This window comes from Emys orbicularis, chromosome 4 (genome assembly GCF_028017835.1).
Source record: "Emys orbicularis isolate rEmyOrb1 chromosome 4, rEmyOrb1.hap1, whole genome shotgun sequence".
Taxonomy (NCBI): Eukaryota; Metazoa; Chordata; order Testudines; family Emydidae; genus Emys; species Emys orbicularis.
Window position 1 is genome coordinate 66,144,571 of NC_088686.1, and position 288,358 is coordinate 66,432,928.

General features: G+C 43.0%; 3 protein-coding genes across 4 annotated transcripts; 1 reads left to right on the forward strand and 2 right to left on the reverse strand.

The window, feature by feature from the left end:
* Positions 1-5,129: 5,129 nt before the first annotated feature.
* On the reverse strand, positions 5,130-144,195 carry UBR1 (ubiquitin protein ligase E3 component n-recognin 1). The gene is made up of 47 exons (XM_065404224.1): positions 144,005-144,195; positions 140,200-140,278; positions 133,897-134,007; positions 128,515-128,645; positions 126,599-126,737; positions 122,500-122,562; positions 121,898-122,021; positions 120,510-120,617; positions 118,919-119,007; positions 112,313-112,411; positions 110,535-110,692; positions 106,361-106,460; positions 105,936-106,064; positions 104,627-104,807; positions 102,054-102,115; positions 96,787-96,897; positions 94,686-94,751; positions 93,929-94,030; positions 92,969-93,032; positions 88,011-88,135; positions 86,651-86,703; positions 84,427-84,529; positions 82,049-82,097; positions 78,616-78,770; positions 77,056-77,155; positions 70,484-70,593; positions 68,449-68,538; positions 68,149-68,150; positions 64,712-64,891; positions 62,539-62,744; positions 55,444-55,537; positions 52,821-52,973; positions 52,300-52,397; positions 49,904-49,997; positions 48,213-48,361; positions 37,161-37,216; positions 36,740-36,836; positions 36,141-36,208; positions 35,609-35,759; positions 34,652-34,739; positions 28,317-28,450; positions 22,336-22,444; positions 17,074-17,130; positions 16,425-16,502; positions 14,308-14,478; positions 5,620-5,721; positions 5,130-5,271 (listed from the first exon to the last, which is right to left on the reverse strand). The coding sequence occupies exons 1-47, from the start codon at positions 144,178-144,180 to the stop codon at positions 5,130-5,132; spliced, it is 5,106 nt and encodes a 1,701-aa protein (XP_065260296.1). The 5' UTR covers positions 144,181-144,195.
* A 27,956-nt stretch (positions 144,196-172,151) lies between these two features.
* TMEM62 (transmembrane protein 62) lies at positions 172,152-214,055 on the forward strand. 2 transcript variants are annotated; one of them, XM_065403839.1, is made up of 14 exons: positions 172,152-172,331; positions 179,855-179,966; positions 181,303-181,440; positions 185,732-185,777; positions 189,770-189,911; positions 194,542-194,666; positions 194,782-194,904; positions 197,513-197,668; positions 202,043-202,202; positions 205,637-205,750; positions 206,961-207,045; positions 210,530-210,634; positions 211,493-211,611; positions 213,729-214,055. In XM_065403839.1, exons 1-14 carry the CDS (start codon positions 172,152-172,154, stop codon positions 214,053-214,055), a joined length of 1,932 nt encoding a protein of 643 aa, XP_065259911.1. The 2 variants fall into 2 exon arrangements, with proteins under 2 accessions (XP_065259911.1, XP_065259912.1); XM_065403840.1 differs by lacking the exons at positions 172,152-172,331; positions 179,855-179,966; positions 210,530-210,634 and having other exon boundaries at positions 181,401-181,440.
* Positions 214,056-232,009: 17,954 nt separating this feature from the next.
* Positions 232,010-257,818, reverse strand: PTGR2 (prostaglandin reductase 2). The gene is made up of 10 exons (XM_065404024.1): positions 257,737-257,818; positions 248,223-248,299; positions 245,560-245,678; positions 243,357-243,548; positions 242,150-242,320; positions 240,636-240,845; positions 238,836-238,957; positions 233,882-233,969; positions 233,157-233,196; positions 232,010-232,157 (listed from the first exon to the last, which is right to left on the reverse strand). Exons 1-10 carry the CDS (start codon positions 257,739-257,741, stop codon positions 232,093-232,095), a joined length of 1,089 nt encoding a protein of 362 aa, XP_065260096.1. The 5' UTR covers positions 257,742-257,818; the 3' UTR covers positions 232,010-232,092.
* Positions 257,819-288,358: the final 30,540 nt, after the last annotated feature.

A 288,358-nucleotide genomic window follows, 5' to 3' on the forward strand; every position in this document is an offset into this window, starting at 1 on the left:
TAAAAATCCATCTTCAAACTTGCTCTGGGTTCATAATGAAATGGAAGAAAAATACTTACATGATTAATAGATTTTTTTTTTTAAATGTGGATATACCTCCTGGATATAAGAATATATTTAGTTGGAAAGGACATTTTTGTTGTAATTCTCTGTTCCTCATACACTCTAATAAAGTTTTAAACTGATTTGTTCTTTAGGATCTAGCAACATTTCTCTTAATTTTTTAAAATGTTGTTTACTATAATACATTGCCTCAAGGCACATGAAACATTCAAAGTTAGTAACAAGTTGCTGCAAGCTTTCAAATACACATTTGCTTTATATCAAAATACATCCAGGGCAATGTTTTAGGTTCCACATATGAAGGTATTTTTCATCCAGTGACAGAAGATAAAGGTAAAGGGTACTCGAGTACTGGTGGAGTCTTCAGCTATAAGAAGGTCCTGGATCACTTAGATGGATGATCCTTTATTCCAATACACACAGGTGGACTCTTATTCCTGTGCAGACACACACAACTTGCAGAAAGAACAATAATGGGATAAGAACTTGCAAGACTTCTGCAGCTAAAGTCAGGTGCTCCTACTTCAGACTGCCAATGTCTGCTGCACTCCATTAGTTCAAGCAGTGATTCTACAATGCATTGGGGTGAACTGTGCACGAAAACTAGACCCATTCTCATCTTATTCCAGGACTCTCACAATATCGATACAGTATATTTTATGCATTTTAGAGGTTAGAGACATCCTGTTCTGTAGCGTGGACACAGCCCCTCAATGTTGATCCCATTATGGCTCATGTTGCATCAAATTCCCAGTTAGCACCAGCTGCATCAGAGCACGCAATGCAGTATCATCAAACCAAGTGCAAAGTCTGAAGCCTCCTCAAATTATGCTTGGTAGAAGCCATATTGATCACCAACCTGGTATAAAACACCACATACTGAAAACTGGGATTCTGAATCCTTGACAACCCAATCTCTTGAAAGATGAAAAACCAATGAAACTAAATACCAATCTCAGCCCCAATTTACACCTCTTTTAACACTTTCCCATCTTGCCTCCCTCTGTGCTCATCACTACAAGTACCAAGGCACTCCCCCAACTTAACCCCCCCTCTCCTCAGGGTTGTATTTCCTCACTGTTCTACCAGCTCAGGCACCCTAAAAGGTGACTTTCAAAGGGATATAGCTAACCACAGAAAAGGAGTGTAGCAGCCTGCCGTGGGAGGGTAATTTATATTTTCTGTATTCAAAAATTACATTTTGTATAACAGCAAAATACAGTTAAAATAGTTCAAACTGACCATGCATCACAATTAGGAAACTGAATGGAAGAATAAGGCCAATACTTTCTTTGAAGAAGAATATAAATATGAACTACGCAAATAATTAGTTAGGAGAGTTAGATGACTCATTTAGTTTTTCATCCTATACCTGAAAGAAGAGACTTATAATTATACTCCATAAAGTCCAGAAATCTTAAAGTCTAGAGTATAAAGTGGACTTCAACCACTAAATCAAAGTGTGTGCTGGCTAAGCCCTTGTATCTGGAATTTTGCAAGTTGTATTCCAAGATATGTGAAATATGTAAGAATTTTTTATTCCATAAGAAATGCAGCCATGTTTTTTCTAAACCAGCGGATCTCTACCTCTAATAGACTTTAAACCATTTTTGCAGAAGATTCTTACAGACCTATCTCCCTTCCAACCTCCCAGCTTGATTCTAAAAAAATTATTTAATTTTTTGACCCACCTGGAAAGATCACATAGGCCATTGTTATAATTCACAATTATCTTCTTACACTTCTTAATGGTGACTGATGCGAACATTAAAAGCAGTGAGAGTGGGCTGATGCCTAGCTGCTTGTAGCACGTACAGCTAAAAAGACAGTTTGAGAGCTTTACTTTAATTTGAAAATTGCTACAGAAGGCTGCATCCATTTCTCTAACATGAAGCAAAAATTATGATGTTAGTACTAAGTAGCTGTTAACTAGTACTAAATCAGCTGTAACGCTAACTGGTACTGTTTGCCAATTATTTACTAGCCACCTCTTCCCCTTCCATACTGATGGCATCACTGCAAGAGAAATGTAAAATACTAAACTGCCTCCCAATAAAAGCCCAACAATGTATGAGAAGTTACTTTATTTCCTCTTTTAAATATACATATACAAGATATTTTATTTCAAAAGCACAATACCATTATACAAGTTTCAAATTTACATTTTTGCAGTTAAGGATACCAATATACGCATTATTCAAATAACTTCTTCAGTTTATCTTGGATGGAATTCAAATCAGTGGCATAAAGTATCTTGCAATCACTAAATACAGATAATACTCACAGTGAACCAAACTGCATAGTAATTTATGAAATGAGAAATGACCACACTCATTAGTGATGATCTGGGAGCCCATTTGCTAGAATAATAAGTGCAAACGTACAGAAAACGATGCAAAATTTCTTCCTTTGCCCTCATTTTCCTACCTCTCCCAACTACAGAAAGACATTTGGGAATGTTAAGGAAGAGTTTGCCTGCTCAAACCAGCTCCTGTCTCTGTATAGTCCAGTTTGAATTGCTCATTACCAACACCACAAAATAAAGTGATCTTGCTGCATGTCTGTTAGCTGAAATTCATGAGTACAAATTTCTTGCATCATTGAAAGTGCAGGGAGGACTGAAAATATCGGATACATGACTAGATAAACCACAGGGAAACAGTAAGTGAACACAGCTATGAAGTCAGTGCTGAAGTCCGTGAAGCATGTTTGCTAATTTCAATACAGTGCTTTGGCTGGTAAGCAGTATTATTGGTAACCTTTGAACTAGCCACTGCACCCAAGTCTCCATGGAGCTGGTTTTCCTAACCCAAGGTTTCAATCACAGATTAGACAAGACTAACAAAACTGTTGTTTCTTTGCAGAGGGATTTACCTTCAGTTTAAAAAACTGAAAATATCAAAATGAAGAGAGAATTCTTCATTGCAATAACAGGAAAACAAGAAAAGATACTGAAGATAACTATTTACACTGTCTGGGGAAAATAAGCTGAAAAAAACAGCAAAAATTTTAAGGACTATTTGAATGCTAGAAAATAATAATTTGATATTCCAACCCATTTGAATTTCACTTTTAAATGAGTAGTGACTGCTGTTCACTAAGGACGTCAAGAAACTAGGAGGAGGATTATTATACTTAAGCATGAAATCATGATTTGTGATTCTCCCTCCCACCTGGGATGTCCCCTCACTGCACCGTTAAGAAAAGAATGCAAACATTTGTGTGTGTGTGTGTGTGTGTGTGTGTGTGTGTGTGTGTGTGTGTGTGGACACACACACACAGCGGACCATTGCTAGAATGTGCGTCCATATAGCGCGAATTCGGTTATAGCGCAGGACCACGGATGGATCCCAAATTTAATTACCGTCATCGGAATCCATGGTAACACGGTCCCCACGTTAACACGGGACCGCGCATGGATCCAAAACCCCGCGTTCTAGCGGAGATTGTGTGTGTGTGCGCGTGCGCACACGTGCTCTCAAACAGCAGGTCACAAAATTCTTTATAGCCCTCCCTTTCTAAGCCTTAACAGAGCATTAAAAAACAACAACACCCCCCCCCACACACACACACACACAAAAAGCAAGAGGGGAAAGTAGAACACACAGATCTAAAATGCATTCTCTGGATAGTTCAGGTTTTCAGACAGAGATGGCATTGCCTGGAAAAGTAATAGTTATAGGGAATTTATGTATTTAGAACTTTTACCTGTCACATCACAAGATCCCTTCATGTAAATTATTATGGCTAAAATCTGGGAAACAGAACAATGAGCTAATGAAAAATGGTTCAATCACAATATGCCATTAGTTACTGAAAAAGAGACAGACAACTATTTTTTTCCTTTAAGTTACAACGAGCATCTGGTTGGCTTGACTCCAGAAACAGTTAGTTTATGGACAACGCCAAACAGATAACACAAGAATGAAGAGTGGGAAGCCCCTCCAACATGGAGATACAAAGTATTGATTTATGCCTGTGTTTAGTGATTCTAAATAGATAATATTGCCATGCTATCTTCTACAGGATCTTGCTTTTTAATTCAACTTTAAATGGCTTTTATTTTACTGCAGTTTATGTTTTTTGTAGCGGACAGATGGCTAACCCACTGGATCAGCAGTCTAGAGTTTGTCTCTGCACAGACTGCCGAGTACGATTACAAATATAGTAAAGCTGATCACAGCCACACTACAGCAGTGTGGTGCTGGAGTCCGGGGTGTAGTCTCCAGAATTAGTAGACTAAAGCTACATTATATAAGGTGCAGTACTGGCAATGCAACAAGCACACACAGTTTAATTTTACATGCACCAATCAAGATGGAAACGCCCCCACACAATTCACTCCTTCTGCCCCTCTTTTAAAGATTGGATTAGTGGAAACATTATTCCTCTGAAAGCACTCTCCAATAAATCCCAGGGTCTGGCACAGTGCAGGTTTCTGCTGCACCACTTAATGCTTGCTGAGCCTGTTGCTATGGATTAGTAGAGGCCTGGCACCACTTCTCCCTCTGAAAATATGCTACAGACCTTGGCCATTTTAAGTTCTAAGCCAGGGCTAGGAACCCAGACACACAGTAAGGAGGAGGAGAGGTTGTACACAATTCCAGCTAGATTGTTGTAATTTCAAGACACAAACCATTTCAGACATCACATCAACCCTGATATGCCTATTGTACCACATGACCGGAAATATTAACAGCTTCTCTTACTTGGTTCTTTCCTAGCAATACACCTCCAGGTATATTCCCAGTGCCAGTAAATGACAGTTTGGGACTTTTGGTGTGTGCATATGGAAGGCAGGTGAATGTGGGAAGCTACACTCATCTAATAAGTAGAGCCTACAACCTTTGGAAAAAGATATTTCTGTCCCTGAATATTCTACAACAGTCACCACATAGGGTTTTTTTTTTTTTTTTTTTTAAAGGTAAAACCTATGAAATGAGAATTATTTTGTTTCAATGCATCAGTCATGTGTCTGAATTCTTAGAGAAGGCTCTGTAATACTTCCCCTTTTCCTTTGTCAAAACATCATCCATAGTCATCGGAATTTAATTAAAAGCTAGGACTCAGAGCAGCTGCCAGTTGAATCCAAAGATGATTTGACTGGTTTCCTGGCTCCTGGCAATCTCCTCTATGATGCAGTGTTGCTGCCATAGAAGATGGAGTTTCCGGTAACGTTCATGACATAAATGCAGGGGGTTGCCTCTTCTTCATGGGAGAAATAATGAGAACATTCATTAGGCATGTTACAACATTACATATCCCCATCTTTGGGCCTTTTCTTTTCTTCTCTCTTTCCTGGTTGACTCTATGACAATGTCAAGTGCAAATAAGTCTAGGCAAAGTGTCTATTAACAGTCCCAGATTAACTACCCGTGCTAATAACCATGGAAAATACTGAATGACAGTGTGATTGGTAACAATTTTTCACCACCGGTCTATCAGAAATGGGGCTGCTCAGAACTATGCAGGAACTGCATGCAGTATAAGGGGAACAACAAAGAAAGGGGAAAAAATTAAGACTCCTAGCAAGTAAAAAGTTAAACATGCACTTACTTCAAGCCTGGGTCTGTTTCTCCATATTCATCGAGATAGGGAGCAGGATATAAGCAGCCTCTGGTTTTACCTTCTATCAGGACTACTTTGCACTCCCTGATTCTGAAGGCAAAAATAATCACGTTTAAAATATTATTAACCATATCATTTTGCAGGTACTATTTATAAGCAACCTTAAAGAAAGCTTAAACTTTGACAGGTCTACGCACAAAGTTGCACTGGCTTAACTAGAAGTGTTGTTTTAAATAGATTTAGTTAAACTAGTGTAACCCCCTGGGTGAACACTCCTATATTTGTTTAAATCTAGCTTATATTGGTTTAGTTTACATCTGTAAATTAGCTGAAAGTTAAACTGATATAATCCAGATCTAAACCAACATAAAGGAGCATGCACTCAGGGGGTTGCAAGAGTTTAACTAAATAAATTTTAAAATCTATTTGAGCTAAACTGGTTCAATCTTTGTGTTCAGACAAGCCCTTACAGACTTTCACAAAAGCAATAAATATGTGATTGTATTGTATTAGATACCCGTGACACAAGGGGCCTTATCATCAATAAGAATAAAATGGTTACTTATCTGTTCTGTAACTGTTCAAGATGTGCTGCACATGTCCATTACACTTTTGGGTGTTGGTGTGCCCACTGCACAGCCATCACAAACGTATTCCTCAGTGGTACCTGTTGGGCAGCTCGAGCTCCCTCTGCTGTAGTGCACCACTGCATGCAGGTATAAAGAGCACAGCTGCCCTTAGCCCCCCCTCAGTTCCTACTTGCTGGAACTTCGATGTAGAGGGGGACAAGAGGGTGGGTCATGGAATGGACATGTGCAACAACAGTTACAAAACAGGTTAATAACTGATTTTTCTTCGAGTGATTGTACACATGCATTCTGAACTTGGTGACTCACAAGCCATAAGAACAGGAGATGGGATCAGAGTCTATTTCAATAAAGATTGGAGAACAACTTGTCCAACTCTAGCATCCTCTCTGGAGTCTTGCCTCCCACTGTGCTGTGGCTCAAATGTGTGGACTGAGGTGGTTGCTGCTGTACAAATGTCAACAACTGGAACTTGTGCTAGAAAGGCCGCTGAGGCCAACTGCAACCTCACCGAATGAGCTGAGACACTATCAGGCAGAGCAACATTAGCCAAGTCATAGCACATATGTACACAGGATGCGATCCAGGAAGAAATTCTCTGGATGGAGACTGACCTCTTTTTCTGTCTGCCACTGCTATGAACAGTTGGGATGATTAAGAAAGTGTCTGGTTCTGTCCAGGTAAAATGCTAAGGCTCTCCTCATGTCCAAGGTATGCAAATGCTCTTCTCCCTTGCTCATGTGTGGCTTTGGGTAAACTACGGGCAAATAAATTGGCTGGTTTATGTGGAAAGAAGAAACCACCTTTGAGAGAGAATGCAGGTCCTTAAAAAAGAAGACCATATACGAAGGCATTAATGCACATTAATGCCCACAGATCCCCTATTCTTCTGGCAGAGGTAATGACCACCAAAAATGCCACCTTAATTGATAGATGCAGCAGAAAGCGGGTAGCTAGTTGCTTTAATGGGGAAGCCATATATCTTGACAATACTAAGTTTAGATCCCACAGGGCAACTTGATCTTGCATCTAAGGGTTTAATTTGACTAAGCCTTTTAAAAACTTTATTGACATATCATTAGAGAAAATAAAGTGATTGTCCACTTTAGGATGGAGTACTGAAATAGTTGTTTTATGTACCTTGAAGGAACTTGCCCCCAAACCTGGTTTTGTGTTTCAGGTATAATAATTCAGGCCCAGAATATGTTGAACTGAAGAACTTGTCGGCGATAATCCACACTGGCGAGAACAGATGGAAAAAACACTTCCATTGACAGAGGCAAGTTACTCTTGTAGAAGGCTTTCGGCTATTCAGCAGGATCTCAATGTCTTTCAAGTAGGCCTGCTCTCTAGTGCCTAGCGATGGAGCATCCCTGCAGTTAAGTGAAAGGACTGTAGGCAACTGTGATCCACTAGACTTGGACCTAATCTCCCAGGAAGTGAAATTAGAAGTTTCACTGATAGTGCCAGGAGAGTGGAGAACTTGTGCTGATGGGTCCATGCTGGGGCTCTACGTGTGATTCTGGCCTGGTCCTGTCTTATCTTTAGTAACACCTTGTGAATGAATGGAATTGGTGGAGAAGCACAGAGAAGCTTATCACCTGTTATAGAACCTGGACTGTGACTCCGTAGGGAGCAGAATTAGTGGACACTTTCTGTTGGACTTTGTTGCAAATAGGTCTATCTGGGGAAGCCCCCACTGCTGGAAGATGTACCTGGCCACACCTTGCAAAGACATCACTCGTGGTGACTTGTAAATGATCTGTTCAGGTGGCCTGATAGGTTGTTCTGTATCCCTGGCAGGTAAGATACTTCTAGATCTATCAAGCTGGCAATACAGAGCTCCCAGAGTAAAGTTGCTTCTGGACAGAGCAAGGAAGAGCAGGCTCCCTGTTGCTTGTTGAGGTAAAACATTGCCATTGTGTTGTCTGTGAGGACTAACAAGCTGCTTCCGCTGATCTACAACAGAAATACTTGGCATGCTAGGCTGACAGGTTTCATTTCTCTGACACTGATGTGTAAAGCTGAGTCTTCTGAGGACCACAGACTCTGGGTCTGTCGAGAATCCAGGTGGGCTCACCACCCCAGATCAGAAGCATCTGTCACTAGCATGAGAGTTGGCTGTGGGTGGGTAAACGGAACGCCCACACATACATTGGCAGAATTTGTCCACCGATCTAGGGAGGTGAAGATAGGTGGAAGGGGCCATATGACCTGGAAACCTCGAACAGTTTTGTACAGGTGTGACGGGGTAAGCCTTCAAAGTCTAACAACTGAACAGATTGCCCGGAATCTGGATACTGGAAGAAAGGCCCTGGCTTGAGAGGAGTCCAGTACAGCCCCTATAAACTTTATCCTCCAGGCCTGGGAAAGGAGAGATTTTTCTGTGTTGAATAACAATCACACTGCATTGAACATTGATTGGATCAGGTCAAGACTGTTCTGTACTTGCAATGTAGACTGGCCTCTTACAAGCTAGTTGTCCAGACAGAGGTAAATCTGAACTCCCAGTCTTCAGAGTAATGCAGCTACTACTGCCATGACTTTTGTAAAGACTCTGGGAGCTGCTTACTTGCTGAAAGCAGTACAGTGAAGTGGTAATGATTTTGATTTACCAGAAATTGGAGGCACTTCCTCTGACCTTGATTGATTATCACCTGGAAATAGCATCTTTTAAGTTGAGGATGACATACCAGTCCCCAGATTCCAGGGAAGGGGTAATAGAAGCTAGGATGATCATGCAAAACTATCTTTTTTTAAAAGCGACAAAGAGTCCTGTGGCACCTTATAGACCAGGGGTAGGCAACCTTTCAGAAGTGGTGTGCCGAGTCTTCATTTATTCACTTTAATTTAAGGTTTCGCGTGCCAGTAATACATTTTAAAGTTTTTTAGAAGGTCTCTCTCTACAAGTCTATATTATATAACTAAACTATTGTTGTATGTAAAATAAACAAGGTTTTCAAAATGTTTAAAAAGCTTCATTTAAAATTAAATTAAAATGCTGATTTTACGCCACCAGCCTGGGGTTCTGTTCACCTAGGCCGGCAGCGGGCTGAACGGGGCCGGCAGCGGGCTGAACGGGGCCTGCGGCTGGGACGCCGGCTGGCAAGGGGCCGGCAGCCGTGAACCCAGACCTGTGGGGGGGTTCAGGGGTCAGGGCAGAGGGCTGGGTGTGTGTGGGGGGTTCAGGGGTGTAGGGCAGAACTAACCTCATTATCTCTAGACTGATTCTTGCTTGCATATTTATACCTGCCTCTGGAAATTTCCACTACATTCATCTGACGAAGTGAGTATTCACCCACGAACGCTTATGCTCCAATACGTCTGTTAGTCTATAACAGAGGTCGGCAACCTACGGCACGCATGCCAAACACGGCACGCGAGCCGATTCTGAATGGCACGCTGCCTGCCAGTGAGAGGAGAAGGGGCCGGAAAGCGCCACGCTGGGGGAAGAAGCGGGGGAGGAGGGAAGCTTGGCTGCGGCAGGACCAAGCTTCTGCCTCCTGCCCCGGCAGGGGAGAGCGGTGGGGGTGTGGGGGGGGTCCCGGCCCCCCACCCCACTCAGCCCCCCCGCCCACCGCTCTCCCCTGCGGGGGCAGGAGGCAGAAGCTTGGTCCTGCGGCAGCCAAGTTTCCCTCCTCCCCCGCTTCTTCCCACAGCTTGGTGTGTTCCGGCCCCTCTGCCCCTCCTCCTCCCTCTCCCTGCCTGGATGGCCCTTGCGAGGGGGAGGGGGAAGAGCGGCAGCGTGCACACAGCTCCGTAGAGGAGGCAGAGGTAGGGACGGGCCTGGGGGAAGGGGGTGGAACAGGGCATATCCCTCCCAGCCCCCTGCCATGAGCCGCTCAGGGCAGGGGGCTGGGAGCACCCCCACGAGCCAAGCACCCCAGCCCTCTGCCCTGACCCCCCCCGCACACACTCAGCCTTCTGCCCTGCACCTCCCAACACCCCCAACACCCAGCCTTGTGCCCTGCACCTCCACACACACCCCAGCCCTCTGCCCTGAACCCCCCCACACCCAGCCTTCTGCCCTGCACCTCCACACACACCCCAGCCCTCTGCCCTGAACCCCCCCCACACCCAGCCTTCTGCCCTGCACCTCCACCCACACCCCAGCCCTCTGCCCTGACCTTGAGTTGCCCCCCAACACCCAGCCTTCTGCCCTGCACCCCCACCCCCCCAGCCCTCTGCCCTGACCTCCCCCCAACACCCAGCCTTCTGCCCTGCACCTCCACACACCCCCAGCCGTCTGCCCTGAACCCCCCCCCACACCCAGCCTTTTGCCCTGCACCTCTACACCCCCTCAGCCCTCTGCCCTGACCTCGAGTCCCCCCCAACACCCAGCCTTCTGCCCTGCACCTCTACACACACCCCAGCCCTCTGCCCTGACCTCGAGTCGCCCCGCTCAGCCCACTGCAGGCCTAGGTGAACAGAACCCCAGGCTGGCTGTGGGCTGAGCAGGCTGGCGGCGTAAGATCAGCATTTTAATTTAATTTTAAATGAAGCTTCTTAAACATTTTGAAAACCTTGTTTACTTTACATGCAACAATAGTTTAGTTATATAATATAGACTTAGAGAGAGAGAGACCTTCTAAAAAACGTTAACATGTATTACCGGCATGCGAAACCTTAAATTAAAGAGAATAAATGAAGACTCGGCACACCGCTTCTGAAAGGTTGCCTACCCCTGGTCTATAAGGTGCCACAGGACTCTTTGTCGCTTTTTACAGATCCAGACTAACACGGCTACCCCTCAGAGATACTTATCTTTTTTAAAAATTTGTTGAGTGGACGCAGGTTTAAGATTGATCTGAAATCCCCCTTCACTTTTAGGATTAGGAAATACCTGGAATAAAACCCCTTCCCTCTGGGACTACATGGAACCTCCTCTATGGCTCCCAAGCGAAGGAGCTATTGTACTTCCTCAATAAGGAGTTTCTTGTGAGAGTGGTCCCTGAAGGACGGGGAGGGAAGGGGGAGGAGGGGCAGAAACAAACTGGAGAGTATATTCCACTTCCACAGTGCTCAAGACCATATGGTCTGAAGTAACTCAGGACCAAGCACAGTGAAAGTGGGACAGATGGTTTGCAAAGGTGAGGTAGTTTGGCTCTGAAAAGATGGAGACTGGTATGTCAATCTCAGCTGACCATCAAATGATTGCACTTCCAGGCTATCTTGAAGGGCCCGGAGCTGGAGCCCTAAGTTCCCTGTAAGCTGCACGGCTGCACAGCAACCTATTTAGCACCACACAGGCACTTAGGGAACCCGCCCGGGGACCTTCCGCGGCCGGGGCAGAGGCATCCCTCCCCTGGCCCCAACTCACCCTGCGGCCCCAACTTGCTGCAGCCAGAGCGGCCTGGTCCCAGCCCCAGGCGTGGCCTGGCCCCAGGAGCGGCCTTCCCCTGGCCTGGGCCTGGGGGAGGGGCACCTATCCTGCAGCTCCAGACCTCCTGCAGCGGGGACAGGTGCCTCTCCCCCCCAGCCCAGGTGCTGCTGCAGGGAGAAAGCGCTGGGGGGAATCCTCTCTCCCCGCATAGCCCCAGAGCACCCTCCTGCACCCCAAAGCCTCATCCCCAGCCCCACCCCAGAGCCCGCACTCCCAGCTGGAGCCCTCAACCCCTGCACCCAACCTTCTGCCCCAGCCCTGAGCCCCTCATCCCCAGCCCCACCCCAGAGCCCACACCCCCAGCCGGAGCCCTTATACCCTCACACCCCAAGCCTCTGCCCAGCCCTGAGCCCCCTCCCACAAGAACCCCTCGGCCCCACCCCACCACATGATTTTTGTTATGTGCACCAATATGAAGGTGATGTGTCACACATCACCTCCATATTGGTGCACATAACAAAATTCATTCCACACATGGGTGGGAAAAATTAGAGGGAACACTGCTGGAGCTGAAGCAGCAGGATGGGGAGGCCTATGCATATAACCCCGGACCACTTTTTTTGACAGGTCCTGTTGAGAAGGAGAAATGGAATATCTGTATGTCTGCTGGGGCCAATAATGCTTCCTGACCAGGGCAGGTGTGTACAGATCTATGGACTTCAAGATGGCTCTAAAGTCCTTAAATTAATGGAGCTTGCTGACGGTCTGAGATAAGAGAAGGACCTTCAAATGGCAAGCCCTGGATAATATTCTGGACTTCATAGGGAAGACCAAAAGACTGCAACCAGGAAGATCTATGCTTGGCAACTGCAGAAGCCATGGCTTCTATCTGCTGAGTCTGCTGCATCCAGCCCCACCTGTAGTGACGTTCTTGCGACTAGTCTGCCTTCATTGACCAGGGGAGAGAATTCCTGGCTACCGTTCTCCAGGAGCAGCTCTCTGAACTTCTCCATGGAGCCCCACAAATTAAAATTATACACCCCAACAGAGCCCGATGGTTAGAAATATGCAGTTGCAGCCCCCATCAAATAAATCTTTCTGCTGAATAGGTCTTGCCTCTTAGCATCTTCTGACTTGTGCATGGCAGCCTGGTGCTCCTGTCATGCCCTCTCATTAGTCGCTGTGATGACTGATGAGCCCAGAGGTGGATGAGTCTAAAAGGTACTCAAAACATTGGGCGGGTACATTGTACTTTCTTTCTGCCCTTTTAGAGGTGGGAGCCAAAGTGGATGGAGTCTGCCATAAAGGCTTTATAGGCTCTAGTGTAGCCTCGTTGATTGGCCACCAGGTGACGTGAGGACTCCCTAACCCCTCGACCTGTACACTTAAGTCTTCAGCCACTTTCTTTAACAACTCCTGATAAACTTTAAAATCCTCAGGAGGAGGAGGTGAAGTTATCCCAGATGAAACAGCCTCATCTGGAGAGGAAGCCAAGACCGGAAGAGGTAGAATCTCTTCTAATGGCTGTTGCTCTGGTTCTGGAACCTCTTCTTGGTACTTCATACTAGGCCTGTTACTGGATTCTGGGGACGGTGCAGTGCAAGGAGGTAAAAGCTCGGATGCCAGTTAAATTTGTTTTGAAACCTCCAGGAAATAATTTCTTCCTCCTCCAGATGCTCTTGGAGTTCTGTTATTTCTCCCCTTTAAGAGCTCCACACTACAGCAAACCACTCAGAGAAGGTTTGCATGTTGCTCCCTCCAAAACCACTCGATCCCATGCCTCAAGCCCTCTGAACAAGTTGGTCCCACCCCAATATCAATTCAGCCATTTTTAAGCTACAGAGAACAAAATTAATAGACAAAAATCAGATTTAGCCCCTTTACAGTACTCAACAATGCAGAAAAAGCTGCATTTTTAAAAGTGTAAGTAATTTGTCCGTCACATACACTAACAACTTGGCACTAAACATGCATAAAAGGCTAGGATTTTCTAACGAGCCTAAAGGAGTAGGGCGCCTAACTCCCTTATGATACTTTGAAAATGCAAGCCAAATGCAAGATCCTGCAGCACAGACTTGTTTTTTTACCTGAAAAGTAGTTACGGTTAATATAGACTTATTGGCTTTGTGGTATTCTGTAAACACATGACAAAGGGTGCACTGGACATCTGCAGACTATAGCACTACCCATTGACCAACATTGCAGTTTTAATGCAGGGTGATTTAACTTTTTGGTGGCTTAGAGCAGTGGTTCTCGTACCCCTGGAGGTACGCAGAGGTCTTCCAGGGGGTACATCAACTCATCTAGATATTTGCCTGGTTTCACAACAGGTTACATAAAAAGCACTAGCGAAGTCAGTACAAATTAAAATTTCATACAGACTGACTAGTTTATAGTGTTCTATATACTATACACTGAAATGTAAGTACAATATTTATATTCTAATTGATTTATAATTATATGGTAAAAAGAAGAAAGTAAGCAATTTTTCAGTCATAGTGTGCTGTGACACTTTTGTATTTTTTTGTCTGATTTTGTAAGCAAGTCGTTTTTAAGTGAGGTGAAACTTGCAGGTACACAAGAGAAATCAGACTCCTGAAAGGGGTACAGCAGTCTGGTTGAGAACCACTGGCCTACAGTGTATGTCAAAATGCTGGCTCTTTCTCCCCAGTCCCAAAGAGTATGAGGTTTTTTGCCCTTCTGTGTCATCTGGCCTTCTTAAGTTATTTTCCCCTGCAAAAAATTACATACTGGCCAGTTACCTACTTGAGGAACATACACACTCCAGCGCCACACTGGAGAGCATGAGAGGTACAGGCTCCCAGCTCCTCCCCATTCACCAACTCCTGGCAGCAGGTATTCTGGGAGCATAGCATGGTGCCACAGAACAAGCACAACACTGGGTGCTTTCGTTCATCGTCAAAAGACCGTGGGCACCTGTAAAGGGAAAGGTGGTAATTAAGTGCAGTATGGAACCAAAATAGTTATTTCAAATACATTGAAAAGTTTAAAAAAGAGTCAGTTATGCTGTTTTGACCAGAAGGCCTTTTTCAGAAAAGAGGCACCATCAATCACAATGCTTCCTCAGAAACTATCTGGTAAAATTTGTTCTAATTTTTTTCATAAGGAAGAGGTGCTTCTCTCTAGTATAGATCAGCTGGGGAGGGGGGGAAATTGGTATAAATCCAATGAAAGCTTTTCTAAAGTAACTGTCAATTTTGTGATCACATGGGACATTATTTTTCCCAACATTACATCTACCAAGTGATGTTCCAGAGGTTCTCAAGCTACGGTCTTGCAAAGCATTGCTCCAAGTCCAGGCCTGTTCACATGATAGTAAGGCTTGGTCTACACTAAACCCCCAAATCGAACTAAGGTACGCAACTTCAGCTACGTGAATAACGTAGCTGAAGTTCGAAGTACCTTAGTTCGAACTTACCTTGGTCCACACGCGGCAGGCAGGCTCCCCCATCGACTCCGCGGTACTCCTCTCATCTAGCTGGAGTACCGCAGTCGACGGCGAGCACTTCCTGGTTCGACTTATCACGTCCAGACAAGACGCGATAAGTCGAACCCAGAACTTCGATTGCCAGCCGCCGAACTAGCGGCTGGGTGTAGACATACCCTAATTCTCCTCTTCATTTCCTAACTGCTAACACAACTAAAACTACATTTAATATTTTCCTATTAGTTTTCCCATGTACTCAATGGCTGTAGTTGCCATTGGGATCTTATTCAATTGCTAATGGCAGATAAGGTGACCCATGCAATTGTGAATGGAAGGGAATGGTCGGCAACAATCTTTCTGTTAAGATGTGGATCACACTATAAACATTGAGAAACTCCTGCTGTATTTAATGGAAACAAATGAAAGGAGAAAGCTGCATCAGCGTATAGTCTCCAACAGGATCCAAAGACTGCTAAAATGCATATTAAATCAGCATGAATGGAGTGAGAAAACCTCCTCCTCTCCATGAATAATGTACCTCTCTTCAGTAAATCATTAATGCAGATACCCAATTCCAGAAATGTGCCTTATTAAAACTAAAAACTGAGAAAATGCAGGATTAGGAACTGAATCAAGTCAAAAGTGGAAGTAAATTCAGTGATGTTATTCTAGCCCATTTATACAAATAACAAAACTGACACACAGGCACAGTACTAGGATGCCAAAGTGGGTAATGTGATGTAGGTCAGGAGCAGCACTAGCAGGGTGACATAGCATAACTTGCTCGGTGCCTTATTCCTCACTATTCACAGATCAAACCAGTGGTTCATTCATGAGCATTAAGTTCACTACTGTTAAAATACAAAACAAACTTCCATGAGCAAAATTCTCTTTAGAAAGAATTAAAAAGCACATTAGACTATATCCATGTTTCCATGCTTTTCCACAGGAAGAATAATTAAAGTGAAATGATATATTTTCACTCTGTCTTCTCTGCTACCAACACTTCATCTGTGGGAAAGGTTCAGTATTCCTATTAAAAGCCAGTGCCAAACCTCTGGTCCTGGAGTGGGCAATGGTGAAAACAACTGTCAGCTATATCAAACCTACATTTGTTTACTGAAGTGTGTCAGTGCTTTAAGCTGTAATAGTTTTATATATGGTAATTATGTGTAAAGTAAGTAGCATCATAATTAAAATGGACTGCTGGTTATTAATGGTTAGGAACAAAACAGTATGTTCACTTCAAATTTTGCAATACTCTTCCCAGACTTGAACATCACAGACAACAGTTGTTCCTGGATTGGTGAAGTGGCAGCATTTGATTTCCATCCCAGAATTGTTTTGCCACGTGTCACATGGGTTACACTAACTGCAAGAATATGAAAAGGAGAAAACACTTGACAAGAAGGCAGATCAAACTGCTACTTTTTACCTAAACTGAGAGGCTTGATTCAGGAGGCAGCTGTAGTCTTCTGGAAGCTCTATCAAATTATTTCTTTTCCTTGGATATCTAGTAAATGAGTGGAAGAAGAAATACTGTAAAAAATATTAAAGAAGGATACAGCCACACAAGATCACAACAAACAGAATGGACACATACTGCCAATAGTTCACCACTCTAGTAAACTTCCTGTCCTCTCTTTCAAACTCCCAGGGCCTAGAATCATGTCACAACCTCTAACAGCCAAAATAAGGGGTATAAGACAAACCACACAGGAAACGTTTCCACAGTAAATGTACAACAAAGGTAAGAAAACTAAGTTTGCATGGAATGGGCATATATTTTACAACCCAATGAAGGTTATCTCATGTTACCAATTGTTACATTAGCCCACCCCAGAAAAAAAGCTGATGTCTGGGTGGAGTGGTAAAATGTTTGATGTTCTGAGAGAATAGTAATTGTTTAGTCTTGATAAAGGAATCCTGTAAAGTCATTTGAAGAGGTGGGTGTGTTTATGGCAAAGTGCAAGAGGAAGCAAGGAATCCCTAACTGCAAGACTTGCCCTCCTTTAACTACCCAGAGCCCAGCTCCTTCAGCTGTTACAGATCAAAAACAAAGCCCAGAAAAAAATGAAACTAACCTTACTGAAATGTTTTTCCCTTTCAGAAAACTTAGTACAGCAGGGTCAGCACACCACCTGTATCAGACAAATATTCACAGATTATATTGTATGAACACTATATATAATTAATAAGCATAATTACACAAATCTAAAAAGAAGTAGTGAAAAATCTTGAAAGTTTATGCAAGAGAGAAATCTATTTTTAAAAACACAAATTATAAAGATTTCACCAGAATGAAACACACACAAAAGACGTTCGCACCATCTGCAAATGCTGATTTTCTCAGAATGTGAACATGGACTATCACACACTGCTTCCCTTGGAATACCTATTGATGAAGGTTGTACATTAAAATATCCTACATTTTAAATGTAGTATTTATTGCTTCTAGGGATTGCTTTTCAAACACTTTTTTTAAATGCACCATTGAAAATGTTTACTGTATTTATGTTTATAATGGCAAAACATATCCATCTACACAGTGTAGTAAGCTACTGTACTGCCAAGCTGCTAATCACAGGAATGAAATGACTGCTTTCGTATTCTTGCTGAGACAGTTATTTTATATTACTTCTACGAAGCAGAAGAGAAGAGAGACCTCCAGCAATTGGTCATTTTAGCTGATGTGTATCAGTGGCATTTCTCAAAAACAACTGATTTTATAAACACACACACACACACACACACACACACACACACACACACACACACACACACACACACACACCCCTTTTTTCCTTATAAGCAACCACTTAACGGACTTAAAAACCCAGTTGCTTATTGGAGGTTGTTCTTCAAATAAAGGAAGCAAAATTATATTTAGTATATCTGGGGATAATCGGAGGCAGTATTAAGACAGAAGGTTGGAATCAATAGGCTCCAATTACTATAATAAAATATTATATTATATTTGTTATATTACTATAACAAAATATTAACTTTAATATTACATGTAGTGGACTCAGCTGAATGTGGACATTCTTCAAGACAGTGATATGGAAGTTTAAGTAGTTTTTCTTAGTTTTAACCAATCCCTCCTTTACAGATAGATTTCTACATCCATATTGTTGGGGTAATACCCTACTTTTAACTAGTAGGTCAACTACGGCACCTAATCAGACTCTGTTTTCGAAATCAGTGAGATATAGCCCAAAGCTAGAACTGGCAGGTTATACTTTATGTCAGACTAAGAACCCTGCTTTCAGATACCATCATAGTCGGTGCCTGTCCTGGGGGCAGATAGGGCTGAGAAGACAGACCAATGAGCAAGGAATCGTATAACACAAAAGCAACACTCCAGGATAACTTCCTTCATGAATGCTGATCGCAATCCCCTCTATCTGCACCAATTCCAAATGAGTCATTTATTTTGGTTTAATACAGCCATGATAAATTATTCTAAGATATTCAAACTGCTTAGTCAGAAGGGACATCTAGTCTAACCTCCTGCACATTGCAGGCCACGGAACATCACCCACCCACTCCTGTAATAGACCCATAACCTCTGGCTGAGCTACTGAAGTCCTCACATCCTGATTTAAAGACTTCAAGTTACAGAAAATCCACCATTTACACTTGTTTAAAACCTGAAGCGACCTGTGCCCCATGCTGCAGAGGAAGGTAAACCACCCCACAGGGTCTCTGCTAATCTGACCCAGGGGAAAAGTCCTTCCTGACCCCAAATATAGCTTAGTTGGACCACGAGCATTTTGGCAAGACCTACCAGCCAGATACCTGGGAAAGAATTCTCTGAAGTAAATCAGAGCCTTCCCCTCTAGAGTCCCATCACCGGCTGTTGGGGTTATTTGCTACTAGCAGTCGCAGATCGGCTACATGCCATTGTAGGTAGTTTCATCATACCACACCACTTCATCATACCACTCATAAACTTATCAAGCTCAGTCTTGATGCTAGTTAGGTTTTTTGCCACCACTGCTCCCCTTAGAAGCACTTCACTCCTCTGATGGTTAGAAACCTTCATCTAATTTCAAACCTAAGGTTGTTGATGAGCTGTTTATATCCATCTGTCCTTGTGTCAACACTGGTGTTTAACTTAAATAACTCCTCCCCCTCCTTGCTATTTATCTCTCTGATGTATTTATAGAGAGCAATCATATCTCCCCATAGCCTTCTTTTGGTTAGGCTAACCAAGCCAAGCTCTTTGAGTCTCTTCTCATAAGATAGGTTTTCCCTGTCTTAAACATGGGAGACAAGAATTGCACACAGTATTCCAGATGAGGTCTCACCAGTGCCCTGTATAATGATACTAACACTTCACTGTCTCTTCTGGAAATACCTAGCCTGATGCATCCTAGGACTGCATTAGCATTTTCACAGCCGCATCACATTGGCGACTCATAGTCATCCAGTGAACAACTAATACACCCAGATCTTTCTCCTCTGTCGCTTCCAACTGATAAGTCCCCATTTTATAGCAAAAATTCTTGTTGTTAGTCCTTCAGTGCATGACCTTGCACTTTGCACTATTAAATTTCATCCCATTTCTATTACACTAGTTTTCAAGGTTGTCCAAATATTCTTGTATAATATTGTGATCCTTCTCTGTATTGGCTATACAGACAAACTGTGTCATCTGCAAATTTTATTAGGACACTCCCACTTTTTGTGCCAAGGTCATTAATACAAATGTTAAAGTAAGATTGGTCCCACTAGTTACTTCCCTCCAACCTGAGAGTTCCTCTTTCAGCATGACCCGTTGTAGTATCCCTTTAGTCAGTTCCTTATCCACATTTTAATTCTCATATTAATTCCCATCTTCTCCAATTTAACTAATAATTTCCCATAGAATCATAGGATTGGAAGGGACCTCGAGAGGTCATCTAGTCCAGTCCTCTGCACTCATAGCAGAACAAGTATTATCTAGACCATCCCTGACAAGTGTTTATCTAACCTGCTCTTAAAAATCTCCAATGATGGAGATTCCACAAGCTCCCTAAGCAATTAATTCCAGTGCTTAAGTACCCTAATAGTCAGGAAGTTTTTCTTAATGTCCAACCTAAACCACCCTTGATGCAATTTAAGCCCATTCCTTCTTGTCCTGTCCTCAGAGGTTAAGGAGAACAAATTTTCTCCCTCCTTCTTGTAACAAACTTTTATGTACTTCAACATCTGGAACTGTATCAGATGCCTTACTGAAATCTAGATCTAGATCTGAAAATTAGATCTATTCCATTGCGTCTAAAAAAAAAACAAAAACAAAAAAAACCCACAAAAAAACACATCTCAGAAAAAAAAAAAAATCAAGTTGGTCTGGCATAATCTACCTTTTGTAAAACCATGTTGTATTTTATCCCAATTACTGGATACTTCTATGTCCTTAGCTACTTTCTCTTTCAAAATTTGTTCCAAGACCTTGCATACAATTGAGGTGAAACTAACAGACCGGTAGTTTCCTGGATCACTTCCCTTTCTCTGTTCCCCTTCTTAAAAACAAGCACTATATTAGAAATTCTCCAGTCACAGGGTATGACCCCTGGAGCTTACATTCATTACAAATCCCTGCTATTGGGCTTGCAATTTCATATTCCAGTTCCTTTAATATTCTTGGATATAGATTATCTGGGCCTCCCAATTTAGTCTCATTAAATTGTTTGAGTTTGACTTCCACCTCAAATGTGGTAATTTCTACTTCCATAACCTCATTTCCATTAGCCACTCTGCCACTACCCCATAGCTCTTCATTACCCTTATTAAAAACTGAGGCAAAGTATTCGTTTAGGTGTTGGACCATTCCTAGATTATCTTTAATCTCCACCCCAACTTCAGTGTTTAGTGGTCTCACTTCTTTTTTCCTTGTTTTTTTTTTTATTTATATGACTACAGAACTTTTTACTATTGATTTTAATTTCCTTTGCAACGTTCAACTCTGCCTGGCTTTTGGCAGTTCTCATTTTTTCCCTACATTTCCTGACCTCCAAGAGGTAGCTTTCCTTGCTGATCCATCCCAACTTCCTTTCCTTGTAGGCTTTCTACTTTCTCTTAAGAACCTGTTTGAGATGACTGCTCATTGAATTTGGTCTGCAATCCTTCCCTACACATTTCTTCCCCTTGCTTGGGATGCAGGCTTCAGATATTTTAAGTCAAAGTTGAAGCAACTAATTCCAAGCCTCCTCCACATTCAGATTCTTTAGTTCTTCCGTCCAATCCACTTCCCTAATCAATTCCCTTAATGTTTTAAAGTTTTCCCTTTTGAAATCAAGGTCCTTAGATGCAGATCTATTTTTGTTTATCCTTCCATTGAGTTTAAATTGAATTAACTCATGATCACTCAAACCAAGGTTGTCCCCTACAGCCAGTTCTTCTATGAAATCCTCACTACTCACCAATACCAAATCTAAAGTGGCATCAAAGATTTGGTGACTTTTTAGTGAAGAAATCTGTCAGCTACCACATCCAGGAAAATCTGGGCCCTACTATGACTAGTAGCACTTGTCCTTTCCATAATCACACAATTCCCAGTAGTATTTATTGCATTAAAAATATTAAGAAGGTCTCTATCCATATCCAAATCAGATCCTGGGGGAGTCTGTAACATACCCCATGCACTACCACAGGAGAGCCTCTGGTAGCTTTTTTTCCCCAAAGTGATTTTGACCCAATTAGACTCTGTGTTATCCATTCTATCACTTCTAATTTCTTTATGGTCTACCTCATCACTAATATACAATGCTACTGCACTACCTTTATTTTTATTTCTGTCTTTCCTGAACAGCACATACCCTTCAATATCTGTAATTCAGTCATGACTACTATTGCACCGGATTTCTCTTATCCCTATAATATCTGGTTTCACTTCCTGCACCAGTAGTTCTAGTTCCTCCATTTTGTTACCGAGGCTTCTTGCATTGGCGTACAAACACCTTAGTTGTTTCTGCTTAGTTTTGCCCAGCTTCCTCACCCAATTAGGTACAGTCATTCTACTGCTAATATCGCCTACCTGACTGTTAGCATCATTGGTATTGGCACTATCTTTCCTCTTAATGTCCATTCTTATACCCACGGCTGTATTCTCGCTCTCTCAATTTTCTTTCTGGTCAATATTAGAATCAGGTGTGGAGATTACATGACCATCTCCCCCTAATTCCAAACTCTGTAAGTAGTTCAATACACACACTGTTCATCAAGCCAATTCTTTTGCAACTGCAATATGGTATTGGTCAGCGCGTAACCAATTACTCACTAATTTCATCTGAAATTCCCTTAAAACCATCACAAAATGGAAGGATGGTTCCATTCGCTCCCCCATCTCCATCAAGTACCTTTGGAGCAAGGGGCTTACAGTGCCCCAATATTCCTCGAAAAGCAGGAACAGATTGGTGGGTAGAGATAGATAACTACAGAGTGCCTTGAACTCTTCTTCCTCGGAAACTGCAAAAGAAGAAGGAAATATTAGAAATACATCAAACAAACAGTTTCAGCCAGTCCATTCTCCTAAAGGTCTTTCTGAACAGGGCACACAATCAGCAGCAGACATAATGGAAAACCAGAATTCTTCTGATTCCTTTTACAACTTATTCATATGACCATCTTAAAGATTTAGGGCAACTTTTTAGCTAGTGTAACTAGATGTAGCGCCACTGACTTTAAATGGAGCTACGCCAATTTACACTAGTTGAGGATCTGGCTGAGGATTATTGTAGAATACACAGTTTATTGTACATACATTACAGCAGCAGGATTCTGCTATTTGAGTATGAAAAGAAGAAGTTACTTACCTTGTACAGTAATGATGACTCTGAGAATTGTGTCCCCATGGGTGCTCCACTATAGGTATGTTTGCTTACCTGTAGTACTGATGATCAGAAAACTTTGATAGCAGTGTCCGCTGGGCCCACACGTGCGCTCTCTCCTTATGCTGCGCCGCGAGGCTAGTCAGCGCACACGGGCTAACTCTCCTCTGATCCTTCTCTACCACAGAGACATAGACAAGAACTCAGAAGAAGAGGGGAGGAGGGTGGGTTGTGGAGCTCCCATAGAGACACACATCTCAAAGAACCATTGTTACTGCACAAGGTGAGTAACAACTTCTTATTCTTCGAGTAGTGTCCCTATGGGTGCTCCACTGTAGGTAACTCCCAAGCAGTATCCCTTTCGGAGGGCTGGGGCTTCAGAGTTGGGTCAATTATAGATAACCGTACTCTCAAGCTGAAGATGGCTTCCGAGGCAGTGTCCTTAGAGATCGCATAACGTTCTGCAAAAGTGTGGACTGACCCCCATGTTGCTACTCTACAGATCTCCGAGAAAGGGACATTCTTGAAGAAGGCGACAGAAGAGGAGATCGATCTTGTGGACTGTGTATGAATCAAATCTAGAGGGGTCATGTGAATTTGGTCACACTGTCTGATGCAATTTGAGACCCCTTAGAGCGTCTTTGGGCTGTAGGATCTGTGGGCTGTAGTGGCTCAGTGCGGGGGCCCTCCCACTCCGGGTCTTCGGGAGGCCACCCCACCTCACTACATCACTAATTGCTGAGCCCTTAGATCTTTCCACAATGGATAGAAAAAGTCTAGGGGACTTCCTGAAGGTTCTTGTCCTATGAAGGTAGAAAGCCAAGGCTCTCCTGACATCTAGGGTGTGAAGTATAGCCTCCCTGTTGTCTTGATGAGTCTTGCGGGATTGGAAGATTGGCAGGTGAATCAATTGATTCATGCGAAACGGAGAGGTTACCTTGGGAATAAATTTTGGATGTGGCCTGAGCGTAACCTTGTCTGGAAAGAATACTGTGCAAGGGGGATGCACCATCAGAGCTGCTCTCTCTCCTGTTCCTCTGGCCAAGGTAATAGCTATCGGGAAGGCCGTTTTCATTGACAGGTACATCAGTGAACAGGTGGCCATGGGTTCAAAGGAAGGTCTAGTCAGCACTTTCAGTACCTGGTTTAGGTCCTACATAGGGGTAGGAAGTTGTTGGGTTGGAGGGAAGAGGTTTATTATAACCTTGAAGAACCTTTTAGTGGTTGGGTGTGACAGCACCGAAACTCTCTCTACAGATTGGTGAATGCTACAGCTGCTAGATGGACCCTAAGAGAGTTTAGGGACAATCCTGACTGTAAGGGTCAGAGCATAGTCCAAGATGTGTGGAAGAGTTGCGGATGTTGGGGAGATTTGTTGTAGTTTGTATAAATTGTATTTGGCCATGAGCGTCTGATAGTTGGCAATACGGAATTGTAAGGTGGCTGAGGAATATGCCTTTCTGTCAAAGATCAAGATGCTTCCAATCCCTGTTGTAGGGCATTGCCCTGGATTTGTGCTGTCGGCTATGGGAATTGACAGTGTCCACCACTATAGAATTAGATGGCGGTGAGAGAAAAAAGGAACTCTGATTCCTATTTGGGGACATCATATTTTTTGTCCGTTACACATCGGAGATGCCAATTCCAAGGTTTGCCACACCATTTTAGCCAGGTTTAAGATGGCTTCACTAATTAGGAGGGCAATCTTTGAGGACAACGAAGAATGGAGGATATCAAGGAACTGATGGTGGGTGTTCTTGACCTTCTCTAGTAGCACGTGGGGAGTGTCCACCATACTCTTTACCAGCTCCTGAAAAAGAGGGAAATCGTCTACCAGAGAAGGTGGGGAAGGGATGACTGCTTCGTCCAGGGAGGAGGAGGATATGGCCTTTTGTGTGACATCCTCCTCAGTACCAGCTTCTTGTTCCTCCATCTCCTGAGGCCCTAAATGCCATGGTCGAGGGAGTGTGCTGGGAGGGTTCTCGGGCGAGGCTTGAAGTTCACGAGACAGCTGTTAGTGTGCCACCCAAGTGTCCCAATATGGCCATTGTGTTTGCATAGGGCCTGGTGGAGGTGCCCATGGGTGGCTGTACCAAGATGGCAGTGGTGGTGGAACCATCTGTGGGTACATTCTCAACCCTGTTTGTATTGGGTCTCATATGGAGCTTGGGAGGTGAACTGTGAGACCACCACCTCTGTCTCACTGTCCAACCCCTCAGTAGATAGCGGAGGGGCATGGCATGGTTGCGGGGATATCCCGTGCTCTGTAAAGGCTCAGAGCTGCAATGTCAGTACTGAGAGGCGGGGACTCGGGTGCATCTGTCATGCAGAAGGCTCTGGTTTGGTGGAATTGTGCCAGTGCCAAGCTCCCGGTGGTGGTGCCAAGGGAGATGGAGATCTTATCTGCACTGGTATTTCCGGTGCTGGGCAGGCTGCCGTTGGTGGTACCAAGGACGACTCGAGTACCGGGAGTGTCTTCTTAGGGTGCTTGCCCTTATCTCTTGGTACCAAAGCTTCGGTGCTCATGCCCAAAGGATCTGTGGGCTGTAGTGGCTCAGTGCGGGGGCCCTCCCACTCCGGGTCTTCGGGAGGCCACCCCACCTCACTACATCACTAATATGTCGGCCGCCGTTGGGAACGAAGCGGTCTCCACTCGTAGCTGGGGCCCAGGCCTGTGCTCAGGCTGGGTAGGAAACAGTCAATTGGCTCCAGCCCTGGATCAAGGCAGGGCAACAAAGAGTCTGGGGTTCAGGCCTGCGTGCAGGCTTAGCAGCAAACAAACAGTCTATTAGCCCAGGCCCTGGATCAAGGCGGGGCAACACAGAGTCTGAGGCTCAGGCTTCTGGCCTGGGGAAGGGGAGGCTGCCACCCCCGCGTTGGGGTGGCAGGGGGGACGCAGGCCCACCCACTCCACTGTGTCCCGGCCCAGGGCCCTAGCAGGGGGATCCACGCCGCAACACGCTGACTCACCCTCTGTCAGCGTTGCAGCCAGACGGGTCTGTTACCCCTGGGCCACTCCCCTTCTTGGTGTACCTGTTGCCGTGCGGAGGGGTTGAGGTTGACGACGGCTTTCGGGACCATGAGCAAGTCTTTCGGGGTCTGGTCCATTGGTGGTCTGGGCCAGTTGTATGCTTCCTCCAGGTCTGAATCAGCTAGCGGCCCTGGTGGCCCAGGCCAGTCCTCTGCTCCCTCGGCACCCTCCGCCACTTCCCAGCTCGGGAGGCCACAGGAGGCGTCTAGTCTCTCCAGTGGTTGCCTCCCTACTGAGCTTCCTGGGCCACCTTTTATACTTCCTGCCCCTCCCACCCACTTCCTGGGAGAGGGGCAACACTACGGGGCCTGTCAGCACTACCGGTTACCGATGGTTATGGTGAGGCATGGGTGCCGGACTGTGGTCTTGGAGCTGACGGTGCCAAGGATACTGAGCGACATGGTGATCGCTTGCGGCTATCTTTAAGCTTACTTAGGGGACTTCCCACTCTCTCTTTACACTTGTGAGAGGAGTCACCAGCCTGCTTCTTTGACCTATTGGCCTTAGAAGTTGAAGGTTGTGGGGAAGACTCACGTCCGCCAGGAGTTAAGGTCGGAGAGCTGCCTCCATGAAGGGAATTTTTTGGCAGAGCTCTCTGTCCTTGCGGGATCTTGACCAGAGCTGCTGGCAGAGGGTACACTTTTGCTGTATGTGGTCCTTGACGAGGCAGGGGATGCACTGAGAGTGCTTATCCACAACTGGGATTGCCTCATTACAGGTACGGCGCTTCTTGAAGCCCAGAGAGGTGGGTGTACCCCACTCAGGGGAAGGGTCCCCAGTGGGGAAAGGCAGGAAGTGGGTTTTTTTTGGAAGGGTGGGAATAAACAGAAATAATTAAAACTATAATGAGAACTGTGGAAAACTAAGTGTGAATGCAAACAAGAGAAGAATTAGTCTTAGAGGATTGCTAATGGCTCTGTCTCTAGTCATGGGCAGTTACGAAGGAACTGAGGAGGGTTAGCCCGCGCGTGCTGACTAGCCTCATGGCACAGCACAAGGAGAGACAGTGCATGTGTAGGCCCAATGGACACTGCTACCAAAGTTCTCCGATCAGCAGCACAGGGACACAGACACACCTATATTGGAGCACCCATAGGGACACTACTCAAAGAAGAACTTTATACTGTGTTTCTAATCATCATATATTTCATTACGTTTTTGGGTTGCAATCATTCAATTTTGCTATGATCTAGTCAGAATTTACAGGCTAACAAGGCTGTGTCAGATCTGTACTTGATTGGGAGATTTCTTAGGGCTTGTCTACACAGTAGGGTAATGTACACTATGGGGGGATAAGATTTCTGTAGCACATTAACATGTTGCCCATTAATTGGTTGGTGTAGACTCTGCTGGTGCGCATAAAAGGTTTCCTAGTGTGCTTTAACTGTTTCAAACAGCACTACATTAAGATGCACTATGGAACCTTCGGCACACACCGGCAGGGTCTACACAGACCAATTAACGTGCAGCACGTTAGCGGTCTTTAGAAATCACCCTCCCGTAAAGTGAATTCTCTTGCAATACAGAAAAGCCCTCAGTGATGCTTAGGGATCCCAGAAAATGATGCTAATGATTCACCAGGGGACACTCCTTTCTACAGTACCAGTGCTCCAGACTGGTGTTAGGAGGCAACGGAATGTACCATAAAGCTGAGATCCTGACTTCTAGGCATTATATAATGTTTTTCACAAGCATCAGCATGTGGTAGGGCAGCATGCTAACCACAGTGTCCTAGCCAAATTCAAACCTGGATCATTAGTTTAAGGTTTTATACTTAGTTTCAATAGTTTATAGCACTTTCGTTTTTCACCTCTTTTCAAAATGCTGTGTGGCACTGCTGCATGCTTTTAGATTGTTGCCATGTTTCACTATATTTAAGTGGTGGATGATGTAATCCCTATGTAACATTTGTGTAGTGCTTTGGGATCCTTCAGAGTGAGAGGCAGCACTTTTATAACACAAGATAATCTTACTTTCTAGCTTCTTTATTGGATTTCATTCTGCTCTATCTGCACACCTCTTAGGGGATAGTCTATATGGGAAAGCCTCACAGGTTATAGTAACAGGTCTACTAACATAATCCAAAATGTGGACACTTTTTGGATATAAGGATGGCTTTTTTCAGTATACCTCAAACTCCTTCCCAAGAGACATAAGCTGAAATTCTTTAGTATAACTAGACCAATTTAAATTCACACATTTGCTTATATTAAAAGAAAAACTTTTCCATACAGGCAATGCCTAGATGATCTAACGCCTTGCTTTTATCCTTTCCACATATACTGTTTCGTTTTTTCTTTTTAAAGCAATACTATAATGGTATAACTAATGTTAAGAAATCATTATAGTTCTATTTTGAACATGCTTCAAAAGTTACTGTAAAAACATATATACCTTGTATCTTGAACATTTAAGCACTCCACTATGCAACAAGGAAAATAAGTAAGTAAAATTAAACTTATTACCCTCTTCTACTTACCTAACAGCAGATCCTCAGGTGGAGACACTCTCAGCATGTAATGGAAAAACAAAGCAGCACAACGAAGGTAAGGTGTGATCCCTTTCTTAACACAGTCCCACAGATGCCAGCCTGGAACATCACGGCTAAAGCAGCTATAACACACAAATCAGAAATATCTGTAAAAGCTCAGTCCACATACCCTCCTGGGCCATAACTATACTGAAGATTTTTGACAATTTTCAAAACAAGGTTATCACCATGTTGTCTAACAGTTCTGGGCGTTGGTCTATGGCTAGTGCTCCCACTAGGGATGTAAAATGTTAACCAGTAAATTGATTAACCGATAAGCATCAGTCTTATCGGTAAGGTATTCCGGTTAACATTTAAACTCTGGCTGCGGGACTCTGCTGCCGCCTCGCCCCCAGCTGCCATCCCCTCCACCCTGCCCCCAGGGTCCCAGCAGCCGGACCCGTGGCCAGCAGCGAGCGGAGTCTCCGGGCATGTGGGGAGGAAGCAGAGCCTAACGGTTAAACTTTTAACTGGTAAAATTGTAATGGTTTAAACGTGTACTTTTTTTTTTTTAAAACGTTATTTACATCCTTAGCTCCCACCATTGTTAATCCCGGTGGAGCTGCAGTAGTGTTAGCGCAACAGTAGGAAATTGCCTAAACTCCTCAGTCAGACACAGCCCCCAAGACCTAGTTTCTAATTTTATGAGTGTTAAATTTATTTAGAACATCTTTGTTATCCTTGAAGTGCTTGCTATTGTTTCTACAAATGTGTTTTTAGTTTTATTAAAAACAAGCAGATGTTCATCTCTAAAAACTGGCTCAAGATGGTTTCATTTAGTTTCTTCACTTTTTTTCCCTGGGATTGAGGAGGATGTTGGCAGCTCCAAAGCATGTCATATACAGCAATTAAATCATATCATTGTTTTCCTTTTCTTACAGAAAGCCAATGATTTTTTTTTTTTTTTTAAATTGAATTGGTTTTCATATGCAGACACTTAACTTTTTGAAATTCTGTCAAAACCCCCTCAAATCATCTTAGGCCTGGTCTACACTAGGCTTTTATGTCGAATTTAGCGCCGTTACATCGAATTAACCCTGCACCCGTCCACACCACGAAGCTATTTAGTTCGACATAGAGCTCTCTTAAATTCGACTTCTGTACTCCTCCCCAACGAGAGGAGTAGCGCTAAATTCGAAATGGCCATATCGAATTAGGCTAGGTGTGGATGGAAATCGACGGTAATAGCTCCGGGAGCTATCCCAAAGTGCACCACTCTGTTGACGCTCTGGACAGCAGTCCGAGCTCGGCTGCTCTGACCAGCCACACAGGAAAAGCCCTGGGAAAATTTGAATTCCTTTTCCTGTCTGGGCAGTTTGAATCTCAGTTCCTGTTTGGACATCGTGGCGAGCTCAGCAGCACTGGCAACGATGCAGAGCTCTCCAGCAGAGATGGCCGTGCAATCTAATAGAAGGAGGGCCCCAGCATGGACTGATAGGGAAGTCTTGGATCTTATCGCTGTGTGTGGCGATGAGTCCGTGCTTTCAGAGCTGCGCTCCAAAAGACGGAATGCAAAGATCTACGAGAAGATCTCTAAAGCCATGGCAGAGAGAGGATACAGCCGGGATGCAACGCAGTGCCGCGTGAAAATCAAGGAGCTGAGACAAGGCTACCAAAAAACCAAAGAGGCAAACGGACGCTCCGGATCCCATCCCCACACATCCCGTTTCTACGAGGCACTGCATTCCATCCTAGGTGCGTCCGCCACCACTAACCGTGGACTCTGAGGATGGGATATTGTCCGCGGCAGGTTCCTCGTCGGACATGTTAGCGGATGGGGAAGATGAAGAAGGAGATGAGGAGGACGAGGCAGTCGACAGCGCTGGCACCGCTGATTTCCCCGACAGCCAGGAGCTCTTCATCACCCTTACCGAGATCCCCTACCAACCGTCCCCATCCCTTACCCCGGAGACAGAATCAGGGGAAGGATCAAGCAGTAAGTGCTTTAAATATCTAAACATTTATTTTTACAAGAACTGAAATATTTATAATATTAACAATGGCTTTTTCCTAAAGTGCTTAAACATGTAAACAATAATCTGCAAAAAAACTGGAATATTTACAATAGTAACAAAGGGTTTTTCATGATTTGTCTGCCTTAGGCTCTTCACAATTTAGTCCCAAGTATTTAAAATTTTTTTTACAATGTCCGGTAAGTCATGATTCTGCTACCCAAGACGCTCCACTCTTTAGTCCCAGTGCACCTACGCGAAAATCCGGTCAATATGGCCGGGGATAGAGGCGAAATCCCCATAGGAGAACTCCTCGTAGGTCTCATGAAGGTACATTTCCACCCTGTTCATCAGGTTCCTGGGTAGGGCGATCTTATTGGGCCCTCCGTGGTAGGACACGTTTCCGCGCCACGACACCATCAGGTACTCTGGTATCATTGCCCTGCAGAGCATGGCGGCAAACGGCCCTGGTTTCTGAAGGCTTTCTCGAAGCATCCTTTCCCTCTGGGACTCCGAGATCCTCAGCAGGGTGATGTCGCTCATGACGCCCTGCTTTGAATTAGGGAGGGGAATGTTAGTATTGGGACTGCTTTACAGCCACGCGGTGGAGGGAGAGGGGCAGCATACAGGGATCTTTCCCTGGGACAGCCGCGAGGGGGTGGGACAGGGGCATAGTTCATGCTGTCCTGATTGCTGGCAGCAGAGACTGGCATTGCTTTCAATGTGAAAGGAGGCCAGTGCTACTAGTACAGTGTTAAGCAGCCAGAAGTCTACGGCTTACCATGATTGCACGCTACAGAAGTTCAGGTGTCCTGCCACGCTTCTCAGATAACTGCAAGACCACTGCAAGACCCCAGGCACTGAAGGCGAGGGCCGAAAATTCGACCTTGTCCTGAGTGCGCATGTGAGAGGTGCAGTGCATGGTCTTGTTCACAGAGAAAGACTAGGTTCTTTGTACACAACTTCATTTATCTGTCTCAGGAATTCACTCCATTTTTCCCATTCACACAGACACATCTGCGACTGTCTCCCAACCCAGCCTGTCAGCACACTCCCAGAGGCTAGCGCAGATTAGGAGGAGGAAGAAGACGACGTGGGAGGACATGTTCTCAGAACTAATGAGCTGCTCCCGAGCCCAGGCAGCCCAGCAGACACAGTGGAGGGAGAACTTGTCACAAATGCACCGAGCAGTCATGGAACGGGAGGAGAGGTGGCGACAGGAGGACCAGCAGGCTACTGAAAAGCTGCTTGGACTAATGAGGGAGCAAACGGACACGCTCCGGCGCCTTGTGGATGTTCTGCAAGACCGGAGGCAGGAGGACAGAGCCCCGCTGCAGTCTCTCTCTAACCGCCCTCCCCCGCCACCAAGTCCCACACCCCCCTCACCCAAAGTACAAAGAAGGAGGGGCGGCAAGGGCCGTTAAAACTTTCAGTCAACCCCTGCAGACTGCTCTAGCACTAGAAGGCTCTCATTCCCCAAAATTTCAAAAGTCCTTTCCTACACACCTCACAGAAGCCCCCGTGCAAGTTTCAACCCCCACGTTTCCTGTGTGGTTCATAATAAAATATTCGTTTCTGTTAATTACGGTTTCCATGATTTTCTTTCGGAGGACAGTCTGTCTGAAGGAGGGGAAGGGGCTTGGTAATTGGACAGGACAGTCACCTTTACCAGGGTACAGAGGCGGGGTAAGGTCCAGCATCAGGACACATACCCAGTGCAGTGACTAGTGACCCTGGTCAATCTGGGAGGTGGTTTTCATGTTCGGGGGGGGGGGGGGGGGTTGCTCTGTGACTTTGTGGCGGGGGAGGGCAGTTACAGATCAAATGCATCACAGAGCCGCGCAGCAGGGGAGCTGTAACCCTCCTCCCCCTGCCAGACAGTCACATAGCCGACACATACACGCTGTCCCGCCCAGGAGGGCTGGCAGGCTCTGTTGAAACAACCAGTCCACCACTGCGGAACCTGTCATTCCTGGAGTTTAGAAGCATCATTTGCATCACAACACTAAACCCGCACCCCGCCACAGTCTGCGTCCCAGGTTTAAAACATTCCCGCGAAAACAGTAATAAAGACAACGGTGTTCATTAACAAAACAGAACAGATTTTATTTTTTGGGAAGGGGGTGAAGGGGGTATGTAACTGCAGAGGATAGTCAACGGTAACTGGGTAAAGAAACGGTGGCAAGTTCAGCTTCTGTGTCCACAAACTTAAAATTCACTGGTGACCCTGCTCAGTCTGGAAACTGTCTTTCAAAGCCTCCCGGATGCACAGTGCGTCCCGCTGGGCTCTTCTAATCTCCCGGCTGTCTGGCTGGGAGTAATCAGCAGCCAGGCGATTTGCCTCAACCTCCCACCCCGCCATAAAGGTCTCCCCCTTGCTCTCACAGAGATTGTGGAGCACACAGCAAGCTGCAATAACAATGGGGATATTGGTTTCGCTGAGATCACAGCGAGTCAGTAAGCTTCTCCATCTCCCCTTGAGACGGCCAAAAGCACACTCCACCACCATTCTGCACTTGCTCAGCCGGTAGCTGAACAGTTCTTTTTCTGTGTCCAGGGCGCCAGTATAGGGCTTCATGAGCCAGGGCATTAGCGGGTATGCTGGGTCCCCGAGGATCACTGTAGGCATCTCCACATCCCCAAGAGTTATTTTGTGGTCCGGGAAGTAAATACCTTCCTGCAGCCGTCTAAACAGACCAGAGTTCCTGAACACGCGAGCGTCATGAACCTTGCCCGGCCATCCAACGTTGATGTTAGTAAAACGTCCCTTATGGTCCACCAGTGCTTGCAGCACCATCGAAAAGTAGCCCTTTCGGTTGATGTACTGGCTGGCCTGGTGGTCCGGTCCCAGGATAGGGATGTGAGTCCCATCTATAGCCCCACCGCAGTTTGGGAATCCCATCGCGGCGAAGCCATCTATGATGGCCTGCGCGTTTCCCAGGGTCACTACCTTTGACAGCAGTACCTTCACGATTGCCTTGGCTACTTGCATGACAACAACCCCCACGGTAGATTTGCCCATGCCAAACTGGTTCGCGACTGACCGGTAGCTGTCCGGCGTTGCAAGCTTCCAGAGGGCTATGGCCACTCGCTTCTGGACAGTCAGGGCTGCTCGCATCCGGGTGTCATTGCGCTTCAGGGCAGGGGACAGCAACTCACAAAGTTCAAGGAAAGTCCCCTTCCGCATGCCAAAGTTTCGCAGCCACTGGGATTCATCCCAGACCTGAAGCACTATGCGGTCCCACCAGTCCGTGCTTGTTTCACGGGCCCAGAATCGCCGTTCCACAGTATCCACAAGACCCATTGCCACCGTGATGTCCTCGGCACTGGGTGTCGTGGTTTCAGACAGGCGTGTGCTACTCTCGGAGTTCAGGTCCTCACCCCGCTGCCGTAGCCTCCTCGCCTCATTTCTCTCTATCTGCCTCTGGGAAAGGTCGATGATGAGCTGCGATGCGTTGACAACGGCCACAACTGCAGCGATGGTCGCAGCGGGATCCATGCTCGCAGTGCTGTGGCATCCGCGCTGTCACTGAACAGAAAAGTGCGCGAACTGATTTCCCGCCGGCGCTTTCAGGGAGGGAGGGAGGGCGGTAGTGACGGACGGATGAGGACAGTTACCCAGAAGCACCCTCGACAAATTTTTTTACCCAGAAGGCAATGGCGGCTCGACCCAGAATTCCAATGGGCAGCGGGGACTGCGGGAACTGTGGGATAGCTGCCCACAGTGCACCGCTTCCAATGTCGACGCTTGCCCCGTTAGTGTGGACTGACAAAGTCGAATTACTGTCCTTAGTGTGGACACACACGTTCGACTTTGTAATATCGATTCCACATATTCGATTTAACTAAAATCGAACTACTCTCGTAGTGTAGACATACCCTTAGAGAGAAATGGGAATAAGTGTGAAGAAACCAATACCTTAAACTTAATTATGGAGAGTCACAACTGACAATACAATTGTAGTAGACATGGAGACAAAAAAGGAAAGGCTACTGATATCATGTGATAAAAAAGCTGGATTATAATCAGCACTACTAACAGTCTTGTAATGCATGTTATCAAAATTTAGTCTGGATACACCACAACCCATTTTAAATGTATACAATACCCATATTTTCTGGGGAAAAACACTTCACATTCAGTCAGAAGATCTAGATCTTTTCCAATTTTTAGGAGTGCAGAAGACATTGCTGATGCAGCACATGGACTCCTGGTCTAACCCCCTTTAAAGTATGTCTAACCATTTTTCTTTTGTATTTCTCAGGTGAATCTCCATGTATTTTTCAATGCGTCTTGTAAAACATTTATTGTTACAACTGAAGTGTACTTACCCACTCGTGTACTGGCAAACTTCTCTACAGAAAGACTCAGCAGTACGAGCCTCCTCACTGGTATCTTGTGATTGAGCAGTGGGGGATTCTGTGCACACAAAGATTAACCCTGTTGTAAACGCACTTTGATTCTATGTATATAGAAAAGAAATCTCCATCTCCATTACTTTCAACTTTTTATATACAAAAAACAAAAAAATTTACATTTCATTTTATTGGATCATTTCCTATTTGTGCCCAACCCAACAAACAAAAATATCCCCCCACAAAACTGCATGATGTAAAGTGGGGACTGCTCATCCTCATTACAGAACTGCTTCCTCTCCTTTATCTTTTGACATTACTCCCTTACATTAGTAACCACATAGGATTCAATATCTTCTTCTTCCATGATATAATGACATTAAATGGGGGTGGGGTTTCTTGGGAAACATAACAAGAGGAGTCCTGTGAGGCTACTGTTAGTACTGTTCCATAGCAGTGAGTACAGAGAACAGTGCAACTCCCATCCTAATCAGATTATCAAGTTTCATATTTCACCTCTAAATTCACAGGCCACCACTGTGCCAGAAAACCAGAGTCACCGAGTCCCTTCTAAACCTTTAGCTTTGAGCTGTCTGCACTTTGTCAATGCTTTGTTTTTTCTAGGGAGCAAAAGTATGTGGAATGCTACTAGTCTCATATGGCTGCCTCAGTTAGTTACTGGTATATAAATGGCTGCTTTGTTTTATGAGGCCCAATGCACAGAAGTGATGCATAAACAGAGCTATGCAAGTGAAAAGACTTGGGGTTTTTTTGTTTATTTTTAGGAAACAATTAACACTGAATGTTTATTATTATGATGAAGCTCTTACAACTAGAAGGCGTTAACAGTTTTCCATTAAATTGTCTACCAAGTCATTTTGGAAAAAACTGGATAAAATGCCTGAAAAAATCTGAAGGTGGAGATACCCTTACCTGTTGCAGAGGTCAGAAGGATCTGTGTAATGTGTGCCATAGTGACCAAATGGAAGAGGTAGAGGTGATTATAGGCAGAGCTAATAGATGAAGGTTGCAAGTCTACAGTATCCTCCCAATATAAAGATGTGAATGATAACACAGCCCCTACCTAAAGTGGAAAAAGACAAAACAGCCAAAAGTATTGGTGAAATACAAGACTCAGTAGTAGTTCCAGGGGCAAACAAACACCACATAAACCTGATAATGAGACAATAAATTAACAATCACCTAGGCTTATTCATTAATCCTCTCTAATGGTGGTGTAGTTATTTAGCACAAACCTGTAACATCTGAGACCATGTTTTCAGTTAAATTAGTTTGATGATCTTTTTAGCTCTAAGTCACAAACAAAGCCTACTCACGAGGTGACACAAAATACCTATTAATTGATTACAAAGAGCAGCAATTGCATGTGGATCTACAATGGTATTCACAGATAATGCATCAGAGGCAAGACGGTTAATTGCAAAAACAAACTGAACATGCTTACCAAAATGTGAAACATATCTACATCTAGAATGCACGGCGTGTCTTCCATTTTTAAGTTTGGTAGAAGAACTACAAGAACAAAAGTTCATTACACATTTGATTAAAAATGTTAATTGCTTTTTTCATTAGAATTACAATGGCAGATTGAGAGGCCATTGTTTATATAACCTCTACCATCCTGAAGGGCTCTGACTGGTCAGCTACAAAAGCAGTAAAAGCCTCCCCATGCCCACTCAATGTGGGCACATTTTCTGAACTGTGTAACTATCAACCTATCATTACTGTAGTATCTGAGCACCTCAAACTTGAATGAATTTATTGTCACAATTGTGAGGTGAGGTGGTATTATCCCCATTTTACAGATGGGGAAAGGGGGCACACAAGAGACTAGGTGATGGGAAGTCTGGCATAGCAGGGAATTGAATCCAGGTCTCCAGAGTTCCAGATTAGAACTGTAACCACTAGAACATCCTTCCTCTCTATGCTATATTATTGGTGTTTGCCATTTCCTAAGGAAAGTTTACATGAACATTACTTAAAATCACTGCAGAGATTGGCTAGAAGGGGGTGGAGAACAAACAAACAAAAATAATGAGTTACCTGCTAGGAGACGAACCAGATGTTTCTGAATCAGGTTTTGTGGTGATGTAGTCCTCTGAGCAGCTGCAAACTGCACTAATGCTTTAAGGCCACTGTGCTAGAGCACAAGAAGAGAATGTGGAACAGGGAAGGAGAAATAAATAATTAATGAAACATGATAGTGCTAGAATACCTCCCCCTTCAAGTCCAGTATAATTGAAGAAGTATAAATGAATCAAGTATGAACTTCTATGCAAGAGTTAGGAATGTATGCTACATCAGACCCATTTTTCGGTTATCAGTCTATGTGGAAAGCACAAATATTTAAAAAACTCCAGAGATCATGACAGAATTTCTTTGGATATTACTACTGTATTTGGTGCCAGCAATTCCAAATGTCCAGTGTTTATTAACATTAAATTACTTCTTGGATTATCCATACCTGTCTATTTTGCAGAGATCCAAATAAAGGTTTGCCCTCATCTTCTAGAAGGTTTTCTTAAAATTAAAACAGAGAAAGTAAGTGGTAAGTCATGGGCTCTTATGCAGACTATTGTAGCTGCTTTATCTGGTCTTCACATATTCCATCCATTTGTGCTAGTCCAATATCAACCTGTCCCCAGTTACAGGGCTGCTATTAAAACGCAATTTTACTCTGACAAGTGACTTTGTAAAATTGCTATTGTAAGGGTCCATGTTTATTGTCTCTCCATGATTTCCACATAAATGTGCTTAGTTTAAAAGTAAAACTAGTTAAAAAAATTAAAGAAAGAACCATCTTTCAGACCTTGCAAACCTAACTTAGACTCTAAGGGTCACACCTGGGTTTTTTCCATTTTGTGCATCAACATTGGTGATAAGGTTCTACGGGTCAAGCCACATATTCATTACACTTGTGCAACCCCCACTGCCTTCAAAGTATACCCACATTGATTCCTATGCAACCACTTTGCTTTCAATGGGTTTGCACAGGTATATTTGCTTGGAACTTATTAACAATTCTTTGTACACAATGGAATAGATTACAGTTTCTTCTCTCTCACAACTGTGTTGTTTGTTCAGGGGTAATAAGAGTAAAATAACTCAACCAAACCAAAAACACTAAAAATCCAACATATTTTTGTCACTAATGCCTCTGAATACACACAGGGAGCAAACCTGTTGAGTGAAGAGGTGGCATATTTTACATAGTCATTTTTCAGAGATGATCGACACTTTAAAACCTTTAAAGTGTGAACAAAATTTTAAGACCAAAAGCATTAATTTAGATCTTGTAATCTATGGTTTATTTAGGTTATCTTTACATCCAAAATGTGAAAAGGGGATGAAGGGAAGAAGAAAACAAAAATGGTTACTTAACTGTTGTTCTTTGAGGTATGGTTGCACACAAGTATTCCACTCAGCTGCACATGTAGCCCAGCATGCCAGAGCCAGAGAGTTTTGTGCAACAGTAAGTGTTGGGGTGGTGCATGTGCCCTGCGCATCCTTATGGCCCCTCTTGAGACCATAGAAGGGTTGTGCCACTCCAACCTCCCACCTCGTTCCTTTTGCACTGGACTATGTTGGCCCCAGGCCTCCGAATGCAGAAGGAACAGAGGATGGGTCATGGAATACACATATGCAACCACATCTGGAAGAACATTTACTGTCAAGATATTTTTTTCTTTTTCAAGTGGTTGCACACGTGTTCCACTCAGGTGACTCACAAGCAATACCATTAGGAGATGGGGCTTGGGGTATATTTAAATAGTGACTGCAATATTGCTTTCCTAAAGTTTGCATCAAATCTTGAAGTAGTCATGATTATATAATGACTAAAGTTATGCATGAAGGACCAAGTAGCAGCCCTATGAATATCCAGTATGGGGACTTAGCTTAGAAAAGCTACCAAAGTAGTTTGAGCTCTTGTTGAACTGGGCTATAGTCTGTGGAGAAGGGGTGTTTGCCTCCCCATACACCGTCATAATACAGAAAGTAATCCGTCTGGAAATTGTGTGTGGTGAAACTGCTTGCTCTCGCTTTCTTTCAGCATACGAAACAATGAGCCAAGGAGACAGCCTGAAAGACTTGATCCTATTCAGATAAAAGGCCAATGCTCACCTTATGTCCAAAGTATGCAGATAATCTTCATCCCTATTTGAAAGCGGCTTGAACACGCTGGCGTAGTGAGAATTGATCTTGCTTCAATTTGAGGATAACTTGTGGGATAAGTGGAATAAGGGGAAATGCATACGTGAGACTCAATCCCCATCTCAGAAGAAAGGTACCAGTCAGTAAGCATGGATTGTGACCCACTTCGGAGCAGAATTGATGGCATTTCTTGTTGTCTTTTATTGCAAATAGGATGCCTGCTGGAATATGTCCAACTTGGAAGATGGTCCTAAATACACTGCTCTTGAGGGTCCACTCCTGATTCTGGGAGAATCTCCTGTTGAGGTGATCGGCCAACTGATTCTAGGAAGCAGTTATGCAAGTGGAAATGGGAGTAATGCATTCCTGGATGCAAAAGTCCCACAGATTCATAGCTTCTTGACAAAGATGATTGGATTACGCCCCTCCCTATCTGTTTAGGTAGTACATTGCAATTGTATAGTTGGTCAGTATCTGGACCAACAAGCCCTTGATGTGAGAGAGAAAAACACAGCAAAGTTTTGTGAACTGCCCGGAGCTCAGGTGCGGTGATATGAAGAGTCACTTTGTGCTCTGTTCATAATGCTTGTGTTCACAACCCTTCTAGGTGAGCATCCCAACCTATTAAGAGAGGTGTTGGTGGTAATAACTGTCCTGGATGGAAGCGGGAAGAAAAAGGTACAGCCCGGCATAAGTTGTTCTGACCCATCCACCACTCTAGGAAATGTAGGACTGCAGGAGGAATTCAGATCAACTTGTCCAAGGGAATATCTGTTCAGTTGATCGTTACATAAGGGAAGATGTGAATTCCCATTCTCTTCAAATAGGCCATCATCACGCTGCGCTTGGTGAACACAATCAGGGCTGACAACAGGCCAAAGGGAAGTACTGTGTATTAATAGCATTGGGCCTCTACTATGAACCTCAGACTTTTGGTGACTTGGCAGTACTGCCACATGGAAGTAGATTCCCTGGAGATCAAGGGCAGAAAACCAGTCATTGCAATCTAAGGAAGGTATGACTTATGCTAAGGAAACCATACGAAATCTTACATACATGATGTGCTTGTTGAGATTTCAACAGTCCAGTATGGGTCTCAGAGCCTGCTTGGTCTTGGGGATCAGCAAGTATTGAGACTAACACTCTTTTCCCTAGTGCTGAAGGGGAACTTCTTCTATGGCCCTTAGAGTGAGCAGGTGTGTTCTTCTTGCAAGAACACTGACTTGTGAGAAGGGTCACTGAAAAGGGATGGGGTAGGAGGGTGAGAAAGGGATGTGGAGAAGAATTGGATACAATATTTAAGGGCTTGTCTACACTGGCAATTTACAGCACTGCAACTTTCTCACTCAGGGGTGTGAGTGAGACCCCCCTGAGACCAAGTTGCAGCGCTGTAAAGTGCCAGTGTAGACAAGCCCTTAAATATTGTATCCAATTCTTCTGGTAGCTTCACCCCTCATGGAGGTGGTTTTTTTAGAGCGCTGGGAGAGCTCTCTCCCAGCTCTGTGCTGCGACCACACAAGGCATATTAAAGCACTGGCGCAGCAGCACTTTAGCGTTGCCAGTGTAGACTAGCCCTTTGTCTCCCAATGTTTAGGACATATTTGTCAATTGTTATGGTTTCCCAAGCACTGAGGAAATGGGACAATCTGTCCCAATATGGGGGAAGGGAGGAGATAATAGGAAGATCATTGACACCTGTATTGCTGTCCTCAAAGAAGCGGTCAAATGGGCTGTTTCCCACAGCTGACTGAGGACAAGCTGGAGTTGGAGTGCCTCTTTCTCTCTGATTTGTGCTTCCTTCTAGAAAAATCATGCTGCCTTGGTGGGTATAAATGCTACCTATAGTACTGATGTTGATAGTGTTGCAGGAATCTGTAGTGATGCCTCTTGGAGGCTGGGGTATAGAACCCCCACGAACAAAGGGTAGCACAAGAGACTAAATGACTGTCAAGTTTCATCAGTTTTATCTGAAAACAAGAACTTATCATCAAATGGGAGGTCCTCTATGGCAGTGGTTCTCAAACTTTCCAGACTACTGTACCCTTTTCAAAAGTCTGATTTGTCTTGCGTACCCACAAGTTTCACCTCCCTTAAAAACTACTTGCTTACAAAACACTGGTCTACAATTTTTGAGAAATCGTCTGCTTCAGAGATAAAATGTGCTATTTATTATGTATTTTGATGTGCTGAATTCAAATATGACAATTAAAACAACTGATTGGCTACTGTTTCTAAGATATTTAAGTTTTTACATTTTATGTCTATGTATATTGTGTAGATAGTAGAGTTTTAATCATAAATTGTAAACCTAGGTTTTTTCATGTGTTTATGGTTGCTTTACATGATAATATTTCACCTGTCCTGTTTATGTAACACTTTAAAAATCAGCAAAAGGGTTATATAAATAAAATTTATTATGAAACAAAAGGCAAAAAACTATTCTGTACATAGTTTAGTCCTATTCAGTGTCTACTCGGCGCTTCTTGGTTTGTCTCTTGTATTCATTAAATGGAGCATCTCTTGTCACTGTCCAGCAATAGTCTGCAAGCATTGATGGGCTCCATTTGCCCTGATAGCGTTTCTCCATTGTTGCAATGTCCTGGTGAAATCGCTCGCTGCTCACTGCTCCACAGTTTGGTGGAAAAAAAATCTAGATGAGAGTGCAAAAATGTATCTTTAGTGACATGTTGCCACCAAGCTTTTGTATGCCTTGAGGAGGTTTTCCACCAACAACCTGTATTTGTCTGCCTTGTTGTTTCCGAGAAAATTTATTGCCACTAACTGGAAGGCTTTCCATGCCGTCTTTTCCTTGCCACGCAGTGCATGGTCAAATGCATCATCTCGAAGAAGTTCACGAATCTGAGGACCAACAAAGACACCTTCCTTTATCTTAGCTTCACTTAACCTTGGAAATTTTCCACGGAAGTACTTGAAAGCTGCTTGTGTTTTGTCAATGGCCTTGACAAAGTTCTTCATCAGACCCAGCTTGATGTGTAAGGGTGGTAACAAAATCTTCCTTGATTCAACAAGTGGTGGATGCGGAACACTTTTCCTCCCAGGCTCCAATGACTGTCGGAGTGGCCAATCTTTCTTGATGTAGTGGGAATCTCTTGCACGACTATCCCATTCGCAGAGAAAACAGTAGTACTTTATGTATCCAGTCTGCAGACCAAGCAAGAGAGCAACAACCTTCAAAATCGCCACAAAGCTGCCACTGATGTTGGTCATAGTTTATGCACCTCAAAAGTTATTTCATGTTGTTATAGGTTTCCTTCATATGGACTGCATGACCAACTGGAATTGATGGCAAAACATTGCCATTATGCAGTAAAACAGCTTTAAGACTTGTCTTCGACGAATCAATGAACGGTCTCCAGTCATCTGGATCGTGAACGATGTTGAGGGCTGCCATCACACCATCGATGTTGTTGCAGGCTACAAGATCACCTTCCATGAAGAAGAATGGGACAAGATCCTTTTGACGGTCACGGAACATGGAAACCCTAACATCACCTGCCAGGAGATTCCACTGCTGTAGTCTGGAGCCCAACAGCTCTGCCTTACTCTTGGGTAGTTCCAAATCCCTGGCAAGGTCATTCAGTTCACCTTGTGTTATGAGGTGTGGTTCAGAGGAGGAGGATGGGAGAAAATGTGGGTCCTGTGACATTGATGGTTCAGGACCAGAAGTTTCATCCTCTTCCTCGTCTGACTCAAGTGAGAATGATTCTGGTGCATCAGGAACCGGCAGTCCTTCTCCGTGGGGTACTGGGCGTATAGCTAATGGAATGTTTGGATAATGCACAGTCCACTTTTTCTTCTTTGACACACCTTTCCCAACTGGAGGCACCATGCAGAAGTAACAATTGCTGGTATGATCTGTTGGCTCTCTCCAAATCATTGGCACTGCAAAAGGCATAGATTTCCTTTTCCTGTTCAACCACTGGCGAAGATTTGTTGCACAAGTGTTGCAGCATATGTGTGGGGCCCACCTCTTGTCCTGATCTCCAATTTTGCAGCCAAAATAAAGGTGATAGGCTTTCTTAACCATAGTGGTTATACTGCGCTTTTGTGATGCAAAAGTCACTTTACCACAAACATAGCAGAAGTTATCTGCACTGTTCACACAAGTACGAGGCATCTCTGCTCACTTTGGCTAAACAGAAATGTGTCCCTTTGCAAAATCAAACACTGACAAAGAAGAGAGCACGACACTGTATGATTTCTAGAGCTGATATAGGGCAATTTGTTCAGCAGAGTGATGTAAGCTTCGTTAGGATTGCATCATCCATGACTTCTAGGAATAACATGATGCAATTCATATCATGTATGACGCAATACCAGCTTCAGATTGCATCATTCATTGTTTTGCCTAAAAAGCAAGTACTGTCCAAATCCAGTCATAGATTTATTCATAGATCCAGTCAAAGATGTATTTTAGTCATTTCTGGTTTAAATTGAGATCCCTTCCCTTTATAACTCACTTATCCTCCGCCATTCCCAAGTCAAGGGTCGTATATACTGACCCAATAGCATATCTTGAAAACTAGAGCCAATCAACAATTTTAAGCATCATTTTCGTTCTCAGTGACCCAGAATTAGTAAAGTTTGACTACATTTATTTCAGAAGCATTTTGGCTGTAGAGCAGTGAAATCAGAGATAAAAAAAACACAGAAGTGTCACAGCACACTATTACTGAAAAATTGCTTACTTTCTCATTTTTGCCATATAATTATAAAATATATGAATTTTAGTATAAATATTGTACTTACATTTCAGTGTATAGTATACAGAGCAGTATACACAAGTCATTGTCTGTATGAAATTTTAGTTTGTACTGACTTTGCTAGTGCTTTTTATGTAGCCTGTTGTAAAACTAGGCAACTAACTAGATGAGTTGATGTGCCCCCTGGAAGACCTCTGCATACCCCGAGAGGTACATGTACCCCTGGTTGAGAACCACTGCTCTATGGTTTGCTGGATGTCATAGTTAATGGCCAGAAAAGACCACCAGATCATCTAGTCTGACCTCACGTATAACACAGGTCCCCAAAACCACTCAGGAGTTGCACACTAAACCCAACAACAGAAATGAGACACTGTCCAAGGCTATGCCCAAGTTTTGTACCCATGAGGCTGTCCTCAGTGTTACTGCAGAGGCCATCACTCTAAAACAGTGGTTTTCAACCTGTGATCCACTGACCCCGGGGGATCCGCAGATTGTGTCTAAGATTTCCAAAGGGGTCTGCATCTTCATTTGAAAATTTTTAGGGGTCTGCAAATGAAAAAAAGGTTGAAAATCACTGCTCTAGAAGTGTCTGCTGCATCAAGTGCAGACTGGATCAATGTCTAGGTCACCATACAACCTTTTGCCTGCAAAGCCTTATATTCCTCCCTTGCATCTTCTGGTAGTCTGTCAGTAAACTTGGACATTATGTCCCAGTTTAGAAAGTTATATTTTGCTATCTGTATCTGGAGAGAGGAGGTGGAATAAATGTTTCTCCCAAACAAATCAATTCTCTTGGTCTCTTTTGTGGGGGGAATTAATTTACATCTCCCTTGACATGATCTCCAATTGGCAGAGCTTCATAATTTGGGAGGACTACCCTCCCAGAGGTGCCTCCTGGAGAATATCCAAAAAGCTTGTGAATGTTCTCTTGCACAAACTCACCTTGAGTGCCTAAAGTCACTGCCATTCTTCTCAGCAGTTCTTGATAAGGCTTAAAAATTCCTAGGAACTGGAGTCCGGGATCACGGAGTCATCAGGTGATGAGAAAGATAGGATGGATCCTCTTGTAGAAGAACTGGCTGCTCCTCCAGTGGTTCCTCCTGCAGCACTGGCTGCTCAGAGGGAACGGTGTCTCTGCATGCTTCCAACTTAGGTGGTTCTGGAACCGGCTCTGTCAAACTCTCTGAGAACCATCCTCTCAATTGGGCAGGTGATTGAGATCTGTGGGATTGCAAAACACCCCAACAATTCCAAAAAGGCCACTGAGGGAGAGCACATGTCATAGATGTCCAGTAGGTACCAGGCCACAACGATCGGTCCCACTCCCGGTGGTGGGTACCGATGCTCTCCTTCAGGAGGTGACCAAGTGCACCTCAGAGGGGTTGGCAAAATACTGGAGAATTCTGAAACAGACTTCAAGGAGCCAGAGTATCCCATGGGCATCGGGAGGTGCAAAGCCTGATGAGGTGACTATCTATAGCCCATTGTGAAGAGGCAACCTCAGTACAGAGGCAGGGAAGGTAGATGGTACTGCAAAAGCATCCTGAGGTGTTGAGGCGCCATAAATTGGTGCTGGAAAAGATGTTATAATCAGGGCCGAAGCACAGGCTATGGTCAGTATCAACTCAGCTGAACATTCCAGCATCAAGCCACAGATGCCAAGCCAGGTAGCATAACTGACACCGAGGTCAAAGACTGTACTGGTGCCAATGCCAAAGATGGTACCGGGGAAAAGTCTTTGCCTTATTTCTTAGCTAATACTAACACTGGCTCTGCTTGCACTGGAGCGGAGAAGCCAGATGGGCCTGGGACAGCAGAAGGTGCTGTCAGTGCAGTGGAGTCCTGCACCACAGGAGAGTCCAGGATGGAGAGGCAGAGCAAGTCTTTTACTGCTTCATAAACTTGCGGGGACACTGGTACCATAATATCGGAGCTGAAACTGTGTCCCCTTTGGTACTGGACTCAGTGGCTATCTACCAGCACATGGTAACAGAGTCGTCAGGATGCTATCAATATCTTCCTGCCACAGTACTGAAGAGATATAGGCTGATAAGCCAGCCTGAGTACCCGAAGACCCTCAATGATGTTCCAAGTCCATTTCTGAAGAGGAGGAGCCTTTTAAAAAAATAAACAAACAAACAAACAAAACTTTGAGTGTCTCCAGTCTGTCTTATGGGTCCTCTTTTGGGGAGGTCATGGAGAAGACTGACTCCTCTTTCCCTGGAGAGAAGAGTCTGAGTCCAGGGGTCTGTCCGAGGCCACTGCAGCCATGGTAATGGACTGTATGTGTGCAGTAGGACATTCACTCGAGGGCCCTGGGACCAAAGCAGGTCTCATCACCTGCTTCATAAGATGGGGGTTGAGGCACAAATCTCTGGAAATCTGCATTCTTTTCTTCAGAGAATAGCAGATGCACCTCTCCTTCATGTGTCCAATGCTGAGGCACAAAAGGCAGTGCGTGTGTGTGTGTCTTGGGAGTCATTATTCAAGATAGACATTCCATATGATGGGCAATACTTAAAGACCCAGCAAGCACTACATGCCACCAGTGCCTTGAACCAAAAGATAACTATTAAAATAACTTTAAATAAAATAAAGATGAAACCTAACTACTGGGTACTAACTGCTGACTAACTATTTACAGGTAAAGTAGTGAGCTAACCTTGCTGACTATGCAGAATTAAAAACCATATGGGGAGCTCTAGCTCTGGTTACAGGTGATGAGAAGGAACTGAGGGGATTCAGGTTGGTGCCACTCTTATATAGCCTTTGGAGGGGCAACAAGTATGTGCAGGGCACATGTGTGGCTGACACATATCTGCAGAAAATTCTCTGGCTCCAGCATGCACATACCTGCGTGGAATACATGTGTGCAACCACTCATTGAAAATGCATGTTATGACTAGGTTCAAAAATAGCATGTGTCCCAAGAAACCAAGCAGACAATTTTATTTTACAACTGCATGGAGGCCTGCAGTAGTTTCCCTGTGTTTTACTGCTGGATGTTCCCACACATACTGATCTTCAGAGCGACAAAGAGTGCCACAGGAGACACTTTCGCTTTTTACAGATCCAGACTAACACGGCTACTCCTCTGATACTTGATCTTCAGAGATTTATGAGGAGGAGAGAGCTTTCAGAAAGGTTGTACAAATTTATATCTGCTTTGCCTGATCATACATCTGATTTTCTTACTTTACTCCATAGCCTGTTCTACCGCTAACACCTGTAAATAACTACCACTTCACTTTATTTCTCTGTTGACAAGTAACATGGAGTGTGTCAGCCCACTATCCTATTTTGGAGATCAGCTGAATGCAACATGCACAGTAGTTAAGGTGGCACTTTAATTCTAACCTAGTTGCGGGGCTCCCAGTGCTCCACATTTGAAATGCTGTTGCTCCCGGTGGATCAAGTCCACTATCTATTTATAGTGGACTGAATTTGCATCTTACCAGCTATGTTGAGGCAAAATGGCACATCCAACTAAATATGTTTATGGGGGATTATAACTATGCAAACAGTGCTAACAGATGAAGTGAGGCTGAAAGCTGAACAACAAATACATTAGCCAAGCAATGCAATACTTTTTATGGGTACAGATTATTTCATCTTTGTAAAAACACACCTTCCTCTGGGGAGAAACTTGAAATCATTTTTTAAATTGCTACAAGGCACCCTCTTAGCATCTTTGCCAGAGAGCAGTTTCAAGGAAAGTCAAGGCAAGTCCACACTGCTTCTAACAATTCTGAGGCCTGGTCTACACTGAGGGGGGGATCGATCTAAGATACGCAACTTCAGCTACGAGAATAGCGTAGCTGAAGTCGACGTATCTTAGATCGACTTAGAATCACTTACTTCGCGTCCTCGCGGCGCGGGATCGACGGCCGCGGCTCCCCCGTCGACTTTGCTTCCGCCTCTTGCTGAGCTGGAGATCAGAAGTCGACGGGAGAGCGATCAGGGATCGATTTATCGCGTCTACACTACACGCGATAAATCGATCCCCAATAGATCGATCACTACCCGCCAATCCGGCAGGTAGTGTAGACATACCCTAAGAAAGTTCCATTGGGACTAACACCGAGGAAGTAATGAAAAATACCATACAATTCATTCAGGGATGATTAAGGGGCATTTTTTGCAACCTAACTCAAAAACTGGTCCAATGAAGAGTCCTCAGGATTTCCCTGTTGTTTCAATTCAATTAGGCATCTCTGTCATCCCCACAATTTCTTTAATTATAAAGGCAACCATCATGAAATTCTTCGTTTAGGCAAAATCGAGGTGAAGAGCACTCAACCTCATTTTTAATTCTAACATATTTTGTTAAAGAGGACAAGAGACTATACAGCTTAATGAACCCTGTTGGATAGCTGTCACAGTGTACGTTTGCACAGCAATCACGAGGCACAACTGTAGCATGTGCATGCAATATCTGAGCTAGCTTTGATTGAGCTCACTTGTGAAAAATAGCAGTGTAGCTGTAGCAGCATGGGGGATGGCACAGGCTAGCCACCTGTGTACATACACAGAGTTGCAGGTGGGATTGTACTCTGGCAGATCACCTTAGACACTTATCATGACTGGCACTCCAGCTCTCACATTTGAATAAACGCTTATTCAAACTAAAACTTTACCTATACATTGGATAGTAAAAGCACATGTGCTCCAAGTCATCATAGGAATGCGAGGATCAGCCTCATTGGGAGCAACTTTTAATCCAACTCTGTAAACAGTGGTGGCAAAGAGAACCAGCATCTCCTTAATACTGTTTGAGTATTTGGCTCTGTGAAGGAAAGCAAGGACAACTTCAGTTGATGAACTAGTAACAGTGTTTGCAACTTAAAGGTCAATGGCTAACAAGGTCACTAATAAGAAGATAAATGGTTCCTTGTGAAAGAACTACTGAACACCAAGACTGTTTATCTGCAGTAAGAGAAACAAGGAAGAGACTGTATCCATAAAACAAATCCTAATGCATCATGGAGAACCAGTACAGATTCTTGCACTTTAGTTTACTCCTTGGTATACACATGCATTGATTTAGTGACCTCTACAAGCAAATGTTTGAGAACCAAGAAGGGTGAGACCTAATAAGCTGAAGGCAAATTTGGGGAAATATAGGCCTCAGTATGCCTGGCATACTATATCCCATATTCAGGAAAAGAGCACCAACAACTATTTATTACAAAAAGTGATAAATTGGGGAAATGAACTTACACTGTGGGGAAAGAGAAACTTAATTGTCACATTGAAAACATATCTCCTCTCATTCATCTCTCATAAAGGACTAGCAATGGGGGACAGAATTTCAAATCTAAAATTAAATTTAATAATTCTGAAATTTTGCTAAAAGAAAGGAGCACCTTAAAGTTAGTACTTGCTTAGTCCTTAAAAGGGACAACTCTGATCAGAAAAGTGACTATGCAAAACCAGCACAATCTTAATGAACAGATCTGCTCTGCGTGTGTTCAAAGTGTAAGTATAAGTATAACTAACAGCTGTGGTACAATGATCTGGACTCTATTCTGGCTCACACATCAGCATCAGAATGTTTAACTAAGTTCCAAACAGAATATTTCTTCCTGAAAATGATGCCTGAGCCTGACAAAGAACCCAATTTAGCTTTTTGACCAGAATGCATTTGCTGCAGCAGCAGTTGGGGAAAAAAGCTTTTATTTGTACTTGAAGCAATTCTGATATGGAACAACATAACAGAAGTATGGAACTATTGATGCAATTTTTTACATTTTTCAGAGTATAACCACACTAAGCTTGGATAGCAGAGATAACACAAGGGGTGAAGAACAGTTACATTATTCAGCATGCTGTGGGCAGTAGAAGTACAGTGGGCAGGTTAGCTGGAGCAGTATCTGGAGGGGAGGGAAAAGACCAAGGCATACCGTAGAGAGATCAAAGCCAAAGAATCTGTCAATTCAATCTCTCTATCCCAAGGGGCAGACAATTTTCTTTTCCATACAATATTAGACATCCCAATCCCATTCCCCACAGTAAATCTGTAACAAACAACTTCATCAATGAAGTACTTTAAAAACATTAATTCTTACAAAACAGAGAAACACGATGCCTGAGAAAACTAAGGCACAGAGTAGTTAAATGAACATGGAGTCAGCGGCAAAGCTCCAGCTACAAGTCAGAAAGTTTTTGGCTCCCAGTTCTGTGCCCAGAACACAAAGACCTCTTTTTCCAATACAAAGATTGAAGGCAAGTTCCAAAATCTTGAGACACATTTAGATCATTTTAGAAAACACAGAACATAGAACTTTCAGATTCCTCCAGCAAAATACAAACAATTGGCAACACTTACGAAGGCTGAACTCCAAAACTAAGGATGGAATGGAATTCTGAAGTAAAGTCTCCCATTCCTTTGTTGATTAAAGATGGAGCATTTTGCGTCTCTCCTTCCAGGAAAAAAAATTAGATCATATTAAAACACAATTGCGTCAATATACATAGACTTCCTTTTTCTTTTAAACTGCTTTTGAAATAATTGTAACAAACCACTGCTTTCTCACCAGCCAATCTGTGTTCTAATCCTCCTCCCTAAATAGCATTTTCTTCTATTCTCAGAAATTTGGGACACAAAAGCAGTGCTTGGCTGGTAAGGAGACAGTGAGAGAAACAGCCAAAGAGAATTTTCCTGCTAAGTATGGGTCCCTGGAATGTGTCAATAGTCTATAACTAAGCATATTGATGCTTTCTGCAATATTCACAGATAGATTTATTTTTGGCCTTTTATTTTAAATTCCCCTCTTCATTTTCATAGAATTCCCAATAAAATATTTTAATCCAAAAAAGCCTGATAGGGTCTTTGGGCTATGTTCCTGCTGGTCCTGCCAAGTGCATGTTATATGGTCTTCCAAGGGAGTCAGGGAAAGGAGTTATTAAATTCCTGGAAATGTCGTAGCATAAATATCTGGAAATGTCAGCAGCTTAGAAAAGGCTATGACTTTGCTTCTCAAACATATGGCACCATAAAGCTGGTGATATCCATTGTGGGCACATGGATCAGAGTACGATCTAAGGGGTATCAGGTCTTTTTACATAAATCAAAAAGCTCTAGGGCAATGCAGATTCCTGGTGTCTCCCGGACACCAAGACTTGTTGATACCAGAGTCAGAGTTTCCAGAGTTACTGTACAGGCATTATACATTTTTGCTTCGCTTTGGGTAGTGATGATCTCTAGTTCCAATGAGTTAATGTTCTTATTTAAAGCAACAGAGTAATAAGTGTGAAGCTCTATGCATAAGTAGATCTATGCTGCACTATGCAAAAGCACCTCTCCTTTTATTCTGACTGAGCGATTACTCAACCGGAACAAGGTCAAGTTTCACCTTACAGTTCTTCTCAGCACAGTCACATTCACTGAATACCTTATTGTAGAAAGTCGCAGTCCTTCCAGTCATAAGAAAGTGGAAGTACACATGAAGATGCCACTCCAAATATCAACGAAGTAAATAGCTGTGCCACTAAGTAATGTAACCTAAGTATGTTTACATAGTGAGTTTCAGTTTTAAAATACTTATCTCATACTGCAAAGGAGTAACCCAAAGATGCCCCTCATTGGAATGCTGCTTTTAAAGACCTAGACCATCATCTCCTTGAATGTTTTTGAGATAGCTAGGAGGCAGCCATGACTACAGCTAATAGCACCTTATTGGAGCTCTCTTCTTACGCTTCAATTAACTAGTGCAGACATATGGCTGTGTCAAAAAAGGTCACTGACTTAAGGGTACTTTGAAAAAGTACATCCATAAGAAATGAATGTATCTAAAAATAGTTCGTTGTATATTACTGACAACTTATGCATGACAGTTGCACAGTCAGACTACGACAGAAGTGTTGCTCAGATTAGGATCGCCTAGAAAATTAACTGAAAATGACCTCTATTTCTTTTTGGGATGAATAATGACATTTTCCCCCTCAAAAAGTAATCAGCTGCTTTAATAAAATTGTTCAAAGATTTAATGTAGTTGCTCATTTATTTAGAGCTATTTTTAAAGCTTAAGGGTAAATTTCTCAAAAGTATGGAATGACTTAGGAGCCTAAATCCCTGTAAGACTAAGGCCTGGTCTATACCAGAAAATTTAAATTGACTTGACGGTGTCGCTCAGGGGTACAAAAAATCCACACCTCTGAACTATGTAGGTAAGCTAACCTAATCCTCAATGAACAGTGCCAGTTTGACCGAAAAATTCCATCCAACTACCTACCATCTCTCAGGGAGGTGGACAACTCACGCCCATGGGAGAACCCCTCCTATCAGTGTAGGTAACGTCTACACTGAAGTGCTATGGCGGCGCATCTGCAGCAGTGCAGCTGTAACGTTTCAAGTGTAGACAAGCCCTTGGGCTGCTATATCACTTAAGCATTTTTGAAATTTTCCCCCTGGATCACCATTTTTCGGAACAGAGGCCTTCAGAGACGAGAAGAGATCGTACAATGTGTTTGAATCCTCAGTTCACAAAGGAAAAGTATACTAATACTTTAATTTCTTTTATGTATTTCCTTATAGTGAGACCACACAACTGAAAAATCAAGTAGCAATCTCTGTACCTAAAACGCCAGCTGATTGTTCTAGAATACAGAATACTTTCTGTTCTAAATAAATATTTATATTTTCTTACTATAATAATGAAAAATTCAAAGGGTATTTTTCTGGAAATGATTTTAGCGTAAAGCTCAAAAGCTAAGATAACAAACCTTTAGTGTTTTTCGCACTGTACCCCGATATCCTGGCCATGACAATCTCCAACCACCTAGCCAGGGTCAGAATTTGAGCTACTGCCTCTGAATCCTCACTGAGAATAGAAATAAAAACCAGTGGTTACGTTAAAACATAGGTAAGCAGATGACCTGAAGCCTAATCTTTGAAAAACATATAGCACATCTCTGTGACAAAGAACAAGTTCAGAGTTAGCATTTACACAACTATTTAGATACCCTACGCAAACATTAACTAAACTTTAGAATTTATATTAAGTACTAGAAATACTCTCTCATTGGTAAGAAACCTAAGTGGTCTATGGTATTAGAAATTTTTTCCAAGAATAGATTTTGGAAGCCAGAACAGACAACAAGGTGGGCGATCAGTAAGGATTTAAGCAGCCCCATATAGCAGTTGGAAAGATTATTCAAAACTTTCCATCAGAGGTTGGCTCCCCTACAAGCACTAGACAACTTTTATTCTTAGAATCATGAAATAGACTGTCCCTGGAGTTCACCTGTTTATCTTCTGAGTCTGCAAAGGAATAATGGGAATCACAGTGTTGCACAGAGACTTGCAGAGTGGGCAGAGGTACTCTCCATTCTCTAAGTCAAAAATCTGTTCAACATGAAGACGCTGTCGAGAATTCAGTTGCATGGCTTCAAAGTACCTGCAACATTAAAAAGAAAAATCAGCTAGCAAGGAGAATGGCCTCTGTGCAACACAGAAACAAGAATTTAAAGAGCAAAATGGTATGTCTGGTGTGTACTTTTCTATGCCAACAACCAGACTCCTCTTCTGCTACACAACTAATACATAGATGTTCCACATGTTTGGACACCAAAACAAAACTAAATCTTTGAACAGGTATGTGAACCAGGTAATTTCAGAGCACCTTCCAGGCAAGAACAGCAGAGAGCTTTCCTACTTTTAACCTCCATATAAGTGTGTATTTTATTTAATATATTTACACTCAAGCAATTCTGAAATTTGCTACCCCCCCCCCCAACATTTTAAACTAATGCTACATCATAAAGCACCTCACACATATTCCTAGATTAGAAATTTAAAGTTAAGCCACAGCATTCAAAGGTAAATATATAAATATCCTATAAATGCTATTTTAACAACAGCTAATAGCACTTCATGGATGAATGTCCATTAGTGACTTATCTGTTGTAAGGATCCAGTCTCACCACCAGATATAAAAATATATCCTTGTTTTTGATGAAGTAAAATGGAAGTGGATAATTTAGATTATATTTCAAAGATATCCTTACAGAAAATTCACCTTGGATAAACACAGAACTGTGGTAAAAGTAAATTTAAAAACAAAAAACACATTGAAACCCACATTAAGTATGTGGTCAAAGGAAAGAAAATCAGTTGTTTGATTGACATAGTTTTCCCAATAAAGGGTGGGTGCAGATTACTTTTCATCTAAAAATCAGCACCTATGTGAAAACCAGATACACAAGCAGCTTACATATGGATGTGTCTGTCTAACTTTAGGTCCAAATTTAAACTAAAATCTTCTAATTAAATGATGATTAAGAGCAATGAAGGAAAAGGCAAGCAAATCTAACAAAGGAAAGATGACAAAGATCTGAAAAAAATGGTCTCAACATACAAAATGTTTATGAAACTACTCTCTACAAAATCAAAACAGTTTTATCTTTCCAAATTATACAACAGGCAGAAGAGTTGCAATAAATGTAAAATGGAAATTCCATAGGTATTCCATACATTCCAAACATAGTCTGTTAGACAAAGTGTATTTTGCAGTATTTTGTCTGCTGTATATATATTCCTTTAAAATGTAAGTGGCAGGCATCCTTTTGAGTAAAACTAATACATTAATATATCACTTATGTAATAAGCAAACGATTATACTCAAACCTTCTGCAAAATCTAGTATAAGGGAAGAGTCTTCTGTCCATTTCTTTTAATCCTATCTACCCACAGAGTAAGTACCAGACGGGTAGCCGTGTTAGTCTCTATCCACAAAAACAACAAGGAGTCCGGTGGCACCTTAAAGACTAACAGATTTATTTGGGCATAAGCTTTCATGGGTAAAAAACCCACGCATCTGAAGACACATCTGAAGAAGTGGGTTTTTTACCCACGAAAGCTTATGCCCAAGTAAATTTGTTAGTCTTTAAGGTGCCACCTGACTCCACAGAGTAAGTTAACTTTTTCTTAATAAGGGCATGGAAACTGGGTTCCAATGTTGTTCTATTTAGATATATGTGGATAGGATCTGCCAAGAATAGAAGTCATTCATGTAGAATACTCAAGGAACATTTTTCTGTACGATTTTAGAGTGCTTATTTGTTTTATGCTGATATTTACCATAAAAACATTAAAAATAGATAAGCACTGAAAGTATAACTAGACTAGTTATAGCCAACTGACACATACAAATATAAAAATCAAAGAGCCTCCAAGATATTGTCTGTATCATGTGATATCACAAAGTAACTTATAATAGGGTGATCCAGCTCTTCACATCTTTCTGATACCTCACTGTGATGAAATTTCTAACTTTATTTTTCACAGCTTCAATCAATCTAAGGCTTTTTGTCAATATTTATTTGTGTCTCTTTCTAACCAACATGTTACTCATTGTGATATAAAAGCATTGATAGACAAAAAGCCCTTCGTAGTCAAGTCCTTAAGTATTTCGGTCTAGAGGCAATTGCAGTGTCCTGACTTGACAGTTATGATTGGCTGGGGCAGGCCTGCTTTGGTCCTTAAGTGTAGTCAGGCCTGGTCTAGTGACATGCATACATGGTCAAAGATTATGTGCTGTGTAACTCTCCTGGAGATTTATCAGAGTCCCTTGTTGGCTACTTAGGGGCATGATGCAAGTCCCATTTATGAGAGGTGGCTTCTTGCTCTTGATCAGTTTTACCCCACTTAGACTATTTTTTAGGCCAATGGGGACTTGGCTCCTCCTGTTGGTTTTTGAGACTGCTCTTGTACCAGATTTCTTTGATTTTTTCTGGTTGAGTACTTGGACTGGCTGACTTCTTATTTGAACGTCAATATTTTGTATTGTTGTGCTGCTATACTCTTAGAAATTTTAGACACCAATCAGAGATAAAATATGAAAGAGTATTGCAAAGATATCCTCTTACTTCTGCCAGCAGGCTGCATGCATTACATGACCACAGCTTCCTGTATGGGTTCCACATGACAAATCTGGATCCATGAAAAGAGGATCTAATGTATCTGGAAAGACAGAAGGGGAGCAAAAAGATTAAAAGAATACTAGAGTACATTTGGTCAATACAGACAAAAACCCCGCTAAGTTTTCATTTTTCCACAGTAAACACATTCAAGTTAAAAATTTGGTTTTGCAAGCTTCTTTATAATAATGCCCTGACAGGTGAGCACAAGCAAAACTATGCTGCCACAGTTCCACCCCTTGTTCCATCAAGCCCTATCTTAATGTGAAATTACCAAAGAAAAACAATGAAATCTGAAATCAATGGTCAGTCAATAAATGAACGTCCTTCTCTGTTGAATTATCTTTTGGAAAAAGGCATCAGTATGTTCAATCACTTTATCTGCCTGGGATTTCAGCTGTACTGTCTTTGTTCCAGTATTTGGTGATGGAGGTCAGCAACAGAAGATTCTCCAAATGATCACCTACACTTTCAACAGTAGATATCACCAAGTTGATGTGAAAAAAAGGTTACTAGCCTTCCGTAACTGTTGTTTTTTGAGATGTGTTGCTCAAGTCCATTCCAATGTAGTTGTGTGCTAGCCCCGACCACTGCCACCGGAAAGTATTTCCCTCAGTGGTATCTGTCAGGTCAGCTCTGGGGCCCCCTGGAATCACACCTTCATAGCGCTTGTATATAGGGCCCCACTGCCCCCTCTGTTCCTTCTTGCCAGCTAACTTCAACAGAGCGGCAGGCAAGAGGGGGAGGTAACGAGCAACACATCTCGATGAACAACAGTTACGGAAGGTTAGTAACTATTTTTGTTTCTTCGAGTGCTTGCTCATGTCCATTCCAACGTAGGTGACTCCCAAGCAGTTGCACCAGTGGAAGGTTTGGAGTTCATTGGCATGCTGACTGCAACACCACTCGGCCGAAACCCACATTGTCTCTGGGTTGTTGGGTGATGGTGTAATGCAGTGGTTTTCAACTAGGGGTCCGGGGCTCCCTAGGGGACCACAAGCAGGTTTCATGGGGTCCACCAAGCAGGGCCAGCATTAAAAAGCCAAGGCAGAAAGCTGAAGCCCGACTGCATGGGGCTGAAGCTCGGGGCCCTGAGCCCCACTACCCAGGGTTGAAGTCAAAGCCTGAGCAATGTAGCTTTGCAGGTCCCCCTGTGGCATGGGGCCCCAGGCAACTGCCCTGCTTGCTATCCCCCAATGCCAGCCTGGCTTTTATATGCAGAAAACCAGTTATTGTTGCACAAGTGGGCTGTGGATATTTTATAGCATGTTGGGTGGTCTCAAAGAAAAAGGTTGGGAAGGTTGACTGACTACCACGTTGCCACTCTACAGATGTCCTGAACTGGAACTTGCGCCACAAACGCTTCAGATGATACTTGAGCTCTTGTAAAATTGGCTGCCAAGGGAGGAGCCGGGACCTTCGCTAGGTCGTAGCATGTGTGGATACAGGAAGTGATCCATGATGAAATCTTCTGGGCCAAGACTGGACAGTCTTTCATTCTGTCTGCAACGGCTATGAAGAGCTGAGTGGATTTCAGAAAGGGTTTTGTCCTTTCTATGTAAAATGCTAGTGCATGCTTGGAGTCTCTGTTCCTCCTTGTTAGCATGTGGTTTCGAGTAGAAGACTGGTAGGAAGATATCCTGGTTACTATGGAATTGTGAGATCACCTTTGGCAGGAAGGCTAGGTGTGCATCTTGTTCTTGAAGACGACAGTGTACGGTGGTTCTGAAGTAAGAGCTTGGATCTCAGACCTTTCTGGCAGAACTAATGGACCAGGAAGGCCACCTTCCAGGACAGGTAGACCAAGGAGCACCTTGCCAGCAGTTTGAATGGGGTACCAGTTAGCCTTGCCAGCACCAAGTTGAGGTCCCAGGGACGGAGTGGGTGGCATACCTGGGGGTATAGCCGCTTCAACCCTTAAGAAAACAACCACAGATTGCATTCAAGATCGACCAGCCATTCACCCATAGGTGAAAGGCCGATATTGCAGCTTGGTGATACCTAATAGATCAGAAGTTTAATTAAGAACTTTAAGCAGTTCCTTGCTGTGGTGATGGGGTGATTCCTTAGGTGGTCTCGGAGGACCCCCAGAGTTCTGAACTAGTTTTCTGGAAGAAAAGCTCTGGCCTAGGTTGAGTCAAGGATCGCCCCAACAAATTATATTCTTTGAACCTGGGAAAGGATGGATTTCTGCATGTTTATTAATAGTCCCAGATCCTGGAAAGTTGATGGTATTAACTGCACATTTGCCTCCATCTGGGCCTTGGACCGACCTTTGATCAGCCAGTTGTTGAGGTAAGTGCAGACCTGAACCCCTTGTCTTCTCAAGAAGGCTGCAACAACTGCCATGCGCTTCATGAACACCCGAGCGGCCGCTGACAGGCCCAATGGGAGCACTGTAAATTGGTAGTGCATGTGGTTCACAACGAATCATAGGAACCTTCTGTGTCCTCGAAAGATCGCAATATGAAAATATGTATCCTTCAAGTTGAGGGCAGTGTACCAATCCCCTGGATCCAGAATAGGGATAATGGCGGCCAAGGAGACCATGTGGAACTTCAGTTTCTTCATGAATCTGTTGAGGTTTCGCAGGTCCAGGATCTGTCTGAGATCGCTGTTGGACTTTGGAATTAGGAAGTAACAGGAGCAGAACTTCTGGCCCCTTAGCTCCGATGTAACCTCTTACATGGCACCAACCCTGATGAGCGACTGCACCTCCTGGACCAGAAGTTGCTCATGCGAAGGGTCCCTGAAGAGGGGGAAGGAGGGAGAGTGGGAAAGAGGAGAACAACTGAATTGAAGGGTATATCCCAGTTCTATCATGCAGCACCCAGTGATCTGAGGCAATACGGGCCCATGCCCGACAGAAGTGGGATAACTGGTCCACAAATATAGGGGAAATCGGATCCACACATTGTCCTGGTATGCCACCCTTGAGCATCCCATCAAAAGGCCTGTTTAGACCACACCATATCCCAGGGGGCGGGGGGGGAAAGGGGCAGGCCTGGCACTGGGACAGATGATGACTGGACGGAGGCCTCCTCTTATAGCCTCTACTCCTTCTCCTGCTATAGTCTTGTCTCTGCTGTGGTGAGTAGAAGCGGGTTGTCAGTTGGAGCTTATAGTGCTTCCCTGGGGTTCCATATACTGGCTCCCTCCAGGATTTCAGGGTGGCTCTTCTTGTCTTTCAGAGTCTGTTTGCTCAAAAAAGAGCGACTTGCCTTCAAATGGAACGTCCTGCACAGTCTGCTGCACGTCACAGGGTAACCCCGAGGACCGAAGCCATGAGCTTCTTCTCATGACCACAGCTGAAGCCATGGATCAGGTTGCAAAATCTGCCATGTCCAAAACTGCCTGAAGGGATGCTCTTGCCACTGATTTCCCCTCTTCAACTAGGACCGAGAACTCACCCCTGAACTCCTGCGGCAAAAGCTCCTTGAATTTTGCCACTGCGCTCCAGGAGTTGAAATCATACTGGCTCAGGAGCATTCGCTGGTTTGCCATCCTGAACTGGAGGCCGCCAGTTGAGTACACCTTCCTGTCAAAAAGGTCTAGTTTTTTGGCATCTTAGGCCTTAGGAGTCAGCCTTTGCTGCTCCTGCTCATTTTCCGCTGAAACAACTGAGCCAACTGGTGGTGGGGGAAATGTGTGGACATAAATTCATACCCCTTGGGAGGGACAGAATACTTTTTCTTCATCCTCTTTGCAGTAGGTTGGAGGGACACAGGGGTCTGCCATAAGGCCTTGATGGGGTCCAAAATGGCATCGTTCAAAGGCAGAGCCACCCACGATGGCCCTGAAGCTGCTAAGATGTCCACCCAGGCGTGGAAGGATAGTGGGATCTCCTCCATCTGGATACCCAGGTTCTGGGCTACCCGCCTGAGGAGCTCCCAGTGCGTCCTGTAGTCATCCTGGGAAGGTGCTATACTTGTTCCCACCATTGCCTCGTTGGGAGAGGAGGAAGAGGAGGAAGGAGCCTTGTTCCTCAGCCTCTGCACCAGCTAAATCCTGTGGTGCTGGGTCTTGCAGTTTGGTACCGGGTTTGGTATCAAGGCCTGGACCCTGCTCCAAGGTAGGTGGTGCAAGAGCTCTTGACTCCAATGCAACGGAGTAGGACCTCCTTGAGTGTAGACCCTGGACTGGCTGAAAAGCCCAGGAATTCCAGAATGGCCACTGTAGTGGCATCTGCCATTGCCCCAGTGGCCAGACTGTCGGTGGGATGCCCTAGTTCATCTCAGCCATTGGGTATCGCTACGGCTAAGATTATGTCATGGAGGTTGTGGAAGTCACGGAATCTGTGACTTCCAGTGACCTCTGTGACATTGGGGCCCTACAGCTGACCAGCCGCTGCCCGCAGTGGGAGACCCTCAGCAGCCCAGCTTCCGCTGGCAGTGACCCCTGAGCTACCCAGCCATCACTGCTGGCAGGGGGTCCCCACTGCAGCAGCTCAGCTGCCGCGAGTAGCCAGGGCCCCCCCGCGGCCACCAGCTGCGCCAGGAGAGGGACCCCCGAGCTGATCAGTGGCCACAGGCGTGGGAAGGGCCCCACAGCTCCCCAGCCTCTAACCTTGGCAGGGGTCCCCACAGCTCCCCTGCTGACATGGGTGGCAGGCAACCCCTCCCTCGCCCCAAGCCCCACAGGGTGGCAGGGGGACCCCTCCCAGACACTGGGCAATGGGGTCCCTGCAGCTCCCAGCCTCTGGAGCCTCTTCCCTTCCCATTTTATCAGGGATGTTTTTAGTAAAAGTCAGGGACAGGTCATGGCTTCCGTGATTTTTTGTTGACTTTTACTAAAAATATCCATGATAAAATTGTAGCCTTAGGCATTGCTAATCGAGCGGTTTCTGCTGCTGCGGGAAGTGTACAACTCCACCTCAGAGTCTGACTTCTCTGCTTCTTTCTTGGCACTGGCGATGGAGAGTGATGCTGAGAATCCCATGCCAGAGTTGACACCAAAGATGAGTGTCAGTGCTGGGAGTCCCAGGCCATAGGTGCAGAGTCCTCCCTGGGCCCCAGAAAAGCAGAACAGCACTGCATCCCTCTTAGAGACGCCAAGACACTTCTTACTGAAGCCAAAGTACTCAGTGCCAGGTAATGTGATTCAGTTCCAAAGGGGGACGAAGTGCTGCTTCCATAAGGAGGAATTTGAGTTTAGTGTCCCTGCCCTCCTTCATTCTGAGCCTGAGGCTCTTGCAAATCCTGCAATGCTCCTGCACGTGGGCCTCGCCCAAACACTTGAGACAGCTGAAATGTGGGTCGCTAACCAGTATCGGCTTATGGCACAACGCTTGAACCCTGGGGACCAAGGCATACCCCCGTGCCAGGGAAAGGCTAATCCTGCTAAGCGGAATCCGCTACTAACTGAAACTTAAACTCTAGATAGAGAGCTATTTACAGATAATCAACAAAGTCCACTGAGAGAGGTACATGTGGGAAAATGCAAGGACAAGCAGCAGTTCCAGCGACTGTTCCAGGCGGTAAGAAGGAACTAAGGGGGCGGCGGGGCCCTATATACCAGCACTATGAGGGCGCGACTCCAGGGGGCACCAGAGCCAACCGGACGGATATTGAGGGAAAACAAAACAAAACAAACAACTTTCCAGTGTAGGTGTGTGCTCACCCCGAGCATTGCCACTGGAATGGATATGAGCAAGCATTCGAACTACTGTACCAAATCCAAAAGCAAAGACTATCTTTTGCTTGCCTTATGTAATTCTTAACATATAAGAAATCATTGGCAACACCATTATGAAAACTTAACAGATTCTGTTGTGTTGCAATATGTAGTCAGGGTAGGATTTAATTTTTCACAAAAAGGTGGCCTTGAATAGTACAGAATTGAATGGCAATAGTTCTACCCAGCTTACATAAGGAGTTCTTTCTGTTTGAACACATATGCTTGTACTATAACATGAACACAAAGAAAGAAAGAAAGTAGAAAAGAATTTAAAGTAAGACCTCTGCTTGCATGTAATAGTAAATTATACCTTACAGGTGCTAAAAGTCAAGTGAAGAATGTGATAATATAATGCACCCTGGTGTCAGACCACTTTTATACTGGTGTCAACATATACACAGGCACATACACTTTCCCCACTCATGCAGCTCCAGCTCTCCAAATATATATATGTGTGTGTGTGTGTGTGTGTGTGTGTGTGTGTGTGTGTGTGTGTGTGTGTGTGGAATCACTTAAAGGAACAAGGGGATTTACAATATCTATCTGCAAGTGGCCTTGGGCAAGTGAAGAAGATTTGTTTCCTTATTTCCCCAGCTACTTTGGTAACCTGGCATCCTATTACAGGAAGGATTTGAGAAAAAAAAGGTACTAGAGATGAGCTTCACTGGATACAATGGCATCTTTATCGGTGATTTAACCTAAATTTTTGGTACCAAGATGTGTTTGTACAGCACCTGGCAAAATGGGGTCCTTATCTATGACTAGGGTCCCTAGGCACTAGCATATTACAAATAATAAAGAAAAAACAATAAAAAAATGGATATCATCTTTCTACACACTCCAATGTTTGGGCTATTCTTGTTGTGGTTATGTTAATAAACTTGAATAAGCGGGATTTGTACAGATGACTGGTTGTGGTTTATAACAAGACAGGGACAGCTAATTAAAAATCAATTTCTACAGTTGGATCAATATACAAGAGAGAAATAGCCACTCATTTTGTATCTTCAGAGCTAGAATACATGCTCTTCAGTTTAAGGAACAAAACTCAACTGCTTCAGCAAATTTGGAAGATTAATCTGTACCGTTTTATTTACTCAAAGTAGGACTCATGTACACATGGAATTCATCTTTGTTTTACAAGGGAGAATGGCAGTAAATTCTCCTCCACAGCTGATTTTTAGTTTTATGGGTAAGGATTTTAAGCCCATCTAAAATACATGACTAAAATTCTTAACTACTTTTTCATTTAAAAAAGTAACTATTCAGTAATCTGATTGGCTTAAAGTGTTAATTAAACATCATTGAAGTGAGTTCTAAGAAGAGAACAGCAACAGCTGATATTCTTAGCTGAAGAGATACACCTACCACCTGAGAGTTCAAGAGTTTTCCTCCTGTGCTGAGTTAAGGTAGTGGATTTCTGGACACAAGCTGATAATACCATCGCAGCACTCTCCAGCCTCACTTCCTGCTCCTCCTGACATAGAATACAGGTCAACACTTCCTTTTCAGTAATAGATGGACCTCGCTTGGGTCCCAAGGCAATTCTGGAAGAATCAATGGCCAAAGGTATGCTGTAAGAACATCAAAGACAAAGATCAACAAACAATTAGCAGGCTCCCTGTAAAGAAATAAAGATCCTCTTGAAGGCATCTAAAACTATAATTTACTGCTTTTATTTAACAGTAATGTTACTGCAAAAACCCTTACATAAATGTACCAGAATCGCTTCAGTCACCACTAAATGCAACCATCTTTAAGACGGAATATGGCAGTTATCTATTATGGTATACTGAAATAAATCCCATTTATTGTTTGATGATGCCACAAATTTACTTCCATTTTTCAGGCAAGATGCAATGAGAAATAGTTAAGAGGGTGCTTCCTTGCATTTACATGTTTGAGGAGGTCTTAAAGAACTTGAATTTTTAAATGACAAAGCAGGCAGAAATTACTGCATTGATTTTTGGTCATTCATCTGAGTTATCTTGTTCTCTGCCTTTTATCTTATGCACCCTCTTTTTCACAAATCATACATTAGGCCAGGTCCACAGTAGGACTGCTTTGTCAATATAGCTATGCTGGTAATAGTATAAAAGTGCTCCTGGTCTGGACACAGCTTATGCTGGCAAAATTGTATTTTTACTTGCATAATTTATTCCAGGCCCTCCTCCCCAAGCAAAATAAGCTACATTGGCTAACACATAGTTTTGACTGTTTAACTGCATCTACAGCAGAAACTTTCGCCAGCACAGCTATATCAGACATAAATCATGTCTCATTACAACCCAGATTGACAAATTTTGTAGTGCAAACTTGGAGCACTCTTTCTCTCTCTGTCTTGCACATGCACAGTCACCATTGCTCTTACTCAAGCCTGACAATTCTACTCCTAGCATCAACTAGACACAGTCACTCATGAATGACAAGAGACGCTTCCTATTGTGATTGAATCTGAATTTCAGTCCCCTGAATCGGAGCACATTTTGTTCCCACTAGACCAGCTTTAAAATAATAAAACAAAAAACCCACACTTCACATGACTAAAATTTAGCAGATAGACTATAGCGTAACCAGATAGCCAAGAGAACATAGGGACTAAAAGAGATGGATAAGTACGAAGTCTTCATTATAAATACTACAAAATGAGGAACAAAGGATTACTGCCCTGTGCAGTAAAAGCAGGATTTGCCATACTGGGTCAGATCATTAGTCCATCAAATTCAGAAACTAATGTGGCCAGTATCTGATGCTTCAAAGGAAGGCAAAAGAAATCCACAATGCACCTAGGCAAATAAATGCTGTACAAGAGGACTTTTTTCCTGAACCTTATAGTGATCAGTCTGTGCACTACAGCACAGGATTTGAGAATCTCTAGCCTGGGATGTGTATTTACATGTGATTGCTGATCATAACATTATCCAGCCATTTAAAATATGACTTTTTTTTTTTTTTAAAGTCTATTTCTTTTCCTTCTACAATTATAAAGAGACCAAACAATTCTGGGGATTAATGATGTACAAAATCACATTCTGAAAAAAAAGCAGTTTGGGTTATGAGTGCAATAAGTTATTTTTTTCCAACTTAACTTTCAAAAATACCGGCTTCTGGGCAGGACCTTGTATGTTAAGATTCTGCTGAATTAAACACTCAAATTAGGTCTTCAAAAAGGAAAGCCCATTATCACCTAAACTATAGTAATATCAACTAGGGGTGTTTTATAATGAAGTCATTGTTTTCTGAAATGTTAGGTAACATATCTTTTACCTGAAGAATATATTTCCATAGTTCATCTTATGTAGCAAGCAGGTCTGGTGTCTCCCTAACTGATTTGGCCTTCTGACATTAGTATTTAGCTGCTAATTTACACAGGATTCTCTAATCCAGGGCATTGAAAAATATAAGTAGTAAGAGTTACAGGGTTACTGATTGGGATGATGCACTTTATCCATCAACTGTACTATTAAACCTTATGTAGCTATAACCACTTTTTAGGAAATTAATTTTTTCATCAGAACTCTGGATATCTGTCTCGTCTCACCTCTCCTCCTCCATAACAGAGTCCTCTCTTCCCTGTGTCTCTTGTGTGTGTTCATACAGGAGTTTATGAGTTTCAATGAAATTCCTCTGTAAAGCAGACATCTGGGCCATTATCTTCTGGCGATGCAGCCTGGCAGCTTCTGCCTTCCTCTTCCGTTCAGCCTTCTCTTTGTCTTGAGTGCTCGGAGTCTTATTAGGAAACAGTAGTAAAAATTATAGATTAAGAAGAACAACTAAAAAATACCAAGTAATATTCTCAAAAGTAGAATTCTAATTGCTCCCATCAAATTTCCCAATAAAACTGTGCATCCCATGATGGTAAAACAAAACACAAAAAAAAAAAAACCCAAAACAATCTAAAAGTTGTAAAACAAATCTTAAAAGCTGATTAGGCTCTCAAGGCATTAGTAGAACATGTCTATGAATTCAAAAATACAGAAAGTTTTAATTAAAACATCTGAAACACCGGTCATCCTTTATTTACTTAAGACCCCAATTCAAAATTACACAATACCCTTGCAAAAGATGAAGTCATCAAAATAACCTGACTTATACAGTGTAATCAAAGCAGCCCAATTCTTGTTCACCCTTTTACCAGCGTTAGCCAAATGTTGAGTAGATCTTACAGTTTATCAAGTCAGAGCTACATTTTGATGGTCCGAAACAGATTAGAAGATTGACCTGCTGATGGCTAGTGTAAATTTTACAGCTGTTTTTAAGCGGACCTGTATTTCTCAGCATTGGACAAATACACCACGAAACCAATGATATTTTCATCCTCTGGACAGATGACTTAAGCTCCCTCACAAATTTCTATCACAATTTCAACCACCACCACCCGTCCATTAAACTCTCTTGAACACTTCCACACGAGCATCAACTTCCTGGACACCATGATCAGCTTCAATAATAGAACCCTACAGACAAAATATATACACAAGAAACCCATATATCGCCACACCTACCTTCACAGATCCAGTAACCACCCCAAGAAATCAGTTATGTACAGCCAGGCACTCTGAGCAGAAAGTCCAGGATATACACCTTAACAGCCTCAAAACCACCTTCACCAAAGAAGGCCAATCCACCAGAGAAGTAGATTGCATCATGAAACAGGCCATCCAAGTATCTCGAGAGAACCTGCTTCAATACAGAAATAAAACTCCCTCCAACTGCACACCCCAGTTATCACTTGCTACCTGTAGCGGGGTGGTCACCTGCTGCTGCCTGGGAAGGGTTAAAGCCAGCCCTGCAGAGGGCTGGAGCTGTGGAAGGAAAGAGCTGGGCTGATTGGGGGAAGCAGCTGCAGCTGGGCCACGCCCCAATCAGAGCCCAGCTGGCCCTATAAAGGCTTGAGCCAGGAGCAAGGAGACTCTCACTCTCTGCATTCAGAGAGAGAAGGGCCTGGCTGCAGGAAGCTTGAGACAGGGTACCTGAGTGGAGCAGGGCTGGGGAAAGGCAGAGGAGCTGGGGAGCTCCAGCCTGGAAAGCCCAGGCTGTGGCCTAGCATTGGGCCAACAGGTACTGGGGGTTGCAGAGGGCAGCCCAGGGGTAGGCAAAGGCAGCAGGTCCAAACCCAACCTTGCCTGTGATGAGTGGCTGACACTGCAGTCTGCCCCAGGGAGTGGGGCTAGATGGTGACTGGCAGTAGCCTTACACTGAGGCGAGGTGGGGTTAGTGGGTGGGGGTTCCCCTGGGAGGGGAGACCCAGAGTGTGTGGGTACTGCCAGGGGGCAGCACCCAGAGAAAGGGGCACCAGGGTCCTGGGAGGGACATGGGGGCCAGTGACAAGGCGGATCACTGGCCTGCAGAGGGCGCTCCGGGCTGGAAATCGAGCTAATTCCCTGAGAGACCAGTGGGAGGCGCCACAGGGGTGAGTCTGACCCCTTACATTAACCTACACTGGAACCCATATGGGGTATCAAACAACTACAACCCAAACTCAATAGGGACCCCATAATGAATGAAATCTTCACCTCTTCTGGCCTTCAAACAACCTCCTGCCCCAACCTCTCCAAGTTCATCATTAGAAGCAAGCTCCCCAGAGACCAAGACACACCAACTCAAAGCAGCAGACATTGCCAGAATAGATGCAAAACCTGCAGATATATCTCCACTACAATGATCAAACACCTTCCAAGATCCATGAGTCCTACACATGCCTATCACAACATGAGATTTACGTCATCCTTTGCCCTAAATGCCCCAATTACAACAATGTAGGTGAAACCAGACAAGCACTATGATCTTGAATGAACTTACATTCTACATCTGAGATATCAGTCTTCATCCTCAAAGAAAACCTGCACAATACTTTCAAAAGACGAGCCTGGGAGCTTAAATTCATAACCTTGCTAGACACTAAAAATTATCAACTGAAGAGAGAGACTGGATTTATGGCTTATTACAACAATCTATAACCCACTAACAAACCCCCAGCTGCTTCCCCCTGCCCCTCCTTACCTCCCTATGATGGGAGGGGTTTCAGCAGGCCACTTGAGCTTGAATGGTCCCTTGAAATATGTGTTAACTACTATGCTAAGTAAACTGTTCCACCTTGTATTTAGCTGTGCTACTCGGAGTACATTTTCCAGACCTGAAGAAAAGTTCTGCGTAAGCTTGAAAGCTTCTCTCTCCCACCAACAAAAGTCGGTCCAATAAAAGATACTACCTCACCCACCTTGTCTTTCTAATATCCTGGGACCAATACGGCTACAACACTGCATAAATCATAAACCATGCACCATCCCTTACATCTCCACCTATGGCCCAAGGAAGCACACATTAAATATTTACCAAATTCCAACTAAATGTTGGCATGCAGTAGAGTTAGTGGTCAGAGGAAAGAGATTTCTTCTTGTTCTTTTGCAATTGTTGTACTGTAACAAATTCTCTATGGAAACCTTGTAGCTATCATTATCAGGGTGAAACAAGTGCACAGTAAGCACCTACTTTTCAAACTTGCATATCTAACTTTGGATTTAAGTACTTAAACCACAGAATCATAGAACTGGAAGGGACCTCGAGGAGTCCTCTTGTCCAGCCCACTGGGCTGAGGCAGGACTGAGTATACCTAGGCCATCCCTGATAGGCATTTGTCTAACCAGTTCTTAAAAACCTCCAAAGATGGAGATTTCACAACCTATCTCAGTACTTAACTGTCCTTGTACCGTAGTTAGAAAGTTTTTCCTAATATCTAACCTAAATCTCCCCTGCTATAGCTTAAGCCCATTACTTCTTGTCTTACCTTCAGTGGACAAGGAGAACAATCACTCTCCTCTTTATAATGAATTTGAATTGTTTTCAGGTCCCCTCTCAGTCTTCTTTTCTCAAGACTAAATATACTCATTTTTTTAACCATTCATCATAGGTCAGGTTTTCTAAACCTTTAATCTTTTTTTTTTTTTAAATCTTTCTGGATTTCTCCAATTTGTCCACATCTTTCTTAAAGTGTGGCGCCCAAACCTGGGCACAATACTCCAGCTGAGGCCTCACCAGTGCTGAGTAGAGCAGGACAATTATCCCTCACATTTTTCTGACAACACTCCTGTTAATATACCCCAGAATACCAGTTTAAGACATTATATCATCACTTAATGCCTAAAACTGGTATTTAGATCAATATGGATTTAGGTACCTACATTTAAGCACTTATGTTTGAAACTTGGTCCTTAAAACTGTAAATACAAATGTCTCCCTGTGGAACATTTCTTCAGTTCCTTCCCTGTTTGTTATTACCTCATCGCCTTTTGTAGTTTCTGATCCTGATGTAGTTGCTGCTGTTGCCAAACTTGATTTTTCTCTCAATCGTTTCACTGTGTCAAACATCTGGGAATAGAGATGTAGGTGTTAAGAGAATATAAAATGTGACTGGATTGTGCATGCCGTATAACTGAACCTAAGGGCTGTTATAAGGTTAAACATTTTTTGAGAATTTCATGTTGATAAAAATGTACTTGGAGCTATCAAAGTATGGAAAGCCTCTACTGAGTCAGTGCAAGTTTTCCCACAATACCAATGTGCCTCCAACCCCACAACTGGAAAGAGCACCTCTAGATGTGAGAGGGTAGTTCAGTTTCTCTGGTCTATTCAGTCCTTAGCCATTGTGAAAACTACTAACAAGGATGCTAATTAGTAGAAATTAGTGTGATGTTCTGTCATAAGAATCTCTATTCACTAAGAAATGATCACCAATGCCAAATCATTTCATATAGGCTACTAAAGGGACATCATGTGGTAATAATGTTCAGTCACTACCGTCCAGCGCATTATTTAAACTAGCAAACCCAGAGGTGAAAGGCTCTCTAACCCATGACAAATTTCTTAAGACAACCTCCTCCCTAATCCTCATCTTGCATAGTAATCTTAGGCCTTGGCTACACTTGGGAATTCACAGCGCTGCCGCAGCAACGCTGTGAAGCGCGAGTGTAGTTGCGCCGCCAGCGCTGCGAGAGCTCTCTCGCAGCAGGCGCTGATTACACTGGCGCTTTACAGCGCTGCACTCGCTGCGCTCCGGGGGGGGGCGTTTTCACACCCCTGAGCACAGCAAGTTGCAGCGCTGTACAGCGCCAGTGTAGCCAAGGCCTCAGTTATTCAGTTTTAGAGAATTAGCCTCAACTTTAAATATCAACACTATGCTTCTGAAGCACTATCAAAAGGATCATTTGATAGATGTCCTCAGCACACCTTAATATTAAACCACTTTTCCCTTTATGAAACTTGATGCATATTTCTTCTTGCTACTCAGTTTCATAAAAAGAATACCAGCTGCTTCCTTTTTGTGGAATGTCAGGTTAAGTTAATGTTATGTTAAATGAATTTTTATAGCAGGTTTTTTTTTGGGGGGGGGGCGGGGGGGATTACATCTTCAATTTCACATATTCCTAACTTGGAGACATTCGTCTTTTGGTCTAACAATTTCAGAGACTGACATTTGACTGAAGGTGAATTAGACAACACTAAAACAACAACAAAAATCTATAGTTGGAAATTGCCTCTGAACTGCAGCCTCAGATTTTCCTCTTTTTAAAAAAAATATAGAAAATTAAATGCAAACAAACCCATATATTGATCCAACATCCCATTAAAAAAAACAAAAATTGTGAAAGTTAAGGTTGTACTTTTAAGTTTGGATTTGTTGGTCCAACAATTTTCTTATCTTATCAGAAATCTTGAAAACCTCTAATTTAAACATTTTAAATTTAATTTATACACCATTTAAAAACTTTATAAAAAGCACAAAGTAATTTTCCACTTTAGCCATTTAATTTGAAGACTGATTCCACAAAGTGTTTAACCCGCTTCAAAAAAAAAAAAAAAAAAAAAAAAGATTTTAACAGACCTTTAAAACCTTTCCAATTTTACTAATACAGACAGATGTGTCACCAAAGCTTCTTTACTTCTCTACTATTTAAAATATCTTGAATAATTAAGTTATAGAAATATAAATACTGAGTTATTTAAGGCAATTGGAAAGTTTTTTTAAAAAGTCACTATTAAATATTATTTAGCTAAAATTTTGACTTACAAAATTTTAAGTAGTAACCCCTTCATGCACTGGATTCTGTATTAGCATGTGGTGTACATAAGAAAAAAAAAAATCATCTCATCTCAGCAACTGAAAAAAATAAGCTTTTCAACGCAGTAGGATACTGAAGAGATCACGGCAGGTGTGAACAGTGTTTACTGCATTAGCTAAAGCAGTCACAAACTTCTTTCTTTTAAAATGCTGAATTGTTAAAGCCAAATCACACTTGGCTTCTGCATTGTTTACCTGCAGTATCCAGTTGATCATATCCTTCTGTGCTTCTAACTGAGGAACTGATTTTAGTTTTTCCAGAAGCATTAGTATGTTCAGAGCATTCAAGGCTGAGCTTCCCATTCCTTCACAAAGAGATGAAGTGTAAATGTGCAAGTTTTCAGAAATACTGGCTAACATTTTTGCTCCTATAAACATGATTTAAAATACTGGCAATACACATTAGTCACAGTGCTGCCTTAGATTTGTCTCACAATTCTAGACACATGTAATGAAATCTTTGTTCTACATAGACCAAACACAGCTTACACTTTCATTTAGGTTCCTTCCAAAAGCAGAAGTACAGATAACACAGACCTGACTTTCAGATCTATGCTCTAGTGCTTCTTCCTGTTATTGTAAGTCAAGTTTTACCTAATTTGCTGAAAGCTCATCTTATAGAAGCCCATTTCTGTCAGAACAGGTGGTTATAATTTCAGACCTCTTGGTCAAAACTCTGATGGTACTTTGTTGCTAAAAAGTAGTTTTTAAAGAACTAAGAACCACTCCCTCCATTTGAACTTTTCTTACAGCACATTACAGGAGGAATGAGCAAACTGAATTCTCACAACTTTAAAAAGAGACTATGTCAACCCAATTTTTTTTTTTCCCAAATCCAACAATTTTGAAATACTCCAGCTTCCAATAGAGCACCCTTTGAATAGTAGGCTCTGGAGTTTTAAAAAAAAATTAAGAGGATTTTTTAAAAGAGAGATTCTCTGTTTCCCTGATGTTTATTAGAGACTTTTCAGCAAGAAAGAAGCTGACTAAGGCTGGCACTGATCTGACAAGTTGCTCAGTTCAGGTGAATCCTTGCATTCATACTGAACTCCATTGCCTTTAATGGTGTTCAATGTGGTACAGGAGCAGTTTGCAGGATCACAACGTAATTGATTATGCAGGGGAAAACAACAGAATTCACTATACAAAATATGCTGTCATATACAAAAATATACTGACAAAGAATTCACCCACTGACATTTTTCAGTACTAGTAATCTTTGGTGAAGTTGTAATTACAGTAGGTATTAAAATTTTCCAAAGAGAAGTGTGATGTTCAATTTGATTATGTCCCTTTAATTTGCTTGACAAACAAAAAGACATGAATGATAAAAAATGGGGATTAAGAGATTGTACTTTTCAGACTCACTAATATCCCCTTTTACTGCATATTGTTCATAAGTAAGGCTGTGATTCTGTCACGGAGGTCACTGAAGTCATGGATTCCATGACTTTCTGCAACCTTTGTGACTCCACAGCTGCAGCGGCCGGTGCGGCTGACCCTGGACCAGCTGCTCGGATACCCCAAGGCGACTTCTTGGGCCACACCAGTCATGTGGCTGGCCCCAGGGAGCACCTGAGCAGCAGCATTCCCGGGGATAGCTGGAGAAGTGGCCCCGGGGAGTGCCCGAGCATCGATCCCAGGGACTGCCGGAGCGGGAGGCCTCGGAGGCTGTCGGAAGAGTAGTCCCCATAGGCCTCGGAGCAGCAGGCCACTGGGGGCAGTCAGCCTCAACAGCTGGAGCAGGGGCCCCCCAAAGCAACAGTGCCCTAGGAGCAGAGATTTAGTCATGGGTATTTATAGTAAAAGTCATGGACAGGTCACAAGCCATGAATTTTTGTTAATTGCCCACGACCTGTTGGGATAAATGAAGGAGGGGTAGCTCCCTTTTATGGACAGCCAGCCAGCCAGTTAGCTACAAAATTCCTGTTAGTAGCTGTTCTCTACTTGCTTTACTTGTAAAGGGTTAAAAATGCCCATAGGTAAAAGGAAGGGAGTGGGCACCTGACCAAAAGAGCCAATGGGAAGACTAGAACTTTTAAAAATTGAAACAAGACTCCCCTTTTGTCTGTCTGTCTGTTGTTCTCCAGAGAGAGGGGACAGAGCAAAAACAGGGCTGGAACTATGCTGTAAAAAGCTTTAAGCAAGGTATGAAAAATCATTAAATTATACCTAGAACTGACTCATTTGAAACCCCAGACACATAAGTAGATCAGGAAATGTCCAGAAAGACGCAATTAGGTTTATCTCTTTATGGCTTGTGGACTCCTCTGTGCTAACCCCCCAATTGCTTTTGTTTTGTTTATAACCATTAAGCTGGACCTCAAGAAAACCATTCTTGATGCTTAATTATTATATTTCCTCTTTTAAAACCTAGCAATAGCCTAAGTTCCAGATGTATTTTCTTTCTTTTTGTTTTTAATAAAATTTACCTTTTTTAAGAACAGGATTGGGTTTTTGTGTCCTAAGAGGCTTGTGCATATGTTGCTTAATTAGCTGGTGGCAACAGCTGATTTCCTTAGTTTTCTTTCTCAGCTCTTCCCCGGAGGGGGGGGTGAAAGGGTTTGAGGGTACCCCACAGGGAGGAATTCCCAAGTGTGCCTTCCTGGGTTCAAAGGGGTTTTTTGCATTTGGGTGATGGCAGCATCTACCCATCTAAGGTCAGAGAGAAGCTGTAACCTTGGGAGTTTAATACAAGCCTGGGGAGTGGCCAGTATTAATTTTTAGAATCCTTGTGGGCCCCCACCTTCTGTACTCGAAGTGCCAGAGTGGGGAATCAGCCTTGATACCTGTCCATGACTTTTACTAAAAATACCCATGATTAAATCTTAGCCTTATTCATAAGGTCAGTGTTTTCAAAAGCTTTAAATAAAAGCCACTTCAGTGGCTTGGATTCATATTTCTAATTTTTGATCCATATCACAGGAGGTAATAATGTTTAGCTTGCAAAAGGGACTCTCTCTATTTATCCTTACACAATGTAGTAGCAACTGTACACAAGATAAAAAGAATGGAAGATTAAATATGCAAAGAATTTGGACTCCACCTTCAACCTAAGCAGATTTTAGAGTAAGCCAAAGGATCTTCTGGATAGAAATGATACGGTTTAGAGTCAAGGGAAAGGAGCACAAGAGCATGCTGCATATAGCTTATAAGTGAAGTCTCGCTTTTTTCCTGTTGTCACTAGAGTAATAAAAACCCTTAATTTGGAGACAAATTAAGATCTGTCCAAGTCAAAGGGTACGAAAATGTGTGGTTAGTTTATTTTTTAAACACTGCTCATTCATAGACATTTGTCATTTCTCAAGGAATTCTTATTCACATTTTCCTCTTCTCCTTCACAATAATCCTGTAGTGGAAGGAGGATGCTATGACCCAGGATGCCCTCAATATCAACTGGCAAAAAGGTTACCAGAATATCCTGATTCTGGTATGTACATTCTGGTTCACCAAAGAATATCATGGGAGATCTTAAATGAAAGCCAGAATCACACTGGTAATTAATATCATTGTGAAATGTATGTACAGATACTATGAAAGGAGTTACGTATGTATGCTGAAAATATGTTCCTATAGTTTGTATCAAGGCAGAGTTGATAAACAGATTTACTGTCAGATAAAAGAGGTTTATTCACTTTACTCTCTGACAACATGTAAATTAAGCATTTTAAGCCAACATAATGGATGCCCTATTTACATACAAAGTCAACAGGGAAGAAGCAGGACTCAGTAAAAATGGGGGAGGGGGTAAGGGGAGGAGTTACTGTCCTGAGGACAGACAATGAACTTTGGGGAATATAAGTAGAAGGAAAGGAGACCCTTATTTCATTCATAAAAACAGGATCACAATCAGACTGGGTTGAAATACTGCAAAAAACATTTGGGGTGAGAAAATTCTTTAAGGCAGGTGGTTAGCCTGCTAAATTAAGTTTAGTTGCTAGAAATAGTTTCATATGTAACTTTTTTGTTTTCGTTATCCTTATTCACTAGCTCATGAATCTCAAAACCATTGATAATAAATGTATCATTGTTTTCACTATAAATATATCTCAGTGTTGTGATGTTATACAAGTTGCTGATCCTTAGCGGAATCATTCAAGCTGGTGGGTACACTGTTCCACTGGGGACAGCGGAGCTGGTATTTCTGTGAACATTCAGTGGATAAGGGGCTGGACACTACAAGGGAACACTTCAAAGGGCCTTGGAGACTGTAGTACACCTATAATTCTGCAAGGCAAAGTAAGGGCTGCATAGGCCAGAGGAGACTGGGTAGCTAACAGGTTGGTGAAATCAGGGAATGGACAACCAGTTAAACGCAAGCAAGTCTCTCTTTCACTGGAGGCAAGGGGGTATCAAGGTGACTCACAGTCCTGCATACCCCAAGAACCTAAACAGCAGAGTAATGGAGGCCATTAAGAGGCAAAAAAGCATCCTTTAAAATTTGGAAGTCAAAGCCTAATGAGGAAAATAGAAAGGAGCACAAACTCTGGCAAGTATAATGAGGCAGGCCAACAATGAATCTGAGAAGCAACTTGCTAAAGACACAAAAACTAACAGCAATTTTTTTTTTTTTTTGTAAGTACATCAGAAGCAGAAAGCCTACCAAACAGCCAGTGGGGCCACTAGATAACAAAGGAGCACTCAAAGAAGACAAGGCCATAGCAGAGAAGCTGAATTAATCCTTTGCATCGGTCTTCACTATGTGGGGGAGTTATTTTTTTGGGTGACAAATCTAAAGTACTGTCCTACACTGATGTGTCTACGGAGCAGATTTTAAAACAAACTGATATTACTGTTTAGTTTAAGTCACCAGGACCAGATGGTATCCACCCAAGCGTTCTAAAGGAACTCAAATATGAAATTGCAAAACTACTAACTATAGTATGTAACCTATCACTGAAGTCAGCCTCTGTACCAGATGCCTGGAAGGCAACTAATGTATTGTTGGTTTTTAAAAAGGGTTCTAGAGACAATCCTGGCTATTACAGGCTGGAGAGCCTAATTTCAGTAAAAGGCAAAGTGGTAGAAACTATGGTAAAGAATAGAACTATTAAACAGAGATAAACACGATTTGTCGGAGAAGAGTCAACATGGCTTTTGCAAAGGGAAATCATGCCTCACCAATCTATTGGAATTCTTTGAGGGAGTCAACAAGCATGGGGATAAGGATGATCCAGACAATACAGTGTATTTGGACTTTCAAAATGCCTTTGACAAAGGTCCCTCATCAAAGGCTCTTAAGTAAACTAAGAAGATCAAAGAGGGAAGGTCTCGTGGATCAGTAACTGGTTGAAAAATAGAAAACAAAGGGTAAGAATAAATTATCAGTTTTCACAATGGAGAGAGATGAACAGCAGGGTCCCCCACGGAACTTTATTGGGACCTGTTGTGTTCAAAATATTCATAAATAATCCGGAAAAGAGAGTAAACAGAGAGATCGCAAAGTTTGAAGATAAAAGTTATTCAAGATAGTTAAGTTCAGACTGCAAAAAGTTACCGAAGGATCTCACAAAATTGGATGACTGGGCAAGAAAATGGTAGATGAAATTCAATGCTGATAAGTGCAAAGTAATGCACATTGGAAAAAATAATCCCATCTATACGCATATAGTGATGGGTTCTAAATTAGCTGTTACCATCTAAGAAAGACATCTCGAAGTCACTGTGGATAGTTCTCTGAAAGTTCCGCTCAATGATCAACAGCAGTCAAAAAGGCTAACAATATGTTAGGAACTATTAGGAAAGGGATAAAAAAAAAAAAAATACGATAGAAAATATCATAATACCACTTTATAAATCCATGGTGCACCCACACATTGAATACTGTGTCCAGTTCTGCTTGCCCCATCTCAAAAAGGATATAATAGAATTGGAGAAGGGCACCAAAGACCATCAAGGCTAAGAAATTACTTCCATAAGAGGAGAAACTAAAAGGATTAGGGCTGTTCAGTTTAGGAAAGAGATGATTAAGTGAGGATATGATAGGTCTATAAAATCATGAATGGTCTGGAAAAAGGGGAGAGGGAGAGAGAGGTGTTATTTATCCTTTCCCACAAAACAAAACCCAGGGTCATCTGATGAAATTAACGGGCAGCAGATTTAATACAAACAAGAGGAAGTACACTTTTTCACACAATGCACAACTAACCCATGGAACTCATTGCCATGGGATTTCGTGATGGCCAAAACTATAACTGGGTTCAAAAGAGAACTGGATAAGATCATGGAGGACAGGTCAATCAATGGCTATTAGCCGATATGCAGGGTTGCAATCCCATGGTTGAGGTGACCCTAAACCTTTGACAACCAGCAGCCGGAAGTGGAAAACAGGGGTGGATCATTCCATAATTGCCATTTTCTGTACCCTCCCCTTGAAGCTCTGGTATGGGCCACTGTTGAGATAGGATACAGGACAACGGTCTGACCCAATATGGTACCTCTTCTGTAACCCTCACAGATGGGCACAACTATCTTCAACAAGATGGCACCAATATTACTCTTAGCACCTTCTTTGGGACCCAGCACATCCTGTCCTCACTATGCTTGTCAAGCCGGAGCATAGACATGTAATTCCTGATCTGGCTTCTCTATTGTTGCAAAGCAGAACTCTAGCAATCTCACTTAGTTTCCGAATGCTATGATTTAAATAAAGATAGGATAAATCCTTGCTGAACACAATGATTTAACTTTTCTTTTGAGGCTAATATTGTCCTTATAATAAGAAGTTAGCATAATTCATTCCCCGCTTCAGAGGAAGTGAAACATACTTGATGCTTTGTGATAGAAGTCAAAGGTCACTTCTTCCTCTGGAGCCTTTTCTAGCTGCTGCTTCTCTTCCAGTAAGCCCAGAGAAAGGAGGTGAAGTACCTGTGAAAGATGGAAATGATAAAACTCAATTGCTACCAGAGGGCTGTAAAACTGGACATATTGACAGCAGAATTTAAGGAATATATCACACAGTGCAATAGTGCATGGATCTCAAACAGAAGATTCAATAACCATACACAGAATATACAAGTGTCCTTAACTAGGCATGACCCCTGCTTTTTCCTTGCATTAAGCTTAGTTGATCCTTACATGTTTCACATCAGCCATGTACAAGCTTTGCACTTTTGCTGATGACTTGTACACTCTTAATGAATTAATGTGCCTCAAAGCATTTGCAGTGATGCTCAAACAGCGTCATTAAAACAGTAGGGTTTATTAGTCAACTGAACACAACAGAGGAAGTCCTTAGGTTAGCATAGAGAAAGGAAAGTTAAAGCATTGGCTAAGTCCATTCTGGTTAGCCCACAGCCCGGCCAAGCTGTAGCGAACCCCATTGTTCAAGCTGTCTGACTCCTTCCAGCAACCAATTCTTATCCCCCCACCTCACACCTTCCCATTCCTTTGTTCTCAAGCTGGGGGATAGTGTTCAGCTTCCCTGCTGAGAGGTAGAGAAATCTATCACCCTCGGGTCATTGATTGCTAGATGTCTCATCCAGGCTCAGACAGCTAGGTAACATTCATATCAATGTCTCTTGGTCTGCACTGAGAGTAAACAGTCCTTTTCCACACACTGGGTAACAATGCAGCATACAGGGGAAACTGAAGTACACTCACAGGTCATACAAATATTACGGAAAATACCCACTTCATCACAACATAGTGTTACAGAGCCAAGTTATCCCACCTTGCTTCTTTAACAAGCTTATGTTTTTACATGCAGTTGTACGTCAGAAAACCAGACAACGCAACTGTCTTGAAACAGCTTTCAGAGATGAGACAAGGCAAGACTGTTAAACACGTCAAGTTATGTAACTGCAATACTTATTTTTGCAAAGTGCTTATTACTACTGTAAATTACATTTAAAGTTTATAGAGGAGGACGTAGATAATGGGAAACCTTTTGCTGGATCAGTAAAATTTATAAAAACAACCTTTTGGGTCAAAGAGATCCCTTTCTTCCAATTAAAATATTGGTTAACCACATTTATAAGTTTAGAAATATTAACACAATGTGCCTTTAAAATACAACTATATAATGTACTGGAAATGGTAATACTATAAGAGAGAGAAAGAAAGTAAGATTCTGTTTACCAAGTCTATGCTTATCTACCAAATACCATAAATAACTGACTTTAAAGTGTCATCCAGTGCTATTTAATTAAGGTGTAATGTAGAATGATTTTCAAATCAAGTCTAGTACGTTATGCTAATGTTCAAGAGATATGCAAGATTACAGTTTACTGTAGTGTGCTGCGTCTTTACATATAAACACACAAGAGAGTGTTTTAGCATCAATAGTTAACCCAAATTAAGGAGGAAAATACTAATGCAATCCATACCATCTGGATCATAGCTTCAGTCCATAAGTGGGTCTCCAGTTGTACTGCCCTTTGAAGGATAGTCCTGAGGATATACATCATGATATCACAGTTCAGAACTTTCACCACATTGCTGAACGCTGGGCTGAATTCAGGAGGGGGAGGAGGTGGCAGTGCTAGAAAAGAAGTCACATGCAGGCATATTAATAACTTCCTAATATTTCATAGAATCACAGAATATCAGGGTTGGAAGGGACCTCAGGAGGTCATCTAGTCCAACCCCCTGCTCAAAGCAGGACCAATTCCCAACTAAATCATCCCAGCCAGGGCTTTGTCAAGCCGGGCCTTAAAAACCTCCAAGGAAGGAGATTCCACCAGCTCCCTAGGTAACGCATTCCAGTGCTTCACCACCCTCCTAGTGAAATAGTGTTTCCTAATATCCAACCTAGACCTCCCCCACTGCAACTTGAGACCATTGCTCCTTGTTCTGTCATCTACCACCACTGAGAACAGCCGAGCTCCATCCTCTTTGGAACCCCCCTTCAGGTAGATGAAAGCAGCTATCAAATCCCCCCTCCTTCTTCTCTTCTGGAGACTAAACAATCCCAGTTCCCTCAGCCTCTCCTCATAAGTCATGTGCTCCAGACCCCTAATCATTTTTGTTGGCCTCCGCTGGACTCTTTCCAATTTTTCCACATCCTTCTTGTAGTGTGGGACCCAAAACTGGACACAGTACTCCAGATGAGGCCTCACCAATGTCGAATAGAGGGGAATGATCACATTCCTCGATCTGCTGGCAATGCCCCTACTTATACAGCTCAAAATGCCGTTAGCCTTCTTGGCAACAAGAGCACACTGTTGACTCATATCCAGCTTCTCGTCCACTGTGACCCCTAGGTCCTTTTCTGCAGAACTGCTACCTAGCCATTCGGTCCCTAGTCTGTAGCAGTGCATAGGATTCTTCCGTCCTAAGTGCAGGACTCTGCACTTGTCCTTGTTGAACCTCATCAGGTTTTTTTTGGCCCAATCCTCTAATTTGTCTAGGTCCCTCTGTATCCTATCCTTACCCTCCAGTGTATCTACCACGCCTCCCAGTTTAGTGTCATCTGCAAACTTGCTGAGAGTGCAGTCCACACCATCCTCCAGATCATTAATAAAGATATTAAACAAAACCGGCCCCAGGACCGACCCTTGGGGCACTCCGCTTGAAACCGGCTGCCAACTAGACATGGAGCCATTGATCACTACCCGTTGAGCCAGACGATCTAGGCAGCTTTCTATCCACCTTACAGTCCATTCATCCAGCCCATACTTCTTTAACTTGGCGGCAAGAATACTGTGGGAGACCGTATCAAAAGCTTTGCTAAAGTCAAGGAATAACACATCCACTGCTTTCCCCTCATCCACAGAGCCAGTTATCTCATCATAGAAGGCAATTAGGTTAGTCAGGCACGACTTCCCCTTGGTGAATCCATGCTGACTGTTCCTGATCACTTTCCTCTCCTCTAAGTGTTTCATAATTGATTCCTTGAGGACCTGCTCCATGATTTTTCCAGGGACTGAGGTGAGGCTGACTGGCCTGTAGTTCCCTGGATCCTCCTTCTTCCCTTTTTTAAAGATGGGCACTACATTAGCCTTTTTCCAGTCATTTGTGAGCAGGAAGTGGAGACAACAGGTACACTGCTACCAAGTGGGCAGGTGAGGGGTGTGAGTATATTTCAGTCAGTGAGCAAGTTTCCAACCACACCCACTAGCCTTTTCAATGAAGTTTTCACCACTACCTCCATTTAGTTTGTATGTAAAATACAGTGTCCGAAAAAAGTGAGTGCATGAGAGACAAGCAGTTGCAGATGCTTAGAAATCACAGCTCTGAACTTTTGAAAGCTTTAAATATTTTGTATGGTCTCTCAGCTTTCACATATCTTGAGTTTTATAAAGATAGTTAAAGTTTTAAAAACATGTGCATAATGGTCTTCCAATACAGCTGAGAGCCAGACTATTTTACTTTTTCACAAGCAGAAATATGGTATACAGAACAGTACAGTTCTTCAGTTCCTTTGCTTCTGTAATATTTGACATTAAGTGCTCAAATTTTTATAGTAGAAATTTGCATGCAAAGCACTAAACAGAGCCTGACACATGCCAGTGAAGGAACAGGAATACGTATTACCTTAGAGACATCAACTTGATATTTATCTGAATTACCCAATTTACATGAAATCCAGTTTGACAAGGCACTATATAAAAATTAGGATTAAAAAAAAAAAAATCTTACAAAAATGTATAATTGTTTTCTGCACTCCTGCTATTTCCAGTAGTGGGGGAAAGTGAAAGATGTTGTATGTAAATGTTGTCAATGTAGAAAGTAAGCGAATGCGGGGGGGGGGGGGCGGGGGGCCGACACCAACAAGAGAATTTTCTCTTCACTGACTTTCCAGTTATAGGGATTTTGGGTGTTACTTATAAACAAAGGAGATATAAAATTCAGACAGAATGCAATTTCCAAGTCGACTGTGTCCTTTTAAACAAGTGTCAGGTTACTTTTCTTCAATCAGCATTTTTCAGTTGAAAGGCTCCCAAAGCACACTATACAATTTCCTAAGAAATAATTTCACACACCGCTGATATAGAACTCTGCAGCGCTGCTTAACAGTACACAATATTAAACCACAGTTTAGAATGGAAAGCGAAGACCAGTGTATCCAGTTGAAAACTTGGGGAGAATAACTAGACAAATACCATTTTATTAGTATACTGGCAAGACGTTGGTCTTAAACATAATGAAGTTGTTCATATGCAAATAACTGCCCAGTGCACCAACAGTTTTTCCCAAAGCTCTTCAATTACAGTTCATGACTTGAATGGTGATTGTGGAATTAAAAAGGGAGGTTAGGGAAAGAGGGGATAATAGTTCTGTTACAACTGAAACACAGTCTTATCTCTAAGTTTCTGACACATGGAGTTTAAAAGTCACAAAGTGAGTTTTGATTGTTTGTGAAAGGTATCAAATTTATGGTATTTTAAAATGAAGTCATCCATAGAACAGGCACAGCACTGGCAGCAGCAGTACAATCTTCCCTACACTACCCCACCAACCCGATCCCTGAACCACCACCTATAAAAGGAGAAAAATTACTTTAGTCTCCTTGGTCTCTCTAGATTGCCAACAAGTGTGCCTGTTTTGACGGTGAGTTGAATTTGTGGACATCTGTCCACTAGAAACTCCCAAACTGTTTAAAAAAAAAAAATATATCACCAAAAAGATGTCTGGTGGTAACACGTTATGGTCAATAAAGATCTAGGTCTATTTCCAACCTGTGACCCTGGATTCAATACAATTTCTATCCCATTATCAATCCCTGAGCCACATACCAAAGTTTTTATTTTATAAGCACAAAGGAGACTGGTGCACTGAACCATAGCACTTGGTCTATCATCCAGTCCAACCTTTTACCTTCATCTCTGTTTTCTTGTTTTCTTCTCTTCTTCTGCCTATGTTCAGCCTGTAAGAAAGCTGGCCTAAGTTATTGTACCAACAGCACTGAAGGATTCTTCAGTGAAATCATCAGGGACACTAGACTAACAAACGTAGCAAGATCCACTGAGATTTACTTTGACACTCCACCCACACTGTATAATACATCAGCATATGAAAACATGTTGTGGGCCTGGATAATAAAACTAGTGCAAACACTAAAATAAACCTATAGTAGGGATAAGTTTAACTTTTCTTAGTACATTTTATAACAGTGTGTGGAAAACAATAATTATTCCCTTGAAGTTCTGTGTATAGTACGTATCCATTTATACAAATACAAATTCAACATATTCTCTTGTGAACATCTATGAGGAAGTCAATTCTTTCCGAAAGAGCATATGCATTTAAACTCTCCCCTATTACAAGAATGGAAAAAATGTGTTGATCCTGTATAGTATTTCTTTTGATCAGCACATCTCAAAGAAGAAGAAAAAAAACTTGTGAAGATAGCTCTCCATCTAATAAAATATCTTTATGGGTAACCATATTTAATATATTTTGCAAATTTATATTAGTTTGATTTTTTTTTTTTTACTTCGATACAATACTGCTCATCCAGGGAGGCCTAAAAGATAGAAAAAAAATTGAAAAATAATTTGTAAAGATCTGCTTTGACTTGTATTATACTACAAATGAGCAATGCAATTACTTCACTTTGCCCAGACCAGTGGTCCTCAAACTTTTGAGGGTCACGCCCCCCCCTTACCTCGGTCCATGTCTCCCCATCCCTGGAGCCAGGGCCAGGAGTGGAGCTGCAGCGTGGGGTGAGGAGTGGACAGGGGTAAGGGGGCTGAGGTTGGGGCGTGGGGCTGAGAGCGGGACAGACGCTGGGGCAGAACCACAGCCAGGCTGTGGTGAGGGCTGGTAGCTGGGCCTGCGGCCAGGTGTGGCTCCAACTCCTGGCCTTGCTCCCAGCCTCTGCCCCAAGCCGGGAACAGAGTCACGGCTGCTGGGGGCTTGTGCGGGGCTGGGAGCGGAGCCACGCCGAGGCTGGGGCTGGGGCCAGGGCCAGGAGCTGGGGATGTGGCTGGGGGCAGGACCAGAGCAGAGCTGGGGGTGGGGAGGGGCTGGATGGTGCTCGCTCCCTCTCCCCCTGCACCCAACGGACAGTCCTCAATGCCCCCCAGCGAAGCACACCCCATACTTTGAGGGCCTCTGGCCCAGGACTAGATAATTTTTTTTTTTTTTTTAAATCTTTTAAATGCACTGTGGAACTATGCACATTTATTTAGGGCCAAATTATGCTTCTTCCCCTGTCTGGGTGAGCTAGTATTTCGTCTTTTTTTGACCTGGCATCTTATTTTTCTAACAGGTATTTTTTACTAGAGCTTAACAATCTTGTGTGACATCTGGCATCCCAAAGAGACCTCATTCCTTTTACTGCCATACACAAAAGGAAGCTGTAGTGTGCAACTAAAGGTTTAGCTGAACTTAAACATGGAGAGTAAATGGAGATTTCAAACTTCATAGCAGAAACAGGAAAAAAATACCTGTAATTCGGGGGTGGAGAAGGGAAAACCACATAGGTACTGCTCTTAAAATGCATTGGGGTAGATCCTTAGCTGGTGTAAGTTATCATAGCTCCATGGATTTACACTGGCAGAGGAGCTGTCCCATTGTGTCTTCACTACACTTTCTATAATTTGTTCCCTAGATGGAGTCTGTCTCCAGTATGCAATCTGATAACGCTTTTATTAACCTACATTGCTTGTCACCTGTTAAAAAACTGAAAATTTAGGCTGGAGTTTTCAAAGGGATCCAAGTGACTTAAGCACTCAACTCTCTGAATTTCAGTGGGAGACAGGCACCTAAATGCTTTAGGTGCCTTTCAAAATTCCCAGGCTAAACGTCCTGGACTCACAGCATGCATTAAAACATTTTTATTTTTTTTTAAAGCTACACATACACCAAAAAAACCCACATTGATATTTTCTTGTGCTGCACAGAAGCGGAGATTATCAAGATTATCTTTGTGTAGTAGAGTTGTGTTTGTGAATTTGAATAATGTTTTACTAGAATAGTGATGGTAGCTTTTTACAGCTTAATTACAGAAGAACAGTTTTTGTCACATGAAAAACATCTTCGCTGTCTCCTCTGTCAAAAAACCAAAAGTTAGCTTCCCTATGAGTATGGTTCGAGGATTAAGTAGAATACATTAAAAGAAATAAATCAGAGATACATTATTAAGCACTCTAACATCTTGAGACTCCATTACATCCCTCCCTTCAGTTCACCAGGTTTGTTTAGGCAGAGAACAAAAGTGTGTGCTCTCCTCTGCCCTTCACATTGTCTACCTTGCTGTGCTGGGTCTTGGTATAGTGATAAAAGAACATATTGAATTCTTTCATGCATTCATCCTTCAATTCATAAACTCCATGGCCTGACACACCCGGTTTCCTAAAAAAACATTTACAATACATGGATTAACAACACATCCTCAGTACTTATTTATAGCACAAGCAGCAAGTAATGTAATTACTTCCTAAGGAAATGTTAAGAGTGAAATGGAACACAATGGGACCTGGCTCTGCATATTTAAACAAGGATGGCACTTCATTACATTACAAAGTACAAACAGAATTCAGTTACCAGTTTTTAACTACCAGCAATACACTTTCCTATGGATCCTGCCCATTGCTCTCTGACACATGGCACCAGGAGATTATTCACAGATGAATTAATTAAAACTTTCACCTAGAATTTCAGACATTTGGCCTGCATTGTGCCTCACTGTATAGTCTTCAATTCCTTTTCAAGCTAGGCACTAATCTAAGTAACATAATGATATGCTTCCCAGTGAAGTACACTGAAAGGTCTCTTCTTTTAACCCCCATCCTACCCTCAAAACAAAAATTCTAGCCATATTTATGGTTCCCTTTGGTTAAATGTAAACAGAGCAAGCCACAAGCAATTCAGAATAAGGGAGACTACAGCAATTGAATTGGAAGTTTTTGTTGTGTGGTTGTTGTTTTTTTTGGACAGAATCATAACTGACCAAAATCAATTCAGATGTCAAAGTACCATAATCGATGGTTTCCTTGGTTGCCTATGAAAAGGATCTTTTCTACCTACAGGTGGTAGCCAACAGTTTTCTGGCAGAAAAGTAAACAAGTAAAGAGCAGTCTAAACCAAACATTAGGGGAGATTTTCAAAAGGTAAAAAGGGCAGGTAGCGGTATGGTGGCCAGCTACCACAAAAGAAAGTGAGCTTTTAAAAATATCCTCCATTAGTATGGGGGACTCCAGGAGTCCCAAGAGTTCTCAAACTGAATTTGAAAAAACCCTCAGGCCTTCCATATCCCTATTTTACACTTATATTTGCTTTCATTTGTGTATAGAAAAGTATTTCAAGCTTACAAGACAGGAGAGGAGTTTGTGTAGCATGACCAATAGTCTAATTAGGAACAGAGGGTCCTGTGGCACCTTTAAGACTAACAGAAGTATTGGGAGCATAAGCTTTCGTGGGTAAGAACCTCACTTCTTCAGATGCAAGTAATGGAAATCTCCAGAGGCAGGTATAAATCAGTATGGAGATAACGAGGTTAGTTCAGTCAGGGAGGGTGAGGTGCTCTGATAGCAGTTGAGGTGTGAACACCAAGGGAGGAGAAACTGCTTCTGTAGTTGGATAGCCATTCACAGTCTTTGTTTAATCCTGATCTGATGGTGTCAAATTTGCAAATGAACTGGAGCTCAGCAGTTTCTCTTTGGAGTCTGGTCCTGAAGTTTTTTTGCTGTAAGATGGCTACCTTTACATCTGCTATTGTGTGGCCAGGGAGGTTGAAGTGTTCTCCTACAGGTTTTTGTATATTGCCATTCCTGATATCTGACTTGTGTCCATTTATCCTCTTGCGTAGTGACTGTCCAGTTTGGCCAATGTACATAGCAGAGGGGCATTGCTGGCACATGATGGCATATATAACATTGGTGGACGTGCAGGTGAATGAGCCGGTGATGTTGTAGCTGATCTGGTTAGGTCCTGTGATGGTGTTGCTGGTGTAGATATGTGGGCAGAGTTGGCATCGAGGTTTGTTGCATGGGTTGGTTCCTGAGTTAGAGTTGTTATGGTGCGGTGCGTGGTTGCTGCTGGTATGCTTAAGGTTGGCAGACAGACAACCCGCCAACCTTAAGCATATTCTCACCAGCAACCACGCACCGCACCATAACAACTCTAACTCAGGAACCAACCCATGCAACAAACCTCGATGCCAACTCTGCCCACATATCTACACCAGCTGACTCAGGCTCATGGGACTAAAAACTGCAGAGCAGACGTTCGGACTCAGGCCAGAGCCCAGGCTCTGAAACCCTGTGAATGGGGTGGGTCTCAGAGCCTGGGCTCCAGCCCGAGTGTCTACCCTGCAAATTTTAGCTCGGCAGCATAAGCCTCACAAACCCAAGTCAATTGACCCAGGTTCTGAGACTCCGTGCCGTGGATTTTTTTTATTGCAGTGTAAATGAATCCTTAGAGCTCTCATCCCTTCACCTGAATGTTATCTATAAAGTAGTATTAAGAGCTTACTTGAATACGGCCACTTTGTTTATTACTTTCTCCAAGCCAGTTTCATTGTTTTCCTGTTAAAACATTTAACACAGAGCATATTTTTACATACACATATATACTACAGTATTAGGTTACAGTCTAGAATATTAGGACTAAAATATGACAGTTCATAACATGCAAGACTAACCTATCAGTATCAGAATCTATATCAGCCTGTATCTACTCTAATAAAATCACCTCAAATCGATCACTTGTGAAATACGCCATTATTAATGCAACAAAAACCCACGGACAGTTTGCATGGTAAGTATGAAGAGCCATCTAGATCAATTCCATATTTAACCTATGGACTAATGTATTTTGTCAATGCTCATCCAAAATTCAGATATTCAAATTACAAATTTGATGATGAGTAAAATAAAAAGTACTCCCACCCCTGGAATGGGAAATGTAAAAGGATGTCCAAGAGAGAACATCAAGACTCCTTTGCTCACTGAACTACCTTCAGACATTACTTTTATCAGAGTTGTGCCCCATCCAAAGAGCAATTTTTCACCTTACTATTAAGCGAGGGCAGGCCACACAGTTTTTAATTCTGAAAGGTTAGTCTCTAAAAATGGCATCCGTGGAATCTATGTTTGGGGTTTACAATAATTTTCATAATATACTCAGTTTGAAAGCAAAATGAGGGTTTTTTCTCCTAACTGCCAGCCCTATAAAAATCAGTCTGGGCTATGACAGTTAAAATGAATTCTTTCCATCTTGTTCTTTATCAGAAGTAAATTTTTCAGCAGGACAAAACTATACTTTCAACTACACCTGTGCAATTGTTTTCAAATAGATTTGCACAATGGTAACTGATTAGAATTTAGTAAATACTGATGATGCATAAGATGGAATAGAGTTCAGCTCCCCCTCTTTCAGCTGCACTAGCTCTGCAGGTCCAACAGAAGAAATCATTTAAAAAAATATTTGTCATTTAGTTAGTAGCTATGACTCAAAATAAACTCAAAACTCCTGCTCCCTGAGTACCAAAATGCAATCCTTCTACAGTATTTTTTCAGATTAGAACCATACTATGAATGTGTATATTTGTACTAGGACAATGACTGGTTCTAGGATGTTCTTGGCTGCAGGCTGCCAGTCTGAAGGACACAGACACACAACTAACTGTGGACGGTTGTTAAATTTCCCTTGAAGAGCACCATGCATTTATCTTTAACAAGGGGGGAAAACACCCATCTTACCAAAATGTAGTCATACTTCACTGTAACTCTAAATCCAAAATCTGTGGTTTCCATCAAAAGAAAAAGTAAAACACTAAAGAAATAGTGAGTAGAAGAGGGAAGGAAGCAAAAAAAAAAAAAAATAGACTCACATTCTCAGGCAAAGATTTGGCAATAGCACTGTGAGCCATTGGGTCAATGCAGAGCAGATGAATAATTTCTCTCATAGTAATTTCTTCTTTTGTCACACTACTCACTCCAGGCACGTATCTTTCCCCTACCAGGAAGCCATAAAAGGAGAAAAAAGGAAAACACGAAGGTTAAAAATACACTTCTGATTCACTCATACAGAAAAACAGTTACTAACCTGCTCTGTAATTGTTCTTCTTCAAAACGTGTTGCACATGTCCACTCCACTTCAGATGCGTGCATGCCCAGTGCACTAGCGTCCCTCAGCTATACATCAGGTCAGTGCATGCCCTCTCTGCTGCCTCCTACTGTTACACAGTGTTACAAAAAGGTGGAGCCACACTCTACCCCAATGGTCCCCAAACTGTGGGACTGCGCCATTCGGGGCAGCAGCCTATATCTGTGCCTGGAGGTCATCTGACCCAGGCTTTGTTCAGGGATAAGCTACTTCAGCATACCTGAGGGCTGAGTCACTGCAGGCTCTGCTTATGGGATGAGTTAGTGAAGCTGAGTTGCTGCAGCAGGTCTACACTACAGCCGGGATCAGTGCTCGGAGATCGATCCACCGGCAGTCGACTTAGCGGGTCTAGTGAAGATCCGCCAAATCGACAGCAGATCGCTCTCCAGTCGACCCCGGTACTCCACCCCTGACAAGACAAATGAGGTAAGTTGATGGGAGAGTTTCTCCCGTCGACCCCTCGTGGTAATTCAACCTAAAGTACGTCGACTCCAGCTAGGTTATTCACGTAGCTGGAGTTGCGTAGCGTAGGTCGACTTAACGCGGTAGTATAGACATAGCCTTAGTGATGAGTCACTGCAGGCTCTGTTGGAGGGGTGAGTCTTGGCAACTGAGAGAGCAGCCCTGGTGTTACTGTGGGTTTGCCTCACGGGGGGGAGGGGAAGGGGGCGACTGTTTAAACCCCTGGAAGGGGACAGGATACCTCCACTCAGCGCTTTAGGAGGCAGGGAAGATGGCGGTTGCCATAATACACTGCAGTGGGTTCCAGAACAGCCTCCTTTATTGGGAGCACTTCTCAAGATCCCAAGATATTAACCAATCTGCATGAACTCTTGTGAATTATTTCCACTTGAATATTTAGCAAGGAAGCCACCCTCTGTAAGAGGTCCTGGTGGGCCCAATAATTGTCTGGTGCAGGTGAGGAAACCCCAGATACTACTCAGACAATGAGGAGGAGGAGGAATCGAACACTAGTTGAGGTGGAGATTTGCCCAATCCCTCCAAATGGAGATTCACTGAGGCAGGTTCCCCATGTTCAGTACTCGGCTTGGCATTGGGAGTGGCTTCCTGCAGTTCTTGCCATGCAGGTTCACAATGTCTACTGGAGAATGTAGAGGGGGAAGGGTATGGAGAGGATTTGGAGACAGCAGGAAAATCCATGAGTTCCAATACAGCCACTGATATGGCACTGGAGCCCAATTTCTTCCCAATCATGGCTCCCTACTAGCCAGCCAACAGGGAGACTCTGCTGGATACCAAAAGGTGAAAACTTTTCAGAGGAGACTGAAGGCCTATGTGATGCAGCCATGACATGCAAGATCCCACTTCTAACTTATCTAGCCAGGGAAGAGAGGCGTCTCTTGGTGCCAGAGTGGTGCCAGGAGTCCTTAGAGGACAGCATTGGGGAAATCATAGCCGGGTTGCGTATGAGGGGGTACCAGAGTGTCCACAGAGTACCCATGGTATTGGGTACTGAACACTAGTAGCCAGCAAATCCGTGACATTGTCCATCAGTAATGGTCAAGATGTCTGCTGGACTCCCAGAGAAACCAGCAGCAAGAGACTCAGAAGATTGTGTGCCGTGGCATATGCTTTGGGTGTTGATGGCATCAGGAGACTCTCTTGCTGCTGAGGGTAGAGTGCGCTTGGTGCTGAAGCACTCTTTGGTGCAGATACTATTCTCCCCTTCTTCCCAGTTTGATCACTGGATGTGGACCTTGCTCACCTGGGATGACAGATCTCCAATGCTGCTTCTTAGGTACTGGAGAAGGAGATTGGGGCTGAGACTCTCCCATCGCAGTGGGAGTGCTCCTGACCAAAGCAGAGGCACTTGGTGCCCACCCTGAGCAGGAAGACTCCAAGGGTGGGAACAAAGCTGTCGCCCTAAGATGCTTAGTTTGACCTCCCTGGTTTTTTTTTTTAGTTCTGGCTTAAAGTCCCTGCAGATTTGGTACCTGTCTCTAATGTGAGCTTCTCCTAGGCACTTCAGGCACCCATAGTGTGGTCACTGACTGGCACTGGGTTCTTGCATGCATCGCAAAGTTTGAAATCTGGGGACTGAGGCATGCCCTAGCCCTGGGCATCAGAACCCAATCTAGAGGGAACTAGTTATACTAAGTAAACTAGTAAAAAAGGAAACCTAATAGTAGAAAATTAAACTAAGACTATAAACTAAGACAGTGGTCCCCAACCTTTTCCATGGGCGGGCGCTGGACAACTACCCACCGGGGACCGTGGCCGCCGGACAAGCAGCTGCCGAAATGCTGCCGTGAAGCAGCAACGTCAAGAGGCATCGCTGCTGAAATGCCGCCGAAATTCAGCAGCAGCGCTTCTTGACGTTGCCGCTTCACGGCGGCATTTCGGCGGCTGCTTGTCCGGTGGCCAGTAGGCGGGCGCACATGGATGCCCTGGCAGGCACCATCGCACCCTCGGCCACCGCATTGGGGACTCCTGAACTAAGGCTATAAAACAACTATTAAACAATAAAACACTAAGAAAAAGGGAAACACCTACAACAGCAAGATAAAACACTCCAACAATCATCACAGGCGATAAATAGAACTGAGATAGGTTGGCTCCACCCTTTATACCATTGCACAGCAGCATGAGAAAAGATACTGATGGGTACATTGGAGGGAAAAATTTCTGACGCTAGTGCACTGGGCGTGCGCACACTTGAAGTGGAATGGACAGATGCAATCAGTCAAAGAAGAACTATACTCCTGTACAGATATTTCATAGGACAAAATTTGTGAAACTATTCCCCGAACGATATTTGAGGGCAAAAGGGAGAAAGTTTCTTGGGTTTTTTTTTTTTTTAAAACTGTTAAATTTTTTTTTGCTGCCCATAAGAACTCCATACTGGTTCAGACCAGTGGTTCTTCTAGCCCAGTATCTTGTCTTTCAACAGTGGCCAGAGTCAGTGGCTTCAGAGGAAATGAACAGTACAGGACAATTATTGAGCCACTGATGGAACCTATCCTCCATGAACTTATCTAATGCTTTTTTGAACCCAGGTATACTTTTGGCCTTCACAACATTCCACTGGCAACAAGTTGCAGAGGTTGACTTTGTGTTGTGTGAAGACGTACTTCCTTCTGTTTGTTTTATACCTGCTGCCTATTAATTTCATTGGGTGACCCCTGGTTCTTGTGTTAAGTGAAGGGGTAAGTAACACTTCCCTATTTGTTTTTTCCACACAACTCATGATTTTAATTGAACTGTTGTATCCCCCTTCAGTCACCTCTTTTCTAAGATAAACAGATCCACTCTTTTTACTCTCTCCTCATATGGAAGCTGTTCCATACACCTAATCATTTTTTGTTGCCCTTCTCTGTGCTTTTTCCAATTCGAATATATTTTTGGAGATAGGGAGATCAGAACTGCAAACAGTATTCCAGGTGTGGCTTAACCATGGATTTATCTTTTTTTTTTATTATCAATCCCTTTCCTAATAATTTCTTACATACTGTTAGCCTTTTTGACCACTGCTGATCATTAAGAGAACTATCCACAATGACGCCAAGATCTCTTTCTTGAATGGAGACTTTTTTTTTTTTTTTAATGGTGTTACGTTTTATCTCTGCATCCCATCTGGAGGTGACATATACCCAGTCAATATGGCAACAGTTGAAGTCCCATATTATTACTGGATTTTCTGTTTTTGTAGCCTCTCTAATCTCCCAAATGGTTCCTCAGTTCCTAATAAACCTAAATCCCTCCTCCCAACACCATCATCTCATACATGCATTGAATGTTCTGCCTGTCTAACTGGCCCTGCATGTGGAACTGGAAGCATTTTGGAGAATGCTACCATGGAGGTTCTGGACTCTCATCTCTTGCCTAACATTTGGCCTCCAGAACCTCTCTCCTACCTTTCCCTAAGTATTGATACCTACATGTATCACAACCACCAACTCCTCCCCAGCACTACACAAGTCTGTCTAGATGTCTTGAGAGGTCCGCAATCTTTGCACCTAGCAGGCAATTCACCATGTGGTTCTCCCGGTAGGGTTGCCATCCCTCCAGCATTGTCCTGGAGTCTCCAGGAATTAAAGATTAATCTTTAATTAAAGATTATGTCATGTGCTGAAACCTCCAGGAATACATCCAGCCGAAATTGGGAAACCCTATCTCCCGGTCATCACAAACCCAAATATTCAGGGTTATTACTGTTTTATTATAATAAAGTTTCTTTGGTGAGGTATAGGGATTTGCTTTGCTTTCTCAAGTATTGTCACCTATATGGTACAGCAACGTATATAACGTTAGAAATATTTTAGTTAGTTACATCATCACATCAGGATAATGGATATCAGGCATAAAGTTAAGGAATAGGTTCTTCTCTTTATATTATACCTGAATAACAAATTGTGGAATTATCTAACAGCCTATACTGTATACAAGACACATTAGTTTCAGCTGTCATGTTTGCGTGTCATAGAACCACCTACTTAAGAGTTAGCCAGTATGAACCCCAACCATCTAAATTAAAATACAGAGAATTGTCTAATGGAAAAGGTCATCCATCAAGTCTGTCCTTTCCAGCAGCAAATATCCATAACTTTTTAACTACTGCCCTACAGAGAGAAAAGAAGCTAAATTACAGCCAATCCAAAAAGCAAAAGAAATCCCAAACCACAAAAATCAGATCTCATTTTTACTGTAAACAGAGTTTCTTACCCACAACATAGATGAGAACCTGCAGCATTTCTTCTACTAATATATTACATTGCTTGGTCAAATCCTATAGGTTTAAAAAAAAAAAATTTAAAACAAAAAAAGTTGCTGGGTCAGGGAATAATGCAGTTAAATGGGAAACCGAGGCTTGAAGTTAACTTAAGGGTTTCCATAGATGACATTGTGAACATTTGAGCTGAGACCAATTTACTGTTTTAATAGAAAAACTACCCTCCAACCTGAAGCATTACAATCTGGAGAGACTGCCTAGACGATCATCTGTGGGTATTGTTCTGTGAATAAAATGCAAAATTAACATAGTAGGAAGGGATATAACTGGGAAAATTGTGTCCTGAATGAAGAGGTAGGTGAAAACCCTACACACCCTGAAGAATTGACAGGAGAAACCAGGAAAACTGCATTCAGAATAAAAAGATACATGAATATGCCTTAAAAGACACAGACGTGTTGAGGGGGAAAAGCTTCCTGATTTTTATCAGGCAACCTATGAAATAACAGTACTGGTAGAGAGACCTGCTCTGTATACAAACAGTAATCCTACTTAATGCATACAGAGGATAAAGGATGCAAACCAAAGACATCCTGAAGCAAGATATTAACACAGAATGTGGAGAGAATTAGATGAGAAAGACGCATTGCTTTTCTTTGATAAAATCAAATGCCATTCCAGTATTAACATTATTTGAATTGCACGGTAACTAGCAAGCAATTTGGACAGAGACACTGAAGACAGCAAAACCTATTTGTTTTACACTGAGAACAAGAAACTTTCTACTACAGAGGAGAAAAAAATCACTTAGCTAACCACTGGATCACTTGTAACTTACGTTACTATTTTTGGTATGGTCTTATGATTGCAGTGAAACAGCTGCAGCTAGTTTCCTTGCTGATGTTCTATAACCTTGAAAGAGGAGAACTCATGAATAGTTCCTTGCTGTTTACCTGGTCTTTGGTGGGCATGATCTTCTTGAAGGCATTGACAAGCTCATACCTCTGTAGTATCAGCAACAGGAAAAGGTTTGGATCCATAAACGATGCACCAATCTGCCAGATACCCCACATCCCAAGAGCTTTAGTTAGCATCAAATTTCTTCATTAAAGTATGAAAAATATTCCTCTTTCAACATCAATTTTAAATAGGAAATAAAGCTAACAAATTCAGAGCTAAGTACACAGTGAAAGCAGTTCAAGATTTAAAGCACAAAATTATGGGCTACACAAATTAATGTTATAAAGTGTTTCAGTTGAAAAATCAATGCATAGCTTCTTGATATTTTTGGAAGTCTTAGCTCCCTTTCAATGGTTAACAGCCATTAAAACCACACCCAAAAACAGAACTAAAGAACTAACTTAAATATCCTATCTGGCCATCTTTGTAAGTCACTCATAAGTATATCGTTTTCAACTACTAGGCAAGGTAGAGGACCTGTGTTTGGGACAAACATGAGATGGGGAAAGTGAGGCAGAGCATACAAGTAATGACAATAAAAAGTAGAGAAGAATTTCTACATCGTATGACTTGCAATGTACGGTTGGGTCATTTGTGCAATCGGTACTATCCAGATATAGGGAAGCTTATTATAATTTGTGTTGCTACATAGCACTAATTAAAATTAAAAGCAAAACCACACAAAATTTGATGAATGAGACAAGGAACTGGGAAGTACTTTGTGTCGGCAGTAATTTAAAAGGTTTCTACCTGCAGCATGATGATGTCTTTATCATACATCTCTTCTCTACATTTAACATCCTGGTAATAGAACACCTGTGTAAATAAATAATACAAACAAAGTTTCACTAGAGAAAAAACAGTCATCTAAAAAATTCCTTTATATTTCCTGCACATTCTATTTTCACAAAAAAAAGCTTCAAACATTTGTTCCCAGAAGTTTAAAGTGAGCCTACACTGGGATACTGTGGCTTTCAAGTCTTTATACAATCCATTAGATTACACATATACTGCACCTCTCGTTTCAATTCATAGTCTTAGATTAACATGCACCCACTAAATAGGGAAAATAAGGTAAATGTAACATCTTCAGCTATTAACCACTTACTCCTCACCAGTTAAACAACATCCCAGGTTCTCCAAAGCTGTGGAGCATTCTTATTTCACACTGAAGCAAAAGGAGATTATATCCATGTATCTAAAGGGCAGAATTTTGCCTTTAGTTTTCCATGGCATCTACAAAATACAACGCACTACAGAAGTGCTTGTTATTGATAATTAAGAGGTACCCCATTAAGAGTCCTTTGGGACTTGCAGATCTTCATTTTACATTTTTTCACACAATGATAACTCTAGGCTAAGTAGTACCCTGGTATTTACATTTATTACGCCTGAGGGCATTCTGTGACAAAAAATTAAAAATTCTGTGACAAAAATTAAAATTCTGCAATAAAAAAAATCAAGTTTTATTTGTCAATAAATAAATGTAGAAGCTCCAGCATGGCAGTGGGGAGCGCAGGCCACTGGCTGCACAAAGGTGGGAGATCACCCTGCTGCCTTCCCACCCCTGGGACACAGACTCAGTGGTGAGGCTGCACCCGACCCTGACACAGCACAAGGCCTGGACCTGCTCCCAAACTCCCTGAGGCCCTGCCCCTCTGTGCCAGGTGCACCAGGTGTGGGGCAAGCAGGCTCAACCAGGCAGGATCCAAGTGTAGAGGGGGATCACTATGGGGGGGAATCCAGGTGTGGGGTGAGAGGATTCTGTGTGGGACAATCTGGGTGCAGGCAGCTCCGTGGGGGGTCTGGGTGTGGAGGGATCTGGATGCACAGAGGCTCACTGGGCAGGTTCCAGGTGCAGGGGCAATGGGACTCTGCAGGGGGTTCTAGGTGGCTGGGACTCAGTGGAGGGGTCTGGGTGTGGGGTTCTCAGCAGGGGGACCTGGGTGCTGGGGCAGTGGGGCTTGGTGGGGGTCTGGATGCAGCTAGTTGGGGGTCAGTGGTGTGGGGGTCTGGATGTGGGGGTTCAGGGTGGTGCAGGGAGATGGGGCTCATCAGGGTGAGGGTTTGAGTGCAGGGAGCTCAGTTGGGGGTGGTTTGGGTGCAGGAGTGGGGGTCCGGAGGCATGGCGTCTGGATGCAGGAGACTCCAGATGCAGGGGCTGAGGTTCAACGGGATGGGGTTTGGGTATGGAGGACTAGGGGGGTTCTGGGTGTACGGGGTGAGGCTTGGTGGGGGTGTCTGGGTATGGAAGGTCCGGATGCATGGGGGTTGGGCGGATGGGTGAGCAGCTCCCCGTACAGTCACCCTCCTCCCGCAGCTGAGGAGCTATGGAGGCAGGAAGCAGGGGAGGATGCTGAGCTTCCTGGAGGAGGTTTCTGGGGGTGGGTCTGACACAGCCCCAGCCACTCCTTGCAGGGGAAGAGAAAGTCCCATCCTCTCCTGCCTCCAGCCCAGCTGGGACTAGCAGCTGATCCCAGCTCAGGGTAGGAGCCACTGGCTGGGGTGTCCCAAGCCCTGTGGTGATTTACCTCTCCACCGGCTGCTCTGGGTGCCTGAAACAATGTATCTGCACAGCTAGGGAGTGGTGCATGACTGCTTTTGCAGCTTCCCTTTGCTTCCCTGTCAGTGTGTCATTTTTCTGCGGGGAAGCAAAGAAATCTGCAGAGGACGTGAATTCTGCGCACATGCAGTGGCACACAATTCCCCCAGGAGTAATATATACTTATGTTATGCAGGCTTACCACATGAGCTTCTTCTGCATCAGGTGGATCAGCCATCCTTAGTACCAATGGGAAATGTTGGCACAAACTAACAGGACACAATCACGAATACATACTACAGAGAGTACCTGACTTAAGAGAGAGAGCCCATTCCTTCTCCACATCTCTGCAGCAACCTGAGCAACCAACACTAGACAGCGCAAAGGGTATTCCACTAGCAGCTCCACTTGGAATTGTTCCTTAAAAAAAAAAAAAAAAAAAAAAATCAAAGTAGTTAAAACTGTCAATAGATTTAATATAGTAGAAATCTTGACGAATAAAAAAAATAAAAATCAATGATTACAAGATAATACAAAAGACCTAAACTGGACACAAAAGAAAATAGTACTTCTTAGGACAGAGGGATATTTTGAACTCAGTTTTCCTTTTGGCATCCCCTTTTAAAGCCTTCTGATCTCATCATAATTTATTTTCTACTCTGGTGCTCACCATAGCCCTGATCAAGCAAACTGAACCAGGTAGGTGGTTATGTGGAGCCTCAGTGAGTCCAAATGGACTTCACATGGGTGCAGGGGCTCTGCAGTATCTCTCTAGTATCAGTGCCCATGTTACATTGAGACAACTGCTGTTCTGTAGAGTGAACTGACTAATCAATTCATCTATGTAATCCAAACATCAGCCCCAAAGCAGCCACTGTAAGGAATCCTTCTCTTACTAGTAGGAAAGAGAACGCAAATAGGAAAGTAACTCCGAGGCAGACCTTTTAAAATTGTTCCAGGAAACACTAAGTCCCACTCCTACCCCTGAGTTTGACCACATCACACCCACTGAAGTTCAAGAAACCCATAGAAATATTTGAGCCACCACTTGCAAAGCAGACCCAGTCCCTTTCTGGCTGGGAGACCCAGGGAATAATAATATTGCCCACTCAACAGAAATTTTCAACATTATCTTCCAAGAAGTGAACCTTTCAACCTTCCTGAAAAATGCAATAGTCTACTCAATCCTCAGGAAGTCAACATTTAATGCAAACCAGCTTTACAGCTAAATAAAAATCAAGAAAGTAGTAATCAAGTTCCAACAATATATGACATCTGCCAACATTCTGGATGCTACTCAGTTAGGCTTCAAACCAAGGGACAAGATAGAGGCAGCACACATAGCACTAAAAGATGTCTTCCTTGTGGCAATAAAGGCCACATCTCAATGCTCGTACTGCTTGACCTCTCTGCAGCTTTCCATAGAGTTGATCACAACATACTACTGACCTGCCTACAACATGTCTGGAGTAGATATCTCAGCACTACAGTGGCTCCAACCATTCCTCTCCAAGAGGACCTCAAAGGTACACAGAGATCCCACAGCAATCCTTTCCTTCTTCAAAGTCTACATGGAACTACTTGAAAAGGTGGTAAGCCATCACATGTTCCAGTCCCAAAAACATGCAGGTGACACCCTGCTGTATACCTCACTTTCAACATGTAATTGGCACCATTGCAAGACTGTACAAGACAGCAGTTCACGGATGGGGAACAGTTGGCTCAAATTAAATCCAAGAGTGAAGAGATACTGGTCAGAAGGACAAAAACTTTTGAAGACCTAGCTGGGACTTTGGTCTCCGCTTGCATGTAAGGCATTTGCTCCACACTCCCCATTGATAAAAGTGGTGTGAATCCTCAAGGTCATTCCTAGTTATATATAATCAGGCAACATCAGTGGTGAAAAGTGCCTTCCACCTGCACCTTGATAGGGAACATCACTCCTTCTTCCAGGACAAGAATCTGGTCACAGTGATCCATACTTTCCTCATGTCCAAACTAAAATGCTGTAAATCACTATCTGGTTGCAAGACAGAAGCTCCAGCTTATACAGAACGCATCTGCCAACCTCCTCAATAGGAAGGGCCACCGTAAACTTATCTCCCCAGTGTTCTGATCCCTTCTATGGTTCCTATACATTTCCACTGATGGTTCTAAGCCTCGATCTTCATCTTCCAAGTCACCAAGTCAACCCAGAGACATCAGCAATTATGTCTCCATCAGTGATCTGCCAAGATACGTGCAATCCACACAGACAATGCATCTTATAAAATTCAAGAAGATTTTAAGAGCTGTAAGTAAAACATTTGCAGTTGTTCGAATTCAGCTGTGGAATGAATGAACACAAGAGATCAAACTAATCCAGAATGTAAAAATTTCAGGGCACAATGCAAGTCTCTCTTCCTGACAAAGCATCTCCACCATATTCAACAGTGTTTTGGGCCTCCCTTGGAAATTCTTAAAGCTGAAACCAAGATGCTCTCTGCATGACCACTGCAGACATAAGCTGTTCCAATAGGTCTCTCCTGGTAGATGTAGTCAATACCTATGAGGATGTCTTAGAAGGCACCGAGATTGTATGAGAGGCACGGCATTTACCTGGTACCGAGAATGAACTGGAGAATGATGTAGGTACAGACATTACCGAAGGAGTTATAGGTACCACCTTCTTAGAAAAGGAGTGCTTAAACTCCTGAGCTCTGCTTCTGCAGTATAGCCAGTCTTGGTACGAAAGCGCTGGTGAGACCTCATTTGGAGTACTGTGTGCAGTTCTGGTCTCCCATGTTTAAAAAGGATGAACTCAAACAGGAACGGGTACAGAGAAGGGCCACTAGGATGATCAGAGGAATGGAAAACCTGTCGTATGAAAGGAGACTCGAGGAGCTCGGTTTGTTTACCCTAACCAAAAGGAGGCTGAGGGGGGATATGATTGCTCTCTTTAAATATATCAGAGGGATAAATACCAGGGAGGGAGAGGAATTATTTCAGCTCAGTACTAATGTGGACACGAGAACAAATGGATATAAACTGGCCGTCGGGAAGTTTAGGCTTGAAATTAGACGACAGTTTCTAACCGTCAGAGGGGTGAAGTTCTGGAATAGCCTTCCGAGGGAAACGGTGGGGGCAAAAGACCTCTCTGGCTTTAAGATTAAGCTTGATAAGTTTATGGAGGGGATGGTTTGATGGGATAACGTGATTTTAGTCAATAAGTCAATAACATGCCATCGCTGGTAATTAGTATCAATGGTCAATGTGGGTCTGGCTGGAGAATCTTGCCCGCATGCTCGGGGTTCTGCTGATCGCCATATTTGGGGTCGGGAAGGAATTTTCCTCCAGGGTAGATTGGCAGAGGCCCTGGAGGTTTTTCGCCTTCCTCCGCAGCATGGGGCAGGGGTCGCTTGCTGGAGGATTCTCTGCGACTTGAAGTCTTTAAATCATTATTTGGGGACTTCAACAGCTGAGTCAAGGGAGAGAATTATTCCAGGAGTGGGTGGGTCAGATTTTGTGGCCTGCATCATGCGGGAGGTCAGACTAGATGATCATAATGGTCCCTTCTGACCTTAAAGTCTATGAGTCTATGAGCATGTTTGGTGCGTCTGTTCTTAGAAGAGCCTGGGGCCACCCACATGAGATTAATACTGATAGTACCTGGAGACTCAACAGTACCCATTTGTTTAGTTGCAGGACACCAAGACTTCTTTTAAGTAGACTCCTTCTGAGGAGAATGGTCACCTTTTTATGGGTCTTCCCCGAGGATTTACCTCAAGTAGATCCAGGTGAACATGCCAAAATCAAAGGGGCACTGTGTTCACTCCCAGGCTGATGTCAGGGGGTTTGTCCTGGCCTAGTTCTGAAGCTGGGTGGAGAAAATGCTCCATCATGAAGAGTCTGAGCCTTATCTCATGATTTCTCTTCGACCCTACCCTTAAAAGCAGAACAGCTAGAGCACTTTTGAGGAATATGCAACTCCCCCAGGCAGTGGATACACTGGAAATGCCCATCACTGACCAGGATAGCTTCCCAGCAAGTGAGGCACCATTTGAAGCCTGGAGAGCAAAAGTGATCTGAGGAAAAAGCCCCACCCCTCCCCCATCCTATAAGGGGGGAAATGATTGAGACCAAGAGAGAGCGAGAGAGAGACAGAATTTTATTCCTATTTAGTACATCCTTTAATAAGTGAAAATATAATCACATATTATTAAAACACTGCATGCAACCAAGGAAACCTCCCCCACAAATGATTTCATTAATCAGTGCAGAACCACCTTTAGGGCTATATTCGCCTACGTGCACCCCACCAGCCTAAGAGTATCGGGGAAGGTCTTATGCATTCTCAGATGTTTCTCCTGATCAATGAACAGAGAGTTGGCTTTGACAGCCAGGTCATGCTCCAGGTTAGATTTGCTGCAGACCAACATAGAATCATAGAATATCAGGGTTGGAAGGGACCTCAGGAGGTCATCTAGTTCAACCCCCTGCTCAGAGCAGGACCAATCCCCAGACAGATTTTTGCCCCAGATCCCTAAATGACCCCCTCAAGGATTGAACTCACAACCCTGAGTTTAGCAGGCCAATGTTCAAACCACTGAGCTATCCCTCCCCCCAAACATCTGCAAGGTGTCCTCTGCGTCCCTCAATGTTTGCCAAAGGCTCTGGATGGTGTTATCGATTTCATGGACTTCGTTAACAAGGCATAACTGGGTGAATCCCAGCTCAGCTCCATGTTTGACTTCTGTGTGCGCTCGGCCAGAACGGGGTGGGTGCGGGAGACAGTGTATTTTCAAATAGAAAGGCACCTAATGCTGTGTCTCAGGCAGAAGCAGTTGAGAAGGAACTGGGGTTAGTTCAACCACGCAGCCCTATATAGCCTTGGTGTAGGGCACAAGGATGTATGGGACACATGACTACTATCGAAAATCTCCAAAGATGCAGCCTGAAGTGAAGCACCCCAGGGACATACTTGAAGAAGAAGAAAAATTAGTTACTACAGCAATTGGCACAATAGAAAATAGTGCAGTACCATTGATCCCGCTACAGTGGAAGGATTTCACTAGGCATTGAATCTCTAGGGGTACAAAAATAAGAACACTGAGGGAAAAGCAGTACTTGTTCAAAACATATAACAGATATCTCTTGAGAAAGAGAACAGTTTGAACTCTGAGTCAAAACAGCAGCACATTGTAATGCCATACAGAAAACCTGGGATCGAATGTCATCTAGGGAATTTTAAGCTGGTACAGACAGAACAGTTGACAGGTGGGATAACTTATTCCCTGAAAAATAATAGTAACTACAGAGGATTTAGCACTCTCTCGAACATTAGTAATGCCTCTAAAGTAAGGTTGTATATCCTTTCCTTCCTATAATGTTGATTTAGTGCAGAGGATTCCTAGGGAGCTCTCTGGTATTTAAAAAGAAACCAAACCAACCATTTCTTTTTCTGCACAATTTGCTCTAGAAAACTATTAGAAATAGTGTTTAACCATCTTTTCTCTTCCCTCACTATTAAGATGCTCACCAGAAAGTAATTCAGCAATAAAAGCCAAGCTCAGTTACCATCTGAAGCAGACACTTACAGAAGGCACAAACTCCTGCAGTCTTGAGATTGCTCCTGTCTTGCTTAATCGTACATGTAGGCCTATAGAACAAAGAAGAGAAAAGTCAACATAAATCAAAGGCAACCAAATTAGCTTTTCAATCAGATTATAAATGCTAGACCAAAGCGTTGCAAATCTGAGACAAACCTGACAAGCTATAAGCAGAGTTTGCTAAATAGTATTTACAAACTTACGATTTCTTGCTTAAGTGACAATCTGTGGTCACGTATTATGTAATCAAGGGAGCATTCTCACTAAAGATTACAAGATCTGATACAAGTTGCCTTCGTGGCCAGTGCAGTGACAAGAAATACAGTTTAGGAACAGCATCTGGTTTCATTTGGACTTTAGGGAAAGCAATAGCTACTCGCTGCATAGGTCCTTCATGTTCAACCTGAAAATCTGGACTGGCATGAAAAATGGTGTGTCTTTTTTGGGGGGTGAGGGGGAAAGAAGAGATGTTGATGGTAGTAAGATATAGGGCAGTGGTTGACACTGCTGAACTCTTTTTCCTTCTCTTCAGCTAGGCACTCTGCAGCATAGAGCTAAATGGTGGTGATGGTCAAAAGGATGTGTAGCTCTGCTGTTTGCATGCAACCTAAATGTAGGAAGAATCTTCCCTCAAAACTAAGTCTGATAGGGTAAATCTATTTGGCTTGTAAATCCTGTGATAAAGTTAAGACAGTACAAATGGTTGGTGCTTAGATTGCCCTGCTGCCCCACAAAGTCCCTATATAAATTGATGAAGTTCCTCTCGATTTATGGGAACGTGAAATCATCAAAGCCAACAGTGCCCAGGAATTTTGCAATCCACATAGATTATGATTATTCTGAGTTAGCCCAAGACTTCCTGACTACCATGACCATAATGGGATTATCCCAGGTAGTTGTCTGTGCAAACTCATGCAGAGTCTGCAGATCGACTATGTGTGGCCAGCTGGTGTATGGGTTAGAATAAGAGACTGCAGGATTGGATGTTATACATGCCATGGACTAATTACTGCCTCCTGTAGTCTGAAGTCAGGGCTGCAATTTCCTTGTCACAGTGAGGGACCTGTTCTGAGGATCTTCCCTCAGGAGTTAAGGAAGTGGTCTCATGAATAGAGAGAGTTCCATTCTCCTAAAATTCCCAGCTTTACATCTCCAGTTCATATGGCCCAGAGGATGCAGTTGAGCATCTGTCAGTGTTTAGCAGCAAATGGGGCATAGAAAGAAGTACATTAGCCAAGGCTCAATCCAGAGAATGCCATGGTGATAATGGTAGAGTGGGGGAAGCAATATGGATGTCTTAGATTTTCAGTGGCTTTTAAATGATCATGTGCACCTAGGATAGCTTCCCCCCTACCACTCGCCAGATTAGCGCCTAGCCATTCCTCTATTTTAAGTGTGGACATAGCTACTGTAATCTTTGTCACTTCAAGATCAGCCTACTGCAGTATGCTCTACATAGGGCTATATCTTAAATCTATTTGGAAACTGAAACTAATGCAAAATGCAAGTGCTTATTTGTTAGGCAGGGGATCTGGTCATGACTATGATACAAGTGCTCCAGGATCTATACCAGTGGTGGGCAACCTGCTGCCCGTCAGGGTAATCCGCTGGTGGGCCGCAAGACAGTGTTTACATTGACTGTCTGCAGGCATAGCTGCCCGCAGCTCCCAATGGCTGCAGTTTGCCGTTCCTGGCCAATGGGAGCTGCGGGAAGCGGTGTCGGCCGCAGGAACATGCTGGCTGCCGCTTCCAGCAGCTCCCGTTGGCCAGGAACAGTGAACCACAGCCACTGGGAACTGCAGCTGGCCATGCCTGTGGACAGTCAATGTAAACAAACTGTCTCGCAGCCCACCAGTGGATTATCCCGACGGGCTGCGGGCAGCCCGCGGGCCGCAGGTTGCCCACCACTGATCTGGGTGGCAAGAACTGCTGGACGTGGCGGCCAGTACGTCCCTCGGCCCGCGACGCTTCCAGCGGCTCCCATTGGCCTGGAGCAGCAAACCGCGGCCACTGGGGGCCACGATCGGCCGAACCTGCGGACGCGGCAGGTAAACAAACTGGCCCGGCCCACCAGGGGCTTTCCCTACACAAGCGGCGTCCCAAGTTTGGGAAACACTGCCACAGGTGATAAGCAAGTTGCACTCACTCTGCAATTTGAAACTCAGGGTGGAGGGGACCAGAGCATTGCCTCTGAAAAAGTTCAAATCTCTGTTTTTAAAGTACAGTAAAATTTGAAAATCATTTCCTATGTAGTGAGTTTTCCCCCTCTTAAAATTATACTATAGTCACATGATTTATTCAATATACTTACTCTGATGCTATAAAAACACTAACTTGGGTAACAATAATTTCCAGAGAAACCACATTTAACTTTTAAACCCAGTACAAAGCAATGGCTATTTTGACAAATTTTAGACTACTTTTCCACATTTAAACTATAAATACATTTTTGGACAATGCCAGAGAATAAATAACATACCTGAAGAATGACGAAGAGGAGATGAAAGATGAAACTCCAATTACAAAAAGCAATTCAAAAAGTAAAGCATGTTGATTCTCACCTGCAAGCATCCTGGACAGTGGCAGGTGTATGCTGACAGGGTCTACTGACACTCTGTAACGTTTGCTTTCCAAAGTGTGGCCACATAACTGAAGCACTGTCTTCTCCCGTGAATGGCTACTTGTGCTGCACCTCATCACAGCTGTATGGCACTCTTTGTAAGCCTCCAGCAACAGGTCTTCCTAGAATTGAAAAGATTTTTATGCAGTTCATTAAACAAAACCCACACACAAATACACCCCTCATTCTCCTGCCATTTGTTTTCATGGTTTAATGAGGTCACTAAAAATCCATGACAGTTATTTCTTTATTCCTTAGTACAGGTCCATATATTAATGTACATGTAGAAGGCTACAGAAAACAAAGTTTTGCCTGTTTGTTAAACCTATATATTAATCATTACTATTTACCTGCATAAAATTCCCCCCCCCCCAAAAATGTCGTTTCATCAAAATTTTCCAAGGAAAAATGTGAATTTCTATAAAATCTTTTGAATTTGACTGTCAAATCTGAAATGAAAAATTTCATTTCAAATCCACAATTCAAAGTAAAAATTGTCCATTTTGTTTTGACTTAAAATCTCATTTTGTTTTGATTTTTGAAAACAAAGATTGTGACTTTCCCATTTTCAGTTTTTGGATTCCTCCCTCTCCCTTTAATTTTTCATCCCCTTCCCTTCCTGCACTGCTAAATAAAATCAGACAAATAGCAAAGGGCCCATATGTACTACATCTTTCAATGTACTCCAGTAGACTATTTCCAAACTCCATTATTTGAGAAACTAATTCTTTCCTGATCCAATATGTTAGGTTTCAACCTGAAGTGAGTTTAGTTTTAGTCAAGTTATAAACCTGTGAGAAGAGGAGATTACAATGGAAATGCTTAACAGACTTCACTATGGTGGTGCTTAATATCAGGTACAGCTATAATACATACAGATGATTATAAACTAGTGTCTAAATACAACTATACTCCCTAACTAGGTTCTTGTACCATACCCACTGTGGTATCAGATTATATTACTATCCAGAAGAGGAATGGGACTTTTTTTTGCAGAAACTTAAGTCTCTGCAGGCCTGAAATTTCCTTTCAAACAAACAAGTAGTCAGGTAACCACGCTCTATGTACTTTGTTCTTTTACTAACTGCAGATTGTTAAAAAATAATCTGTTAATGGGTTGGTTTTTAAAAGAAGGGGAACTATAAGGTTCTGTATCGTGCAATAGTGGAGCTTTTCAGAAAAGCTTCTAGTTCACTAAACAATATACTCAACAGCCACATGCATAAGAACCACAAATAGTATTTCCTTACATCACAGGCACACCACTCTTGAAACATCAAAAGAATGTTCTTCAGCTGCATCTGGATAGTAATGGCTGCTTCCCAATCCGGGTCCACCTCGATATGTTGACCGATCTGTCTCTGTATCTCCTCCATCCCCTGCAACGAAGGGCCCCATAGAATATTCACCAAGGTAAATGATCAAATGCTTAAACAACAGAAAATCCCATAAACAGAAGGGAAAAACGTAGGCTGTTCACAGATGGCTAAAACAGGTATGGTGTTACATCTACCCCCACCCACCCAAGATACAGATTTAAGAATCTGTGATCTCAGTTTTGTGTCTGCAACATGCAGAACATTACCATGGAGAACCATTACTATGTGAACAGATGACAAATATTCCAATATCTTTGGAATGGCACATTAGAAAAACATTATTAAATGTACGGTACCTGCATGCAAGTTAGAATCCTCAGGAAAGACCGGAATCCTTCCAAAAACCGTACCCTCAGTCTGTCTGTCCACACTGTAGGCTTAGTGATTAAGATATACCTGTCCCAAAAAATGGTATTGCTCATGGTTTAGGATTTTCTTTTGCCCATATTTATATCTAGAATGTTTTCAAATTCATTAAAGTCATTAGCATCATCACCATGTCACGCCACCATCTGTTATCGCAAAAACTCTCAGTAAGACTTCCCAAACTAGCAGAGGTACCAGCTACAGGATTCCAGTGTTCGGAATTACTATAATTCGAATGCAGAGGTATTATAGGCTGTAGGTATCTTACTTTTACGCACTAGATTAATAATTTAAGAGTAACTTGGGATCTCTCAGGATTCAAAGTACTATGTAAATATAGCGTATTATGAAGTTTTGCCAGGTGTACTAGAATGGCAAGGATTAAAGAGTCAAGTTTCCCAGACCACCTTACTGCAGGGGGTATACTTTTGTATTACTATGTTTATCCATAGAGCTAGTTTAAAAAAAAATAATAATAATACACAAGGAAGGGGAGTTGTCAGGAAAATTTCATCAACATTTGTCACATTTGTTTTCCATTTAGACCTTTATATTTTTATGAGATAGTTCACCAAAAATTGGAATTTCACAAAATTTTTACCAGCTCTAGTCATCCACTGTGCCACTTCAGATTTCTGAATAGAAACAACGCAGCCTATTTCAGGGTAGATACAGGAAAAGATGTTGGTCCATATAATACTTTACTAGTGCTAAATTTCTCTTCATATAGTCTTCCCTAACTAAAGGAATTCTAAGACCTCCAACACTTTGTATCTGTAAACCTTTTTTGCAAGAACATATTACTTAGCTATACTTATTACCCATCCTCAATTATGGGAATATTTTATACTGAAATATATAAAGTGAAGTGATAAGGCAGAGCCTGGAAGTATAATTTAATAAATTTTGCAGTTTGGTACTTTTTAGTGAACTCAGGATCCCTCACTATAATCTGCACAGTTAATGTACATTTGCCAAGCCTTTTTGAGCTAAGGTAGTGACAGGTGGTTTAAATCACATAAAAATATTGATGCTAAAAAAAAAAAAAAAAAAAAAAAAAAAAAGGTATATTTATTTTCATCTAACACCAACTGAAAATATGCCCTTTGCTTGACCTAACCCAATAGTTTCTAGAAACAAAACTAGTTAGGAGGAAGGCTTTTGGGGTTGCACATCCAAGCAGCCAGAATAAAACTACAGGATGTGTTAAGAGTACCACCACTATCTGAGTTTAGGGAACTTTGACCTCATTCATTAAGTAGCCTTAGCAGTATAAAAAACAAGCATAATGGTCACTCTTCATTCTGCTGTTTTAGATTATGGTCTGAACTAAGTTTTTTACACTAAGAATCATACTGGATTTAAGCCTTCCCACTGCTGTCACCAAAATAACTTCAGTAAAGGAACCAGATCCAACTCTCAGTGCACTCAATGAGAATAATCTCATTAATTTTAAGGCAAATTGGATTGGGCCTTGAAGTGAGATGTGTAACAAGGTTCTTAGTAAGTGGAACATTTTAAATAAAAAGGTCTTTTTTTGCTAGAGAGAGGAGGTTGTACTGTAGGGAAGAATCTTGCATTGGCAAGGACATGGGCTTAACATAGCCTGAATTCTTATTTCTAGGCTCAGGGCCCATTCCTAAACAAAACTGGGCTAGGGATGTATTTTAAATCTCCTCTTCATTTTATTGATGTATTGACTCTAAAGTCCATTTTAAATCATCTTCTCAACCAAAAGGGCCAACTCCCCCGCCTTTTTTCCCCTTACTTTTTGCTGTTGACAACATGCTATATTGCGCTGGCAGTCCTGTTCTTGTTACAGTAAGCAACTAGACTAATCTCAGTTCTGGAGGTTTGGGTTCATATTTATCTGGGTTGAAACCAATAATTTTGCTTTTAATCTCAGTCTCTACTATTCATCTATCCTCTCCACAATTGTATCACACTACGATATAGGACTAGACTACTGGAAATTATGCATATCAGGATTGAGGTGCATTATTAGAGCTGTGTGTGGAAGCTCACAAAAACCTCTATCTACTATTATTAATCCCTCACTTTTATGAGCACTACTATTAACAAATGTCATTTTAAAAATGGGGGGGTTTTTTGGACAGATTCTTTCTGACTGTTTAATTCATGACTCCACCAGCAAAAACAATGATTTCTTCTATGGACAAAATACTATTATGGAACTGACAGTTTTAAAATTCCCCCTAGTGTTCTGTCTGGCTATTTTCTTAAGATAATATATTTTCTGGGAAAATAATTCAAGTGACAAACATTTTGAGAAAAATAATTTTAAAAGTAACTAACCAATTTCAATTGGTAGAGAGAATACAAAATGTTTATTTCATAAATATACAAAATCCTTATCTAGGAGCACTGTACATGATGGATTCAAATTCTTCCACGCAAATGGAAAAAAAAAAACCTAACATTATGATTAGTTGAGATTTCATTAAAAACTTACGTAAAGTCCAGTTCTAGTCTGAAAATAATGATTGTAAAATAGATTAGATTTTAAAGCCAGAGGGGACTACTATAATCATCTGGTTTGGTCCCCTACATAAAACAGGCCAAACAATTTCACCCAGTAATTCCTGCAATGGAGGGAATTTTTCTTCACTGCTGTGTAAATTAACACTATCAAGTCCTGTAATTTGTAGTTTAACTAGGCCATATATTTTAGACAGACCTCCAGTCTCAATGTAAAGATTTCAAGGGAAATGAAGTTCTTTGGTAAGACATTGCAATGATTAATTACCCTCAATAAGAATCTGCAATTTATTTCCAATTTGAATTTTTCTAACTTCAGTTTCCAGCCACAGGAATTTGCTATGCCTTAATCTGCTAGATTAAAGGGCATTACAATCTCAGTGACCTCAGGACCTCATTAACAGATGCTCCGACCCATAACAGGTCGTTTCTATAAGAAAGAAAGAAAGAAAGAAAGAAAGAAAGAAAGAAAGAAAGAAAGAAAGAAAGAAAGAAAGAAAGAAAGAAAGAAAGAAAGAAAGAAAGAAAGAAAGAAAGAAAGAAAGAAAGAAAGAAAGAAAGAAAGAAAGAAAGAAAGAAAGAAAGAAAGAAAGAAAGAAAGAAAGAAAGAAAGAAAGAAAGAAAATAAATCAAGGATGACGAGTGTGCTAGAATAGTTGATAGCCCGATAAACCCAGTGTTTCCTGGAGATTCTCATTGCTTTACATAAAAGAACAGGATTTTGGAGAACTTCTTGATTGATTTTCAGTTCACATTTTTCTTGCCTTTCTAACACTAACTTCTAAAACTTCAATTTTATTTTGACCATAAAACCAAGAACAAATATTAAAGAAAAATATTTGCCATTCGAGTAGTTTTATGAAAAAAATTCAAAGCAACTGACCCCTTTAAATGTGCAAAAATGGTCTCACAGCAGCTATTTCCATTAGCAATGATCCACCAACTGTATCTTTCCAGGTCTACTTTAATCATTCTAACTGGTGATATCAATCTATTTCTGAACACAATACACTGTCATGGGTGTTTACAATTGGGCTCATGCCTGCGAATATACAAACAGTACCCAATGAGATTTAAATAACTAAAATCTCTTTGCTTACTTGCCCAATTACACTATTTTTAGTTTACAAGATGCATAACCTAAATATACATAACAGAACCTTAAAGCAGGCATTTGTATCTGTTGTAACCAAAATTTTCTGAACAAATTATGTTAAGAATGACGGGCCAAAGAACGGTCACAAAATTCTATCAACTATTGAACTACGTACTGAACATCTACTCAATAGCCAGAAAAAGTGTGGCATTAGATACATTAACAATTTAAAACTAATCCATCACCACTATGTATCACTAATTTACAATTAGCATGACCTTCACCCCCATGACTATGCTGGCATTATCAAAGACACCATGAAACACTAGTGGAGCCAGCTTATGAGGGCAAAATTAAAGATGTGTCCCCACTGGGTTTGTTGCAGTACTGCATTTTTTGCAGTTTCTTTTGATACTTTAAACTATTTGGGATCTACTTTAAAGCAAGGTGACAACAAGGAAATCTGTTTGTGGAAGATTTTCATACTCCCTGATTAAATGTACACTTACTTGAGGTCATATATGACTGCATACACCCGACTCAGTTTGTCCTGGCTGTAACCCTGGAAGTTGAACTTGTCATTCTTGTCCAGGTACTCTGGCAGCACTTCTAGTAGTGTCTCTGTGATGACGGTAATTACATTTTGCTCTTCAATAAGATGGCGTGCCTGTGTGGGAAATGGTGTTTCAACAATAGGAATCTGCCTGGCTGCAAGAATAGGCAGACTCTCTCTACTCCTATTAATTCATCATTTGGATGTTTGACACTTGTGTCAAAGCAGCTTATAGTTTGCCAAACATTCTCTAGTGCTGTGTGTCCGCTGAGCCACACATGCAGTAAAGAGGATGGTGTCTAAAAATCTATAGTGCCATATTGCAGTTTTGACCCCCTAGTACAGTACGCAATGCCAGGACCTGAACTATGAGACACTAAGTGAAAAAGAGTGTCTTCAGCCTTTGATCAACTTCCATACCATTCTCTTCAGAGAAGTGAGATTCCCTTCTATCTTGGGACAGAGTCACCCAGTACAAGTCCCCTGTGGTAGAAAGTTTGCCAAGGGACAAGAGTGAGGCTGCTTTATGCTACTGTAATAGCAGTAATGCCAGGCAGTAGGGCTCTAATAGTCCCATCACCTGAAAAGTGGATGGCTGTGGCTGGCAGAGCGTGTGGCCAGAGAGGAGGGATGTGTGCCAGTTCAGTGGCTCCTACCAATGAATCAGCTCTAACTTACCTACAGGAGGTGTGAGTTAAAGCTCATGAAAACCCTGAGGAAAAAGGTGTGACCACACAACACTGACTGCCCTATGCTAGGGTGAATTCCCCAATCTGCACAGGTGTAATCCCTCCCTGTGCCATCTCTGTTGAATTTGGCTCATTTTCTGTATGCTGGTATTTTCATTTAGTGCCTGACTTGAAAGGCAAAACCGTAAAGGAAAGAAAATGTGTTTCTGTCCTTTGTTTCTCTCTGATGAATAAACTGGCATAAAGGTTTAACACACACACAGCCTCATTATTTTTACTTTAAAAATGTTACAAACATCAAATCATGTCTTTTTTTTTTTGCTAGAAGAAAAGAAAATTGGAGTGGGATCTCTCTCATTCTTCTGTTGAAGAGGGACCAGTGCCAACTTTTTCACCTAGAGAGTCTCTAAGTATTTGGCAAGAGTCCAAGTTACACAGGGGTCCAAAACATTTGTTAACAAGCTGAACAAAAGTCATTCATTTCAATTGATCATGCTTTACTTCCTTAATAGCTGCAGTGACAAACTACTAGCTCCCCAGTCATCTATAAAGACTTCCTTGAAAGACAAGGTAGAAGAGATCTGAATTTCTAATGTAAAAGCCAAGCAGGACCTCTACCTTTGAAACACACACAGATACCCCCTCTCTCCTCCTGTCTTTTAGGGCTTCTACACCTACACACACACACACACCTACACCCACACGCTTTTTCCCCTCTGCACGGAAAAGGTAATCTTGCTATTTACATGAAAAAGTAATCTTGAGCTGCAGACTAACAGAAATTTAGCTGATTTATAGCATGACCATGTGCAGAACTCCATTTACTTGCATCCCTTCTCATTTCTGTGATGAATTTTCATATAAATTTCAGACAAAACAACAACTATTTATCCTTTTATCTTCGCAGAACTCTAAATACCCTTTTTGCTTTGGCTACCAATACATGGAAACTCCCTACTAATTAGAGCAGCAGTCTACAGATATGGTATCATGATAAACCACTCCACGATCATGATAGATTTACTGAGGTGCTGGCTATACGTACCAAAGTGGGTACAGTGAACATCTGAACCGAGAGTGCAGTCACGGAGATACTTCTCTCATGGTCATCACTGATGTATTCTTTTTGCAATGTCTTGTAATACTGTGAAAAGGAGAACATTGGGAAAATGATTATCAGCAAAAGTTAAATCAAAACAAAAACAACATTTAATTTAATTTTCACTTGGAAGAAACACTACAGTTAAAATAGATGTCTTTATCACTCCCCAACAGCTCCAGATCAAACACACATGAACTGCACAAAGCCCCATATCTAGCAGAGCACTTAATGTGGTTAACTTTACACAAGAGTAGTACCACTGATTCTTCTTTAAGTTAAGCACATGCTTAAGTGCTTTGCTGGATGGAACCTAATTCCTTTATTTCCCACACTGCCATCCTTCTCCAATGAGGGAAATAAAACACACACACACACACACACACACACACAATATCAAGAAGTCAGTCTCTTAGCTCTTGAAATTACAAGAATCATAAAATAGGTCTTTATCCCCTTCACGGAACAGAATATGGACTGTTCTGTTGAAGACCTGCCACCAAAAGCGCTATAGATTCAGCATAATTCTTTCCCTTTCGTGTCCATTCCAAAGAGGAACATTGAGTGTCACTCACATTTTTGACTAGTAATATAAGTGGATTGTCTCTCATAACAGAAAAAAATGTTCCGCTAGCCCTTACTTCATGTCCATTTCTCAAATATTGCATTATCTTTTAAAAAAAAAAAAAATCAGATAGTTTCCAGTTTCCCCACTGCTTCAATGATAGCAGAAATCTAGCAGCATGTAGTAAAGCAATATATACTGTGCTCATCACTGTTGCACATTAGCATCTACACCTACACGTCTAAAGTGGGACTGAAGCAAGGACCTTGACGTCTCACTTTTTTGGCTGAGCTAGGAGGGTTGCTAATGCGTTCCATGTTGAAAGTTCATTAGTTTACAATCAAGACAATTCTCAGTAGTTCTAAAATTAACACCAGAATGGCAAGTCTCTGGCTTTTATTGTCCATTCCATTAGGTTATGGCTGAACTTGCACCTCATTTTAGATTAGAGAAAGATTGTTGGTTCTCTGGGCCAAATTGCCTAGCACTCATCTCAACCAGTGAATACAGCTTACAAGTTTTGTTTTTTTGTTGTATACTAATTTGTATCCTTAAATGGATACAGTATTGCTTCTCAGGATATGTCTACACTACGAGAGTAGTTCGATTTCACTTAAATCGAATATGTGGAATCGATATTACAAAGTCGAACGTGTGTGTCCACACTAAGGACAGTAATTCGACTTTGTGAGACTTTGTGAGTCCACACTAACGGGGCAAGCGTCGACATTGGAAGTGGTGCACTGTGGGCAGCTATCCCACAGTTCCCGCAGTCCCCGCTGCCCATTGGAATTCTGGGTCGAGCCCCAAATGCCTTCTGGGTAAAAAAATGTGTCGAGGGTGCTTTTGGGTACCTGTCGTCATCCGTCCGTCACTCCCGCCCTCCCTCCCTCCCTGAAAGCGCCGGCGGGAAATCAGTTCGCGCACTTTTCTGATCAGTGACAGCGCGGACGCCACAGCAGTGCGAGCATGGATCCCGCTGCGACTATCGCTGCAGTTGTGGCCGTTCTCAACGCCTCGCAGCTTCTCATCCACCTTTACCAGAGGCAGATGCAGAGAAATCAGGAGAGGAGGCTACGGCACCACCGTGAGGGCCTGAGGTCAGAGAGTAGCACAGAGCTGTCAGAAACCACGAGACCCTGCGCCCAGGACATCACGGTGGCAATGGGTCTTGTGGATATTGTGGAATGGCAATTCTGGGCCCTGGAAACAAGCACGGACTGGTGGGACCGCATAGTGCTTCAGGTCTGGGATGAATCCCAGTGGCTGCGAAACTTTCGCATGCGGAAGGGGACTTTCCTCGAACTTTGTGAGTTGCTGTCCCCTGCCCTGAAGCGAAAGGACACCCTGATGCGAGCAGCCCTGACTGTCCAGAAGCGAGTGGCCATAGCCCTCTGGAAGCTTGCAACGCCGGACAGCTACCGGTCAGTCGCGAACCACTTTGGTGTGGGCAAGTCTACCGTGGGGGTTGTTGTCATGCAAGTAGCCAAGGCAATCGTCAAGGTACTGCTCTCAAAGGTAGTGACCCTGGGAAACGTGGAGGTCATCATAGATGGCTTCGCCGCGATGGGATTCCCAAACTGCGGTGGGGCTATAGATGGGACTCACATCCCTATCCTGGGACCGGACCACCAGGCCAGCCAGTACATCAACCGAAAGGGCTACTTTTCAATGGTGCTGCAAGCACTGGTGGACCACAGGAGACGTTTTACAAACATCAACGTCGGGTGGCCGGGCAAGGTTCATGACGCTCGTGTGTTCAGGAACTCTGGTCTGTTTAGACGGTTGCAGGAAGGTATTTACTTCCCGGACCACAAAATAAGTCTTGGGGATGTGGAGATGCCTACAGTGATCCTCGGGGACCCTGCATACCCGCTAATGCCCTGGCTCATGAAGCCCTATACTGGCGCCCTGGACTCAGAAAAAGAACTGTTCAACTACCGTTTGAGCAAGTGCAGAATGTGGTGGAGTGTGCTTTTGGCCGTCTCAAGGGGAGATGGAGAAGCTTACTGACTCGCTGTGATCTCAGCGAAACCAATATCCCCATTGTGATAGCAGCTTGCTGTGTGCTCCACAATCTGTGTGAGAGCAAGGGGGAGACCTTTATGGCGGGGTGGGAGGTTGAGGCAAATAGCCTGGCTGCTGATTACGCCCAGCCAGACAGCCGGGCGATTAGAAGATCCCAGCGGGACGCGCTGTGCATCCGGGAGGCTTTGAAAGCTAGGTTCCAGACTGAGCAGGGTAACCAGTGACTGTTAAGTTTGCGGACACAGAAGCTGAACCTGCCCCCGTTTCTTTACCCAGTGACTGTTGACTATCCTTCCAAGTTACATACCCCCTTCACCACCTTCCCAAAAAATAAAATCTGTTCCATTTTGTTAATGAACACCGTTGTCTTTATTACTGTTTTCGCGGGAATGTTTTAAACCGGGGACGCAGACTGTGGCGGGGGGCGGGTTTAGTGTTCTGATGCAAATGATGCTTCTAAACTCCGGGAATGACAGGCTCCGCAGTGGTGGACTGGTTGTTTCAACGGAGCCTGCCAGCACTCCTGGGCGGGACTGCGTGTATGTGTCGGCCAAGAGACTTTCTGGCAGGGGGAGGAGGGTTACAGATCCCCTGCTGCGTGGCTCTGTGATCCAGGATAAGGACCGCGGCATAAGATCTCTAACTGCCCTCCCCCGCCACAAAGTCACAGATCAACCCCCCCCCCAGAACATGAAAACCACTTCCCAGACTGACCAGGGTAACTGGTGACTGCACTGTGTATGTGTCCTGATGCTGGACCTGCCCCCGCCTCTGTACCCTGCTAAAGGTGACTGTCCTGTCCAATTACCAACCCCCTTCCCCGCCTTCAGACAGAGTCTCCTCTAAAAGAAAATCATGGAAACAGTAATTAACAGAAACTAATATTTTATTATGAACCACACATGAAACGGGGGGGGGGGGGGGGTGAAACTTGGACGGGGGCTTGTGTGAGGTGGGTAGGAAAGGACTTTTCAAACTTTGGGGAACGAGAGCCTTCTAGTGCTAGAGCAGTCTGCAGGGGTTGACTGAAAGTTTTAACGGCCCTTGCCGCCCCCTCCTTCTTTGGACTTTGGGTGAGGGGGGTGTGGGACTTTGTGGCGGGGGAGGGCGGTTAGAGATAGACTGCAGCGGGGCTCTGTCCTCCTGCCTCCGGTCTTGCAGAACATCCACGCCGGAGCGTGTCCGTTTGCTCCCTCATTAGTCCAAGCAGCGTTTGAGTCGCCTGCTGGTCTTCCTGACGCCACCTCTCCTCCCGTTCCATGATTGCTCGGTGCATTTGGGACATGTTCTCCCTCCACTGTGTCTGCTGGGCTTCCTGGGCTCTGGAGCAGTCCATTAGTTCTGAGAACATGTCCTCACGCGTCTTCTTCTTCCTCCGCCTAATCTGCGCTAGCCTCTGGGAGTGTGATGCCAGGCTGGGTTGGGAGACAGTCGCAGATGTGTCTGTGGGAATGGGAAAAAGGGAGTGAATTCCTGAGACAGATAAATGAAGTTGTGAACAAAGAACATAGTCTTTCTCTGTGAACAAGACCATGCACTGCACCTCTCACATGCGCACTCAGGACAAGGTCGAATTTTCGGCCCTCGCCTTCAGTGCCTGGGGTCTTGCAGTTGGGGTCTGAGAAGCGGGGCAGGACACCTGAACTTTTGTAGCAGGCAAACATGGTAAGCCGTAGACTTGTGGCTGCTTAAAACTTTAATAGTAGCACTGGGCTCCTTTCGCATTGAAAGCAATGCCAGTCTCTGCTGGCAGCAATCAGGGAAGCATGAGCTCTGCCCCTGTCCCACCACCTCGCGGCTGTCCCAGGGAAAGATCCCTGTATGCTGCCCCTCTGCCGCCTCCACCGCGTGGCTGTAAAGCAGTCCCAATACTAACATTCCCCTCTCTAATTCAAAGCAGGGCGTCATGAGCGACATCACGCTGATGACGATCTCGGAGAGCGACAGGGAACGGATGCTTCGGGAGAGCATGCAGAAACCAGGGCCGTATGCCGCCATGCTCTGCTGTGCTATGATCCCAGAGTACTTGATAGAGTCATGGCGTGGAAACGTGTCGTACCATGGTGGACCTAATAAGATCGCCTTGCCAAGGAACCTGATGCACAGGCTTGAGCATTACCTCCAGGAGAGCTATGCTGAGATCTCCCATGAGGATTTCGTGTCAATTCCCGGACATATAGACCGTATTTTGGTCTAGCTGTACTGGCAGGGACTACAGAGTGGAGCGTCTTGGACAGCCTAATCATGAAAATCCGGACATTATTTGATTTTTTTTAAATAGTTGGGACTAAGTAGTTAAGCGCCTAAGGCAAAGAAATCATGAACAACCAATTGTTGATATTATAAATATTCCAGTTATGTTAAAAATAAATGTTTAGATGTTTAAAGCACTTACTGCTTGATCCTTCCCCTGATTCGGTGTCCGGGGTAACGGATGGGGACGGTTGGTAGGGGATCTCGGTAAGGGTGATGAAGAGCTCCTGGCTGTCGGGGAAATCAGCGGTGCAAGCGCTGTCGACTGCCTCGTCCTCCTCATCTCCTTCCTCATCTTCCCCGTCCGCTAACATTTCCGACGAGGAACTGGCCGCGGACAATATCCCATCCTTAGAGTCCACGGTCAGTGGTGGGGTAGTGGTGGCGGCCGCACCTAGGATGGAATGCAGTGCCTCGTAGAAACGGGATGTGTGGAGATGGGATACGGAGCGTCCGTTTGCCTCTTTGGTTTTTTGGTAGCCTTGTCTCAGCTCCTTGATTTTCACGCGGCACTGCATTGCATCCCGGCTGTATCCTCTCTCTGCCATGGCTTTGGAGATCTTCTCGTAGATCTTTGCATTCCTTCTTTTGGAGCGCAGCTCGGAAAGCACGGACTCATCGCCCCACACAGCGATCAGATCCAAGACTTCCCGATCAGTCCATGCTGGGGCCCTTTTTCTATTCTGGGATTGCACGGCCATCTCTGCTGGAGAGCTCTGCATCGTTGCCAGTGCTGCTGAGCTCGCCACGCTGTCCAAACAGGAAATGAGATTCAAACTGCCCAGACAGGAAAAGGAATTCAAATTTTCCCGGGGCTTTTCCTGTGTGGCTGGTCAGAGCATCCGAGCTCGGACTGCTGTCCAGAGCGTCAACAGAGTGGTGCACTGTGGGATAGCTCCCGGAGCTATTACCGTCGATTTCCATCCACACCTAGCCTAATTCGATATGGCCATTTCGAATTTAGCGCTACTCCTCTCGTTGGGGAGGAGTACAGAAGTCGAATTTAAGAGAGCTCTATGTCGAACTAAATAGCTTCGTGGTGTGGACGGGTGCAGGGTTAATTCGATTTAACGGCGCTAAATTCGACATAAACGCCTAGTGTAGACCAGGCCTCAGACACTTCAGCAACTTCTTTTAGGGTTGAGCATGCAGAACTGTTTTGGAGCCAGTATCTACAGAACTTTACTGATACATGTGTAACTTATTCATTATCACATTGTATCTCAATATGGTTTTGTCAAGGATTATTTAGAATCCTGAATTCCAGATGGACAGCATCTACATTGAATTTCTGTACAAACTGCAAGTTATCTTAAAACTGGTATCAGTACTGATGTGAAAAAAAAATACTTTCTGAAATTAGGCAAGTGAACATGCAAAATATTTATAAAAGACCATAAACAGATGGTTTTATGGGGTTATCAAGTCAATGTACATTTAAAGAGGGCATAAACATACCATGTATTCTCTGAGTAACCATTCCACTTTCTCATAAATATCTTCCTCAATATATTTTTAAAAAGTTAAAATATATTGTTAATTATATTAAAATTCCATGGGTATGGAAGCACAAACAAGAAGAGTTAGGAAATGAAAATCAGTTTAAGATTTCATCCATAATTTTTACTCTCCAGTTTTTTGCTGGTGACATCACTTGTTTAAAATTTATAACCACAATATGTAAGAAAATATGAACATCTAGTTACCTTCACAAATTCAATAGCAAAAAGTTTTTTGTACTCCATTTCCATGAAAAAACTGCTGAAGATAAGTTCATGAAGGATCTTCCTTGCTCCTGTGAAGATAATAAAATTTGTTTTACTCTTACTCCACTAAACACTGTGCAGGAAAAGAGCAGGTGGGAAAGAGACGGAAACTTCATGTCATTAGAAGTACTAAGACAGTTATGTATATACACACACATATAATCAACCCACTGGCAAGTGGCCTATTATTCATTTTAACAACATTCATTAGGGAACTGCTTCAGAACTCTGGTAGATACAGGAATCCATTTGTCCAACATGGCTCTGTTTCCCCACCACCCGCTTGGGACCCAGTGAGCTCAACTTCCTTTTAGCTTTCTTAGACCTTCGCTCCTTGGCTTTCAAGGATCAGTCTACATTCAATTTTTGTACCAATTACACTATATAGAATTTAGAAACAAATAAGCTAACATGCTATGAGCACCGATATACCTGTGTAGCTGCATCCACATGACAGGATTACAACCAATAACTACATTAGTTTCTAAACCAGGTGTTCAGCAACGTTTGGCATGCGGCTCGCCAGGGTAAGCACTCTAGCGGGCCGGGCCAGTTTATTTACCTGCTGACGCGGCAGGTTCGGCCGATCGCGGCCCCCACTGGCCGCGGTTCGCTGTCCCGGGCCAATGGGGGCGGCGGGAAGCCGCGGCCAGCACATCCCTCGGCCCGCGCCGCTTCCCGCCGCCCCCATTGGCCCGGGACGGCGAACCGCGGCCAGTGGGGGCCGCGATCGGCCGAACCTACCACGTCAGCAGATAAATAAACTGGCCCGGCCCGCTAGGGTGCTTACCCTGGTGAGCCGCATGCCAAACGTTGCCGACCCCTGTTCTAAATAGATAGTTAAATCAGTATAAGAATTGTATACAGACAAGCCCTAAAACCAGATTTCTTTAAATCATCCAAGTCATGTGTGTTAAACTTAATTAGCTTCGCTGTTTAAGGGTAACAGATCCTCTGACATTTTGTGGTTTTAATTAGTTTGGAAACAGAAGGAATATTCTAGTTCTGCAGGGTTTGCTTCTCCATTTGTGAACAGTTTCTGGGCTCTTAAATCCTTTATGCCATCAGGCATACCATTTTCTTCTCAGACACTTTCTACTCTGGTTATCTTGTATGGAATATTCTACCACTCTCAGTAATGAAGGTGCATCTTCCCTTTGTCCTTTACTTAGTCATTATAGATATGTATATAAACAATTATATCACTGTAGTTGAAATGTTATCAGACCTTCTATTTTGTAACATTTTACATTTGAAAACTGAGAGCAGGTTTTCATAGTCAAGTTATATTCTCAGAGTAGATCCTCCACAATATGTAAGTTTGAAAGGAAAGGATAGGAGGCAGACACGTACCAAAAACATCAATCATATTCTTAAACTTCAGCTGCCCTAGAATTAAGAACTACATTAAAGACTTAACTTATACTACCATGGCTTTCATTTCAGGGCAATTATTTATTTAGTATATTTAACAAATATAGTAAAGTGGATTGCCACTTCAGTTCAGAGCAACTTACATACACCCACCCACCTTTATGAAGTTTTGCATCCCAAAGCATCAACATGCTTATGAGGCAGGGCTTTTCAGAGTCAGCTTCCTCTTTGAGGCATATTTGACAGAAGATCTGGCGGAAGTCACCTAGAGAGAGAAGTACATTAGTATGTGTAATGTCACTGTATAATCAAGGGGTCCACCCAACAAAATACAAGTCTGTTTAACTACTTTCATACAGAAGTTACTTCTGGATTCTGATCTTAAAAACAAAATCACAGATCACCAATTAATCTTAATATTTCTACACAAGTGTGATCTCAGCATAATCTGTGGCTCTGCAGAATAACTTCCCTAATTTCCACAGAGTAGAGTTACCTACTTATGAGAGAAATTCAGGAGGTTGTGGAGGATTGACATTTCACTAGGAAGGGGGTCAAGACAGCCTTGCACAGAAAATTCTAAACCAGATCTGAACACAGGTGGGCAGGCCAGGTTGGGATGTGACTTAATCTCGTCCAGCCTCTACACAGGGTACTCATACAAAGTTGGATTACATAGGTTTGTGTAAGATACCAAAATGTCATTTTATATTTCTTTAAAGCTATTGATAAACAAATTATTTGCAGAAGTGGGATGAATGTATGATAGCCTTTTTTCTAAAGACAAAAGCATTGGTGAAAGAAGAATTGGGGTTATTTAATTAGGAAATTAGCCCTTACATTAGAGGTTTCTTATGTGCAGTGCAATTTCGCAATCATGAAGCAAAAACTTTGGTGATTTGATTGAATTTAATAAGGACTAAACCTAGCATCCACTTCTCTGAGAAGAGAAAGGGGCCTATGAATGGATTTGTTGTTTTATTTTCTAAGCAACATTCTAAATTTGGAAAAATAACGAGCCTGGAGTGGACTTGTGAGAGTCTCTTGTTAACATAGCCAGCCTTTGGGCCTCAGGGAGGAGAATCTGAGTTTTTAAAAAACAATCTAACCATTTTCATTCTGAAGAATCTTGAAAAGAAACACATTAGGACTGAAAGGAGCAGGCAGCTGGTTTCTACTTCTGCAGCAAGACACTTTAAAGATCTCTTCTCCACACACACTTTATGTAAAATTAGTCAGTTAGGTTTGGAATGTTCCCCAGAGAATCAGCACACAGGAGCTACCTAAAGAGTCTCCATGAGATGCTGGAGGCGGGGAGGAGAGGGGGCACACTATAACAATTTGAGGGGTGAAATGATGAAAAGATAGATATATTATTGCAAGAGAGAAGAGACAAATGGATGATTTATTTTAAGGGGAGAAAAATGGGAGTATTTTAAACAAAGGAATATCACATGTATTGCTGCCTAAGAGATATTTTTTGAGGGTACCTCTTGCTAAAGTTTTGGCAGCCCATTCCTGGAACAAAGTAAATCATATGCTTACTTGAATAGCTCATAAGTTTGTTCAACCAGGAACCAAGGCGCAAGGCAAATTTCTGATGAGCCATAACATCAGCATGCAGAACCTCCACATGAAGCGGTCGTTGGGAGACATTCTCAGAGTGCCTCTACAAGTCAGGTAAAAACAAGAAAAAGTTTGAATGAGAGAAGGCCCAGAAATTCTAATCTCCTTAACCCATTCACGAACCCTCCTCTCACTTAAGCAAATTTTTGCTGCAGTCACCTAAACCAGCTGACTCCTGATTTAGGACAGTGTTGAACACGTGTATCTAACTTGACCAAAGATGGTGGGATAAATTGTATCTCAAGGGGTTTAAAGGAAGATTATAAAAAAAAATCTGCATGTATTAAATTATAAAGATTATATAACAAAACTATAGACAGACAAATTGAGTGAGGTAATATCTTTTATCAGACCAAATTCTGTTGGTGAAAGAGACAAGCTTTTGAGTTGACACAGAGCCTCTCTAATATTCTGGGACCAACACGGCTACATCATCACTGCAAATAACAAAAATAAGTCAATACAAAATTTGGTATTCTTTGTATTTTTTTAAGTGAGAAATAAAGATTTCAGGAAGTTACCTTGATTTCTTCCTTTGCTTCCTGACAGGATACATAAGATCCCTCTTTTACAGCCCTACGACCCTGTTTAAATGAGAGATGAATTAATAAAATATTGAAAAATACAACAATTTAAATTAAATTAAAAAATGACACTTCGGCCAGGTCCCTGCTAGGTGACATTCAAAATAAGCAGGCAGTACAAGGCAGGTGTGGTGAGGAAACAGGTATCTGAATGCCAATTAATTTTATCTAAAAATTATTAAACAAAAACAATTCAATCATCAAAGTTGATAAGTGGGAGAAACAACAATTAAATAGATAGAATTAATAATTTCTAATGAAATTAGTTCAGGGAAACCAAAATCAAAAGATGGAATTATTGATATAGACTATTCAGGAGACTATCTTAGGGGATGTGACTCATTATTTTAGTGGCAGGGGTTCTTTTAATGCACTAGGTGACGCCTCATAATCAACAATTATTTTCTTCAAAATTAAGAAAATATTTAAGTAACTAAAATAAAAATAAAAATCAATACACAAAATTAATCAGTAAGTATATAAAATGTCAGGAGAAGATTAATACACAATTCAATCAGCAATGAATAGGCAAATGAATTAATCATATAAAATAAAAGGTAAATCAACTTGTAATTACTTATGTAATTCTAAAATGTAAGAGAAAAATCACAACAAAAATTGATTAAATATTGGCAAACTTCTATCATAGAAGAATAAAACTCAAAGCTCTGAGAATCCACAACCATGCTATTCAGTCATCTACTCAAGGCACTAAATATATCAATGGGTATTTGAACTTCTCTACATGAACTAAACCATGGCAAGCTGGGGTGTGAATCTATGCTGGCACTACTGTGAATGAGATCTAACCGTCCATGTGCATTCTGTTGATCTCTGTTAATAGTTTATTAGAATGCTTTGAGCTGCGTTCCAATAAACTGTTAACACAGGCCATGACCAACTACTGCAGGGCAGATTCACACCCCGGCTTGCTGTGGTCTAATTGTTCCTGTAGATAAACCCTAAGGCCTTGTCTACACTGCCACTTTACAGCACTGAAACTTTCTCGCTCAGGGGTGTGGAAAAAAAAAAAACAAAAAACAAAAAAAACCCACACCCCTGAGCAATGCAAGTTTTAGCGCTGTAAAGTGGCAGTATAGACAGTGCACCAGCGCTGATAGCTACTCCCCTCCTGGGGGGTGGCTTTTTTTTTTTTTTTTTTTACAGTGCTGGGAGAGCTCTCTCCCAGCGCTGGAGCCACAACTACACAGCCATGTTAACGTGGCAGCGCTTTAATGTTGGCAGTGAAGACATACCCTTAGTCGCCTACTGAAAGAGACTAATGATTAAGCATCATTAACATTTCAGTAAACACATTAAGTGTAAAGTAACCAAGGTCAATTCAAGTAAAGTAAATTAGGTTACAAAACTACCTAAAAAATCTCTTCGACTAAAGAAAAATAATAAAACTGGCAAAAAATAAATATGATAGTGTACTTGAGAACAACAACAACTTAAACAAGACTAGTAAAACTAATAATTCTTCTCAACTCTATCTTAAGAAATCAGAATTCTAGGACTAAACAAAGGATTTAACTAAATGAATTCAAGATCATATGACAATTACAGCTCACCATTAATCAATTTTCAGATGCAGCTGTCTAGCTGGAAATTGTTATAATACCACATACCCAAGCTGGGATATAAATCACCCAAGTAAGGAACAGGTAGGGTTCTCTCTTTTTTGGTTGAATTAATAGGCTAAAGCTTGGAAATGGTGAAAGACAGTAACAGAGTCTAAGCAAGTATTGTGTAAGGTGGCGGTCTCAATTTTACACAAGGCAAAAAGTTTAGAAAAGTTTAGTTACACGTGAGAGAGACTCCAAAAACAGAAAACCCAATAATAAAGGGGATTTCAATTAACACCATATTGACTGGGAACATGTAACCTCAGGACAGGATGTGTAGATTTCTGTGTCACTTACTAGGAGATGAATTGAAACCTCTATTTTGATATTAATTATATTTTGAGACCTTTTGGTGTGTCACATCTCATTTCTGATTTTACTGTTTTAGTTTAATGCAGGCTTACTCAAAGTGTTAAACAGAAATTTAAATGAAGAGAGCAGGAGAAGGAACAGTCTGGCATGTGTGGGGACACTAAGAGGCATTTGTTTATTTCTGCCCTTACAACCATATATTCCTCTTGAAGATAACAAAATAACATTCATATAGCTAGAAAGGTATGTTAGCTCACGATATAGGAAAAAGAGTAATAAAACCAATTAAAACATCTCTGGATTCAACTGACCTAAAATTGAGGCCTTTGTTAGGGTTTAAGACAAGAATACATGATTCAAGTGTGAGCTTTTTCACTGCTTTAATACCTTATAACTTCTAAGTAAAAGAATATTAAAATTGCATAAACTTGGGCCAAAAAAAATCAGACCCTTTGCCCTATCTCCTGTGTGGTGCCTAGAGTCCATTTAGTATAGTGCTCTAGGAATTCTGAGATAGTAATCCACTTGGTACAAACAATCAGTCTCTGGACAACCTTACCAATTTGAATTAAATTAAAACAGCACGTTAAAAATAAACAATGCATTCGCATTATCATGTAAGAGGAACAAATGGGTGCAACAAAATAGAAGAATTGGACTTCTGCAAAATACTCCCATCCAGAAGCAGTGTCAGTTTTCATCCTAGCAGAAAGTGCACTCGTCCTGAACTCTTTTCTTCCAACCCAGACCCTTTGCCTATCAAGTGATTTCTTAGTTCTGAGGATCAGATAGTGGGAATGTTCAGAGCAACATGCAGCATCACTCTTAATGCAGTCTGAAACAACACTGACAAGAACTGTCTGGTCCCAAATCCCAAAGAAAAGAAATTACAAGTGTGGCCTTTAACATGGCCCTTCCACATTGCAGAATTTGAGAAGAGATGAAGAGAAAGCAATAACTTGCTGTAAACATACTGCCATTAAAGCAAAGTAGTACTCCCTGGTACATTTTGTGCAATGAACACCACAATTTCCACTGCACTGTAAAAGCATACTCAAGTCAAGTTAGACCTAAAAGTTAGGTTTTATTATTAAAAATAACCATGTATATACCCTTTAAAAACAAAAACAAAAACAACAAAAAACACCACACTTTTTTTAAAGTTACTATGGAGCCATTTTTGGAAGATAGTCTTCTGTAGTGTATGCAGCCCAAGCAATGTAGCATTGTGCTAGCACATGAGAAGCTGAAAGTGAGACTAGACAAAAATAAACTAATTTTTTCATAGTCCAAACCAAGACAAATATTGAAAGTAAACAGCACTAATGGTCAAAAGCAAGTTTTTAAAAATTCTTCCAATTTTAATAAGTGTGTGTGTGTATATATATAAAACCTTTGCCTACGTGTATGCACGTGCACACTTCATAATTTTGAGATGCATACAGAAAGCCCCCCCAAGTAGTTTTTGGGCAGATAATTAGGGATGTTTAATGTTGTTCTGAGAAACAAAAAGTGGAAGTGTCAGCATCAGCTTCACCATGGAATCTACCTGGTTTTAATAATCTTTAAAGTTGTGATGCAAGTTATTAGAGAACAGAAACTGAGCCAGAAAAATAATAAGTGTTCGCGCAATGTAACCTACTATTTTGACCAAATACTATTGAATATGCAAACCAATATATTTTTATTTTAGTGGTATGTCTGAAATGTGTCGTTTCCTCATCCAAGAAGTGCAAACCAGATAAGATAAAACCAACCTTTATAACAAAGTTAGAGAAAGTTGGCTGTGTTAGACAACAGATGAAAGTGGATCAACCTCAGGTAAGAAATCAGTGGCTTCTCCCCTCCTCTGGACCCTGGTTTGTTTCTTGAACAACAAATAAGCATGATACGAAAACCAGATCACCTTCTTTAATAGTATTCATATTCCATGCAACTACCAATTAACAATTAGGTTGCATTATCTGTCATTGTCTCTTTCCATGCTCCAACATCACAGCAACAGTAGCTACGATCAGAGAATGAGAGAAAGAATATACAGAAGCAGCATATAATCCTTAAAAAGAGAATTTCTATTTCACACAAAGTGCACTGACCTCTTTATCTATGGCAGTAGTGTGCAACTGGGCTTCCCCGAGCTCACAACCAAGCGCTCTCTGTAGACTGTAGATGACATGGTCATAAGAATGATGTTCATCATTGAAAAGAACACAGTAGTAGTGGTCTGTCTTCTCTCTACTGGGAAAAAGCCAGTATTTAATTAGATGAGCAAAGAGAAAATGAAAATAATCTCCTATCCAGATGTTGGCAACAAATCACTTGCAAACTCCTGGGAGAAAGTCACAAATATAACCAAATAAATTGTAGAGGAAAAATGAGTTCATCATCTTCAGGTTCTGAAAAAAAGGCAAGCAGTTCCACCTCTCACCGAGACAAGAACAGAGCATGGAAACTATGCACTAACCACTTATTACAAGAGGGGCATCACGATCTTCTTGGTGATACAAAGTAGTAACATGTTTTGAGGAAATTTGAGACTAAAAGATCTGTGAACTACACTTCCATCCCAAATGAAAGTTTTTACATGCTAGTTTTACTTGCAGTTGATAGCATAAAAATATTGACCTTCTAGTTAATGCCACCTAGGAATTTAGTAATTGGGTCTTCACTGTCACACCTAGCTCAAACTGGAGGTCAGTCCAGTGAAGTTTTGAGGGGGGGGGGGGGGGGGGGAAATGGAGATATACCTATCTCATAGAACTGGAAGGGACCTTGAAAGGTCATCAAGTCCAATCCCCTGCCTTCACTAGCAGGACCAATTTTTTTGCCCCAGATCCCTAAATGGCCCCCTCAAGGATTGAACTCACAACCCTGGGTTTAGCAGGCCAATGCTCAAACCACTGAGCTATCCCTCCCCCCCTTAACTGTCAACAGATTTAAACTATCAAAGGGGTAGCTGTGTTTGTTGCTTTTTACAGATCCAGACTAAGGCGTGGTCTACACTAACCCCCAAATTCGAACTAAGGTACGCAACTTCAGCTACGTGAACAACGTAGCTGAAGTCGACATACCTTAGTTCGAACTTACCGCAGTTCAGACGCGGTCCACACGCAGCAGGCAGGCTCCCCGTCGACTCCGCGGTACTCCTCTCGCCGAGCTGGAGTACCGCAGTCGACGGCGAGCGCTTCCGGGATCGATTTATCGCGTCCAGACCAGACGCGATAAATCGAACCCGGAAGTTCGATTGCCAGCTGTCGAACTACCGCGGTAGTGTAGACCTGGCCTGAGAGTCCTGTGGCACCTTAAAGACTAACAGATGTACTGGGAGCATAAGCTTTTGTGGGTGAATGCCCACTTCGTCAGACGCATTGACGAAGTGGGCATTCACCCACGAAAGCTTATGCTCCAATACATCTGTTAGTCTTTAAGGTGCCACAGGACTCTTTGTTGCTTTTAACAGATTTAAAGGACACGGTAAACTATCATTCTCCTTTAGGCCTAGGAAGTTTTGTAAGTGCTTCCAGAAACTGTGCAGCTACACTGTGCTGCTGACACCAGTGTAAGCGCTAGTATTAGTATATGGATAAGACTCAAGTGTTTTTAGCACCATGTAATGAAAACCACGCAAAAAAGCCCCTCCCCATCCTACCTCACCCAAGCTGTCTACTTAGGACACTAAGCCAGCCCAAGTACAACAAGGTATTTATGTCATCTGCTAATTCTGTAGCTGTTTCTCCTCTCCCCCTTGCACTTTAGGATCCCATTCTGCTCTCATCACCAATCAAAGTAATGGCCTCTTTCCATCTTGGAAGAGGAGGATTTTTGCACAATTTCTATTGTGGTTAATTGGACACTAACATATGCAAAACGTTCCCTGAAGCGTTGTACCTTTATAGAGATTATAGTAAAGGAATGTTATAGTTCTATTTAAAGAGATCTGGGCATTATATAGGGTAGCAATAAACCTGAATGGAAGTTCGAACACTTAGAAATCGTTGGCAATATCTCCCACCTGGTCATGAGCACAGGAGGCAACTCCTTCTCTTCTTCCCAAATAGTCATATCTACAATGTATTTTAATACCGACGGGAACATCTTCTTTGCTTGTGCCATTAGCTCTTCATTTAACTGGCATTCAGAATTCTATAAGAAGATAGGACAAGATATCAATATGGAATATAGAAATACAAAAATGGAAAAAAGATTTGGTAATATAACAGCTGATTATTTTATCCTTGCCATATAATTTAAAGAAACAACAGAAGTACTGAGTTTCAGAGTGGTAGCCATGTTAGTCTCTATTAGCAAAAACCAACGAGGAGTCCTTGTGGCATCTTAGAGACTAACAAATTTATTTGTGCATGGGCTAGCCCATGAAAGCTTATGCACAAATAAATTTGTTAGTCTCTAAGGTGCCAGAAGTACTGAGGTTGATTATATGCAATGAAGAGCTAAAATCATATTACAGTTGTGTGTGTGTGTCTCATTAGAAGGTATACTGACCTCAGGAATAATGGTAAATATATTGCCCTACAATACAGCCTGGTAAAGTCACTTTACACTACAGGGAGCAAGACTAATGAAGCTGAAGAGAATGAATGAGAACTGCACAACCAGAAAGATATAATCTTTTGTACAAGACCATAGCCCCACTGAAGCCTCTTTGTGACATTGGGGAAAGTGAAACGCACCGCTTTTCAATTCCTTGCTATCACTACCCGCAAGATTTCTCAGAAATAGTCCAACAGCAGTTTTATCCACCAAATCAAACATGATATAGGTGCATTTTTAAAGATACTAGTTAAGAAAATAAGATACAGAAAAACATGTAAACCTCTCTTATCTAAGCACAGGCTGTGAAAAGCTTCATTAAATGAGTTAGGAAACTTAGGTTAAAAAGTAAAAAGATGGTAATATTGCTTCTGACTCATATGAAGATGTTCATAGATGACAAATCCAGGCCTGAACTGCAGTCCCTGATGTCTCATCCTTTCAGTCTGTTTGCATACTCTATGAAAAGAAGGGATTGAATATGGGGGACCTAAATAACAAGGGACTACTACATCTTTTGAATACATGGAATGGCTTCTTATATTGGTATCCACGTTTAGAGATGTAAACGGAGAAATTTCAGAGATTTGTGACCTAGACACAGAGGCTCATATTTTCAAGGCGGTTAGCATATCTGGATGCATTTTCCATTAATTTTAAGGTTGTGCTAAACTGCTTGCAAATCTCAGAATGTATATGTTGTATGGGGAGAAAGGGAAAGAAAATGGGGAGAAAAGAGAATTACTAAAACCAAGATCTCAAATCCAGGTTCCATTCACATGGAATAGTATATGGTTTGATAGAAATGGGAATAACATATTGGTAATGTAGTTTGCTATTGTCAAGAACCATGACTTTGGAAACTTCCTAAAGCAGCATGCAGTTTCACTTAGCCCATAAGTTTCTAGGTAGCATAAAAAAAAAATCAAAATAAAACAGCGTTCATGTGGTGGGAAACCTGGAACAGAAATGAAACAAGTAATGAACTGAAATGACCAATGGCTTCCACAGTTGCCAGAAACTTTTCCTGTCCTGATGAGCTTTAGAAGAGGAATTCCAAGTCAAGGCTGCCATCTAAAACGTCTACAGGTGGTTTTATAAATGTCTTCATCTGCACCCATGTGACCATTTGAAATCAGGTTCTTACAGATCCTGGGAATCAGAGGTCTTAAATATCTGGGTTTAAATTTTTTCCTACTCCAACTATGCTACTTATGTTCTTAAATTTGGAGGAGAAAGGATAAGTGTTAGGCAGAAGCTATGTGAATTGGGCTTTATATAAGCACTGTTGTGTTGAGTTAAATTTCAGTTAGAGTTTGGCATCTGGAGGGGTAAATTGTACCAAGCACAGACCTTTGGGAAAAGGATAAAAACAGGCTGCTGTAGGCAAGGGTATTCCAAATAAAAGGCAATCAACCCTTAATGAGAAGACTCCCCCCCCCATACCTCCCTCTACCCTCCCTCATTCAGGTGAGGAAAGTATGCAGATAGAGCACCTCTCTCCATATCTAGCTCTTTAATAGATACCAAAAAGCTCCTGGTAAATTAATGACAGGTTTCAGAGTAGCAGCCGTGTTAGTCTGTATCCGCAAAAAGAACAGGAGTACTTGTGGCACCTTAGAGACTAACAAATTTATTAGAGCATAAGCTTTCGTGGGCTACAACCCACTTCTTCGGATGCATACCGAAGAAGTGGGTTGTAGCCCACGAAAGCTTATGCTCTAATAAATTTGTTAGCCTCTAAGGTGCCACAAGTACTCCTGTTCTTTTTTTTTGGTAAATTAATGGTTTCTCTGGGTCCCTAAAAAGGGACTAAAGAAACAAAAAACTAAAAAATCCAGAATGGACAGGATCTCTTTCCTCTCTCCCCATTACAAACTTACAGGGAATGAAGCAGAGGATGTGTTCCCTCCCACAATGGCAGTTTGGTTCCTCTCTTTTCTTTTGGGGAAATGGTGAGAACTGTTACTATAAAGCTTGTGGATAATTAAGAATTAACTGCATATGCCAGAAAAACACCTGTGGGTCCAATCCTGTAATCAATATATTCTTCACTTCTTGTGCTAACTTTACAATGTTTATGAAACAACTGCTACATTTCACCTCAGAAGTGGCTACATTTCACCTGTGCAACAATTTGTAGGGTAAGTATCAGTTTGTAGAGACAGTTGGAAAGCTTGATAATGAAAGGCAATAAGTAAATGATACTATATCGTATTCAGTTACAAAAACTGCATGAAGATGGAATTAAGGTACAGAGTGTCTAGCATTAACTTAAAGTGCAAAAATAAAAAAATAAACACACCCAGAAGAACTACACCTCTACCCCAATATAACGCAACCCGATATAACACGAATTAGGCTATAACGCGGTAAAGCAGTGCTCCGGGAGGAAGGGGGGGGGGGGGGGCTGCGCACTCCGGCAGATCAAAGCAAGTTCAATATAATGCGGTTTCACCTATAATGCGGTAAGATTTTTTGGCTCTCAAGGACAGCGTTATATCGAGGTAGAGGTGTATTAGAAAGTCACAAAACACAAAGTTTAGGTTAAAACTTAAAGAAATGCAAATATTTGAAAGTATGGAAAAAGTGTGTTTGGATTTTAAGTTTAAAAACTAACTGATTTTCTTGGGTTGCTAGTAGTCAGGTATTTTTAATCCCTATGATGTTCCTGAAAAGGATTTTTCCCTTAAGTTACAGACATTTAACTATCTTAAAGCTTTTCAAAAATTTGTTACTATTTACAACATGCATTTGATGGTAGGAAGCAGGCTACCCTTGGGAGCCTGGGACAGGGGATACTAGGGACAGGGAAGTTCTGCAGGGCATTGGGAGCTGGAAGGCAACAATGAGCAATCAATGCCCTGAGAAAGCCTAGAGGAGCAGAACAACAATGCTTTAGCCACTGTCTGGTTTGGAGCATCTGCTTTTCTGGGCTCCATTTCCCAGACACAGATGTCTGAAAGTTTGTGTAGCACCTTTTGATTGCAAGTTCTGGTTTTTGAGGGGTTTGGGTTGGTTCCCCCCTCATCCCAACCCAAGGATACTGCATTTTACATGTGCATGCCTTATATTATGTTGTGAATGCTAGCAACAAACAAGATTAAAAAAATGTGTCTGGAGTGTTTTTCTTTAATGTAGTGTATTTAATTTGTCCTTTAACATTTAGAAAAGGGCATTCAGCAGACTCAAAATGTAGTCTACCCTTTTAAAAACCAGAAGCCTGATCCTGAGTGCATTTTTTCATCATCACAGAAGCAGACAAACATACTGCCATCATTCCTCTCTCCCCCCTTGCTTCTTTCCTATCTGTAAGGGGACTGTTGCCCCCTTACTAACATTCAGTGGGGGTGTTTTGGTTGGCTAGCTCCCAGCACTAAAAGGGGAAGGGTCGATGGCAAATCAGGAGCCTGAGACTGACAGTCCCCAGGAACAATGGGGAGAGGCCAATGCTCCAGATCAGCCTGATTGACAGGGCGGGCAAGCTAATCAGAGAATCAGGAGGCCAGGGGGGTCCCGTCCTCCGTGTGAACTGGAATGGCTTGAGTCAGACAGAGTGGGGCCGAGCTAAGGAGAGAGCAGGGGCCCGAGCTAAGTTGCTGGGAGCAGAGCTGCAGCCCCAAAGCCAGAGCACAGCCCAGAGAGAGCAGCCCTGCCCTGGGAGGAGAGCTGCAGCCACCAGAGCCAGAGGGGCCAGACAAGCAGCCAGGAAGCAGGTCAGAGCTGGGAGCAGAGTCACAGAAGCAGCCTGCAAAGCAGACCTGTCCTGGGGGCAGAGCTGTAGCAACCAGAGCCAGAGAGGCCAGAGAAGCAGCCCAGGGAGCTGAAGGCAGAGCAGCAGCAGCAGCCGTGCTGAGGCAGAGTGGAGCTGGGGCTGGAGCTGGGGCTGGAGCAGGCCGGAGCCGGGTGCAGTGAACAGCTGGGGAGAGTGAGGGGGACCCTGGGCAGCAGGCCCAGCACAGGGAGACGCTTCAGCCAAGAGGCCTTGCAGGCCAGACTTGGAGGGGGATCATAACCCCGACAGGGGGCGACGCTGGGAAGAAGGGTCCTGCCACCTAGAGCCTGAGAGCGTGTGGCCACCGCCAGAGCAAGTGTCCAACCCGCAGCGTCTCTGCAGCACAGCCAGGGCCTGAGAAGGAGGCCTGGGACCTACAAGGAACAGACTGTGAACTGCCCTGACCTTCCCAAGACACTGCTTGTGATGTTCCCTGCCACAGAGCAGGGTGATGGGTTTTCCTTTAACCTTTCCCATTTTTCCTTATTCTTTTTTTAAAGTAATTGTTAATTAAACAACTTGTATTTGCTTTAAATTGTATGAAATGATCAGTGGGTCAGGGAGGTGCCCAGTGCAGAGAGAGTACCCCGGAGTGGGGACACCCTAGCCCCTGTCCTAGGTGACCACAGCAGGGTTGGGGGTCAAGCCCCCCAGGAATCCTGGGCCCAGCCTTGTCGGGGTTTACGAGGACTCTGCCAGACAGGAGAGTGGAAGGGGAGTCCTCAAGGGCAGGGAGGCCTCTGGGTAAAGGAAGTGGGAGCGAGGACTCAGATCCTTTCGCTAGCCCACTTCACCGGGATAGTGCAGAAGCCAGGAAAGTTCCCCACAATAGCGGGACCATTCCCCCGCTTACATATCAAGCAAAATATTGAAGTTTAAAGGCATCCTAGAAAGATACATTCTCTACATGTAACCTAATTCTAAGCACACAGGCCTGGACAACCCCGAAAAAAATTATTTTTTTGCTGAGCAAATGGTAACTTTTCTAGACAGGTAGGGAGCATGTTACAAAGCTTGAAGATTTACAGACAGTATTCATCTCTGATTTTCTTTATGTATTATTTGTACCGCTTTTGTAGTGCTTGCTGCTCCAGGATCATGGTTAGTACAAAGTGGTCCAGTCTTCCATGCCTCTGTATCCCCACAGTCACAAAACCCTCCTCCAGTGGAAGTATGCATCTGAAAAATTAAGAGGTATTTCAGACATACAAATATGCATGTAAAAATCAAGAACACAAGAAAAGCGTACATTTGTCAAGCCAATACATCCACATTTTATGTGCCTCCAACACAGTGATAAATAACTATGCTGTAGGAAGTGTCATTGTGTAAACCATATGCTTTTATACTGCAGCATTTTATTTTTTTGTAATTAAGAAAGGGAAAATTTCAGTGGGGTGGAAGATGGGATTTGCTGGAATTATCTATGTTTCTTCACATGTGCAGAGAGCAGAGTAGGAACACAGTTGTGTCTTAAACTTGCAAATTGTTCCACATAGGCAGAACCCTGCATTTGCATGGAGCCGCACTGCCTTCAGCGGGGCTATGTATTGAACCCCAGGTGACCAGAGGGGTGGACTGAAGAGTGGGACACTGCAGTATTTTCTGAAAGCTCCCGGTAGCTGCTTGAAGCCAGTATATAAGTGACCATTAAGGGCAGTTCTACATATTTCAACATGCCTTCGACTCTGGGGTAGAGCCATTGAGGGCTTGTGGGCAGATAAGGGAAATATATCTAGAGGAGCTAATGAGAGTTCCCCTTAAACTTGACTCAAGGATGGAAGACAGGCCAGGAATGTGACTACTGCCAGGGCAGATGTGAAAGCCTGTAACATTTTGGCTACAGGTAAGTGTTTATGCCAGCCTTAAGTCACCATAGAAACCTTTAATAAAAGCAATGTGTGGGCCTACAGGGAGAGCTGGGAGAGGAGCTTTTATTATCCTTAAAGCCTATAGAAATCACATTTAAAATAAATTTTAAAAAAAATTAATGGAGATATCCTATCTCCTAGAACTGGAAGTGAGCTTGAAAGGTCATTGAGTCCAGCCCCCTGCCTTCACTAGCAGGACCAAGTACTGATTTTGCCCCAGATCCCTAAGTGGCCCCCTCAAGGATTGAACTCACAACCCTGGGTTTAGCAGGCCATTGCTCAAACCACTGAGCTATCCCTCCCCCTGGGATATAGTTATCTGCTAAATTTAAAACAACAGAGACTCTGTATCCAGGTGAGAGAAAGGAGCACAACTCAACAGATATGGGTTAGTAGATTCTTTATTTGACTAAGTGTGGCTTAGGATAGTACCCTACAGTGTGTGCACACTACAGAAATCCAAGAGATGAATTAATTTGTGTGTGGAGTTTCAAAACAGGTAATGTTTCAGCTACAAGCAAAAATTCCTATCAGATAGGGAAAGGGAGGCAAGAGAATCATCCATCAGCATAAGACTGAACTGCTGCTGAAATGATATCATGCACTAGAGTTTTCTTTTATATGCTGGAAAAGCATAACTGTTTTTACTATGGACTGACTACATTTTCATTTTAGTGTCTGAGAACTCATTGACAAGCATTAAACCTTAGGTCCCACAATTAATCACAAGTTCATCTCTGGAAAAGATTCTGAATGGAAGACAGTGTGTGTGCACGCATGCACACACATCAAAAAAAGGAATGCCAATGTCCTGCAACCTTTACAGTTGTGATGCAGGTTATTAATCATATTTGTTCCAGGGGTACCTTTTGCATAAGTAGCAAAAACAGACTGTAATCTTGTCTATAAAGACTTTCTATAGCAGATAGCAAAGCTGTCTAATAGCTTTGTTTACAAGTATTTCAAAGTACTGTTTAAAATACTTATTCTAGCAAACTAATTATATATATTTGCATACTAAGTAGCTGTGTAGCATTTTCTCTAACCAGTGTTGTGAGATATTGAGACCAAGTTCAGGGTTTAAATGCAATGCTCCAAGTTTGATTCTGCACAATGCTTTCTGAGAAGTCTGAACTGGCCATTGGTCCAGCATAAAGTTAAGATGAAGTGCAGGAAAGACCAGTAATTGTACATAATTTTCCCTGATATCCCAGTTACAAAAGTACTTATAAAATAGTTATTAGAAGTAATAAGTGGCCTTATCAAACAAAATAACATTTTTAAAAGTATTTACTATTAAAAATGCCCCCTCTAAATTATGCTTTTTTTTTTTTTTTTTTTTTTTTTTTATAAAGGTTTAGAATGTATTTACAAACTGGGGAAACATCACAACCACTTACCTGCTATCTTCATGTTCCAACTACTGTTACTTGGCCTTAAAGAAGCCATCTTAAATTACTGAGAGGATGGGAAGAGAAGACTGGAAACTGAACTCCTGGCTTCTATTTATCCTTTTAATATATCCTTTATGGGAGTCAGTTCATCCATCTGTACATATATAGGTAGCTAAAATATATGGAAGCTACTTATATTTTATTTACATAGTTCACAGGGATATTGTAAGGCTTAAAGAATACTTGTAATGCACTTTAAGCTCACCAGATGAAGGGTTTCACAGAAGTGCAGAGTAGTGTACTTTATCTGGCTGTTCTCAGCACACCTTCTGCCTCATTACCACTCCCTAGTATTTTGGAGGCTCTTTGAACCTATTCCCAAACTGCCAGGTTACCCTACAGAAGAAGAGCTCCGTGTAGCTTGAAAGCTTGTTTCTCTCACCAACAGAAGTTGGTTCAATAAAAGATTATTTCACCCACCTTGTCTGACTACCCTACTGTCAGGATAAGACACTTAGATTAGCATGCTTGACTTGATTATCTGTAAAGATGCACTCACTAAATACATGTGTGCACGCACAGTCAGCACTTCCTCTTTAAAGGGCAGTCATGGCCATTTGATGCAGGTAGAAAAAGCCTCCGAGGTGGGTGCAATTTCAACATCCAAAGTAATGAAGCTCAATAAAAACTAGTACATTTTTAAACTATGAAAGATTACAATTAAGTTGAATATATGGTGGTTTAGATGATCTTTAGTGTAACTTTGCTGAAGAGGTACATCAGCTTTAAAGGCTCATGATCCCTGTATGCTCCCACTCCGTTCACAAAACTGAGCATCTGTTGCAATGGCTCTTGAAAGGGAACAACCACCAGTGAAGTCAGGCAGAAAAGGGGACAGCAGAGGACAGTTCAGGAAGAGAGCAGCCTAAGGAATTACTTAAAATGATCCTTCCCCAAATAAGGGAGCAACAGCTGGAATTTCTCACTGGTCACATGGATTTGGCTCAGAGACCATCAAAAGGCTGTCAGGAAGAGAAGATCCAGGTCTAAAGCAATCTCCTGCACTTGAAATTTAGCATTTGTTAATTTCTCCACCCATCCCCCATGCCTCAAGCCCAAAGCAGTTTAAAAAACTAAATAAATCCAAATGCAGAAATAGACAAAACAGTATGTAGATTGCAGCAGTGATCTGACTGGTGAAAAGACTGCATTGGTCCCTGTGCATACATGTTTATTTTGTTACCAAATATGGGTTTGGAAACCTCTTTATCATGGTCAGCTTGCAAACAAGTCATTTTGTAAGTACTATTTATAGTACTTTACCAAGCTCTATAAACATGAGCTTTTTAACTGAAATTTCAGCATTGTTACTCTGACTGTTATTTACTAAGGGAACAAGCAATCTCTTATGGATTTTAACAATAATTGTAAATTATAACAAGGTCTCAGTCCTATGAATTGGATTATCCTCTTCAGATTTGCTAAAAAGTTGCTTGATTAGCACAGCAAAACCAATTAAAATGAAAGAGTTTGAGATATCTTTTTCACATTCCCAAAAAGCCAGAAGCACCCCAAAAAGTTATACATCATTTCAAAACAAAAAGGAGGTTAGAGAGCTCCAGTATTTTCTACTCTTTCAACTAAGAGCTAAAGAAGAGGAGAGGAAAAAGTGCCTTTGCCCACTTATTATTTTGCATGTTTAATGTACTCTACTAAATCAAAGGCAGATTCAAATCTCAGATGTGGAGATGGAAATTGACACCTCTACAATAAAACCAAAAAACCTGCTCCTGCACACCCCAACCATAGTAATGGAATTGAGATATGCAACATATGCACTGCATTTCTGAGATTTAAGTCTGGCCTCTATATCTAATAGGCAATCTACCTGTCTTAATTTCTTTGGAATAATCTACCAGTTACAAAGATTATTACTATTGCCTTTGCAACCGTAGTTCAGCGTGTGTGTGTGTGTTTATTAAGGTTAAGATTTTGTCACTGTTTTTAGTAAAAGTCACAGACAGTTTACAGGCCATAAACGAAAATTCACAAGAGCCCATGACATGTCTGTGACTTTACTAAAAATAACCGGGTGGCAGGGCTAGGTATGGTGGGAGGAATGATAGCTGGAATCCCATGGGGCGGGGACTGACAGGCCGAACCCCCTCACCTTGGGGGGGGGGGGGGGGGGGGGAAGGGAAGCCACCATAGCCCCGGCTCCAGCAGCTACAGCCACAGCAGGGGCATGCACAGCCCCCGCTCCGGAGTTGGCCACAGTGCAGGGCAGGGCCTCACGCTCCCAGCTCCAACCCCAGCCACAGGTGTGCAGCACCGGCCGCAGGCAGGGAGGGTGGGACATGCATGGCCCTGGGAAGCTGCGAGGGGGGTGCAGGGCCCCGCTGCAGCCCCTGTCGCAAGCCACGGGGCAGAGGCACACAACTCCGGCTGCAGCCCCCACTCCAGGGCAGGGGCGCACAGCCCCAGCTCCAGTCGCTGACAGCTGAAGCCAAAGAAGTCACAGACGTCTGGTAAAGTCATGGAATCCATGACTGCCATGACCAAATCGTAGCCTTAGTTATCATATAGTCATTAACTATGTGATCACATACTGTTTGCTCTGCACACAAAATAGACAGAGTAAGAGAGTTGTAGGGAGATGACATTCTCTTCTGTTTAAAGCATTGGACTGGGACTCAGGACAAGAGAGCATAGCTCTGCCACTTACTTACTATGGGTATGTCTACACAGCAACTAGACAACCGCAGCTGGCCTGTGCAAGCCAACTTGGGTGTGTGCTATGAGGCGGTTTCATTGCTGTGTAGACTTCCGGGCTCTAGTTGGAGCCCGCGAGCCCAAGTTGGCTGGCCTGTGGGTGTCTACTGTATATGAATTTGGGCAAAGCTATCACAATGCAAACACATAAGGGAGTCACATTAAGGTTGTCCTTGCAATTTTAATTCTGCAATTACCTTACTTTTCAGTGCTTGACTTTGCAACTTAAGTTTCCTGAAACTAGTTTTTCAATATGCAATTATAGTGTTATGAGCTGGATGAAGCCTTTTTATGGGTTGAGTCAAAACCTCATTGAGACTGATAGGTGTGAACTCACCCTTCAACAAACATAGCCGTAAGGATAAACCCTCACCTAAAACAAAAGGAGGGTGTGAACCCACCCAGGAGATTTTGCTGAGTATTGTTTTAGATAGGTAAGACAGAACAGACAAAAAACTGGGAAAGACGTAGAGCCTGTCTACGTGGTTGGATAAAATGCACTTACAGGGGTGTGACTTTTAAAGTGCACCAACATGTTGTGCATTAATTGGTCCATGTAAACTCTGCTGGTGTTCCACAATGCACTTTAACATAGTGCAGTACGTCACTGTACACTGCAGTGTGCACCAGCAGTGTCTACATGGACCAACTAGCGCACAAACATGTTAGTGCATATTAACCCATAGGGAGACAAGTCCTCAGAGAGTCAGCCTGAAGGAGCAGCTGAAAGCACAGCATCTGATCCTGGAAGAAACCAGGGGAAGACTTTTCTGGGTCAGACATGCAGGCTAGAAAAGTGTTCTTGGGTTCTGAGAGCAAAAGAAGCAGTTTTCTGCTACACCTCTACCTCGATATAATGTGACCCGATATAACGCGGTAAAGCAGTGCTCCGAGGGGGCGGGGCTGTGCATTCCAGTGGATCAAAGCAAGTTCAATATAACGTGGTTTCACCTATAACGCGGTAAGATTTTTTGGCTCCCTAGGACAGCGTTATACCGAGGTAGAGGTGTATTTGATTTCTTCTGTGTTCAGAGACAGAGGGCTTTGTAAATAAACAAAACTGCAAACAAATAAATATCTCACTATCACCAATTTCCCCTCCTAAGGGAGTAACCTACTAGACCGCACTTTTTTGTCTAACTGCTCTGGTCAAAAGGGATAACAATTAGATCTATGAAAGACATGCTCTTTTTTGCTCCGGCACTCATTTCAACAAATTGGTAATTTTCAAGGAGTAGGAATTGAAGTTTCTCATAATCTGTGTGTATTGCTATTACACACAAGAAAACTTCCCTATAGCAACACATACAACTTTACAGTACAGATTTTCATACCTTGTAACGATGGTTCTTGTGAATGCTATTCTGGAAGCAGTCCATGCAGAGTACACAAGTTGGATCAATTGCACAGTCTCTGCAACAAAAATACTAAACTTGGATACCATTCTAAAATAAAATAATGAAATATTCATATACTAGAACTGCTGCCATAGTTAAACCTTTATGGATGGTGCCAAACTCAATTTCAGGCATCAAATCACAGCTATTTCATGCTATAGATATAGGATAATGTTCCAACCCTTCCACATTAGGTTTGAACCATATTAGCAACGCTATTGTTCAAACATCCTTAAGCAGGGTTCTATTAAAACCAGCTTAATTACCATTTTCCAACAATAGTTACTAGTACAGGTGTTCCCTTGCCTAGCATGGATAGGGATTTTAAAAAACAACAAGATGTTATTGACTACTCTTGGGTAGTCTATAATGTGGTTTCTGAATAGAGTTGTAATCATTTTAACAATGTAAGATGTTGATGCAAAAGCTATGTTACATCTGTCTTAGGCTGTAAATATAAAAAATGATTTCAAAACAGTTACAATTTATAATACGGAAAGAGTCCCTTTATAATACAATTACACATATGTTCTTTTAGTGTAGTTTTTAATGTTGCAAAGTCAAGCTTTCAAGTTAGGAAATGCCAAAATTAATGTTTCCAGTACAACCTGAAGTCAGCCCCCTAGTGTGTATACATTATGATACAGTCTTAAATTACATGAGCTCATACTATTTTTTCCATACGGCCTCTGCCTCATTCAGTGCACCAGATAGACCTGTTCTGGGAATGAACTGTTGTGAAGAGAAGGCTGTCATCTGTAGGACCCTGCCTCATTTATGCAGAACTTGGAAGGTGTGTAGTGAATGAGGCAGGGGATTGCAGGAAGAGAAAAGATGGTCTCATGGTTAAGGCAAATGAATGCTGCCCTGGAGAACTAGATTCTGCCAGTACCACAGAGTTTCTATTGCTGGGAAAGTCACTTAAAACAAACTCTTCACGGGTGATCATTAATGGTGTGTTCCTCATTTTCTGGGTGCTTGACTTGAGACCCTGGGTCTAATTTGCAGAAATGCTGAGCACTCACTGGTGCTACTGAAGTCAATGGGAGCTATGTTTTGAACATACGAAGTGCTTCATATTGCTAAGTACACTGAAAAGTCAGGTCATGGTGCCTCAAATTGGGCACCCAAGCTTAGTGGATAGTTTTGACCTTAGTATCCATCAGGTGGTCCAGAGACATCTACACGGAACACATCACGGGACACCGCCAGTACCAGGTTGAGTAACTGAGACCGCCGACCAGGGAAATAACCCACTTCCTTCCCTGACGAACCGAGGGACGCACCCCACCCATGTACTTATTCTCTACACCAATATTGACTTGGACTCTTAATACATTCCATGGGTGGTGTACCCGAGCCCACTTATCCACTGACGCTTTAAAAACTCCCACACCCCAATCTGGATCTATGCTGGTTATATGATATGTATGTACCTTGTGAACCTTGTAACCGATACTTGCAATCCCCCATAACCCAAGCCTGACCCCAGATGTACAGTACCTTCCCTCTTAACTTGTGTAAATTTGATTTTAAACATTAACTTTAATAAAATGTTTATCTCTGTGCCTCAGCTCCTTATCCATAGAATGGACACATCATATCCTTACCTCACAAGGGTGTTGTGAAAACAAAATTAACGTTTGTGAAGCACTCCGATACTATAGTGATGACCATCACAGAAAAAGCCCATGAGGAAATTATTAAAATCCTGCTCTGAAGAGACGATTATTACACATTAAAACAAAGAGGATAAAACAAATGATTGAATAGATGCTCACCCTGCATACTGAATAAGGAAGATATGCAACTGTCCTTCCCATTTACTGAATGGTGAAGGGGTCCAGAGGAGAAAATAGTATGTGATCATGTAACAAATGATATCATAATGCATACCCACAACCATAAAGGTTGCACAGACAACTTTAATTCCGGCATTTCCTAATATTTGAGTGCTGGACTTTGCAATCTTAACAACATTCTTTTAACATAGGAAATTACACAAAAAAGGCTAGGTTTTTCAACACAAATTGGAACAAAACAAAAACAACAACTGGCTTTCTGTCATCTGGCATTACAATGACACCCACATGAGCCATCAGTAGGGTTGGAACCTTTAAGTCCACCATACAGACTTCTACTACTTAAGCTAAATGAGTAATGGATACCAACAGTAGGTTGTCATCCTCCACGTGGACCAGCATTGGAGCGAGGGGGGGACACAATTTGCCACTGGGTTCACAGATACTTGCTAACAGCAGAGGAATGGAGAAACTCTGGAATCATGAGATCCATTCCAGGGTCTGAATGGGAGAGTTCTCTAGTGAGCACAGACTTTTCTGCCCTTTACCCCGAAGCATGATCCTTTCTGCCCTGTACCCTCCAACCTAACCCTATCCAGTCCTGTCTGTTCCCTACCCCTAGCTCCTGAGCCCAGTCCCATTCTCCTCACCTAGGCAGCTCCAGTCTCCACTCCACAGGCTTCTAACCCCAGTACCAGTCCCTTTGCCCAGCAAATGGTAGCCTCAAACCTCTGGACTCCCTGTTGCAGTCTCCCATGCACGCTCACAGTCCCTCCCCCCACAGCAAGTCTCAATTCCCTCTTCCAATGTCTGTCCCTCCCCCAATATCTAGCAGTCCCCTTCACCACAATCTCCCATTCCCAGCCTCTACCTGCCCCAATTCCCAGTTTCCCTCTGCTTCCAATCCCAGCCCCAGCCACCATTCTCTAGTTCCAATCATCTTCCCTCCAGGCTCCCTGTCCCAATCTACTTTCCCTGACCCCCACCCAAGTCCAGCTCTTGTCCCCTCTGCATTTGAATAAGGGAGCTTCCGCTTCCACTCTGTCTGGGCCCAGCAGAACAGTTATTGAGATCACAGTAGAGACAGACTCCCTGCTCTCAATTACAGTCCCCAGCCTGACCTGCAGCAGCCCAGAGCTACAACTGCAGGAAAAGTCCTGCCCTGTCCTAGGATGGGGCACATTCAGTTGCTCTGTTGGGATGGTCTGGTCACATGTAGGAGTGGTGAGGTCATGGATGGAGCATGCTCAGTGCAGATGAAACGTTCAGGGAAATGTCAGGAAACCTTATAATAGGCAGTGCTCCCAGCCTCACCTATAATAATAGTTGGCTCATATAATGAAATAGTCATTGAATGGAAATTACTATAAACTAGTATATTTCACCGCTTTCTATCTTAAATTTGATTCATCCCACATACCTAATTAGTCTAAATTAAACTTAGCTTCTTTTTTTAAAAAATCAGCAAATATAGCTAAATTTTACAATTATTTCAAGCTTTGCAGCTTGCACAGTGCCTTTTTAAAAAAAAAAAAAAAAAAAAAAAGAGGGATGGGGATCTCCCCAGACTAGTGCATTGTGGGAGTATGACAAAAGAAGAAGATAGGATAAGAGGACTGTAGATCAAACCATGCTGAAGTTGAAAGATTTCTTGTGCTTTGGGGACTAAGTCTTCTATACACCTATTGACCATTTAAAGTCAAGAAACTTAATATGAGTTGCAAACAAGCCAGTACCACACAGAGAAATAACTTCAATTTTTGCTTATCACATTAACGTAATCTGTGCTCAATTTAAAGTAGATTGTGATAGCAAAGCAATTATCATAGCCACTTACCCAAGGATCCTAGTGGGATACATCTAGCAGCAAAAATAATTTTATAAAGTCTATTATTGCTGAGTTACCTCACAAGAAATATTCATGATGACTAGTGCCTTACCTGCAAGAATATGTAGTCTCTCCACTTTTGAACACCTTCCCGCAGAGTTGAGAAACTCCGCACTGCCGCAGTTTCTCCAGGCAGACATCCGGATCTTCCCTAAACAAGTACCACTCCAGAGGGTCAAATATTTGTTTCTGGGCCATTTCTTCCTGCTTCTCCAGCAAGGGGTCCATTTCAGCAGAGTAGATGTTTGGCACATACTTTGCCAGTTGTTGTAAAAAGGCAGCCTGAAAGTCAACTCTCTCATCCCACCACTGCAAGAAAATTAGAGTTGGGGTAATACGTCAGTGGAGAAATAAAATTAACAATGATTACTACAAAACCAGGGTCATTTTCCATTTCAACAATCTGAAGTTCTGTGCACCAGGAAAAATGCATATCCACATTTACAGGATAAATTAACAACAGAAAGTAGCTTATATTTAGTTTTAGAACCTTTGAGGCTTTTAGTATTTTGCCCCAAAATACATCTCTGCTATTTGCTCTTATTCTAGCTCTTTATACTCCTATAGGTGCTCTCCAACTGCTTGATTTCTTTTCTTCAATTCTGAACTTCATGCATTCTTTCATAGTGTTCCCACTCTTTAATTTCTTTTTAAAGTGGGAGGCATTTCTAGTGAACATAAGCCAAAAAATACATCTGTCAGGAGGTAGCTACATGCATTTTCCCCATAAATACAAGTTATTTTCACAAATGATCCTCCCTCAATAAAATTTTCTCTAGGCCAGCAAGCAAAGTACAAGTCCACTGGAATTTGGAAAGGGTGGGAGTCTGACATGGAAGGAACAGACTGCTCAACTTGTTAGTGGACTCAACTAAAGAAAATCTGTCACATGAAAGACAAAAAAACTTCACTTTTAACTTAAAGATAAAACCTAATAGCCATTGATCGACCTATCCTCCATGAATTTATCTAGCTCTTTTTTTAACCCTGTTATGGTCTTGGCCTTCACAACATCCTCTGGCAAGGAGTTCCACAGGTTGACTGTGTGTTCTGTGAAGAAATACTTCCTTTTATTTGTTTTAAACCTGCTGCCTATTAATTTCATTTGGTGACCCCTAGTTCTTGTGTTATGAGAAGTAGTAAAAAACACTTCCTTATCTACTTTCTCCACACCAGTCATGATTTTACAGACCTCAATCATATCTCCCCTTAGCCATCTCTTTTCCAAGCTGAAAAGTCCCAGTCTTATTAATCTCTCCTTATATGGAAGCTGTTCCATATCCTCAATCATTTTTGTTGCCCTTTTCTGAACCTTTTCCAATTCCAATATATCTTTCTTGAGTGGGGCGACCACATCTGCACATAGTATTCAAGATGTGGGCGTACCATGGATTTATATACAGGCAATAGGACAGAAAATATCATGTTATCTATCCCTTTCTTAATTATTCCCAGCAACTGAAAAAAAAAAAATTCAGAAAAATCATGGGGCACCATATTAACACCTTCATGGTTCATAAACAGGGTTGGAACATTTAGATTCACCACATAGACTTCTACCACTTGAGTTAACAGAATAACTGGTAGCAGCAATAGGTTGTCATCCGCTCGGCAGACCAGCATTAGAGGGGGAAGTGTCACACTTTGCCAGTGGATTTCACAGATAAGTGCTGACAGCAGCGTTGAGACTCTGGAATCTTGGTCTCCATTTCAGGCTTTGAAAGGGAATGTGCTGTGATGAGCACAGACGCATCTATTTTCCCTGAACTTGATACTTTCTGCTCCTCTCCCCTCCAACTTGTCCTCATCCAAGTCATATCTCTAGCCTATCCATGGCTCCTTGTCCCAGTCCCATTCTCCTTGCATACCCACTCCCAGTTTCCATTCCTCAAGCTTCTTGTCAGTCTCTTTGCCCAGCCAGTACTTGTCTCCTGCTCTGAGCTCACTGTCCCTTTTCCCAATCTCCCCAACTCGCAGTCTCTCCCCACACCCAGATCCAGTCTCAGTCTCTTCCTCCCACCCCAAAACCTCGTTCCCAATCTCTTTGCTCAACCTCTGGCTCCGGAGTCCTCAGTCAATGTGTCTCTCCATCCCCCACTGGTTTCTAGTCCCAGGCTCCCTCCCTGGACTCCTCATCCAATCTCAGTTTCCCCACTTCCACCCCTGCTCTGGCTTCTTGTCTCAGTCTCTTTACCTAGCCACCCCCAGTTCTCTCAATCACACCCAAGCTCCTTGTCAGATTTGTCTCCAATTCCCAATCATCTTGTCTCTTCCCTACACCTCAGTCCCAGTCTCTCCTTGGCTACTTGTCCCTACTTACTCCTTTCCCTCCCCCTGGTCTGGCTTTTGGCCCCTCTGCATTCAAATCAGACAGCTTCCTTCTCCACTCAACCTGGGTGCCCACAGGGATTCACTGAGAAAACAGGAGAGACAGGCTATTCCCATGCCCATCCCCAACCTGATCCTGAGCAGCTGGGAGCAGCCATTACAATGTAGTCCTTCTGAGCCCCCATAGCCCTAAACTGGACCATGCTCAAACCCTTTGTGGGGATGGACCATGTACAGTCAGCTCAGTATTAAGAACTGTGAGGGGCTAGAGCAGAGGTCGGCAACGTTCGGCATGCGGCTCGCCAGGGTAAGCACCCTGGCGGGCCGGGCCAGTTTTATTTACCTGCTGACGCGGCAGGTTCGGCCGATCGCGGCCCCCACTGGCCGCGGTTCACCGTCCCAGGCCAATGGGGGCGGCGAGAAGCGGTGCGGGATGTGCTGGCCGCGGCTTCTCGCCGCCCCCATTGGCCCGGGACGGCGAACCGCGGCCAGTGGGGGCCGCGATCAGCCGAACCTGCCGCGTCAGCAGGTAAATAAAACTGGCCCGGCCCGCCAGGGTGCTTACCCTGGCGAGCTGCGTGCCGAACATTGCCGACCCCTGGGCTAGAGCATTCTCAGTGGGGATAGACTCTTGAGAGATTTTAGCTGTTAAGCTCTAGCAAGTCTTTAGGCATGTGTAAACTGCAATTTTTTCAAAGGCTTGTAACGTGGCCAAAATTGGGCACATTTTCACAGAGATAGCAAAAGGCACAACACAAAGTCCGCCGCTAGGCAAATGTCAAGTCCCTGCTCCAAAGCATGAGAGCATTTCAAAGACAAGAATGTAACATAAACAAAACATTTTCCCCTAGCCTCGTTCTTGGAAACAGCTGAACTATTTTGATCGGAATTTTCCAAAAAATTCAACTTGAACCAGATACCATTGAGATACTGTCAGCCAACAAAGTTCTAAGCAACTGAGAACAGGATCTTATCATGAGAAGTGTTGAGCAACCTTAATAATAGGCAATGCTATTAGACCCACCTATAATTAACATCAGACTATTAAACTCCATAATTTCCATAAAGTGCCTCATCTTCTCAACATCAGTACACCTATGTCCTTGTCCACACTGAGAACTTTAGGTGATCTCCCACCAATAGTGCTGGGAATAGTGAAAGGTCTAATGTACTCTGACCACCAGTGTTTTTACCACTGCATAGTCTAACCCTGCAGTTAGATGACATAGTGGCAAACAAATCACTGGCCATCATTGTTCTCACCAGCAGAGTTTAAATTATGAGAGATTTCCCTTCAATTTTCATTGTATGCAATCACAGTCATAAGATCGAAGCTATATTTTAAATTTAACAGGTATTCTGTAAGCTTTCTAGTATTGCAGTTACTGAATCTGAAAGCAAAGCAGACTGTAGTAGTACAAATGTTGACTTTCAATTGATCTGATCTCTTCTCTCAGAGACCATGGAGTCCTGTTCCTGCTTCTAAGCACAAATCCTCTTGGCCTCCCTGTACTTTGTCAGAGATTCCAATCCCCTAACTTACTATGTCCAGTTCCTGAATTTTAGTCATGCAAATGAAGAAAATCAGAGTAGTAGCTGTAAGGAGTAGGGTGATCAGATAGCAACTGTGAAAAAATGGGACAGGGGTGGGGGATAATCGGCACCTATATAAGAAAAAGTCCCAAAAAATGGGACTGTCCCTTTAAAAACAGGACATCTGGTCACCCTAGTAAGGAGTCGTGAAAGTTAGAAAAGAGAGAGACCTATTAGGTAATTCAATACCAGATCCCTGACAAGGCATGGGATCACTTCAGAACAGTTTACTGTTGTAATGGGCACCATGAACTTGAAAACTAGTCAAACAAGAAAACAAAAAAAATAGTAACAGATTCTCAAAAACTTCAGCAGTTTCAGGTACTAAATTTTCCCTGAGTTTCCCTGCAGTTTACAATCATGTTTCCCTATATTTTAAAAATGTTCTCTCTCCTCTGTTGCTGTGGGAAAAACCCAAACAGGGAAATGGACCAATTCTACAGGGAAGCAGTGAAACTGAAACTTTTTGTACACACAGTACTATCAAATTAATAAAGTGAAGGTATAATTTTTGCCTTCTAATCCTTCACAGAGAATGTCTAAACTACAAAAAATGATCGATTTAAAAATGCATTAGCTACTCCAGTTTAACACAGTTTCAAACACAACTTTGCACCTAGCATAAACAGCACAAGTTGTATTTAGATATCAGTGGTTAAGTGTACAGAAGAAGCTGGGGTCTCTGGGGAGGATTATTATATGGCATTTATTCCCATATTTCCTGGCTTTTGTTAATGCTGCATCTATAACATCATTTTCTTTCTTTCCCTCCCCATTTGATACTTCCCCCCTTCCAGCATCTGGATTTGGATTTTGGCTACTCCTCCTGAACTCAATGTGCTGCTTTGCAAATGACTAACTTTGGGATTTCTCATTGTGTAACTTTTGTCAAAAGAGCTCAGGCAGAATCCACAGTTTGTTTAGGGCATTTGGTCTGTTCGCTGTAATGAAGCATTAACCAGTCATTTTAGTGTCTCTTTAGAACAGACGTGGGCAAACTACGGAGCCGCAGGCCACATCTGGCCAAGGAGACCGTCCTGCCTGGCCCTTGAGATCCCGGCCGGGAAGCCTAGTCCCCGGCCTCTCCCCCACTGTCCACCCTCCCCTGCAGCCATGCCGCAGCGTGGGCCGCGCTCTGGCCCGCCACTCCCACTGGGCAGCGTGGGGAGCGCAGCTGCCTCTGGCCGGGTGTCACGGCTGTGAACTCCTACTCCTGGTAAGGGGGCAGGGAGCGGGGGGGCCAGGTAAGGGAGCGGGGGTCCCGGGGGGCAGTCAGGGAGGAGGGGGTGGTTGGATGGGGCGGAGGTTCTGGGTGGGCGGTCAGGGGATGGGGAACAGGGACGGTTGGGAGTGGGATTCCAGGGGGGCCTGTCAGGGGGCAGGGATGTGGATAGGGGTCGGGAGAGCAGTCAGAGGACAGGGAGGGTTGGATAAGGGGGTGGGATCCCGGGGTCCCGGGAGGGGGTGGTCAGAGGACGAGGAGCAGAGGGCGGTTGGATAGGGGGTGGGAGTCCCGGGGGGGCTGTCAGGGGTGGGGGGTGTGGATAGGGGGTGGGGCAGTCAGGGGTCCAGGAGCAGGCGGGTTAGATAGGAGGTAAGGGTTCTGAGGGGGGCAGTCAGTGGGCAGGAAGTGGTAGGGGGCGGGGACCAGGCTGTTTGGGGAGGCACAACCTTCCCTACCTGGCCCTCCAGACAGTTGTGCAACCCCGATGTGGCCCTCGGGCCAAAAAGTTTGCCCACCCCTGCTTTAGAAGGATATGGTTTTTAGTTTACAGAAGTGTTGTGCTATGGCATTATACATCACTAAGGCTATGTCTACACTACCCCCCTGAATCGGCGGGTAGAAATCGATCTCTCGGGGATCAAATTATCACGTCTCATCGGGACGCGACAATCGATCCCTGAATCGACGCTTGTACTCCACCAGCGGAGGTAGGAGTAAGCACCGTCGACAGGGGAGCCGCGGCGGTCGATTTGCCGCCGTCCTCACAGCGGGGTAAGTCGGCTCCGATACGTCGAATTCAGCTATGCTATTTGCGTAGCTGAATTTGCGTATCTTAAATCGATTCCCCCCGTAGTGAGGACGTAGCCTAAGAATCCTTGGGAGAGGAATCTTATGAAGTGGGTTTTAGCCCACAAAAGCTTATGCCCAAACAAATTTGTTAGTCTCTAAGGCCTGGTCTACACTAACCCCCAAATTCGAACTAAGGTACGCAACTTCAGCTACGTGAATAACGTAGCTGAAGTCGACATACCTTAGTTCGAACTTACCGCGGTTCAGACGCGGTCCACACGCGGCAGGCAGGCTCCCCGTCGACTCCGCGGTACTCCTCTCGCCGAGCTGGAGTACCGCAGTCGACGGCGAGCGCTTTCGGGATCGATTTATCGCGTCCAGACCAGACGCGATAAATCGAACCCGGAAGTTCGATTGCCAGCTGTCGAACTACCGCGGTAGTGTAGACCTGGCCTAAGATGCCATAAGTACTCCTCGTTCTTTATGTTGTATTCAGACACTTTTTCTGTAAAAACAGACAAATGTCTTTCCACATGTAAATGTACTAAGACCTTTCAAAAAATTAATCTCTACTCTATGGTGAGCAGTTTTGTCCTGAAGAGAAGAGAATGAATTGTGGGTGTTTTTACCAAACCTCATTTAAATGATCATTACCTTGGAAGGGGTTGGGAGATAGAGAATTGCACTTGTCTGGATACAGAAACATCCCCTTTAGGGAGACTAAGATGGTATAATGCACAGAGAAGAAGGTGGTCACCTCTCCATAAGCTACCTGTGGATATCTGAACAGGTGTGTATGGAAATGGAACACAAACAAACTTTTATAAGATGATTTTCATCTGTAGATCACAAAGTATCAAATGAGATTTCTGAGTGCTATGATAAAGGAATCCTCTCATTTAGGCTTTGCAATAGGCTTATTAAAGTTAATCCAAATATTGAATTTAAATCCAATGACAACATGTCTATTATTTTTCTATTTCATATCCTATTCTATGAATTTGGGGGCTGAGAGTTGAATGGTATCAATCAGTTCAATCCTACTGCATTCTACCAATCACGTTAACACTCTGCTTTTCCCTGCTATTCTGTCAAGCAGCTGGAATTCCCAACCCACATTAAAAATAAACTCTTCTAAGGTTGAATTTTACTTTAGTACACAAAACAGTTGTTTTGCTAGTTAAAGTAGAAGCCAATGGAACATTGGAGCCCAATCTATAGCTCAGAAGACTCTCAGCATTGGACACTGACTACCTTATTGCAGGGGTTCTGAATCCTTCTGTCTGAGCCCCTCCTTCCCCCCCCGCATGCTATAAAAATTCTAAAGCCCGCATGTACCACCACAACTGTTTTTCTGCATATCCAGTAGATTAAAAGCCAGGGCCAGCGTTAGAGGGTAGCAAGCCTGGGGCCCCACACCACAGGGGGCCCTGCAAAGCTCAATTGCTCGGGCTTAGGCTTCAACCACGGGCGGCAGGGCTCAGGCTTTCTGCCCTGGGCCCCAGCAAGTCTAACGCCAGCCCTGCTCTCTAGTTTATTTTGGCAGACCCCCTGAAAACTGCTTGCAGCCCCCCACAGGGCCCCAGACCCCTGATTGAGAACTGCTGCCTTCTTGGGTAGTTCTAAAGTCTACTTTAAAAGTATAAGATAAATAGGTAAAATAGTTACTTGATAAATGTGCAGCTCCCACTTAACATTGTCCTGTTATAGGAGAGTAGACTATTATGCTTTTAAAAGATTTCTCAAAGTAGTGTTTTCAGGCAAGATTTTATGTTTAAGTTTTTGATTCAATACCGTTCCCTTTATTTTCATTTGAAGCCATCAGCTTTCCAGTGGCTGATGAAAGAAAGTAAGTTCCAGTTCTATGGGCATATAGACACTAATACAAATAATAATAAAGCAACAATAAAGAATAAAGAGCCCCTAAATGTACCTGCCCCAAAGAGTAAATTCCATATAGCAACCCAGAACTTAAGTTAGTGAATATTTGTCCTCCTTCATCTTAAACCTAAATGTAACTTCTTTGGTGCATGAAGTGTATTGCCTCTGAATAATAGGCCCCACCCCTGACTTGAGCTGTCCAGATCTAGAAAGATGGGGGGGGGGGGGGGGAAATCACAGAGCCTTGCAACAGATTATTCTCCAAGACAACCTTCAGATCAGAATGAGGTGGATGATTGAATTTTATCACTTTCAACAACTGATTCGACACCTGACCTTATGAAAATATTATTTTTCACTAGTGACCCAAACCTATACAAGAGATCACCCTTTATTAGGCAACTGCTTGTTTTAACAGCCTGTTCCAAGATATTGCTGAGAGTAGCCGACTACAACTCTGCTTTTACTGGTGCATCAGGGCCATTCTTGTCATGCCATTGACGGGCTGCTTAAAGCATATCGAGCAGTCTTTCTGGTACACAACCCCAGGGAAACGTGCATTTAAGCAAAATATCGCCATCATCCCTTATCTCAAGTCCGCGCAATAAAAACTTTATTCCGCCTGTCACTGAAGATCATCTCTACAAGACCATCGATGGTCGCTGGTCACCTAACTCAGGCTCAGTAGTAACTACACAGCGCACGGGTGTCACCCTCGCATGGGACTGTGCCACCGGGAAACAGCCATTGACCGCAGGGCAGACAATGGGGAAAAGGGGGGGCGGGTAGGTGAGTCCACACTGAGCGGCACCTCCCCGCCTGGGGCGCTAACCCCCAGCGGATGGGGGCCCTCACCGCTCCTAAGGGGAGGCAATCAGGGCTTCCCTTGCTCCCCCAAGCGGGCAGGGGGTCGGGCTCCCATCCGCTGGAGGCTCCAACCTGTCCGCGCGGAGGTTACCAGCTCACCACGGGCGGCCCCCGGGAGGACCCATACGGCAGGAGTCTCACCATGGCCCGCTCCTGGGGCTGCACAGGGACCCCGCCGCTCGCTCCCGATCCGGCTCCTCCACTGCCTCCATCCGCCATTTTGAGGGTAACTGACACCGCCGCCAAGGCAAGCCCCGCCCCGCCCCGCCCCTCTGCCACCGAGCCGACCGGAAACAGGTTGCCGGGGCAGACGGGCCAAGCTGTAGTGTCCGAATCTGCCTCCCGACAGTGTGCGCACCTGGCTGCCACTGAGCATGTGCCAGCGATCGGCGCCTGCTCAGTCACACCTGCTGAAGCCGCTGCCTTTACTTGCTCTCAGATCCGATCCCATTTCCTGCTTCCTGGGCAGAGGACAGGGAAGGGCGGGGGGACAGAGCTTCATACGGCTAGTGGTGGCGGAAGTGAACTTCGATGGGAGCAGCCAGCGGGGGTGGCCAGAATGGGGGTGGAGGACAGACGGACGGTGCGGTGCCTCTTCTCGACACCTCTATCGCGGGGCTGTGGCGCTAAAGGCTGCTCTTCTCTTCAGGGCTGGTCCATAGGAGGAAGCTGCACTGTGATGTTAAACCAGTGCAGAGCCCTGTATGGCCACTCGGATTTTGGTTTACATTAAGTTGATTAACAAGAAGCTGTTCTTACACAGAAATAAGACTGTTTTTACACAGGTGTGCATTGGTTAACTAAGGGCTTGTCTATATTGGAAAGTTTTACCAGTCATACAGGTATAGTTAAACTGATACAGTTAACTCCCTGTTTGGACACATATTCTGGAATAAGGCCAGGACTACACTACAGACCTATGTCGGTATAAACTATGTTGCTCAGGGGTGTGAAAAATCCACACCACACAGCTTTTAGCGACAACACAGCCTTGTCGCTAAAAGTCAGGGTGTGTAAATGCTCTTTGTCGGCACTTTTGCCGACAAAATACTTCCATCCTGGTGAGCGGCATTAGCTTTGTCGGCAGGAGAGAGCTCCTGCCAACAAAGCCGTATTCACACTGCCACTTGCGTCGGCAAAACTTTTGTCTTTCACCGGGGGGGAGGGGGGGGGTTAAGTACCCGTGAAAGACAAACGTTTTGTTGACAACTTCACAGTGTAGACATACCCCCAGTTATACCAACCTAACCCCCAGTGTAGACAATGCGATGTCAGTGGGAGAGCTTCTCCTGTCGAGGTAGCTACTGCCTCTTGTGGAGGTTGATTAACTACGCCAGTGGGAGAAGCTCTCCCGTTGGCATAGGAGCGTCTTCACTTACGCGCTACAGTGGTGCAGCTGCGTCTAGTCACTGTTTTAAATGTAGACATGCCCTTATTCTGGAATAAGAGTGTTCATACAGGGAGTCATACTGGTATAACATCAGCCATTTACATTCACATCTTATAAGTATAGTTTTCCTGTGTAGACAAACGCTTTATTGCTTTTCAACAGATTTAAATTAAACTGTTGCAAATTTCTCAAATAGACAATACCAGGGCAAAACCTGAAGAGAATGTCAAGGGATAAAAAAAGGAATTTCTCTAACCCAAGGGGTTACCACCTACTGTATTTCAAAGATCTGCTGCAAACAATGGAGGTGTTACAGCTTTTCCACAAAAGGTCAGAAGATTATTTTGTATAATGAAAAGTGTTAGACAACCTAAATTAAATTCCAAAAAACTTCCTTAACATTTAGAGTTAAAGTTGCCCAGTTAGAGTTAAAGTTGCCCAGTGATGCCTGGTGGCTACCAGCATATGGAGAGTGGCTAAACTTAAATCTCTGAAAACCCAGAAATAGAAAGATAAGGTATACACCACCCCCACAATGCAGCTTCCAATCACTACTGGGAATGAGTCCAAAGTGGGGTGCCTTAATAAATAGAGATGAGGAAGTTCTAAGGGAATGTGCCATTGGCTGTGGTGGGCCCCACAGATTTCAATTCCAATATTTATCTGCAGGCACTCCAACTACCTTCACAGAGTTGAGTGTAGTTGTGTTGAATGGTGGAGGGATTAGTTGAAGCAGCTTGGCAGAGCTGTTGCTGTAGAACGGGGCGGGCAAACTTTTTGGCTTGAGGGCCGCATCGGGTTTCGGAAATTGTATGGAGGGCCGGTTAGGGGAGGGGGTGGTGGCCTGGCCCCCACCTCCTATCTGCCCCCCCGAGGACTCCTGCCCCATCCACACTCCCCCGCTCCCTGTCCCCTGCCAGCCCCGGACCCCTGCCGCCCCATCCAACCCCTCCTCTCATTCCTGATGCCCCCCCGGGGACCCCAGCCCCATCCAACCACCCCTTCTCCCTGTCCTGACTGCCCCCAGAACCCCTGCCCCTGACTGCCCCCTGCCGCCCCATCCAACCCCCCCTCCTTCCTGACGCCCCCCCCCAGGACCCCAGCCCCATCCAACCACCCCTTCTCCCTGTCCCGACTGCCCCCAGAACCCCTGCCCCTGACTGCCCCCTGCCGCCCCATCCAACACCCCCTCCTTCCTGACGCCCCCCCCCCCAGGACCCCAGCCCCATCCAACCACCCCTTCTCCCTGTCCCGACTGCCCCCAGAACCCCTGCCCCTGACTGCCCCCTGCCGCCCCATCCAAACCCCCCTCCTTCCTGACTGCCCCCCGGTACCCCTGCCCCCATTCAACCTCCTATTCCCCCCTGACCGCCCCGACCCCTGCCCCTGACCACCACCCCGAACTCCCCTGCCCTCTATCCAACTCCCCCTGCTCCATGCCCCCTTACTGCGCTGTCTGGAGCACCGGTGGCTAGCGGCGCTATGGCCGCACCGCCCACCTGGATCCAGGCCATGCTGCCGCCGCCACCACGCAGCACAGAGCACCGGGTCAGGCCAGGCTCTGCAGCTGCGCTGCCCCAGGAGTTCACAGCCCCGCTGCCCAGAGCATTGTGCCTGTGGCAGAGCGAGCGAGCTGAGGCTGCGGGGGAGGGGGTCAGCAGGGGAGAGGCCAGGGGCGAGCCTCCCGGGCCAGGAGTTCAGGGGCCGGATGTGGCCCGTGGGCCGTAGGTTGCCCACTCCTGCTGTAGAATCATAGAACAATAGGATTAGAAGGGAGCACAAGGGTCATCAAGTCCAGTGATTCTCAACCTTTTTTAATTTGCAGACCCCTAAAAAATTATGAACGGATGTGCAGACCCCTTCGGAAATCTATTGTATGTATATATAGTTAAGGTGACCAGATGTCCCGTTTTGAAAGGGACAGACCCATATTTAAGCCCTCCTGCAGGTCTCCTGACTTTTTCTTAAAAACAAGCAAATTGTCCCATATTTTCTGCAGCCCCCTGGTTCTCCCTCCCCAACAGTCCTCACCAGGGAGAGATAGGTGTCAGCCTGGGACCTGCAGGTTGCGAAGCTAGGAGGAATGCAAAAATAGCTCCAGGAACCTATGATGCGCACCAACCATGCCTATTCTTAGCTCACCACTCAGAGTGGCAGGGCTTCCCCAGATGCTAGTTTATGTGGAGTAGGTGGGGGTGCGGGCGGGGGAGGAGCTCAGATCCACCAAAGGGGCTGTGCCCTCTCAGATTCTGGCACACACATGGGGGAGCTAGAAGAGGGGTTCAGACCCCCTCCCAGAGGTGCAGGGATCCCCCCCCAGATCCTGGCACACAAATAGGAAGGGAGAATGTGTGAATGACAGATTCCCATGCCCCTATCCCCTCACTACCCCGTCATCCCCCTCCCAATATCCCACCTCTCCCACTCCCCCTAATCCCCACCCTCTCTCATGACCTGAGTCCCACAACTCCTCTTCCCTCCCCTACTACCCATCCCCATTTATCGCCCTCCCCTCACCACAGCCTCCAAACCCTCTGACACTATTCCCCCTTCCTGCACCCCCTCCCTCCCTCCCTGTATTCTCCCAACCACAAACCCCCAGCACTACACGCATACATATACACACATTTGCTTTGCCCATCAGTGCTCTGACCTCCCATATTCCCTAGCTCTGCCCACCAAAAAAGTTATAAGAACCTAAAACAGTTATGAGCAGTGGTGGATTAGCCCCTGGGCCAATGGAGCCATACCCAGGGTCCCCACCAATTGGGGAGGCAGAAAAATGAGCGCACCCTTGCCCCAACCCTGCTCCCCGGCAGGAGTGCCAGGGGGCGGGGGTACTGTGGGCGGAGGGATGGGAAAGGGCCCTCACTTGCCCTGGCCCAGGGCCCCACAAAAGCTTAATCCGCCTCTGGTTATGAGCACCTCGTGTTAGGGGAATGTATCTCAAGAACCCCTGGAGCTTTAAATACGCTCAGTTCCACTGTTCAGGAAACATGATTATAGTATCCTAATTGTCTTTCATCTTCCCTCTAGTTAATCAATATGAATTGATTAGTCAATGCTGGTGCTCTGCTATAATAATCCCCAGATGGAAAAGTAGCAACATGCCCAGCAATCATTTTCACATATCTGCACAGAGATGTGTAATTTATTATCCTGCAGAAAATAGTTACAGCCAGTCCCTTCTAAATGAGCTGTACAAATTAGCAGGGCACATTTTCCAAAAGCATAAAAGCCCTTAACAGAGGCAACTACCTGCCTACAGCTCATTCTCAGATTTCTACCAAGGGTAAGGTTCAAACTCATAGTGCCTAGGTGTAGTTTAGGTTCAATGACGTCTGCATATCCTCTTGAGACACCCAGCTACTGTGACTGGAAACCTTTGTGCCTATGCTTGCTGCACATGTACATTTCAATCTCTTTGGCTCAAGAGTTTTTAGCATATACCATTCTAGAGAGTTAAGCTTTTCCTCTGATATTTTTTTTCAAAACGACTTTCCCAAAGGAGCAGTGGGCTACATTATAATTAGGCAAGTCAAAAAAGAATTTGAAGAGCAATTAGCAAAAGACACAAAAACTAACAGAAATTTTGTTAAGTACATCAGAAGCAGGAAGCCTTCCAACAATAAGTGGGGCCACTGGACAATGGAGGTGCTGAAAGGGCACTTAAGGAAGACAAGACTGTTGCGGAGAAGCTAAAGTAATTCTTTGCATTGGCCTTCACTGCAGAGGATATGAGGGAGATTCCCACCCCTGAGCCATTCTTTTTGGTGACAAATCTGAGGAACTGTCCCAGATTGAGGTGTCAATAGAGGAGGTTTTGTACAAGATAACTGGAGGACAGTTAATGTGACACAGATTTTTAAAAAGGGCTCTAGAAGCGATCCTGGCAATTACAGGCCAGCAAGCCTAACTCCAGGACAAAGCAAATTGGCTGAAACTATAATAAAGAACAGAATTATCAGACACGGAGGTGAACATGATATATTGGGGAAGAGTTAACACAGTTTTGTAAAGAGAAATCATGCCTCACCAATCTATTTGAATTCTTTGAAAAGGGTCATCAAACATGTGAACAAGGGTGATACAGCAGAGATAGTGTACTTGGACTTTCAGAAAGCCTTTAACAAGTTCCCTTACCAAAGGCTTTTAAACAAACTCTGGGTATGTCTACACTGCGAAATTAGGTCGAATTTATAGAAGCCGGTTTTATAGAAATCGGTTGTATACAGCCGATTGTGTGTGTCCCCACATAAAATGCTCTAGTCGGCGGACCGCGTCCACAGTACCGAGGCTAGCGTCGACTTCCGGAGCATTGCACTATGGGTAGCTATCCCACAGTTCCCGCAGTCTCCGCCGCCCATTGGAATTCTGGGTTGAGATCCCAATGCCCAAATGATGCAAAACAGTGTCGCGGGGGGGTCTGGGTACATGTCGTCAGGCCCCTCCCCCTCCGTCAGAGCAACAGCAGACAATAGATTCGCGCCTTTTTACCTGGGTTACCTGTGCAGACAACATACCATGGCAAGCATGGAGCCCGCTCAGCTCAGCTCACCGTCACCATATGTCATCTGGGTGCCGGCAGACGTGGGACTGCATTGCTACACAGCAGCAGCAGCAGCTAACTGCCTTTTGGCGGTAGACGGTGCAGCATGACTGGTAGCCGTGGGGCTGGCAGCCGTAGGGCTGCATTGCACCAGCCCCTTGCCTTTTGGTAGAAGATGGTATATTACGATTGGTATCCATCGTCATCGTACTGCAGTGGCTGTCGATCATGGGCACCTGGGCAGACATGCTCAGTCCTATTGAACTGTCTTGACGATGATGGCTATCAGTCGTAGTATGCTATTTTCTGCCAAGCGCCCAGTATTTTCTGCTAAGCACCCAGAAGAGGCCGAGGGCGATCTGGGTGCTGGCAGACGTGGGGCTGGCAGATGTGGGGCTGCATTGCTACACAGCAGCAGCCCCTTGCCTTTTGGAAGAAGATGGTATATTACGACTGGTATCCATCGTCATCATACTGCAGTGGCTATCAGTCATGCTGCACAGTCGGCTGCCAGCTTAAGATGTAAAAAATAGATTTGTTCTGTATTCATTAGCTTCCCCCTCCCTCCGTGAAATCAACGGCCTGCTAAACCCAGGGTTTTGAGTTCAATCTTTGGGGGGGGGCATTCTGTGTGACAGTTGTTTGTGTTTCTCCCTGATGCACAGCCACCTTTGTTGATTTTAATTCCCTGTACCTGTACGCCATGTCGTCACTCGCCCCTCCCTCCCTCCCTCCTTCCCCTGTTCCGTCAGATACTAGTTTTGCGCCTTTTTTCAGACCAGGCGCCATAGCTAGCACTGGGATCATGGAGCCCACTCAGATCACCGCGGCAATTATGAGCACTATGAACACCACGCGCATTGTCCTGGAGTATATGCAGAGCCAGGACTTGCCAAAGCAAAACCAGGACCAGCCGAGGAGGCGATTGCAGCGCGGCGACGAGAGTGATGAGGAAATTGACATGGACATAGACCTCTCACAAGGCACAGGCCCCAGCAATGTGGAAATCATGGTGTTACTGGGGCAGGTTCATGCCGTGGAACGCCGATTCTGGGCCCGGGAAACAAGCACAGACTGGTGGGACCGCATCGTGCTGCAGGTGTGGGACGATTCCCAGTGGCTGCGAAACTTTCGCATGCGTAAGGGCACTTTCATGGAACTTTGTGACTTGCTTTCCCCTGCCCTGAAGCGCCAGAATACCAGGATGAGAGCAGCCCTCACAGTTGAGAAGCGAGTGGCGATAGCCCTGTGAAAGCTTGCAACGCCAGACAGCTACCGGTCAGTCGGGAATCAATTTGGAGTGGGCAAATCTACTGTGGGGGCTGCTGTGATCCAAGTTGCCAGGGCAATGAAAGACCTGGTGATATCAAGTGTAGTGACTCTGGGAAACGTGTAGGCCATAGTGGATGGCTTTGCTGCAATGGGATTCTCAAACTGTGGTGGGGCCATAGACGGAACCCATATCCCTATCTTGGCACCGGAGCACCAAGCCACCAAGTACATAAACCGCAAGGGGTACTTTTCAATGCTGCTGCAAGCCCTGGTGGATCACAAGGGACGTTTCACCAACATCAACGTGGGATGGCTGGGAAAGGTACATGATGCTCGCGTCTTCAGGCACTCTGCTCTGTTTCGAAAGCTGGAGGAAGGGACTTTCTTCCCGGACCAGAAAGTAACCATTGGGGATGTTGAAATGCCTATCGTGATCCTTGGGGACCCAGCCTACCCCTTAATGCCATGGCTCATGAAGCCGTACACAGGCAGCCTGGACAGGAGTCAGGACCTGTTCAACTACAGGCTGAGCAAGTGCCGAATGGTGGTGGAATGTGCATTTGGACGTTTAAAAGCGCGCTGGCACAGCTTACTGACTCGCTTAGACCTCAGCGAAAAGAATATCCCCATTGTTATTGCTGCTTGCTGTGCGCTCCACAATATCTGTGAGAGTAAGGGGGAGATATTTATGGCGGGGTGGGAGGTTGAGGCAAATCGCCTGGCCGCTGATTACGCGCAGCCAGACACCAGGGCGGTTAGAGGAGCACAGCAGGGCGCGGTGCGCATCAGAGAAGCTTTGAAAACGAGTTTTGTGACTGGCCAGGCTACGGTGTGAAACTTCTGTTTGTTACTCCTTGATGAACCCTCTGCCCCCCCCCACCTGGTTCACTCTACTTCCCTGTAAGCCAACCACCCCACCCTCCCCTCCCCCCTTCGAGCACCGCTTGCAGAGGCAATAAAGTCATTGTTACTTCACATTCATGCATTCTTTATTAATTCATCACACAACTAGGGGGATAATTGCCAAGGTAGCCCGGGATGGGTGGGGGAGGAGGGAAGGAAAAGGACACACTGCAGTTTAAAACTTTAACTCTTATTGAAGGCCAGCCTTCTGATGCTAGGGCAATCATCTGGGGTGGAGTGACTGGGTGGCCGGAGGCCCCCCCACCGTGTTCTTGGGCATCTGGGTGAGGAGGCTATGGAACTTGGGGAGGAGGGCTGTTAGTTACACAGGGGCTGTAGCGGCGGTCTCTGCTCCTGCTGCCTTTCCTGCAGCTCAACCATACGCTGGAGCATATCAGTTTGATGCTCCAGCAGCCGGAGCATCGACTCTTGCCTTCTGTCTGCAAGCTGACGCCACCTATCATCTTCAGCCCGCAACTTGCTCTGTTCATCCCGCGATTCAGCCCGCCACCTCTCCTCTCGTTCATATTGTGCTTTTCTGTAGTCTGACATTGACTGCCTCCACGCATTCTGCTGTGCTCTGTCAGCGTGGGAGGACATCTGGAGTTCCGTGAACATATCATCCCGCGTCCTCCGTTTTCTCTTTCTAATCTTCACTAGCCTCTGTGAAGGAGAAACATTTGCAGCTGGTGGAGGAGAAGGGAGAGGTGGTTAAAAAAGACACATTTTAGAGAACAATGGGTACACTCTTTCACGTTAAATTTTGCTGTTCACATTACACAGCACATGTGCTTTCGTTACAAGGTCGCATTTTTCCTCTTATATTGAGGGCCTGCCGGTTTGGTGTGAGAGATCACTCACGCAGTGCCAGGCAACAGATTTCGGCTTGCAGGCAGCCATGGTAAGCCACAGTCTTTTGGCTTTTTTAACCTTCTTAACAGGTGGGAATGGTTTCAAACAGCAGCGCCCTCATTTCCCATATCAAGCACCCATTGGGTTGGCCATTTAAAATGGGTTTGCAATGTAAAAGGAGGGGCTGCGGTTTCCGGGTTAACATGCAGCACATACCCAACTAACTCCCCTCCCCCCACACACCCAATTCTCTGGGATGATCACTTCACCCCTCCCCCCCACCGCGTGGCTAACAGCGGGGAATATTTCTGTTCAGCAGAGCAGGAACGGGCACCTCTGAATAAAATGTCCCCTTAATAAAATCGCCCCATTTCAACCAGGTGACCATGAATGATATCACTCTCCTGAGGATAACAAAGAGCGATAAGGAATGGATGTTGTCTGCATGCCAGCAAACACCGGGACCATACGCTGCCATGCTTTGTTATGCAATGATTCCAGACTACGTGCTACTGGCCTGGCGTGGTAAAGTGTCCTACCATGGCGGACGGGATAAGGCAGCCCTCCCCAGAAACCTTTTGCAAAGGCTTTGGGAGTACATGAAGGAGAGTTTTCTGGAGATGTCCCTGGAGGATTTCCGCTCCATCCCCATACACGTTAACAGACTTTTGCAGTAGCTGTACTGGCCGCGATTGCCAGGGCAAATTAATCATTAATCATTAAACACGCTTGCTTTTAAACCATGTGTAATATTTACAAAGGTACACTCACCAGAGGTCCCCTGTGCGCCCTCAGGGGATGGGAGCACGCCTTGGGTGAGTTCGGGGGTTACTGGTTCCAGGTCCAGGGTGATAAACATATCCTGGCTGTTGGGGAAACCGGTTTCTCCGCTTCCTTGCTGCTGTGAGCTATCTACATTATCTCCATCCTCATCTTCCTCGTACCCCGAACCCGCTTCCCTGTGTGTTTCTCCAGTGAGGGAGTCATAGCACATGGTTGGGGTAGTGGTGGCTGCACCCCCTAGAATGGCATGCAGCTCCGCGTAGAAGCGGCATGTTTGCGGCTCTGCCCCGGACCTTCCATTTGCTTCTCTGGCTTTGTGGTAGGCTTGCCTTAGCTCCTTAATTTTCACGCGGCACTGCTGTGCGTCCCTGTTATGGCCTCTGTTCTTCATGGCCTTGGAGACCTTTTCTAATATTTTGCCATTTCGTTTACTGCTACGGAGTTCAGCTAGCACTGATTCATCTCCCCATATGGCGAGCAGATCCCGTACCTCCCGTTCTGTCCATGCTGGAGCTCTTTTGCGATCCTGGGACTCCATCATGGTTACCTGTGCTGATGAGCTCTGCGTGGTCACCTGTGCTCTCCACGCTGAGCAAACAGGAAATGAAATTCAAACGTTCGCGGGGCTTTTCCTGTCTACCTGGTCAGTGCATCTGAGTTGAGAGTGCTGTCCAGAGCGGTCACAATGAAGCACTGTGGGATAGCTCCCGGAGGCCAATAACGTCGAATTCCGTCCACACTACCCCAATTCCGACCCGCTAAGGCCGATTTTATCGCTAATCCCCTCGTCGGAGGTGGAGTAAAGAAACCGGTTTAAAGGGCCCTTTAAGTCGAAAGAAAGGGCTTCGTCGTGTGAACGTGTCCAGGCTTAATTCGATTTAATGCTGCTAAAGTTGACCTAAACTCGTAGTGTAGACCAGGCCTAAGTAGTCATGGGATAAGAGGGAAGGTCCTCTCATGAATAAGTAATTGGTTAAAAGATAGGAAACAAAGGATAAGAATAAACTATCAGTTTTCACAATAGGGAGAAATAAGTAGGGGGTACCCCCACAGATCTGTACTGGGACCAGCTCTGTTCAATGTATTTGTAAATGATCTGGAAAAAAGGGTAAACAGTGAGATGGCAAAGTTTGCAGACAATATAAAATTACTCATGATAGTTAAGTCCAAAGCAGACTGCAAAGAGTTACAAAGAGATCTCACAAATCTGGGTGACTGGTTGGGCAACAAAATGGCAGATTAAATTAAATGTTGATAAATGCAAAGTATGCATTTTGGAAAAAGTAATCCCAACTATACATACAAAATGTTGGGGTCTAAATTAGCTGTTATCACTCAAGAAAGAGATCTTGAAATCATCATGAAAACATCTGCTCAACTTGCAGTGGCAGTCAAAAAGGCTTCCAGAATATTAGGATCCATTAGGAAAGGGATAGATAATAAAACAGAAAATAGTATAATGCCACTATATAAATCCATGATATGCCCACACCTGGAATACAGAACCGCATGCAGTCCTGGCCACCCCATCTCAGAAAAGATATATTAGAATTGGAAAAAGTACAGAGAAGGGCAACAAAAATTACTAGGGGGTATGGAACAACTTCCATATGAGGAGAGATTACAAACACTGGAAATGTTCATCTTAGAAAAGAGACAGCTGAGGGGGGATATGTTAGACGTCTATAAAATCATGAATGCTATGGAGAAAGTGAATAGGGAAATGTTATTTACCCCTTCACATAACACAAGAACTAGGGGTTATCTGATTAAATTAATAGCAGGTTTAAAACAAATGAAAGGAAGTACTTCTTCAAACAATGCATAGCTAACCTGTGGAACTCATTGCCAGGGGATATTGTGAAGGTCAAAAGTATAACTGAGTTCAAAAAAGAACTAGATAAATTCATGGAGGATAGGTCCATCAATGCCTATTAGCCAAGGTGGCCTGGGATGCAATCCCATGTTCTAGGTGTTCCTAAACCTCTGACTGACAGAAGATGGGACTGGACAACAGGGAATGGATCAGTCGATAAATTGCCCTATTCTGTTCGCTCCCTCTGAAGCATCTGGCACTGGCCACTATAGGAAGACAGAATACTGTGCTAGATGGACCATTGGTCTGATCTAGTATGGCCATTCTTATTTTCCACTATAAGAATAAAAAGGTCAGATACCAGCTCTCCCTATACTCAATGTGAGTGATCAGTGCAGTTCTACAAAAATAACAGGAGTACTTGTGGCACCTTAGAGACTAACAAATTTATTAGAGCATAAGCTTTCGTGGGCTACAACCCACTTCTTCGGATGCATATAGAGTGAACCATATATTGAGGAGATATATATACACACACATACAGAGAGCATGAACAGGTGGGAGTTGTCTTACCAACTCTGAGAGGCCAATTAAGTAAGAGAAAAAAAACTTTTGAAGTGATAATCAAGATGGCTCAGTACAGACAGTTTGATAAGAAGCAAGTGTGAAAATACTTACAAGGGGAGATAGATTCAATGTTTGTAATGGCTCAGCCATTCCCAATCCCTATTTAGCCCTGAGTTGATTGTGTCTAGTTTGCATATCAACTCCTGTTATTTTTGCGGATACAGACTAACACGGCTGCTACTCTGAAACCAGTGCAGTTCTGAAGCCCCAGCTAAATAACAGCATAATTTGTTTTTAATGTTTATTCTGGGATATTTGACTGTTGTTGGAATCAGTTTCTCTGATGTTTTAGACACAGAAAATAATTTCTCACCTTTTTAAATGACACTCAATTACAGGTAAAGAATGTTACATCTAACAGGTGTGTCAGAGATAATTACAATTTGACCAGCTTGGCTTGGCAGTCAGTGCCTTTCTGGGGGCTAGCCCTTTATATTTGGCAGAGGCAAGAAGCTGCTGCCTCACAGCAGCCAAAGTTACTGTTCATCAGATATAAAATTGTCCTAAAATGAAAAATCTGGTTCCTTGGTGGAATGAAGAATGTAAGATTGCAATTAAAAAAAGAAATAAGGCATACAGAAAAGCTAAAATTGCAACCAACAATGAGCACTTGATGAAATATTTAAAAAGTAAGGCAGTAGCACAAAGAATTCTTAAGAGGACTAAAAAAGAGAACTGGACAAAGTATCGTGGGAAAATAAATAAAGATACCAGTGTTTCAGAGGTTTACAAGCAAGTTAGGAGAATGAATGGAATACAGAGCAATAACAATTTTTTCCCTGGTCTTATTGAAGTGGATAAAGTAGTAAGTTTGAACAAAGGAAAAGCAGAAATCCTAGCAAAAGTGTTCCAGAAAGTAAATAATGATGAGAATCAAAGTACAGATTTTTTGGGGGGGGGGATGGGGGGGAATGGAAATTAGTTGAAGAAAATGATGAGATTCTAAATGGCTGGGAAGCTGATGATAATGTACTAAATGAAAACTTCAGTATGCAGAAACTAAAAAAAGCTATAGATAAAAGCAAAGACAACCCTAGATAAAGATAGTATATGCAATATGATGCTTAAATGCTTACCTGAAGGGAGTTGAAGGATTTTATTAAAATTTTATAATAGTGTACAGGGAAAAGGAGTAATATCAGTAGAACGGAAGTATGCAGTGATCATTCCAATAGGGAAGTCAGGCAAGTTACTTATGAGAACTGATGCCTATAGACCAACTGCCCTCACATCTTGTGTGGGTGAAGTTATGGAAAGAATGATAAATGAGAGGCTAGTTGTGTACCTGGGGGAAAATGAGATACTAAATAATGTGCAAAAAGGTTTTAGGAGGAGGAGATGCATGCTTGATCATATTGTAAGATTAGAAACAGAAATACAAAAAATATGAGGAACAAAGTATTTGATAACTTTTTTGGACATTAAAAAAGCATATGATATATTATGGAGGAGGGTTTGTTATATAAGTTGGTCATGATAGGGATAAAAGGAAGTATGTTATGGTGTTTTTTAAGCAAGGGGACTGTACAGGTTAGAGTACGGAAAGTCTTATCAGGAATCTATAGTATTGCCAATGACACGCTGCAGGGAAGCATTATCAGCCCTACCTTGCTTAATATTATGATAAATGATTTTCCAAAATGTGTAAGGGCAGGAATAGGAATTACCTTATTTGAGGATGGGTGTGCTATATGGGTTAAACACAGAAGAATTAAAATGGCTGAAGAGAAAATCAATGAAGCACTCAGGGAGGTATCAGATTGGGGAGATGCATGGGGACTTAAATTTTCAGTTGTTAAAACAAAGGGAATCATCTTCACTAGAAGAAAGATTAAAAATTAATGTAATTTATATCTGTATGGAGAACAGGTGCATGTTGTCACGGTTCCTTCTGTCTGCAACCTTTGTTGCTTTGTTGTTCCTTCTGTTTCTGTTCTCCTTTGGCACTAGTTTACTTCTGACACCATGTCATGTATTTTTTGTACATGGTTGCAGGGCTGCTACTAGCAGGACAGGCTTCTGTACCAGATATGGACTGACTACAGAGCTTCCTCTCAGAGACATACATATCAGATGTGTTTATCATAAGATCCTTTAATATTCTGCCAGGTATGGCTGAGGTTGGCTTAAATAAGATATGTCACACACAGCACCATTGAGTGGCCGAACAGCATAATACATTTTAGCATTCCATTATGCATGTTTTTAACAGTTTTAAATTTCTTGGTGTATTGTTTGATAATAAACTTACTTGGAAGAGTCATATAGAAAGTATTACAAATAAATATAAAGGTAGGATTAATTTGCTTTAAAGTATTGCTGGGATTAATTTGGAAGCAGATAAGAAAGTGCTGATTATGCTATATAGAGCATTACTAAGATCAGTCACAGATTTTGGCTGTCAAGCCTTTAGTTCTATGCCCAGATCAGAACTTAAAAAGTCAGAATCAATTCAAACTCAAGTGCTATGAATTGTAAGTGGTGCATTTCTTATAAAACCTCTGTGTGTAATGCAGGTAGCTATTGGAGAAATGCCTATAAATTTAAGAATTAAAATGTTAGATCTGACATTTTGGGCTAAAGTCAAGGGAAATAGCGCAGATAAAAATACTGGACAAATATGTGAGGAACGTTGAGAATTAAGGAGATGAAATGTAGCCTGTCACAATAAACTCCCTCATACTCTTAGGGTTAAAGTGTGGGTAAAAGAATTAATTGAAAAGGAAGGATTAGAAAATATTAATATCTATAGTTATGGGTCAGTAAATTATACACGGAAAATTGTCTCTTTGGATGAGTATTTAGAATTATATAACAACATAAATGAAAGAAAGAGTCATCCTATATGACAGATAAAGTTTTGAGTTTATATATGGTAAATGGAGTCACCATTGCTAAGTATTTACTGATAGATCTAGAGAGGAAAAAACAGGTAGAGTGGGAGCAGCCTTTTGGATCCCTGAGATTAGAGTTAAGAAATCTAAAAGAATATCTAATTTTGTAGCCATTAGGACAGCTGAATTGATGGAACTAATGTTAGCATTAAACTGGATAAGGAATGTTCGGTCTACCACAGCTGTTATCTTTTTGGATTCATTATCAGGTATACTGGCATTTAAAAAGGGTACTGTACCTCAGAAAGCAGAAGTGATCTAATAAATTATTATTTTTTCCCAATAGTAAGCTCAGTCATGAACATACTACTAGTATGGATTCAAGCACGTGCTGGGATACCTGGCAATAAATGGTGGATAAAGAAGAAAAAATGCATTAAAAATGGAGAAATTGATATACCTTTGAGAAAAATGTAATTAAAAAAAGGATTTAAAAAGGAATGGCAAGAATTGTGGACCAAGGAGAAAAGAGGAAAAAGATTCTATGAAGTATGTCCAAAAATAGAGGATAATGCACTACTCCAAAGTTATGAAAGGATCAGTCAAGTACTCATACTTAAGACTGTTAGCTGATCACTGTGGTTTTACTAGTAATTTATATTTATCGAATAAACACAAAGATGGGCTATGTAACACATGTAAGGTTAGAGAAACAGTTGATCACCTGATATGGGAATGCAGGGCGTGTTCCCAGGAAAGAAGAATTTATATGATTTAAGATGACAACATACTATGAGGGATTTATTGAGAGTATTGAGAAAATGGGGTAACATTAAAAAAGTGCTGCTATTTTTTTTAAGGCAATAGAGCAGGCTAAGAGAGTGTAATGGCATGAATGAATGGGTATAGTAGGTGGCAGTTACAGACTCAATAGATGATTCTGTTTTGCCATAAAGCATAAGGAGAAGCTGTTGCCTTATGCAGGTCATTTTATTAGTTGTTGTTTATTGTGTTTTCTCTCTTATGATTGTTAAGTGTTTTGTTTTCCCTTAGCTTTTCTCTTCACCTTTCTTGACAAGAGGACTATGTATTACAGGTCATCTTTAAAATATTCACTGGGAGGGTGGCTATTTACTGCAACAGATGAAGCTCTTAAGTTTGCCCAAAGTCAGCAAGTAAACCAGATGCTTAAAATCTGTGTATTAATAGTGAAGAATTTTTGCTTGTTTAAGTAATTGTGAGGATGGAATTGATCGGTAACACAATTTCAGTTGGTTTCTAGTGTGACAATCGTTAATACTGAAGGTTATTTTTCATACTGACAACCACATTAAATTACAAAAAAGTGTTAATTTTGCTTATGTTGAAGTTACATATTTAAATAAAATGCTGTGCCTACCTGACTCTTGAGTACTTGCTAAATATTACAATCCTGACATATATTCAGAACCCCATGTGCAATGTGGTCTTAGCTGTGTGTTTTATTAGCCTAGCAAGAAAACACAGTGCAGAATGTAGGTTGCACGTGGAAGGTGACTTTGGTTCATAAGTTTGTCAAATCAAAACCAATTTTCACTTGATTATTCAAAGAAATCTCTCTCCAAAGAAGTATATTTCTTTGTCAAATTTCAAGTTGCTACCTCCAGCTATTTCAGTGGCAGTTAAAGGTGACCTGCAAAGGATTCTTAAAACATTAATTTTATACCCTTTATTATTTCTTTATGAGGTATAAAGGCCTGAAAAATATAGGTTAAAAGTCTTCTTTTTTTATATTTGAAATATCAGGAATGTCAAGTATGATATTGTCTGACTTTTTTGGGCTCTCAAATATGTTTTGTGTGAACATTCTCACTTTAATTAAAGGCGCAGGAGTTTTAAATTTTAACAGATCTCTTTTTCAACCATGCATTCATTACATACTGGAATTAACAAAAAGAAACAACAGTTTTAAACAGCCTGGCTAAAAATCCCTTTTCCTCACAGACTGTCAGTTTATTCGGTTTTGCTCAGTTCAGTCTCTTGTGATGTAATGATTTCACTCTTTCAATAACTATAGTCTGTCAAGACAGACAAGATTTTAATTCCTAATGTAAAACAACTAGTAAAAAAACATTCCCATACTTTTTTTTTTTTTAAAGTCCAGGTTTTCTTTACATATCATAAAGAAACAAAAAAGCACACAAGTCCATTCTTTTCCTTTGTAAGTCACCTTTAAAAAGAATTGAAAGAATGTTGTTTTTTTATCCTCAGTCTCAAAAAAGGTTAAATTTCATCTTAAGCCTTTTTTTAAAGTCACCTTTTGGGAAATTTCAGCCTGAAAAGTAAAGGTTTCAGAAAGTAATTTAAATTATAGTGAATGCTGCCACTCCATATTGTTATTGTTCCACCTCCACATGAATCACCAGTTTAACAGAAAAGAGACACATTTTAAGTACTCAACAAAACAGGCATAGTCTTGCAACTCCTATTTCACCTACATCCTAATGAAGTCAATAGTACTTGTGTTGTTGAGTAAGAATTACTCGTGTGAGTAAAGCTGAAGAATATGGCATTTATATTGTAATTGGGACAAAGCAACTGCACCATACACCTAAAATGGTCCTTTTATTTCAGGCATATCAAACTATTTGTACTCCAGGCATACTAGTATAACAATGACAAATGTGTTTTACTGCCATCTAGGTAACTCCTAACTTAAATGTATCATGACAACCACTAGCATAAAAAAAGGTTCATCCTGATTTTCTTTAATTTACCCTGCAGCAACAGGCTAAAGGTTGTTGGAAGTAAGGGAGGTTATTTTAAAATGGAACTTATGGTATCACCATACATTGTGTTTTGATACTTCATGCAATGAAATTGCATTTTGATGTACCATTTTTTCAGAGTATCATTGTACAAATAAATGACAATATTTTATGCAACAAAATTGCCCTGAACAACACAGACTTCTAAAGGTGGTGATCCAGCAAGGGTTAAAATTCAAGTCTTAGTTGCAGTAATGTGCAGAATACAAAGTGACTCCAACTACTATGCTGGGGAGAGTGATTTAAGTGAATTTAATCTGGCCATTTGTCCAGCAAATGACTCAGACCCCTAAACTGATATTATTGTTTTTGAGGAAAGTTAAAGAAGCATTCCAACTTCAACACATCTGCCAGTCAAGCAAAGGAAGTCCCCACAAATGTTGCTTTGAAGCAATTCCTTCCCTGGGCCAAGAAAAGGGTATTGCCAAAAAGTTCTAAAGGAATCTCCATGCAGCCATCCTTTTTCAAGGAAGGTTGTTGCAAGAAAGTAATACAGAAGTAAGAGGAGATGAATCCTAATATTGCCAACTCCAAGTATTAAAAAATTGAGTCTCTCCCTCTGCCCCCCAATTTATGAGTTTAATTTAAAAACTGAGATTTTTAAATTAATACATTTTGAGTTATTTTTATTTTTCTCTTGTCTTTCGAGCCTGTTGGGTGCAAATTTTCAAGTTTTTCGAGGGTTAGAAAGTTACTTTTTTTGAAAGCAGTAAACTGAGAATTCTTCTTCTTCAAGCCCTAGGCTCTAGAGCCATAATACATATGCTAATACAATCAACAAGGTTTTAAGAAAATCACCCACTAGCAGGAGAGTCAGCACTGACGTCCTTCAAGTACGTGAGCCGCACATAACAGGGCTACAGTCAGGGGTGAAAGTAACATTAAGCACTTACTGGTATGGGGGCCTGGCTTCGGGCCCTGAGCAGAAAGGGCGGGGCCTCGAGCAGAAGGGATGGGGATGGGGGTCGGTCTCAGTGCTGTAGCAGTGGCCGGGAGCCCCAGGCCCTTTTAAATTGCCGGCCCTGGGGCAGCTGTCCCTTTTGCCCCCCGTCAGTGGCCCGGGGGGAGGCATAAGAGGCAACATTAATGCACTGCGCTTTAATGTCGGCTGCGTACAGACCGGTACCGGCGGCGGCCACTTTTTACCGGTATGCCATACCAGCCCGTATCGGCCCACTTTCACCCCTGGCTCCAGTGGGAACAAAGCTGGGACCAACACCTGTGGGGGAAATGTCACACAATGATCGATGAGATTTTTGAATCAAGGATAAAACATTTGCAGTAAAATCCATCAGCCTGACAATGGGGGAGTACATGAATTAAAACATGATAAGTTATATAAAAACAGCCCCCACAGCCGGGAGGAGGCCTCCTTCCCCCACCATATTAACGTTGGCAAGGCCTGCCGGACTCAGTGCGTTGAGCTGTAGTTCCCTTCAACTAACTGGCACCTCTCCCCTCCCCCACTGACTGCAACGGGAACAGGATTAGCGCAGGGAGAAACAGGAGTCCTCCAAGAAGACCATAGAAGGGAGGAAGTGGCGGCCTGACAAGCCATCGCGCGAGGGCCCGCTCTGGCCGGGCAGATGCGGGGCGGAAGCGGTGAAGCCGGCGGGGTTGCCCGGAGAAGGGCAGGCGGCGGCCGCAGCGACAGGTGCTGCCCGGGGTGGGGGGGGTGAATGAATGGTTGTGGGGCAGGGGAGGATGCTGCGGCTGGCGGCGGGGCTGCTGGCGGCGGCCCTGGCGGCGCTGCTCCTGGACTGGTACGGCCAAGCGGGGCCTCAGCGCCTGGGCCAGCGCCGCCCCTTCGCTCGGGAGCCGGCCCCCGGGGCAGAGGCCACCAACCTCTTCTGGGTGGTGCAGGTGAGTGGGGGCGGGGCAGGATCCCGGCCTCCGTGTTCGGGGGCGGTGGCTGCAGCAGGCTGCGCTGCCCTCTCGGTGGCCGCTAGTGCCAGTCTTGTAGGGCGGGGCAGCCTGCGCGTTACCATGGCGATGTCTCGGGGCTGGGAAGCGTGGCCGTCAGGCCTGGCTTGGCGGCCGCCCACTGGCTGCAGAGGGGTTCCCCTGAAGTAGAGCAGCGTGGCAGTGACTGGTGTGACGTCGGGGGATGTCATAGCCACGGTGATGCACGGCCATGAGAGCTAGGGACTAGAAGTGTCTGGCTGAAATATATTTCATGTTCAAAGTCTCTCAAAATGTCTATCAGTTTTTGACCGGTTCTCGTGGTGATTCTGCCCTGAAGTTTGTGCGGCGATGGCCTGACTATATCACGGTGAAATGGCAGTGGTGTGGGGTGTGATGTTCCATCTGCATGTCACTCATGTTGTACTGGAGGAATGTTGTATCGAAATGTCATCATGGCGCAACGCGCTGAAGTTTTGCAGGCCCTGGAAGTGTTAATACTCTTGCAAGTCCAGGTTCCTGGATGCAAGATCTCTTAGCAGCACTGAGGTGTTACTAAAAATATCAGCATAGGTGCCAGCCCTGTGTTGGGGTGAGCAAAGTGTGGCTCGTGTTGGCCTCCTGTTACGTGTGGAGGAGGTGTGTGATGTGGATGTGGGTTATTCCTCTATATAAATGATGAGAGTGTCTGCAAGCTGCTCCTATTTATGCAAGTTGTTGCAGCTCTCAAGCTCTCAGCAAGTTGACAGTGTTGATGTTCCTTGGGCTAAGTTCTGGCATCTTTCCCCTAGTAAACTGGAAAATACTTTCGTTTTCCCAGTCTCTCTCACAATTAACTGTAAGTGACGGGGCTTGACCAGTTTACCAGACTGGCTGGAGGATTACATCTATTTGTTTGAAGTAGATATGAAAGATGAGGGAGCTCATCCAGTTAAGTCAAGGGTTAATGCCCTAGTAATACATCCAGAGTCCTTCTGCCCTCAATGGTGGTGCTGTTCTGGGAATTATATAACTGAGGGAAGTGGTTAAATTCCTTTCTAGCATCAAAAAATATTATTAGTTATTACTTCTAAATATAATTAAAAGTTAAAACACTTTTTAATTCATATTCGTTTTTATATAAAACTTTCTAAAAATACCAAATTTAAGATTTTAGTGTAAAACTCATTGATAGCATCTGAACTGGGTTGTCATATCTGAAATCTTTCCTTGGCCTTCATTTTTTCTCGTCTCTGTTGTCCAGTGCACATCTATAAGATTATATAAATGTTTAGATCATAGAATCATGGACTCTAAGGTCAGAAGGGACCATTATGATCGTCTAGATCCATCGGCACTTGGTGTTTAATGTGCACTAATTTTTCATGTACTTACAATAAATTCAGCTGAGATGTCCTGTATTGCTGCTGCTTAGTTATACTCTTCATTTGTAATTTTTTTTTTACTGTCTTGTAATGATTCATCCACCTTTCATGTCTATTAATAGGTTCCTGTGGTTTTGTAATAGCTCCTATTTATTGTTGATATATGTTTTTGTTTTGTTTTTAATTGAGCTGTATGCTACATTTGACACTTCACTTTTATTCTGGTAAATTTAGGGGGGAAATCTGCCCCTACATATGCTCAGTAATTTACTAACTTCAGCTGGAGCTCCTTGTGCATAATCAAGAGTGTTATTTTGTCCTCCTATTCTTCCTCCCACTCCTCTTCTATGGGTTTTCCCATATTTTAAGTTATTTTTCTTCAACTCATGTAGGGCTTGTCATCATTGTAGAGTTATCTCAAGTTATAAATCCAGTGCTGCCACAACTCAAGTCCCATCCACATATCAAAAACCTTAAGTCAATGTGTGGTGGTGCTTTTAACTCAAAGTGACTGGCCCACCAGAGATATCGGCTACAGCTCAGGTTAGCACAACTTGTCAGCTGCTAACACAGTCACTCTATTCAGTAGTCACTCTACAGCTAACCCAGAGGTTCCCAAACTTTTTGCCTGTGTGACCCCATTTTGAGACTTATTGTTTCCTATTACCTCAGAAAGGAACAAAGCAACATAGTTGTCGAGGAATCCAGGGAATTTACACATTAAGTACATTAATTAATATGCTGTAATGTGACACGAGTTTGCATGTTGCGACACAGCCTCTCGAAATCCAGTGGCGTGGTAGAAATTGCACATCTAATCTCTGATATGACATCAATGGTAGATCAATACCGAGACTTGATGGACACAAGTGTGCTGAATCCAGCTTCACACAACTATGTGCTCGAGAATGGTATCATCAGTTTGAAGGTGTATGTTGAGAGTGAAGGATATTCATTCTTGACAGTGAACCAGAACTCTGGGAGAGAAAGTTGGGCGTATGTTTCTTGCAAGAATCGATTGCAGGAAATTTAGATGAGCTGGCAAATCCATGGCATCAGGCTTGCACTGAAAGGGATTTCGCACCCAGAAATACTTTGTCACATCTAGGTTGGGGGAAAAAGGATGCAAACTCTTCCTCCAGCTGGCTGAGATGCTCAGCCATCACTTGTCTGGGAGGTTGAATAATTCCATTGTGAGTCAGGAACCTGCAAAATTGTGGGAAGGATTCATAGTTGGTCTTCAATAGATTAGTCTTCCAGAAAACAATTTTCTTCATGAATCCTGTGATTTGATCACTCAACTGACAGATGTGGGTGTTCTTTCCTTGCAGACTTGTATTCATTTCATTCAGTTTCCCAAATATGTCTGTGATATAGGCAAGAAGGCACATCTTTCTTTGGTCACATAGAAAATCAGTAAATTCACTCTCTTTACAGTTCGTTGCATGTGCATGCAGCTCGTCTCTTAGTTCAAAAAATCATACCAGTGCATGTCCTCTCAAGAGCCAAAGAGCTTCAGTGTGGAACAACATGTCATGATCGGACCCCTTTTCTTCACACAGTTTTGCAGACAGACACTTGCGAAGAGGCTGAATCTTGATGTAGTTCATAATAGACACAACCTGCTGCAAAACTTCCCCTAGCTCTGGACTCAGAGCTTTAGATGCCAGCTGTTCTCTGTGAATCACACAGCAGAAGGAGCAACTTTCTTTACCAAGGCCCACAGACCTGCTTTGTGGCTTGTCATAGATGGAGCTCCATCTGCACAAAAGCCTATCAGGCGATCACATGGTATATTTTTGTCTTGCATGTAGCACATTGAATATCCCTTGTGCTGTCTCATGTCTGGAAAGAGGGAGAAAGAACAGAATGTCTTTGGGAATTGCACCTTCTCATGTGTATTTCACACAAGCCAAGAAATGTTCATCATGGTCCTGAGTGCTCACATCAACTTGAAGAGCAAAAGCAAATGTATTTTTTCAGATGCTCCACCAGTGTGTTTTCCTGATCTGCAGCTATTGCCTCAATCCTTTGCAGGGTCACCCAGAGGATTCAGGGGGCCTGGGGTCTTCAGCGGCAGGGGGCCCTTGCTGCCGAAGACCCGGCACTTCGGCGGCGGATCCCGGGGCGGAAGGACCCCCCGCCGCGGGTCTTCAGGGCACTTTGGCGGCGGGTCCCGGAGTGGAAGGACCCCCCGCTGCCGAAGACCCGGAGCGGAAGAAGCTCCAGGGGCCTGGGCCCCGCGAGAGTTTTCCGGGGCCCCCGTAGCAAGTGAAGGACCCCACTCCAGGGGCCCTGAAAAACTCTCGTGGGGGCCCCTGCGGGGCCTGGAGCCTGGGGGAAATTGCCCCACTTGCCCCCCCCCCCCCCGGAAGGCCCTGATCCTTTACTTCACTACGTTGTTGGAGACTGGTATGGCTTTGAGTTTGTTTGCCTCAGTTTCCCCACACATGTTCACCATATTGATTTGCAGGTGGCAAAATCAAAGTCCAGTTGAGTGAGGCTTTGAGGCGTGTGCGATGTGGTAACTCACCTCAAAGGATGCCTTGGAGCTTGGTCAGAGGCTGACACGGCTCTCTAGAATTGTGATTGTTGATATGAAAAGTTCTTTCCGGCGCTGGAAAAATGACCTTTGGTTTTCTAATGTGTTCCTTGTGAAGGGTTTCGTAGTGTGACTCAAGTTTATTAGGCTTCATGCTTTTGCTAGATAATACTGTGTGACATTGCAGGCACTTTGGCGTTTCCTTGTTCTTGACCAAAACACTGGTGAAGCCATACTCAAAGAAAGCCTTGTTGTATCTGTGAACAGGTTTCTGCCAGAGGTTGAAGCAGATACTCTGTGTAAAAATGAGTCCATTGTGCCTCTTTTCACAAATGAGCAAGAGGAATTCACTGTTAAGCAAATGAGGCCAGGACTTAGGAAGACCCTGCATGGTGATACTAGGGCAGCACAGAGACAGTGACTTAGAATGATTCTTTATCGAGTGCCAACAAGGTACTCAGCATGGCATAAAAGAAGATATAGGCCCCGCCTTAAGAAGCTTACAAGCCACTGCAGATTCCCATCTCAGAAAAGGTTATCACAGGCTCCTGTCAGCTCCAGCAGAGAGGATGCTCTGTTGATAAGGCTGCTGCCCACAGATAAGGATCTTCTGTATTGAAGTCCCTCCTCTGGCTGCTCGCATAGCTGGACAGTGCAGCAAATTGGTGTTTGCATAGCCAGCATGTCCAGACCTGCTCCACAAATGCCACCCCACGAGGCTGCCATTTTGATCTACAAAATAGTGGCCTCTGCACAATGTGACCTTGCACACACCATACGTGTGAGGTAACACCATGAAGAGGCCACAGTTTTGTAGAGAAAAAATGGTAGCCTCCTGGCATTGCGATTGTGGAGAAAGTCTGGCCAGGTTCGGGGGCAGATGGCATTGTCTCGCAGGCAACTCTAGCCTGTTGGACCCATGATCCCATCTGCTGATGGCGTGACCTCATTTGGGGTCATGACCCATAGTTTGGGAACCGCTAAGCTAACCTCTTGAGTCCCTTCCAGCCCTTTGTTTCTATAAGTGTTATTTTGCAGGTTGGCTGCTCTCACTCAAGCTAGGCTAAAGAGGTGTTAACTCAAGTTACCTACACTGAAGTTATCTCTGCAGAGAGAGTTTTGTCTTTAATTTCAATAATATTGAAATGTTCCCGACTTTCAAATATATCTTTACTAAATCTGCAATCTTATCAACCATGTATAAATCTTTAACAGCCGCTTTATCATTAACCCGCTTTGGTTAATTTCCAAAGGCTAAATCCAAATAGCTTCTGATCTTGGGGGAAATGTGCTCCTGGCTCCCTGGTGATTCCACAAGGCTAATTCCAGGTCAGTGTCTAGATATAAATCCACACGATCAGTATTCTGGCCTTTTTTACAGCCCTTCCTTTATCTGCATGAACACTTCCTGTTTTGCTTTCCCCTGCTATCCTACAGTTCTGTAAATGTTTCCTGTGACATGTCTGCCATTTCTATATTAGTTGTGCACTAGTCTAAACTGTCACTTACGTTATAGATATTTTGAATATGTGGTTTGTTTTTCCCCCAGATGGAATCGCCTCCCTTGTCCACATGGTCACTCCTCCAGTTCAGCTGTCATTTTGGCACATGTTGAGATTTATTTCCTTCTCCCATCCCTGGTATCTTCTGTGATTCTCATGGAGTCCTGAGGATCTTCATAACTTTCAAATCTTTCCACTTCAACAACCTCCATACTCCACATTACAGTCAACATTCTTTTAGCTAAGGAGGACTGAAACTGATTCCTTCCAGTGCCTGATTATGTCACTGCTGTGTAAGAAAAACACTCCTTTCTGTGCAGCGCTCCCAGGCCCTGTTATATGTTCATGATTATTTTCAAGGAGATAGCAGGGAATGGTTCTTGTTTGCATTCTGGGGGACATTACGATGTATAAGTTGAGTAGGGAAAACTACATTTTTTTCTTACCATAGGTCAGTAATGCAGTGTGTGATAAGTGTGAGGAACACATGCACAAAATGTCAATCTTACATCAGCATATTTTTAAAAAATAAAATATGACCTACCTTTAATTTTTCAGCAAATAAGTGATTAAACAGTGAGTCTTAATTTTACTAATATCAGTTATATCTCACATGTGATGACAACAGGACTAGATGGAGAGAGAACTTTGAATTAAACTCTTATTTTGCAGTATGACTTTTTTGGATCCCTGATATAAAGGAAAACTGCAACTTATTTTCAGTAGTGTTATCACTTTATTTAGGTGTAAAAATGAGCAAATTGTAGAATCAGTAGAACTTCACTACTTTTCACACCAAAGATGACAGTTTTGCCCCAATTCTCAGCGAAGGTCTAATTGAGCTGTTGTAGTGAGGTTTCATATTACTAAGCCCTCATTATTTTCACAAAATATTTATTAGTATTTAGCATCAAACGTAACACGTCAAATAATGAATATGGTATACTTATGATGCATTACCTTTGCTTTTTTATTGTGCTATCTCTTTACTCTCTAGTTCATTAATTTGCAATCAGCATAACTATCATTAGTACAAATTAGTGAGGTTCATAATATTTTGAAATAGCTATGAAATTATAACAATTATTATTTGTTTAATATACATTTATCTGTCTTGGGGTCCAGCTCTGATATAGAGAGAACTCCCATAGAGGTTGGTGGGAGATTTTCTTGTATGAGGACTGCAGAATCAGGTCCCAAGACATAAGAATTCTTATAATTGCAGTCAGTCTTCCTTCAAATGGCTGAAAAATAGAGAGGAAGCTATGACTATTTTTTATTATTTTGCACCTCTGCTGCTTTTTAGATTAGCTATAAGTGTTTGTGTGAGTTTGGTTCTTATAAAAATGAACTAATAACTTAAATTAGAGCCCGCTTTATTGTTGGCAAGTACTGTGCAATCTTCCACCCAAGGCACTTTAGTCCTAACCTGCCTTATGTACAAATGGCCATGAAGAGCTATGAAATGGACAATCTAATTTTCATTTGTGAGGTATTCAGGATTTGAACACAGGTCTCCTGAGCTGAAAGACTAATGTGTAGTAATCCATTATATCTAGCTTAAAGAAATGTGATTGAAAGTCTTTGCTGACAAAGTAAACCATAATTCGAACAAATTTGTTCTGTCTGGTCTTTTTTCAGTCCTATCTAACCTAATAATTTTCAAATGTGGAATTGTTTGAATGTCTTGGTTCAAAAGAAAAGCTGCCTTCAAAATATATAAAAGGTGTAGTAATCCTTTTTGGATAGCCCTCACATTGATGAAGGCATTTCTAATTGATCCAGTACACTTTTTGTTTAGTTGTTTTAATAACCATCTTTGTCATTCTTGAGATAAGACTTGTCACTTGATCTCTGCATGGGTGATTTTTAGAAATCTTTGAGCAAAGCTACTGGAAAATTATTTGGGTCCTGGTCTAAAGCTACTAATTTATTCTCAAGTCCTGTTTAGTTTTAGATGGCTCTTGCTTTGCAAAACATTTAGAGTTGTTTCTGGCAATGATCTGTCCCTAAATATATATTTTTGGTCTCTCCGTCTGTGATACAATACCTTTATCCAATGTATTCTTTCTGTAGGTATCAGACATTCACATCAGTAGGTTTCGGGATCCCAAACGAGTTCCTGACTTTGAAAAGTTCTGTTCTGAAACAATTGATATAATTCAACCAGTGCTTGTTCTAGTGACAGGTAAGCAATTCAGAAATTATATTTCTTCCTATCGCCCCTTCCTTGATAATACATTCAGACAAGTAAAATGTCTAGCTTCTCAAAGTAAAATGTCAAAGCTTAAGGCATCTTAAGTAATGAAAATCAAATTGCAGCTGAAAAAACAGTTGTTAGTCCAAAAAAAGATACTTTCTTACACCCAGCAGAATTAGCATTGTTTTAATTTATTCTACAGGTGCAAGCAGAAGGTTTATAGTGAATTTTTAGTGTTCATCACCACTGACTGTAACTAGGTGGTGCACATATTGGGTGCATTCTGAAGTTTTCCTTACAGTTCTGCCAATACATATCAGTCCTAGGATCTGTACTGAGACCTATCAGCTCATTTCATACACAGACTAAAAAACAAGCATCAGATTTGGTGGTGGAGCTCAATATGTATATATTCTGGGGGTAAAAAGAATAACCCCTATTCAGTTATATAACCTTTTTGTAATTGTGAGAACTCATTTTTACTTATTTGCATTGCACATGTTCTTTTGACCATATGTCATATCAGGACTAATAAAAGAGACATAAGCTGTTTATTTAACTGTTCTGCCACAATTATCAATATGGATCAGTATTTATTAAATGATCTGAGGAGACTTTGCAGTAACAGCTGTATGAAAGACTCCAGAATCTAAGTGCTAGCAGGGTCACTAGGTAGAGTTTGTACCGTAAATGAATATCTCATTTGTTGTGCAAAATTGCTTCCCAGACAGCTTTTTGCATAAATTATAGCAGTTCCAAAACATTTTAATCTATTTTTAGAGATAGTTAAACAATGTGCATCATTTAAGTAAAGGAAGAAGGGTTTAAAATACAGACTCCTAGGAAATGAAAATGAAAATGTGAACAAAGGGGCGGGGGGACACCTCATATTTTAATCAGTACTGAAACGGGCGATGGCTGATCTTCTATACCAGGAAATGTAGCAGTTAACTTTGTGACAAGATGTTTTCATTATTTGTAATTGAGGATTCTGCCTTAGTATTTTCAAGATGTAATGCAGTCTTGTAAAACCTTTCTCGCTTATAGGCAAGGATGTGGCATTAAAGAGTGCTGTCATGACATGTTAAACACAAGTTTGAATGTAACTGATAGCAAAGGCAGGACACATATAGTGTAAGAGGGCTTTACCTTATAGTAATAAATTTAGTACCAAATGGCAGTAGGCACTAGAATGTGTTCACAGAAGGCCTGTCATTGTGTTGAGCGTAAGGCATGTGCGCTGCATGCTTGCATTATATAGCTCTTCTGTGTGATTTATGAAGAATGTAGCATGTAGTTCAGTCTTGGCCTTGTGCACTTACAGGTGATTTGACAGATGCCAAAACAAAAGATAAACTGGGCTCTGAGCAGATTGAGGTGGAGTGGCAAACTTACCAGTTGATCCTGAAGAGATCAAGAGTCATGGAGAAAACCAAGTGGATAGACATCAAAGGGAATCATGGTAAGAGAGAGCCAAGAAACTAATAGTTTAATGAAAGACCCAAATAATCCCAGGGAAATAAGAAACCTAGTCTAGTCAAATGAAAGTTGTAAGCAACCTCCCATTTTAAGATGCTAATTTTCATTAAGATATTGGTATATGTTATGAACTCCTAAGATAGGGTTGCCAACTGAGGGCCCAATTCATTGAAGTCAGTGGAAGTGTTTTTGTCTATAGGGATTGTAGGATTGGGCCTTTAGAGAACAAGGAGAAAGGCTTTCCCTTGCTTCTTGCTGCTGACTGGCTAATAACTGAGTAAAATGTTTAAAGGAACTCATTTAAACAAACAATCACATAGATAGGTCTAGCTCCTGACACATAGAAGGGATTTCTGAAGGAGTTTCTGAAACACTTCTGCAGTTTTCACAAATAACACCTTCTTGACCAATTAAAAAACTAAACTACCTTAGTTTCTCTACCTCCACTTTAAAACATTTAGCTTATGACTACTTTGTTCTCTTTGAGCTTAAACCCAAATGAGCAGTCAAATTATTCCCAATGTTAAATTAATTGCAGCAATAATGGAAGCAAACAAATAAATGAATAGGTTCAGCTTTCAAATATGGAAAGGCTTTCTGATCAGTTTACAAAGTTCATTGCACCAGGGATTTTTGTTTGGTAAATGTTTCCTTTAGGTTTCTTATTGTGGGACTAAAACTGTTTTACCCCAGTAAAACAAATGACACGGAAATGAATCTTCTGTCAGGTTGTTACCAGAGTGTCTCTTTACCTGCTCCCAGTATGTGAGTTGATGCTCAGTGAGAGAGAATGAATTCTGTCTTTCCTCTCATATCTACTTGGTTATGCAGCCTCACAATTTCATTAGTTTCTACTTTAGCTCCTTCCCTTGTTCCCACATGGTAGGATTCCTATGTAGTTAATGAATTTAGAGATGAAACCTGATGTACCTTTCCTCTTCAATGAAAGGGTATTGGTTATATCCCTGAAAACTACAATGGGGAGTCTCAACAACTCATCACTCTCCTGACAAGAAATTCCTTGTGAAGGGAAATTCAGAAGCATACTGATCACTGATAAAGGACTGTACTGAGACTGCATGGTGCATTCTTCTCATTATTCCACAGTCCTCACACCCTGAAGGACCCTCATCATAGTGAATTCCCTTCACGGTGAGGGGCTGGACATGTATCTCTCAGATCACTTTCAGTGCTTTTTCTTCAGTTGTCAAGAACATTGCTAAGGATTAATCTGAGATCACCCAGATTAATTTTCATTGGTGACAAATGTTCCTTCTAATTTATTTTCTGTGTAAGGAATGAGTGTAAGTGCAAATTAAATACTTAGGAACACATGCTCTTTCCCCCTCCATGTTCACATTTGTTTGTTTATTCACTCTCCTCACTTGTTCTTGTTCAATCTCTCCCATTCCTACCCACTCTCCTAAATTCCATTATGTTCACTACTCTCTCCTTTTATCACTGTTTTCCTCTCATTTACTCATTTTCCCATCTTCCCATTTGTTCTCTTTTCCCTCATTCACATTCTCCCTCATCTTATCTCTGTCCTCTTTTTCCCTTCTCCTCCCAAAATCAATTGTTGACCAACCATCTCTTCAAGGTTTTTTCTGTATAACTAGTTTTTTTCATCATAAACTGCCTTGTGCCTGCACACACAAGTTATTTTTTCAGTTTTTCTGGCTTTTTATTCCACTTTAATTAATCCACTTAGGAAGTGACATAACTTCATATCAGAATGAGTTATTTCAGTATGGAAACCAATCCTAGAACCCTGCGAGAAGGAGATTCGGCAAGACAGCCAAGATCTCTTTGTACGCCCAACCTGAGCCAGAGACCCAGGCACAGACTGGACCTGAGATGGCTCCTGAGACCCAGGCATTAAGCACCCAATGTGCCATGGCTCTCACAGAGAGAGCGTAATCAGTTGCTGAATGCCTAGCAAACCTTTGAGGGAAGTGAAAGAGGACAAGTGAGGAGACAGTTGCTGACCTTGTGACAGCATCCCAGCAGAGCGCCAAAAAGACAGAAGATTAGAGGGAAGTTTTTGTGCTCCAGAATAAAAACGGGAGAGAGGAGAACAGGGATTAGTCAAGGGAATATACAGAGAAAGGGACCATCAAGGAAAAGATGTTGGACATGATCACAGAAGCAGACCAACCTACTGGAAAACAATGTGTTGCTTGACTCATGCCCAATACTCTAGCCTAGCCCTGGCCTGCAGTCTGTTGAGAACACAGGATATTGGGAACACCTTTTCAAGCCCCAGTTACAAGGGACAGGCCCTTCTCATGCCACTTCATCCCTCAAGAGAAGGAAAACAGCTACAAATCCACCTACACATTTTTGTGACTCTATCTGCATAAAAATGTTTGAACTCAGCACTTGGAGCATGTGTGCCCTATTTCCAATGGTTTTAACTTTGTTCTGTGTTTGTTTAAATCAATAAAGGCTTTTTATTTACAACTCTGCTGAAAATTTCATTGAGGTACAACTCCCGCTTAATAACATCGGTTCCTAAATAATATCATCACACAAAGAGTATTAATTTCTTTGGTTACATTACATTTTCCTCTGCTACACCTTGGTCTCAAAGTAGGAGTACAATGCTTCTTTGACCAATTGGGGCGTTTTGCAGAGGCACCATCATTGGATGATGATAAAATTCTACAAGTCTCTTCACTCCTGCTCTGATGAGGCTCTTTCCCTTGCTCTCATAGATGTTGTGCAAAACACAGCAAGCAACTATAACATGAAGCATATATTTCTCAAAAGGATCCAGCCTTGTCATATGACACCAACACCTTAGGTCCAAATGTGCACTCTGTTGTCATTCTGCAGCTGCTCAGGAATTTCTTTCTCCTATTCAGGTGTCCACTAAAAGGCTTCATAACTTCAGAAAGCTGTGTCTCCCAGAATGACAGGAGATCACAACACCGTTAATGTCCATAATGGTCTTTGGAGCAAAAGTCCCATTTTTTTCATTGCATAAAGTGGAATGAGTTCTAAAGATTATAGACCTTTTCAGACCATCCCACATGAGTTGTATAGCAGCACTAATAGCCCCAATCATGCAAATCCATCAACCTCGTGGTCATTGCCTCTGTGCATTGATGTGGGGTTACCCACACCCTCTTAATAGCAGCACAAACTTCCATGACAGCAATCCTTAAAATTGATCTACCAATACCAAACTGGTTAGCTACTGACCAGTAGCAATTGGGGATGGTGGGCTACTAGGTGCTGTTAGACATGCATTTCTCTATGCTGATGAAAATTCTGATGTTGGTGTTCCACCATTGCAGCTCTGTGGTGAGCTCTACACAAATCTCTAAGAAAGTAGTCTTCTGTATCCTGAACTTCTGCCACCACTGCAGGTCATCCTAGTTCTGCATTGCTATCTTGTCCTGCAAGTTGGTGATAGTTGGCCAAGCTCAAAAGTGGTGCTCCACTGTGTGAAGCTGCTCCAGAAGCCGTTACTTCTACTTTCATCTTTCTCCTGTAGCAGTATCCATATGGCATCATGGTAGCTATACTTGTGGCTGTCTTCCAGCTTATATAGCTATATGACTCCCAGTGCATTTAGAGCTCCCACTGGCAAAGAGGGAGATGCCTCAGTGTAGAAAGCTTCTTTCTGTGGCAGGCACTGCAGCTGTGCATTCATGTAGCTTAGGACTTGTTTGCAGCAAACTGGGGTATAAATCTAGCCTGTTGCATACTAAGTGTCCATTTGGACCTTGTTACCATGACTTTGTGTGCTTTGCCATGCACCTAGTGTGCATTGACCTACCACGCTTTGTAAAGGGAATAGATTAAAGCACATTGGGAAACTTTTAGTGTGTGGCAGCAGGTTCCACACAGACACTTAGTGCATGGCAGATTAGTGCTGGTTAGATTTACATACCAGATTGTCATAAACTAAGTGTTTGTGTAGACAAGCCTTTAGAGGGAAATTTGCTGGTGACCCAACAAGTCTCCAGAGGTGAAAAGCTAGCACACTAGTCTATCACCCAGACAGGTGCTTTGAGCTTGTCAAAGGTATGCTCTGTATCTCCAGATGCATAGATACAAAGAGTTAAGAAGAAGGCCACTGAATCCAGATGATTTCACATGGCAAGCAACAATACTTCATGAATTTCAATGGGAATAGAGCTAAGTTACAGACAGTACAATCTGCCAAAGCCTGCTGAGACTGCTGTCCAACAGTGAGCAATAGAAGACTCAGAGCAATAATTGGCTTAATCTGAATAGTCTCTTTTCTTTCTCTTTCACTGCAGATTCATTCAACATTCCACACTTGGACAGCATCCAAAATTACTACAGGTACTCTTTTCTTTTTTTTTTCTTTTTTTTAATACCTCACTGAGTCCATGAATCCAAGAGCAAAGTGAATTGCGTTGCAGACAGGGAATAATCTGTTTTTAGCTCACCTCTGCCAAATACACATCATGACCGATTTTTTTGCCAGCATAGGGCTGTTTGGTTTTAGTGTCCCAATCTTCCCCTATTATCCACTAACATTTGAATGGACTGCTACAGGAAGGCAGAGTATCTTTTGCCCACCCTTTTAATCTCTCCCTCCTGTATGTTTTGTAGCTGTGCCTGTTAACAATTCTTGCCCCAACTAGGAGGTGCTCAGAACATCATGTGTTCATTCTCCCCCAGAGCACTTGAGTGACCAACTTGTGTGCCAGTGGCATTTTAGAAGGATTCCCTTATCATCCTTTTCATTTTCTGGTGTTCCCTTCTGCATCCTCAAGAATATTTACATCTGCACAACAGGAGGGACCCTACCTGAGCTGGTTCATCAGCTCTGAGGGAGTTAAGAAAATGAATATAGACATAGGTGAGAAAAAGAGATAACTCTAAGGAATAAATTGGAGATTCAAGTATAAAGATTTCAGTGGGATGGTTCAGGAAATGTACAACCCTATAAATAGCAGATGAAAGTCAGAAGAAAATCATTCTCCATTAGTAAGTAGGACTACAACAATGCATTGGTAGGCTAGAGGTGTGAAAAATACATAAGTGCTTAAACTCTAATTCTGTCAGCCTCCTAGATAGGGTCTTCAGTGTTGCACTAGCCTGGGGTCTTATCTGGCTGTTGCCTCCAGGTCCTTTCTGTCTCTACACATAGGGTGACCAGATGACCCGATTTTATAGGGACAGTCCTGATATTTGGGACTTTTTCTTATATAGGCACCTATTGCCCCCCACCCCCTGTCCTGATTTTTCACATTTGTTATCTGGTCACCCTACCTACACATCAATCTGTCACCTGAATTTAGCGATGCTTTCAACTGGGCTAGCTGAAACAGCTGGAGGATGTAGGTTAGAACACAGATTCTAATTTCACTTGGGCTGGAAACCCACCTTTTTGCAGGGAGAGCACAGGCTAAATCACTAGAGTGTAGATAGTCCTCCAGTGCCTTCCCACAATTCCTCCCATGTGCCAGAAGGACAGATGAGTTTTCCCCACAATTCAGTGGGAAAGAATCAGAGCAGCTGAGCTTACTGTAGCACAAAAACATGGAATATGTCCTCACAAGTCTTAGTGAAACACACGGGGAATGCAGCACCATTGAGACCTGGTAGCTTTCGTATGGCTTTGCAGTCTTGCTCCTTACCTCTGGGGTAAGCCAGATCATGCAGGCTACCTCTGCTGTAAAGACATATCCTTACTGAAGGAGGTTGGAAAAGCACAGAGGAGGAGAGATGAGGTTGAATTCTGCTCTTTAAATTTGAGCTGACTTGTTTTTATGGAATTGTTTTGGCACTGGGTAAATACCTTCTTAAGTAACTGCATTTTGTCCACTTAACAGCAGATTGATATTCCCATATATGTTTTAAGCATATATGTCTCTGACCTCACCTGCTTTATACCAAGACTAAATTTGGCCCATACACTGTAAACTCTTTTGGATCTGTCATTATAAAATTATGTAAAGGTGCTATTATAATTCCAGATGGTCAGTTTCTGAATATTCCAGTGTTGGAGGTGGAGTGGGGGAAGGAAAAGTTTTTCATCCTTAAATATAAATTACTTTAGTTTTAGTAAATTTGTATAACTATGTTTAGTTATCTTGCTGTTGTGGCAGGTCCTAAAGATGAGACTCCTGTTGCCTCCTGCACTGGACTGAAAAACTGCACTGAAATCCTTAAACACTGTTAAGCATCAGTAAAAGGCAGGCTGTTATATTGGAGGATGAGGCTCATTCATCTGGTGTCCAAACGAAATAATATTAGGATTAAGGAGTGGGAAGGAAGGGAGAAGAAGGAGATGACAGAGTAGAAGGAAGGATTATGGAGGCATTTTCCTCAAATTAAACAGGACTAGGCAATGATTCAGAACAATAGTTCTTTTGCCTGGGTCAAAGGGAGACCCCCATCCCCTGCCTCTGTACACTTCCAAGAAAACATTGTTCTTTGTTGCACACCTTATAGTACTATAGCTTGCAGGATGTTAAAAACAAAAACAGGAGAAGGGGGGGGGGAAGTATGTGCTTTCTCAGCATTACATGCCTCTGTTAACTGTTCAGTATTAAAATTGTGAAAGGCAGCAATTGTACTTAGAATGCAAAGATTTAGCAAAATGGTGTGATTTTTTTTTTTAATTCAAGAATGGCAGTGCCTATTATTTCTCTGCCCCGTGAACATAGGGGGTAAAACTCAAATCTGTTCAACATACTTTAAGTGGGAGTAAAAACAGAGCCTGCTTAGGGTGGTGATATCAAACTCCCAGATTTTTCTTATTGCAGTTCATGAGGTACTGTGTTAAGGCAGTCCTTAACAATAAGTTTGGTAAAATTGTCTTATGTAGTATTAGAAGATGATCATTCCGATTGCAGTGTTGATACATGCTCAGTAAACTTATTTTTAAGGTATTGGGGTTTTTTTTCTTCTCTTCAGCCTAGATTTTTGGCCTTTTACAATTATTCTAATTGGTGGAGGTTACAAATTCCGTTTTCTGGGTGCATTAATTGAACAGAACAAATTATATTCCTTATTTAAATTGATGGACACTTTAGCCTGTACATACTATGGGGCTTACAAAATGCCAGAATTAAAAACAAAAAACTCAGCTAGTCGTAGAATTTTTCACAATTATAATTTAGATGTCCTAAAAAATTTATCAACTTTCATTTGAGCATCTTAATAAATGTCATTGGCTGGAAGATTGACTCCTTGTCCTAATGGAGCAAAGGACTAAAATCTCTTTCAAGAAGATGACACTTTCATCAATCTTTATTTAGAACTCAGCAATGTCTAGTGTTAAGGACACCTGTATACCAGGAAGAAACATTTATTCTATACCTCTTTCCTTTATTACAAACTAGTATAATGCCATGAACAGGAACATTTATTTCCATCTCTCCTTATTTTTAAAAACCTCTTTTCAGAATAAATTAATTCCAACACTCGTATTAAGTAATGTGAAAAGGAAAGCCAATTTGTTCGTTCCTTCTGCTTCCCATAAGGTCTGGAAAGTTTTTTTGTTTTGTTTTGTTTTTAAATCTGCTTGTATTTTACATAAGAAATTCAAGTCTTGTTTTTCCTGTGACTCTGTGGGTGACTGGAGAACTGGTAGGATTATGACAGCACAACAACCAGGAAAGTTAAACTTAAGTGAGAGGGGAAGTTATTTTTATTCATTGTTTAAAAGTTTTTGTGTGGTGTGCTGTTTTGTTTTGTTTTGGGGGTGTTTGGAAAACACTTAACAATTCAATATCCCATCCTTTCAGCTAATGGCTTAAATTTTTTTATAGTCCATATTAAAATAATCTAGGAAAGAACTCCAGTAACATAGGGAAGACAAGATTTGACATTCCTGATATTTCTAAGGAAGTAAGCAAAAAAAAAAATTTCCCCAAAAAGTCCTTTCATGCCTTCGCTGTATACCAAAAATAAACACAGGATACAAGCCCAACTTGTTTCCTCTGCAGGTCTCCTTTAATTAGGGTTGCAAGTGGCTCTGCTACCCTGTCATTCAGATGATTTGCCTGGCGTTGTCCTGCATTTGTTCCTGTCCTTTATCTGTAAAGAGCATCATTATGCACAGGGAAAACATCTACTCTGACCCTTCTTTTAACCATTTGAGTGCTAACCTGGTTTTAGCTCTAGTATGTGGTACATGGGTCAGAATATTTGTCCTCTTTGACGTACAGATCTTCCAATGCCGTTAGATTTTTAGAATGGACTTCACCTCAGTAGGAAGATGGAATTTAATGGGAAATCTTACATTCGTTCTATATCCTTTCCCTTTTGCCACTGCTCCAAACTTTTCTGACTGCAATATTTTCATCTTGTTTTGGCAGGAGATACTCTGCCTGGCATAAGGATGGCTCTTTCCATTATGTGCACAGGACGCCTTTTGGAAACTATTCATTCATCTGTGTGGATGCCACCCTCAGCCCAGGCCCCAAGAGACCATACAATTTCTTTGGGATTCTAAACATGGTACTGTAGAAGAATTTGCATTCCAGTTCACAAGCTGCTGGTACTTCCTGTAATATATGGTTTGGTATTTGTTTGTTGTTTTTTAAAGAGAGAAATGTCTCAAACTCTAATGAGAAAGACAAAGTGGATGAGGTAATATCTTTTAAAGGAACCACTTCCGTTGATGAAAGAGACAAGCCAAGTTTTTGAGCTACATGGAGCTCTTCCTCTGTGTACCTTGAAAACTTGTCTTTCATCAACAGAAGTGGGTCCTATAAAAGATATTACCTCACCTACCTTTCTCTCTTATATCTTGGGACCAACACAGCTACAACAACACTTCAAACTCTACCATTCATCTAAAAGATAGTCTTTGTATGTTAATATTGTTTTGTCTTTTCCTTAAGAAAATTAATGTTTCTTATATCATACTCTAAAAGTAGGAGACAATTTTTTCCCCCTCTCTTTTGCAAGAAATAATTTGTCATTCCAATACCAAAACACAGATCGAAAGGCTTTTTTTTTTTTAAAAGGACACTGTCAAGAACTTCCTATGGTTTTTTGTTTTTGTTGCACATCAGTGTTGGTATCAGCCCCTTAGAAGCTTTAAAATAAAAAATGCTTTCCTTCCCAATTCTGTCCTTTTTGATTTGTTAAACATGTTCCTTGTGTGTTTGTTTCTTTTTTGTTTATGTTGTTATTTGTGCACGAGCATCATCAATTATGTTGAGAAGATGTGGTACTGCAGTCCATGAAGCTTATGTGAAAGATGGTTTGTATCCTAAGTATAGAGATTTGGATCATTTGAATGAGATGTAAAACTGAAGTCCTGTTCTCTTGTGATCGTTAAAGATGCTATGGCAATATTTGAAAGAGTAGAAATATTAATCCCGATGTTTAGGTCAAATTCCAGTTCAAATAGTTGCATTTTGCTTCCCTAAATTCCCTCTCTAGTTTCTGATGGATATGGTATTCTTTTTCATTTATTCTCCTAAAATGTTGTTTAGTGTTGCTATGTTCTGTTAAACAGATGTCATCTTCTGCCCCTGAAATGACTGCATTCAGTGATAAGTAAAATGTTCCCTAACTTTTAGCTACCTCAAATGAGTGTTGAGGCTAAGGGCTCATCTGCACATGCAAGTTATTCTGGAATAACGTAGGGTCTAAATTTAAAGCCAAAAAGCTGTTCCAGAATAGTGGACACACTATTCAGTTATTCTGGAATTACTCCATGTATAGACAAGGCCTAAGTAAGTTAATGTTTGTAAAGCACTTGGAGATAGTTGTAGGAAAGGTGCTATAGCAGTGCAAAATACAGTATTATTGTTCTAATTCATGCTGGATGCAGTAGCTTTGCAGGCAGAATTCAAGATGAGACTGTTTATTTCTGAGTCTGATCTCTTGTTCTTGACTGCAGTGAATTAAGCACGCTTTTACTTTATGAGCAAGAAACTGAGAGTAAGAAGAGTGTCATTTGCAAACATTTGGACAAAACTGTTGGATTGAGAAAAAATAGGTAGTTCAGGATCAGTGAATATCTGTCGCTATGTTGTTGATTAAAGTCACAGGTTTTAAAGATGTATCTATGATTTTATCAGTGACTTGATTGTACACCTAGAATTTTTAACAAGGATGCAGAAAATACACAAATCCTTCAAGGCAAATGAAATATTAGTTGTAGCTACTAAAGCATTGTTACCTAATTTGACATCCAGAATTCATCCCATTTTTGTACGATTATAACTCAGATTCTCTCCTCTCCACTCATGTGTTGCAACATTTACCTTCAGGTGAGAAGGCAGAAAAATATGTTGTCTGTCCTCCTGGACTCCCTGAAAGGGCACTTGCAAAGGTGGAAAACCAATGGGCTTATGTCCTGGTTTGTTTGTTTTTTCTGACTTTTTTACGTGAGAAATTGAGGTGTTATCAATCCTGTAAGTCTCTCTGAACTCTGATAATTGGGGAAATTGTGAAATTTTATCACAAGAGTCAAGAGATTGAAAGCTGAACAACTAAGGGAAGGGAATTTTAGTCACTATTTAAAACTTTTTGTTTAATATTTTAACTCCAATGTCAAACATTTTGGAAAAAGAATGTCTTTGTTAAAGATTCAGCACCTATGCCCCTTCAAGTAAGGCGTTAGAGGTGACAGTGCACATTCTCTGAGCCCTTTCATCCCTACAGTAGGTCCCTGGCAGTACCAAAGATGACCAGACTTGATACTTCTAAGGTAAAAAATAAGCAGATTTAAAAAACAAAACCCAAAGCTTCTATTTTATTTTGTGGGGGTTCTTACACCACACTCATCACCATCGTATTTGAGCACTTTCCAGTAGTGCGTTAAGCGATGTGACTAACAGCTGTCATGTGTTTGTTCTCTCCCCAATAGAGAGTTGGGTGGCTTTTTAATAAATATGTGTTGCGATGTATTTATCTTAGAGAAGGCACTTGGAGAGGTGAGTAATGAGGTTAGTGATGGTCATTAGTTCCTCGAGAAGTTCATTCCACACTTTCACACCTGTCCCCAACACACTTCCCCACACAACAAGCTTTACTTTTGTTGAAGAGAGTTCAACCGTGCCAGGAGAGTATAATTGTCAACCACTGTTTTCATCCTGGAGCTTTAGGCAAACTTTTGATGTGATTGTGGTAGCCTGTGTTGCTGAGGAGACGTGCTGCAGCGTTTTGTACTAGTTGGAGTTTCCTAAATGTTGAAGGTTTTGTGCCTAGGTATATAACGTTGTAGTATAGCTGAGAGGTGTCAAAGATATGAATAAATAAAGCCAGATCTCCATCTGTTGGGATGGAGCAGAGTCTCATAGCCAATTGGAGATGATAGAAGGCATTACTTGTGGATGCTGCTGTGTGAGAGCTTTAGCATCAGTGAGGAATCGAAGTGTAGTCCTAAGCTATGGAGTGAATTGGCCAGTTGCGGGTGTGTACTTTCAACCAACAGAAGCTGCACTGCAGCTACAAACTCTCCAAAATGCTTCCCTTTACCCATTAGCATCACTTCTGCCTTTCGGATTCAGCCAGGTGCTCTTTATCCATGAGCTGATCTCATTTATATTATGGGCCATCTTGACGATAGCAGTGTGGTCAGGTGTAGAGAATAGGTAGAGCTGTGTGTCATCTACATACTGCTGACACTAAGGTCTGTTCACCTAATGTCTGCGTGCAGATGTTGAAAAGGACTGGAGAGAGAATTGATCCTTATGAGACTCCACAGGTGAGGGTTCTAATGGTGGAAGTGGTTTCCATTCACTGCTTTTTGGAGTGTCTGTCCATCAGAGTGGATAAAAATCGATGCTTTTTTTAAAATCAAAAATATCAGATTTTTTTTTATTTAAATCAGATTTTTTTGGTAAAATGCTTTTTGAGGAAAAAACCTATTTAAAGATAGTTTTAATTAAGATACATTATAGCTCAAAGATATATCATCATGGAATAGGGATTATAAATTCTAATTCTATAGTATGAGACAGGATATTCATGTAATGTTTAAGAAAAGTTTTGTAAATGAGTTCCAATAGTTCATGGATTAGGGACCTAATTTTATGGGGATTCCAGGGGCTTCTGTATAGATTATTTAGATTAATCTTTCTATCTACCCAATGGGACTCAGTGCTCAGTCTAGAAGATACTATCAGAGATGCTTAGTTTTGCAGTTCTCAAACTGTGGATTTGTGTCTCCAGAGATAACATGCTTGTTAACAGCAAAAAATGTTTTTAAATAAATAAATAAATAATATTTAGAGGTGAGAAATAACAGACCTCAACCCTATTGTCCCTCTGCAAATTTGTGTACACAGAGTCAATCCCTTACATCTCTCTAAAAGTGCAAAGTTTCAAAAAGTTAAATGAATAGAAGATTGTTGGGGGGGAATAGATCTGAACAAGGAGAAGAAGTCTGGAGATAAATGTGAGACGGGAGGGACAGGCAGTAGAAACAAAAGTGAAACTGTTTGAGCAGCATATTCCAGAAGTTTTGAGGTCTTTCTGAGTGTAGCCTTCATGGATTTGAGATCTACCATACCATTCTCTCACTAGAAGGGAAAACCTATAATGGCAGCAGGACCTAAAAGAGACCCAGTTTGGGAATATTTTAATGTAGTTCCTCTACCTGTGTAGAATATGTATTAAGGTTATAACAACCAACAAGAATGCACTTTTATGTAGAAATCCATGATTAAATCGAGTCTTGCTGACTAAATCATGATTTAAATCAAATCCACCCTGCTCTCCAGGAAGGACTGTCATGATTTTAGTGCATTCCCCAGGACTTCTGTCACCTCTCTCAACTTGCATGCCTTCTTTACGCTGAAGCTAAAATGGGCAAAAAGAACCGGGGGGGGGGGGGGGGAGAATCTCATGCAGATCTTTATGCTGCTTTTGCCACTGCTCAAGTAAAAGGAATACTTTGACTGCTATGTAGCTTTATTTTTTCCAATGTCTGATCTTTTTATTTTGTTTGAATTGGGGGATATTGACAGCAGTTCTGAAAGTTCCATTTACGCACATGATTCTATAGGAATTTTAAAAAGTACTCTTTATAGTTTAAAGGGTGATTTGTGGTGTTTGTTATTTGATTCTTGGATCCAAATAGCCTGAATGCTAATGAAACGCATTTTCAATTTGTCTGCCATTTCAGAGTCAAATGGAAGAGCTGTCTTCCTTGGCCACAGAAAGTCATCACAGCAACCAAACCATCTGGTTTGGCCATTACCCCACTTCAACAATCATCTCCCCATCCTCGGGAGTACGAATGGTAATGAGGTAAGATCTCTCTTCTCTTTCTGCATATTTCCAGCATTACCCCACTTCAACAATCAGCTATCCTAAGGTGGCATTTTCTTCCCAGTAAAATAATAATCATATTGTTTTTGACTAGCTCTGCCACAGCCTATTTGTGTGGGCACCTCCATACATTGGGTGGACTGATGCCAGTCCTGCATAGTCGGCACCCTCAGGGCACTCTGGAACTGGAGCTGGGAGACTGGATGGAAAATAGGAAGTAAGTAAACCCCCAGTGAAAAAGCAAATGTTATACACAGACACTACCTGGTGAAGTGGTGACCCTTTCTTTTTATTCTTTGTGGAGAGGTCAGCAGACATGATGTCCCTGTTGCATTAGCTCCTACCATTAATGATTATGAAAAATACCTTCATATGTAACACTGGGAATTTTCCCCCTATGCTAACAGTTTGAAATAATTATAATACATTATGTCAAAGAAACATTTTTCTTCACTGTATTCCCCTTATTTTGTATATTTAGAAACGGAATACAGGAAATCTAAATAGTGTATATCTGTGTGTTCATCAACAAATTGCTACATGAGCTGTAATTAAAACATCAGTATTAGTATTTTAAAATGTCATTGCTTTGCATCAGCTCTATTCTGTTCACATGCTTCAAAAACAAAAATAGTCTAACTGATAAATATAGCATCAATAGACTGAAATGTGGTAGATGTTGCAAGGAATCCATGTGATCTAGTGGGTTGGCATGCTATCCTTTTAATCTCTGGAGGCTGAGAGTCAAATCTGGATTAAAATCCCAAATAAAAACTATGTTAAGACAGTGTTACAATTCAAATTAAATATAAGTAATTGAGGGTAAAACATATTACAAGGTGTAACAGGATTCCCACTCACTGCTAGTGCGCCTGTTCATGTCCAGATCTGGGAAAGTTAGCTCTCACAGCATGGGGTGCCCCCTTCTGATCTCTCTACAGTACTTACTCTTCTGGTAACTTGGCCCTCCAGCCAGGTCCCCATTCAGTCCACCCCTTCCAGGGTTACAGAGTCCAACAGGACCACTGTCCAAATGCCTTTTCTGGATGTGTTCAGTCCCTGCTTGGGGCTCTTTGCCACTATACCAGTGGCTAGCAGTGGAATCTGGGCCCACCTACTACACCGGGTTCTCGCCCAGGGACCCTATACACAACAATCCAGGTCTGCTCAATCCCCATCCCTGTTGGTGTTTCCCTGGGGTCCTTACTACCCAGCTTTTCTCACTTCCCTTGCCTGGTTCTGGGTTTACCACGGGAGTCTACTCTACTTCCCGTGGCTACTTCACCCCCTCCTAGCCTCTTGCTAGACTCCTTATTCCAGGACAGGATCTCAGGGTTTACTCTCCCCCTGGACTTTCTTCTTGTCCTTGATGACCTCACTCATCCCAGGGAGTGACTGGAGACCCTTCCCCTGCAGCCCCCTTATGCTTTCAGCCACCTGGCTTTATAGTCTTGTCCCAGTCCTTCTCCAGCTGGGTTTCACTCTTAAATTAACCCTGGCCCTCCCTCTCGCTTGTGACGCCAGCTAACTTAATTGGCCTTAGGGTTAATGAGGGCCCACATCAGGGATGGTGTGGGATGCACACCTTGTCATGCAGGGATGTTGTAATTATTCCAACACCCAATCATTATAAAACTGAGACAATTCAGAGATCAGGTTAATTTTAAATGAAATCTGAATATGTTGAGGTGTGGAAATGCACAGTTATGGTACCCAAGCAACCTTAACTTTGTCAAGTAGTGACACCATGCAATAACAATATAATTAAAGCTTGTTAGTATTTTTGGTCTCAGATTAGATTTAAACTAACTTTTAAAAACACATTGGATTTTCTCTTTTTAGTTCTTACCCTCATTGTTTTTTTACAATGAAAGGTGGCCTCTTTCAAAATGGCCACCACCTCCCATTGTTCCCAGTGAGAGTGAAACCAGCAGCCATCCTCATGAGCAGCCTTGACCATTTCAGAAGGGCATCTAATTGCGGGCAAGTTATGACCTCAGTCCCATTGAGAGCAACAGGAGATGGCAATTGTTTTGAAAGGGGGGCAGTTTTACATAGAATTTTCTGTAGTAGAACATAGTTTGTCAGATCCTGCTGAAGAGGAAACTTTCAATTATGAAGAATGGGAGATCGGGGAGGGTGGATAAATGAACATTAATCATGTGGGGGTTTTTTAAGTCTTCACAGGTAGCCTATGCACAAAAATTCAGTGAGTTTTAACTATAACGGAAGTGTGAAGCATCCACCTTAGCCTATTATTAAGATAATTTTTGAGACAGAAACTGTGTGATATGGGATGTAAATATCTCAAAAGGACCCATTTTAATTGTTAATTCCTAAACTAACCCATTTGATTTGTAAATTATCAGAAAATTCATTCTGTGCTCAAAAAGTAAATGCTGTGATTTTAGGGAGGATAAGTGTGGTTGTACAGCGCCTAGCACAATGGGGTCCTTGTCCATGACTGGAGCTCTAAGTACTATGGTAATACAAATAATTAATAATAATAATTCTTCATATATAACAAAATAGTTGAATGCCTGCTACAAGGTCAACTCAGTCTTAACTATGGGACTGCACATGGCGCTTCCATAATAAGTAAAATAAATTTGAAAGTCTTAGTCTAAAAACTGTATCACCTGCCACACACACACACACACACACACACACACACACACACACACACACACACACACACACACACACACAATTTGGAAAATAAATGCATCAGTCTTGTTTAAAAGCTTTGGGGCAATTTGTGAATTCTCTGCCCTTGCAATAGCCCACATTAACAAAATTGTCTTGTTTTAACCTCTTATCATCAGGTACCGGATCCTTGCATTTGATCATGACCTCCTTAGCTTTGCAGATCTGAACTTTGAGGAGTGGCCAGCTGTTCTCATCACTAACCCCAAATCGTTACTTTATAGCAGCTCTACTCATGAACCACTAGTGAAAATTCTTCACTCCACCCACATCAGGTATCCTGGGATCTCTTGAAACTTTCAACAAGTTCTTTTACAATTGGGTATTTCTCTGTGACTAAATCAATGTAGATGTGTTTATATGGGTATGTCTACACTGCAAAAAATCAACCAACCAACCAACCCATTGCAAGCCTCAGAGTTCAGGTCACTTGACTTGGGCTCATGCTACAAGGCTAGAAATAGCAGTGTGGATGTTCCCTTTCAGGTTCTGAAACCTGGTGGAGGGAGGGAAGTCTCAGAGCCTGGGCTCCAGCCTGAGCAGGAACGTCTACACTACTATTTTTAGCCCTGTAATGCAAGCCCCATGAGCCTGAGTCAGTTGACCTGGGCTCTGAGATTTGCTGCCATGGGTATTGTTGTTGTTTTTTTTTTTTTTTTTTTTTTTTTCAGTGTAGATGTATCTTAAGTTAACATATGTTCATTCCTCTCCAAATCCAGTTCTCTAGAAGGTTATTGTATGATAAAAGCAGGCTATATAGAGCCACATTACATTTGCTTTACTCATGCAAGTGTTTCCACTGAAGCTGATGGGACTATTTGTGTGATCAAAGCAGGCAGAACTAGGCCCATAATCAGTCCTTGATAATAGTTGTTAATCTCTCAGTATACCACTGCATCTACCAATTTCAGTTTTTATGTTTGCTTATATTCATCTATTTATGCCTCTGCTTTCATCAGGTTTTTTTAGCCTGCATCTGCCTATTTTCAATATTTTTATATAATTAAAAAAACCCTCCACCTCTGCCTATTTCCATATTTTGTATTTTTAAACCTCTACTACTTATTTCTATTTTTATTTACCTTTAAATTGTTAATATGGCTGGATTTATAAGAATACTGAATAATACAGTTTGTTTCCTGATTACTCCCATTCTCCTGGGCATGCCCTTTCCAACTCCCTCCACAGACAGACAATTCTCTTAAAACATCCGTAGTTATAAAATGATGATGTATCTGGGGCTCCTGAGGGGAGTAAGTACCTTCATAAGCTGTTCCCTGAGAGAGTGTGCTCACCCCATATGGGAGGGGGATGTGGCTCAGTATCTACTTCCCTGGAAGCCTTTTTAGAAATTAAAAGGAGGGCAGTGATGAGACCTTCTCGTGGGGATCCAGTACACCCTGTTGCTGCTTCCTCTTGGGAATGCAAAAAAAAAAAAAAAAAAAAAAAGGCAGGGGGGAAATAAATGGTTTAATCTCTAATTGCCAGTTACTACACACATACACACATAGATGGTTCTCGGGGTACCCAGGACTGAGAGTCACCTTGTTATCATCCCCTGCCTCTCACATGAGGGAGACTTGCTTGTGTTTAACTTGGTGTCAACTCTCTGACACCACCAGTCTGTTAGCCACCCAAGCACTCTCCTCTGGGGTATGCCAGCCCTTATTCTGCCTTGCAGGTTAACAATAGGTGTACCCCAGTCCTCGAGCTCCTTTGAAGCGTTCCTCCCTTATCTACTGAACACTCATAGGAATACCAGGTCTGCTGTCCCCAAGGGAACAGTGTACACACCAGGTTGTATGAATCAACTCAGGATCAGCACCTTGCTAAATATCACAGCACTGAGATATAGCTATAGTGAAAACAAGGATACGTTTATTACCAAAGATTCAAGAGGTATTGAGTAAGGATAATGGAAACCAAAGGTTACATATAAAACAAAATTATAACATGCTTTCTAGAGACTAAATTTAACAAGCTAACCTCCTGTCTAAAGAAGTTTACCTCACCTGCCAAGTTCTCTGCATCATTTCAACCAAGGTTGGCTGAGATCCTGTTTTCATAAATGTTATCAATACTTACTTACTTAGGTGCAAGATAAAGAGGTGTTATCTACTTATATTTCCTGTTCTCAGAGTCAGAATAACCATCCATGGATTATTTTTCCTATGTGCTGCTTCCCTGTTGATTTCACACCTCCCTTTTGACTTTATATTTAAATAGACGTTCATTGTGTTAGTTTACAATGCTTAATTTACATCTCAACAGAGAGAGAAGTGAATAAACAACTCTTGCCTGACAGAAAACCTGTTTGTCAACTCTGCCTTAATACAGACTTTAAAACATAGTATCTTTGCATAGTATCTATACATACATTTCACAATGATATTAATGTCCAGTGAGATCCTGGCTTTCATTTGACACCTCACATGACATTCTTTGGTGAACAAGAATGTACGTACCAGAATCAGGACATTCCTGTAACCCCCTTGCCAGGTGGCATTAAGGGTTTCTTGGGGCATGCTCATGCGCATGCATGCACACACACAGATGGGAATGTTTATAACTTTATATTATGCAAGAATATAGGAAAATTAACCTTGAAATGGCAGAAGAACACATTACAGTTTAATAAAGCAAGAGAATTTGATTGAGGGAATAAAATCATTTAGTAATTTAAGAAAGAAACAACTAATGAGCTGTTGGATGAATTGGGGGAGTTACCAGATCCATAATAAATGAGTCTGCAGTGTATGATAATGTTTCAAGTCTTATTACACATCTGAATCCCAAGAATCAACAACAGATATAAAATAACTTGCAAAAGGTAAACTTACAAAGGAAAAGAAATAAGAACTATGAAAAGGTCTTATACCTGCTGAAGTTTCCAAAGCTGTATTTCATCTTAATTTAGTGAAAGCACTTGAAACAGATAGTTTTACAGAATTTTACAAGTGATTACTTGCCAAACTCACTACAATCTTATGAAAACTTTCAGCTAGATCATTAAGGAAGACATCTCTTCTCAACAGTTAACTTTGTCTACAGTCTGTATTTTAAAAACAAAATAGAGATCCAGTGAGATGTGCATCTTGAGGAACAATCTCCATGTTGAATCAGGATTCTGACATTTGCATGAAAATTATAGTCTTAACACTTGAGGAAGTATTAACTTGTACATTGAACTTAAGCAGGCTTTGTAGCGGAAAGGAATTGTAGTCAGTATTCGTAGGCTAAATAAAACTGAGCACTCAGTCAACAAGAAGAGCTATCTGAAGTTTGGACTCCAGGACCTTTGATAGGGTGGAGTGGGGTTTCCTCTTAAAAGCACTAAAATATTTGAATTTGGCTCTTTATTTAAATCATGTATGAGTAGAATTAGAACATACAGAAATGTGTTGCCCTCTTCGGTTAGGAAGGAGTGCCCAGGCAAAGCTGTCCATTCCTGCCCCCCTCCAATTAGCTGATCCTGTTAGAACCTTTCATCCAACTAATTCAGTTTCATCCCAGCAATACCTCGTATATTAACTGGTGGAAAACACAGCTATATTTCACCATATGTGCATGATAGCCTGCTTCATTTGAGGGAGCCCTGCTCAACTTTGCCTATTGCATTATCAGAAGTGAAAGAACTTGGAAAGGTTTTAGGGTACAAAATTACCATGGGGGGAAAAAGCAAACTGTGACACTTTAATTGAACTGGCAACAGTACTGAAGGGAAAACAATTAAAATTGCCTTCTCTTGTTTACTTGGGTATGAATGTTTCTCATAAAATTGAGCTATATAAACCAAATTATTCTACTCCTGCTGGGGGAAAAAAAATAAAAAGAACTTTAAAAAAGGACTGACAAATGTCAGCAAAATCTCTATGCATGTGTGTGCACGTGCGTGTCTGCCCATGTCTGCCAATTGTGGTATGAAATATTTGACATAAATGGATCCCCTTTGCTTTTATGTGGTCTAGCTAAGTCTGTTTCAGTTAGGGTCCTGAGGATACTATAATTTTATCAATTCTACAGTCCAGTTTTGCACCATCTGACCTTGGCAAAAGTAGATTGTAGACAGAGTTGAATATTATAAAAAAAGCTTCCTTTTCACAGCCTCTCTCCTTGGGGGTGCCAATATAGAGAGTCAGAAATCCAGGCTGAGAATTGCACTTGAATCTCTTGCATGGCATTGTGCTACCAGTAAGTCACCAATACAGACTTTGATTAAATTTTCATTTCAGTAAAAAGATATTTGAGAAGATCATGTGAATTGATGTCATATATAGATTCAGCAGAACTACATATACCATGTGTATTAACGGTTTTGTTAAGATTTTCTTTTCTCTAGTCAGAAAAACTCCTCCTAGACTGTTCCCACTTTTTTGGGAGAGGGTTGCCACATTCCTTTTCACTCTTGGCTCCTAGTAAGTTGATGAGGATGATTAGGGGTATAGCTAGGGAGGGTGTCCCACCTCTTATGTAAATTACAGCCAGGATCTAATATCTCAAGGATTACCCACAATAACTCCAGCTCTTCCCTTTTTTAATCCTTTGAAATTTTAGATATTAGGAAGTATAACCTAATGACTTGTCTCCAAGGGGTAATAACAAACCTTCCTGCAAATCTCATGATGAACCTGTTTGTGTTTACTTCTTAGAATTTTGGTCTTCTCTCCTTCTTTCATCACCTCTGTGAAGGTCAGTATTGATGGAGTTCATTTGGGGGATGCTCATCATGTGTCTGGTCCTCTCTACGTACTGAAGTGGAACCCTCAAAACTATAGTGAAGGGTTACATCACATAGATGTAACTGTCCAGGTGAGCTGTCTACTGGCATTCATTACTTTAACCTATAATGCCTAGGCCAGCGGTTCTCAGCCTGCGGGCCACATGCATCCCAATTAGCACACAGCTGCGGCCCAGCTCAGCTGTGTGCTACAGGCTGTGGGTTCCCGGCTCCCCACAGCAGGCTCCTGGGTCCGGGCTGCCCACTGCCCCCAGCTCTGTGCAGCAGGGTCCGGGTTGTCGGATGCTGCTCAGCCCCACACGTCGGACTCTGGGCTGCTGGCTGCTGCCTGGCCCTGTACAGCGAGGTCCGGGGTCCTGGCTGCTGCCTGGTCTTGCACGGCGGAGTCCAGGGTCCCGGGAGCTGGCTGCCGCCTAGCCCCACATGGCAGGTTCCTGGCTGCCGGGTGCTGCCTGGCCCCACCCAGCGGGGTCTGGGGTCCAAGCTGCCACCCAGCCCCACGTAGCGAGCTCCAGGGTTGCAGTAGGGTCCGGAGTCAGGGTCCTGACTGACCCCAGGCCCCGCATTGCAGGGTCCAGGGTTGGGTCTGGGGTTGGGGTTCCTGCCCCATGCCTGGCTCTCTGCTCCTGGCCCCACTCTGTGTTGGGGTCTCTGGGTGGAGGGCGCTAGCCATAGGGATTTGTGGGGGCAGAGGGGATGAGGAGTTAGGTGGTGGGCACTGTGGTTCTCAACCTGCGGCCCAGGTAACACTTTGTGGGCCGCATTTGCAGCCCACAGTGATACATTGGTTGAGAACCACTGTCCTAGACTATCAACATACTGCATCATGTAAGTAGGGATGAGTTTAGTTTAAATAAATATTCATACATTCCAGTTTTGCCTGCCAGGCAGCAGAAATGGAAATCAGATTTATTCAGTGAAAAAGTCTGAATCCCTAATATTGAGACTTTATTTAAGGGTATGTACAAAAGGATTTACACTTCAAACTGAAAATGTATTGATGTCAGATACAAGGGGAGATCAGATCATTGGTAAACAAGGTTTTTCAAATAACAAGTAAGTGCTATTTTAAGATTGCCTCAAAAGAGGGGCACTCTGACTTAGACCAGAAATACACCTCTACCCCAATATAACGCGACCCGATATAACACGAATTCGGATATAACGCAGTAAAGCAGTGCTCCGGGCGGGCGGGGCTGCACACTCCGGTGGATCAAAGCAAGTTCGATATAATGCAGTTTCACCTATAACGCGGTCAGATTTTTTGGCTCCCAAGGACAGCGTTATATCGAGATAGAGGTGTATGTTAATGTGATGTTTCTTCAAGCAAATTTTTAGACAGTTAAGAAAGAGGCAGTTCCTTGCCTACTAAGGGCAAGGATCCAAATCTGGAGGGCCTTGGAGAGGAAGTTGTAGTAAATTGTTTGTTTGTTTGGAATTGATCTAAAAATTTGTCAAAGGCTAACACCTAACATGTTTTTTATATCACAGAACACCAAATCGTTATTGACATTATGTTGTTTGAATATAACATTGTGAGGAACAGTTCTCCTTTTGGCAGCTGTAGTTTAGTACTGTGCCTTTAAGAAGCTCTAATAGAAACTGAGCAAACTCTTCCATCTTTGTATACGTTTATGCATAGAAATCAATAGTATTGAGAGAGTCAATTTCTGTCTCACCATGACCATGCATAGCCTAGCCAGACAGCATTTCTGTAGGGCAAAAAACTCTCTTCTTTAAGGGAGTCATACTTCAGATTCTGAAATTTTAATGGTTTGGGTAAGTGTACTCATCCATATATGTAACTTTCTCTCTTTGTAACACAGCAAGATAAGGACAGTAAGGATTTTCTGTAGTCAACTTGCTGTACTGTTAATGTTGGGCATCCTAGCTTGTTCTTAACCTTTTACTTTTTCTTCCTAAAGAAAGCATTAACATTTCAGAACTGATTCTTCTCAAATGAAGCGGGAAAACCACCATTGTTATAGGGGTCATTTCCACTGTGCCCCCTTGTGGCTCTATAGGGCACTACTTACTCTGCCACAGGATCTCCAACAGTTGGTTGCCATCTCTCATGACGTCCACTGCAATGGTGCTTTAACCCTTCAACTAAGACAAACACACTTGAGCCTCTCCCTTTCCACAATACTTGCATCCAAAAATAAAGAAATGCTACAAACTCAAAACCACCCGATGAGTCGTCAGCAGCACCTCACCCTTCTACGCAGGATTTGTCTTCCTGCACTCTGTCCTTTTGATCAGTCTCCATGGGCCTTGTTGTCTCATCAACCAGGAGACTCGCCCAGGCAGCAAGCTGCCTTGGACTCTTGGCTGAAACCAAGCTTCCCTCAGTATGGGACAAGCCAAACTCTATTCTTCCTGGCCAGTTGTGAACTGAGCTGGACCTTCTCCTTTTAACTCCCACCTCCACAGCTGATATCTGCTGCAAGTGTAGTTGGGTGGGGCCAAGTGGGTCAACAAGCCTTCATTTACCCTCCTCCTTGCCAGTGTGGGACCTGTGTGCCCCATCACACACATGCAGCAGCACAAAAACGAGATAACATGTAAGTAGGGTTGAGTGGGACTGGCTCTCTACCAGTAGTACAGTGTGCGAATATATGCATTTACCACCATTTTAATAGGATGGGGCTGTATAAAAATGAACTTCCAGTCCTCTCCAGTCATACATCACTAACACATCCAGTAACTGAATACTCTGAAAAGCTAATATCCCAGTGGAGGAGCAGAGGGGTCAGGTTTTAACTCTGATTATTTACCTGGAGAAAATGTGAATACTCATAATTTTTTCTAATTTGTCTAATATTTAATATTCACAAGTTTATGGGACTGTTCAAAGTTTAAATCCTTGTGATCACACTTATAATATAAAACATACTACATACTCCTGACAATTTGATAAATATCCTATTTATTATGTCCTGGGAGACAGGTTCTCAGTGCTACAAATGTACAAACAAAACTCATGGAATTATGTTGAATAAATATACTAGCAGTACTGGGAAGAAAATGCATTACCATACTCTGGTTTATAGTTGAGAGTGCAGCAATTACAATTTAGTTAAAGAAAATACCAAAAATGGAACACAACATGGCTCCCAGACTGGTTTCAGAGGTGAGGGTCTTCAGAGTTGAGTGTGCAAAAAACAAAAACTGATGGCTGAAGGTAGCCCCCTTCCACAAGTTGCCGAGTCTCTGAAAGGGTCCCTTTCCCATGCAACAGTTCCTGATTATAAACTCAGGGCCAAACATTTACTTGCAACATAAAACTATATTGTCATAATTCACCTAAAAAGAATATACCTGTGCAATAATATGTATTTAGTACAGCAATCTGCGTGCAGACTAATCAGATCTTTCCAAAGAAGTTAGCGATCCTAGCCAGGAGCCTTAACCTGAAATTTTGAATTATTCTGGAAAGTGGTTTGAAAGACACTTGTTTGGCACAATTTACATCTGATTACTTCTCTGTTTTATTCCCAACCAGGATGCCATTGGGAAGAGCAGCACTCAAGGTCATACATTTGCTGTGAATGAAAACCTCTCTCTTAGATTTGGCTTCTTGTCATCTCTCATTCTCCTTACAGACCACTACATCCTGGTGGGTGCTTTCAGCCAAAATAGCTGTCATATGTGCTTTCTTCCTCTAGAGACTTTCGGAGATATTTTTCTATCTCACGTTGAGAATAAATTATTTAATGTTTGAGTTGGTCAGATATTACAGTGATGGGGCCATATAAGAACCTTCACAGATCTTTTCAGACTTCAGTTCCCAAGTTGCACCAATCAGAGACGAACATGCACTGCTTAGACATGCAAAAAACCCTCACATTTGCATCCACAGCTGTCCATTTTGCACACATGCATGTTTTGTGCATGAATTAGGTATGTATTTTGTAGGAGCGGTTATACAAAAATGAAGCCACCAAGTGCATAAAAGTGAAGGCCAAACTAAATTTAAAGAAGAGTAGTGAAAATAGATTACTACAGAGGTGCACTAACAGGATTATAGGAAGAACTTGTACATCATCTGCTCATGTTGTGCTTGGCTTTAGCAAAGCTAAAGATCAAACATGAAATCCTGGGCCCATTAAAGTAGAAAATCCCATTGATTTCAACAGGTACAGGATTTCACCCTTACAAAGGACCAGAACTGGAATAAACAGGAGGATGGAATCTTATAATTTATGTGTATTAATAGAATTGTATGAAGGAAGCTTTATGTTGCACCTGTGACTTTCTCAAAACTCTGATATTAGTTCTCTAAATTTGTAACTCTGATGTTCACCATAGTCACTTAAAAGAAAACTGTAGTTTTAATCAGCACAGCAATCTGAAAATGTATATGGTGATAAGTGTCTTCCTATGTGAAGTATATTTTAATTTAATTTTGATTTTTGTGTTTATTGATGAAAGCAAGGCATGTGTGTGATACCAATAGCTTGGAAACCCAATGAAACTGACTGCAAAATTCCTCTTCCATTTTGCTTTGATACGGAAACTTAATTACTGGTAGTTCTTACAACTGCTGTACTAATTTGCAAATTATTATAAATGTATTACCACAGTCAGTGTTGTTTCACTATGAAAGTATTTCTGATAGAAACCAGAACTAACCTGAATTTACTGACTTTTCTCAAGTTCCCCTGTTTCTGAAGTCTCATTGTTACTTTTAAATGTGATGGCACCAGGAATCTCAAAATACCTGTTTTAATTAAACCATTTATTTTTCTCACTTTCACACAGCTGTACTAAGAAGATAGCTACCATTTAAAGTTTTGATTTATTGGAATAATTGTGCTTGTTTTCAGGCTCGAGTACTGTTTGGGCTGACTGTTCTGGTTCAGATCACCTTGCTTCTTATTTTCAGGTACCTTAGAAAGCCAACACTCAAAGGTAAGAGCCAGTGTTTTGTCTGTATTTTTTAAGAGGATTTTGATTTTTTTCCCACTCTCTATTCACTATTTTATCCTGTGCCATCAAGACAGCAAAAAAAAAAAAAACCCTAATAATAATTATACTACTGTTCACTGTGCAAGCTTTGCATGTAGCGCCTCTCAGCTTGATTCAGTCCCTTGAAGCTGCCATTTTGTTTCCAAGAGGGCTCAGAGAACCTCTGATATGTCAAATAAAATATGGTCTAGTCAAGGGATTCTCAAACTTCATTGCACCACGATCCTCTTCTGACAATAAAAATTACTACATGACCCCAGGAGAGGGGACCGAAGCCTGAACCCACTCAAGCCCCAACACCGTTGTGGGGGGGGGGGCGGGAGGAGCAAAGCCAAAGCCAAAAGGCTGCAGCCCCAGGCCGACGGCCTTTAACCTAAGCCCCACTGCCCAGGGCTTGGGCTTCGGTCCCAGGCAGTGGGTCTCAGGCTTTGGCTTTAGCCCCGGGCCCCAGCAAGTTCAGCCCTGGCGACCCCATTAGGTGACAAATCTGAGGAACTCTCCCAGATTAGGGTGTCAATAGAGGAGGTTTTAGAACAGGGGTGGGCAAACTTTTTGGCCCAAGGGCCACATCTGGCTATAGAAATTGTATGGCGGGCCATGAATGCTCACAAAATTGGGGTTGGGGTGTGGGAGGGGGTGAGGGCTCTGGCTGGGGGTGCGGGGCTCTGGGGTGGGGCCAGAAACGAGGAGTTCAGGGTACAGGAGGGGGCTCCGGGCTAGGGCAGGGCAGATAGGGTGTGTGTGTGGGGGGGAGGGCTCCGGCTGGTGATGCAGGCTCTGGGGTGGGGCTGGGGGATTTGGGGTGTAGGAGGGGGCTCCAGGCTGGGACCGAGGGGTTCAGAGGGCAGGAGGGGGATCAGGGTTGGGGCAAGGGGTTGGGGTGGGGGGGGGAGTGGCTCAGGGGTGCAGGCTCTGGGCGGCACTTACCTCAAGCGGCTCCTGGAAGCAGCGGCATGTCCCCCCTCTAGCTCCTACGCGGAGGCGCGGCCAGGGGGCTTTGCGTGCTGCCCCGTCCGCAGGTGCCGCCCCCGCAGGTCCCATTGGGTGTGGTTCCCGGCCAATGGGAGCTGCAGGGACGGCACTTGGGATGGGGGCAGCGTGCAGAGCAGAGCCAGCTGACTGCCCCTACGCATAGGAGCCGGAGGGGGGACATGCTGCTGTTTCTGGGAGCCGTGTGGTGCGGCCCCCGACCCTGCTCTCCGGCTGGCATATCAGAGTGGGGCAAGCCCCAGATCCGCTCCCCAGTGGGAGCTCAAGGGTGGGATTAAAACATCTGGCAGGCCGGATCCAGCCCACGGGCCGTAGTTTGCCCACCCGTTTTAGAACAAAGTAATAAACTAACAGTAATAAGTCCAGGACCAGATGGTATTCACCCAAGAGTTCTGAAGGAACTCATATGTGAAATTGCGGAACTACTACCTGGTATGTAATCTGTCACTTAAATCAGCCTCTGCACAGATGACTGGAGGATAGCTAATGTAATGCCGATTTTTTTTAATAGGCTTTAGAGGCGATTCTGGCAATTACAGGCCAGTGAACCTAACTTCAGGACCAGGCAAATTGGTTGAAACTACAGTAAAGAACAGAATTGTCAGACACACAGATAAACACAATACGTTGGGGGAAGAGTCAATATGGCTTTTATAAAGGGAAATCATGCCTCACCAATCTATTAGAATTCTTCGAGGGGGTCAACAAGCATATGAACAAAGGTGATCCAATTGATATAAAGTTCTTGGACTTTCAGAAAGCCTTTGACAAGGTCCCTCATCACAGGCTCCTAAGCAAACTAAGCAGTAATGGGATAAGAGGGAAAGTCCTCTCATGGATCAGTAACTGGTTAAAAGATAGGAAACAAAGGGTACAAATGAATGGTCCATTTTCATAGTGGAGAGTGGTAAATAGCAGGGTCCTGCAAGGATCTGTACTGGGGCGTGTGCTGTTCAACATATTCATAAATGACCTGGAAAAGTGTGTTAACAGAGAGATAGCAAAATTTGCAGATGATACAAAATTACTCAAGATATTTAAGTCCAAAGCAGACTGTGAAAAGTTACAAAGGGATTTCAGAAAATCGGGTGACTACGTAACAAAATGGCAGATGAAATTCAGTGTTGATATGTGAAAAGTAATGCACATTGGAAAAAATAATCCCAACTATACATACAAAATGATGGGATGTAAATTAGCTGTTATCACTCAAGAAAGAGCTCTTGGAGTCATCGTGGATAGTTCTCTGAAAATATCTGCTTAATGTGCTGGGGCAGTCAAAAAAGCTAACAATGTTAGGAATCTTTAGGAAAAGGATAGATAATAGAACAGAAAATATCATAATGCCACTATATAAATCCATGGTATGCCCACACTTTGGATACTACATGCAATTTGGGTTGCCCCATCTAAAAAAAAAAAAATACTGGAATTGGAAAAGGTACAGAAAAGGGAAACAAAAATGATTTGGGGTATGTAACAGCTTCCATACAAGGAGATTTAAAAGGGTGGGACTGTTCATCTTGGAAAAGAGGTGACTGAAGGGGGGGATATGATAGAGGTCTGTAAAATCATGGATTGTATGGAGAAAGTGATTAGGGAAGTGTTATTTACACCTTCACATAACACAAGAACAAGGGGTTACCTGTTGATATTAATAGGCGGCAGGTTTAAAACAATGAAAAGGAAGTATTTCTTCACACAATGTATAAATAACAGGAGTACTTGTGGCACCTTAGAGACTAACAAATTTATTAGAGCATAAGCTTTCGTGGGCTACAACCCACTTCATATGCATCCGAAGAAGTGGGTTGTAGCCCACGAAAGCTTATGCTCTAATAAATTTGTTAGTCTCTAAGGTGCCACAAGTACTCCTGTTATTTTTGCGGATACAGACTAACGGCTGCTACTCTGAAACCTGACACAATGTATAGTTAAGCTGTGGAGCTAATTGCCAGGGTATATTGTGAAGGCCAAAAATATAACTGGATTCAAAAAAGAATTAGATAAATTAATGAAGAATAGGTCCACCAATAGTTATTAGCCAGGATGGGGACAACAACCACATGCTCCTGGTGTTCCTAAACCTCCAAATGCCAGAAGCTGAGACTGGATGACAAGAGATGGATCACTCATAATTGCCTGTTCTGTTCATTCCATCTGAAGCATCTGGCACTGACCACTGTCAGAAGACAGGATACTGGGCTAGCTGGACCATTGGTCCAACCCACTATGATCATTCTTATGTTCTTAGAGAAGCTGCCTGTTTATTCTCTTGTGTTGGTGCTCAAAACTTACTCAATATTCTGTTAATTTATTTTTCTTATTTTATATATTCTGTTTAAACAATGTGTAGATTTGTTTTAAACAGACACATTTTATATGTATCCTTTATGCTCTGAATTAATAATTTTTCTCAACTGCTTCCTTCATTCAGGACCCCCAGGATTAGTAATGCTGACCTCCTTTTCACTTCACATCTTGAGCAAAACAAACACCTTCTATTACTCTGTTCTGATACTGAGTTTGTATACAGCTCTGGGTATGTAGCTTAGAATACTAGAGGATGTAAATTGTAATTTTTAAAATGTGCAGAGGTGTTCAGAGGTTTCTCAATAAAAACTTTAGATTATATATAAAATAAAGAAGTTAGGTGGATTACAAAGTTGTGTTGTGACTTTAAAAATTCTTGTACAATATATTCCAAACTTAGAATGTCATGACTTTGTAGTCTAAAATTATTCTGTGAACATTTAAAACAAATTCACTTTGTTTAACTCAGGGCTCACTTATTCTTTTAAATAATAAATGGCTTGGCAAAGTGTGAGCATATGGCATGTCTATTTCACATTATAGCTTACGAAGGCACCTCAGCTTTGACCTCGAAACACCCTGCTTACTTAGTCTGGTCTTTCCCTAAGAACATGGTACCAAATTATATGGTGACTTTTGTAACACAGATAAACATCCACTAAAACTGAGTGTGCCAAGCTCACCTTCATTTGTAACCCAAGCCAGATTTAAATCAAGATGTGAAAGACTAGTGCATAAACACACTGTAACCCTGGTGAAAGATCTGTGTTTCAGAAGGATAGTTTCTATGGATACACCATTTCTACCTGCAGCAAAATGTTCTGTGTGGTATCAGAATTGTTAGAGATTAGATTTATATAAAAATATTTTCATTGCAGGGTGTCAGGTGGCATCAGTTGATGATGCACTATGCTTTGTTAGTTTCACCCAGGAATGTTTATCAGGCTCAATACATGGTGTTTATTCTAAAGTGATTCACTAGACAAACAAGTAGTTTTCCTAATATTAGCTCATGCTTTGGGCTGGTGGAGTAAGTCATCTCTTATTGTATTTACTATTGCTATTGAATTTATTTCCTCCCCTACAGGACCTTGGTTTATTGGCGAGGTGATAGATGGCCAGATGGGCATCTGTTTTTCCTTTGGGGTAATTGTTGGTGGACATTTCCTGCAAGGCAGCTTGACATTCGTGGTTGGAATTTTACAGGTGAGAATTTAGATATGAACATTGGCAAGCTGCTTTAGACTGTGAGATTTGTTCAAGATCTTTGAATTTTAGAAATAGTGGAGGAGGAGGGTTGTGGCAAATGGGAGAAGTGACGATATGGTGGTCAAGACTCTGATCTTTCAAACTGAGACCACAGTTTAAGTGGAATTTGGTAGGTTAAATGGAGCACAGTTAGTAGTTTCTGTTCTTTGTCTGTATAGCCAATTCAACATAGGTGTTTTATAGGGCATATCTTTATTGACAGTGTGATATCTGTCAGGAAATCTGTTGTCCTGGAGTCAAAGAGTTAAAAATGTGAGCTAACCCTGGAGCTTTCTGCCTGACAAATATGGAGGCCATTTGAGATACTGCAGGAGAGGTGGCATTATAACCTGGATGTCAGATTAAGGATAGATAGAAGGCTTTTTAACACAGGCCATAGAACTTTCCCAAAATAATTCCTAGAGCATATCTTTTAGGAAAACATCCTTAATGTGTTGGTGCTCTTATTTCCTCTATTTTGCCAACAAGGTTCATTGTTTCCTAGTTGGTTTGTTTAGCTAATTATATCAGTGCTGCTCCTCCTTTCCTGATCATTAGAAAAAAAAATTCTGTGCTTCAGGTGTGAGGTAGGATTTCTTTCATTAGAGTTAAGTATTTTCCTTCCTCCCTTCCCCTTTACAGTATCAGAGTCCTAGAAATTGTCACACCAGACCCCCAATTTTGTCCCCCTGCCCTTGCCCTCAAGTATTTGCCGAAGGGGGACTCTTAAACTCCCGCATCTCTTTTTCAATGTGTGTCAGTGCTGAAACTCATGCATGACACAGAATACAGCTAGCCATTAGAATTTCCAGAAGAGCATCTGAAAGCTCACCTTTCCCTCCTCTGACAACATAACTTCTTAGGGACTAAAAACACTATGGAAAAGATCTGCTTGGCAGCATAGTATGCAAATGAATGGGTTTCCCTCTACAAAACTCAACAGAACATCTACCCAAGTGTTTTTCCAGAAACTCAACTTTATTTGCTTTCCTTTTAATTTTTAAATTCTATTTTTTTTTCAGTCTTTGGCCATTGGTTAATTTACAGTCCTTTTTTCTTCCTTTCAGCTTCCTCTTCCTTGGCCTCTTTCATCCACAGAAGAAAACAGAATCCTTCAACAGGCTTCTGGTTCCATTTGGAAGACCAGTGGACCTGTTGCTCTGTTTCAAAGTGTAGTTGGACAACAGGAATCATAGACAACAGATTAAAATTTTCAGATGAAATGTGCATGGGGGTATGCACACTTCTGGGTCCTAGGGAGAGTGGATGTGACGCAGAATGCAGTTTTAACTGGTATCTAGTAGAGTAGCTGCCACTGCCTTAGTGTTAGTTAGCTGTATTATAGAGGTGATATTTCAACACACATAACACATCCAAATAATTCATGCCAGATAAAGTGGAGGAAGGAACAAGGTTTAGAACTGGCAAGAAAAAACTCCAAATGTTAAAAGGGGGGAACATTCATTGAGGAGTTCTATCAATTTTTGCCCACTCCCTTGTGAAGTTTTGACTTATTGATGCTCCTTTGTTTTCCTTCTTAAATATCATCAGTAATCTTCCTGTTAGCAATCATTAATTCACGCTACCTCTTCTCTGCCTTAGGGAAGGAGCAGAAAGGAAAAGCAATGCTGCATCTCTCTCTCAACCTTTTCTTTCTTTTCCTTCCCTCTGTTTAATTTTCCTTTGACTCTTCTGTACACCAGTTGGAAGCAAAGGATTTTCCACTTCCTCTTGCTGCAATGCATCACACTTGAGCCATGCTCCAGCCAAGGAGGACTGAGTGGTTAAGATTTTTTGCAAACCCTTCAAATTGGTCAGTAGGTTTCACTGTTAAATAGATAAACTCATACTTTCACCAGTCTGAGTTTATTGCCTTCCCAATATTCCCTGTCACGAACAGTCTCTGTGGAAGAATCTAACTCCAGGAATTATACCCTCTGGAACGCTATTGCTGACTACTAGACCAGTCCATGGGATAGTTATTGTGCCCTCCTGTATCTTCCCATGGTCTGACTTGCTCAGTATAACATTCCTGACACATTTAAATTCTCATTTCTCTCTGCTTGCCTTTCCAGATGATATTTTTTAACTTACCTTTGATGGCTTACCTGTGCTGGTGCCTGTTGCTACGATGCCAGGGGCATAGCTTCTGCTCTCATATCCGTCATGTCAGGCACTTCCTGGCTGTGCCAATCCACCTAACCATGCTGCTCCTGCTGGCCTGGCAAATCTATTCCTGTTACTTCCTGCAACGGACCTATGGAACTCTGGCTTTCTTCCTCTCCCCAATGAAGACCTGGTTGGTGGTGCTGACTCTAGTTCTGATCCATAAAACCTGGACACTGAGCTCTTCTGAGCTGAGAACTTACATAGTGGAAATGAAAAACTGTCAGTGCTCTTGATGCCTGATGAAGGTATTCAAAGTTCTTTTGAGTTAAGCTGTGAACTGCAGGTTTGTATGGCTGCATTTCAGTACAGCCCAAGCAATTAAATGGTAAAATCTGAAGCTGTCCCTGAATTGCTTCAGAACTTTGTGGTAATGGGGTTTTCTGTGGTACAGAATGGACCTGTGTGTTTGACAGATGGAATTATTTCCTGATTACTGAATGAAAAAAATGTTTTAATTTATTAAATTCCTAATTTTATAACATTGGAAAAAATTCAGGAGTTGATCTTTATAATGCGTTATTGGAACTGTGCTGCTATTTATTTATTTCAGTGTTTACACATGGGCCTACAAAACCACTCAGTGTGACTGGATGTCATTAAAGACAGTACTGACCATAACAAAGGTCTGCAACCGTGGCCTTCACACTAGGTGTCACTGTGGTTTGTGCTAAAAACACTTATTGATGTGTATAATGCTGTAATGTATATCAGCAACTCAAAATCTAATTGTAATGTGTGTGTCTAAGTCCTGCTCTATTCTTCTTCAGACAGTGCTAAAGAGAGGCAGTGTGCTCTGTCTTTGCCTTTTCTCTCCCAACAGTGACCCACACCTGCCTAGTGAAAGAGCTGTGTTGATTGGTGTTAAAGGTAGGCTCTGTGATGGTCAGAGTGGGGAATCACAGCAGAGAAGAACGGAGGTAGGATTCTTCAGGGATGAAAGATCTAAGTGGAACAGTGTGGGCCAATGACTAGGCACAGGAGTGGGAGTCAGGAAACTGGTTATGTGACCTGCTGTGTGATCCAGGGTAAGTCGTTGAACTTTACTGTTCAGTTTCTCCAGCTGGTGGATATAATACACTTTGAGATTTATGGATAAAAACCATGAAGTGTTTCATATTTATAAACTATCTCTTCCTTCCTCCATCCCTCCCGGAATCAGAAAGAGGAATAGTGTAAGTACAGGATTAGAATTGGGAAGTCCCTAATGCTAATCTCAGCTCTGACTCTTTGGATATGTGTCTACACTTCCACCTGGAGATGTCATTCCCAGCTCAAAGAGCCATTCTAGTGCTCCCTCTTATTGAGCTAGCGCACTTAAAAATAGAACGTAGCTGCAGTGGTGTGAGCAGTGGCAGGGGCTACCCTCTCTGGTTTTAAGCATGCGAACTCTCATTGAGCTAGCACGGTGTGTCTCCACAAGCTTAGAATTACATCCCCAGCTCGAAGTGTAGACAGACCCTTTGTTTATGTCTTTGGACAGCCACTGTGCTTCTTCATGTCACTTTTCCCTATCTTTAAAGTAGAGAGAATACTTACATGGGGCTGTTGTGAGATGCAAAATTTAAGTAACTTGAACATGCTAACTAGTAAGAGCACAGATCTCATCTACACAGGTGTTGTGAGGTTTTTTGCTTGTGTTCACTAAAGAATCTCCTAATTCAAACAAAAAAAAAAAAAGGAGTAAATGAAGTAGAATGTATAGAAAAATAATTAATAGAATTTGGGGAAAAACACTTTTTAAAAAAACATGGAATGGTTATTTCTAAAACTTGACACTTTTCTGTCTTTTAATGTTTTTCTCAATGATTGGTACTACCAAGGGGAGGGAGAAGGTAATATAAAGAAATCTGAGGAATCAGTTGTACATGTGGAACGTGGTGTTTTGCACACAGTTTACAGCATACTTTCCACAGCTTACCACAGCTCACCAGTGCTGCTATGTAAATCAGCCACCAAAATTAAGAAAGTTTACAGGTCCAGAAACAAAACCTACCTACCATGAGGAGTAATGAAAATCTAATGATCTTTTTACTCATTGTGCAAAGCAGCACAACTAATACTTTTATTATCAGATTAGGGAGAACAGGAAGTGGTGGTATGACATTTCTGCTCTATATCCTGTGGCAAGACCCTGCTCTGAGTTGACCTTGCTTTTATTTTCATTACAACTCAATAAAACATTTATGGATTCAATATTCCAGTGTCTGGTTCACTTTTCAGCTCCTGGGGGTTGGTTGGAAGTGCCACTCCAGCAGGGGTGCTGCTGAGTGATAAAGAATTATGTACTCCTAGGTGAATTCCATAGCTCTGATATCCCAAGTTCAAGACACCCAGATAAGAATCAGATGCTGAGAAAAGCAGCTGACAGGGTGAATTAAATACCTACATGAGTAGCGGTATAAGGAATTTTGAGGGAAAGTGGCATGAGCTCTACTGGGTCCACCTCTATCCTGATACCATAGTGATGAGCACATTATAAAAACCTGGACCATGACTCAGAATAGGAAACACCTCTGGCACCTGCCCCTGTATAGATATGATGTGGGTCTTTTTTTTTTTTTTAATTGCCTGACAGAAAAAGTAAAACTTGATACTGTCAGGAAATCTGGATTATGGCTATTCTCCTACCCCTGCCACCTTGTCCATTGCTATCTTACTAGAAATGTATTTACTCCCCTTGCAAGAGTTCATACAGTGGTTCAATTTAAAATGCTCAGTTTGAAAAAAGGTTCCTTAAAAGTCCATTTTTTGAGGCTGAAAGTTCTTGGAAGCGTAGACTGAATATGAGTTAGCTGTAAGAAAGTTGACAACTAAATTAGAAGCCAACTGGAAGTACAAATTAAGGAGAATGTAACTGATAGTTTACTGAATCTTAAAGATGCAAAATATGCCTGAGGATATAAAAATCAGAATACAATGAATTTTGCCTTAAATCTAAAGCTGGAGAATTGGTTTACTAAAACAAAATCACAATAATTTACCATGGAGACTGAAGAGTATCACATACTGCACTGAACTTATTGGCCTATCAGCTATTTGAGGCAGGGACTATGTATTTATACAGTGCCTAGCTGTGATCCATGGCCAGGATCCATGACTGGAGCCCCCTCTGTGCCACAACAATACAAATAATAAGAAATGTGATATTCCATAGCAAAACAATAAATGATGTGCATATTAATGTTAATGAAATTCCTCTGTCAGAGAACATCACCAACTCCGTAGGTGGACCTGTGCCCACTGGCATCCATACAAAGGCTACTGTGTGTTATACAAGTCAGCCAGCCTACAAAGAAGAGCATCTTAGCTAGAAAAAGGAGCAAATCAACCACAGTGGACTGCAGTGAGATGTCCCAATGTTAACAGGCCCCTCCTCCTCCCAAGTTGCCCATGTGAATTAGTTCATTTCAGAGTTAAGCTCTTTTGATCATTGTTACCAGCCTACATGTCTCTTGAGTGGAGGACCTGGCATTTTGCTGTAAGACATTTGATCATTCTTCAGGCTCAATATAAGATCACACAGTCCTCATTGCATATGATACAGATTTTTCTTCAGTTCATGAATTACAAGGGTTTTGTTTTTTTCTTGCACAAAAGAAATTTTTTCTGGCATTCATTATTGGTAAAACAGTTCTTTTTTTCCTTCAACATAATATTGTTTGGCTGTTTTGGGGCAGGCATGAGAATACAACAGTCTTTTGAAATCAAGAACATCCTTACCAAGCTGTTCATTAGGAGGGGACAGAAGTACTGGAAGAGAGCAAAGCAAAGGACAGACCATGGAAACATGCTGTTAAGTCTTAACACATTGCCAGCAGGCATCAATACCATGCTGTGACAAACTCATTTTTCCCTGTGAATGTTTCAATTGCAGTATTCTATTATTTTAAAAAAATAACTGTGGAGGAGGGAGGAATGGCGATAGCCTGGTCCTTTGTAATCATTAACTTGCATTTGGATCTGTGGATTAAAATGTTAATTCGAAGTGACTGATCTTTTAAAAAAAAATCCTTTTTATGAGGGCACCTTTTAAATAGTATTGTCTGAATTTTTTTTTTAAAAGGCCTTTTTAAAAAGTGTGTATAGTGGTTTTTCTGCTCCCGTTTGTTTATGAAGGGGCTTTTCTGTTAGTCAGTGGACTATAGATTCCATCAAATGCACAAAAACTCTGAATGGAGAATTTTCCTCCTCACTAAGTAGCCTCAGTAATCTTAGGTGATGCAATGTTTTCAGATGTTAGTGTCTTTCAAGTTGACTCTGTATCTTTTAATATAATATAAATGCCCCTTCATAAGAATAAGGGTTGGTCTATGCATATTTTCTATGCATGTTTAACTATTTTGGCTGTGGGGGGTATGTGCTTTTTTGCACTCTAATAGTTAAATGGGTACAGCCCCTACTGTAGACTCATTCTATTCATAGAAAAGTGCTTTCTACTAGCATAACTTATTCCGCTTCCTGTATAGGAATATCTGAACAGGACATCTTTATATTGATATAATTGCATCCACACTATGGCTTGTACAGCTTGAACTGTACTGGTGTAGTTCAGGTGGTACAACCTTAGTGTGTAGAAAAGGCCTAACTGCCAAATGCAGGGCAGAATTTTCTTGAATTTTCACCAGTTGTCATCTGTATTGTCCACTCTCTTCAGTGAACAAACCTTTACATAAAAGTAGCAGATCAGATGGCACAACGTACAGTAGAACCTCAGAGTTACGAACACCTCGGGAATGGAGATTGTTTGTAACTCTGAAATGTTCATAACTCTGAACAAAATGTTATGGTTGTTCTTTCAAAAGTTTACAACTGAACATTGATTTAATACTGCTTTGAAACTTCACTGTATTTGCTTTTTGGGGGGTGGGGGAGGAGGGGGTGTCTCTGCTACTGCCTGATTGTGTACTTTCAGTTCCAAATGAGGTGTGTGATCAACCGGTCAGTTCATAACTCTGGTGTTCTACTAGGAGGGAAAGGCCCTTTCTGGGTACTCTTTGCATGGCACACTTTCACAAAACAACTGGTGCCTGCTTAAGTTAATGGGAGTTTTGTCATTGATTTCAGAGGGGTCATGATTTCACCACTAATGTGAAAAGGCCCTATTTAGCCCCCATGAAATGTAAATGATTCCTATTGACTTCAGGAGGAATTCCATTTTGCCCTAATGGAGCAGAGTCCTTTCCTTCTTTGCAACATATTGCTGGCTCATCTCATTATTTCTTTTCTTGGAGAGCAGTAAAGGCTGGTCCTATCATAGTGTGAACTATCCTGCTATCTTAGACAATGCACTTCAGCCTGAGACACCTGCTAGTTCAGTCCTTGATCAAGCTGAGTAGACACAGCCTCCTATGCCAACACTAAGGAATGTTTAGGAAGGCTCCGGCTGGGGATGTGGGCTTTGGGGTGGGGCCGGGGATGAGGGATTTGGTGTTCAGGAGGGTGCTCCGGGCTGGGGCAGGGAGTTGGGGTGTGGGAGGGACTGGAGGGCGGGGGGTGCGGACTCCGGGAGGGAGTTTGGGTGCGGGAAGGAGTTGGGGCTGGAGCACGGAGGTGGGGTGTGGGAGAGAGTACAGGCTCTAGCTGGGGGTGGGGCCTCTGGGGTGGGGCCGGGATGAGGGGGGGTTTGGAGTGCAAGAGGGGGTTCCAACCTGGGGCAGGGGGTTGGAGTGTGAGAGGGAATGCTGGGGTGCAGGCTCCGGCCAGGCAGCACTTACCTCAGGTGGCTCCCGGAAGTGGCCGGCATGTCCGGCTCCTGGGTGGAGGGACCAGGGGGTTCTGCGCGCTGCCCACACCCACAGGTGCGGCCCCCACAGCTCCCATTGTCTGGGAACCGCAGCCAATGGGAGCTGCAGAGCCAGTGCTCAGAGCAGGGACAGCGCGCAGAGCCTCCCTAGCTGCCCCTGCGCCTAGGGGCCGCAGGAACATGCCAGCTGCTTTCTGGAGCAATGTGGAGCCAGGGCAGGCAGGGAGCCTGGCTTAGCCCTCCTGCGCCACTGACCAGACTTTTAGCAGCCCGGTCAGCAGTGCTGACCAGAGCCACCAGGGTCCCTTTTCAACCAGGCGTTCCAGTCAAAAACTGGACACCTGGAACCCATATGAGTTATGTATAGCATTATAGTATAGCTGTTACATCTGGTTAAAAAAAATCCATGAGGCGATCATGTATCCCAGTCACACATACTCCTTTCTCTTTATGTCCTAATCTCTCTTGTAGCAGTATTTGTGTATTTAGGGCTATAGTTAAGGCTGCAGAACTGTTTCCATTCTAACACACTCTATTTTCAGTTTCTTGTAGATTTCCAGAATCTTCACTTTTCCGACTGAAATTTTCCTTAGTTGGTCTCAGTATAAAGAAGAGATTTCTTTTGAAAATTTGAGCAGAAGTAGTTCAGTTCAGAATGTATGTAATTAAAAAAAAAAAGTCAGCAGAAAGACTGCATCTGAAGTAAGTGGGGGGGAGACAGGGAGGAGGATGTGAAAGTTGAAATTCAAAATGGAGATGGCCCTCATTGAGAAGGACCTTTTAGCATTCCAGTGAAAACTGGGTTTAGTTTTACATGGCTGAGCCTTTGAAATGGTGCATGCTCTCAAAAAGCTTGGGAACAATGGCCATCTCTACCATGTGTAACTTGGATGTAAATTTAAAAAAAACATAGGGAAGGAAGACATTGGTGAAACAAGGGCTCTGCACGTAGGATGAAAAGGGAGGGCTGCTATGCGCCCAATTCTGCCACCTAATATGCCTTGAATAGCACACTCAAAGCCCCTGTGAAAAGGTGGCAGAATCAAGCCCTTTGTAAGGGATGCTGAGGCTAAGTCAAGGGCGCCTACGAAGCCCTTGCTCTATTGCTGCAGACTTTGGAAGATGCTAAGGGTTTAGGAAGAGCTGGTGTTGTCATTGTGCAGTTCACAGAAGGGAAACTCACTGATAGAAACACAAAGAGGCCTCCCCATCTCAGTACTCAAGTTCATGGGAGAGGAGGAACCCACTCAGCTGTGACCTTCCTCAACTGGCTAGGGCAGGGGTGGGCAAACTACAGCCCGCGGGCCGTTTTAAGCCAGCCCCCGAGCTCCTGCTGGGGAGCAGGGTCTCGGGCTTGTCCCACGCCAGGTCAGGGGCTGCACCATGAGGCTCGGGCCCTCCCTGGCGCTCCAGTCGGGGTACTGGGTCGGGGGCCGCACCACGCGGCTCCTGGAAGCAGCCGCATGGCCCTGCTCCTGCACTCTAGCAGGGTTGGGGGCCTCTCCATGCATAGGAGCTGGAGAAGGAACATGCTACTGCTTCAAGGAGCCGCTTGCCGTAAGCGCCACTCAGAGCCTGCACCCCTGAGCCTCTCCCCACACCCCAACCCCCTACCCCAGCCCTGCTCTCCCTCCTGCTCTCCAAACTCCTTGATCCCAGCCCAGAGCACCCTCCTACACCCCAAACTCCTCATCCGCAACCCAGATCCCCAACCAGAGCCCTCGCCTCCTTCCGCACTCCAACCCCAATTTTGTGAGCATTCATGGCCCACCATACAATTTCTATTCCCCGATGTGGCCCTCAGGCCACAAAGTTTGCCCACCCCTGGGCTAGGGCAAGGTTTTCTAGTAGCCTTTAGCTAAACAGTTCCTGGTTATGGAATTTACACCGGCTCGTGTCACCTTTCTTCTGGGCAGTGTGATGCTATTTGTGTGTAAAACAATAATCGTTTTTTTTGTAGGTTTATTCCCCCTGCTGTTCTTTTTCTGTTTATGGACCATATAAGGCACCATTTCCCAACTTTAAGAGACCCTGACTAATGTGAGAAGTATGGCAATGGAGATGGAGGAGAGCAATTTAGGAATGGGTAAACTATGTAACCTTGCATTTGCCCTTCCCCTTACTTTAAATATTAAGTATGGAATAAAGTACTAGGCAGCTCTTTGAAAACCAGTCACCTTCCATCTTTGCTCTTGTGGCAAATGCTAATACCTGCTGCAGGAGCAGTTTCTCTGTGTAGGCTGCAGGCTTCCTGTTCCAGTCATGAACCCACGTTGTCTGGTACTACAGAGCCACCAATAGGGCTGAGGAGGAAGGAGCTAACATAGAGGAGGAAAGGAGTGCACAAACAAACCCAAACCTAATCACTCACATACCCTCACAAGTAGTGAACAGACTTGAGGACTACTTTGAATTTATACCTGCCCTCTGCTCTTAAGTGGGAGCTAGAGACCACCATCCACAGTCTAAGGGTATGTCTACACTATGAGAGTAGTTCGATTTTACTTAAATCGAATATGTGGAATCGATATTGCAAAGTCGAACGTGTGTGTCCACACTAAGGACAGTAATTCGACTTTGTGAGTCCACACTAACGGGGCAAGCGTCGACATTGGAAGCGGTGCACTGTGGGCAGCTATCCCACAGTTCCCGCAGTCCCCGCTGCCCATTGGAATTCTGGGTTGAGCCCCCAATGCCTTCTGGGGGGAAAAATGTGTCGAGGGTGGTTTTGGGTAACTGTCGTCATCCAACCGTCACTCCCGCCCTCCCTCCCTGAAAGCGCCGGCGGGAAATCAGTTCGCGCACTTTTCTGGTCAGTGACAGTGCGGACGCCACAGCACTGCGAGCATGGAGCCCGCTGCGACCATCGCTGCAGTTGTGGCTGTTGTCAACGCCTCGCAGCTTATCATCCACCTTTCCCAGAGGCAGATGCAGATAACTCAGGCGAGGCGGCTACGGCACCGCGGTGAGGGCCTGAAGTCTGAGAGTAGCACAGACCTGTCAGAAAGCACGGGACCCAGTGCCGAGGACATCACGGTGGCAATGGGTCATGTGGATGTTGTGGAACGGCGATTCTGGGCCCGGGAAACCAGCACGGACTGGTGGGACCGCATAGTGCTGCAGGTCTGGGATGAATCCCAGTGGCTGCGAAACTTTCGCATGCGGAAGGGGACTTTCCTTGAACTTTGTGAGTTGCTGTCCCCTGCCCTGAAGCGCAATGACACCCGGATGCGAGCAGCCCTGACTGTCCAGAAGCGAGTGGCCATAGCCCTCTGGAAGCTTGCAACGCCAGACATCTACCGGTCAGTCGCGAACCACTTTGGCGTGGGCAAATCTACCATGGGGGTTGTTGTGATGCAAGTGGCCAACGCAATCGTTGAGGTACTGCTCTCAAAGGTAGTGACCCTGGGAAACGCGCAGGCCATCATAGATGGCTTTGCCGCGATGGGATTCCCAAACTGCGGTGGGGCTACAGATGGAACTCACATCCCTATCCTGGGACCGGACCACCAGGCCAGCCAGTACATCAACCGAAAGGGCTACTTTTCAATGGTGCTGCAAGCACTGGTGGACCATAGGGGACGTTTTACAAACATCAACGTCGGATGGCCGGGCAAGGTTCATGACGCTCGTGTTTTCAGGAACTCAGGTCTGTTTAGACGGCTGCAGGAAGGTATTTACTTCCCAGACCACAAAATAACTCTTGGGGATGTGGAGATGCCTACAGTCATCCTCGGGGACCCAGCCTACCCGCTAATGCCCTGGCTCATGAAGCCCTATACTGGCGCCCTGGACACTGAAAAAGAACTCTTCAACTACCGGCTGAGCAAGTGCAGAATGGTGGTGGAGTGTGCTTTTGGCCGTCTCAAGGGGAGATGGAGAAGCTTACTGACTCGCTGTGATCTCAGCGAAACCAATATCCCCATTGTTATTGCAGCTTGCTGTGTGCTCCACAATCTCTGTGAGAGCAAGGGGGAGACCTTTATGGCGGGGTGGGAGGTTGAGGCAAGTAGCCTGGCTTCTGATTACGCCCAGCCAGACAGCCGGGCGATTAGAAGAGCCCAGCGGGACGCGCTGTGCATCCGGGAGGCTTTGAAAGCTAGGTTCCTGAGTGAGCAGGGTAACCAGTGACTTTTCAGTTTGTGTACAGAGAAGCTGAACCTGCCCCCGTTTCTTTACCCACTAAATGTTCAGTATCCTCTCCAGTTACATACCCCGTTCACCCCCTTCCAACACACGTTTAAAAATAAAATCACTTGAATTTTGTTAATGAACACCGTTTTCTTTATTACTGTTTTCGTGGGAAAGTGTTGAACCTGGGACGCAGACTGTGGTGGGGAGCGGGTGTAGTGTAGTGATGCAAATGACGCTTCCAAACTCCAGGAATGACAGGCTCCGCGGTGGTGGACTGGTGGTTTCAACGGAGCCTGCCACCCCTCCTGTTTAGGACTCTGTGTGTGGGGGGGCTATGTGACTTTGTGGCAGGACGGTTACAAATCCCCTGCTGCGTGGCTCTGTGATCCAGGATAAGGACCGCCGCATAAGATCTGTAACTGCCCTCCCCCGCCACAAAGTCACAGAGCACCCCCCACAGAACACTAAAACCACCTCCCAGACTGACCAGGGTAACTAGTGACTGCAATGTGTGTGTGCCCTGCTGCTGAACCTGCCCCCGCCTCTGTACCCTGCTAAAGGTGACTGTCCTGTCCAATTACCAACCCCCTTCCCCCCCTTCAGACAGATTGTCCTCTAAAGAACATGATGGAAACAGTAATTAACAGAAACGTATTTTTTATTATCAACTACACATGAAACTGGGGGGTGAAACTGGGACGGGGGCTTGGGTGAGGCGGGAAGGAAAGGACTTGTCAAATTTTGGGGAATGAGAGCCTTCTAGTAGTAGAGCAGTCTGCAGGGGTGGAGTGAGAGTTTTCACAGACTCTGCCGCCCCTCCTTCTTTGGACTTTGGGTGAGGGTGGTATGGGACTTGGTGGCGGGGGAGGGCGGTTAGAGATACACTGCAGCGGGGCTCTGTCCTCCTGCCTCCGGTCCTGCAGAATATCCACAAGGCGCCGGAGCGTGTCCGTTTGCTCCCTCAGTAGTCCAAGCAGCGTTTGAGTCGCCTGCTGGTCTTCCTGCTGCCACCTCTCCTCCCGTTCCATGTGTGAACGGTGCATTTGGGACAAGTTCTCCCTCCACTGGGTCTGCTGGGCTGCCTGGGCTCGGGAGCAGCCCATAAGTTCCGAGAACATGTCCTCCCGTGTCCTCTTCTTCCTACGCCTAATCTGCGCTAGCCTCTGGGAGTGTGATGCCAGGCTGGGTTGGGAGACAGTCGCAGCTGTGGGAATGGGAAAAAGGGAGTGAATTCCTCAGAAAGATAAATTTAGTTGTGAACAAAGAACAAAGTCTTTCTATGTAAAGAAGACCATGCACAGCACCTATCACATGCGCACTCAGGACAAGGTCGAATTTTCGGATTTCGCATTCAGTGCCTGGGGTCTTGCAGTGCAGATCAGAGAAGCGGGGCAGGACACCGGAATTTGTGTAGCAGGCCGACATGGTAAGCCGTAGACTTGTGGCTGCTTAAAACTTTAATAGTTGCACTGGCCTCCTTTCACATTGAAAGCAATGCCAGTCCCTGCTGCCAGCAATCCGGCAAGCATTAGCTCTGCCCCTGTCCCACCCCCTCGCGGCTGTCCCAGGGAAAGATCCCTGTATGCTGCCCCTCTCCCGCCTCCACCGCGTGGCTGTAAACCGCCGGTTACAGTTCTGTAAAGGAACGGGCAAGCAGTCCCAATACTAACATTCCCCTACCTAATTCAAAGCAGGTCACCATGAGCGACATCACCCTGATGAGGATCTCAGACACGGAAAAACAAAGAATGCTTCAGGAAAGCATGCAAAGACCAGGGCCATATGCCGCCATGCTCTGCAGGGCAATGATCCCGGAGTACTTGCTTGTCTCCTGGCGCGGAAATGTCTGCTATTACGGAGGACCCAATAAGGCCGCTCTCCCCAGGAACCTGATGCAAAGGCTTTCCAATTACCTCCAGGAGAGCTTCGTGGAGATGTCCATTGAGGATTTCAGCTCTATCCCCGGACATATAGACCGCATTTTACTGTAGCTGCACTGGCAGGGACTAAACAGTAGAGCGGCTTGGGCAGAACAATCATGCAAAACCGGACATTGTTAGATTTTTTTTCAATAGTTGCACTGCCCAGGACTGAAACGTTAAGCGCCTAGGGCACACTAATCATGAGAAACCCATTGTTGTTATTGTTAATATTCCTGTTCTGTTAAAAATAAATGTTTAGATGTTTAAAACACTTACTGGATGATCCTTCCCCTGATTCTGTGTCTGGGTTAACGGCTGGGGACGGTTGGTAGGGGATCTCTGTAAGGGTGATGAAGAGATCCTGGCTGTCGGGGAAATCAGCGTTGTAAGCGCTGTCGACTGCCTCGTCCTCCTCATCTCCTTCCTCATCTTCCCCGTCCGCTAACATGTCCGAGGAACCGGCCGTTGACAATATCCCATCCTCAGAGTCCACGGTCAGTGGTGGGGTAGTGGTGGCGGCCGCACCTAGGATGGAATGCAGTGCCTCGTAGAAACGGGATGTCTGTGGCTGGGATCCGGAGTGTCCGTTTGCCACTTTGGTCTTCTGGTAGCCTTGTCTCAGCTCCTTGATTTTCACGCGACACTGTGTTGCATCCCGGCTGTATCCTCTCTCTGCCATGGCTTTAGAGATCTTCTCGTAGATCTTTGCATTCCGTCTTTTGGAGCGCAGCTCGGAAAGCACGGACTCATCGCCCCACACAGCGATCAGATCCAAGACTTCCCGATCAGTCCATGCTGGGGCCCTCTTTCTATTCTGAGATTGCACAGCCATCTCTGCTGGAGAGCTCTGCATCGTTGCCAGTGCTGCTGAGCTCGCCACGCTGTCCAAACAGGAAATGAGATTCAAACTGCCCAGACAGGAAAAGGAATTCAAATTTTCCCGGGCCTTTTCCTGTGTGGCTGGTCAGAGCATCCGAGCTCGGACTGCTGTCCAGAGCGTCAACAGAGTGGTGCACTGTGGGATAGCTCCCGGAGCTATTAGCATCGATTTCCATCCACACCTAGCCTAATTCGACATGGCCATGTCGAATTTAGCGCTACTCCCCTCGTTCGGGAGGAGTACAGAAGTCGAATTTAAGAGACCTCTATGTCGAACTAAATAGCTTCGTGGTGTGGACGGGTGCAGGGTTAATTCGATATAACGGCGCTAAATTCGACATAAACGCCTAGTGTAGACCAGGCCTAAGTTAAACCAACATGGAAGAAATCCTCATCCCTTTGCCGTTATTAACTCTGAGTCCTGCATTTGTCCTATGTATCTGTGCCAAGTCATCCTTTATTAACTGAGACCCACGTTGGACTAACTGTGAAGAATCACATAGTTAGTGTAAGTTAGAGACCTGCAGAAGAGCTCTGTGAAGCTTACAAGCATGTCTCTTTCACCAACCAAAGTTGGACCAATAAAAGATGTAGACCAACATGGCTACAACAATACTGCAAACCCATAGAGTAAATCATATGCAATTAAAATAAAGACATCTGGATTTGTATTAATAGCTTGTAATGTAGGACACTTTCTTTAAACATTTTCCCCTTGTACTGTTTAAAAATAAAAGAGAGAGAGAACCAGGATTCATATATGTAAATGTGTTTCTTTATCAGGCTCCCATATACAACTGTGGCACCCTGTTGAGATTTCCTTCAATCTTCCATTTCTTTGGTTTTTCCTTCTTTACCCATTTGTGTCTGGTAGCATCTTTATAGGCTAACAGACTGCAGAAATATTGCTGCATCCAAACTTCTTTTTAGAAAGGAAAGGATCAATACTGCAGCATGATCTCACATTGGATCACCCCTCACTTCATCACCTATTGATAGGGTGGTGACTTGGGTAGATTACTAAGCAGCTGCTGTGAAGCAAGTAGTACTGGGCATTTTCTGTATTATGTTTTATCTCACATGTGAAAAAATGACTCCCAGAGGAATGTTATTGCCGTAAGATGTCAGCTCACACAGTGCCAGATAAACAGCTCGCTCTGTGGAAACAGCCTTAAGGCAAATACAGTTCATAAATACAAGCCTTGTACTTTGGACAAACAAATCCAGCTCTGGGAACAGGAAAAAGGTAATTTTGCTACAATTAATTTTTGCCTTCCACTTCTGAAGCAGAAAAAAGGAATGAGAAGACATTCATGGCATTTCAATTGGGGTTTTATTATGATTGTAGTCTCTCTCCTACAATTACACCACAGAAATATAAAGGACAGTTTCCTTAGGGTAAGTCTTTTTTGAATAAAATATTAATTTTGAATAAATTAGGGTATCTAATGACTGGTGATAGGGTAGCTTGCTACTGGTGTGTGTGTGTGTGTGTGTGTGTGTGTATATATATGTGTGTGTGGAATTCCTCAATCCCATATTGGCAGAGTTTGGGAATGCAGTGAAGGCAGCCCATCTTCAACCTTAAGGAGAAAGAAGGACTTTGCAGCAAAGCCTTTTGCTAAATTAGGAGCAATGCTAATGGGGTCTGAAGAGAGACATGTAAAATTCTCATTTGTAGGGCAAGCTACTTGATATATGGGACCTTAGAAAATACATGGAGAACCAGGCAAATCCTTAAGAAGGGGGAGAAATGGGAAAATCCCACGGCTAAAAAAAAAAAAAAGTAGAAGTCACTCAGTAACATATCAAACTCAATTCTTAGATAGAAATGACCATGTAAGACAGCCTTCCACTTCCATTTAAAAACTGATACTGGGTATTTTAACTCACTAGCAAAGTAAATTAGACTAGTAGCATTTATTAAAATCTCTTGCACAAAAATGCAGTATTGGTGCAATTTTCAGGACCATTAACTATTTAGCCTCAGCTGCTATCAGTTTCCCCGCAGGGACATTCTGGTATTTCTCTTACTGGTGGTCAGCACTTGATGACTGAGGTGTCATTCTGTCACATTTATATAGGATTAGGGCATTTGATTTGAGTCCTGGCCATAAGAATCAGGACTCCTATTCACCAAGAAATATTGTACATTAAAGCCAATTTGTGCCCCTTTGGAGGTTCACACATGTCTGTTTCATGAACCACATGCGGGGCAATAACTTGTTTCTCCATGTTTCTAAAACTAAATTATCCCTTTATTAAAATCTATTTGCTGAGGTGCTGTAACTGCATTCCAGCATTCCAACTATGTGCACACAGGCTCACTTCCTGGTGCCGCCTGCCCTCCTCCAAACTCTTTCCTCCTGCACTCTGGGCTCTTCCATCCATGCAGGTTGCTACAGCATCACTGGGAAATGTAGCTGGCTATCTGCAAGACACAAGAACTGCATAAGTTACCTGCTTTGCTGCCCTGTTTTTTTAAAATCTGTGGCACTGTTAAATCTGACCAGGTAGGAGAAGGCTTCTAGGTCTGTGCCTACCCATTCAACCCAAATGTTTTCATTTTCAATTTCTATTTGTGATTCTCTATTTACAAATTTGTTATTGTGTTGCACTTCCTCTCTGGCTTTCAAGTTAAAAATGGTATTGTAAGTTGTTGGGTTTTTTGCAACACTAATAACTGGTTTGGCTGGCAAATGGATATTATAGTGAATTCTAACAATTTTTTTTAACTGAGACTTCTAAAGCCTATTTAGAATAAATGTACTAGGTTTTGGAAACCTTGTACAGGCCTGTCCCTTGAACAGTGGTCTTTAGGATGCGCTGTTAGAAATTTCAAATTGTCAGTGTTGCGGGGTCAAGTCCATCCTTCATTTTTGTGATGCAGAATGAAGGATACATGGATTTGACTGGGCAATACTGACAATATGAAATTCCTAGCAGTTATTTCTAAAGTGTAGTTTAGGATCTGTACATCTTCCCACTGAGGCCACGATGTTACAACCACAGATAAAATATGGGACATTCCTGGCCCATAAGACTTTTCTTTCCTCTTAGAAGGTCCCATCTCCTTACTGCAAACCTATGATGCAAGTTGGGATCTCATTTGCCAGGAAGTAGGGGCTAGTAGTTCTGAGGAGGAGGATCTGCAGCAACTTTTGGGTGTTGCTTACAATTATACCACCTAGCCTGAAGAACCTTGGCAGGGATAGTATGTATGTGTTTTTTCCTCCTACCTCTGCTCCTTTCCCCTGAATGGATCCCCAAACTGCAGTGGGATCCTGGGGAATGGCGCTGTGGGAGCAGCTGAACTCCTTCCATGTAGGGGAGAGGGGAGGGTAAATGAGTAGGTGCACATATAGAAGTTCCCCTCCATGTGTGAATCTAGGGCAGGGGTAGGCAAGGCACGTGAGCTGATTTTCAGTGGCACTCACACTGCCTGGGTCCTGGCCACTGGTCCGGGGGGCTCTGCATTTTAATTTAATTTTAAATGAAGCGTCTTAAACATTTTAAAAACCTTAATTTACTTTACATACAACAATAGTTTAGTTATATATTATAGACTTATAGAAAGAGACCTTCTAAAAACATTAAAATGTATTAATGGCACAAGAAACCTTAAATTAGAGTGAATAAATGAAGACTCGGCACATCACTTCTGAAAGGTTGCCGACACCTGATCTAGGGTGATGCTGGTGCCATAATGACTTGCTCCTCACATCTATTCCAAGGAAGGACAGCCTTGTGGTACAGGTACTAGGATGCAGGAGATCTACTAGGAAAAACTTTTTCACTCGGAGGGTGGTGAAGCACTGGAATGGGTTACCTAGGGAGGTGGTGGAATCTCCTTCCTTAGAGGTTTTTAAGGTCAGGCTTGACAAAGCCCTGGCTGGGATGATTTAGTTGGGAATTGGTCCTGCTTTGAGCAGGGGGTTGGACTAGATGACCTCCTGAGGTCCCTTACAACCCTGATATTTTATGATTCTACATTCCATTCCTAGCTCCACCACCAACTTCCTACATGATCTTGGATAAGTCAGAATCTCTGAGCGTCTACTATTCATCTGTATCCCAGTTGTTCAGCACAGGATTTTTATAAGGGAAACATTTGTTAGTGTTTGGAAGGTGGTTAGATACTATAGAGATGAACACCATAGAAAACCCGATCCCTCATTGTCAGCTACTGCTATCTAACCCACAAGCTATCTTTAGTGTGACTGGTACAGCAAAAAAAGATTATACATTTAAGGATTAATAGCAGTGTTATAGATCCGGTTGGGCTCCCCCTGCCAGCCATGCATCAGACTGCTGTGAGAGGAAATCAAAGCCTATTGATCCCTGAGTGTTTTAAGCTTCCTTAGGACTCACCAGGTTGTAGCACAGTTTCCTCCGCTGGCCTCTCTGTCACATTTTCTGGGCACCAATTCGCTTTGTTACCCCCTTATGGAAATAGAGCCCCTCAATACAGTTGCCTAGGCACCCAGATCCAGTCCTGATCCCTCCAAAATACCCCAGTAGCTTAAACACACCTGGCCCCAGAATCCCACCAAAGGTGTAAGCCTTGTGGGTGACAGTTCTCTCAAGAGGCATTTGGTAGGTGCAGCATCTAACATACAGGCACCTTACTTAGAGTTCTAATCGATTATTGCTCTTTAATTGCATGAGAATTACACAGATCTATATGAAAAATAAATAAATCCTACATGCATTTCCCCTTACTCTAGATCACCCTGTCCACGGGAGACCATCTGCGTTCAAGCAGGTAGAGTCCTCTCTCCTCGCCTTTTCTGGCTCCTGCAGAAGTTTCCCTCAACTTACACTGATGGAAGAAGGCTTAAGAGAGAGAACAAACTGAACAGCTTCTGCTTTTTATAATCTTCCAGCACCTCTATCAGATGACCTCCTGATCAGCCTCCTCAGGTGAACAGAGACCCCTACCTGGTGAATTCGTTGCCAGGCAACCTCTCCCTTGATTAACATTTCTCCTAGGTCTAAGCAGCCCTATGACAGCCGGCAGCATTGCTGAATGGTAGAGTTTGCTGATCTGCATATTGAAAGACGAGATACAGAACTCTGATAAGAAGCCTTTTATTTTTTCCCTCTTTTAATCCTGAAAAACAAATAGAAGTTAAAGAAGATGAAGCATAAGGTTAAATCTAAAGCTGCATTTATCCCTGATGAAACTCACAATGGTGTGCAAACTAAAGGCCGGCACTTTGTGTGGCTAAATTAGGATTCATATAATAATGCTCTCTTGTCTTGACTTGTAGGCATGATGTAAAACGCCACTATGTAAGGAAATGGACTAAATGGACCAGCGGAAGAGTGTTTCAGGCTATGAAATGGAAGTATTTCAGGTACTATACAGCCTGGCTTCAGATACAAATTTAAGTTTCTCAGTGGAAGAGTTTTTCAAATGTACTCTTGTGTCCAAAAATCTCTGCTATCCAAGTTTAGAGGGATTTTAGTTGTTGGTGCCTGCTGTAACAAAAGGGAAGATTAATTTAAATAAAATAATGCTTGTTCAGCAGTCAAGATAAAGAGTCAAGTTTATTTTTCCTGGTGGGCCACACTCACAGGCAAAGTTTTTTATTCAGAAATTAACACTATCTGTTTTCCAGTGTTGCCTCCGGTCATCATGGACTGGAAAGCCCCTATAAGAGAATAAGAATAATACACGTTATTAGGATAATACCAATTAAACATTTATGCATGTAGTAATTTTTTTTTTAAAAGCACGAATATTAGATAAGATCCTGAAAGCCTCCTTTACTGGATTATAACAATATAAAGAGAAATCAAATTTTGGACTTAAAACATAAATTCCCCCACAACACAGGAAGTTGAGACACCATAATGTTAGAATGCAACAAGTTGCCAAAGGAAATTTAAATAAGACTTTAATAAATTAGTTTTAACATTTAAAATGCCTGATCAGACCTTTGTTTACAACAATAGCGGTTAATTTTTAATTACTGTATGCACTGTTAGGATATGCCATGCAGACAACATGCACTGCAGACACAAGAGGAGGGCATATACCTGGCGAGCCTACAGCAAAGGCTTTTATTTAAAACTTTGGCCATGGGGTGAAGAGGCAGCTTATCAAATATTTATTGCTTCAGAAATAAACATGAAAACTTTACATAAAAAGCAAAGCATGAGTAAACCGAATATGAAATATGGCTGTCCAGTTAGCCAAGTCCCTTTAAAACAAATCCATGAAGTGCAGTAAGCTAATGGTTCGAAATTAAACCCAACCTGTATGATTTAGCTAATGTTTTGTTCCCAAGGGTTTTCCTCTGACCCAGCAGGAATAAAGCATTACTTAAGTTGTGCTGTTACCTGCTGTAAGAAGGCTTGTTTTCAAACCACAAGTTTTGAATGATCTGGCTCTTTAGCTTTATAGCTTAGGTGTACAAAGCCCCTTTTTTGTTTTGTTTTTACTGTTTCTTGTGGTTTTTAGCCACTGGCTGCAGGCTATTTTACCTCTCTTGAAGTGACATTTTGACCTTGTTTATGCAAATAATTTTAAAACCATATTCTAGGAGAGGGACAAACATCTGAACTGGGGGAAGAAGAAAGGAGAGAGAAAGTTGTGTTGTAACTATATTTCAGCAAAAATTATGCTAGAAAATGATGCAACATCTTACCGCCAATGTTTTCCAGGCCTTTTACCACAGTCTCTTTGACCTGTCAATAAGAATAGGTGTGGTTAGTTTTCCCTCCAAAATCAGTGTCTATCTGAAAGGGGCCATAAAATTGCCATAGCACTGACCAAAGATTTTAAAGGCATCCTTTTACTCCACAGAGGAAGGTGCTCCCTTTTGGACCTTGCCCTTTGGTCAAGATGAAAGTAGCTACATTGTTCAAGTAGATTGTTTTAAACCTGTAGGCTAATAAACCCTTTAAATGAAAGATAAAATATTACTGCAGCTTTGGGTGTACATGGATGTGAAGTTCAGGGAGGATGAGCAGATCAGTTGGGGGACCACATAACATCAGTAGGCTTCAGGAGAAAAGAGCTGGACACAGGGCACTTACCCACCATAAAGTACTAAAGAGTGACTTTTCAAGTCTGGATTAGGAACCTCATGTTAAAAAACTAGGATTTGGCTTTCTCTGAGAATGGTAGAATCTAGGTATCAGTTATGTGTGCTTCTAAAGGACCCAATTCTATTGCTGTAAAACTAAATTCTAAGTAGCTATACTGCCCTTTCTAAAACAGTGCTGCTATAAAAAAAGTCTTCAAGTGTTTATCAATTCACTCTCCAAAGTGAGGCACCGCAGTCAAAGTGATTTTGATATGGGCAAAGAAATTAGTCTTCCTGAAAGAAGGCTCATGCCTATAAATAAAATACACAGGTTCAGTTCCTACCTTCAGTTTCCCCTCTTTGATCCACTGACAGAGCTGTAGAATACTAGCTTCGTGTTTGTCCATATAGTTTAATACCAGAAACCTCTCCCTGTGAAAGAAAAGAATGGATGATGATTTAATAACTAGAGTGGCTGGTCAATATATTTCAAAAGCCTTTGAAATCTTTTCAGTTTTGTGGGCAAATGTAACAGAAGATTAGTAGCATTAGCTATAGTTAGATGTAGTGCAGGCAGCTGCTGTGCAAGCTTGCTCATACAATTCTGTACAATGGAAGCTTTAGATGAAACAATGTGGTCTCAGACAAGTAATCCTGCCTGTATTTCAAACAGTATTGAAAGGAGGACTAGCAGCCAAGGAGTGCTACTAGAGCAGGGGTGGGCAAACTATGGCCCGGGGGCCTCATCAGGCCCTTCAGATGTTTTAATCCGGCCCCGAGCTCCCACTCACCTGAAGCGGCTCCTGGAAGCAACGGCATGTCCCCCCTCTAGCTCCTACACACAGGGGCAGCCAGGGGATTCTGCATGCTGCCCCTGTCCTAAGCACCACCCCCACAGCTCCCATTAGCTGGGAATCGAGGCCAATGGGAGCTGCAGGGACAGCGCCTGCGTACGGGGGAGCACGTAGAGCCGCCTGGCAGTGCCTCTGCGTAGGAGCCGGAGGAGGGACATGACGCTGCTTCCAGGAGCTGCTTCAGGTAAGCGCCGCCCGGAGCCTGCACCCCTGACCCCCTCGGTCCCAGCCCGGAGCACCCTCCTGCACCCCCAACCCCTCATATCCAGCCCCACCCCAGAGCCCGCATCCCCAGCCGGAGCCCTCACCCCCTCCCACACCCCAACCCCCAATTTCGTGAGCATTCATGGCTCGCCATACAATTTCCATACTCAGACATTTGCCTACCCCTGTACTAGAGAGATCAGCTTAATATGTGACTGTAAAATGCAGGTAATTTTCTACCCTTTTTTTTTTTTTTTGTCATCCCAAGTGAAAACCAGCAAACAAAAAAGCTCTCTCCCAGCGCTGGTGCCGCGATTACACAGCCACATTAAAGCGCTGACTTCAGTGCAGTATACAACTGTAATTAATGCTTAAGGTGAGAGCAGTGGATCTCAAACCAATATATACACTATTTATTTCTGAAGCTCATTCAGGTGTAGAATGCTCCAAGGAATGTGGAGATTTAGTGGGATAAGATGGGAGGTGATCCATTAAAGGATTGGAAGTGGTCAACAAAAGACTGAAAAAGTTAGACCTGATGCATTAGTCATCTGTTCTGGATGGTCCTAACAAGGACCATCCTATAGGATCAGATAGGCATATCAAACACTATTAATTTCCTGTGATTATCAGGTGGGTGTAGAGGGACCTTGAGCACTAGTAGAGTTTGGTCTTTGCAGCCTTATTTTAGTGTAAGCCTAACCGAGAGCCCAAGTTAGATTCATGAATGTAAATTTTTTCCTATATATATTATGTCATATTTGAAATCCTCTTCCCTAATAAAGAAAATGGATAAGACGGAGTCTGTCTGGGCAATACTCACATTGGGTAAAAAAACTACTAGAGCCTCCCCTGGGATAGTGCTTGGGGTGTGCTATAGACCGCCGGGATCTACCCTGGTTATGGACAGAGAACTCTTTAATGTTTTTAGGGAAGTAAATACTAATAGGAACTGTGTAATCATGGGAGACTTGAACTTCCCGGATATAGATTGGGGAACAAATGCTAGTAACAATAATAGGGCTCAGATTTTCCTAGACGTGCTAGCTGATGAATTCCTTCATCAAGTAGTTACTGAACCGACGAGGGGGGATGCCATTTTAGATTTGGTTCTGGTGAGTAGTGAGGACCTCGTTGAGGAAATGGTTGTAGGGGACAACCTTGGCTCGAGTGATCATGAGCTAATTCGGTTTAAACTAAATGGAAGGATTAACAGAATTAAATCGGAGACTAGGCTTTACGATTTCAAAAGGGCTAACTTTAATAAATTAAGGCAACTAATTAGGGAAGTGGATTGGACTAACATATTTATGGATCTAAAGGCGGAAGGCGCCTGGGATTATTTCAAGTTGAAGTTGCAGGAGCTGTCGGAGGCCTGTATCCCGAGAAAGGGAAAACGGATCGTAGGCAGGAGATTTAGACCGAGCTGGATGAACGAGCGTCTCAGAGGGGTGATTAAGAAAAAACAGAAAGCGTACAAAGAGTGGAAGAGGGGAGGGATCAGCAAAGAAACCTACCTTATTGAGGTCAGAGCATGTAGAGATGGAGTGAGAAAGGCCAAAAGCCGTGTAGAGTTGGACCTTGCGAGGGGAATTAAAACCAATAGTAAGAGGTTTTATAGCCATATAAATAGGAAGAAAACAAAGAAAGAAGTGGGACCGCTGAAGACTGTAGATGGAGTGGAGATTAAGGATAATCTAGGCATGGCACAATGTCTAAACGAATATTTTGCATTGGTCTTTAATGAGGCTAATGAAGGGTTTAGGAATAGAGGCACCGTAACGGAGGGGAATAAAGGAGGGGGGGTTGACATTACAGTATCCGAGGTAGAAGCCAAACTCAAACAGCTTAACGGGACTAAATCGGGCGGACCGGATGATCTTCATCCAAGAATATTAAAGGAACTGGCACGAGAAATTGCAAGCCCGTTAGCTATAATTTTTAATGAATCTGTAAACTCGGGGGTGGTACCGTTGGACTGGAGAATAGCTAATGTGGTTCCTATTTTCAAGAAGGGGAAAAAAAGTGACCTGGGTAACTACAGGCCTGTTAGTTTAACATCTGTAATATGCAAGGTCTTGGAAAAAATTTTGAAGGAGAAAGTGGTTAAGGACCTTGAGGTCAATGGCAATTGGGACAAATTACAACATGGTTTTACGAAAGGCAGATCGTGCCAAACCAACCTGATCTCCTTCTTTGAGAAAGTAACAGATTTTTTAGATAAAGGAAATGCGGTGGATCTAATATACCTCGATTTCAGTAAAGCGTTTGACACGGTACCGCATGAGGAATTATTGGTTAAATTGGAAAAGATGGGGATCGATATGAAAATCCAGAGGTGGATAAAGAACTGGTTAAAGGGGAGACTGCAGCGGGTCGTACTGAAAGGTGAACTGTCAGGGTGGAGGGAGGTTACCAGTGGAGTTCCTCAAGGTTCGGTTTTGGGTCCGATTTTATTTAATCTATTTATTACTGACCTTGGAACCGAATGTAGAAGTGGGCTGATAAAGTTTGCGGATGACCCAAAGTTGGGAGGTATTGCCAATTCGGAGAAGGATCGGGATATCCTGCAGGGAGACTTGGATGACCTTGTAAACTGGAGTAATAGTAATAGGATGAAATTTAATAGTGAGAAGTGTAAGGTGATGCATTTAGGGATGACTAACAAGAATTTTAGTTATAAGCTGGGGACGCATCGGTTGGAAGTGACGGAGGAGGAGAAGGACCTCGGAGTCCTGGTTGATCGCAGGATGACTATGAGTTGGCAATGTGACGTGGCCGTGAAAAAAGCTAATGAGGTCTTGGGATGCATTAGGCGAGGTATTTCTAGTAGGGATAAGGAGGTGCTGCTTCCGTTATACAAGGCGCTGGTGAGACCTCATTTGGAGTACTGTGTGCAGTTCTGGTCTCCCATGTTTAAAAAGGATGAACTCAAACTGGAACGGGTACAGAGAAGGGCCACTAGGATGATCAGAGGAATGGAAAACCTGTCGTATGAAAGGAGACTTGAGGAGCTCGGTTTGTTTACCCTAACCAAAAGGAGGCTGAGGGGGGATATGATTGCTCTCTTTAAATATATCAGAGGGATAAATACCAGGGAGGGAGAGGAATTATTTCAGCTTAGTACTAATGTGGACACGAGAACAAATGGATATAAACTGGCCGTCGGGAAGTTTAGGCTTGAAATTAGACGACAGTTTCTAACCGTCAGAGGGGTGAAGTTCTGGAATAGCCTTCCGAGGGAAACAGTGGGGGCGAAAGACCTTTCTGGCTTTAAGATTAAGCTTGATAAGATTATGGAGGGGATGGTTTGATGGGATAACATGATTTTAGACAATAAGTCAATAACGTGCCATCGCTGGTAATTAGTATCAATGGTCAATGTGGGTCTGGCTGGAGAATCTTGCCCGCATGCTCGGGGTTCTGCTGATCGCCATATTTGGGGTCGGGAAGGAATTTTCCTCCAGGGTAGATTGGCAGAGGCCCTGGAGGTTTTTCGCCTTCCTCCGCAGCATGGGGCAGGGGTCGCTTGCTGGAGGATTCTCTGCGACTTGAAGTCTTTAAATCATGATTTGGGGACTTCAACAGCTGAGTCAAGGGAGAGAATTATTCCAGGAGTGGGTGGGTCAGATTTTGTGGCCTGCATCATGCGGGAGGTCAGACTAGATGATCATAATGGTCCCTTCTGACCTTAAAGTCTATGAGTCTAAGTCTATGAGTCTATAAAATTAGTACTAAAAAGAGTAGCTTAAAAAGTGGAAGATGCAGTGATCACAATACCTTCCAAGAAGGATTCTACTTAATTTTCTCTCCTCACGCACAACTACACTCAGAGACAAGACACTTGCTACAGAACATTTGGTAACAGAACCTTCCTCATATTAAAAAGACTGACAGACAGCCAAAGAATAAAGCAAGTGACCACAGGTGAGGCATATATCAGCCAATTAAAATGCTTTTAATTCTGCAGTGTTAGTACCACTTGAAGTCACAATTCTCAGTGTCCCTTCTGCCCATTTAGTGGCCTCCTCACCAAATGTTTATAATACAAACAGCTGTAAAACACAAAACCACCAGGTCCTTCCCTCTTTTTTCAGTAATCCACAGTGTTACCATAAAAATGCCTACTATGGATCCAGAGTCCCTCTCCTGAGATCAAATATACGGATAATGTAAATTCAACACATGTAAATTTCTGTGTTCAGTGCACCATAAAGCTGGTGGGGAAGGAGAAATATACCTTGTGATATTCCTTGCTTTCTGTATTTCTTCTACTGCAGGAGGCAGTGGGGGAGGATAAGGCACATCTTTATTATACTGGGATATCTGTCCACATAGGATGATATGGCTGTTCTGATTCATCTGTTTGAGACAACACAAAATGAGAAATACTACTTTCTTTGCCCTCAAAAAGACACAAGCTTATTAGAAGTTCTTTAGACTATATATGGTAATCATGCAACAAGTATATTGCTCAAAGTCATTTTCCTTAGAAGAAGACATTGGGAGAAGAATTGTATATATGTGGTCATTCAGCTTGTAATGGTGTAGCAGGTGGTTTAAAAACAGTGCAGTAGTGGGAGGATAAGACCCCTCTGTACATGTACAATTCAACAAGATGTTAACTGGGTAACAAATATGAGGGATTGTTACTTTACTGAGTAAGGATGTTTAGTGTGGAAGGAGGAACACTGCAAATCATAGAATATCAGGGTTGGAAGGGACCTCAGGAGGTCATCTAGTCCAACCCCCCTGCTCAATCCCCAGACAGATTTTTGCCCCAGATCCCTAAATGGCCCCCTCAAGGATTAAACTCACAATCCTGGGTTTAGCAGGTCAATGCTCAAACCACTGAGCTATCCCTCCCCCCCATACTCAGCTGTGTAATGAAAAATAAAAACCATTCCATGTATCTGTTCTGCAGTCTTATACAATTAATAAGTGTGAGTTTTCTACTCTATTCTTTTAATTTGTGAAACAGGAGTAAGGCAGACAGTGTCAATGTAGTCTCTCACTCATGAAAATATGAGTCCCCTCAACCACTTACGCATGTGAAGTGCAGAATATTACACTCCCTTGCCACATTACAAGTTTTAAACTAAAAAAAAAAAAAAGCTTTCCTGCTCTCTAGCCCAGCAGTAGAATAGCCTCAATAAAAAATGGGAGATCTTTGACTCCTGTTGCTGGCCCACCAAATCCCAGAGGGTACCTGCTCGCAAGGGCTGACAGGAGTCACAGATTCCTGGAAATGCATAATATGCAGTGAAGGAACAGTGGGTATAAGGAGTGATTTAACAACTGTAATTAACTCTCCCCAACTATTTCCTTGATTGACCCCAGCAGCATTCAGATTGCCCAAATACTCTGAAAGGTTCTTCTAGTAAACCTTGAGTAAGAATGAATAATCCATTTCCCCCCTTCCCAGGAACTCCAAATGATGTTTTCAGGAGGTGGGCAAACAATAACCGATTTCTCAAACTGAGTAAACCTCATTCAGCTGATGATCTGGATTATCATGATAAGAGTTTTCCTGAGAGAAGAGTTTCATTGACTGTCTCACTAAGGTCTTGACAAGTGTCCCTATTTTCTCCCCTTCCCACCTCCAACTCTGGTGATACTACCAAAGAGGATTGGTTAGGTCCCTCACTAGAGCCCAGCAATGTTACTCCTTAACAAGCCAGAGATGATCAAAGTTGAAAAACAACGGTAATCGCCCTCTCAGACAGGCATTGTTGCTAAGGTTCTCCCTTGTCCCTGCTGGTTAGGGGATTAAGACACCAGAAGTAGAAATCAAACTCAGGACTCCTGCATCACAATGCAAAATTGCTACTGCTAGGCCATCAGGCCAGTTCAGCATGATAGGCTTATGTCTCTGATGTTTGGACAGTTTGACTCAATCACATTCAGTATGTCAGGTACATGTGGGAAGGGAAGATTTTCCTATCTTTCAGCAGGCTGGTTTATATTACACTCATTCCAAAAGATGCATGAAGAATTTGGGAGAGGGAGATGGTATAAACAGGACAGCTGGTATAGGTACCTGATTTATAACTGCATCACTGATGTCTCCACCAACATTATCAAAGTAAACATCCACGCCAGCTGGGCAGAGTTCATGCAGCTGCTCTGCCACATTCCCCTTCTTGTAATTGATAGCCGCATCAAACCCCATTTCTGAGACCAAAATGGAGCACTTCTCATCTGTACCACAGATTCCTACCACTCTAGAGCAGCCCTCTAGGCGGCCAATCTGCAGAAACACCATAAACAAAACAGTGAGGCCATCAATCTGCCCACATTTCAGTACCCTGTAATCACTTGAATTTTAACCAGCAGAATTACAGACACCAGTACTTTAGAGGCTGAATACAATTTAAGACTGCCAAATGTCAAGCACCATTTCCCCTCCAGTGATTGGGTCTCCAGTAAAAAGACTGGAAAATCAAAATGTAAATATACTCTAATTTGATGTATTTGTTCAAATGCTGTGGTGTGACAGTTCGTGTTTGAATTTGACTTGTTTTAAGTTTACTTGTTGAATGCTGTGTATATCACCTTACTCTGGAAAGCTTGGGAGGATAAACAATATTACTACCTTTTTAGAGAACTGCATACCAATAAAATATAAAGAATGGATAGGAAAGGATAGGTCCATCAATGGCTGTTAACCAGGATGGTCAGGGACACAACTCCATGCTCTCGGTGTCCCTAAGCCTCTGATTGCCAGATACTGGGACTGGACAACGGGATGGATCATTCAATAATTGTCCTGTTCTGTTCATTCTCTCTGAAGCATTAGGCTTCAGCCACTGTCGAAGGACAGGATACCGGAGTAGATGGACCATTGGTCTGACCCAGATTGGCCAGTCTTATGTAATGTTATCCAAAGCAACATATGAAAGTATTTACTATGCTTTTCACTGGCCATATCATCCTAATGCACGGGTGAACACATCAATACTCTAGTACAGTGGTTCCCAAACTTGTTCCGCCGCTTGTGCAGGGAAAGCCCCTGGCGGGCCGGGCCGGTTTGTTTACCTGCCGCGTCCGCAGGTTCGGCCGATCGCGGCTCCCAGTGGCCATGGTTTGCTGCTCCAGGCCAATGGGAGCTGCTGGAAGTGGCAGCCAGTACCTACCTCAACTTTTGGTAAGAGTGTACCTTATCATAACGTTCCAAAGTCCATAAGATTGACAACTAAACACTATAAAAATCTGGTAAAATATTTTTCTATATGAAAATTAGTGTATTAAGTAAACAGGTAGGCAATTAGAAATTGGGGGCAGACTACTATGCAATAAATCAGTTTGTTTACTTTCAAGCCAGTGACAAAGTAATCATCATACTCAACTTCTCCTCCCCTCCCAGTTTCAAGAATCTGAAGTTCAACACTTAAATACACTCAGCATGATCCCCACTGGTGAGCCAAATTCACAGATGAAATAAGCAGGTGGGTGTAACTCCAGTGAAATCAGTGGAGTTACAAGAAGGCACATCTCACAAGACAGAACTTAGAAGTAATAGCTCATTCTCTTGCAAATCTTAAACCTGTTTACCTGACCAGCCAGAGAACCACAGGCACCGGCAGCCCCACTGACAACCATTGTCTGATTGGCACCCTGAGTCACATGTCCCTTCTCTTTTATTCCTAGAAAGGAGGTCAGCCCAGTAATGCCAGCTGCACCAAGAAAGTAGGAGAGGTGTCCATCAACAAGTTGTGGATCTAGCTACACGAGAAAAAAAAAATTTTAAGTGAGATTTTGGATTAATATTATTTGTTGACTGCAGATTTTAGGATGACCACATTTTAAATAAACACAAGTACAAAATAACCCAGGCTGTTTAGTTCAGACAAAGTATAAACCAGTATTCAGAAGCCTGCTATATACCAGCTGTCAGATCTACTATAATACTTCAATAACAAGTTTACAAAAAAGTGAAACAAATAGGGTTTTTTTTTTCCAAAATGCTTTTAACAAAAAGTCACTCACAAGAGACTTAAGGATTTTTAGCAATTAGATGGTAAGATGTAAAATTACGCCATGGTCAAATACCGGTTCGGAGACAGAAAATAGTTAACAATGTTGAACTACACCCACAATGGCCTGACGGATGCTACAGCAGGGTTGCCATATCTTGGAGTTGAGTCAATGACACCAATAGTCCTAAAACAAATGTTTCCAGAAAGCCAAGTTCTACCTCAAGTTGCAGAAGTTTTCTGTCTAGTGAAAATGCAATATATATTAAATACTCTGTGTGCAGAGGGGCCAAGTTATAGCCATTACAGAACTGTGATTTTGAATAGCCTTACCTTTGTGGGTGTGCTTGAGATTTTACAAGGTTTCACTAATGTATGCTTTTTGCATTTAATACAAAACGCAAAAATGTGTTAAGAGCATAGTAGTAAGACATGTTGGTGATCAGGTGTCAAAAGTTCTATCTGGAGTTTGCATGATTAATGGACAAACCTTAACAGCAGCCTCAGAGAAAATGCTGATGAATTTAACAATTTCATCAACATTGGATTGTTTAGTGGCAGGAAAAGGAATTCCTAATTGCTTTTTACAAGGAAAAGAGAAATTAATGTAGACTTTGCCAAACTTAATTTGATCTGCTTTGTAATTGGTTGCTTTATTAGCACTGCTTTGTCCTTGACATATCTCTAAAATAACAATCAATTGTCACATGCAAACAAAAGATTTTTTAAAAATGGAGAAAAATAGTGTACACACTAACTTAATTTTCTATAGTTCAGTATGTTACCTTTTGGAGGAGTCTTCCATCTAGAATGACCTTTGTCTGCCAGGGCCAGTTGAAAGAAGTTACAATATCTCCTTTAGCAAAGTTAGCATGTTTGCTCTCCTCCACAACCCCAATGCCCCCACCATCAGCCACCTCAGACAACTGCCAGGGCAGGAGGTAATCAGAACCTGTGTCTTCATTCATGCGGCAGCGCTAAAAGACAAGGCTCTAATGAGGAGATTCTTGCATGATGATGTACATGAGCTTCCTTTACATGTTCCGTAACATGGGTGGGATGCATTTAATAACAAAGCACAAAGGGCTACTCCAAAATCTTTCAGTAAGTACTCCACTTTCACCTTCTTTTCTTAATTATTTATTTCTCCTTTCATTCATTCACTTAGATACAAAGGGAGGAAATTTTATTTTCCTCAATAGTGTCACCACAAACACACACCCTAAACGCACCGCACCACACCACACACAAACTTCTAGCCAATGGGGACTTGATGAGATTGTCTTCAAACCCAATCAACACTACTTAATTGGATGAAGAGAACTTTAGAGAGAAACATGGGGTACTCCTCCACTACAAGGGGCCAAGAATACTTCTCTTGCATAATCATAGCTCCTGTTATCCCAGGGAATAAGAGCCAAGGATCAATAATCAAAGCTGGGTCTCCTATGTAGGATTGCCAATTTTGGTTGGACGTATTCCTAGAGGTTTCATCGCATGACAATCTTTAATTAAAGATTAATCTTTAATTCTTGGAGACTCCAAGAGAATCCTGGAGGGTTGGCAACCCTACTCTCACGTAACCATGCAAATCGTTATTAGTAGGCCACCAACCCAGACACCAGAATGGTTGGTTTAAGATACTATGGGTTTAATATGAAATGTCATGGTAATGTTTTGAATATGATTTCCTACTTCTTCCTTCAGTGAAAACATCTGGGCCACTTGAGTTCAGCTGCCCTATTGACCGTACATTTATTTATTTTTTCAATAGAAATTGAGCATTGAAAGTGGATGTTGAATCATAAATTGCTGCTGGAAAGGCAGCTGGGATCTTGGGGGAAAGGAATGCCCCCACCTTTCACACCTCCCTCCCATCTCTCCTTCCTCCACATCATTCCTGATCTGCCTCTTCTGGGAGCTAGTTGGGTGGGTGATGGTGCTGCTGCTACCTCCTTTAATGGCACAGATGTGGGATTGACCTTCAGGTTGCTGTCATTGGCCTCTTGCTGTCCCACACCCTAGGCCTAGAGTGCAGGCTGGAGTGAATCCCAAAGCCCAGATAGTTGTGCTAGATTCTGTGGTGGTCTGGCAGTACTAACTCTGCTGGATTTTCTATTAGAATTTCTGCCAAATTAACAAGGGACTATTCTGTATAGAGCTGCTGCTCAGTTTCAGAGCAAAACTGTGGTGCTTCTGAAGCCCATGACTGTGGGCCCTCTATGATTAGGGGAATCTAGAAATGTCAGGGTTGTCTCATCCTTCCTTTATATTCTTAAAAAAAAAAAAAAAAAAAAAAAGTATGTCTAGTCCTTTTCTTCATGAAGCTTGAAAATTTTATTTTACAGGCCCATGCAAAAATTGCTAAGGGTGGCTCTGCCTAGTTCCACCCCCAAATCCACAGCACTCCCAACTATATATTGTTCATATGGAAGGGCTTTTGCAGGTATTGGTAGAACGGTGAGGGAGCATGAGACAGCCTCACTGGCCCTCCACAGGCTGTTTGTTTCTTCTTTGCTCCCTCCTACACCATCCAGAGCAGACGAGCACCTGGCCCCATATATGTAAGTAAAGACTGGATAACTAAATAGAATTTAAGTAAACTATTTTTGTGCTTGGAAATAAGGCCCAGATCTTCAAAGGTATTTAGGTACTGTATTCCCATGGAGTTCAGCACCTAAATACCTCTGAGGGTCTGGGCCTAGCTGACTGCTTTTTATGAGTATCAGGGAATTTTGTTTTTTGCTTCTGCCCCACCCCATGACTGGATATCTTATATATATATGACCCCATTCTTATATATAAAAACCTATATAAGCCACAGGCACATTAATGCCAAATTCCCCCCTAATATAATTCCACAGAAGTGAATGGAGTTATATCAGGGATAAGTTTGGCTCATAGTTTGTGTAGTTCACACAAAACATCATGGTTGGCACTGAGGTAAAATCATTTTTAGAAAATCATCTGACATTGGCTTTCACTTACCATGTAAGGGTCCACAGAGAGGTAGAGGGTTCGAGCTTGTACCTGTCCATCTGTGATTTTATCTGGTAGGGGGGCTGCTTCCATTCGGAAGTTTTCTGCCACTGGCACACCATTTTTACCTAGAATTATTTTAAAGTGAAGCAAAAAAAATTCCAAATGAATCAGTGATAAAACCTTTGATCTAACTTTATTTTTAAAAAATTGAGGCCTTTTATTTAAATGTTCTGCTTCCTTTTTTAGTAAATAACTTAAACAATTAAGTGGACTAAAATTCACAAAATTCCAGTTTGACATAGCATTCTTGCATAGTATGTCTTGATTATTTATTTATCTGAAACAAAAGAAATAAAAGGGGTTTTCTGTATCCCTGTAAATGTTTCCAAGGGTCTTTTCAGCAAGGGAGAAACTGACTTACAGCTTCATCTTGCAGGGTGGTGAGAACCCTAACCCTTATCCATGCATGCGCTTAACTTCACACTTAGAAGACAGGATACTGGGATAGTTGGACCATTGCTCTGACGCAATACAGCACTTCTTATGTTCGAGTACCCATGCATTAGTGTTTGCAGGATCACGGCCATAGTTTTTTTGGACTGAACTATGATGCTCACATGTAGCTTTGCATTTTCTCATATTAGCATTCAAAAAGGTTAACAAGAATATTTTTTAAAATGTAGCATATGACTTTGCACAGAAGGTACATTTAACCAATTGGAGGCTAAAAAATTAACCTCCTTAATAAATGAATTATTCTTAGTCATTTTATCCTTAGATCAATTTTCCAAATTAGTCTAAGTTTCTATAGGAAGCAAAACAAAAAGAATATGTCTAAGGTTTTTTTTTGTTGCAAAGATAGTCTTGATAACCTACATCAGTTTGCGTTGCAGAATGGTCTTCAGCCACACACAAACCGCAGAAAAGGTAAATTCACCCTTTTCCCCAACCCCATTCACTCAAGTGGGATGTGACTGTCAATGTCTGCAGAGGACAATTTCAGTGCTCTTAAGTAAGGACAGCTAGATTTGAGATGCTTCAAAAATGTTGGTCCCAATTCTGCTCTCACACTAGCTTTACACCAGTATAACTCCACTTATGGCAATGGAATTTTTCCTGACTTGCACTGGTGTAAGTGAGAAAGAAATCAGATCCATGGTGCCTAATTTTGCTCTAAGTTACACACATGCAATACTACTGAATTGCACCTGTGTAATGAGAGAATTATGCTGTTTTTATACTTTTCATTCTGAAATTAGGAAGTGTCAAGAGTAAGTGAGAAAAATTAAAAAACAAACAAAAACCAATACCCAAACACACACACTAATTTTATTCATTTAACATAGTTTATTAAAAGACATATGAAATTATAATTGAGAAGTATACATATAATTTCGGACAGAATTTATTCATGCTAATATTTTTTTACACATAATGTATAAGTTCATTTCACTGTATCACAGTCTGGACAACCAGGTTAGCAAACCAACACCACTCCTAAGTTCTGAACAGCCCCAGAGAGAGCTATAAAGTTTTATCAGGGCAGGTTAGAAAAATGAAGCAGAGATCAAATCCAAACTTGGCTCATATAAATTGAGTTGTTCTTATTTTCCGAAGACGATGACATACTTGCGTAGTGACAAGGTTCTGATTAGCCCCTCACTCAAAAACACAGCGGTGGCATTGGGCCAGTTTCTCTGGTCTGATACAGCCTCTCTGTGCCACTTCCAGAAATCTGGTGGATCTGGCCAGATGGACTCTATACCACTTCCCTTTGTGACCTCCCTTGACGCAGAAGTCTTGCCAGGGGAAAAGATGGTGTGGCCAGAGTGCCAGTATGTTTTAGATATTCCTCATTGCCACAACAGCCCTTTGGGGCCATAAGCAACTGTGCTTAAATGAGAGAAGTCCAGATGCTGTGGTAATTCCCAGGATTGGAGAGCTTCTCTCCAGGGTCTGTGCTAAGTGCACCTCAGCCAGATCTAAGAATTGGGGCCATTTTTAGCATTAACTGCACAAATTTAGGTCACTGATTGATCCTTCACTCACTTTAGAGAGACACCTATCTACAGGAGATACCACTGTCGTTTTTACCTGCAAAAACTATTTCCAAACTGAGAAATATCCAAAAACGTCAAAATTTTAAGTGGTTCTGCAGCAGCAAACTAATAAACACTATTCCAAGAGTTGTTCTGACATCTAGAGTGATGCAAGTGCATAAGCAAAGAAGTAAACAACGAACAACAACAAAAGCCATGTAAATTTCAAGCTCCTTAGAAACATGGGAGGAAGCCGAGATTCAAAGTTTGTCAAAAGAAAAGGACAAAAGTCAGCAGAGAAGCATATTATTTTCAATCATCTCGGAGTCAATTACAAACAGCAGAGTAAAATGAGAACAAATTTTAAAGCTAAAAAGCTGTAAATGATAGTATGCCTTTGGCTATTGCCACTGAGTCACTAATATTACACCTAACTCTATGATCTTGCCTAAAAGTTTGAAGACTGCATATACAGGCTCAATAACTACACATCTATCATAAACCTCTTTTTCTATTGCACATTACTTTCTGTAAATATCTCATGTTACTTTCCTCCATTTCCCTCCCCATTTAGGAGTATTATGCAATTATACAAAATACACTGATCTTTTCTTGGAAATAAATACATACCAGGACGTGAGTTCAACACCACTCTTTGGATAATCATTACTACTTTAGCAGGAATTCCACACTGTACGTCAGAGACCCTGCAAAGCAAAAGCTGTTTGAAATGCATGTCAAATTTATAGAATTTTCTTACTGAGAAACATTTTGGGGGTGAAGTATTCAGTAATTTGAAACCCAGAGAAAAACAATTTAAATTCCACATGTGGGTCCAATGGAGATTATAACATTTAAGTGGTCTCATAGACAGTGGCTGTGGTTGAAGTCACAACTGACTACAGACAGCTGCATATCTTCTGCTTCCTGAGGTAGGAGAAGCCTGCCATCCTTCACATTTGCTCTGCAACTATTTTGTTAGCAAGGATGATGATGGGAAACTGATTAAGGAATACAGAGTGTGAAAGAAGCAGGAAAAGAGCTAAATGAGAACAATTTACCCAAAATGAATGATTAACTTATTTTTAAAATTATTGACTTCAATAGGGTAATGATTTCACTCCCAGTTCCTTTAAACTTATAAATGAAACCCATGCTTCTCTGTCTCTGCTGACAGGTATACCAGATATGTTAGAAAAAACTCTCTCTTTCAGCGCAGCTGGTTTTTCTTGACATGAACTGACATTCCATAGAAAACTATTGTTAAAATGAATTCAAATTTCAGCAGCAAAGGGAGTAAAAAAAAAAAAAAGATTAGCTGTGAAGGTCTGACCCCATTTAAGTTAGTGGAATTTTGTCATCTACTTTGTTAGAGCCAAGATTTCACCCCGTAGCCCAATGGCATCTTCTGGAAAGGCTTTAGGAGACAACTAAAGGTCTCAATCCTGCCAACACACATTACATATGTGCATCATCCCACTCAACTCAATGTCAGGTAGTTTGGACCCAAAAAATAGGGGTTGGAAATAAGTTTTATAAAATATATATTATCTGTAAAAACAGAAACAGGTTTTGTTTATATTTAAATATTCCTCTGCAGTGATTGCAACACAAATCCAAACACCACTGTAACAGTATGTGAAATCAGGAAGTAAAACAGCCTAGTTTGCTTTACTTTTTACCCTTCATTCATTCAGTTTGGACAATTACACAGCAGTAAAAGTGAAAAACAAATTAGATTTATTTAAAAAATCCAACAACCACAAACCCTGTTTTAATAATCTCATATTAATTAGTGTCCCTGTTAAAAAAAATGAAAAACATCGAGGTACCTATTCTAATTTCAGTATGGATTATATCCATGTTAAGGGACGGTAAACATACACCCCAACACACAAACATTTAGCTAAATATAGAGAAATAAGATTAGACAGCTGATTACATTGAACAACCTAAGGTGAAGGGATGTATGTAGGTCTGACACAGTCAAGTAAAAGGTAGACATGTCAGTTACAGCAATAAATAAAAAATAATTACATTGCACTAAAGACTGCCATTTAAGATATGTTTTTCAATATGAGATAAGAGACAGCAATATAAGGCATCTCAAGTATTGCTCTCCATGAAGAGGAGAAAAGAAATATAAGGATTTGCTTCAGCAGCACATTTTCTTCTGAGAAGCGTCAGGGGGTGAGGAAGAATTTTACACCACTAGAACTGTTTTCCTGAATGGTTTCCCCCTGTATTTCAACAGGTGAATAAAATCGAGGACTGGAAATTTGTGTCCAACACTGATTGAGTCTTTGCTACTGAAAATGCCATAGTGATCAATGTGATATAAACCTAATTAATAAAGAGAAAATTACAATCTCATGGACTTCTAGGATTAAGAATAAAATAATAATGTTCCTATTGCTAACACCTGGATTTCATACATACTTCTTGCTCAGCTGAGCTCCGTAAACATTAACCTCCATAAGCATCAAGGACATTAAAAAATAAAACATGATAGCTGATATCTCTGTCACAATGTTTATTTTGTTGATAAGAACAACTAATCAGATTTAGTGATGATTTTTTCTTTCTGGACTCATTTGTTTAGTTTAGAGTGCTGGTTCGTCTTTATTCTTGAATGTTACAAAATACAAAAAGTAAAGTAAGTGTGCGTATATGTATTATATATAAATAAATGGGGTGGGAATGAGCATAACAAGAATATGCACATCTCCTCTCCTAAGTGGGGTAGGAATGAACATATGCAGGTCCCTCTCCCTTCTTCTCAAAAAGAAAAAACCCAAATGCATAGCCTCCCATCCACATTTGACATATGCATGAGGTGTAATATTTATGTTTATTTGCCATTATATTTTCAAACGCTGTTTATGAGCATAAAAGTACATGAGATCTGGTTTTCTTCTGAGATTTCAATTCCCAAGTGGTGCAAAACTATGAAATGTGGAATTCTTAAACACCAGCTTAGTGAGCTTGCTGTTATGGGCCCTCCATAGAGTCTCTCCTCTTCAAGCCTCTTTTTTGATCCTTTGTTTTCTCTGTGGGTCACCACTGATCCATCCCCTAAAGCCAGTTGGCTGCTCCGAGGGTGGAGAAGGAGGTGGCTGATCTGCCACCATAAATGTTACAGATTATTTAAAATGTTTGTATATTGATTTATCAGCCGCTGGTATTATACCCAAGTCATATCTATGAATAATTACACTGTATATGGTAACCCACACAGCTCTCCACAACAAAACCAAGTTAGCACAGTATAGTTAATAACACATAAAATCTTTGTAACTTTTGTTATGGCTGCTAGTTTACCAAATAATGTTACAGTTAAAATCTTAACATTTAAAAGTACAGAGATTAGCATTTACGAGAAGGTGCATAAATATTCAAATATCCACAGAGTTTCTTAACTAAACATACAGATGTAAACTATGAAGAAGAACAGTAGCCCAGTGGCAAGGATACTAGCCTGGAACTTGGGAGAGCTCAGTTCAACTCCCTACTCTGCCACAGACTTGCCTTGATGTGGCTCTCTGCACCATTTAATCCCTAGATAGAATTGGAAAACGGGTGTCTGCAGGCAGAGTAAATGCACAGTTCCCATGCACCACAGAATAGTTCACCATGTTACTACTGCATATAAACCTTTATGAAGGACTTCAATGGGGATGAACTAAGGAGGAGTCAAGGGGTCAACATTTATGCTGATCCAGTGGCCCAAACATCCCATGCAACTAGTATGGAAGGGCTGTCACTTTCATAGCCCATAGGCTGAAATAGCAGCCATGGGAGTCTCTGCAGCAGCCCCACTCAACAGTTCTGGGTTTTGAGTATAAGGAATGGATTTCACCTCCACCCACTTAAAGCCTAAATACACAGGTTTTATGTAGGTGTAATGGATTTCACCCACAGGCATCATGTAGTTATTTTAATATGGACCTAAGTGAGAGAGAAATTAAGTTTTTGTGTGCACACTTTTGACAATCTTTGTAATTCTGAAGTCACTACGCAATTGTATGATGAGAATGGAAAGAGTATTAACAAGGGCCAATTAGTAATTCTTAAATATATATGTATTTCTACCCTCCCCAACACCTGCTCTGTATTGTGGCACGCAGTAAGTACAGACCTCAAAATATTCAGCCCCATCTGGAAATTCTAGTGTGTTAGTAAGTGTTGAAGTTATTTAAACATATTCTTACCACCTTAGCATCAATGCATTTTTTAAAATCACTGATTAACAAACAAAAATATTAAAACACAGGAAAACAGCACATTCGCAGTAGTGCACAGGAAGATGAGAGAAAGAGAGGGAGGCATCTAAGGAGCAAAATCTTAGATTACTTATTTGAAGGTCTGAAGTTCTTGGGGGACAGGAATACTGTTAATATCGGAGTTCAGCTTACTGATCTGTGGTTGATAAACTTGTACAGCAATGCCATTTGGAGACCTTCCCTGATACAGTGAGTGGGTGGTGAGAGAGTAAGGGGGAAGCTGGTGACTGAAGTGTCACTCTATGGCAGCTGTCACAGTAAAAGATAATTATGGAGATGGACATTTATTTCTCAGTACAACTGCACTTATTCCAGGCTGCAAGCCAATAAACCATTACACAAGTTTAAAATGCTGGACACATTAATATCACAATGTAACATGAAGCACCAATATCTTCCAACATTAAAAAGCAATAGAGACTTCATAAGAAAAAAATAGGATCACACCTTTTAGCACCATTGGATTATGGGAGTCTTTTGGAGGGACTGAAAGGAAAAATATTTTTCTTTAAAAGGTGAAAAAAAAAAAAAAGGAGCAGTATTTACGTTACTGCCTTGAATACATGTGTTATGTCAATATGAATGCCATTTCTAAGGAAATTTGAATTGGTTCAGTTCTTTAGGATAAGATGCTACACACTTTAACACATTAGACTTTTCAAATAATAATGGACTGAGTGTATTAATTGAGAATGTTCTTTTATCACATTCAGAGTATAAATTATGGCAAGGTTAAACAGCCATGACTGAATGCCAGGATCATTTGAGTCATGCTGCAGCAGCATTAGAGAGTGTCACAGCAATATTCCCAGAGGAGTCTCAACTATGTTCTCTGTCCTACTTTTACTTTTCCCCATGTCTCTTCCCACTTTTGCAAACAGGCATACAACAACCCTTTCAAAAACGTTACCTGGATTTTAAAGGACTAAAATACATTAGTGAAGACGACAGTGTTGTGGGCTTTATTTTGGAAAAAAAGTCGATGCTTTTTTGTTTTCATTTGTGTATTGGTAGCACCATTTATTATTAAGGTTTCCCAACACTTCCCATTATAAGATGGTGCTTTCAATTGCTTATAATTTTGCCAAACTTTAACCACTAGGGTTGAACTAGGTGTCTGTCTCAAGCTGAATTTTTCTGGAAAGTTTCAGCCAAAAAGGTTCAGCTGTTTCCAAGAAAAAGACTGGGGAAGCATGTTTCCCATGTTAAAAAGTTCTGGCAACTTTCTTTGTGACTCTGCTAGTGTCTCCTGCTTTGGAGCAGGGACTTGAAATTTGGCAGAGGATGGGCCTTTATATCAGATATATGCCTTTTGCTGTTCTTGGGGAAATCTACCCAAATTTGGCCAAGTTATAAGTTTTTGAAAAAAATCGCAGTATGCACATGCTTATTAGAGACGTGCTAGACTTTTACAGCTAAAGTCTCCAAAGATTCTGTCTGCTCTAAGCATACTTCCTACTGGAGATGAGCAGAGCATTCCCTGCAATTGCTACTCTGGGCTGCTGCAGGCAGTGCCAGGGCCAGAACTGGGCACAAGAACTGAGAGTCAGAACCTGTCTCTTCTGTGCTCTTAAAGCTTCTCCCAGCTGGGCTTAGGCAGCAAGGAGAAGGAGGGTGCCTGATCTGAATGTAGATGGGACAAGAGCCAGACCAAGTTGGGAGGAATAGATTGTGACAAGGAGCCTCAGGGAGATGCACAAGGAACTGCGATTCGGATGGTGTGTTTTGAGGGGGAGACTAGGACTGGCTAGATGAGAATAGAACTGGGATGAGGAGCCAGGGTGGGGAAGAAAAAGGAATGGGACATGGACAGGTTCAGGAGGACAGAGCAGAAGGGGTCAAGTTTTGGTGAAATGGGCAGAAGAGTCTGTGTGCACACTACAGCACACATCCCTCCAGAGCCTGGAATGGAATCCAGGATTCCTGAGCCTCATTCCTTTGCTGTCAGCAAATATCTGTGGCAACCCACTAGCAAAGTGTGTGTCTCATCTTCATCTAGTACTTGTGTACATAGAGGATGACAACCTACTACTGCTATCAGTTATTCAGTTAGCTCAAGTGGCAAATGTCCGTGTGTGGATCTACGGTTCCAACCCTGCTGATAAGCCATGTAGGTGTCAATATGATGCTACATGATGGAATTTCTATTTGTTCAGTTTGCTTTTTTAAAAACCTAATAAATTGCAACAAAAACCATATTTAAAAGAATGTTATTAAGATGGCAAAGGCAAGCACTCAAATGTTAGGAAATGCCAGAATTAAGGTTGCCTGAGACACAGAGATTAAAGTCAAAATTAATCCACTAATTTTGAGTGCCAAACTTGAGACAACTGGGGCCTGTTTTTTTTCTTCAGAATATTTAACATTATAAACCACTTTATATGTTCAAAGCACAGCTCCCAAATCTTCAGTTGCAGCTCAGTGCTCAGCACTTCTTCAGATCAGACCCCAGGGTCTCAAATCACACAATAAAAAAATTGAGGACACACAATTAGTGACCACCAGTGAAAAGTCTGGTTTAAGTGACTTGCCCAGCAACACACAGGAACACTTTGGCAGAGACAGGGATAGAATCTAATTCTCAAGGCCAACATTCAAGTGCCTTAACCATGAGACCATCTTTTCTCATTCTGGCACCCCTTGTCTCATTTGCAACACATCTTCCAACCCTACTAGACTGCTAGAGATCTCCAATGCATCACCCAAGTAGGCTGAATGCCATTCAGCTAGTCCATCGCTGAACTGTGCCCAAAAACATCTATACTTGTCCATGCTTCACGCTCCATGTCCTTGCTCTTGTGTCCTGCCCCAACACCAAGTGGCAGCAGCTATTGCCACCTGCAGAAGGCTGGGCGCCCCAGTGGCCCAGCCTGTATTCTACATTAGTCCCTCAGCCTTCCGGGGAATTCAGCTGGCAGCTCCTCTGTGGAGCTGTGAGCACGGGCATGTGGTTGGCGTGGTTCACAGAGTCTCCTGACACTTGCCCCTTTTGCACCAAGAGAGACCCTGGCACACATCTGTGTAGAGAGTGTCAGGCTGCAGCCCCTCTTCCAGCTCCTCCAGAAACTGCTGAGGTTCTAACTGCATTTCTCCTGGCACCGGCAAGATGGCAATCAATCAGACCAGGAGGAGTTCCTCCCCCTCATTTGAGGCAGTGGGCCTTAAATTTTGGATGGGCCTATGCCTACCCATCCCAGTATCTGCAATATGTGCACACCTTCCAACTTCTGCAACAGCTGAGGCAGGGGTCCTACAGACAACAGTATTCTTCATTCCACAACCCTTATTCATCCCCAGAGCACAATCTGTCCTGGGCACTAAATGAGGCAGGGGGAAAACAGTATGTAATCATACAGTTAAATACTGTAATTTGACACAAGGAGGCTGAACTGAAGTTGCACAGGCAACCTTCATTCTGACATTTCCTCATTTCTGAGTGCTTGACTTTGCAACCTTAGTGATATTCTTTTAACATAGTTTGTGTGTATAATAAAATATATATTGAGAAACACTCACTAAATAATCTCCAAAAATTATGTATGTATTTATTTTACAAATGATAAGAAGAAAATTGTTTGGTGTTTTCTGACTGAAATTAAGGTCTTACATTTTAAGCCACAGTCTAATCCTACAAATTCTAACTCACCTGAGTAGCCCTACTGAAATCAACGGGACAACTTATGTGAATAAGAGTTTGTAGGACTGGGCCACATATTAGTACCTATTCAAAAAAACAGACTTGAACAGCATAGGCCTGGCGCAACACCTCCTATGGAAAAATTCACAGAAGGGACACAGAGGAAGGAAATCTCCTTGCATAGGCCCTACAGGCAGGAGGGCGGGGTACTTTGTTCCCTCTAAGCTGTGCAGTTGGGCAGCCGCCCAGGTGAGATTCAAGTGCCGCCCAGTTGATTAGCAGAGCGCACACATCCAGCAGTGTTCAGGTGCCTCTCCCTCCCACCGCTTTGCAGCCACGTTGCTCCTGCAGCTGCTCCTGGGACCCTCCTGCTGGCTGTGCAGAGTGGGGGGAGGGAGAGGGGCGCTGATGTCAGGGTGTCTCCCTCCCCCCACCTCTGTACCCCATCTCCGCAGAGCAGAGGAGAGGGAGCAGCCTGGCTCAGGACTCAGAGCTTCTGTGGTCTGAATGACTGGCGCCTCTGGGCGGTGAGTGCCTTTCTTAAAGAGACAGCGCACGGTCTCTGAGACTTCCCCAGCAGCCAGCTCACACAGTCTCTCTCTCTCTCTCTCTCACACACACACACACACACACACACACTCTCTCTCTCTCCCCTGCCCATGTACCCCATCTCCGCAGGGCAGGGGAAGGGAGACAGGGCTCAGGACAGAGCAGGAGAGCTTTCAATGAGTGCCTTAAAGAGACAGCGCACGGAGTCTCTCAGAAACTTCCCCAGCAGCCAGCGCACACACAGTCTCTGTGTCACACACACACACACACACACACACACACAGTCTCTGTCTCTTTCACACTCACCTCCCAACACATACTTGTATTATTGTTGTGGTTATTTCTTGGTACTTCCCGTGATGCACATATATCCTCAGTAATTTAATTCTTTCAAAGTGTGTTATTTTAGTGTTTTGACTGGTCTATGCATTTCATAATTTTTATTTCTCTTACACTTAAATTTAATTCTTTGAGTAGTGAATTCTAAAATGCCTAACCTGTCCTGGCTGGAGTAATTATCCCTATGGTAACTTTTTAAAAATATATCTATTTTTTTGGTTTTTGTTTTTACTGGTGGCACACAACTGCACATACCTTGTTGCACATAACAAAAAAATTTCTGCACATACATGGAAAAAATTAGAGGGAACATTCAACTGGGGCAGTGCTGCAGAGGTGATGGAGTACTTTCTGCAGAGGAGCTTAGAGATCCACATGCAGAGGGTCCCCTCTTTGAGCACTTGGTTGGGGGAAGGACACTGTGGGCTGGACTAAAGCTCAGATCCATAAAAGTATGTATGCAGCTAATCTCCAGATTTAGATGCCTAAAGTACATCTATACAGCCCGTGGCAGCAAGCCTCCAAGCCCGAGACAACAAACTCAATCTTGAGTTACCGTGCTAAACAGAGCTGTGTAGATGTTGTGGCTCGGGTTGGAGCTTGGGATCGAAAGCCTAGGGAAGGGGCGGGCTTCACAGCAAGAGCTCAAGCCTGAGACAAATTAAAAGCGCTATCTACACAGCTATTTTTAGCACCACAGCATGGGCACCATGAGCCCAAGTCTGTTGACCCAGGCGCAGGTGCTCGCTGCCACAGACTGCTGCTGCCTGTGTAGACATACCCTCCATTTGGGGTTTAGGTGCCTAACTCCCAATTTTGGCTCAAACTGCAATTCACAAAACTTCCACCAAACCAGGTAGGTGCCTAAACTCACTTGGCACCTAAGCTTTCTAAGTAAAAGTTACCTAGGCACCTCAGCATGTGCACTGCGGCCTCTCTCTTGGAGTTCAGTTGCCTATCTCCCACCTAAGCCCCAGACTGATTCACAAACTGGAGGAAGATTGGCATTCAGCTGCCTAAATTGTTTGCAGGGCCTGATCTGGTAGGGATTCTGCAGCTTGATCTATGGATTATGTATTAAATTATATTGATTACTTAAGAATTCCCAGTTATCACTCTGAGGTTTGACAGTTCTTGTCCCAAGATCAAGCCCAGTATTATTAAAATTACTGTATAGCTGGGAACCCCAATATGCACAGTTGCAACACTCACACTTTAGGAACCCTTCTGTATTTGTAATAGTTTATTAATACATTTAGCAAAGTCACAAACACTCTGATCCAGCAAGGTAGTTAGAGATAATACAGAATGTACATCTGAACATCCATATACTCACACCATCCCTTGCAGAACAACTTGAAATGTTAGCCATTATCTTCCTCATCATCTTCCTCTTCATCACCAGTGGCCATCATCCTGGCACCTCCCAAGGTCTACATCTCTCCCCTCCTGTACACAGGCTGGGATACAACTTGTATGTTACACTGACGCCACTATGCCTAATGTATATTCAGTAGGAGTTTCTCCCCTCTTCCTTATTTGTATTTCCTCACCCTACTAATGTTGGGGTGGCCTTCTCCTGTAAGTTAGTATATTAATGATCTCAGCTTATGTCATTTTATTGCCATGGGATTCTTGTGGTCAGATATTCCTATCCTAAAATATCCAAAAGCTGGTGTTATCTCATATTCCTGTGCTTGTCTCATGTTGTTATGTACAAACTTCCCCCTTAAACACTCTATTCCCAGTTCCCAAAACTTAGGGGTGACCATTGGGCTATTTATCTGTGCTAAAGTTAATAAGCCTCAAGCCTTATGCTAACTGCTGAAGCCAATGTCTTACAGAATACAGGCTCCATGCGTTACTCCTAAAGAAAATAAATGCTAATGCTAGCTCTCTGGGCTACAATGATTTGAGGCTGCCTACTGGTTCAGGTCCTATTCAAAATCCAGCCAGAAGAGGAGGTGTTACTGCCTACTTTATAACTTTTACCACAGTAGTTAGAGCACTTGCCTGGGACATGGGAAATCCAGGTTCAATTCCATCCTTTCTGGCAGAGAGGGGGGAGAAAGTATTTACTGAGCAATGGGATATTTTGATGTGGGGTTCCCTCAGTCTCTCCTGTTGAAGCTGTTTGCACTAGGATGAGTAATAATAGAGTGATTGGAGTAAGATGACTGGACCCAGGGTCTCCCACCTCCTAGTTGGGTGCCCTTACCACTGGACTATAGAATCATTCTCACACATACTATCTCTGGCCCAGCAAGAGTTTAAGAATGACTCTGTAGGGAGACCCCTGTTCAAATCCCTTCTCCCCCTCTGGCAGAGGAGGAGGAATTGAACCTGGGGTCTCCATATCCCAGATGATTACTCTAACCACTGTGCTAAAAGTTATAAGGTGAGTACCTCCTCCCCCTCCCATTTTGTGTGGAGCAAGACAGGCTCTTAAAGCCATCTGACTCTAGGTGGTGGGCTCCTGTTTATGAATCATTAGCAGAGTTAGGTGCCTATCTACAAGAGAGGAGTGGGGCCTACCTCCCTATGGTTGGCATCTCCTATTGGCTGGCTCAGGCAGCTCTCAGCCTAGCATGCTGGTTTTGTGGATCACATTCTTAGGCTATGTCTCCCCATTCATTGTATTACTCCTGGGGGAATTCTGTGCCACTGCGCAATACATAATTTTTCAGAAAGTAATGTTTTTTGCACAGAATTTCTCCCCCTACCCCCGAAATGGGCTGCCGTGCTGCTGGCCGCCACTAGGAGCCACTGGACCTGGCAGAGCCCAGCTCACACATAGAAGACACTGCCGAGGGGAGGGGGAGGGAGCTAGAGGGTTCCAGGCAGCTGCAATTCCCCACATGCCCTGAAGGAAAGAGATGGTGGCCTGCAGGAAACTCCACACAAGCCTAGGACAGAGCATCAGGCTGTTTCCCACTCTGGATCCCTGGCATAGGTCCCAATTCTGTGGGTGCTCTGGGGCTGGAGCATCCACAGGGAAAAATTAGTGGGTGCTCTGCACCCACTGGAAGCCAAGCTCCCCTCCCCCCCGCCCACCGCACCTCCTCCTCCTCCCCCCCATAGCGCGCCGTGGCCCCGCTCCTCCGCCTACCTCCCAGCGGCCATCAAACAGCAGTTTGGCGGCGTTAACAAGCTTGGGGAGGGAGGAGGAAGGAGCGGGAACGTGGTGCACTCAGGAGAGGAGGCGGGGATTTGGGGAAGGCGTTGGAATAGGGGCAGGGAGGGGGCAGAATTGGGGTGGGGATTTGGGGAAGGGGTTGGAATGGGGGCGGGGCCTGGGGTGGGGCCTCATGGAAGGGGTGGAGTGGGGGCAGGGCGGGAGTCGAGAACTCAGGGAAAAGCAGGGAAGTTGGCGGCTATGATCCCTGGGTTCTGAGGCATAGGTGCCTACTTCCCCTCTTTCATGTGGGTGCTCGACCCCCACTCTGGCCCTGGCCCCGCCCTCACTCCACCCCTTCCATAAGTGTTATTTTGACAAATAACATTTGCAGAATTTTAAAATGTGTGCAGAATTTTTGTTTTTTGGCACCAAATTCCACCAGGAGTAATTGTATGGTGCACACAACTCGGCTCTGTGGGTTGCAGTGTTATTCTTATGGTTTGCTAGGTGGCCTGATGCTCACTGTTGCAACATCTAAGTCCCTTGGTGGACCCCACCCTCAGTTTGGATTTATACCTGTGTAATAGAGACCAGCATGTGTGAGAGAAGATTATCAGGACAGTCCCTTCTGACTTGAACAGCTATGATGGTGGCTATGTTTGCAATCAGGGTGGAACTCTCTCAGTTCATTCTTTACAAGACAGTAGCTGTTGGCCTCGGTCCTACAGAGGCCTGGGCACAGGGCTGCGCCCTGCGGCACTGTTATGCAAGTTCTCAGCAGCATTTATTCAATATAAAGAGAAACAGTGAGTAGGGCCCCTCTTCCCTGGTAACCGCGCTACACCCACAGCCCATGACAAACACACAACCTAGAGAGCACCGAGCCACACCAGGGCTTCACCCTGTACCGCGATTGGACTCTGACCCCTCCCACGGGACGGGACGTCGTCACCTTACACCACAACCAGGGCGCTGCCACCTTGCCACATGCAGCGCAGCCAGGCCCGCGGGGACCTGTCAGACCGTTCCTCTCGACGGTAATTTCCGACTGAAACACCGCCCCCTCCCCCACGCCCGGCTCCTGGCCCGGGCTCTGCGGCGGGGGCTCGGACACGAGCGCAGTCTATGGAACGAAGAATGGTGCGGAGACGGGCAGGCGCCGACCCCGCCTCCTCTCTCCTCCCCGCCCAGCGCACGTGCGCGGCTGCGCGCGCTGACAGACGGTTACTGGAACTGGCGGCTGGGGTCAGTTAGGTACTGAAAAGCCTCCTCCCCAGCGCCCGCGCGCCGGCAGCCTGGGGGGTGCCAATACTCACCGGGTCCGAGTCTCGTGCGCACCCGTCTAGGCGCGAGATCAGCAGCCAGCTTATTAAACCAAGGACTTTGCCCGCTCCGCTCACTCCCCGCACGCATGCGCTTACCTCTTAAAAGAGCCGTGCGGGGCACGGCTGCTTAAAAGGGCGAGGCGGGCGCGGCGCAGTAGGATCTGTGCGGACGGGCTGAGTTTGAAGTACTGGGGGGCGAGCGATCCCACGTGGGTGCAGGTCTGGCGCGGGTGTACAAGGGGCCCCGGGGCAGGGCAGTGATCCCTGGACTGGGGCGAGAGGCTGGTGGCAGCGGGGAGCCTCTTGGAGGGCGGGAAGGAGCCCAAATCCCAGGGAGCGAGTCGAGCCCACCGCTCTCTTGTCAGGGAGCCTGTGGGGCCCCAGCCTTTGCGTTCGCTTCAGTTCGTCACTGGCGCGCATGGACACCCAGCCCCGCCCCCCTCGGAAACCAGGCAGCGAACTGTGCTGCAGGCTGGGCGGGAGCAGCGGGAGAGCGTGTTCCTGGGAGCTCTCGTTGTACGGGGGGAGCCGAACGGGCACCCAGCAGGGAGGATTTGTGTTCGCAAAGCGCTCATTGAAAGGCGCCCGGTTCATTTGTTGTTGCGAAAGACAGAGGGTGAGTTTGTAATGAAACTGGCAGGGGATGGTGAATAATTATTGTGCGCAGATGTGACTGTGTGCACCGAGCAGGCAGTGAAACACGAGGGATGACCATGTGATTACACTTACCAGCTGTGCACCACCTCCACGGTTGTGTGTGGGGCAGGAGAATGACACGCCGATTGACCTGACATCTGACACCAGAAGAGCCTGGCCATTCTTGTGTGTTGGCTCACGGCTTGAAGTGTGTTATTACTTTTATAAACTCAGTTCCAGATCTGTGCAAGCACTGGGTGTAACTGCATTAGGTGAGATTTATCAGCCAATTACTACAAAAGGAGTGGATGCATCCATTTGAGGAATAGGTATATTAAAAATGGCCATATTGTTGTGACATCAAGATCATGCACCAAATGTCAAACCTGATTGCAAAATCTAGGGAAAATTGCATATAACATGGCCTACAACTCCTAATAATCTAGGATAAAATTACATTCTACTGCTCACAATGCAGAAGTTTTATAAAAGTACCATTTTGAGAAGTACAGTTACACTACATGCCATCACTTTTCTGTGGTTGAAGTCACTTTTGGTGTGTGAGTATCCATTATAAACACAAACTTTTATTATTAACATTTATATTATAATGGTGTATTACCATGGTGCCCAGAGGTGCTAGTCAGGTACATTGCCATGCTATGCACTGTACAAATCCAGATAAAAATGGTTATCCCATTGTATGTTATTGATTGATTAATTGACTGAAAACCTGTTTTTGATGCCAAGGGGGGCTCAAGCAGCATTGATGCCATACAGGCATTATAACATTGTTTCAGTGGCTCACTATCCAGGGGAAATGTGGTCTGGCCAGGGGTATGGCCAGTGAGTTCATTCAAAGCACAGACCCATTGGAGGGGGAGGGATAGCTCAGTGGTTTGAACCTTGGCCTGCTAAACCCAGCATTGTGAGTTTAGTCCTTGAGGGGGCCATTTAGGGAACTGGGGTAAAAATCTATCTGAGGATTAGTCCTGCTTTGAGCAGGGGGTGTTGGATTAGATGACCTCCTGAGGTCCCTTCCAACCCTGATATTCTATGATTTTATACAACCACTTCAGAATGTGCATTGATCATGCCATTGGCTGTAAGAGCAGCTACAGCCTGACTTCATAGAGCTTGGGATTGATGATTTCTCACCCCCAACACTCGCATAGCTGCAGCCAAAGCTCTTTATTCCAGTTTTGCCTATGACATTAGAGTTTAGGCCTAAGTGAACAGTTTATATTTATGCCACCCTAATGTAGAATATTGTATGTGAACCAAGCAGGCTAATTAGTTTGTTAATACAGTGCAAGGAATTTTTTTAGGGCTGGAGATGCTGCTATAGTATTAAACTGGTATATTAAGTAAGCAGGAGTGCTATGTAAAGTAAATAATTAATTGCCTCATTGTGCAATAAAAGAGTATAGCTTCTTTTGCAGGCATAATTACAATTGTTATATCAGAAAACAATGTTACAACGCATATAAGTAAACAGGAAAAGATTATGAGATCTCTATTAATGGAAAACACCCTATTAATTTGGAGGTGCTATATCTCAATGACTAGTGGTGATGGAAATTAAACTAGGCAAAGGTATACAGTACATGCAAGTATTTAAATAATGATCCTGTCAGTGCATAAGGACAACCCTTTTGTGGATTTTTTTAAAAGGAAACACACACAACGCATCTGATATATACAGCGGTGTAGCTTTCTTCATGTAACCAGGTCAACTATTATATAGTTCACATTATACAATCTGCATTAGGGTTAACAGGATTTAATTAAATAGTATATTGATTTCAGGCCATGAAAAAAATGATTTTTTTCATTTTTCTACCTCACATTTTCAAAGGAGAAAAAACAAAATCTAAAGCATGTTTAAGAGCTAGCAAATTAGAAATCATTTGAGACTGCTGTAAAGAAATCTTTACAAGAGGCACTTTCAGAGTTATATCATTGGCAGTTCCTAGTTCATCTGAGATCAACACATTAATCTGAGCTCCTTCCAAAGCATACATTCTTATCTTTAATAATAACTGTATTTGTAACTGCTTGGGGAAGTACATGGACAATTACAATGTAGAGAAAATATTTTTAAGGGAAATTATATTGAAGGAAATAGAATAGATTACTCTTATTAACACATAGCATAATACAAGTATAGCAGGTTTATTAAAATTATACTACATTTTCATAAGGGAAATATGAGCTATTTTGGAAAATGGATTCCCTCCACAAAATCACAGTAAATGACACACACCAGCAAAATTCCAAGGATATTTAAGTAACAGAAAAGATTAGTCAACACTCACTATTAGTTCCACCAGCAGCTTCATTCCAACAATGCTTACTGGCAGTAATAGCCTGGGGAGAGAGATCCCTTGCAACATATCTATCCTGCTCAGTAGCATTTCAGGAGAATGGCTTACCATACCACTTGCATAATGGGTCTTGAACATTCTTGGTGTTGGAGTTTAACTAATGTGATATGTTTCTGGTATATAGGTTTACAAATTGGTGTCATCATATCTAAACTGCTCCAACCACCAAAAAAGTAAATTGGTATTAATTATAATAATATACAAGATTGAGTGGAATTGAGCTGTGGTATATTTCTCTTAACATGTTCTGTAAAACTACCGAACAAACATTTGAGTAAATTTATGAATAAAATGGTAATTCACAAGAGAAAATCCATGTGGTTATAAAGTGTTATGCCTGTCCAGCCATTCAGTATTAAACTAAGAAATCACGCATAACCTATAACCCATCATGTCCAAAACAGGTGGTTGTGTGCTTTAATATAGCTACTAGATCCTGGCTCTGGGGATTATTCACTTATTGCCCTCTCACTCTATTCTTTTGCATTCAGGGATTTAAGTGTAAATTATTTCCAATCTATTTGGGAGATTGAATTCAAAGCTGCTATTATTCCCATATCTGCCCATTGTTCAGGGGCAACTGGCAACACAGTGGTGAGTACCAGGCCTGGTCTACACTACGACTTTAATTCGGATTTAGCTGCTTTAAATCGAATTAACGCTGGACCCGTCCACACAACGAAGCCATTTAATTCGAATTAAAGAGCCCTTTAATTCGATTTCTGTACTCCTCCTCGACGAGCGGAGTAGCGTCAAAAGCGGTATTGTCAATCCGAATTAAGGTTAGTGTGGCCGCAATTCGATGTTATTGGCCTCCAGGAGCTATCCCACAGTGCACCATTGTGACCGCTCTGGACAGCAATCTGAACTCGGATGCGCTGGCCAGGTGGACAGGAAAAGCCCCGGGAACATTTGAATTTCATTTCCTGTTTGCACAGCGTGGAGAGCACAGGTGACCACAGAGAGCTCATCAGCACAGGTAACCATGCAGGCTGATAATCGAAAAAGAGCACCAGCATGGACCGTACAGGAGGTACTGGATTTGATCGCTATATGGGGAGAGGATTCAGTGCTAGCAGAACTTCGTTCGAAAAGACGAAATGCCAAAACTTTTGAAAAAATTTCCAAGGGCATGATGGAGAGAGGCCACAATAGGGACTCAGATCAGTGCCGCGTGAAAGTCAAGGAGCTCAGACAAGCCTATCAAAAAGCAAAGGAGGCAAACGGTCGCTCCGGGTCAGAGCCGCGGACATGCCGCTTCTACGCCGAGCTAAATGCATTTCTAGGGTGGGCCGCCACCACTACCCCACCTCTGACTGTGGATTCCGAGATGGGGATAATCTCATCAGGTACATCTGATGATTCCGCGGAAGGGGAAGAGGAGGAGGAGGAGGACGAGCTGGCAGAGAGCACCCAGCTCTCCGTTCTCCCCAACAGCCAGGATCTGTTTCTCACCCTGACTGAAGTACCCTCCCAAGCCAGTACCCAAGACCATGACCCCATGGAAGGGACCTCAGGTGAGTTTACCTTTTAAAATATAAAACATGGTTTAAAAGCAAGCATTTTTAATGATTAATTTGCCCTGAGCACTTGGGATGCATTCGCAGCCAGTACAGCTACTGGAAAAGTCTGTTAACATGTCTGGGGATGGAGCTGAAATCCTCCAGGGACATCTCCATGAAGCTCTCCTGGAGGTACTCCAAAAGCCTTGCCACAAGGTTTCTGGGCAGTGCAGCCTTATTCCGTCCTCCATGGTAGGACACTTGACCACGCCATGCTAGTAGCAAGTAATCTGGTATCATTGCATGACAAAGCCTGGCAGCGTATGGTCCTGGTGTTTGCTGGCATTCAAGCAACATCCGTTCTTTATCTTGCTGTGTAATCCTCAGGAGAGTGATATCGCTTAGGGTAACCTGGTTGAAATACGGGAATTTAATTAAGGGGACAGAGGTGGCCGTTCCTACTGGGCTGTTTGCCTGTGGCTGAAAAGAAATCCTTCCCTGCATTTAGCCAAGTGCAAAGGGGGGGGGGGAGGATTGGCCCAGAGCTTTTCGCGTTTTGCTAGCAGGGATCTTCCCTGATACCAGCCACGCGGTGGGGGGAGGGATAAAGCACTCATCCCAGAGAATTCATGGCGGGTTGGGGGGGGGTTAGTTTGGTTCCTGCAGGGATCTTCCCTGATACCAGCCACGCGGTGGGGGGAGGGATAAAGCACTCATCCCAGAGAATTGGATGGTGGGGGGGTGTTAGCTTGTTTTCTGCTGCTGAAGGTTAACAGGAAAACTGCAGCACAACGGGCTTTGCTTGGTATGTGGGAAAGCAGGGCGCAGAAGCCTAAAGACAGTGGCTTACCATGGCAGCATGCAAGCTGAATTCTGTTGCCCGGACCTGCGTCTGTGATCTCTAGCAGCAAAGCCACAGGCACTCAATATTAAGAGGCAAAATGCGACCTTGCACCGAAATCACATGTGCTATGTAATGTGAATAGTATTTGTCACCGTGAAAGAGTATAAGCATTGTTCTGAAAAATGTATCTTTTAAAAAAATTCTCTCCTTTTTTCACTCCCTCCAGCAGCTGCAAATGTTTCAAGCCTCCCTCCTCCTGCCCGAAGGCTATCCCAGATAAGGCGTCGGAAAAAGAAGACGCGAGACAAGATGTTTGCAGAAATGCAATCCACCAGGAGTGAAAGAGCTCATCTGAATGAGTGGAAGGAGACGGTTTGCAAGTATAGGAAAGAAGCCAGTGAACGTGAGGACAGGAGGGACCAACGTGAGGACAGGAGGGACCAACGTGAGGACATGAGGGACCAACGTGAGGACAGAAGGGACCAACGTGAGGAGAGGAGAGACGCTCGAGATGAGAGGTGGCGTCAGGAAGATCAGAGGAGGCAGGATGCAACGCTGGGGCTGCTGCGTGAGCAAACAGACATGCTCCGGCGTCTGGTGGAGCTTCAGGAACGGCTGCTGGAGAACAGAGTGCCGCTACAGCCCCTGTATAACCCCCCTACCTCCTCACCATGTTCCATAGCCTCCTCACCCAGACGTGTAAGAACACGGGGGGGGGAGGCTCCGTACACCCTCCCATTCCACCCCAGTGGACAGCCCAAGCAAAAGGCTGCCATTTTTTTAACCTTTTTTTAGTGGGCTTTTCCTTCCCGCTGATCCTCCTCCCAAACCCCACTCAGGTTCTCTCCCTCTTTTTATAATCAATTAATAAAGAATAAATGATTTTTAAACAATAGTGACTTTATTTCCTTTGAAAGCAAGCTGGGGGAAGGGGCAGGGTGGATTCCTTACAGAGAATGAGTCAATAAAGGGGGCAGGTTTTCATGAAGGATAAACAAACAGAAATTTCACACTGTAGCCTGGCCAGTCATGAAACTGGTTTTCAAAGCTTCCCTAATGCGCAGCGCTTCCTGGTGTGCTCTTCTAATCGCCCTGGTGTCTGGCTGCGCGTAATCAGCAGCCAGGCGATTTGCCTCAGCCTCCCACCCTGCCATAAAGGTCTCCCCCTTGCTTTCACAGAGATTGTGGAGCACACAGCAAGCAGTAATAACAATGGGGATATTGGTTTGGCTGAGGTCTGAGCGAGTCAGTAAGGATCGCCAGCGACCTTTTAAACGGCCAAATGCACATTCTACCACCATTCTGCACTTGCTCAGCCTGTAGTTGAACAACTCCTGACTCCTGTCCAGGCTGCCTGTGTATGGCTTCATGAGCCATGGCATTAAGGGGTAGGCTGGGTCCCCAAGAATAACAATTGGCATTTCAACATCCCCAACGGTTATTTTCTGGTCCGGAAAGTAAGTCCCTTGCTGCAGCCGTTTAAACAGATTGGTGTTCCTGAAGACGCGAGCGTCATGAACCCTTCCCGGCCAGCCCACATGGATGTTGGTGAAACGTCCCTTGTGATCCACAAGTGCTTGCAGCACCATTGAAAAGTACCCCTTGCGGTTTATGTACTGGGTACCCTGGTGCTCCGGTGCCAAGATAGGAATATGGGTTCCATCTATCGCCCCACCACAGTTAGGGAATCCCATTGCAGCAAAGCCATCCACTATGACCTGCACATTTCCCAGAGTCACTACCTTTCGTAGCAGCACCTCCGTGATTGCTTTGGCTACTTGCATCACAGCAGCCCCCACGGTAGATTTGCCCACTCCAAATTGATTACCGACTGACCGGTAGCTGTCTGGCGTTGCAAGCTTCCACTGGGCTATCGTCACTCGCTTCTCAACTGTGAGGGCTGCTCTCATCCTGGTATTCTGGCGCTTCAGGGCAGGAGAAAGCAAGTCACAAAGTTCCATGAAAGTGCCCTTACGCATGCGAAAGTTTCTCAGCCACTGGGAATCGTCCCACACCTGCAACACTATGCGGTCCCACCAGTCTGTGCTTGTTTCCCGGGCCCAGAATCGGCGTTCCAAGCCTATAACCTGGCCCATTAACATCAGAATCTCCAAAGCACCGGGGCCCGCGGTCTGAGAGAATTCACGGTCCATGTCCATGTCCTCATCACGCTTGTCGCTGCGCTGCAGTCGCCGCCTCCTCCTCCTCGCCTCTTTTTTCTGGTCCTGGGTAAGCATAAACTCCACGAGAACGCGCGAGGTGTTTACAATGTTCATGACTGCGTTCTGGAGCTGAGCGGGATCCATGCTTGCTGCGGTATGGAGTCTGCAGAGTTCACTCAGGAAAAAAGGCGCGAAATGGTTGTCTGACGTTGCTTTCAGGGAGGGAGGGGGAGGCTGTACCCAGAACCACCTGCGACAATGTTTTTTGCCCCATCATGCACTGGGGTCTCAACCCAGAATTCCAAGGGGGGTGGAGACTGCGGGAACTATGGGATAGCTATGGGAAAGCTACCCACAATGCAACGCTCTGGAAATCGATGCTAGTACGGTAGCTTGGACGCACACCACCGAATTAATGTGCCTAGTGTGGCCGAATACATTCGAATTTATAAAATCGGTTTCCTAAATTCGAATTATATAAATTCGGATTAATCCCGTAGTGTAGACATACCCCCAGGTACCCTCCATTCAGAAGTGTGGGATACGTGGTCTCTGGGCAGCAGGATTGGATACAATCAATTTTAGAGTCAGAGGAAGAATAGAAAAGGCTGGTGGCTTGTCTGCATGAACGATTAATTTGCAGCGGGCTGGGTGTGAATCTACCCCACACTAGTTTGCTGCAGACTGTGTGGACCCTACTGATGCACATTAACAGTTTGTTAGTTTTCTTTGACCTAGTCTCATTTCAAAGAGAACTAAATTAAAGCAAACTAACAAATTATTAATCCACATAATCAGGATCCACACAGTCTGCAGCAAGCTAGTGTGGGGCAGATTCACACCCCAACTTTCTTCAAATTAAATGTTCATTGTAGACAAGTCCTCAGTGTCATCTAGTTTATCCCCATCCCGCTTTGTAGGATTGATACAATATGCACTAATGTATTTTGTCCATAGTCAAACAGAGCAATGCCATCAAGTTGTGACTGTAGGCCATTGCTTTGCTTGGCAAATAATCCGACAGATACAAGGTTTCCTAAGAGTTTACATCTCATCTTGACAGCAGGTTGGGATAAAAGGCTCATGTGACCTGGTGTTTTTAGGATAAAAAGGTAAGATACAATATCTTTTATGCAAAGTCACCTCTTGGTGACATGGGTAGTCTTTGGTATATTAAAAAATAAAAAGTCCATCTGGTTCAGATTGTTTAAACCAGGGGTCGGCAACCTTTCAGAAGTGGTGTGTCGAGTTTTCATTTATTCACTCTAATTTAAGGTTTCTTGTGCCAGTAATACATTTTAACGTTTTTAGATGGTCTCTTTCTATAAGTCTATAATATATAACTAAACTATTGTTGTATGTAAAGTAAATAAGGTTTTTAAAATGTTTAAGAAGCTTCATTTAAAATTAAATTAAAATGCAGAGCCCCCCGGACTGGTGGCCAGGACCAGGGACTGAGAGTGCCACTGAAAATCAGCTCGCATGCCACCTTTGGCATGCGTGCCATAGGTTGCCTCCCTCCCTGGCTTAAACCCTTGTCACCATTATAGGCTTTATTCTAATCAGTTTCAGTGGAGCAAATGTGGGTGGTGGTAGCGTAGGAATGAGAGTCAAAAGTCCTAGGTTCGACCCAGGGCTTAACCACTAACTTGCTGTTTGTCCATGAGTCAATCATTCCATCTTTTTGTGCCTGCATTTTCCCCATCTGTAACATGGAAATAATCAAATGTATCTACCTCACGTGGGTGTTGTGAAGCTTAAGTGCTGTGTAAGTACAAAATATTACTGTAGATAACGCATGATGCATGGATCATATTGCTGAAAAAAAATAGTGAAAAATGATCTTTTTTAGATGTTTACTTTTTCAAAATAACTCAGATTTTTTGGCGAATATATGTCCTCCATACAGTTGCTCATATACTATTGATTACATATTTATCACTTGGCTCTGCAATTCCTTAAATGGATATCATCTCCATCTATTTGTTATGTTCACACACACACACATACTTACAATTGAGACACTGATTTATGGCTCCAATCCTACAAATATTATGCGCTTACTTTACTTTAAGCACGAGTAGTCATATTAACTTCAGTAGGACTAATCATGCTTAAATTGAAGCATGTGCAAAAGTGTTTATAAGCTCAAGGCTTATATATCTATATAAAAGTTTGTAGAATTTTAGCACCTGTCACTGCCTGAGTTTCTCCATTACTGAGTTTTTCCATTATATATGTGTCATACAGTAGTTTCTTTCAGTAATGTGCAGCGGTAGTCAAAAAAGCTAACAATGTTGAGAATCATTAGAAAAGGGATAGATAATAAGACAGAAAATATCATATTGCCTGTATATAAATCTGTGGTTTGCCCACATCTTGAATACTGCATGCAGATCTGGTCGCCCCATCTCAATAAAGATGTATTGGAATTGGAAAAGGTACAGAAACAGGCAACAAAAATGATTAGGAATATAGGAAAAATTAATAAGACTGGGACTTTTCAGCTTGGAAAAGAGATGACTAAGGGGGGATATGATAGAGGTCTATAAAATCATGACTGATGTGGTGCAATTAATAGGCAGCAGGTTTAAAATAAACAAAAGGAAGTATTTCTTCATACAATACACAGTCAACCCGTGGAACTCATTGCCAGAGGATGTTGTGAAGGCCAAGACTATAACAGGGTTCAGAAAATAACTAGATACGTTTATGGAGGATAGGTCCAACAATGGCTATGGGACAGGATGGGCAGGGGATGCAAAACCATGCTCTGAAGTGTCCCTAGCCTCTGTTTGCCAGAAGCTGGGAATGGGCAACGGGATGGATCACTTGATGATTACCTGTTCTGTTCATTCCCTCTAAAGGGTCTGGCATTGGCCACAGTTGGAAGAGCAGATACTGGGCTAGATGGACCATTAGTCTGACCCAGTATGTCAGTATGTTATGTAGTAAGGGCTATCATTTTAATGATTCTTCACAGTTCAGTGGTTCTTCTACCCTTTTGATGTAGAGTAATATGGAACTGAAAGAACTGGTTTTCCCATTAGAAAACATTGGAAATCAAAGTTTCAAAGCTGGTGTGAGTTCTGCAATTTGAAAAATAATTGAATTAATTTAACTTTTTTTTAAACCTACTGTTAAATTAATTTAAAATCTTTATTTTCTATCCATCTGTCTGGATAGATTTGGATAATTAAATTGTCAAGATAGTGGCTTCCTGATTTACTTTTAATTATGTTTAAGACAATTAAAATATATTTTGGGTCTTGATCCTGCTTGCACTGACATGAGTGGCAGTTTTGCCTTTAATTTCAATGGGAACAGAATCAGGCCCTTTGTGATTTATTCTTCTTTGTAATCAGATGTTATGATTTATGTGTTTTTATTATTCTGGTGTTTGTGACTTGCCAAAGACCATACAGCAAGCCACCAATAGCTGGGCATAGAACCATATAGTCCTGGTTCCCAGAACTGTGGTCTGTGTTTCAAAACAAACAAATAAACAAAAACAGAAGAGGAGAGCTCAATTGCTGTCATCATTGATAGGCAGAGCACCATCACTGGAGCTGGAGGAGCGTCCCAGTGAGAAAGCAGAGTTGGCTCAAGGGACACGCCAATTTCCCTCCCCACCTAAAGAATCCTCCATGTTCCTGGATGAGGCTGTCACTAAAGCCCTGACACCAGCTGTCCGATTTTATGGTCTTATAGGAGCTGCTCTTGAGGATAACAGATACCTTGACATTGAGACAACGGTGATCCAAGAGAACACGTACAAGCTGTTTGACATTGTGACAGAATACACCCCTATATTCACACCCTACACACTATTGTAATAATCGTTGTACAAGGTATGCCTTGTAGGGTATCATTTGAAAACTCATAATTTGCTGGTCAGTATTGTCCTGATAAAATGTGTAGCTATGTGGATGAAGTTATAAGATTTCCCTGTATGATATTATTAATATATTCCAAACCCCACAGCCCTGCCTATGCAGAAGTCAGCAAACAGGTCTTTCCTAAACAAAGAAATATATGCTTCCCTTAATTTGCATTTAAGCTGTAAATAGAGTCATCAAGCAGGAATGGAAAACAAAGAAAGCTCAAACAAGTGAAAAAAGCCAGCAGGGAATATCCTTCTACATTGACTCTTTGTCTCCTGGTTCTCAGCTGAAAATGATTTTCAGAAGGAGTACTGAAACTATAAAAAGGAAGGGCAAACACCCCAAGGAGCCCCATCTCTCTCCCCCTGCCTGTCATGTTCTTTGGACCCGGGAAGACAAAAGGAAATAGCCATTGGATTCCTGATCTGAACAGTTTGGTCAGTAATCTTGCTGGAAGCATGTAGTGAGAAATTTTGCTTGAATCTAATATTGTTTGTTAGGCACTAGTAAGTGTTTTATCTTTATTTTTTGTAACCATTGCTAACTTTTATGCTGTATTACTTGTACTCCCTTAAAATCTCTCTCTTTGTGGTTAATAAACTTGTTTATTGTTTTATCTAACCCAGTGCGTTTAAGTTAAAGTGTCTGGGTAACTTCATTTATCATGATAATTTGGTGTATATTATTCACTTAAAGGTATAACAAACCTAATATTTTTGGACTGTCTGGGAGAAGGCTGGACAGTGCAGGACATACATTTCTGGGGGGAAAGTCCAGGACTGGGTGTGTATTGGGGTCATCCTGCAATATAACCAAGAGCTGATGAAAGCCAGTGTCTGACTGGCAGGCTACAGTTACACAAACACATTTGGGAGTGGCCTGCATGCTGGTGGCCAGTTGTGAGAAATCCAGGTTGGAAACTACAACAGCAAGGCATTGTAAGGCACCCCAAGTTACAGGGCGTGGGTGACACAGGCCTCCACTGGTCTGGATTATACCCCGGTATGTCACAGACATCCTCAGCTCCTTGGTGTCCACAAGAATTGCCATTCCAATCAGTGAAGTCTTCCTGGTCCTCCTGGAGGGTTTGTGGCACACCCTGGCCTCGCTTTTTGCAACTTTGAAGCAAGTGGAAAAGCACTACCAAGTCCCATCTAAGGGCTTAAAACATTTCTGTGTGCATCCAGCACTGTTGTTGCTCATTATCTGAGGTCCAAGTCAGAACCTGATCCACCAGGAAGGCCCCAAAAGGAATGTAAGGAAAAACTGAAAGACACGATGAAGGAAAGGTAGATGATACCCAAAACAGTGCTACAAGTGGCAATGGACAAGTCTGATACAGCTACTTGGTCCATGGTCAGAGGGGTCATAATGCACAAGGCTTCTTTGCTACAGGAGCCTGAGATACCTAGAGAAGTCCAGATGGAAATTGAGGATTTAATTTTGATGGCATGATTGAGTACCTGACCTGAAGGATTCAATGGTCATGTTCAGATCCCTGAGTATTTATACTCCAGTGCTGTACTACAAGCCTTTCTGGTTACAGTCACCTCAAAGACAGAGAACACTGTCTTATTCCCATGTTATCCTAGAAAGCCCTGGTCATCCTCCTCCATTGCACACCAGCCTCCCTCCTAGAGGCATCAGGTTGCCAAGATGGTTGAGAGCTACACCACAACTACCCCAGAGCTGACCTTAAGAAATCTCCTTGCCTGCTTCTACTGAGCATGGGCAGACATTGCAGGCCACAAATCGGTGTGGACATTCTCACCAATGTCTACCCCATCCAATTCCTTTGCCTGCCCCCTCCCTGTCTCCCTTTCCCATTCCCCCTTAGGGACCTTTCTCACAAAAGCCAATTACAAAATGAAGTGATTTTTTTGCTTTGTCTAGGAGCCATAAAAAAGATTCCACAGGAATACACTGCCACCTCAGAATCAGGATATTAAAACTTTCCTCCATTATTCCATCGTTTCAGGCTCAGGGCTGGTTTGTGGCTTTTGACTTACAAGACACTTACTTCCACATTTCCATCCACCTGGCCTGTAGGATGTACCTGAGATTTACTGTGGGGCCTAATTACTATGAGTACAATGTACTACCTTTTGGGCTCTCCAAGGCATCAGGAGTGTTGCTGTGGTGGCAGAACACCTGAGGGAAAAGGGCATCACATCTATCCGTATCTAGCTGACTGGCTATCAGAGGCAGATCATAGCAGGAAACTCTGAAAAGCCTCAATTGTGCCCCTTCTCTGTTTCCCCTGCTGGGCCTCCTGGTGAATTATGAGAAATCAACCTTCTCATCCCATTACAGATGACAGAGTTCATAGGTGTCAGGATAGATTCCACGACAATGAGGGCATACTTACTCAGGACAGATTCTTCTGACTTCAGTCTTTACTGAACATGGTGATACCTGGCTACAGTAGTATGGACTTGCCTCACATTATTAGGCCATATGTCCACATGTACGTATATGATGCCATTTGCCAAACTTTGCCTGAGGCCCCTACAGCTCTGGCTCAGGTCAGTCTACTCTCTTACAAAGGATTGCTGAGCAAGACAATTTTAATTCCTCCTCATGGTGCTGACCTGGTGGCTGCCCCCCAACAATGTCCAAGAAGGGGTACTGTTTGTGACTTGCTATGCAGGGCATTAGTCACAGATACAACAGAGATGGGCTGGGGAGCCCACCTGGACCACATAAATACAAGGGGTATGGTCCACAGAGGACACAAAACTACACATAAACAACTTAGAACCTTGAGGGGGCATTCTTCCCGGTCTTATAATGCTCTGTAATGAAGATAATGACAGACAATATGTCAGCAAAGTACTACGTAAACAAGCAAAGGTGGGTCCTCTTTTTTCCCCTCTGCAGGGAAACAATCAAGCCATGGAACTGGTGCTAACTACATGGCATAATTCCAATAGCCCTGTGCCTTCTGGGAGCCAGCAAGGACTTGGCAGATTTCCTAAGAAGACAGTCTGTCACCAACCATGAGTGGTCACTGGTGAAATCCATCACCAAGTTGTTATTCCATCAATGGGGGGATCAGGGCCGGTGCAAGGAAGTTTCGCGCCCTAGGCTAAACTTCCACCTTGCGCCCCTCCCACCCAGCCCTGCAGCAGCTCCCCACCCCCCCCTCCGCCCTGAGGTGCCCCCCCCCACGGCAGCTCCACCCCCGCGGGGAGCCGTGCGGCAGCTCCCCACCCCAGCTCACCTCTGCTCCACCTCCTCCCCGAGCATGCCGCCCCCGCTCTAATTCTCCTCCCCTCCCAGGCTTGCGGCGCCAAACAGCTGATTGGCGCCGCAAGTCTGGGAGGTGGGAGAAGTGGAGCAGCGACGGCGTGCTCAGGGAGGGGGATAGCAGAGGTGAGCTGGGGTGGGGAGCCCTGCGGCAGCTCTCCCCCCCCCGCCCTGAGGCACCCCCCCGGCAGCTCCCCACCCCCCCGGCCCAGGGAGCCGTGCGGCAGCTCCCCACCCCAGCTCACCTCTGCTCCACCTCCTCCCCAAGCACGCCGCCCCCGCTCTAATTCTCCTCCCCTCCCAGACTTGCGGCGCTGCTGCAAGCCTGGAAGGCGGGAGAAGTGGAGCGGTGACTGCGCGCTCGGGGAGGGGGCATAGGAACGCTGTAAAAAAAAAATTGGGGGCACCGCTTTTTGGCGCCCCCAAATCTTGGTGCCCTAGGCAACCACCTAGTTTGCCTAAATGGTAGCACCGGCCCTGGGGGGGATTTGGTAATAGACACGTTTGCCACTTCTGTTCTAGAGGAGGCATGAGCCTGGGACCTTTGCCAGATGTCTTCCTTCTACAGTGGAATCAGGGACTCCCACTACTAATCCCTAGAGTGATTTCCAAGGCCAGACAAGACCAAGTCAAACTCATTTTCATAGCTTCCTACTGGCTGAGGAAGTTGTGACCGACGGCTCTATTACAGATGTGGTCGCAACCATATATCAGGCTTCCAGACTGCTGAGACCGATTATCACAAGATCAGGGTCAAGTATTCCATCCAGACGCAAAGTTGTTACAACCGACAGCCTGGACGTTGGCTTGGTGAATACTATGGAAAAGGACTGCTCCTTACTTGTTCAGGAGATACTGGCACAGAGATGGAAGCTATCTATGAGGAAAATGTACTTTTCCAATTGGTAGAGGTTCTCAATATGGGCAGTCCAGTGTGACCTAGACTCAGTGCATGCCCCGGCACTGGGGACTGTAGACTATTTGCTGCAGAAAAGCATTCACAGTTTTCATTTAGCCCAAATAAAGTCCATCTGGCAGCAATGTCAGTGTATCATCCACTGATATGTTTACTCTCAGTCTTCTCTCATCTGATGATATCCAGATTTCTTAAGGTCACTGAACCTACTTCATCATGGGACCTCAGTGTCGTCCTTCTAAAGCTCTTTGAGCCCCCCTCCCCCTGTGTCAATCCTGTCTCAGAATGTTCCATCCACTATCTTACTCTCAAAATGGTCTTCCTGGTGGCTATCACCTCAGCCAGAAGGATGAGCAAACGTCAGGTGCTCCTGGAAGAATCCCCTTATACCTTGTTTCAAAGAGATAAGGTGGTTCTGAGATCTCATGTGAAATTCATCACTAAAGTGATTTCTGAGTTCCACTTAAACCAATCAATTGACTTACCTGTGCTTTTATCAAAGCCAAATTCCACACAAGGAGAGAAGAAACTCCATACCTTGGATGGATCCAGAACCCTGTGGTACTACATCAACAGAACCAAATCTTTCGGATTGTACCCATATTTATTTGTGGCTATAGCTGGTTGTTCCAAAAAGTTAGGCCATTTCATCACAAAGACTTTCAAAATGGGGATAGCACATTGTATCTTACTGTGCTGCCAGCTGCTGATGTACTTCTCCCATTGACTATTAAGGCTCATTGCACCAGAGTCCAAGCTCCACACTCAAGCTGCTTCTGAAATATATTGATATCTGATGTCTGCAAGTTTCTGTGTCTTTAACAAGTTGCTTCTCAAATTCTTTCTTGGCCTACTTTATTATACTTTTACATTTTACTTGCCAGTTTGTGCTTATTTTCCTCATTTTGACTTCCAAATTTTAAAAGATGCGTTTTTGCCTCTAATGGCCTCCATTACTCTGCTGTTTAACCATGGTGGCGTTCTTTTGGTCCTCCTACTGTCTTTTTGTATTTGGGGTATGCATTTAGTTTGAGCCTCTTTTATGGTGTTTTGAAGTAGTCTCCATGCTGCTTTCAGGCATTTTATCCTGGTGACCTGGTCTTTTTAATTTCCATCTAACTAGCATCCTCATTCTTGTGTAGTTCCCCTTTTGAAAATTAAAAGTTACTCTGGTTGTGGGTTTTTTTTTGTATTTTCCCACCTCTAGGTATGCTAAATTTAATTACATTATGATCACCATTACTGAACACTGACCCAGGAACCTATCCTTGCAACAAAGCCCGATGCCAACTCTGTCCACATATCTATTCAAGTGACATCATCATAGGATCTAATCACATCAGCCATACCATCAGGGGCTCATTCACCTGCACATCTACCAATGTGATATATGCCATCATGTGCCAGCAATGCCCCTCTGCCATGTACATTGGCCAAACCGGACAGTCTCTACGCAAAAGAATTAATGGACACAAATCTGACATCAGGAATCATAATACTCAAAAACCAGTGGGAGAACACTTTAACCTGTCTGGTCATTCAATGACAGACCTGCGGGTGGCTATTTTACAACAGAAAAGCTTCAAAAACAGACTCCAACGAGAGACTGCTGAGCTGGAATTGATATGCAAACTAGATACAATCAATTTAGGATTGAATAAGGACTGGGAATGGCTGAGCCATTACAAACATTGAATCTATCTCCCCTTGTAAGTATTCTCACACTTCTTATCAAACTGTCTGTACTGGGCTATTTTGATTATCACTTCAAAAGTTTTTTTTTCTCTTACTTAATTGGCCTCTCAGAGTTGGTAAGACAACTCCCACCTGTTCATGCTCTCTGTATGTGTGTATATATATCTCCTCAATATATGTTCCATTCTATATGCATCCGAAGAAATGGGCTGTAGCCCATGAAAGCTTATGCTCTAATAAATTTGTTAGTCTCTAAGGTGCCACAAGTACTCCTGTTCTTATTACTGAACAGTTCAGCTATTTACCTCTTGGAAAGGATCCTGTGCTCTACTTAGGACTAAATCAAGAATTCCCTCTCTCCCCTTGTGGATTCCAGGACTAGCTGATCCAAGAAGCAGTCATTTATGGTATCTAGAAATTTTATCTCTGCATCCAGCCCTGAGGTGACATTTACCCAGTCAGTATAAGCATAGTTGAAATCACCCATTATTTTTGCGTTTTCTGGTTTTGTAGCCTCTCTGACTTCCCTTAGCATTTCACAATCACCATCACTGTCAGGTGGTCAGTAGTATATTTCTACTGTTTTACTCATACTATTTAATCATGGACTTTCTATCCATACAGATTCTGTGGTACAGTTTGATTCATATAAGATATTCACCTTATTTGCCTCTACATGACCTGCTCTGTCATTCCTATATATTTTGTACGCTGGTATTATTGTGTCCAGTTGTTAGGAAGAGACAGGCAATAATAGTGAGGGATTTGATTATTAGAAACATAGATAATTGGGTTTGTGATGACTGGTAGAACCACATGGTGAATTGCCTGCCAACTGCGATGATAGCAGATCTCAAGAGACATCCAGATAGCCTTATAGGTAGTGCTGGGGAGGAGCTAGTGGTTGTGGTACATGTGCATACTGATGACATAGGAAAAGGTAGGAGAGAGGTCCTGAAGATCAAATTTAGGTTGCTGGGTAAGAGATTAAAGCCCAGGACTTCCATGGTAGCATTCTCTGAAATGCTTCCAGTTCTACATGCAGGGCCAGTAAGACAGGCAGAAGAACTGCAAGGTCTAAATGCATGGATGAGATGATGGTATAGGGAGGAGGGATTTAGGTTTATTAGGAACTGGAGAACTTTTGGGGGAAGGAATAGCCTATACAGGAGGAATGGGCTCCATCTTAACCAAAATGGAACCAGACTGCTGGCACATAACATTAAATAGGTTGTAGAGGATTTTTTAAACTAAGGGCTGGGGGAAAGTCGTCAGGTGCGGAGGAGCAAGTTGTTCAAATAGAGACATCCCTAGGGACCTTTCAGTAGTGCATTAAGTGATGTGACTAACGTATGTCAGATGTGGTTTATTCCCCCTCTCATATCTAACAAGGTCTCATCATGATTCTTAGGGAGCCAGTTTGTTTCTGATTTGCATAAACTGCTTCTTATAATTAAATAGTAAAGTTCCTCAAACTAGACAAATAAACTGACCCTTGCTGAAGCCAACAAAACAAATTTAGAGTTTCTGTCTCAAGCTGAGATATGAGGAGCAAAATTAATATTAAGAAACTTTGCAAAAGGTGAAAACAACTCCTTTTTTTAATCTGCTCATTTCCAAATACCTTTGCTGATTTGCTTCAAAATTCCCAGAAAATTTCTATGCTAGCATAAAATCACACACGTAAAATTGTAGGTGGATTGGTTTAATTCTGATACAGATGGGGAAAGGTGTTGATGTAGGACTTGTAATGGAAATCTAGCTTCCTCTGTAATACTATATTCTTACAAGCATTTTCCATTGGAATAGCACAGATTAAAAGAAAGCTAAAAAATTTTCATTTTAACTGAATTTTTGTGTTTTAGTATTTATACTTATTTACTCCTAAATCATCAACCTCAAAATTAAACATTAAAAACAGAAATTAAAAACCAAACAACTTTGCAGAAATCTAAGTTATTAAATGCAATAATAATTTGTATTTCTATATTACCTTTCCTCTGAGGATCTTAACGCAGTTTGCGTAAACTGCGTAGACTGTCGGTCCTTCATCAGTTGAGACTGAGCCGATCACAACACGTCTTCCAATCGTCTCTCGCTCTGGCCATCCTTTGCCATGCTTGTCTATATCTCCTTGTTAGAAAATCATCCCACCTCTTTGGAGGCCGACCGCGTGGCCGTTTCTGTTCTTGCGTACGTTTACAATCATTTAATTAAGCCTCCACCTCTATAAAGTAAGTGAAGAAAATAGAAGGAACATTTCTCCCATACACCTGTGAGATGGAACATGGCAACTATTTAACAATGCATGGTGATGACACAAAACAACAGTTTATGGTAGGAACTGAAGAATACCATATCCAATAGAAAATGCAGGGGGAATTTAGGTAGGCAGAATGCAACTACATGCAACTACATGAGTTGGAACTTGGTGAGGACAATAGGGTTTAATACTACTTCTCTTGCAGAATGTAATGCTGTTTTTAGGGATCATAAGTGGACAGGACCTTGATTTTACTTGTCATTCAAAGGATAGCATCTCTGGTAGCACAATATCCTCTCCCACAATGCAGAGGCATTGGCTCATCTCTGACTCAGAGGAAAGAGTGCCACCTACTGAATATCAGCTCCACTTTTTGCAGAACACAGGTATATGCTGCAAATCTTTCAGCCAAATTCTGACTCAGCATAATTAATTAAGGTTATAAGAGCTGACATCATTGCAGCACAAGATATGCCTATACAGCTTAAGAACTTAGGGGTTTTATATGTTTTCTAGGAAATGTTCTCATTTGCTAAGATGTTTTAATTTAGTAATAAAATAAATGATCTAATAGGGAGTACATATATATTGAGCTTTGTTACTGTTATATTGGTAGAGTCATAGTTTGACACATACACAAACCTTGCAAATCATAGCAACAAAGAGGACAGTACAGTAACAGCAGTTGCTGCAATGAAAAATTATAATGGCTATGGTTTTGGAGAAAACAAAATTGTAAGAAGTGAAGATTGAGGAATGGGGGAGCTACGTAATAGTGCACGGTGGCAAAACCTTTACAAAACACTTTATAAAGCCTTACATATAGTTCACCAAGGTAACTAGTGAATAAACATATCCATGTCATGGTGACTTTGAACTTTGTCCTTGTGGTTACTATGTTGCCTTGACTCTGGGTCAGCAGCTGATAGGTTCAAACTTAGGCCTGGTCTACACTAACCCCCAAATTCGAACTAAGGTACGCAACTTCAGCTACGTGAATAACGTAGCTGAAGTCGACATACCTTAGTTCGAACTTACCGCGGTTCAGACGCGGTCCACACGCGGCAGGCAGGCTCCCCGTCGACTCCGCGGTACTCCTCTCGCCGAGCTGGAGTACCGCAGTCGACGGCGAGCGCTTCCGGGATCGATTTATCGCGTCCAGACCAGACGCGATAAATCGAACCCGGAAGTTCGATTGCCAGCTGTCGAACTACCGCGGTAGTGTAGACCTGGCCTTAGATAGTATAATACTAAGGGGATGGCCATGTTAAAAGACCTCCAAGAAGATGATAGAGCACATACATTCTGGGCATTGCAATGTTAACACCTATAAGGCAGGATCATGTCATTTCTGCACAGTGTCGCTTTTGCATTACTATGTTATGGCGTTTTCCATTGCAGTTCACAACACAAATATTTTACTTCATTAAACTCAGTCAGGTGAAGTGCTATTCACTCATCCTTGCTAGGAGGCAGGGCTGTGCTCTGGCATGTTCCAACTTGGTTTGAGGGCTTAGTAGGTACTGTTTTTCAAATGAGCTGAATTAAACTTAAATCAGTTCTCTCCATCTCCATTCACATTCTCCATGAAAGATATAGATCCTATGACACTTTTGCAAAAGAGCAGGTAATAACTCCAATGTACAACAGTACATCGTACTAGTTTGTATTAGGGCAAATACAACCCTGGAGCCAATGCATGCACCTCCAATTGCCTTCCGTTGGATTCACCACATTTACAACAGGTTTGAATTTGCTTCTTTATGTATTGGCCTGTGAGCAATTGCTAGGCACACAGGCCCAGATCCAGAAAGGTAGTTAGGCTCCTACAGACCCCAGACTTAGGTGCCTAAGTTTTAGTTTTGGCTCCGCTGTGATCCACAAAACTCCTACCAAACCCCGAAGGCACCTAAATTCAGTTGGTGCTTAAGTTTTCAGGCCAAAAGTTCCCGTGGTAGTTGGCACCTATGTTTCAGCGTTTGAGCCTGCACAGTGCTGCCAGCCTATAGGTGTTTGGTCACCCATCTCTCACCTATGCTCCAGAGCAATTCACAAACTGGGTGAAGATAGGCATTTGGCTGCCTAAGTTACATGCAGGGCACAATCCAGTGAGTGGGCTCTGAGTATGCCTGCTGGATTGGGTCTCATTTAAAATCTGGCCAGACAAGGAAGTTGTGGCACCACCCACATTGTAACATTTAGCTCTAGTGCTTAGAGAACTTACTGGGGATATGACAGACCCAAGTTCAATTCCCCTCCCCCCAGCAGAGAGAGAGAAAGGATTTGAACAGGAGGGTGTCCCACCTGTAAGGAGCATGCTCCAATCACTGAGTATTCGGATAGGGGTTCTCTCTCATTCTCTCTTGTTGAAGCTCTTCCAATGTGGCTAAATAATGAAAGTGTAACTGGAACAGGGGGACTTGACCCAGGTTCCTAGGTAGATGCCCTAATGGCTGGACTACAGAGTCATCTTCCTGCTCTTTCTTTCTCCCTCTCTGACCCAATGACTAATTTAAGTATTTATCCACGGTAGAACAGTTATTGGGCACATGCTCATGAGAGAGAGTGACCGTGGTCCAGTGGCTATGGCAACTGTTTAGGAGACCCAGCATCTGGTCCAGTTGCTTTGCTCCAATCACTCATCAAGAGAGGCTCAGGGAACCCCCATACCAGGCTATCCCATAGCTCAGTAGTTAGCACACTTTCCTGAGAAATTGGAGACACCTCTTCAGATCCTTTCTTCCCCTCTAGCAGAGAGAGGGGATTGAATCTGGGTTTTCCACAGCCTGGGTGAGTGCTCAAACCACTGGGCTAAAAGTTATAAAGTGGTGGTGGTGGTGGTGGCGGCAGCAGCAGCAGCTTATTCGCTGCCATTTTTGTGCGGAGCCAGGCAGTTGCCTAACCTTTCCCTCAAAAGTGCCTAAGCTGCCTGACTCCAGGCAGCTGGTTCCCCTTTGTGGATAGCTCAGCAGAGATAGGTATCTCTCTGCTGCCTGGACTTAAGTGCTTATCTCTGACAGTGGCAGCTGGGCTTAGCACACACACCCCTGGTAGGCATCTCCCTTTTACTATCTTATGCAGCACCGTGGCTTGTATGCTAGCTTTTGTGGATTGCATTCTAAGGCACCTATCACTCATGGATTGTATAGCAGGGAGACCAGGCATCTAACTTGGCTTTGTGGATCACTTCCTGTGATTGTTTTTAGGTTCCTAAAAGTTAGGACCTGTCAGGCTCAGCATTCCAACACATAAATCCCTTCATGATCCCACCCATAATTCCTTCTGCATTGGATTACAGTCACTGGACTATCATTTCCATCTATACAGCACTTCTGGATAGCAAATATTAATGGTGCTAGAGAAAACTAACTTCTATTTTATTTTACTGTTGGTACAATGTTGCATTAGTGGGGGGGGGGAGGTTGGAACAAGAGATAAATATTACAAAAATTTAAATGAGAAAAAAATCATTTGCTATTTGGAAAAAAAATAGGTAACACTAAACCAGGAAATCATGGGTAAAATTCTGGCTCCACTGAAATTAATGTGAGTTTTGTCATTGACTGTAGTGGAGCCAGGATTTTACCCCATATCTTTAGTAAGAAACTATATGTCATCAGCATGCCTGGATAGAATTACATCCTTTGCATTACATGGTTTCTCATTTTTGTACAGGCACTAAGAGGGAGGCAGTGTGGTCTAATAGACAGCGCTCTGGTCTGGGACACCTGAAACCTGGTTTCTATTCCCAGATCTACAACTAACTTGCTGTGTGATTTTGAGCAAGTCACTTCATTGCCCCGTGCCTCAGTTTCTCATATCTATAGTGTGAAGATAATTATACTGACCTACTTTGTAAAGCACTTTGAGATCTATTGGTGGAACGTATTCTATTATTATATTGCTGTTGAAAAAATAAAAAACCCACTAGAGTTGTTTGCCTGTATCATTTGTACATTATAAACCTATGTAAACTAGAGATGAGAAAAATCCCCAGGTTTGAGTACAGTACAGTAATTCTGTATTAACCTTTGTGTGCTGGATAGACCCAAGCCTGCTGCAAAAGTAAATGGGGGTGAGAACATCAAGTGCTCAAAAGTGAGAGAAAGGGGATATACAGGAGTCTTTTCACAAAATGTTGCTATCTTAATTTTGATTTGACTTGTTAGTATATTTTTTCTATATGATCCCCGGGATGATTTTTCTGATCATTTTGAGACTGTCCAAAGCATTGCTTTATATATTTAAAGTTTTGCTTGTGGTTAATGAAACGGGGAGTGATGATGGAACAAGAACTTTACTTCCTGACCTATAGTGGAGCAGGGTGAGCGTGTTTGCCAGCACGCAATCTTTTTTTTTTTTCCTCAGGCCAGGGTGACAGAAAGGGTTATATTCCAGAACTGCACGTGAATCATTGAGAAATCCCAGAAGTACATATTCCACTGGGTGAGAGAACAATTTCCTGTAGCAAAAAGAAAATGATTTTAGAAAGTTTCAGCTGTTTGAAACGTTCAGCATTTGTTGAAATACTCTGAAGATTTGTCAAAAACCCAGAACTCTATGGTTCCCCACTTGTAATCCTACTGTATTTGCTTCGGGGGGAGGGAACCGGGAAATATATTCTCTGGGGCAAGTAGCTCCCTAAAACAAATCACATTATAATCTTTCCTTTTAAAAAGAAGTAAATAGACCAACCTTAACGGGAAGGCTGGGGACTAGACACATTATATAACCTAGGAGTTTTGCAAAGTATGACATACACAGAGCGGCATTTCACAGCGAGGTTTTGCTTCACAAATCAGTGTCGCAGAACTTCCCCTCCCCTCTTTTCTACAAATAAGTAACAAATACCAAGCACAGAAGGTCAAATGAAAATCTGTGAGAAGGCAAGGGCAGCAAGGATCACGATACTGCCAGTCAGAACTCCTCAATTATCAAGGGTGGAAGAAGCTGCTTCCCGACTAGAACTCTAAACTGCAGCTTCTGTGAGAGGAGCAGGAGGGAGGAGTTGAATTAAAGGGACTCATTGGGAGCCTCCTCCACTTACAGTATGAGGAAGTGACGCTTTTAGTGAGCCCCAGAGAGAAAGGAGCAAAGTTTTGTTTGTTAATTGTTTTCTCTTCATCCCCCCTTCTCGGAGTAGCAGAGCTGTGAACAGAGCTAGTGCCTTTACCTTCCAAGGTGAGCAAACAAATTCCACTCCCCACCCTCTTTCCTGCAGCTTCATTTTTGGTATTAATTTATTTTCGTGTCAGTGGTTTTTTTTTTTTTTTTTAATCAGTGGGTTGGTCTGTGGTTATTTGGTGCAAGATGAGACGAAAAGAACTAGAGAGGGAGATCTGCTATTAAGTTTCCGTTTATATGGCCTTGACCCCCCCCCCCCCCCATCTCAGTATTGCCAAATGACAGGAGCAGCTGACTTCGCCCTTCGGGGGCCCAGGCGCAAGCGACTGGAGTATAGCAGAAGTGCAGTGACACAAGTTCATTTCTTTATGAGAAACACAGCTTTTGTTTCTTCTGTTTGAAAACAGTAAAGATTAAATTCTTTTGAAATAAATTTAAAAAGAAGGCCCTGCAAAGCCATTCCTTTTTTGGCGGGGGGGAGGGGGTTGTTGTTGTTTTTCCAAAGCCACATTAAGGCTCTAAATATGGGTTTGCAACTCCGTCCCCCCCCCCCCCCCCTTAAGAAGCTGTCTCTTGCGTATTTTTTTCTCCTGTTAAAATTTCCATCCGATCCGTATCGGGATCTCAGTGCAAGATTTTTGAATGTTCCATGTTTATTAGCCTTTGCAATGTGTAAAGTGTGGGGAAAGTGCTGTCTTTAAGCCTCCTGTGCATGTAGGAAGGAAGCTAAATTATTTTTGTAAAGTACTACATTAAACAGAAGGGAGCTCTGCTTTGCAAAGATCATAAATATCACTGAGATTTAAACCGTTTTGGATGGTTTTTTTTAAACTTATTAACTTGTTTTTGACAATCTTGCATTCTAAGTTGTACAATTCTTTATCTGACTGTAACTGCAAAGGACTGATATTTTGCAGTTTACTAGTAAAAGCTGACAATACACCCACGCACATATGTGAATGCCTTATATAATACAAGCCCTTTATTCTAATACACTTTAAACAAAGATTTATTTTTGCTTTATAAAGCCTTGCAAGGTTGCAAACCTACAGGAATTTTTTCCACACTGCATTTTGTAGACTTATTTCGCATTTGTTCTAAAACAAATGGTTGAAAATGTTATAATAGACAGGATAATAACTTGATTAAATCCAGGTTTACTGGTTTGTAAGCAGTGCAAAAGTTTTTTCTGCATCAAAGCAGTGAGCAAACAGCAAAGGGAGGAGAAACAGAGAAGAAATATCCTAATGCAGAGACTGAGATTAGTTGTTTAGAGGGTGATATTGCAGTTCATAGCAGCCATGGCTTTATGCGTGTATAATTACAATGTGATTGCATAGGAAGGCATTGTTGGAACTAATGTGCATACACAGGCTATTGTGCAAGACTTCAGTGTGGAACAAAAAGTAGATTTGCATTGCAAATAGTAAAAAGAAAATGTAGCCCTTACTAAGCTGCTAAGTTCCTTTTTGCCTTTTGACCTCAAGACATCATGATCCCTCCCTGAAATATTACCTGAAAGTTAAAGAGAGGAGAGGAAAATGAAGTTGTTTACATTGCCCCACCTAAAAAGAACTGAGAGAAGGGCAGTATTGCACAGGAAACTGGTGCCACTACAGGAGTCCTAGATTTGATGTACTCCACAGAAAATACCTATAATAATGTCTGAACTTGTCAAAGATTTTGAAAGCTTATTGAATTTGTGGACTTGCATTCTGACAATTCAGCGGATACTAAGCAGTCAGTTTTGCTAGTAGTTTGGTGGATTTTGTATAGACTTCTGCTGTACAATTGTGACTCTAGTCAGGGCCTTGTCTCTTGTATACTGGGTTGCATTTCAGCTATCCTGTTTTTTGGTAGAGCAAGAGTCAAAGGAGGTAGTTTGCATGTTCTGTCACAAGAAGTAAAAGGTTCAGAAGAGGAGTGGTAATAGAGACATGATGTTCCCAACTCTGGTGATTTTATTGTGAATCTGGCAATATTCAGTGTTGTTCTTAAAACCCAGATCCAGGAATCTTTTGATAACAGAGAATCTGTTTCCATTATTATTTTATTTATCATATATATAAAAATAATTCTAGCCCTCCTGGAGGCAGACAAGCTTGAAAACATGACCTAAGTATACCCTAAAAGCCACAAAAACCAAGAGGCAAATAACCCACCCACCAAATTTATTATTTTTAAAAAATCTCATGATTTTAAAGATATTGTATGGTTTTTGGAGGGGCCCAAGTCATGATTTTTTAAATATTTGGATTAGGCAATACTGGCAGAGCAATGGCTAGTTTGATCCATATGGCAAACCTAGCAATTCTTTGGAAAATCAGAACTTAAGAGGAACATTGATTTTTCAATAACAAATTTTGAACCTCTTTTTTCTGTAGGTAGTGTTGGCTCATACTTAGAGCAAGGAATTGGGAACTAGGATTTCTGGGTTCTATTCCTGAGTGCCACTGACTTGCTGTATGACTTTAAGCAAGTCTCTTTGACTAAGATTTTGAAAAATGGTGTGTAATTTTGGGTGTTTAAGTTCATAAATGCTCAACTTGAGACACCGTAGAGCTTTTCAGAAGTGCTGGGCAGTGATTTAATTTGAAGTTGTGGGTGCTTGCCACTTATGAAAATCAGGTCCAAAGTGACTCAAGCACTCAGAAATTGGAGCACACAAGATCAGAGGCCACTTCTGGAGAAATTTGGCCTTAAACTCTACTTCAATTTCCTCAGCTATGAAATGGGGATAAATATTGTCCTACTCTGTGGATGCTGTCAGGCTTACTTTTTGCTTATAAAGTGCTTTGAGATCCCCCTGGTAAAAGGAACTATAGAAGTGAGAAGTGTTATTTCATAATAATG

Excerpts from the sequence above, each read along its gene's own strand:
- UBR1 (XM_065404224.1), bottom strand. The coding sequence starts at position 144,180 with ATGGACCCCTTGCTGGAGAAGCAGGAAGAAATGGCCCAGAAACAAATA. Across the intron at positions 93,033-93,928 it reads TCATGCCCACCAAAGACCAG|GATTTGACCAAGCAATGTAA; the intron begins GTAAACAGCAAG and ends TTAAACCTATAG. Across the intron at positions 28,451-34,651 it reads GTTTGCCAGTACACGAGTGG|CTGCTTTAGCCGTGATGTTC; the intron begins GTAAGTACACTT and ends TGTGTGTTATAG.
- TMEM62 (XM_065403839.1), top strand. The coding sequence starts at position 172,152 with ATGGTTGTGGGGCAGGGGAGGATGCTGCGGCTGGCGGCGGGGCTGCTG. Across the intron at positions 181,441-185,731 it reads AGACATCAAAGGGAATCATG|ATTCATTCAACATTCCACAC; the intron begins GTAAGAGAGAGC and ends CTTTCACTGCAG. Across the intron at positions 194,905-197,512 it reads GACTGGATGGAAAATAGGAA|GTACCGGATCCTTGCATTTG; the intron begins GTAAGTAAACCC and ends TCTTATCATCAG.
- PTGR2 (XM_065404024.1), bottom strand. Across the intron at positions 238,958-240,635 it reads GTGATGCAGTTATAAATCAG|ATGAATCAGAACAGCCATAT; the intron begins GTACCTATACCA and ends TGTCTCAAACAG. Across the intron at positions 232,158-233,156 it reads AGGCCTGGAAAACATTGGCG|GGGCTTTCCAGTCCATGATG; the intron begins GTAAGATGTTGC and ends ATTCTCTTATAG.